The 288358-nt window shown below is 27.9% G+C and overlaps 45 protein-coding genes, 5 long non-coding RNA genes and 1 other non-coding gene across 69 annotated transcripts; 26 read left to right on the top strand and 25 right to left on the bottom strand.

Annotated features, from left to right (window-relative positions):
* The first annotated feature begins 46230 nt into the window (after positions 1–46230).
* LOC113790718 (uncharacterized) lies at positions 46231–77861 on the top strand. The gene is made up of 7 exons (XM_027340413.2): positions 46231–46474; positions 46540–46860; positions 46922–47647; positions 72499–72803; positions 74060–74783; positions 75763–76048; positions 76120–77861. The coding sequence occupies exons 1-7, from the start codon at positions 46331–46333 to the stop codon at positions 76830–76832; spliced, it is 3219 nt and encodes a 1072-aa protein (XP_027196214.2). The 5' UTR covers positions 46231–46330; the 3' UTR covers positions 76833–77861.
* A 734-nt stretch (positions 77862–78595) lies between these two features.
* On the bottom strand, positions 78596–82777 carry LOC113790720 (uncharacterized). The gene is made up of 5 exons (XM_027340416.2): positions 82151–82777; positions 82062–82080; positions 79875–80078; positions 79066–79823; positions 78596–79002 (listed from the first exon to the last, which is right to left on the bottom strand). Exons 1-5 carry the CDS (start codon positions 82718–82720, stop codon positions 78931–78933), a joined length of 1623 nt encoding a protein of 540 aa, XP_027196217.2. The 5' UTR covers positions 82721–82777; the 3' UTR covers positions 78596–78930.
* Positions 82778–84089: 1312 nt separating this feature from the next.
* Positions 84090–85195, bottom strand: LOC113790781 (uncharacterized). Its single transcript, XM_027340483.2, has 2 exons — positions 84449–85195; positions 84090–84362 (listed from the first exon to the last, which is right to left on the bottom strand). The coding sequence occupies exons 1-2, from the start codon at positions 84944–84946 to the stop codon at positions 84300–84302; spliced, it is 561 nt and encodes a 186-aa protein (XP_027196284.2). The 5' UTR covers positions 84947–85195; the 3' UTR covers positions 84090–84299.
* Positions 85196–89194: 3999 nt separating this feature from the next.
* On the bottom strand, positions 89195–90539 carry LOC113790738 (uncharacterized). Of its 2 annotated transcripts, XM_027340438.2 has the most exons (3): positions 90411–90539; positions 89512–90331; positions 89195–89448 (listed from the first exon to the last, which is right to left on the bottom strand). In XM_027340438.2, exons 1-3 carry the CDS (start codon positions 90531–90533, stop codon positions 89195–89197), a joined length of 1197 nt encoding a protein of 398 aa, XP_027196239.1. In that variant the 5' UTR covers positions 90534–90539. The 2 variants fall into 2 exon arrangements, with proteins under 2 accessions (XP_027196239.1, XP_027196238.1); XM_027340437.2 differs by having other exon boundaries at positions 89195–90331.
* On the top strand, positions 90230–92016 carry LOC142645498 (uncharacterized). Its single transcript, XR_012846628.1, has 3 exons — positions 90230–90344; positions 90977–91105; positions 91285–92016. It is a non-coding gene; the product is annotated as an uncharacterized LOC142645498 (long non-coding RNA).
* Positions 92017–92882: 866 nt separating this feature from the next.
* LOC142645499 (uncharacterized) lies at positions 92883–94173 on the top strand. Its single transcript, XM_075821812.1, has 2 exons — positions 92883–92989; positions 93056–94173. Exons 1-2 carry the CDS (start codon positions 92886–92888, stop codon positions 94122–94124), a joined length of 1173 nt encoding a protein of 390 aa, XP_075677927.1. The 5' UTR covers positions 92883–92885; the 3' UTR covers positions 94125–94173.
* On the bottom strand, positions 94149–95323 carry LOC113790782 (uncharacterized). The gene is made up of 2 exons (XM_027340484.2): positions 94618–95323; positions 94149–94458 (listed from the first exon to the last, which is right to left on the bottom strand). Exons 1-2 carry the CDS (start codon positions 95273–95275, stop codon positions 94175–94177), a joined length of 942 nt encoding a protein of 313 aa, XP_027196285.2. The 5' UTR covers positions 95276–95323; the 3' UTR covers positions 94149–94174.
* A 296-nt stretch (positions 95324–95619) lies between these two features.
* l(3)80Fj (lethal (3) 80Fj) lies at positions 95620–104283 on the bottom strand. Its single transcript, XM_027340503.2, has 5 exons — positions 104023–104283; positions 97840–103967; positions 97643–97786; positions 96212–97579; positions 95620–96147 (listed from the first exon to the last, which is right to left on the bottom strand). Exons 1-5 carry the CDS (start codon positions 104138–104140, stop codon positions 95770–95772), a joined length of 8136 nt encoding a protein of 2711 aa, XP_027196304.2. The 5' UTR covers positions 104141–104283; the 3' UTR covers positions 95620–95769.
* A 61-nt stretch (positions 104284–104344) lies between these two features.
* LOC113790803 (putative enoyl-CoA hydratase echA8) lies at positions 104345–105441 on the bottom strand. The gene is made up of 2 exons (XM_027340506.2): positions 105020–105441; positions 104345–104953 (listed from the first exon to the last, which is right to left on the bottom strand). The coding sequence occupies exons 1-2, from the start codon at positions 105371–105373 to the stop codon at positions 104399–104401; spliced, it is 909 nt and encodes a 302-aa protein (XP_027196307.1). The 5' UTR covers positions 105374–105441; the 3' UTR covers positions 104345–104398.
* Positions 105442–105571: 130 nt separating this feature from the next.
* On the top strand, positions 105572–110145 carry Mtp (microsomal triacylglycerol transfer protein). Its single transcript, XM_027340505.2, has 5 exons — positions 105572–106091; positions 106701–107131; positions 107199–108341; positions 108408–109657; positions 109740–110145. Exons 1-5 carry the CDS (start codon positions 105905–105907, stop codon positions 109933–109935), a joined length of 3207 nt encoding a protein of 1068 aa, XP_027196306.2. The 5' UTR covers positions 105572–105904; the 3' UTR covers positions 109936–110145.
* Positions 110146–114550: 4405 nt separating this feature from the next.
* On the bottom strand, positions 114551–115129 carry LOC142645510 (uncharacterized). The gene is made up of 2 exons (XR_012846635.1): positions 114952–115129; positions 114551–114887 (listed from the first exon to the last, which is right to left on the bottom strand). It is a non-coding gene; the product is annotated as an uncharacterized LOC142645510 (long non-coding RNA).
* Positions 115130–115227: 98 nt separating this feature from the next.
* On the top strand, positions 115228–125894 carry LOC113790737 (uncharacterized). Of its 3 annotated transcripts, XM_075821890.1 has the most exons (4): positions 115228–115535; positions 116392–116644; positions 123642–124882; positions 124974–125894. In XM_075821890.1, the coding sequence occupies exons 2-4, from the start codon at positions 116467–116469 to the stop codon at positions 125715–125717; spliced, it is 2163 nt and encodes a 720-aa protein (XP_075678005.1). In that variant the 5' UTR covers positions 115228–115535; positions 116392–116466; the 3' UTR covers positions 125718–125894. The 3 variants fall into 3 exon arrangements, with proteins under 3 accessions (XP_075678005.1, XP_075678007.1, XP_075678006.1); XM_075821892.1 differs by lacking the exons at positions 115228–115535; positions 116392–116644 and adding an exon at positions 122588–122624 and having other exon boundaries at positions 124974–125893; XM_075821891.1 differs by lacking the exons at positions 115228–115535; positions 116392–116644 and having other exon boundaries at positions 123400–124882; positions 124974–125893.
* Positions 116651–118059, top strand: LOC142645509 (uncharacterized). Its single transcript, XR_012846634.1, has 2 exons — positions 116651–117341; positions 117455–118059. It is a non-coding gene; the product is annotated as an uncharacterized LOC142645509 (long non-coding RNA).
* A 666-nt stretch (positions 125895–126560) lies between the features above and the next one.
* On the bottom strand, positions 126561–128690 carry LOC113790726 (di-N-acetylchitobiase-like). Its single transcript, XM_027340423.2, has 3 exons — positions 128210–128690; positions 127905–128153; positions 126561–127845 (listed from the first exon to the last, which is right to left on the bottom strand). The coding sequence occupies exons 1-3, from the start codon at positions 128481–128483 to the stop codon at positions 127265–127267; spliced, it is 1104 nt and encodes a 367-aa protein (XP_027196224.2). The 5' UTR covers positions 128484–128690; the 3' UTR covers positions 126561–127264.
* On the top strand, positions 126764–127268 carry LOC113790728 (fungal protease inhibitor-1-like). The gene is made up of 2 exons (XM_027340425.2): positions 126764–126977; positions 127053–127268. Exons 1-2 carry the CDS (start codon positions 126764–126766, stop codon positions 127166–127168), a joined length of 330 nt encoding a protein of 109 aa, XP_027196226.1. The 3' UTR covers positions 127169–127268.
* A 78-nt stretch (positions 128691–128768) lies between the features above and the next one.
* On the top strand, positions 128769–130088 carry LOC113790727 (uncharacterized). Its single transcript, XM_027340424.2, has 3 exons — positions 128769–129267; positions 129345–129745; positions 129813–130088. The coding sequence occupies exons 1-3, from the start codon at positions 129051–129053 to the stop codon at positions 129906–129908; spliced, it is 714 nt and encodes a 237-aa protein (XP_027196225.2). The 5' UTR covers positions 128769–129050; the 3' UTR covers positions 129909–130088.
* An 888-nt stretch (positions 130089–130976) lies between these two features.
* On the top strand, positions 130977–132445 carry LOC113790729 (L-serine dehydratase/L-threonine deaminase-like). The gene is made up of 3 exons (XM_027340426.2): positions 130977–131403; positions 131465–131736; positions 131799–132445. Exons 1-3 carry the CDS (start codon positions 131140–131142, stop codon positions 132415–132417), a joined length of 1155 nt encoding a protein of 384 aa, XP_027196227.2. The 5' UTR covers positions 130977–131139; the 3' UTR covers positions 132418–132445.
* Positions 132446–132559: 114 nt separating this feature from the next.
* Positions 132560–135741, top strand: LOC113790784 (uncharacterized). Its single transcript, XM_075821889.1, has 2 exons — positions 132560–135447; positions 135512–135741. The coding sequence occupies exons 1-2, from the start codon at positions 132660–132662 to the stop codon at positions 135673–135675; spliced, it is 2952 nt and encodes a 983-aa protein (XP_075678004.1). The 5' UTR covers positions 132560–132659; the 3' UTR covers positions 135676–135741.
* Positions 135742–136146: 405 nt separating this feature from the next.
* On the top strand, positions 136147–142499 carry LOC113790841 (chitin synthase chs-2-like). The gene is made up of 5 exons (XM_027340549.2): positions 136147–137376; positions 137436–137877; positions 137935–141411; positions 141482–141799; positions 141867–142499. Exons 1-5 carry the CDS (start codon positions 136321–136323, stop codon positions 142241–142243), a joined length of 5670 nt encoding a protein of 1889 aa, XP_027196350.2. The 5' UTR covers positions 136147–136320; the 3' UTR covers positions 142244–142499.
* Positions 142500–142707: 208 nt separating this feature from the next.
* On the bottom strand, positions 142708–143787 carry LOC113790842 (uncharacterized). Its single transcript, XM_027340550.2, has 2 exons — positions 143402–143787; positions 142708–143305 (listed from the first exon to the last, which is right to left on the bottom strand). The coding sequence occupies exons 1-2, from the start codon at positions 143729–143731 to the stop codon at positions 142916–142918; spliced, it is 720 nt and encodes a 239-aa protein (XP_027196351.2). The 5' UTR covers positions 143732–143787; the 3' UTR covers positions 142708–142915.
* A 1296-nt stretch (positions 143788–145083) lies between these two features.
* On the bottom strand, positions 145084–146619 carry LOC142645516 (uncharacterized). Its single transcript, XM_075821913.1, has 2 exons — positions 146579–146619; positions 145084–146513 (listed from the first exon to the last, which is right to left on the bottom strand). The coding sequence occupies exon 2, from the start codon at positions 146278–146280 to the stop codon at positions 145375–145377; it is 906 nt and encodes a 301-aa protein (XP_075678028.1). The 5' UTR covers positions 146281–146513; positions 146579–146619; the 3' UTR covers positions 145084–145374.
* Positions 146620–147103: 484 nt separating this feature from the next.
* On the bottom strand, positions 147104–148339 carry LOC113790689 (uncharacterized). The gene is made up of 2 exons (XM_027340383.2): positions 147926–148339; positions 147104–147841 (listed from the first exon to the last, which is right to left on the bottom strand). The coding sequence occupies exons 1-2, from the start codon at positions 148265–148267 to the stop codon at positions 147452–147454; spliced, it is 732 nt and encodes a 243-aa protein (XP_027196184.2). The 5' UTR covers positions 148268–148339; the 3' UTR covers positions 147104–147451.
* A 426-nt stretch (positions 148340–148765) lies between these two features.
* On the top strand, positions 148766–150004 carry LOC113790679 (trans-aconitate 2-methyltransferase-like). Of its 2 annotated transcripts, XM_027340368.2 has the most exons (3): positions 148766–148910; positions 148973–149649; positions 149714–150004. In XM_027340368.2, the coding sequence occupies exons 2-3, from the start codon at positions 148992–148994 to the stop codon at positions 149923–149925; spliced, it is 870 nt and encodes a 289-aa protein (XP_027196169.2). In that variant the 5' UTR covers positions 148766–148910; positions 148973–148991; the 3' UTR covers positions 149926–150004. The 2 variants fall into 2 exon arrangements, with proteins under 2 accessions (XP_027196169.2, XP_027196168.2); XM_027340367.2 differs by lacking the exon at positions 148766–148910 and having other exon boundaries at positions 148917–149649.
* A 143-nt stretch (positions 150005–150147) lies between these two features.
* On the top strand, positions 150148–153481 carry LOC113790680 (uncharacterized). Of its 2 annotated transcripts, none has more exons than XM_027340370.2 (2): positions 150148–150738; positions 152347–153481. In XM_027340370.2, exon 2 carries the CDS (start codon positions 152669–152671, stop codon positions 153398–153400), a length of 732 nt encoding a protein of 243 aa, XP_027196171.1. In that variant the 5' UTR covers positions 150148–150738; positions 152347–152668; the 3' UTR covers positions 153401–153481. The 2 variants fall into 2 exon arrangements, with proteins under 2 accessions (XP_027196171.1, XP_075677949.1); XM_075821834.1 differs by lacking the exon at positions 150148–150738 and adding an exon at positions 152008–152249.
* Positions 153482–153717: 236 nt separating this feature from the next.
* Nurf-38 (Inorganic pyrophosphatase Nurf-38) lies at positions 153718–155102 on the bottom strand. The gene is made up of 2 exons (XM_027340364.2): positions 154733–155102; positions 153718–154650 (listed from the first exon to the last, which is right to left on the bottom strand). The coding sequence occupies exons 1-2, from the start codon at positions 155085–155087 to the stop codon at positions 153830–153832; spliced, it is 1176 nt and encodes a 391-aa protein (XP_027196165.2). The 5' UTR covers positions 155088–155102; the 3' UTR covers positions 153718–153829.
* Positions 155103–155925: 823 nt separating this feature from the next.
* On the bottom strand, positions 155926–158172 carry LOC113790678 (sedoheptulokinase-like). The gene is made up of 4 exons (XM_027340366.2): positions 157515–158172; positions 157276–157457; positions 156251–157218; positions 155926–156182 (listed from the first exon to the last, which is right to left on the bottom strand). Exons 1-3 carry the CDS (start codon positions 158129–158131, stop codon positions 156485–156487), a joined length of 1533 nt encoding a protein of 510 aa, XP_027196167.2. The 5' UTR covers positions 158132–158172; the 3' UTR covers positions 155926–156182; positions 156251–156484.
* Positions 158173–158387: 215 nt separating this feature from the next.
* On the bottom strand, positions 158388–160194 carry LOC113790733 (acetylcholinesterase-like). The gene is made up of 2 exons (XM_027340431.2): positions 158925–160194; positions 158388–158871 (listed from the first exon to the last, which is right to left on the bottom strand). Exons 1-2 carry the CDS (start codon positions 160142–160144, stop codon positions 158418–158420), a joined length of 1674 nt encoding a protein of 557 aa, XP_027196232.2. The 5' UTR covers positions 160145–160194; the 3' UTR covers positions 158388–158417.
* Positions 160195–160363: 169 nt separating this feature from the next.
* LOC113790734 (putative oxidoreductase MexAM1_META1p0182) lies at positions 160364–163071 on the bottom strand. Its single transcript, XM_075821835.1, has 6 exons — positions 162554–163071; positions 162397–162497; positions 162139–162332; positions 160879–161087; positions 160725–160825; positions 160364–160658 (listed from the first exon to the last, which is right to left on the bottom strand). The coding sequence occupies exons 1-6, from the start codon at positions 163019–163021 to the stop codon at positions 160445–160447; spliced, it is 1287 nt and encodes a 428-aa protein (XP_075677950.1). The 5' UTR covers positions 163022–163071; the 3' UTR covers positions 160364–160444.
* Positions 163072–163219: 148 nt separating this feature from the next.
* LOC113790735 (cytochrome P450 3A56-like) lies at positions 163220–165005 on the bottom strand. The gene is made up of 2 exons (XM_027340433.2): positions 164602–165005; positions 163220–164539 (listed from the first exon to the last, which is right to left on the bottom strand). Exons 1-2 carry the CDS (start codon positions 164908–164910, stop codon positions 163256–163258), a joined length of 1593 nt encoding a protein of 530 aa, XP_027196234.2. The 5' UTR covers positions 164911–165005; the 3' UTR covers positions 163220–163255.
* A 4374-nt stretch (positions 165006–169379) lies between these two features.
* On the bottom strand, positions 169380–172050 carry LOC142645503 (uncharacterized). Its single transcript, XM_075821833.1, has 3 exons — positions 170771–172050; positions 169583–170717; positions 169380–169512 (listed from the first exon to the last, which is right to left on the bottom strand). Exons 1-3 carry the CDS (start codon positions 171922–171924, stop codon positions 169426–169428), a joined length of 2376 nt encoding a protein of 791 aa, XP_075677948.1. The 5' UTR covers positions 171925–172050; the 3' UTR covers positions 169380–169425.
* Positions 172051–172081: 31 nt separating this feature from the next.
* Positions 172082–173221, top strand: LOC113790736 (uncharacterized). The gene is made up of 2 exons (XM_027340434.2): positions 172082–172361; positions 172434–173221. The coding sequence occupies exons 1-2, from the start codon at positions 172265–172267 to the stop codon at positions 173051–173053; spliced, it is 717 nt and encodes a 238-aa protein (XP_027196235.1). The 5' UTR covers positions 172082–172264; the 3' UTR covers positions 173054–173221.
* Positions 173222–173519: 298 nt separating this feature from the next.
* LOC113790785 (uncharacterized) lies at positions 173520–174804 on the top strand. Its single transcript, XM_027340488.2, has 2 exons — positions 173520–173816; positions 173883–174804. The coding sequence occupies exons 1-2, from the start codon at positions 173617–173619 to the stop codon at positions 174802–174804; spliced, it is 1122 nt and encodes a 373-aa protein (XP_027196289.2). The 5' UTR covers positions 173520–173616.
* Positions 174805–175130: 326 nt separating this feature from the next.
* On the top strand, positions 175131–175727 carry LOC113790682 (uncharacterized). Its single transcript, XM_027340376.2, has 2 exons — positions 175131–175269; positions 175328–175727. Exons 1-2 carry the CDS (start codon positions 175154–175156, stop codon positions 175725–175727), a joined length of 516 nt encoding a protein of 171 aa, XP_027196177.1. The 5' UTR covers positions 175131–175153.
* A 165-nt stretch (positions 175728–175892) lies between these two features.
* Positions 175893–177251, top strand: LOC113790786 (chymotrypsinogen A-like). The gene has a single exon (XM_027340489.2). It carries the CDS (start codon positions 176032–176034, stop codon positions 177211–177213), a length of 1182 nt encoding a protein of 393 aa, XP_027196290.2. The 5' UTR covers positions 175893–176031; the 3' UTR covers positions 177214–177251.
* A 669-nt stretch (positions 177252–177920) lies between these two features.
* LOC113790722 (uncharacterized) lies at positions 177921–178832 on the top strand. Its single transcript, XM_027340418.2, has 3 exons — positions 177921–178147; positions 178267–178344; positions 178417–178832. Exons 1-3 carry the CDS (start codon positions 178011–178013, stop codon positions 178781–178783), a joined length of 582 nt encoding a protein of 193 aa, XP_027196219.1. The 5' UTR covers positions 177921–178010; the 3' UTR covers positions 178784–178832.
* A 9274-nt stretch (positions 178833–188106) lies between these two features.
* Positions 188107–204578, top strand: CaMKII (Calcium/calmodulin-dependent protein kinase II). 13 transcript variants are annotated; one of them, XM_027340371.2, is made up of 15 exons: positions 188112–188265; positions 193307–194114; positions 196558–196652; positions 196809–196868; positions 196925–197118; positions 197179–197365; positions 197437–197531; positions 197592–197841; positions 198335–198427; positions 199527–199592; positions 200209–200241; positions 200878–201048; positions 202491–202565; positions 202669–202708; positions 202848–204578. In XM_027340371.2, exons 2-15 carry the CDS (start codon positions 194035–194037, stop codon positions 202972–202974), a joined length of 1566 nt encoding a protein of 521 aa, XP_027196172.1. In that variant the 5' UTR covers positions 188112–188265; positions 193307–194034; the 3' UTR covers positions 202975–204578. The 13 variants fall into 13 exon arrangements, with proteins under 13 accessions (XP_027196174.1, XP_075677978.1, XP_027196176.1 ...); XM_027340373.2 differs by lacking the exon at positions 200209–200241 and having other exon boundaries at positions 188107–188265; XM_075821855.1 differs by lacking the exons at positions 188112–188265; positions 193307–194114 and adding an exon at positions 195708–196324 and having other exon boundaries at positions 200878–201015.
* On the bottom strand, positions 204562–205687 carry LOC113790723 (uncharacterized). Its single transcript, XM_027340419.2, has 4 exons — positions 205527–205687; positions 205358–205460; positions 205214–205294; positions 204562–205150 (listed from the first exon to the last, which is right to left on the bottom strand). The coding sequence occupies exons 1-4, from the start codon at positions 205633–205635 to the stop codon at positions 204811–204813; spliced, it is 633 nt and encodes a 210-aa protein (XP_027196220.1). The 5' UTR covers positions 205636–205687; the 3' UTR covers positions 204562–204810.
* A 234-nt stretch (positions 205688–205921) lies between these two features.
* LOC113790687 (innexin inx3-like) lies at positions 205922–207426 on the bottom strand. The gene is made up of 4 exons (XM_027340381.2): positions 207015–207426; positions 206587–206931; positions 206217–206507; positions 205922–206159 (listed from the first exon to the last, which is right to left on the bottom strand). Exons 1-4 carry the CDS (start codon positions 207342–207344, stop codon positions 206064–206066), a joined length of 1062 nt encoding a protein of 353 aa, XP_027196182.2. The 5' UTR covers positions 207345–207426; the 3' UTR covers positions 205922–206063.
* Positions 207427–208115: 689 nt separating this feature from the next.
* LOC113790688 (uncharacterized) lies at positions 208116–211612 on the top strand. Of its 2 annotated transcripts, XM_075821864.1 has the most exons (4): positions 208116–209323; positions 209384–209483; positions 209642–210286; positions 210569–211612. In XM_075821864.1, exons 1-4 carry the CDS (start codon positions 208940–208942, stop codon positions 211288–211290), a joined length of 1851 nt encoding a protein of 616 aa, XP_075677979.1. In that variant the 5' UTR covers positions 208116–208939; the 3' UTR covers positions 211291–211612. The 2 variants fall into 2 exon arrangements, with proteins under 2 accessions (XP_075677979.1, XP_075677980.1); XM_075821865.1 differs by lacking the exon at positions 209384–209483.
* Positions 211613–212899: 1287 nt separating this feature from the next.
* LOC113790844 (gelsolin-like protein 1) lies at positions 212900–215032 on the top strand. The gene is made up of 7 exons (XM_027340553.2): positions 212900–213105; positions 213213–213287; positions 213361–213553; positions 213612–213657; positions 213716–214250; positions 214313–214634; positions 214752–215032. Exons 1-7 carry the CDS (start codon positions 213034–213036, stop codon positions 214949–214951), a joined length of 1443 nt encoding a protein of 480 aa, XP_027196354.2. The 5' UTR covers positions 212900–213033; the 3' UTR covers positions 214952–215032.
* On the bottom strand, positions 214608–216806 carry Sqor (Sulfide quinone oxidoreductase). Its single transcript, XM_027340554.2, has 3 exons — positions 216383–216806; positions 215217–216319; positions 214608–215123 (listed from the first exon to the last, which is right to left on the bottom strand). Exons 1-3 carry the CDS (start codon positions 216611–216613, stop codon positions 215066–215068), a joined length of 1392 nt encoding a protein of 463 aa, XP_027196355.1. The 5' UTR covers positions 216614–216806; the 3' UTR covers positions 214608–215065.
* A 336-nt stretch (positions 216807–217142) lies between these two features.
* Positions 217143–217215, top strand: TRNAV-CAC (transfer RNA valine (anticodon CAC)). The gene has a single exon. It is a non-coding gene; the product is annotated as a tRNA-Val (tRNA).
* Positions 217216–217825: 610 nt separating this feature from the next.
* On the top strand, positions 217826–218965 carry LOC113790846 (trypsin-2-like). The gene is made up of 2 exons (XM_027340555.2): positions 217826–218234; positions 218292–218965. The coding sequence occupies exons 1-2, from the start codon at positions 217897–217899 to the stop codon at positions 218911–218913; spliced, it is 960 nt and encodes a 319-aa protein (XP_027196356.2). The 5' UTR covers positions 217826–217896; the 3' UTR covers positions 218914–218965.
* Positions 217859–246393, bottom strand: LOC113790843 (uncharacterized). The gene is made up of 2 exons (XM_027340552.2): positions 245596–246393; positions 217859–222079 (listed from the first exon to the last, which is right to left on the bottom strand). The coding sequence occupies exon 2, from the start codon at positions 221996–221998 to the stop codon at positions 219659–219661; it is 2340 nt and encodes a 779-aa protein (XP_027196353.2). The 5' UTR covers positions 221999–222079; positions 245596–246393; the 3' UTR covers positions 217859–219658.
* Positions 224273–225125, top strand: LOC142645496 (uncharacterized). The gene is made up of 3 exons (XR_012846625.1): positions 224273–224489; positions 224554–224787; positions 224857–225125. It is a non-coding gene; the product is annotated as an uncharacterized LOC142645496 (long non-coding RNA).
* Positions 225283–225879, top strand: LOC142645495 (uncharacterized). The gene is made up of 2 exons (XR_012846624.1): positions 225283–225759; positions 225818–225879. It is a non-coding gene; the product is annotated as an uncharacterized LOC142645495 (long non-coding RNA).
* Positions 246394–246787: 394 nt separating the features above from the next.
* On the bottom strand, positions 246788–251077 carry wapl (cohesin release factor wings apart-like). Its single transcript, XM_027340421.2, has 7 exons — positions 249067–251077; positions 248671–249004; positions 248420–248608; positions 248161–248347; positions 247758–248090; positions 247513–247697; positions 246788–247448 (listed from the first exon to the last, which is right to left on the bottom strand). Exons 1-7 carry the CDS (start codon positions 250785–250787, stop codon positions 247227–247229), a joined length of 3171 nt encoding a protein of 1056 aa, XP_027196222.1. The 5' UTR covers positions 250788–251077; the 3' UTR covers positions 246788–247226.
* Positions 251078–251178: 101 nt separating this feature from the next.
* psidin (phagocyte signaling impaired) lies at positions 251179–254526 on the bottom strand. The gene is made up of 5 exons (XM_027340533.2): positions 252727–254526; positions 252498–252649; positions 252017–252437; positions 251427–251957; positions 251179–251366 (listed from the first exon to the last, which is right to left on the bottom strand). The coding sequence occupies exons 1-5, from the start codon at positions 254524–254526 to the stop codon at positions 251232–251234; spliced, it is 3039 nt and encodes a 1012-aa protein (XP_027196334.2). The 3' UTR covers positions 251179–251231.
* Positions 254527–254797: 271 nt separating this feature from the next.
* Positions 254798–256195, bottom strand: betaggt-I (geranylgeranyl transferase type-1 subunit beta). The gene is made up of 4 exons (XM_027340490.2): positions 256059–256195; positions 255648–255974; positions 255114–255586; positions 254798–255048 (listed from the first exon to the last, which is right to left on the bottom strand). Exons 1-4 carry the CDS (start codon positions 256178–256180, stop codon positions 254861–254863), a joined length of 1110 nt encoding a protein of 369 aa, XP_027196291.2. The 5' UTR covers positions 256181–256195; the 3' UTR covers positions 254798–254860.
* Positions 256196–256205: 10 nt separating this feature from the next.
* On the bottom strand, positions 256206–257806 carry LOC113790828 (uncharacterized). The gene has a single exon (XM_027340535.2). The coding sequence runs from the start codon at positions 257677–257679 to the stop codon at positions 256387–256389; it is 1293 nt and encodes a 430-aa protein (XP_027196336.2). The 5' UTR covers positions 257680–257806; the 3' UTR covers positions 256206–256386.
* Positions 257807–258391: 585 nt separating this feature from the next.
* On the top strand, positions 258392–287641 carry LOC113790827 (putative RNA-binding protein 19). Its single transcript, XM_027340534.2, has 5 exons — positions 258392–258520; positions 258584–260727; positions 260818–260923; positions 260992–261184; positions 287016–287641. The coding sequence occupies exons 1-5, from the start codon at positions 258485–258487 to the stop codon at positions 287171–287173; spliced, it is 2637 nt and encodes an 878-aa protein (XP_027196335.2). The 5' UTR covers positions 258392–258484; the 3' UTR covers positions 287174–287641.
* The last annotated feature ends 717 nt before the right edge of the window (positions 287642–288358 follow it).

Below are 288358 nucleotides of genomic sequence, written 5' to 3'. Positions count from 1 at the left end.
TCTGTTGGAAAATTTTTTTGTTTGTTTCATCGTTAATTTTAATAAAATAATCATTAAAAAAACCATAGTAAATTTTATATTAAAAGGTAAAATTTTTCATTAGACAAAAATTAATTGTTTCTTGTTTTATTATTGATGATGTTCAATGTTTTTTTTTCACGTGCACGTGTGTGTGTTTGTTTATTTACGTTGTTGTTGTTGTTGTCAATAATGATCATCATTATCATGTGTGTGTGTGTTCCATATGGAACATACATTGAATTTTCTTTTTTCATTCTCCTAAATTGAATGAAAACAAAAGGTAAAAAATAATGGAAAAATTCAATTTGAAATTTCGTTTTTTTTTCGGGTTACAATGTTTGTTTAATTTTCATCATCATCATCATCATCATTATTATTATAATAATGTCTTATCTAATCATCTTTAATTTTAATTTTTGTTTTTTTGTTTTGTTTTGTCTTTCATTCACTCTCTCTCGAATTCATTATTTGTTGTGGTTTTATCTCCGGAAAAAATGTTGCAATTTTTTCGTTCGTTCGTTCGTTCGCTCGTCCAAACAACAAATGTTCATTATCGCATCATCATCATGGTCTTTGTTCAGACCATTTTATACAATGTAAACAAAATAAAATTTTCGTATTTTGTTTCCGTTTTCAATCGATACAAATGATTCAATTGTAGGCTATTTTATTGCCTTGGTTTTTCGTTGTTTTCAAAAGGTATGGTTTCTTTCTTTCATCATTATCATCAACATCATTGATTTATATTTGGTCCTTTTTTGGAGTATTTATTTTCAATTAATTTTCAAAAAAATTTTCAACAAATTATTTTACGTTGATTTTATTTTGTCTTTTTTTCCGCTATTTTGTTGTTTTCTTTTATTGTTTCAAATTGGGCATTTAGGAGCAGTATACACGCACACACACAAAACATCCGCATCTTCATTATTGATGATGGTTTTGTTTTTTCATTTCAGACCAATTAATAACCGAAAAACACAGGGATTGACCAATTACAAAAACGTTGTTTTTTTGGTGAAAGATGTTAAAGGATGTCGTCAAAGTCGATGATGATGACCATCAATTTAACATAATAGCAAATCTGAAATTGTTTATTTGTTAGCCAATGTGATGATGTGCCATTTCAATCAAATAATATTAACATCAAAATAAACATTATCACCAAAAGAGAACAAAAATCACTTAATTCAATTAAAATAACGTTCATTTTATAAAATCATTATCATTTGTAAAGTTTATACCGGAAATGATCATTATTCAATTTGTGGTTTGGGAGAAAACAAAACAGAAATTCATCAACAAAAAAAAATTATCAGAGGAAAAATCAAACGGAAAAAAAAGAATCAACACAGTGATGCTCCTAATTCATAAGTTACAAAAACAATGGAAAAAATCTTTGAATTCAAACATTTTCCTGCAAGCAAATTCCAATGAATTATAAAGATAATCATTTTTTGTTTTTGTTTGAAATCAATAAATCTTTTCATTTTCATTTCAGTTCATGTGAAAATTTGAAATGAAAACGAAAACAAAATTCATTAAAAATTTTAATGTTTTTTGTGTGTTTTGAAACGATATGATTCATGATGACAGTGTTGTTGATTGTCTGATGAAAAATTTTCTTGTTCGTTGATACCAGAAATCACAATGACCATACTATACATTCACAATCGACCAGAATGATAATAAGTTTATTTTTGAATATTTTTTTTTTTTTCCTTGTTCCTGTTGTTTCGAGATATGATAATAACAACGAAATATGAAAGAAATTGAAATGAAATAAAAATGGAAGATTTGTTGTTGTTGTTGGGGGGAAGGAATGAATGGATCCAATTTGTTTTCGATTTTTGACATGAAAACATAGTTGTTTTTGTTGTTACAGTTATGAATTATATCTATTTGGAAAATAAAAGGTATTCTGTTGTTAATAATCAATTTAGAAACATATTTTTTTGTAACAACATCAACAAAGAAAACGAGAAATATGATAACGATCCAAAAAATATAAATCTTTTTTTCGGATCTAAAAAGAATGCGTGTGTTTGTAAACACATTTGTCATACACAATACATTTATGATATACAGGTGAAAATCATCTGAAAAGATTTCTTTCTTTTTTTTCTTATCATCATCATTATCTTTATGAAACCGATTCAAATATATATAACAGAAAATTGATGATGATAATAATTTCAATATGGCCTGAAATCCGACAGATTAATTAACGTTCGTGCACGTACAAACACATTATCATCCTACAATGTTAATCAAACCATTTTCGTTGTTGATTGTTGTTGTTGTTGTTGTGGATTAATAGAGTCATTAAATAACATTGATGAATTTGATAATCGTTTAGTGTGGAATTATCATTTAGATCGGTTTCAATTATTATTATTTTCTTATCATTTCTGTTCTAATTTATCAATAAATCACAATCGACATTTAAGTGTGTGTGTGTGTTTCAAGTCTAATTCGATTGATTTTTAATTTATTAAATGAAAAATATATAGGTAACAAACAAAAAAAAGATATCTGATTTTGAAATGATTTTAATCTTGATTTTTACCGTATGTAACACATTGAAAAGATATTTTTTTTCAATTTGATCATCAATATTGTATCGTATAACACCTGTATGTGTTTGTGTGTGTGTGTGTTTTGATGAAGATTATGTAGGACAATCATCATATATCCATAGATTGCCCTTCGTGTGTCGATTAGTTTGTTTTCATTTTCTCCCCCCACTTTCATTCATATTAAATATCATTACAATTATCGCCATTTAATAAAATATAATAACCATATGATTATAATAATGATTGCAATCCATCATTATGGAACATAAACCATATTTAATGAATATGAACCGGCATTTAACATTATTGAATCACGAATTGATTTAGTTGAAATTCAAGCAACAACAACAAAAATGAAGAAGAAAATTAAATCCATTTTACTTGCGAACAACAACTTTGATGTAATTATCTTAATAATTTTCAATGACGATAAAATGATTTGAACAAACAAAAAATTTGTTTCAATTTTAGGCATTGAAAATTGAATTCTATCACATGAAATGACCGATGATGAATGTGTAAAGATCCAAAAGATACAATATTGGATTTTTTTTTCTTTCTTCCAACATTCAATTTTAATTTATCATGGTTGATTATCGATTGTAATTTTTTTTCATATTTCAATTTCAATATTGGATTTTTTTTTGCTGTTTGTTTGATTGAGATGTTCCATTGAACTTCAATTGATCGGAATAGATTGAATCAAATTGTTTGATTGATTGATTGATTTTTTTTCACTGTTTGACCAAACTTTTCATTGAATAAATCAATACAATGTGTAAGATTTTGAAAAAAATTAATGTTGAATAGAGGATTTTATCAAGAAGAAAAAAAAAATAATATGACGACCGCATCAACACTTTTTTTTCGTGGATAATTTCAAAAGTAAATTGAAGATAATGATAATGGCCAATATAGTCTCAATCAAATATTACTAATAAATAGTGATTGAAGATTAAAGTGTTAACATTGATAAAGATTAAATCCTTTAAAAGAAATCAAGATATTGGTCATTTTTTTTCGTCCAAAATGATGCATGATATTTTAATGTAATTATATCATGATTGAATAAGAGAAATGTCCTAAAAAAAATAAATTGAATTTCATACATTACATAAAACTTTTACTTGTGAAAATCTTCCCCCAAAAAAAAAGTTTACACTCATTTATTTAGAAACGGATTTTCATTTTCATTTTTTTTATTACTGATCAAACAATATGATTTTGAATTTAATTTTATGTTTTCAATATACGATATAAGATTTTTGCTATAACATTCATTAGAGATTAAATAAACTTATGGACGGATAATCTGTGATAGATTTCTGAATGTTTTTATTTCATTTTGATTTGATTTGAATAAAAAGAAACTATTTCAAAACAAACATCACTATCATCAACAACAGTAACAATAATGTTTTTCGAAAATATGATCTAGAGAATTGATAAATCGATCTGGAATGTACAAAACAATCATTTAATTGCTGAACAAAACCTTGACAATGGTTAGTTATATTTAAATTAATGATTCGATTTGTTGCATTGATCTTAATTGTTGTGGTTATCCAATTTGGATTAAAAAGCCCGATGAACAATTATCATAAATGACCATTGTTTTCTAATTTAACAAAAACAAAAAACAATCAACTTTTCACTTGATTTGATCATTACAATTTCAATATTAATCGTTTTATGTTAAATGAAATTCTCATCGACCCAAATAAATTGTGCTAGACTTTTTTTTCATTTGAAATTCAACAAAACAAAACAGAAAATTATTATTTGCATATCAAGTTTTAGTTGAAGAAGAAAACAAAATCGATTCTGTTTACAATGGATCAATTTATTCTTCATTGCTTCAAACATTGAAAACAAGCAACAAGCAAATCAAATTTGCTAAGATCAAAATGATCATACAAAAAGAAATGGCCAAATAAACAAACGAAAAAATGAAAATTGTGTAAATGTTTTTTCTCCCCATTTTTGTTTCGCTTTCAACAACAACAAGGAAACATAAACAAAATGGATGTAAAACAGACAACAACGATTTTTCATCTTTTTTTCCTTTTTTTTGGATGGAAATTATCCCGTTAATCTTATTGGAGGCCAATCAATTTGTCGACATTACAACATTCGAAGACATATTAATCAACTTGATAAAAGTATTACATTTTGAATAATATATTCGGGATGAAATTTTGGCAAACACAAAAAACACTGAATATTTTTTTTGTTTTATCAATCAGATCTATTGTCATCATCATTATTATTATTATTATGAAAAATTATGTGCTACATTTAATAAATCAATGAACAATTAATCAATGATTTGGATCACACAGACAGACAGTCAGACAACAACAGAATCGAAAAAAACAAAACTAAAAATCTAATAAATTTATCTCGATTTTAATAATAAAAAACTGACATAATATCTGTCCATTATGTTTGTAATTATTTATTTAACAAACATATTAAAGTCATTTAGTCAGTTTTTTTTTTTGGATCAATTTTATTGTTGTCAAAACAATTGATTCATTGAATAATTTGTAATTTTCATTATTATCAATCATTATTTCTTTTTTGATTTGGCGATAATGATTTTTTTTTTTGTTTGTTGCAAATATTAATTAGTCAATTTTCATTATTAATCCTTTCTGTTTCATTTTCTTGATTTGTTTTCTTTCTTTCTTGCGGTTTTCATTCGAATGAAATAGAATTTTGATTGGCCAAATATTCAAATCAAAAAGAAGAAAGTTTCAATTTTTTTCACACAAAAAGTATTCATCATTATCATCATGTACATAATCGACTCATACACAGATGTTGTTATACAACAAGTTATTCGATATGGATGTTATGACAACGATCATTTAATGATTGAAACACATGTCCATAAATTCGTTTTGGTCATCTCTTTTTACACACATAAAGATTCGTTTTTTTCATGCGAATAAATCCTGTAATAAAAGTAAAACACCCGTACCAATTTGATTAGATTGAAAATTGTTTATTTTTTTTCGATGATGAAAACAAGAAACCAGGAAGTTAGCAAATTTTCTGGTTACCAGGTCAACATCATCGTAAGTTCTTGTATGAATGAAAGTATGACCATTTTTTCATTGTTATTATAATTATAAATAAGTTCGGTTACATTTTCTGGTTGTATTTCTGGCCAGACAAACCAAAATAAAATAGATGATAATAATATCAAACGAATTCATACGATGCTTTGTTGCACCGGATATTTTATGATAACATCAACAATAAAAACTTTTGATTTGGGAATTTTCGCAAGCAGCTGATTTACGATGGATAAATTTTATCTAAATAAAATAAAGAAAAATGTCTTAAAGCAACCAAAAAAAAAAAAAAAAAAATGAAAATGAAATCTTTCTTCAATCTAAATTTATCATCTCTGCAACAAAATGATGATGAATATATTTAGTATTTAGGTAATAAAAGAGTTATCATAGTAAAATGATTGATATCCGGATCCGAGAAGAAAGTGTTAGTCGAAATGATGAATTGAAATGAAAAAAAAACAAAAAATTATTAATTAAAATTAATGATTTGAAAAAGTTTTGAAAAATTTCCGGCTAATAATTGTGTTGTTGTGAAATGTTTAATTCAAAATTTGAAAATTGATATTTTTTTCTTTTCATTTGAAATCAATTTGAAACAAATAAATATCGAATGATAATAATAATATTCATTTCAATTTCAAATACATATTTTTTTTTCATTTTTCTTTTACAAAACCTTTAAGGCGTTTATTGTAATTGTTTGTTGAGTTGTTTTCCTGCACGAACATTTTATCATTGTAGAATTATTATCATTCGACAAAGATGATGATACAAAAGTGTATAGTTTTTTATTTTTTTGTAAAAAAATGAAATTTCAAATTAAATTGAAAAAAAAATTCAAACGGTAGTAATTTTTATACAAAAAAAAAAATCGTGTTCATCATTCAATCATTGAAAATCAATCGTTGAGGATAATAAATTGATAAACAATTTAACTGATTGATTATCGATTATGAATTTAATTCAATTATTATCATTGATTGGATGTGTTTTCAAAAAAACAAAAACAAAATCAATTATTGTCGATTACAATAATTGATTGATTAGGTATACATTTATCATTTATTGAATCATTCTGCAACTTTTTTTTCGTCCACAAACGGTGTAAACATTAACAACAAAGATCATATCGACAGAAACAAAACAACAACAACAACAAAATTAATTATAAATACCAACACATACGAAAATGATTAATAAGAAAGTATTCGATTGAAACAGAAAAACAAAATACTTTCAAAATGATAATTAGATTCAAGAGATAACAGTTTTTTTTGCTGATGATTTGAGAATCGTATATCGTTCTGTTCGTTTTTAATAACAGACTTTAATTTTTTTGAAAAATTTTTAAAATTTTTGTTTCAAATAAAAAAAAAGCCACAAATAATATTTTCCGTAGGCAATTGAAGAAATCGATAAATCTATACAACTTGTCCAAACTGATCAATCAATCAGATGATTAATGATTTGTAACGGAAATATATTTCTTCAAAAAGTCATGATTTTGTTGATAAATCAATGACAAACAGCCCTAATAATTAAGATTTTAATGGTGTAAAAAAATAATAATAATGGCTAAAAATTCAAATTTAAAAGTTGGTATTTTTGTTTGTTTTGTTCTGTTCTGATGAAGATAAACAAAATGTAAATTAGTTATCTTTAAAATTGAACAACATAAATAAACAACAAAATGGAAATATATAAAAAAAACTGGCAAACCAATCAAACCAAAAAAAAAAAATACCAAATGGATTTTCATTTGAATGATGAAAAACAAAACAAGGAAGGAATCAAAAAAGGTTGTTTTTTAAATAAAATCATTTTAATGAGCTCTTTTTCTTGAAAAAAACAAATTTTCTCAGGCTCATCATACAACAACGAACGGTGAAGAAATGCAAAAATACAACAGAGATCGATTTGGACTAAAAAATCGGGAAAAAAATTGTTCAACATTTTTGTGTATGTAGGTGTAGGATAAAGTTTTGGTTTTTGGATTTTGTTGTTTTCGTTTGAAAATAAAAAAAAAAAAATTTTGAATTTAAAGAAAAAAAATCTTTAATTCAAATCCATCAAAAGGATGATGATCGTAAAAAACCTGTGAATTTTATGATTCACACCCAAAATAGAACAGGTGAAAATGTGAAAAAAATAGAAGGTGACAAATTGACGAATGATTTAAATCTCTCATTCACATCTTGTTTTCGTTATTTACTCGTGATTTTTTTTTTCATTTCACTTATTCACACCAGAAAAAAAAATCACATCCTTTCTTTCCTGATCCAGGATCTATTCAAGATTTTCGAAACATTTTGGCATTATAACCTGGTCTATAATCCTTTTGAAACGAAATAAATTTTGTTTTTTTTCGTAAACATACATAGGATATATAAAGCTGAAAACATAAAAAAAACTAAGCTAAAAAGATTTTATGTGAATTAAATCCGATTTTGTAACAACTTAGATTCATTTTCTTTGCTTTTTTCATAACAAAACAACAACAACAACCAAAAAAAACAAACGATTGATCATTGTTTGATGAATGTTAATTCGATTATAATGATAATATTATTAGAAAACTTGACGGAAATTTCAGTTACATTGTATCATATTGCTCCCATATCGAATCTATTGATAGACGACAATAAATCCAACATCTTAAATTAATATTGCCACCAGAAAAAAAGAGATAGATAATGAAAGAGAGAGTGAGAACATACTTTCGATTTGATTCCGAATTAGGAAAATCTAATAAGCGTGAAATGAATATTAAACATTTATTGAATCGAAAATTAATGATTTTTCAACTTTGATAAGAACACCACCACACAAAAAAATGTAAAATTAATTATTGAAATTTTTGATGATAAAATCTAATAAGAAACGGGTGTTCGATCGTAAACCAATTTAAAAAAAATTTGAAATAAAGATATTTGGATGTCATTTTTGTTGTTGAATGAATTAATCTATACTATCATTATTTTTTCAATAAAAAGTTTAAAAGTTGAAAATTTAATTTTTTTATTTTGAAAATCTCGTTGTTTGAATTATGTACAAGCGGAAAAGATGTTATAATTTTTCTTTCATAAACTTATATGGATGAAAATTTTTGAGAAAAAAAAATTAAATAAATAATGATGGGCGACGGCCTTCAATCTGGAAAAGATAAACACCGGTAAATTATGATTGTGAACTGTGAATCTGTTCAAACAAAAAAAACTGGATTTATTCATCAAACAAATTTATTATTATTATTATAATCATTATATTAGTTATAGTATAATTAATGTTATCAGGAAATGAATGAAACGTACAGATCATTTTTAAGATTGAAATAATGGCAGATCATTATTGATATTATTTTATGAATCATCAGTCCGTTAGCCATTATGCCATTGATGAAATGAATTAGCCAATTTGATTGCCTGTGTGTTGTTCTTTGCGTAGGAAACAAAACTGGTTAAATCAACTGCAAAAAAAAACAGGTAATAATGAATAAAAGGGTTGCGAAAAAAATGGGTACCTTGAACTCTTTTTGATCAGATGAATGAATAAAGTTTGAATGACGGTTTGATTTATGGATAATTATGAAATCTGTTTGTTGATATTAACCATAATAATGGATAAACTCTATTCCATCATACAGATTTTTCGATAAAATAACATAATGATAGGAATGTTTAACAAAAATAATTCCATATATTTGAATTTAGTAATGAAAAACAATTGACCACAAGTGAAACCAAAACGATTATTTGCAATTGTTTGTAGATATAAATTCAATTTGATCATATCAATACGTATTGAATTTTGTTGATAAGTGCAATAATATTTTGGTTTCAAACGATATTTTGATCGTCGTGCTATCCAAAATGCTAATCGTCGATAACAAAATTGATTGATTGATGGCATTTTAGCCAAACGTGAATAGAAACCAATTATGAAGAAAAACAATGAAATTAATGTAAATCCACTAATTATAATAATAAAATTCATTCGAATTTGTTGACTATGAAATAAACAGAATATTATTGCCCATGCTTTTGAACCTATTTCTATATATAATAATACAAAACTAACTGTTCCATTGAAATGTTTTGTTTCTTTAAATAATTGTACATAATCACGACGAAAACGATTGAACATAATTATTCCATATTCTAGTCGGTTAATAAATGATAAATTTATAACATTTGTAATGTCAGCTAATTGTTTAAAACGTTTTGTAAGAAATTCAATAAGAAAAACCAGGAAATTTATGGACAAAAATATTTGTCCAAGAATGTAAACAGTATGCAAAAATACTGGAATGAAAATGATCGAAGTAACAATCGCTTGAATAGTATTAATTTTTGCATCAATATAAATATCAAGCAAATAATAAGTATAAATGGATGACATTAGTGAAATTATTAAAATAGACATTGAATAGATAATAATGCCAACAAAATTTGAAACATAATAAAAATCAATAAGAAATTTTCGATATTTTTGTAATAATTTTTGTTCATTATATTGAAAACAAACAATAAGAAAATCATTCAATGGTGATTGATAGAAGAATATTCTATAAAATAATTCAAACCACATTAATTCCATAATGATAAATATGATCATGATTGCTATGAAAAGAAGATCCAATCTTTGTGCATTTGAAATCAATTCTAAATATTTTAGGCTAATCAATACATTATTATCATTACAAAAAATGACCAAATAATATGTTAAAAGTGATGCCCAAGCATTCACAGTAATCCAAATAGTTAATTTTAATGAACGATAATTTCTTGATATTTTTCTATGTTCATAATCATCAAGTGAATATAATAATCTTGCACTGAAAATTTTTATCAATATAAAACCACGTTTCATTATATCATTGATATTATTCTGACGTTTGGTTATTGAAGATAATTGTGATCGAATTGTTGACCACATTTTGTATACAGCAATCACACTTGCAGATACGTATAAGATGAGAATTTCAAATATTCTAATCATTTGATGTTCTTTTTTCATATGATTGATCAAGAAGATCAAAAATTGGAACTAAATTCTTTTTCTTTTACTTTCCGTTTAAAATGTTTTTTTGACTTGAAATTAATACTACTTCTACATAAGAAATTTTTCAAAACTTTAATGAAAATTCAATCAATAATGAAAAATGTCTAGAAAATTGTTTTTTAATGTTTATTTTGCAGTCATTTTTTTCAAGAAAAAAAAGTCACAATATAAATAGTAATCAAGAAATTATTACGAAATCATCGTTTGATGAATTGAGAATGTTTAGTAATTATTAGGCATGAATGTGTGTTTTTTTCAAATTCCTAAAATTAAACATTTTTTATTATTGCATGCAAATTTTTTTATAAAACAATGTAATCAATGGCAGATTCATCATGAACAATTCAACAACTTGAAATTTTGTTATGAAAAATATCTGACCACAATGAAAACCAAATTGATTATTGTTCATTATCTGAATGAATAGATTTGATTTGACAGTAGTTTTGGTTACCCGATTATTTTGTTTGAAAATACGATTCTTTGTTGTTGAATTTCTAGCCAAGAGATTTAATAATAATTTGCAATAAAGACGATTATATTTTGGTGGATATACTAAACGTGTATATAATACAGATGTATAAATAAATGCCAACATCATTCCCAACAATGCCAACGTACTTGTCGCATTCATCTTGGTTTGACGACTATAAAACACACATGATGTGATGGATAAAATTTTTGACGCTGTATCCAAACTGTATAATGCTAAACTTAATGTTTTATTTATTGATGCTGTTTCATCATAAAGTTCAACATATTCTCTTTGAATACAATTCCAAGAATATTTCATTTTCGGTATATACTTAGACGCTTCATCTTGCTTTAAAAATGTATAAAATTGTTTCATTCTTACTTTAAAAAACTCGAGAAACCAACCGATTGTAAATGTAGCAACCAATAATAGAACAATGATGATGAAAACATGTATCATTATTGGAGAAAAAATAAACGTTGCGAATATTAGTTGTAATGATGTTATCTGTTTATCAAAATATGATCCAGTAAGGAAGTAAATCTCCATCATATACGCAAAAATGACACCAATTATAACACCACCTGCAAATCCATAGGCTGCAATCTTTATGAATAGATAATAAATTATTAGAAAACGACGATTATTTGTTGAAAATCGTCCATCGTCGAAATTCAAATTTTTATAGAGTGCTTTTTGTATTGATAATCTATATGTGAGTATTTGAATAAACAATATGGATAATGTCCATTCACATATTATTATTAAAATTATTATCGAAATGACTAAAAGATCTAATCGTTCACAATCAATAATTTTTTCTAGAAGTTTTGGACTTATCCACAATGAACTTTCTTCAGTACAAATATATATTACCAAAAATATTACAGTCCAACATCCATTTGAAAACATTAAAATAGCTTTACGAAGTCTTTTAAATGTTCTCGGTATTCGGTGCTGTTGGTATTCGTCCCACGTATATTGAATACGTATAGCAAAATATTGAACCAATCCAAATCCAGTATCTAAGATGTTAAATGTATTCAAATTTTCTTTTGGCCAGAATATATCGGCTATTTTTAAGATGACAACAACAACAATATTCTCTATTAACATACGTAAACGATCCATGATTTTCTACAAAAATTACGTCTTGCTTATTCGAACTAAAAATTTTTGAATGCTATCCATATCTCCTTTAAAAATTCTCGCACAACAAAGTCAATTATGATTTACTGCATTAAAAATTGCAATTTATTCAAACAAATTTCCATTAATTCCAAAAACACAACCAAAAAATACAAATTTATGTAATAGGGGGTTCACACTAGCAGCAATGTGAATGAAATATTTCAAATGCAATATTTCACTACATTTCAGCCTTATGGACTGAAATATTGCATTTGAAATATTTCATTCACATTGCTGCTAGTGTGAAACCCCTATAAGATTATTTGAAACTTTTGAAATTGCAAATATTTCTTCGATGAACAATTAGTAATGCTAAAAAATGTTTATATTGATCGATGAGAATTCGATCTGTCATTTAGAAATTTGAAAACAAATTCTGAAATGATTACAATTATAATTTTTTAGAATAAAATGAGAAAAATTTAAAAAATAATTTATAGTTGAAATCAACTGTTATTTAATGATTAAATTCTTATTTATAATGAGATTATACATCATTTTAAATATTTTCGATAGAATTATGATTAAAAGTGTTACTGTTTGCGATTAGATAATGGTCTAAAAGGAGTTTTGACATTTTGCATTTTGATGATTTGGTTATAACACAAAATAGTGTGATTAGAATTGTGCGGAATATTTGAAACTTATAATGTCAAACTTGTTTATAACGTTATTGCATGCAAATTTTTTTATAAAACAAAGTAATCAATGGTAGATTCATCATGAACAATTCGACAACTTGAAATTTTGTTATAAAAAATACATGACCGCAGTGATAACCGAATTGATTATTGTTCATTATCTGAATGAATAGATTTGATTTGACAATCGTTTTTGTTATCCGGTTATTTTGCTTGAAAATAAAATTTTTTGTTGTTGAATTTCTAGCCAAACGATTTAATAATAATTTACAATAATGATGATTGTATTTTGGTGGATACACTAAACGTGTATATAATGCAGATGTATAAATAAATACTAACATCATTCCCAACAATGCTAACGCACTAGAAGCATTCATCTTGATTTGACGACTATAAAACACACATGATGTGATAGATAAAATTTTTGACACTGTATCCAAACTGTATAATGCCAAACTTAATGTTTTATTTATTGATGCTGTTTCATCATAAAGTTCAACATATTCTCTTTGAATACAATTCCAAGAATATTTCATTTTCGGTATATACTTAGACAATTCATCTTGTTTCAAAAATGAATGCAATTGTTTCATTCTTACTTTAAAAAATTCAAGAAAATAACCAACTGTGAATGTAGCAATTAATGCAAGTATAATGAGTATTGAAACGTGTAGTATTATTTGAATAAAAATAACCATAGAGAATACTAGTTGTAAAACTGTTATCTGGTTATTCAAATATGATTGGGTAAGAAAATAAATTTCCATCACATATGTGAAAGCAATACCAATTATAACACCACCTGCAAATCCATAGGCAGCAATCTTTATGAAAAGATAATAGATCATTAGATAACGACGATTATTTGTTGAAAGTCGTCCATCGTCGAAACTTAAATTTTTATATAGTACTTTTTGTATTGAAAATCTATAGTTGAGTATTTGAATAAACACTATGAATAATGTCCATTCACCAATTATTATTAAAATAATAACCGAAATAATTAATAGGTCTAAACGTTCACAATCAATAATTTTTTCTAAATATTTTGTACTTATCCACAATGAACTTTCTTCAGTACACACAAATATTACCAGAAAAATGACTGTCCAACATCCATTTGAAAACATTAAAATGGCTTTACGAAGTCTTTTAAATGTTCTCGGTATTCGGTGCTGTTGATATTCTTCAAATGAATATTGAATTCGAAGAGCATAATATTGAACTAATCCTAATCCGGATTCAAGAATATAAGATATATTTAAATTTTCGTTTTCATTTTTCCACAATATATCGGCTATTTTCAAGATGACAACAACAACAATATTCTCTATTAACATACGTAGACGATCCATGATATAAACAAAAAGTATGTCTTGCTTGATTGAGCCAACAATTTTGAATGCTATTGATTTTCCCTTAAAGAATCATATTACAACAAATCCAATTATTTTTTCTGCAATTTATTCAGACAAATTTTCTTCAATTCAAAATCTAATAAAATATCCATATTTATTTAAGATAATGGAAAATTTTGAAATTGTCAATATTTATACGATGAACGTATTGTTAGAAGAATGTTTCTATTGAATTCGATTTGTCCTTCAAAAACTTGAAAACAAATTCTGGAATGATCCGGATTCAAGAATATAAGATATATTTAAATTTTCGTTTTCATTTTTCCACAATATATCGGCTATTTTCAAGATGACAACAACAACAATATTCTCTATTAACAAACGTAAACGATCCATGATTTTCTACTTGAAATAAACAAAAAGCTTGATTGAGCCAAAATTGAGAAATGCTATTGATTTCCCCTTTAAAAAAATCACCAAGCAAAAAATCCAACTTTTTCTATTTTTTTCTGCCATAGATATTGAAATTCATTCAAAATAATTTCCAATATTATTAATGATACAATATAATGATTCAATCGATCAACAATTACTGTTGCTAAGAAAGAATTTATGAGAAAAATGTTTTGATTGTTATTCATTGAGAAAAAAAAGTTAATAAATGACGCCATTTTTGTTGTTTGCACGTCATCCTTTCAAATCATATTATCAACTGAAGAATACTCGAATTTTTTTTCTTTTTGTTTCTAATTTGAAATGAATTCTTTTTTTTGAAATAATTCCAATATTGATTTTTTATGTGAAAAATGTAGCGAAAATATTCAAAAATCATTAGCTAAAAGCTTTATTCAAAATTTTCCTCATTTTATTTGATGATGTAATTCTCCTATTTATAATGAGATAATATCTAGAAAAAAAAATCCAACAAAAGTTTATTTAATGTGAAAAAAAAAATTTTGTCTTCCGGGCAACAATACTAACCGAATGTATCGATTACAATCCTGAACAAATTTTCTTTTATCGATCAATGAAAAAATAACGTAATTTGATCAAATTACGGTTTGTTGTTGTTTTTTTTACAAACCGCTAATGAAATTGGCTTTCGCTTTCGTTATCGTTTTTTCCCCATATTACCTGCATACATTGTTGTGTTTGTTTCGATTTGACATTATAATTAGCACATAATAAATTTTTCTTTTTTTTTCTTTTCGTTCACCAAATATAAATTCATCATTTCAATAAATAAATAGAAATTAAAGATCATTTCTTTTTTCTTTCTTTTTTTTCGTTGAGATTCTCGAGCACTGCCCAATATCCATATGTATGTCATGTGTATGCGTGAGCGTGTAATTTTTTTTTGGATCCAATAAACAACAAACCGACAATTATCTTTCGTTTTACTGTTTGAACACATTTTTGAATAAATATTCATTGTTGCGGTGTTGGTGGTGATAGTGGTAAACAGGGACCCAAATTATTTATTTCAACGCCTTGATTTTTGACCATACCGGGATATTATGGATTTTATGTTTTAAAAATGAAATTTGATAAATTTCTTAACAATTTGCACATCCGAAAAGGTTTGGTTATTTTATTTCATATTAGAAATGACTCATCCTTGAATAGCAAAAAAAAACAACAACAACTTTGAAGAATTACCATATTTGTCTATTGATTATTTTATAAAAGAAAAGAGGCAAATGTCCGATTCGATTCATTTCACAAAGTGCATCATCATCATCATCATCATCAATAACGGTTAATGATGATGATAATAATAATAATAATAACGGGTATTTGATGTTAAATATATGTGAAAAGGTAAATGTCATTTACCTTAGGTCAGTGATGGGCGCCAAATATTGTAAATAGAAAAACAAGAAATCATTTCACATCAATTGTAAATATCATGGTTGATGAATAATGTTATGTAATGTTGTTGTTTTTTTTCGCCAAAATGATCAACTGATCACAATGTTTTGAACAAAACAAAAAAAGTAAAGAAGAAAAGAATGATGACCACCTGTGTGTTAGATTTCATATCTTTTGGTGATGCTGCAATCACTGATGATGATAATAAACAATTGATTCTCTGTATTTTTTTTCAATTCAATACAATGATTTTCTTTATCAAATTTTTTTTTATACATTGAAAAATATTGACAATTATATTCATAAATCTTTACAACATTTACTTCCTTGATTTTTGGTTATAAAATATCGATCACTTTGATTATATTGGATTGTTTGTTGTCAAATGTTTTTTTTTTCTCTTGTCTACTTTTATGGTATGTTTTTTTTTGTGCAAAGATTATCAAAATTATTTTTTAATCAAGAGATTAATAATCGATCATTATCGGTGATTTTTCTCCTCAAAAAAAAAAAAGATTATTCCCCTCAATAAAATCGATGACAACTGAAGAAACTGATGTCGACTGGATTGAACGACTAATCGATTTGGAGTGGGTGCAAATCAATTATATAGAGACGGCTAGTGAATATAGAAAAATTGATAATAATTAATAATAATAATGAAGAAAAGCAACAACAGCAACTAATGATTCCATCTTGTCCAGCCATAAACAAAAACAGTTCATTAATTTTGAATATTATAATTTATGATGATGATGATGATGATTATTTAATATCAATATCCTTTCGATGGATGATCCATACCAATATTATTACTGGAAAAAGAAAATCATAACATGCAATGGATGTATGCATAATTTTTATTGCTAAATTAAATTATTCAAAATCGATCCAAAAAAGAAATCGATAAGAAGAAAATTATGATGAATGATGTTCAACACGTGTTTTTTTCCCTTTCTTTCATTATGATAATTTGATTCAAATTTTTTTTTGTCTATTGATATAATCACCAAAAAAAAAAAAAAAAAAAATCTAATCGATGAAATTTAAATAACTGATTGATTAGTTTTATTTTTTGTAACAAATTTTCATTCATACTGATTTTCTTAATTTATTTGAATAAGTTAATTTTGTTAAACCGGAAAATGAATATACATTTGCATTTTTTTTTTTGCATCACCCATGTATCATTAATTTTATAGTGGGATTTTTAGTTGTGTTAATTTTAAGCAAAAAGTTTTCGAGAGAAAAAAAAAGAAATTTAAATTATACAAATGACATTATCATTATCAATTCAGTTATACTTTGATCTATGACCTTTTCTTTCCCGTAAAAAAAACATGATTTGAACGGATATTAAAATTACGTAGTTTCACAAAAAAAACACCTTATCAAAAAATATACGATTTTCATTCAGAATTCAAACACACGCAAACATATTTCATTTGGTTAAAATTAACTTTGATGAACATCTCACGATGTTTTAGTTATTGATGCGTTTCGGTGTATGGCTACAACTAGCAATTTTCATTTTTTTTCTCTTTTTCTTTCTCTTTTCCAAAGGAGAATTTCCTTTTATCTAAGAAAAAAATCGAAAATACACAAAGTGAAATATGTTGAAAAATATAATTGAATTTCATTGCCACAAAGATTAAGTATTTTTTTTCCTTTTAATCCATAAGAAATAAAAATCTTTCACACCTTACGAATTGGAAAGCCAACCAACAACAAAAAAAATGTGTGACACGATGTGAACTTGTAATTTTTTATTTTTATTTTTGCATCTAATCTTTCAGTAATATCATAGAGTAGAAATAACAACAACAACAAAATTCATTCATTCATCACTAATTCCATGATGAAGAAGAAAAAAAAATAGCCGAAAAAAATCGTTGATTTATATTCCGTGTAGCCTAGTTTTATCACAAACACCAAACACACCACACACACACACAGACATCAATAACAACCCGAACAAATAATAAATTCAACAGTCGCGACTAATCCTAAATGGTATACATCTGTGAACGAACAAACAAAATTGAATCTTGAATTTGATTTTTTTTCCACCTCATTCATTATACTTGGACAACACCATCGAAGTCTGTCTGATTGTCGAAAATCCATGTTTAAACCAGATTTAGCCATTTTAAAAATTGGGCCATTTTTTTATATTTTCCATTTGGTATTTAATACCTGAAACATAAAAAACATTGAAAATATAAATAAAATTTTTGTTTCATTGTTTTTTTTTTGTATGTTCGAAATGAATTTCAAGGTGAGAATGAAATATCATCATCATTCTTGTTTTGTCCATGATGATGATGATGATAATGATAATGTATGTATAATGTTAAACAAGTGTGTGTGTGTGTGTTTTAAAAATAACAGTCTAGATTGATTGATAGCCAAATGAAAATGGATATTAAAAATTAGTTTTTTTGGTTTGTTCATTCTATCTAGATAATGTTGTAAACATTTTGTTGATGATGATGATGGAAAAACATTTTAACGCATCCGTTTCTTTGAAACTGTTAAAATAATTAACCATGTTGCACCTACAGATAAAGTAAAAAAAAATAATAACCAGACGAAACATACGATTAATTAATTAATTAGTTGATTAACCTTTTTTTTCTGTTTGTTTCAAACGTTTTTTGTGTTGCCATTTTTTCGCCGAATAATGAATGAATAAATGAATAACAATGAATGATAATGAACCAAATTCATATAATGAAAACCCAAAAGAAATACAGTCATTAGGTCATAACATTCATTAAAAATGTTACAAAAAAAATAAGTTAATGAAAATTTTTCATGAAAATTTAAATTTAGCCATGGTCATCCACCGCACATCATTCATATTAAAACCACCAAACTTGACAATGTGATGGATAAGGTGGATTTGTTGGTGTGTGGGTTCCATTCAATTATGATGAGCCACATTGGGTAAAAATAATTAACCAGAAAAAAAATGTCAGATAATTATTCGAATTAACTTTAACTTTAATTCTTTTAAACATTTATAAATCAAAATCAAAAAATAAATTCAACCAACAAAAAAAAACATGATCCGGCAAAATTATCTAATCCTTACATTTAGATAATGTTGTTTTTTTTATGAGAAAGATTAGACATTATAAACATTATTATTTTCATTTTGAACATAATTTGCTATAAATTAACCCATAGCAACAATAATTACAAACAAATGAAATAATATTATACTGTCATGGCTGAAAGATTTATTGAAATTTAAAAGGAAAAAAAATTCTTTTGAAAATCAACTACAATCATGATTGATTTAAAAACCTACATTATCACAAATCACATTTTCAGTCAACATTAATCAACAACAAGGTCAAGGCTATGAAAAAAATTCTCTACTATCATTGCATTTTATCATATATTCTGATTATGATAATTTTTTTTCACATCAAATGATAGGAAGTGAATAATAATTTTGTTTTATGGCATCCGAACAATCAGTGAACAAAAGCAACAACGAACAAAAACGGAATAGGAAAATTCGTGTCCGATTTCCTAGTTATTTGATATAATTTCATTTTATTTTATTATATTGAACGATAATAAAATCAAGAATCTCCTAGTCATTCTTTTTGATTGTTTTTGTTTTTGTTTTGTTTTTTTTTTTGATTTACAACTTTTTTTCATACTGTAAATGAGTTGAAATAAAAATTAGCACATAGAAATTTAATGAAGAAGAAAATTTCAAGGCACGCGATTTCATTGCTTCATTCAAATGTCGATAATAATAAGGTATAGAGAGAAGGTATTCGATCTAATGAAATGTATATGATCCATTTCATCAAGGTCATTCAAGATTCTAATCAAGAACCCATCAATTTTTGTTTGAATTTTTTGTTTTGTGATGATTTCGTTCGTAAATTTATATCGTTTTGTTTTGTTTGAATTTTTTCTAGGTCATTTCTATGGAACCACCAACTGTGTGTTTGTGTGTACGGTTTTCTGTTGTTTATTGATCGGTTAACAAACAACCAAACAAACAAACAACAGCTATGTTTTTTTTCCCGTAAAAATTGATGGTCAAACGATTTTTCTGTTATGTTCTGTTTATCATCTTGTCCGAATTGGCGCCTTGAACAACAACAACAACAAACAAATCAATCTTTGTTTCTTTCGTCATTTTATTCATTTGTAAAATGAATAAAATAAAATGTTTATGTTTCACACATTTGGGTCAGATGACGATGTTCATTTTTGATCAACATTAAATGTTTTTTTTTAAATTCTTCGTATACTTATTGCTAGGTTTGTCGTATACCGTGATGAACCAAATGTTTGTCTGTTTGTTTAACTATTTTGAAAATAAAAAAATAAAATATTTAGAATAAAAATCTAGTTCAACAAGCTAATCGAATTTGATTTAGGTTTTTTGTTTTTGCTGTAGAAAAAAAATGAATGTTCAATTATCATTCATTCTGATATTGATGATGATGATCATCATCATCATCCAAAATCGATGATGATCATGATGAACATGACCTTCAAATAATGAAAAACAACAACAAAAATTAATAGGACCATTGATTTATCCGTGACGCCAATGATGATGATCATAATTCAATCAAATCTGAACATCATCAACAAAAACCCGAAAGTTTCAGCTGTATCATCATCGTCATCGTCTGATGGATGAATGTTTTTTTTCGGGTGTTAATTATTGTCGTAATTCAAACAACAACAACAACAACATTCTATTTTTGTCCATTTTGTGCCATCATTTTAATCATTTTTGATTTGAAAAAAAATGAAAATAAATCTTAAACATAAACATAAATTTTGATGGCCATTCAAGTCATTTTTTTTTGTTGAAAAAATTTTCCCCTTCATAATATCTTCGTTATTATTATTCAAAAACACAGAAAAAAAATTATAATTATGTAGGTGTGTACAGGTCTTTTGGGTGTGAAAATTCATCATTTTTGTCCATAGTTATATTTAGGTAAAACCAAAGTAAAAAAATATTCACACTAATTTACGATGATTAAATCAGCTTCTTTTTTTAATAATTTTAGCCTGAATAATTTTTTTTTGTTTTTGAAAAAAATCACTTTATTCATTAATTATTTAAAATTTTTTTGAATTAAGTGAGAAAATTAAGCAAAAAAAGGAGAGAATTCAGCTTGTGTGTAGGTAAGCCAATCATGATTAGACCACCACCAAGATTATGGGTGAAAATGACAAGTTGTCATTGTAAGACAGATTAATTGCAAGATTATCTTAATGTTTTTGACGAAAATTTTAAGTTCTCTCTCCAAAAATGAATGATAGAAAAAAGATGTTTAGGATGTTTTTTTTCGTACTGTTTATTTATTTATTTGATTAAATTCTCACACTCAAAATACTAATTTCAAATTTTCAACAATAATGATTAATGTTGAAAGTTATCAATCAATCAATCTATGATGATGAGATATTAATGGACCACCAACCAATATAAAAAAAACTACATCAATGTTTCACGGAATACATACATATTTGGAATATTAACAACAACAACAACAACAACCCAAAATGGCATCAATCATCAATCGATCATTTTCAATTCAATCATTTTGGCCACTTGTTATCCCAAAATCGTATTGTAGAAAAAAAAGTTGTTTAATGTCAATTTAACATTTTAAACGTTTAAATCATTGAATACCCAAATAAATAACGGTTTCAAATAGATTTCTGAATCAATCAATCAGATAAAATCAAATCATCATCATTTTATTGAATGATTTTTTCGTTTCGTTTCGTTTCGAAAATAAAAAGAGAAAGATACTTAATTTTAAAATAGAATTTGTTTCTATATTTAGCCATCCATTTATATATTATATGTAATATTCATCATCAAACAATTTGTTCATCAGTTAAACAAATTCGAACATGCAATGATGATGATGATAATAATAATAATAATAATAATCATTATGAACAGATTAAATCCACTTGAAAACAAAAATTATTCAAATCAATATTAAAGATTGTATAATGATTTCAATGATTTTATCATCATCATCATCAATAATAATAATAATAAAGTTGTCGACAATCAAATTGAATTTATTTTGTTGTCGTTGTAGTTGTTTGAATCGAACAATCAAATAAATTGTATTTGACATTGATCGACACATTCAAAGGATTGTCCACCACCACCACCACCACCACCAACACACACTTTAACCTTTGAATTCCATGTTATTCTTATGACTATCCTTAGCCATTATCAATGACGATGATGTTGATAATGGCGTAACTTGACCATCAAAGTTTTTTTTGAAAATTTTTATTCTTTCAAATCAATAAACTTGAAATAAGTGAAGTTTGAAAATGAATTTTGTTGTTGCTGATGTTATTACGTAATTCAAATTGTTGAACAAAAAGCTACTTGTTTGAATTGATGAATAATAATAAATAATGTAAGTAGATCTTGATGTTGGAAAAAAATTCAATAATCATTAAATTGAACTTTGATCGATGATGATGATATCAAAAAGCTTCTAAAAAATACCAGAAGCTAAGAATATTATCTTTATTGATATTATTTCTCTCTCTCTCTCTCTTTTTTAATAAACACTTGAAAATATACATACAAAACTTTATGACAAGATGATTATCTCTTTACTTTATGAATATTTCATTTTTTTTCCTGTTGAAAACTTAACTTCATTGATTTGGCATTTTGGTTGTTCAAATTTTTTCCCCATTTTACAAATTCGGGTTTGATAGATTGAATTTTCTTCTTCTTCTTCTTGTTCTCTTTTGTTCAGTATGTATTTGTTAACACATTGGTTTCAACGAAGAAAAAAAGTTGTATGTTTTTTTTCGTTGATTTGATTCGATTTGATTGACAGCTAAAACTAAAAGAGAGAAAAACAAAACAAAATGTGAACAGTTTGAATATATTTCATCAATTTTACCCGAATAAACGTCGACGATGATGATGATGATGAGTTAATTTTACCAAAGATTGATCGAATCGATTTTTTTTTGAAGTTATGTGGAATCAAATTATATTTTTTTAACGTCGAATCAAATATAATTAACCAATTCATTCTCAAGAATTAGACTAGAACAAATTTTTTTCCTGTTTCCTGTCGATCATCGATTTATTTTTTTTTCGTTTTTTTTCTGGTAAATGTGAACAAATGGTCGAAACAGAACAATCGTCACAAACACCTTATATAATCATCATCATCATTATTATTATCATCATGCGATGGAATGAAAAATCTGGGTGCTTATAATTTTCAATCGATGTTCTCAGTTCAACCACAAAATAACCAAGATAAAATTGCCTTTAAAAAAAGTAAAGAATAATTTTGAATGACGGAAAAAAAACAACAATGTTGATGCAAACAAAACAAAAAAAGATTGATCGATTGATTGATTGGTGCCGAAACAGCCAAGCAGATAGCCATCATCAATTATCGATCATACATAATAATGTAAGGATAGGGTACTTTGTTATGATTTTGATTAGCTTTGATGTTTGCACATTAAGTTGTTAATTTCTTTTTTTTTTCTTTTCTTTTTTCGCTTAGATTCCGGGAAGTTTTTTCGGGTTTCAAATTGATCATTATTTCTTGTGGCTACTAATCAATTATGATGATTATTAGGATTTTATTTTCTTTCCCCCATCATAATGAGTTTATTGACATTCAATATAGCGGTAAATATTGTTGTTTGTTTCATTTAATCGATGATTCATTGCAAAGAACATTGTTATTTTTAAACTAAATTCAAAATTCCATAGAAATTGCTTAATCGATAATAAGAAATGAACTCAATTCTTTTTTTCCCCCGTTATAATTGATCATCATTGAATTAATTAAAAACCACTGAATTGGTTCATTTCGGTCGAACGATCAATCAATCTTTATTGTTTTTTTGTTGATTAAATGAATCGACCACGAAAATAAATTCTTTATTTTTGGAAAAATAAAATTTCAAAACAAACAAAATACAATACAATGCTACTGTATAAGGATTTATATTTGTAAATAGACAACCAAAATAGACAAAAAATAAAATAAAATTTATTGAATGCCAGAAAAGTTATTTATTCATTATTTTTTTCATTCATCAAATTATTATGATCATTATAAACGTTGTGATTGTCATTTGATCAAATAGAAGAGGCATCATTATTCAACAACAACAACAATTAGTTATTTTTTGAAATGACAAGGTTTTCTGTCATTTGTTCTTTGGTGGCATCAGTATTCATTTTTTTTTCTTATTCCCAAATTAATTAAATTGGTGATTTACAAATGGCAATGAAATTGAATGATTATCATTATCAGATAGCTATTTATAAAAAATATATTCATTGTTGTTGTAGGCGGTTTTTTTATTGTTTTTTTTCTGTTTCTCTCCCACTTTTTTCATTGCGAATTGTTCATCAATAATGTTTATTGATTGAATATGACCCCGGAAATTTGTCATCATATTTGCAACAAAAAAAAATCCATATTTTTTCAAATATAATCTACGCAATTATATCTTATAACAAATAATAATGATAATAATGATCGAATAGTGATGATAGTCACGGTAATCGAATTTAAGTTTTTTTTCCACATCATTCAATAATGTAATTTGAACGGAATTGAATGACGAATAAGAAAAACAAAACGAGATTTTTTCCTATTTGATAATCAAGTTATTCGACTTTGTGATTGTATGGTTGTGAAGGAACTGAGGGTACCGTGTAATTGCCGGTTATATAATGATGAAATTTCTTTCAACAACAACAAAGAAAATGATTATAAACATGGCAAAAACCTCATCATCATGATCATCATTATAATCGAATAGATTCAAAATAGTCAAACTCAGTCATGAGGTTAGGAATATCAAACTATAATACATTTTGCTTTAAATGAATGAAAATTTTTCTATACGACGACGATGAAGACGAAGGGGTTATTGTAACATAATGATGATGTGTAGATGATTAAATGACTTCATGGTAAAAAAAAGGGAGAGAGAGAAAGAGAGACTAGCCGAACAACCAACCAACCAACCAACTAACCAACCATTCAACTCACCTAATGTCAATCATTCAGGAAGAGAATTTCGCATTTTTGCACTCGAATAAATTGTTATGTTTATGTGTTTGTGTTTGTGTGTGTGTCAAACACCATAGCTTCCTAGACGATTTACAACAATCCTAATCTATTCGAAATGATAAAGCATCAACTATTATCATCATCAATATCAGCATCTTTGTACTGATGATAACGATGATTTAGTAAAACAACAAACAGATTATTATCAATAAATCAAGAATAACATACACAAAACATTAAATATTGGCTGGAATCAAACGGGAAAAATGAAAAAACATGACTAAAATGATGATTATGATGATGGTTATAATAATCATCAACTTGAAAAGGACATCGACATTTTAACAACGACAACAACTAACTTGTTGATCATTTTATTTTTTAAAATTTTTGATCATAAACAAAAAAAAGGGTTATATAATTCATAAGGGGAGGAGATAAAAAGAATAGGAAAAAGTTTCATTAACATCATGGCAGATTTTTTTTTATTCGTTGTCGTTGTTGTTGTCGATGATTATCATAATGATAATGATAATAATCATGGCCAAGGTTTTTTTTATCTATTTTATTTCTTTTGTAATGATTGTCCTTGATGAAATTTTTCGCACACACACACAGACAATCTGGTTTTATCATTAAAATGTCTCAAGGACATCTTCACATCGATTGATAAGATGTACTCGAATCTCTTTTGTATACCCTTTCATTCATTCATTCATCCGTTCATTCGGTCGGATATTTTTCACAGTTGAATGAATATTCTCACAATATATTAGATAGGTAATCAGGTAGATAGGGTAGGAAAACGATCATCATAATGATAATGATGTAGACCATTCTCTTTCTCTATTGTTGTCCATGATGATGACTGATGAATGATGAATCTACTAAACAAAACAAAAAAAAAGGTGATGACATTATTAACCCATTCACCTGGTTATTATAATAGATGATGATGATGATGGAAGGAAAGATTTTTTTTTATAAATCATCCAAAATAATCATTGATAAATTTTATTTCTAAAATATTTTCCTTTATATTTTAGGTTTTAAACGGAAATTTTTCGTGCATGCATGCTAAAATCATTATCAATAACAGTATCGATCAAATCCAAATTGAATCTCAACACTGATGATCGAACAAACACACGTTTATTTGATTGGACACGGAACAATCATCATCATCATTTTTGCACCGGATTAAATTGAATATAATGATAATTTTAATGACGATACTATGCGGATTATGATGGTCAAAATTGAGTAGATGAAAAAAAACGAAAGAAAGATTAAAGATGAAACCAATAACATGGTATCGACAATTAACCGGGAATTGATGTATTTTTTTCCGCTAAATTTTTTAAAAATTGAAAATTTCATACTCAATTTTTTGAAATAAATCATAAAATATTCATCATGTTACATCATTAAAAAAATGATGTTTATGATGATGATTTTTTATCAATAAATTCAAAATAAAATCGATAAGATTGATCAATATATCCGTATACGTTTCTGGAACTAATTTACCCTATTTTCAATCATTATGACATGATGATGCTAGGCAACAAAAAAAAAAATTTGATGTGGTTTCCAAAATAGCCGATAATCATCATCATCAAAAAAATTTTTTCCTTGCTAATCAAATGGAGTTGATGAGTTTTTGAAACAAAATTTTTTTCAAAGTTTCAATCAATTTAAATTGTTGTCAAACTGTATAATGTTTTGGGTTTGTATTTTTTTTCTAATAACTGATTTTTTTTGAAAATAAAAAACTTGTAACAAATTTGATATCTTTATTGTTGATATTATGCGGATGATGATGTTTATCCACGTTGATCAATGAACTGAATGGAATTTTTCTTTTTCTTTTTCTTAGGAAACAAAAAACATTATCCACAATTTAAAGAAAACGACAATAACAACCAAAAAAAATAAAATCATAAATTTTCAATTCTGACATTTGACATATCAAATACTGTTCGGAGAAGAAATCGTACATTCAAATGTCATATGGAAATTACAAAATGACATGATTGACTACTGGGTGTCATCTCTGATTCTATGACTTATTTATATAAGTAAACAACAATCCAGTTGTCTAATTTGTATGTATTATTTCTTCAACATAATCTAATTGAAATTCGTCTACACAGATGTTGTCCAAAGTGAAGATGATACTCCAGAAATTTTTTCATTTTTTTCGACATTTTAGTCGAAAAAAAAGTCCAATGATCTGTTTCGATGGTTTTGCACATATGTTTGTGTGTGGTGTGTTTGCACACACACACACACACACCGCATCAACATCCTTCGAAATCAAGTGTTTTTTAGGATGATGGATATTTTTAGATCATCATCAACATCATCAACAGGGCAAACATTCAAAAGTTTGACTGCAATTTTTTTTTTGAATTTAAATTTCATTCATCTCCTTCAATATCCCAATATTGATGATGAGCATTAGCGAAAAAAACGAACAAATGAATGATCAAAAGAGAAACAAAGATCAAACCAAGTTTTTTGTTGTTGTTCTTTTAAAAACGATAATGGTGGTAAAAAATAATAAAATTATATAATCAATTCAATGGTGTTTTGTTTTTTGGTCTATTATTGGCTTATGAATGATGATTATATAATAATGATGATGATGATACTTATTATATAATCATAATTATAAGGTAATGAATTTTTCTATTTGAAAACAAAAAAGTGGAAACACGTGAAACATTATGGAAAAAATATGTAAATTAATTATTTCAGTTGCCAACAGAAAAAACAAAAAATCATGCTAATGATGAATGAATTTCTTATTATATAACCGATTTTCATTCACCAAATTTATTCCAGATAATTTCAAATTAATTAAAAAAATTGTTTTCAAAAAAAAATTTTCTATAGCTCAAAATTTCTCAACATTTCTCAAAAAGAAACAAGGTTTTCATTTTGTCAATGAATTTTTCAACGTTATTGTTTTCCGAAAAAGAAATTTCCGGTAAAATAAAAATTTCAAGTTTTTTTCTTGTCAAAATTTCAATTTTTTTCAAGGAAATAAAATTTTAATTTCCAAAACCCGAATCTGATACCAAGAAATAAGAACAGAAAATTGTCCGAAAAAATTAAGTGGAAAGCAAACGAAAAAAAACTTGGGCGTCAAACCCAAGTTGGATGATATGGAATGAAAAATTGATTCGTAAATGCTTCTGACCATCACATCACAACTATCGCCACCAACGACGAATATCGACAATAACTTATGTCGATATCCATCCCGAATTTTTATTTTCATTGTTTTGTTTTGTATGAAAGGAAGCCCACGATTTATCAGATGAATGATACACAAGTTAAAACATTGGATGTTAAACCTGGTTTCCTTGGCCAATCGATTCAATGGGATTTTTTTATTTTCAGTTTCAAAGATAATCGACGGTTCGATTGGATTCATCCATAATTATCCATTAAAACAATTTTATCCTTCTAAATCAATCTAGTCGTTAATTTTTATCGTTTAAATTTTGTTTTTTTTTTTTGGTTTTATTTTAAACATTAATTTCTCTCTAAAAATATTTATTTTCTCGAATAATAATAATAATGATGATGATGATGATGATTTTAATCACCTTGATGACCGAAGAAAATTATTAAAAAATTATGATTATGATGATGATGGTGATGGTCATCATCATGATGTAATCATAATCGAACAAGTTAATTCTCAATAGATGATATGGCTAGACAAATGATTACAATGAATGATGGATTCATGTTATACCGGAACAATCAAAAAAAGAGAGAGATAGAGAGAGAGATTAATGGAATTTACCAGGAAGATGATTATTATGATGACCTGATAATTGAATATAATGAATGAAAAACAAAATGAAATTGATTAGGTAATAAATTCTAGAATAAACGGTAGATTTATATCAACATCATCAATTTAGTTTTTTTTTGTGGATGAGAATTTGTTTAGTTATTTAGTTTTTTTTCAATCATATTCATGATTATGATCGATCAATTTTTTATGATGATTATTTGTTGTAAACAAACAAACATTCGATTCATCATTAATCAATCAACAACCGAAAACATCATCTTGGAAAATTACTATCGAAAAAGATAATGAACATTATTGAACATATCAAGTACAGGGATTGTTCATTTTTTCGGCTGATTAAAAACACAACAGCAAAGTTTGAATATAAAAAAAGATTTTGATTCAATAAATTCAAATTTGATTAGATATCGATGACATATTACTGAAAGTGATGATATTAAATTGATCATCAAACCAATCAATGAATGGATTCAACGATCAAAGAAAAATTGACGAAATCAAAAAAATAAATTGATTTGATGATTGATTTGAAAATCAAACAGAAAAAATTGAACAACGACAAAAACATTTCCGAATCAAATATTGTATCCTATTCGATTCAAATCATATTTCAAATCGATAAAATGACAAGATCCAGATGATTTTATGTTTTGTTTTTTGATTATTAGATTTTAATTTTACTGGAAAAATTGTTGTTGTTGTTGTTGAAAATTGTAGAATTTGACCATCATCATCAATAGTCATCATCAATCCAGGTTCGATGCGACCACCATGATTGAAAATATTTGATTTGTTATTTTCATTTTCTTTTTCGCTTTCATCATCATAATCATTGAGCTCAACATCGATCTTAGAAACAAAAATCAAATAAAATGAAATTCAATTCAATTTCTTGTTGAAACAATCAATTTTCAACCAATTTTCTTGAGCACTTTCATAGTCCTGTTTTGTTTCATTGTTTCAATTTCTGTTACTTTTTTTTCCAAAATGAAAAAAAAATTGAAACAATATAAAACAACTTATTCGGATGACAATTGATCACAAATGTAAAGAGTTATTATTAAATGAATATGTTTCCAACAATAGATCCGTTGGTATGTTTTTTTTTGCGTGTAATTGTGTACGTACAATGATTTGATACATTTTTTTTCAAATACATTTTCAATGAATGGAAATATTGACAGACATGATGCTTGTTGAATGATGTTTTCGTTTTTCAATTCAATGATTAGGATGATGATGATGATGGAAACCTGGTGCGAAATAAAGATCCAGCAATTGAATCTAGAAACAAAAAAAAATCATGTAGAGATAGTGATAAATGAATTTACTTTGGATAACTATAGTCCATTTTATTCCATGATTTTCCTAACTTTAAACGAATTGAATTTGGTAGTAATATCCGCGGATAAATGAACAAATTGTTTCCCTGTTTAAATTAATTGACAATATTTTTTTTAGCGAAAAACTAAAATTTACATATTATAATGCATACACAATTTTTTTTCAAGATAAAACATCCATTCAATCGAACAAAAATTGATTGATTGACTGTTGATTTGATTTGTTTTATTGAACACAAGTGAAAAAGATTAAATACGGTAGTTTTTTTTATCGCTTGTTGTTGTTGTTGTTTGTATTCAATTTACATGAAAGATGAAAAAAAATTTGCATTGAAAAAGTAAATTTTACATCGATGTTGGTGGTGGATTGACCATGGAGTATTTGGGGAATTTTTTTTCTTCGTTTCCTCGAAACTTTTTTATTGATTTTTTTTTGCAGGAAAAAAATATCGGATATGCAGCCAGATAACAATTATGATATCAAATATTAAAATTATGATTAACATCCATGTTTTTTATGTGTGTGTGTGTGTGCTTCATTGCTTAATGATTAACAAACACCTACGCCGATATCATTTGTAATCTGGTTTCCCGGGGTTTCATTAAAACATATTGAAATAATATCTTATGCTTCTTGTTTTTTTTTTTTTTTTTTGAAAAGAAGCAAAAATTCCTTGATTTCAATAAAAACAATGGGTCAATAGGAGTAGTGTAATTAAAACAGGAGAAAAATAACTTATTGAATAGATGGAGAAAGCATCCAATTGAAAGATTTGTTTTATGTTTATATGGATGGATGGATGTATTTTAGCTCTAAATAGGATACACATGAAATTTTTTTTCTAATACCCGTATATATAAGAGCAATGGCAATCGACGAGTTCATTGTGATCATTGGGATTTTTTTTTCATTTTGATTTTAGCTTTCAAGTGTTGGTTATATACATTATAAGAGATGATGATGATGATGTTGATAAATGAATGAATGTGGTAGCATCCTTTTTAGCTTTCGTATAAAACAACTCATAGCTAACTTATATTCATTCATCTTATCTCACATTCATTCATTCATTCATTCAATCATTGATATTTTGCTCTTTCACAATCTGTATATATTTCCTATCGGATCCGATCGGATCGGTTGGTCGATCATAATAAAATGAAAGCATGCAACAACCAACAACGAAACAGAAACAGAAAAAAAATGCCACATACGAAAATGAAACTCTACATCCAATTTTATTTTAGAGAATTCAATATACAGTATGGAATAAGGGAAAAAAATCAAGAGAAAGAGAGATTTGAAAAAACTTGCTGCGGCTGTTGTATTTTGATAATGCTACTCCATTAGCGTGTGTATATATTGTGTATGTGATGTTTGTTTGTAGATGGATCCTTTTGCAGATATATCCAACATGGAGAGAGAGAGATACAAAAACATACATATTGGGATTGGCCATCAAAAAACTTGATCATAGCCATCATCATCATCGTCGTCGTCGTTGTTGTTGTTGTTGTTGTAGCCGATTTGAGCCATTCGGTCGTTTGAAGCCGAACTTAAAACATACAGACATACATAATAATGTATTGTTGATACGAATGAAAAAAAAATTTACCTTGCCCCACCATTTATATTTACTTTATCATCGTTGAGTACGGAGTGGGGCAATGTGTTCAATGATTTAAATGTGTGTTTCTGTGGGTATGTGTTTTTTTTCGGCGAGCAATGCGAATTGGAATGTTTTGAATTCTTCGCTTCCACAACAACGACAATTTATTGTGTTTTTTTGTTAAATAAAAATGGTCAAATGAAAATCCAATTCAACATCATCCTGACAAATGTCATTGTCAACCGAAATCATCCGTAACCGAACATTAGAAAATCATCATTCAACATCTTTTCCAGATTCTACGATATAATTCATTCAATGTTTTATGTTTGTTTCGTTGACTGCAGCATCAATTGCCTACAGTAAATTATCTTCAATCATTTTACATTAATATTTGTATTGATTCAACTAAATGAGTAAATAAACGACAAACAAATGAAAAACAAATCGACAATGCCATCATCATTAATATCGACATCGACTACCACCACAAAAAACCAAAAATTATCATCATAATCACCACCACCAACACAACCACGATCATCAACATTACCACTATATATTCATCAAACATGATCAACAACAAACAAAAAATGATCGATTCGATTAAACTTATATAGAGATACACAGACACATACATCAAATTATTATCCAAAATTAAACTACTACTAATTTATAGTGAAAAAAGGATGTTAATGTACCGAAAAGAAAATTTCATGTGTCGTATTCGATTGTGAATGATAATTTTTTGTTTGTATATGTTTTGTTGTCAATTTTATCCAATCCAAAACAACAACAAAATGTTGTTGTCGTTGTCGTTGTTTAGTTAGCCCGTTAGCTAATTGTTATAATCATCATTATCATTAGTGATTGGTTTAATTTAAGATTCGTCTAATCTAAATTAGTGGTTAATATATGAAAATTGATAGCAACAAAAAAAAAGAAGGCAACAAAATCAACATCAATCAACAAACAAATCATGTTATAATGTAATAAGTGTGTATCTTTGGTTTTTGTTTTGTTTTGTTGTTTTTGGTCAAATCTTGTGAAACATCCCATAATAATAATGATGATGAAACTTAAAATCTAAATAACCGATGAAAACAACAGCAACAACAACGAAAAAAAATTGACCACTGCTATCATTCATTAATCATCATTGTTATTCGGTTAGTATTTTTTTTTCGTTTGTTTCTCTCAAATTGATTTTAGTTTCCAAAATGAATCCAGTTTTTGCAACAACAAAAAAAAAACAGTTATGACAAATGTAGAAAAAAATATGGAGCAATAGAAAGAAAAATCAAAGGTTGAATCATCATCATCATCATCACAAGGTAACATAGAGAACAAGTTGAACAACAAAAACAAAAAAAAACGATAAACGGATGTTTATAAATATGAACAAACAAACAAACAAAAAACAGTGTATTTGTCATCATCAAGTTTTGTAAATTAAATCCATGTCATCATCCTTCATCATAGATTTATTTTATCATCATCATCATAATGATCATCATCATCATCATTTAAATCATTAGTTCAGTATGAAACATGTTCACATCGATCTGGATTGATTTTTTTTTCTTTCCTCTATAGAGGAATGATGATCCATCATAATGTTTTGTTAATCCATTTTTCAAACAGAAAAAAAAATTGAATTTGGAACAAAAAATAATATTTGCCGGTGTTTTTTCTTCTTCTTCTATTCACTTTGATAAATGATGATTGATAGGATGAATGAAAAGGAAGTTCAAATTCGATGTAAAAATTTTACATGAATATTTTTTTTCTCTCTTTCTTGTTGTTGTTGTATCGTATGGATCATTTCATTTTTTTTACAAACAAAAAACAGCTCATTATCATTACCCTTGGAACTAGAAACCAAAAAAAAACAACAAATATATCTTTGTAGCCTTTATCATCAGAAAAAAAACCATAATAATGATGATGATTATGATGATGATGAGTTTCATAGGATATTTACAAAATTATAAATAATGATAATTTTGTTGTTACCGGTTGATTCGGCTAAAGATAATGATGATTAGGATTTTGATCATCACAATTTTTTTTCTGTTTGGATGGATAATAAACCTAAACAGCGACAAAATGAATCAATGTCTTTTTTAAATAATAGTCGAAACTTGACTTTTTTTTCTATACACATCCATTGGTATTTAGAAAACCACATTGAAAACACTTGTTGTTATGTTGTTGTTGATGATGATGATTGACATTACTGGCCTACTTCTTCGGGCCAATGTGATCATCATATGATGATAATGATGATGATCATCAACATAAAAGTTGTCTTTGTTGTTGTTGTTGTTGTTGTGATTGTATTCAATGTTTTGATAATGATGATGTTTATCGATTATTATTATTGACCACATCATTGATCATTATCGATCAATACAGTATAATGATAAGAAATCCAATGGATGTGTAGGAGACAGGTTATTTAACCCTTTTTTTTCTCTCTCTCTCATATGATGGCTACCTACCATACCTTACCTTGTATTGCATTGTTAATGTAATGATAAATGGTTATTTTGTTTTCAAAAAAAACGGGGGATTTTTCATTCCATCCATTCATTCACCTTCACCATAGAGTGATATGGTTCGATGACCATTTTGTTTTCATATTCTATACAAAACACATCAGACAATAAATTCAATTTTGTAAACAATTTTCTTTTGAATACCTAAATGAAAAGATTTACCGGTATTTTTTCGATAATTACCTTGAAAATTAATTGCTAACAATTAAGCTGATCGATGATTATGTTAAATCATTTCCAAAAATGAATCAATTTTTTTTCTTCATTTTCTTCAAATTTTATTTGTTTGTTTCAATGTTATTCAATAATAACGATGACATATTTCAATATTTACCAATTTCGAAAAAAATGATGAAAATCAGTAGCATACAAAATTGTTATTTTTGGCCATTTGAAAAAAATATATCTATAGAGAGAGAAAATAATCGATATTTCAAAAATAAAAACAAACATCAGATATCAGGTTTCATATTAACACACACACACTAATACAGGTCTCGTTAACAAGAGAATACACACACAAACACAAATCTTAGGATAACAGTAAAATTAATGCTGATGGCATTGAACATGGCAATGCAATATTCATGATGATGATGATGATGTTTTTTTTCTCTTCCATAATCATATCAAAGAAGAAAGCCAAAACTAAATCTATCTGATTGTATCGATGATTGATCTATTTTCCTACAATATATTTATTTATATCATTTTTATATCGTGAAGACTATAAAAAAATACGAAATGACAGGATAAAATGAAACAGTTAGTTTTTTTTAATTATACAAACAAACGCTAAAATTAACACATTTTCATCAATTTTTTTTCAATCATGTAATTTTTTTTAAAATAAATGATTGAATTCAATTGAAATGATATAACATTATATTTCATATTTTAAAAAATGATTGATTGATTGATTGATGTTCCACGATGTATGATGAAATGGACTATTGCTACTGAAATGGCTTGTTTTTTATTCCAAAATATTCATCAGTTATGGTTGTCATCAGTTTATTTCAGAAAAAATGGCCTTTTTGATTATCCGTGTGTCTGTGTGTGTGTGCGACAAGTGTTAATCAAATCATTTTAATAAAGAAAAATTTCTCAATGAAAAAAAATTGATAATCAATCAAAACGATTGTCATCTATATTGAATATAATTTTGAAAAATTCTTGAATAAAATTATATTTTGAAATCGAGCAAGATAAATCTGACCAATGTGAAAATGGATATCATTTTTTGACGAAAAAAAAATATGTTCGCAAATCAAATTAATTTAAAGTTTTGTTTTTTTTGATTGGTGGGAATTGTTATTCTTCAATGAATTGAATACACGGAATGACATTATAAACATACAGGAAAATGATGAAAGAAACCCGAACACAATCCTTAAAAAAACCCGGTAATCATTAGTAACACTGTTTTTTTTTTTGTTTGTCGATTCTTCGTTGACATTTTTTTCAACAAAACAAAATAATGATAATGATATATTGTTGTTGTCATTGTTGTTGAACTTCACCACTTTGTGCTGTTGTTATATTGGGTTGTGTGAGAAAATGAATGAAAAATTCGTGATAATCATAAGGAAACGGAGATCATTTTTTCCCCTCGAATGTTGATACATTTTTTTCACATAAATTTTTCAACCTTACCTTTTTTTTGAAATGATTCAAAAAAAGAAAAATTCTCGAACAAAAAATGATTTTCAAAAAGAAAATTATCGCTTCTGGTTTGACAATGAAAATGATAATGATGATGATGATGAATGAATAAAAAAATAACAAATATATGTCAAAAATCAACCCTTTCACCATCATTATCTATTCACAGGAGAAAATGATTTTCATTCCTGATCGATCAATCAATTGTTGAAGATGAAGTCAATTTTACTATCTTGATTGAAAATCGAATTTTTTCCCCTTATTCAATTGGAACTTGATTCTCCTAAAAAACATCGTGTTAAACATATCTAGAGTGCCTAAATCTTTCTGACCATCTAGATTATTATCTTCTTTTAAAAGAACGAAAAAATTCCCATTCTAACCGATTAAACAATCCAATCTTCAAATCAGAAATAAGAAAACAAATATTTTGAAATTTCTATTATCAACAAAAGAACAGCCATTATATCATAGCTTCTGAACAACATACATACACATCACTATTATTGAAAGTCAATCACGTTTTTTCATTATATTTTTGACCGAAATGATAAATAAATATAGAATGATGATCATCATCGAACATGTATTCATTGAGAAAACATTATCATGAAAGAATCGTAAGGTTTTTTTTGTTGTTGTTCAATTTTATAAATGGTAGCTACTGTATAGTTTGCCAATTTTTTTTTTGTTGATCAGAAAATTCAACTCTGTAGGTCAACTCTTTGATAACAATTATAGATTTTTTTTGTTTGGAGAAAAAATGATCATTTTTTTGTTGTTGAAACAATAGCCAAAGATGCAAATATTTGATAATAATAAAACAAATGTAATTAAAAATTATTTTTGTAAACCTTGACCTTTTTTATATAATGTTTTTTCCAATGAAAGTATGATTCTGATCATTATCATCATCATCATCATTGATTTTTGTCAATGAATAACATTGTATAAATGATAAACAAAATGAATGAATGAAAAATGAAAATACAAAAAAAAATCGATTAAGATGAATGAAGAGAAAAATGAATGAATGAATGAAAAAATAAAATCATAATGATAAATAAAATACGGAAATTTGGATAATTGTTTTGCTCTCGATCAATCGATCGATTGAATGTTTCCGGATCTTCGGATTTTTTGCATCAATTCTAATTATTTTTTTTATTTCGCTTTGTTTTGTTTTGTTCGGTCACATCTTTGTTTCACTTTTTTTTCATTCACAATACAATGATGTTTTGACATTATCCATTGATCAAATGTTCATGATCATCATCATCAATGATGATGATGAACAATATCAGAAAAAAGACATTCATTATCATCCAAAATCAATCACGATCGGATTCATTGAAAAAAAAGAGTTAAAAGATGCGATAATGAAATTTTTTTTTCAAAATACAAATTTCTCATTAATCAATCATTGATACAATATTGATTAAAGCTAATTGATAATAATGATGAATGATCTTACGAACTACAAAAACTCTTTTCTTTCACTATGAAATGTTTCATTTTGTTGTTGTTTATGAAAATTTATGCAATTACAAAACATTTTTTTAAAACAAAATTATCATTCGGATAATAATAATAATGATCATTTAAATGATGATGATGATGATATAACCCAAAAATATCTAAATCTTTTTTTTTCAAATTTTGTTTTGTACGTGTTTCAATTTATTTTAAAATAATTTTTCCTCTCCATCATCAATATTATTATTATTATTATTATGGTTGTAAATATATCACATTTTTTAAAATAATCTTCTTATATAAATGAATCTTTATTTATTTATTTAATTTCTTCTTTTTGGAAGAAAGAGATGTTCAAACGACAATAAATCGTTGATTATCATCATTATCCTTTCACATAAATGTACCTTTTTTTAGCATATTTTTTTCGCCTGTTGCCATAATGTGTAAAACATTATCATCAATAACATCATTTGATCATCATTTATTGAACCAAATCTTTTTTCTGGTATTCTTTTCTGGTAATGTCTATTCAACTTGTTGTTGATTTTCAATCATCATCATCGTAATCATAAACATTTAAGACATGTCCAGAAACAACGGAGGAAAAATTTTCACTTTTTTTTTAATGTTTAACAATCCATTCTCAGGATTTTCTGGTCAACAACAAGAACATTGTCGGTGTTTTTTGTTGTTGTTGTTGTTCCTTTTTGCTCATTATTATTCTCATATTAACCAAAGCAACAACAACAAAAAAGTCGTAAATAAGTCAACCGAAAAACGAAAAGAAAAGACAATCACTTACACTAAATAGAGGGAGAGAAAGTGGATAAAAATTTGGGAATTTTTTTCTTTTTCTCACTTCTCATTTCATTACTTTCCAAGTGATGATTATGATGATAAGCATCGTTTTTTGTTTTTTTTTACGAAAAATCTATCAAAAATTTCGTTATTTTTCTTACTATTTTCAGTTACAGATTTTGGATGTCATATATATTTAGCTAGCTAAATGACATTTATGTTTGTTTTTTATTATTATTTTGTATTTTCCTGTTAATATGACAGACTAATCAAAGATGTGATGATGAACGAAAATCTCAAAGTGTAATTTTTTTTTCTTCAAATGTAGTTTTATTTGTGACAAGTTTACTGTGAAATAATAAACTAAACTAAAACATTGAATGAGAATTCAATTCAATATATTCATGTGAAATGACTTGGATTCGTTTTTGGTAATCACAAAAAAAAAGAAAGAAAGAAAAATGAATATAAAATTAGGATCACGAATAATGGAAAACAATATTAGTCTCTTTCTCTCATTACATATCCGATTGTCGACTGTGTTTGTGTGTGATTACAGATTTAGATCACATCAGATTTTCGTTTTTTTTCCTTCTCCTATCTCTCACCAATGTTGACATTAAAGAAACAAAAAAGTAGTTGACGAAATACTGTTGTTTTTGCTTCTCGTCAAATGTCACTTTCGATTATTTGACTTTTGACACTTTGTTTGTTTATGTGTGTGCCATAGATCAATTCTACTGTTCACCTGTCCGGATGGACATGCAAAAATAAACAAAAAATTTTTGTTTTTCATTGATGAAAATTATAAATAAAATGAATGGAAAAAACAAACAGGATATCATCCAATTATTCCAAACAAAAGTATCGATAGTATCGATCGATTTTATTGATATCATTCAAACAAAAATAAAAAATTTCATTAGCTTTATGGCATTAATTTTTCCTTTGATTACTTGGTTCTTTTCATCTAAATTTTCCTACTTTTTTCCTTATTTCCCCCCATTCAAATGTTTTGTCTATTTCACATTTCTAAACCAGACCGAACCCATTTTTTCCAAATAAAAATAATCATTTGAAACAAACACAGTTAAATATAATACTTTGAATGATGGACAACAACAAAATAAATATCTTATGTTTTGTAACATCAAGATAACATTATTATCATCATCATCATTTGCATAAAAAATTTTATTTCATTTCATTTTCTTCTTTGTTTCATTGATACTTTTTTTTTCTTAGGTAAAATTATTAAATGTGTTTTAAAGATTTTTTCGGTTGTTGTGGTTGTGGTTTTGTTTGTCATTGTTGTTGTTGTTTGTTTGTTTTCCGTTCCAAAAAAAGAAATCCTGAAAATGAAAACAAAAACAAATTCATTATTCATTCCTGTATTTAGATTTTTGTTTATATTTTGCATTTTTTTAGTCAACGGAAAAAATAAAATTCCTAGATTAGATCTATTTGATCGAAATAAAAACAAATAAAACAAAATTTCAAATTGATCAGATTGATCAATTTTTTTCTGGATATCATTAACTTTGTTTTTATTACATCATATATGAACATTGGATTACCAAAGGAAAAAAAATTTGGTTGGATTGAAGAGATTTCCTCGAAAATTTTTCAACTGAAATTTTTTTAATATCTATTTTACCTGATTAATTTGTATTCAAATATGCATAGACGAATTAACTACTTGTATTTTATTTGATTATTGAATTTTTATTATTGTTGTTGTTGTTGTTGAATTCTAAATTGTTACTATGCTACTATGCAAAAAATCAATTGATTTTAAATAAACTAATCAAACTAAATAATAATAATAATAATAAAACTTTGATCCTGTTATATAAGACGATTAATTTTTTTGTTGTTGTTGTTGCTGAGATATTTGGTTTATTTCTTGCTCTAATCAAATCAGGAAGTTTAGAAAAAGAAGAATTTCAAATTATATATGTGTGTGAAATGAGGAAATGCATATTTTGTTCATCGTCATTTCATTTTTTTTTAATTATCAGCGTCTGTTGATTTTAAAAATATTCATTTCATATGGAAAAAAATAATAATAACAATAAATGATAAAAATATCATTAAAGTTCATCATCAATTGGTGATGTACTTGTTGTTGTTGAATACTTGATATCAGTATACAATGGTATATATGGTTAGATAACTTAGTTACATAATCATCATCATCATTATTCTCATGATGATGACGAGGCCAAAGACATATGATGATGATGATGACATGGCAATGATCTCAATTTGTGAAAAATTTCTTCTGTGCCGAATGGAAAATTTCCTCACATTTTTTCTTCATTTATCTACACATCATTATTATTCTTTATCTTTTTCACCGAACATATACAGAATCTTTTTTTTTGTTGTTGTTGTCACTGATGACAAAGATATTTTTATTCATTAAAAATAATGAAGATAAATAGTTTTGTGTGTATGAATATGATAAAAATCAATGATTAATTATGAATCAGTGGTAATTAACGTGACTTAATAATAAACCTATCATCATTGAATTGAATTAAAACCGATTTTTTTTAATGATGATTGAAAAACAAAAATATAAATAAAAATTCATATTGTGGTCAAAAACATTTTTTTACAAACAAAATCTTTGAAATGGCCGGATCTAAACGGATACATTCTATCTAAATGAAAAGGAATTTTTCCATTAACTGTTATCATTTTTTTCTAATCTTTTTTTGTTTTGTTTTACAATCTTTCAGAACAATTATTATTTCACCCAAATGTTGACATGTTATTGTTGTTGTTGTTGCTGTTCATATTTGGTCAAAATGTCAGTCAATGTTTTCGTTAATAATTGGATGATGACATTTGTTTTGTTTTGTTTTTTTTAGGTGGGCTTTATTATCATTATAACAGTGGGCCAAATATATATGCAAATTTCCATAATGGTCATTGTTTGGCGCGACCTTTGAATTTATAATGAAATAATTTTTGTTTTTTCTTTCTTTCTTTCGATAATAATGTTACTACAAATAGATGTCGATTTGAATATAATCTTAAGTGATGTACATATTTTGAACAACAAATAAATGAATGAATGAACACGATGAACGAGATATTTTTTCTTCAACAAAATATCACAAAAAAAAATCTTGAGATGAATTTAATTCAAAATGAAATCTCTTTTGAAAACAATGTCCGATAACGATAACGGCAACAACGACTAGTCATTGAAATTCTGAATCAGATGATTGAGTCACTTTGATCGTGATGTTCGACTTGCTTTTCCTTTTTTTTTATTCACTCATTCTTCTTAATCATCATTTTTTATAAAAATATTTATATCGTTCAATTTGAATCATTCCATACATCAATGTTTCCAACACACACATTTATGCAAAATAAACATGTGTGTTTAATTCTCCATACATAGACCATGAAGTTCACTGGACTCATTTATGGATGAAACAGTTCAAATTCAGAAATTCAATATCAGTACCCAAATGTGTTTGATGTTTGTTGCGTGTGTGTGTGTGTGTGTTCAGAATGCGAAAAGAATAAGCTTTTAGCTGAATAACCGCATACACAAAAGCCGACGATCTAATAGAGAAAAAAGTAAAAACCTCACTACTTTTCAATATATTGATTCTAAATATAGAATTTTCGTTGTAGCATTTTTTTTCTATTTCATCATCATCATGTTGATCGGAACTTGCACTCGTTTTTAACAACTTGATGATTTAATATTCTTGATGCATAAGATTTTTTTTTTTTGATAATGTTAGCGAAATGAAAAGGAAAAAATAATGAGCAAATTTCCATTTTTATTTTCACTATTGTTTTGCTATATTTTGAGTGTTCTTCAACAGAAGATCATTTGAATTATGATATTTCATATGAAATGAAAGGATTAAATGATCATGAATATGGTATTATGACAAGTATTAGTTTTCTTTTGTGTCTTTCAAAACAGAGAAAAAAAGAGATCAAGATGATATTGAATTTTTCAATATGATCCGATTTCGTTTCTTGTTCAACTTTCATCAAGATGAATCTTGATGTTTTTTTTCTTCTTCTACATTTCATTGCCAATAATTTATGATGTTATCATTTTACAAACAACGACAACAACAACAGGGAAGAATTTTTAATTGATATAAACTTTCTTAAGATGTCATCGATATCATCGACCTCTTCTTTTTGTAAACTTTTTGTACCAATTATAAATTCGTTTTTGTTTTCAATCTTTATTGGATCAATTGAATTGTGAAAAGATTTTTTTTTCTTACACTCTTGAAACAGACAATCGTTTTTTCAACAACAATATTATCATATTCGTTACGTAAGTTTATGTAAATTTGTCCAAAAAAGAAATTCATTTGATTAGAATCAGTGAAAAAAAATAGAGAAAAAATAACGAAAATCATTATCGATTGATCGATGAATTTTTTGGCTGTTGTTGCCAACCTTTTGTTTGTTTGTCAAGTGATCAATGAACAATTTTTTTTCCATTGTCATCATTATGATCGGTCGATAACTTGTTAACACAAACACACGATTGTGACCCATTGCAGACACACTCATTGAGAGATGCCAAGGTGCCAGATGTTCCAACACGTTCCACAACCTTTTCCATCTTGAATTGTGGAATATTTTCTTTGCGGTTTTTTTTCTCTATTGTTCGCAGTGATGATGATGATAATAATGACTACGAAGATGTTGATGATGATGATAACGTTGAAAGAAAAATTATTTCAAATTGTTTTGTCGATTGAATGAATGAATGATGATGATGGTGTTCAAACAAACGCTGAATATAAAACAGCAAAAAAAAAATTATTGCAAAATTGGAAAATAAAGTTGAAAAAAAACGAAAAATTCAAATAATTAATCTGATTCTCTAACAAATTGATTGTAAGTGTGTGTTTTTCTTCAATCCTTTGTTTCAATATCAATAAGATCGTTTTGATCCAATGTTTGCGTGTGTGTGTGTATGTTATTCTACACGATTTATTTTACAATTGAATTTGATAAAATAAAAATGATAATGATAATTAAGTAGGAGAAAATTAAAATTTTAATTTAGAAAGAAAAAAAAACTAAAAAATCTGCCATTATTTTCAAGGTGTTTATTATCATCATTATCAAACATTCAATCATGATATTCGATAATAACACATATATCTCTGTTGATTAAGAAAAACAACTAAAACGCCTCGTTAAATTTCCTTTGTTGTTTTTGTTGATACTTTCATCTGTTTTATCGCTTATTATTCCCATAAATAAATCCTTATAATCTTTAATTTGGCCCACGTTTGATTGCAATCGATCGATCGATCGATTGATTGATCCATTTGTTCAACATGTTGTCTTGACAATATTAATTGGTTTGCAGTGGTAAAAAACAAAGAACGCAACACCACATGTTGTACCATGTTTAGAATTCAAAAGAAAACAAAACATTTTTAGCAAATGAAAAACAAAACAAAATAGACATTTGTTTTTTTAAAAGAATCTGTTGAAAGGATCGAAAACTAAAAAACTGCATTTCATCGATCGCTTTTTCCATCCATCCATCCATCCATCAACGATCAACCAAAATCAACAGCTTTTCAACAACAACAGTTATTTTGTTTTGTTAGTTGATGATGGACTGATGGGCCATTAAGATTTTGTTTTAAAATTTTTTTGTTCAAAAGAAAAATCTAATCGTTTTTTGAAATTTCCTTTTTGAATCCGTTATGTCCATTATGGTTTTGTCTCTAAAAAAAATTAGTATTTAAAAAGCCTTTTTTCTGGATGCTTTTAATATTTGTTTTGTTTAAATAAAATTTTTTCTAATTTTAATTTCATTTTTCTTTTCATTTTTTTTGTCTAGTTTTTCTGGCTTCGATTTGGTTCATTTGGACAACGATAATTTCAGCAATTTTCTTGTTTGCATGATGAAAAAACTTTCATCTGGAAATTAAATTGAGAAAATATTTTTTTTTGTTTGCCAGAAATTGTCGACCATTGAAAAATATCCAAGCAATGATAAATAATTACAAAAACCGGAAGAATAACTGAAGAATTATCGTTTCGTTAAATGGAAATTCAAAAAAAAAAACATTTACACACCCTATGAATGTCATATTATGATCCAAAAACAGAAGATTTTAAATGATCATTACAAAAATTCACTATTTTTATAATTTTGTCCGGAAAAAAAGTGTTAATTTTTTCATTTCAAATAAATTTTCAAAAAACACACAACAAATTTAAAAACAGATTTTTTTTTGTCATTTTTTTCAACAAGGAAAAAATTGGTCAAAAAAATAAACAACAACAGCACACATTTATTAATGTTTTTCACAAATTCCGGCTTGTCTCGTCATCGGTATTGGGTTGGGGTTCATCATTTTGTATTAATTATTCGTTTTAATTAGCAACAAAACGAAAGATTATCCGGATATTCTAATTTTCTTAATCTTTGTTGTTTTCGTTCAAAGACTACAAACAACAAAAAAAAGTGTAGACATTCATTTTCCTGAATGGGTGTTTTCATCCTCCCATTTATATAATATCTTCGTGATGATAATGATGGAAATGGAGATGAAGATGATGGCCATCACCATTATCATATACAACTGATAATTGATGCACCTTATTTCATTATTTTCTTTGTTGTTGTCGTCAAACTAATTACCGCCACCACAACAACATTTATCATATACATCACCACACATATACAATCATTATCAACATAATCTAAACAATCTTCATTCTATATAGTTGGAAAAAAAATCTGGAGAAAAAAAAAAATCTGTCATCAACGAACAGCAACAACAACAACAACGGAAAATCTTTTTTCTTCTTTTTTCCGATGTGTACGACAAGAAAGAAACACAGAGAAAGATCCCGTTAGTTGATCTCGAATAAAAAGTCAACGAACAATAACAATTTCAATCAAGATTCTAATGTTTTGTTGATCATTATCATCATCATCGTCATCCTCATCATCAAACAGCTACATTATTGATGATTAATTTATACTGTGAATGATGACGATGTTTGTAACAACAACGAGAAAAAAGAATTCTCCGACAATCAACAGACAACGGAAGATGCAATGTTGACATTCGATTCTATTGAAAAATTTAACCGAAACAAAAAAAAACAAATTCTATTTATTCTGATTCATCATCTTTATTTATATATAAAAAATTATGAATTCTCATTCAAATCATTGCCATTTATTAAGCACAAATCAATGTGAAGAAGAATCTTTGTTTTCATTCGTATGAATGAATGAAAACAAATGATGATGATGATAAAGTCATTGTATGATCATTTATTAGTTCATTTCACAACCACTGCCCATTGTTACTGAATCAGTTTTTTCGAATTTATAGAATATGTTTACATAGAATTTACAACGACAACAAAAACAGCATCAAATACATCATCATTATCATCATTCCTTCGATTGATACGCACATTATTTTTATTCATGACCAATAATCTACTTTGAAACAAAACAATCAGATAATTCATTTTTTTCAATCATCAGTATTTATTATTGTATTTATTATCAAACAGATATTTTTTGCTTTTATTTCTTGTTTTCTCATCATATTTATTTCGAAATTTTGTATAAATTTTATCCGAATTAAAATTCATAATGAAGACAATCATTGTTTCACCATCATCGACAACGATGAAATCACAACAACAACAACAACAACAACAACAATCATCATCATCATTTGTTAATGATGATTATGAATATCTTATGAAAGATACTGATCTAATAACTACCTGTCAGGTATGTAATGAAAAAATTTTCTTTTCAAAATTATAATAATTTTTATTGTTTATTTTTTATAATAGGAAGCGTTAGAGGAAAATAATTATAATAATAATCATCATAATCATCATCTTAATAATCAGATAACTAGTTCAACATTAGATTATCAACAACAACAACAACAACAATCCGAGCTTTCTTTATCATCATCATGTTCAAAATTTAATTCCATAACAAATTGCCAACAACAATTACAATCTTCTGCCAATATTAATCATCATTGTGATCATAATCATCATCAGAATTCGAATGATTTTACTTTAATGCGTTCACCATCATCAGCCGCAAGTAGTGGTCTTGGTCTTTCGCTTGAAGAAGATTATTCGCTAAAATATTGTCAATCGGTAATTAATTGGTTTTTTTGGAACATTTTTTAAAACTTATTTTTTATATTTGTCAATATAGGATGAAGAATTTTCATCGTTAAATTCAACCACTACCAATAATAATGAATCGATGAATGGAACAAGTTCAACTTCATATACGGCCAAAGCATTAGTTGCTGAATTCATTGAATGGCTTGATTATATTGAAAATCAATTGGATTCAGTTTGTTATTGTGCCAAAATTGCTCATGATGCCAATCGATCTGATCATGATGATGATGTTGATGATGAAATCGATGACTTTGATGAATCTGATAATGAAAATGATGATTATCAAAAATTAAATAGTGATATTTTGCTTAATAATGGCCAAATTGATATGGATCTTACATTGATAGTCAATTCAGATGATTCTTTTGATAATCATCAATTGAATAATAATAAATCACAAAGTGATGAAACCTGTTGCATATTGCCACAGCAACAAGTTATCATTGATCATGAAGATTCAATCGATGATGATGAAGCTGAAGAATTGATGATGTCAATGAAACCAATTTCGACTACTACTGTAGCCGATCAAGTGATCAATAACAATAGTCAACAACAATCAAATGGTTATAAACCATTATGTTTAAGTGAATTGAAAACAATTGATAATGATGATGTTGAACCATCGATTCAAAGTACTTCAACATCATCATCATCATCATCATCATTTGAAATGTCAATGTCCAAAACAAATTTGTGTTTATTACCGGAAACGATTGGAGCCGATTGGAGTGTTATTTTGGCACGTCATGAGGTAGGTGTCAAAATATAATTTTTGAAGAAGCAAAAAAAATAAGTGTTCCCAACTCAACATTTGACTTGTATTCATTTTTTTTGTGAATTACATTTCGAACAATGTTTGTTTGTGTGGGTGAATCGTTCACGAAGCGAATAAAGTGTTAATATCTGAAAAAATTCTTGGCCTCATTTTTTTTCTTTCAATAATAATATTATTCTATTCATTTTTATCAATTACGCGTTTGAACCAAAAAAACAAACACCGATTCGAATGTATCAAAAAAATAACAATCGGTAATCATTGTTAGAAAATTTTACTCCAGAAAAAAATAGAATCTATTTTTAATCAAAAAAAAAAAAAAAATTATTCTAGTTTTTCTTTTTCTTCCATTCAGTAAAATGATTGTAATCAAATCATTTTACGCCCACCATACACTTCTACATATTTTGAAATTGAATTCGATTCATTCGATATTATATTCTGGATACCCGTGGAATTTCATTAAAGAATCGTGTCAAACTATAGTTTTTATATATAAAAATTTTACTTAATTTTTTCGACAAGCAATTTATGTCTTATTGTTCTAGTTTCAAAAAAAAACAAAACATTTATAATTCAATTATTTATTTATTTGTTTAAATATTCATATTGAATTGAGAATTTAGATAATGTAAATGGCCATGAAAACGATGATCATAATTTTGTTGAATGGATTTTTACTGCATAATCTATTTTGTATTGATTTATTCAAATCTAGGATATTATTCATTTTGCAAGGCAAATTTTTTTATAAAACAAAAGAGTCAATGGTATATTCAACATGAACAATTCGATTACTTGAAATTTTGTTATGAAAAATATCTGACCACAGTGATAACCAAATTGATTTTTAGTCATTGTTTGAGTGAAAATATTTGCTTTGATAATAGTTCTTATTTGATTAATTTGCTTGTTAGCCAAAATTTTCTCTGTTTTAGCCAGTTGATTCAATAATATTTTGCTAAAATGATGATTGTATGTAGGTGGATAAGTCAATCGGGTATATAATGCCGATATATAAGAAAATGATATCAACCAGATTATAATTATTGTTATACTTGTTGTGGTCATCTTAATTTGACGACTATAAAATACACATGTAGTGATAGATATGATTTTTGACATTATTTCAAAATTATACATTAAAAAACTTATCATTTTATTCAATAGAGCTGTTTCATCATATAGTTCTACATATTCTTTTTGTATACGATTCAAAGCAAATTTCATTTTTATAATGCCTTTACATGATCCATACAGTTTCAAAAGTAAACGCAATTGTTTCATTCGAATTTTCAAAAATTCTAGAAGATAACTAAGAGTGAATGAACCAATCAATAACTGCGTTAGATGAGTAAAAATAATTAAAAAAATTTGCGCCATAATCATCATTGTAAATAGCGAATTGACTAATGTTATCCGATTACTGAAATATAAATGAGTAATCGAATAAATTTGCATCATATATGCGAAAATGAATCCAAAAAATAATGTATTTTTAATTAAATAAGCCATGATTTTCAAAAATAAATATTTTTCAAATAAATAATGACGATTATTTTTTGTTAGTTGTTCGTAGTCGAAATGTAAATTATTTAAAAATATTTCAACAAATGGTGATCTATAGTTCAATATTTGAATTAATAATTTAAACGATATCCATTCAGCTATGCAAAATGTAAGGATAATTGATTTGATTAAAAGATCTAATCGCTGACAATCAAAAATTTTTTCCGAATATTGCATCCATTTTGAACTTTCTTCCGAATAGCTAAAAATCATTGCAAAAATGATGAAAAAATATGTATTCAAGGACAAAAGAATAGCTCGGCGAAGTCTTTGATATGTTCTCGGTATTCTTTGTTGCTGGTATTCTTGCAATGTAAATTTCATTCGTAGCGCAAGGATTTGAATGAGCGGATTAATGTATTCTATAATCTCAGGTATAGTTGATTCATTTTTTGATAAAAATAAACTCTTTATCTTCATCATTACACTTTCAACAAAATTTTTCTTTATATTACGTGAATGATTCATGATTTTACTTTAAATTAACTGAAAAATTTAATATGATTGTGATTGTGATCCACACTGAAATGAAAAAGGAAATTTTTTAAAAATGTTAAATTTGCCTTTGAATTTGAATTTGAATTTGAATTTTTATTTTTGAAATAACCCCAAGAACTAAATATCTAAACAAGGGGTCTTAAAAGGCAATTGGAAATATTTACAAATTGACAATGAAAACAAAATAATAATAATAATAATGGAAAGGAGAGATAAAAAGAAAAAAAAAATAAAAAAAAAAAAAAAAATAAAAAAAAATAAAAATAAAAATTAAAAAAAAATAATAATGATAATAATAAAGATAAAAATAAAAATAATGATAGTAATAATAAAATAAAAATAGGAAAGAGAGATAGAGAGAGAGAGAAAGAGAAAAAAAAAAAAAAAAAAAAATAAGATATATGGATTAAGAAATTTTATTATAGATGGAATGAAGGAAGTCCATCCAGAACGCCAGATCCTTCTTGGAGATATTGAGATTTTCGAGCCTTCCGCCAATCCGGTATTCGAACAATGTTCTTTCGCCTGCTGTGGCTGGACAGTCCAACAATAGGTGTTCTGCGGTTTGGCTTTGGCCGCACCAGCAGACGTCGCTTTCCAGTATTTTGAATCTTTCCAGGTACGAAGCGAATTTCCCGTGTCCAGACAGGAGTTGCGTTTGGCCATATGTTGGGATGAATCTGCACTGTTTTCTGCTTCGGACGGAAGGGAAGAATGCAGCAGTTGTCCGGCCCTTGCTCGTGAGACTCCATTCGTTGTTCCAACCTTCGTCCATTTCGGCCCTGATGATCCTCATAGCATACGACAATGGGAGCAAGTCAAATGAGATTGAGGTGTCACGACATTCAATTGCTTTAAGTGCTGATTCTGAATCACTACATATGATAGCTTCTCGCTGTTGTTTCAATATCCATACAACTGCCAGAGCATTAAATTTGCCTTTGAAATATCCTACAAATAAAAATGGTTTCCTAGAAGCTTCCAAATTAAATTTCATGTCAATTAACACCGCTAATGACAAATTTTTGACTACCAAACTTTTTGCAACTTCATCATTTATTTGATAAATTAATATTTTTTAGTGGGAATTTGATTCAATGACATTCGTTTAAAAATCATTTCCTCAATTCACTTTTTCAAACTAATTGTATGATCATTTATTTTTTCTTTCATTTTTTAATTAATAGATGACGATATGTAACTGTTTTTTTTTTAAATATAGTCATTGTTTTTGATTATTTGACTATTTATTTTTTTTGTACATTTTTAATGATAATAATAATAATAACTTTAATAATTAAAGCGTATATTCTTATCGAATAATTGCGAATGTTAAATAATCTATTCTATAAAGACGAAGAGTGTCGTGCACAAGAAAGTGTCGTTAACAGAGAAATGTGTTAGCAAATGCAATTAGCAGAGAAATGTGTTAGGAAATGTGATAGAAAGGGTCTGCAGAAATAGTCAATGTGCGCAGCAGTTTGCGCAACACGAATTGAATTGCGAGGATAGAAACAATTGTTAACGCTTAGGCCCCGGTCTCATTGTAATGGGACCGCGGCCTAAGAGAAAATTGTGGTTTGCAAAAAATCTCAATAGGAAAAAATAGCCAAAAAATGGAAATATTCAAATATTTTTTTGGACCGATTTTCGGTGAGACCCGAAACAAATGGATAGAAAACAAATAATCGATTGAATAAATAGTTGGATCGAATCCCAAAAGAACAAAACTTCAGCCAAAGATTTGGGAGATGGGCGGCGTAGCCGCTCATCTCCCAGAATCTACGGGCTGAAGCAAGTGTGCGTGCTGCTGGCCGAAGGCCGGCAACACACACCCTGTGATAGTAATAAACAAGGACATTTTAGATGATGACAACTTTTTCATTTATCGGATTTTTTGTTCAATTGTAATAGAATTCATTAAAAATGGTAATTGTTTTTTCTTATAAAATAACAATTCTAATGGTTGTAATCATCATTTTGTTTGTAAGCAACTTTGACATTCATTCGAAATGTCAAAGTTGTTTCTGATATGATGAAAGCCCAAAAAAAATCGTTAGTCGGTTTTAATTTAGCTCGATCAATACTTTTTCTTAACTTAAATTCTTCTTATTACAACAACAACAACAACAACAAAAAGAACACCACCTAATTTGAAAATAAAATTCAATGTTTTTTTGTTTGTTTCTTAGTTAAAAGATGGCGCTAAACTTTTTTTCCCAAATTAAAATTTATTTTGATTGATACTTTCGAGAGAAAAAAAAATTAATGCTATCAAGTAAAAATAGTTGGTTTTTTTCGAATATCAACATATCCGCCCACAACCTGTTGATCATTATTTTGATTATTTTGTTTAAAAAACCCTCGAAACATCATTAAAATGTTTATTTAAGAAACAACAAAAAAAACACTGTCTGACTTGATAATAATAACAATAACAATAAATTCGTCGCATCATTTCACAACCAAATCATCGTTAATACAAGGTTAAAAATCCTTTACTTTATATCCATTTATTCCAATAACAAAAATGTTTTCTATTTCTTCAGGCGTCATTGTTTAAATTATAATCGAAAAAAATGGAATAATAAAAATAATGATGAACATTTCGCATTTTGTGAAACTTGTTCACCTTGAAAATCTTTATATACTCTTTATGCATCTATTTAAATACCTAATGTGTCTAAGAAATCAAATACACTGTGCATACAGTAGTCGTTGAATCAAATCAATGCAAGTTATTATACAAATGTCGATTACTTTTAATCAGAAAACTGAATAGTATCCATCCATAATTTAATCAAGTTTTCAAGTGTAAAAAAATGAATAATCAATCATTCTTCGGGCAACAACATAATCTTGTCAAACTTTACCTGTAAGAATAATCATTCAGAGAATTAATCCAATTAAAAACTTAGGAGAATTATGCAATTTTTATTTTTTTTGAATTTTTGATGTGTAAAATTTTGTACAGAATCACCATCAATAATTTCCATTTAAAAATAGTTAACATAATCATTAAATAATTTTTTTTCAAATAAAACCTGCTGCAACAAACTATCCATCTTTTTCATCATCATCATCATTATTACCACACATTGTGTATTTGTATTCGACCTTCAATCAAATTCATCAATAGGAATAAATATGAAAACACATAGACAATCCTTTTAGTACAAACCAGATGGTTGTAAACTGAAAAAAAACTATCAAACATCATAATTATGATTATGATTTGATTTTTTCTGTTTCTCCAATGATTTTCTGAAATGATTACCTTTCTTAAAAAATTTTGTTTTTTATATAGCCTTTAGAAATGTAAGAAAAAAAAGTAATTTTTTTACCTTTGATGATGATGATGATGATTCTTTGATGATTTCTCATCATCATCCGTAATAATATATCTGAACATTTTTTTCCTGGAAAATTTGATGGAGAACAACAAGAGTAAAAAGGTATCACGAAAGGGTTAGCAGCAACGACAACAACAAAAATGAACAAAAAATTTCAAATCTAAACACGCAATTATTTCATCAAGATCATTATTTTGTTCAAATGAAATCGAATGTTATGAACTTTTGATTTAATTCTTCATTAACATCATTTTTTTGAAGTAATTTTCTTTTCGTTTTTTTTTGTCTGTCTGTCTGTTGTTAAATTGAAAAAATCTCATTTTCGTTTGATCAATCTGATCACATTATCTATTAAACTTTTATGATATTGATCCATTGTATGTCACAACAAGCTGTGACTGTTTTTGTTGAACCAGATTTTTGCTTCTGTCATTTCGAATCAATGACATTGATTCGTTCAGCGAATAAACTTAATCAATCAATCGTTATTGTTAATGTTTTTCGTAAAAATCATTCAATATGATGATGATGATGATTTTGAATCAATCAATTTTTTTTTACTGTAATTCATTATATAATAATCCTTTAAACTTTGGGATTATTATCATACATTTGATTGATTCGCGTGAACGCTTGTGCATTATTTTTGCATTTAAGTTTTTTTCGCTTTCTCGCTTCTTCATGTTAAATCCGATTTTAAATACATCTGTCAACAACGACGAGGAAACACTGTTCGAATCAAATTATTCATGTTTCAAATGGAAACGATTTAATCTGAATTTGATGAAAATGATGTTTTGTTTATGTAACAAACACGTGACACTCTTTATTTGAAATCAAAAAGATTTTTTCAAATTTCTTTCATCCTTACGTCCGTTAATAAAGTTTGAAAAAAAAACATTTTGAATGAACCATGAACAAAAAAGCAAAAAAAACCAGGAAATGTTTTCAGGTTTAATTTCTTACCTCTTCTTACACCTTTTTACAAAGTTTTTAAAAATGATCATTTTTTTCTGTTCTTCCCATCAAGAATTCATTTCATATACATTATTTATCGATTGTTTGGTTTTTTTATTATTATTGTTAACGATAACCATTTAAGGTTATCGAAGGAAAAAAATCTTGTTATCTTTCAGTTGATTGGAAAAAAGAATAAAAAATGATGATGATGAGAAACCATCATGACCTTTAACCGCCATTAACCATTATTCATTATTTTGCTTGAATTCATTAACAATATTTATATTTTGTTTTTCTTCCTTGTTTCTTTTTTGTTACGTCAAACTTCATTTTAATTTATCAGTTTATAGGCGCCAAAAAAAATCTTCAAATTGTTTTTTCATTCGCAAAGATAGTAATACAAAACAAAAATCATCAAAAATGATTACCTACAAAGGAAAAAAAACGCTATACATTTATTCAATTAGATGAAAAAAAACTAGACATGTATCTTGAAGTTGAAGAAAATTTATTCATTAAATTTTTCAACAACAACAAAGACAGCTTTCTAGATAAACAAAAAATTTATCACCAATAAAAAATCAAAGAAACGATAACGATTTGAACTTTAACCTTTTTTTATCTACCTTGTTTTTAATTTTAAAATTTTGCAAAAAAATGATGGTTTTTTTTCTCTCGAAAATTATCATGTCCAAATATCATCATCATTCATCACACATCACAGTTGTTACAAACATTACATAACCTGTCAAAATATCCCAATACAACAAATTGTCTAACTTTTTTTTCCATCTTATGAAGATGAACACGAAAATATATGATTTTGACAATCATAATTTCTCGACACAGCAGTCTCATGACAACAACAACAACAGCCGTATTATAGAAAAAAAAGTTCCAGGAACTCGAATTTTATTTTTTGTAAATTTAAATTTTTCATATGATAATCTTTTTTTTCTATCCACTTGATCATAATATCTTTCAGTCGTTGTTGGTCCATCGGTTTTAAGATTGAATTATTCACGTATTTACCTGATATCGAAACTGACAACAATGAGGTGTTTTTGGGTTTTAAATTCAATAAAATTTTAAACAAAACAAAACAAAAAAGGATTACATTCCAAAAATAGAATCATCGATTGATGAAAATGAAAAGTTGAAATGGAAAATTTGACAATTTTTACGATCACTTGAAAACAAAGCAAAAATTAACGATAACTTAAACCTTTTCGGTTATTATTATTATTATTGTTTTGAATCTTGTTTTTTATCTTTTCTGTCTGAATTTTCAAAACAAAAAAAAACGATACCGAATCCAAAAAAGAACCGGACTTTAGATTAATAATAATGATGATGATGACAGATAAATCATGTATAAATATAGAAAACAAAGTGGGCAGAAAATAATTTTATTATCATTTTTTTAAGTTTCAACCTTTTTATTATCATCATTTTCTGTTGTTGTTGTTGTTGTCAATTGAATTATCCTTTTTCGAAATCTGTCTAATTTTTTAAAAAATTTCGGCATATTTTGTACCATTTTCCAATTTTGGATATGAAGACATAAAGCCAGCCAGCCGCCAGTCAGTTTAGACGTTGATGATAATAATGATACATAAGTTTCAACAACAATGATATGAAGATAATATTGCAAAATGAAAATGAAAATTGTCGCCAAATTCAATTTTGTTTTGTTGTTGTTGGAAAACTTTCCTTTCCTTTCCAAATGATGATGATTGTTATGGCGATCCTAATGATTCATTTTTGTATTTTATGTTTTTTACGAGAAATTTTTTTTTGTTGTTGTTGAAGATTTAAGTTTCATTGATTTTCAAATGAAATTTTTTGTTGTTGTTGTTGTTCAATTTTTGTTTCTGACCTGATTGTATTCAATTGATCATCATTGAAATAATGATTATAATCGAAATAAAAATCGCTTATGATTTTCCATCAAATTTATGGCACATTTAAAACATTAAAATTTTTTTTTATGTCGATGTTTTAAAAAATCTTATCACGACAAATCTAATTCTATCTATTTTTTCTCGTTAATTACACATTTTATTAAATTTTATCTGTTGTTTATTTTCAACATAATTTGTCAATTCACCTCTCTCTCTTTCTCCTTGGTTTGTTTCAAATTAAAACTTTTAATACCATAATGATGATGATGATAATTAGTCTTGATTCAATTAAGATCCATGATAACCATTTAATTTGTATCAACAAATCCGAATTAGATTTTTATCTACGTTTCTGATTTTTTTTCCAATGCTTATAGCATTTGAATTACAATATTTTAATCATTCATTTATTTTCCCTTAACTATTATTTGGTCGGATAATTGATCCATTTTCAAATTGCATCAGTAAAATTTTGACCAATAAGCATATGATGATCATCATCATTTAAAATTATTGTTAGCTTACGGAACTTTAATGTTAAAATCCTTAAACATCTTTCATATTTTTTTTGTTTACTTCCAACATTCAAACGTTCATCACACACCTGGAGCAATCGAAAATAAAATCAAAAATCAATTCAATCAATCGCTATTGAATTGATTTTGATTGATTTCTCCATTGTGTATGTTTTTGTCGATGATGATGATGATAATAATGCTTTGACTTTTGAGTTATTTGTACCTTTTTGATGGTTTTGTGGCATCCATCGTCATCCAATGGCCATAACGATAATCAATTAGCCATCCATCGAAAACGCTAGAATAAACGTTAAATATCCTAATGTTTATTAGTCAAGTTTTCATTTTTTTTCGCCGAAAATGCTTGGCCTAGATTGTTTAGTTTTTGTCATCACTCATCTACATGTGTAAAACGATAATAATAATAATAATAACGACTATGATGGTCAATGATGATGACTATGATTGACCATTGGCCATTGAATTCAATTATTCAACGTTTTTTTTCTTTCTTTCTTTCATGATCCAATACGATATCTTTTTTTGATAAATAATGTACGTTCCATAATTCATTGTTGTTGTTGTTGTTGTTTTTTAATGCTTGACCTCTTTGTTAAGGCGTTGTTTATGCTAAAATAACATTTAAATGATGATAATAATGAATGAATTTTGTTTTCTCGCTTTTGCATTGTATTATCAGCTATGTGATTATAATTATATATGATAAATAAGGAAAACAAAAAAATCAATGTTTAAATTTTTGCATAGATTATACGGGGAAAAATGGAAAAAAAATTCACCAATATCGTCCCATCCTTTCAGTTCATCATTGATCGATTGGTTGTTCATTAAATTGGATCATCATCATCATCATAATTTTTTCTTTTCTGATATCCTTATTTTCATTAATTTTCATATTTCAATGAGATCAATCAAGAATGAATATTGAATATCTAATAGAATCAATTAGTATGCATCACATGCAACAACAAAAATTCATATTTTTTCCTCAATGATGATTCGAGTTTCAAAAGTTCAAATTCAGAAAAGTTTATTGGCTAAAAAAATCGATTTTGTTTCGCAATTTCGTTGTTTTCTGAATAATTTCCTGTTATAACGGGAAAAAAATGGAGCAATTTTTTCGCAATTTTTTCCTTTTGAATTTATTCATGACGATTGATATCTGAAACAATCATTTTCATAAATCATACTCACTGATTTGATGGATTGTTGAATATTTTCTTTCTTTCTTTCATTTTGACACTATTTGCGTCCTAATCCAAATCAATCAAAAATATGGATTTTTTTCCCCATCAACTTTTTGATCCTTTTCATATTTTTTCCCATTCAAAAGATTAAAGATTCATTTTCCCAAACTCATTTTCCGTTGATTTCGATTGCGTGCATCAATCATCAATCCGGTCATCATTCAATCATCGTTATCATCAGCATCAGACAATTCATCTTAAAATATTACAGTTTTTTTTCGAAAAAATTTCTATTCGGATAAGATTTTTGTGTTTTTTTTTTCATCATCCAAATCTCTTAGCTCAGCAATATTTTCATAAGGAAATCTATTTCATTTGTTTCCGTTATTGTTGTTGTTGTTGTCGTTCAATTTCGACAACAACCCGTCCATAACAATAACAATAACAAACATCAATCGATATGGATGGACACTGTTCACTTCAATCCGTTTTAGGCTCTAGGTTTTTCTGGATATTGTAATTCAAAAAAAAATGAATCTTATACAACAACAAAAAAAGTTTCTGAAATATAAGATGATGATGAAGAAGAAGAAAAGATGCAATGAAATCCATTAAATATTTTTTTTCAACTATTATTTATATATGGTTCATATAAAATGATTGACTAAAATAAAATAAAAAGAAATCGTTTCTAACCATTTCCACTTGATGATCCAACGATGATTATTATTATGTGATCCATTCATCCATGTTTAAAACGGAAAAAAAAGAAAGAAATTTCTTTCCTTATATTCTCCCGTTATTACCTGATAGTATTATTGATGCTTTTTGGTTGTTTTTCGATCATCTTTATGATTTGTTTGTTTGCTTTTGTTGTTGTTGTTGTTGTTGATCATTGTAGTTGTTCAGTTCTCAATTGCTTTGCTTTGCTTAAATTATAGTCTCTTTTTCTTATTTTCATTGGTTGTCAGCTGCGTGTTTTTGCGTTTAGTCAATCAAACAGTTTTTATATACGTCATAATGATCCATAACCAATGTGATCAGATTTTTTAGATCCATTATTTTAGATCTTTTTTTCTTCTCCTCGTTCGTTTCTTTAATTTAAAACATTTTTATTTGTTTTTGATGATAATATGATAACCGTATAACCATTGTTGATATAGTTGAAATGAAAAATTTAGGTTTCGAAGTAGAGACTTTTTTCCGATGTCAAAATTCGTGATCAAATCGATTCGATTTGATTTCTTTCTTCATCTGCTTCTTCTTCTTGGATGACGAATTCTTAATATTTCATTCATACACGTGTTTCACGTTTTTTTCCTTATTCAAATGTAAATTTTATAAGAATATTGTTTGAAATAAAACTATGATTGATGTCTCGTTGCGATGGTAATCAATGTTTGTTTGGCTTCAATCAATAATAAATCGACATCTGTCTGATAATGTTTTCTGGTTTTTTTTTGTATTTTTTTGTTTTCACTTGATTATATCTGTCCATTAACAGCTCACATTTTCATTATTGTCATTTAGAATTTTTTGGGTTGTTTTGTTTACACTGCCAAACACACGTACATCTAATATTGAATTGGCATATTTTTGTTCCTCAATATTTACATTGTGTGTCATTGTAAATCGAATATCAAAAAAAAATTGATATCAATATGGCCGATATGATTCAATCGAATTAATTAATAGAATTCTATAGGAGATTCTATCGAATGATATTTTGTTTGTTTGCATTTTATTATTATATACATCATTATCATAAGATTAAACTTTGATTGATTGATTGATGTATTTATCTTGATTTTGATCGATTCACAATCTTTTGATTAAAAGGGAACTGAGCCAGAAAAAAATCGGATTTATTTTTCAAATCGATTGGATTTCAACAAACCCTTAAAAAAATAATGATTCTTTTTTCATATATGAAAATCAACCAATCTCAACATTCACTTCTACCTGGATATTTGTCTCTCTTTTTTTCTCTCAATGATATTGTTGTGGATTTCTTTATTTGATTTTTCTCTTTCAAAATCTTTTTCTATGCTTTTATAAATTTACCTTTTTTTCCCTTGCGATTTCCATGCTGTTTTCAATCACGTTTTGCCGTGTGTGTGTGTTAGTGATTGCGTGTGTGAAAGAGAAAGAGAGGAAATTAAATTTACCTTGACTATCGTCTATTGCCCTGTCTAAAATGCTTCTACCAGTCAAAAAAATTATTTGAATTACTAATCGAAAAAAAACACTCACGCCAAGGATATACTTCCACTACTTTTCTTGGCAACAACAACAAACAACAAAATACCCAGTGTATTCATGTTATTTAGACAAAAAAATGAAATGAATTCATTTAGTCGACTGTCATCAGTCGTCTTTGATTTTGTATTTTTTTTCATTTATTCTTTGCATCTTTTTTTCAAATTTTTTCAAAATACATTATTCCAATGGTGGATATTCGTTTTTTATTTTATTTTTTGAAATTTGATTCCAGAAAATGTTTTTTTTTCTTTCTTTCTGTGTATGTGTGTGCCTAATGAATCCTGATATGTGAATTTTTCAAATTTTCTGCTTACAAATCATACACATCATCTATATTCATATTCTAGTTTTTCGCCTCTTTGTCCATCGTTCATCAATTTTGATCAATTTGATAAAAATTATGGAATATGATGCTTATTGAACCTCAAAAAAATGCTTATTTCATTGAAATGGATTGAAGAGGATGGACCTTCAACTGACTGACTGACCATCTGTCCGTTTTTTTTCTTTTCTTCTGGTTCAATAAAATTTTGTTTTAGAGGAAAAATAATGAATTGCACGTGCAATTTGTGCGTGTGATCCCATGTGTATGTATGGCAAACGGGGACTGTCTGACCTCTTTTTATCCGGTCTGAAAATTTTTATTGTTTTCAGATGGACAAAATCGAATGAAATCCAAATGTGACCATGTTCAATTTCAATTCGAACCAGATGCTTTAGTCTCATCGAAACAAAAAAAAAAATCCTTGGATCATTTATCACCAATATTAGTAATAGTTTCTGTATCTCATTCTATCTATGTTTTTGTCAAATAAAATTGTCCACTTTATTCCACACACACAAATTCTCTTCTCCATCGAAAAACAAAAATCATCGATTGTCCATTTTTATTTCGTAACAACACAACCAACGACTATATCATTATATAAAACAATATCCACCGAAATGAACAATTTAATTTGTTAAAATTTGATTTAATCATTTTATTCAGGACCTTTTGATCTCAAGAAAATCAAAAAAAAAATCATCACTTTAATTCCATTCACTGCAATTATTCTTTGAAATTTATCCGTTTTATTTTAAATTTTTCAAATTACATTCACGACCACCGTATATTTTATATCACAATTTTTTTTCACTATTCAATAAATCCTCATTTTTAATTGGTAAGTCAAGTTTTAAGTTTCCAAAAAACGACATAACATTGTGATCACCATTTTTTTCAATGATCATCATTATTTTTTACCGTTCATTTACCGTTATTGTTTTAATAAAAAAAATGCCTTTTTTTCAAATTCATTTTCCATTCATTGAACTTTGACTGAATTGTCTTTCAGGTCATTCAATTTGATCATTATCCATTATTATCATTAGGTGCAAACAATGATATAACATTAAACATTGAACAAGGAGGAAAAAAAAGGTCACAAATTCTGGTTTGCATGGATGATTTTTTTTTGTTTTGTTTTTAAATTATCGTATTGTTTCATATAGTCAACTTTATTACCACTACCTATACCTGTTTAAAAAAAACATATGCTACCACCTACTAAAATATAAAAGGCGCCAATCTATCATGGCGTGACACCTTTACCATAATTATCATTTTTTCTTTTTTTCTTTCTGATTACCTGAATATATTGTGGTCATAATTATGATGATGATGACATGACCATAGCCCCGAAAAAAAACAATATGATTTTATTGACCCGCGGTTATTACATTATTTATGATGATCACGTTTTCGTTTCTATTCGAATGTGAATGTCATTTGATCCTGAAATTATAATCATGAAAAAAAATGATAAAATGATTGCTTTTGTTGTCATTATTGTTATTGCTTTGTTTTGATCATCAGTTAATGAAAAAAAATTGAGTTTGAATCCAATAATAATCTTAAATTTTCAAGAACAAATTGTTTCAAAATAAATGTAATTCATTGTCATTCATTGACAATATCATTTGAACATATATCCCAAAATGAAATGGTGGCAATGATTCAATTCTATTATTGTTTCGCATCATTGAATTTAGTTTTGAATCCAAATGTATTTTTGGTTTGGAAATGTTATTACTGTTGTCATCGAGTGCAGTGATGTAGTAGGATTTTCATCATCATCATCAACATAGAAATTCGTCAGACTGGAGACAAGTTTTTTTTCAAGTTGCCAAATTGGTTTTTTGAGGTCATATGAATGAATCTCTTTTCTTTGAAAATATTTTTATTTGGATTTGCGAAATGGTTGACATATGTGGATTTATTCTGCGGTCCATTTAACACGAATAAAAAAAAATTTTATTTTCATCATTAACATTCGATTCAATGAATATTGAAAGCTTTAAAATCGCTTCGTTTTTTTTCACTCAATAATTTTCCATGGCATTTTTTTCAACCTATATTTCAGGTTTCCATTTGATGAAAATGATTACACAGATATTGATGATTTTTTGATTCCATTATCATCATTCTAGTCTAATCACCCAAAAATAATTTCTCATCCCAAATAACTAATTGTCCAGATCCATTTTTCCTCTATTAGTAATGGTCATTATCGTTATGAATCGTTTTTATCATTTTATATCGTGTGGTTGGATTTCAGATTGCACGAGCCAAAACACGTGTTTTTTTCCACTGGCATCGAATCAAATATCCAAATAATCTATTTGTAATCGCATTTTTTTTCTCGATTATTTATTCAATCAATCAATTGAACGACTGTATAATAATGATGTTTTGATGATGATGATGATGAAAGATTTTCCAATTTTTTTCCCAATAATAACAGATTGAACTAGAAAAACAAAATTCGGGCGTTGGTTTTCTCATCATCATCATTATCATAATAATAATCATTATTTCAGTATTTGTTGGGTAAAAAAGATTTCATTCTTTCAAGAAACTATTGTATTGAAAGGAGAAATGAAATTTTGAAAAAACAAAACAAAACTTTACATTTCTGATGTTGGTTGCTTTTTTTCATTATTTGATTTGAAAATCCGATCAAAAGTGTAATAATTATGTAATTTGAGTGAATGAGTGAGTGAGAGAAAAACAAGGAAATCGGAAACTTCATAATATCAAAAAAGATTGATGATTTTTTTTCACATTGATCATGATGATGATGATCAAGATGATCAAAATACAAATGTTTTGAAATTCAAACAAACAAACAAACAAAATATGAAGCAACAAAATAATCATTGGATTTTTTTTTCTTTTGATTCCCAACACTAAATATTTTAATATCCGCATTGTGTGTAATTATTTAGTCAATCATATTTTGTCGTATTTAAATCTTTCTTTTTTTTCTTCTTGTTCCACAAATCAATGGTGATGATGATGATTGACCCATTTCAATGATTTTTAATCTATTGTTTTTATTGAAAATTTTATTGTTTTTTTTCTTGTTTCGTAAATAAAGGATTTTTGATTTCAAATCAAATGACAAACTTGTTTTTCACTATTGACAAATATCGATTTATCGGTTTAAATGTTTCGCGAAAAAAAAATCCTAGAATCGAAATAAAAAAACGAAAGGTTTAATTTTTTGTTTCTTACCCGAAAATAAGTAAGGTAAATTGTGATTGATTGATCAAAGCAAAAACAAAACTGATTGAACCAAATTTTATTTGAATTTGATCAGGTTACTTTCGATTATTTTTAGATTATCGATTTCTTTTTTATCGATGTTTGTTTGTTTTTCTTTTCGATTGTGTAAATATCATCCAGAGTTCAATCCATTTTTTATTCACAAAAATAACAAAAACGAAACTGAAATTTTCATTTTCATCTGAAAATAATTATCGTATCAAATTTAAATTTTGATTGACTGATTGACTATTTTTTCCAGCCAATTTACACATCATCATCATTCATTCTTATCGTGATGTCTAGCAATATGAACAAACTGATGACCATATCATCATCATTGATCATCATCCTTTTGATCCTGATGATAATTTCCATGTCTGCATATTTGTTCCAAATATAATAGTGATAAATTTTTTTTTGGTTTTTCGCTTGGAAATTGATCTTTTTTTTCGGGTTTGCCATTTACTCTCATTTTTACACAAACACCGACACTATACACAAGTACACGCAATTTATCTTTTTCCACTATTGTCTTCCGAATTTATCTTTTACCAATCAGAGAAACGAAAAGAAAAGAAAATCGCTATTTTTGGCATACACAAAAAGAAAAATTATTTGAAAGTGTGAAAATTTCATTTTCGTTACTTTACATTTTACGTACAATTTTCGCCAAAACATTCGTGTATAACTAAATTCATCATCATCATCATCATCATGATCGTTTGATGAAAATCTTTACTTTCACCGAAACAACAACAACAACATTAGGCGAAAAAATAATCGGGAAAGAACATCGGGTTTTTTTTCACTGGACTTCATTATTATTATCATAATAATAATTATTAAAATTAAAATATAGTTTTTTTTTTTTGGCGTTGGTCAACATCATCATGTCCATCATCGCCATCATCATCACACATTATCAAATAGCCACCTTTTTTTTACTTATCATCATCAAGATTTTTCTTTTCTTTTTACTTGTTGCTGATAAAAGACCATAATTTCATTTACACACACACACAGATCATCATCATTGAATGTTGTTATTTTTGGAATCTTATTTTGAATTCAATTTTTTTCTGTTTTGTTTGCTGCATTATTATTGTTTTTTCTTTGAAAAAATGAGCTCGGGAATAGACAAACTTTACAAACAAAACAAAAACAAAAATTATTCACCTGCCGCTCGATTAAATGTTTGAAATTCATTTAATTAATTTTTTCTTCTGGATTTTTGTTTTGATTCATGATACCAGTATTTTGGTTTTGTGGTTGTTGTTTTTTTTTCTCTTCCTAGCCGGTTATTCGCCTTAATAATATCATTCATTCTTGGTAGAATAAATTCCTGTTTTGTTTTGTTTTTTTCAGTAAACAAGGAAAAAACAATCATTTCTTTCGATCGTTTCGTTTTCTTCATTTTCTTCTTTATTCTCAAATGTTTTAATTGATTTTTATCCTTTTTTCTTCCTGAAAATATTTTCCTGAATTCAAATTGAAATTGATTCTCACCTTGGTTTGAATTGAAATTCTTCTAATCGATTATTCTTTCTGCCTGTTATGTTTTTGGATTTGGGCTTTTGGGCGACACGCCCGACCTCCCGTTGAATTACAATGCGAGAATATATCTGTTGTGATTTTTTCTTCATTCATTCCATCAATGATCCTAACCAAAAATCAATGTACACCAGGCTACACCCTATGTTTTTAGGTCTTTTAAGTTGAAATTGTTTAGAATTTTGATTCAATTCAATTCATTTTCACACAAAAGTCTTTGACCTGAAAACTATAGAGACAAAGAGTACCTTGAATTTGTTGTTGTTTTCTTCATCACAACACAATTGATTCATTCATGTCATTCACCTTATCTAGATAGTTGTTTGTTTACTGTATTGTTTCAATGAATTAAATCAATCAAAAATAATGAAAATTGAACAAATTTTTTTTCTTCTCGTATTTATGATTGATTAATATCATCATCATTTTTGGTCTTACAAACACAAATACTTGAATAAACAGTTGTTGATTATCCATGGCCATAATTGAAATGGGGAAAAAAAATAGCGAAGCAAAAAAAAAAAATTTGGAACAAGCTACCTTGTATAATGATGATGACAATATCACGATCTTGGCCAATTTGAATTTGAATTTTCATTCTGTTTCAGCAAACTTTGAAAAACTTTGTTTGTTCCAAAATATTTTTTATAAAATGATGATGATGAAAAGAACAAGAAGCTAAAATAAAATTACAGTAGACAAACAAAAAAAATTTCTCCCATTCTCATTCATCCATCATCATCATCATCATCATCATCATTTTGAGAAAATGAAAATGAAAAATCTTTTGTTCCAAATAAATTTCTACTACCATCATCATTATTTTTTTTCTACTTTGAACGAAAAAAAAATTATTGTTCGTGATGGTAATGGAATATTTTGGAAAGAAAAAAAAAATTTCTTCGTTTGCACAATTGTCATCAGAAAATATTATTATTTGTTAATCATCATTGTCGAATGATGATGATGATGATGATGATGATAATCATTCCACGTGAGCATGACGTACTGATGAGAAATTTTTTGATTGAAGAAAATTTCTCATTTTTCTTCATCCCACAATTGTACTGTTATGATCAACAATTGTTGTTGTTGTTATGATTTTAGCTTCCGCGTATTACCCGATATTGCTGTTGTTGATGATGATGATCATGTTTTAATGTTTGTGTAATAATATTATATTCCACATTTTCTGTTTGTGTTTGCTTCATTTTTTTCTTCGTTTACAAAATTGGATTGTGAAATAAGAAAGAAAGAAATCTACTATTATAGGAAATTATTAGTAGAGAGTTGTGGGCGACATTTTTCCATGTTATTATTTATGTCGAATGAATGAATGATAATTAACCAACATGAAAAAAAGAAGATATAATCGGTTTTTCATTCGGTCTGAATCATCTTTTTTCACATTTGGCTTAGTTTTGTTCTATTTTTTTTTTATCATCATCATAATTTCTTGTCTACCGCCATTCGGTGCAATCGCTCGGTTATGGTTGAGCAAAAATGGTTTTTTTCTTTAGTTTGTTGATGGTTTTGTCATTCAAATTTATATTTTTCTGGTTGAAATTTACATTTCCATAGTTTTTTTTTGTGGTTGTTGTTTCAAAACAGTTTACCTCAAAGAGTTATATTGTCATGCAACTGTTGTTGTTGTTATTGTTGAAATAGTAGAAAAACAACTTGTTGATAATGATGATCACCATCATCATCATGGTAATGATGATATACAGAAGAAGGAAAAAAAAGAAGGACAAAGACTGATCGAAATTTCAATGTCAACTCAATTTTGACGTTTTTTTCTTCTTCTTCTTTACTTTCCTATCTTCATATAATAATCAAATCTTGATGATGATGATATTACTACCAGATAAACCAGTTATATTGTAATCATGTAAAAAAGAAAAAATATTCATAAAATTTACCGGAATTGAAATTCAACATCAATTGTCTGTCTGTATATGACATATTGTAACAACAATGATTATAATGATCATCTTCATTATTTTGAATTTTAAATGATTATTATCATCATCATTATTATTGTTTGATGATGATGATAAAGATAACCAAAAAAGAAATATATTTGATCATGATTAAAAATCTTTTTTTTTCATTATAAATATTATTATCCAGTTCTTTTTTCAAACGTTAATTTATTATGATTTTATTTCTCTTTTTTTTTGCAAATAAATGAATGAAAATCTCCGACTATTTTGACTTTTGTATATAAAGATTAAAATCTTTGAATATATATGTTTTCCATACGTTTAGTTGAAAATGTAATGGCACCTTGTAATAAGTAATGGTAGGAAAAAGAAAAAAAAATTTAACTTAATTCAATGCTCAATGTTCATTGAAGAGATAATCATCATCATCATCGTGGCTACAATATATACTTTAATGTTTGTTTCTATTTCGTAAATAGCCACACAACAAGAAACAACAAGGTTCCTATCTAGGTCACAATCATCATCATCATCATCAACAAATAAAGACGATGTTCAAAACAACAACAACTTCAAATGTTTATATGCATTTGTGTGTTTGTTTCATATTTGATTTCGAATGTATATATTTTTTTTCTTCTGATTATTCAATATTTTTAAGTTAGCTTTGTTGGTATATTTTGATGATTGTTGTTGATGATCATCATCATTGATGATGATGGTGGTGGTGGTCACTATCCTATCATCGTTTTCGAAAATTATTAACCAAAAACGATCGAACGACGAAAAATTATTATTTTGTTTCATGAAAAATGTAAATGTTCATGCATGTTGTCTTTTTTGTTGTTGGATGGATGGATGGATGTTTGCAAACATTCATTCATTCATTCATGTGCATCCCAATACATTTGATGCTTATATAATGATTGTATTTGACTTTTACTTGAATCTAAAATAAATGATGATGATTACATCTTTAAATCTTTGACTACATTGATAATGATTATTATGATGATGATGATGATGATGACAGATCTCAATTCATATTGTCAAAACATCATTATTATTATATGGGATTATCCCGTTTATTTTATTTACTTACTCTTTTCATCATTATCATCAGGATGATGATTGCCATCGAATAATGTCAAGTCAAGCCTAATATAAAAAAAACTTAATTTAAAAAAAAACAACAACATACACAAAGGGGACATTACATTCAGGAACAAAGGTCAAATTGTATTGTTTGTTTGTTTGTTTGTTTGGTTAGCTTTTTTTCTACCAAAAAGATCATAAAGAATTTTCATTGTTTTTTTTTGTTCTGTCATTCATTTTTATTATTATTTTCGAATGTTTATGTTTTGTACATCATTGGATGAATGAATGAATTTTGCTTCCTTGTTGACCTTTGTTCCGTTATTTTTTTTTATTATTAGGAAAAAAAACGTGAATGATTTTGATGATGAACAAACATGGAATAATAATGATAATTTTCCTTGATTTTCTTGTTGTTTTGTTTTTTTGCTTAAATTCAATTTCAGAAAGCAGCAACAACAAAATCACCTAATCTGAATATCATCTCATTTGAATATAGAAATTTTTTATTATTATTCTCTTCTCTCATTCATCATAATCGTCTTTCTGTGATGTTAAAAGAAATGAACTGTTTTTTTTATCCTATTTGATGATGATAATGATTTTGTTGTTGTTGTTTTTTTTTCAATTGTCACCTTTTGTCCCAGTTTTATTCTTCCATTCTTCTCCTTGAATTTAAATTTTTTCAAAATTCAAAGTCATCATTACAAGTTCAACATTATGAAATTGTTTTTCATTGTTGTTATTGTTTCATTCGTTGTTTTACAATTTAAAAAAATAACGTTTTGAATTGAACTATATTTTCGTTCGTTGGGATTATCCTCAAACGAAAATGAATTTGAATTTTTAAACTTTTGAAAATGTTTTTTTTTGTGTATGATGAAACTATTTTTAGAAATCATCAATTGATAATTATGAACGGGTGGTTCGATTGATTGTGATGGTCAATATAGAAAACTTCAATGCATCTTGGATAGCCAAAATTATCATTTGTTCTTTTGATTTCAATGAGAAAAAAAGGGTTTTCACCTTGATGATTTAAGACAAAAATGTCTTCAAGCTATTCACAATAACAATATGGTGAAAGACAAATGGGCACACCTTACAATTTAAAAATATATTTTGTTGACGATGTTTTTTTTGGTTCGAAAATATTTGGATCATTTAGTTTTATCAGAAATGAAAAAGATCTGTTGGTCGTGGGTAGATGTGCACATCCATTATTTTTTGAAAGAAAAAGAAAATTTAAAATTGATTAAAATTTCAATTTTTTTTACCTACTCATTTCACTATCATCAAGGAAACATTTTAGTGGTCAACCTAAATTTTTTTCTTTTCTTTTCTTCTCTTTCACTTGCTTTCTTTAGTAAATCTTTATATGAGGATTCTGATGTTGTGCTGTGTGTTCATTCATTCAATTTATCAATGAATGATTGACGACGGTATGTGAATAGAAAAAAAGATTATTATCGTACTAATAACCTAGATTTGTGGTTATTATAAATTAAACCAAAAAAAAGAGATTATGATGATCATCTTCATTATCATCATCATCATTATTATGATCAAATTATCTTTCATTTTTTGCTTTTTCCCTTTCGGATTCATATTTCGGCTGACCATTATTTTTTTTGCTAAACGGATTTGAGCTTTGAACTTTTCGAACAACAACATCATCACTGTTTTGACCTTATTGTGAATGTTGGTTTGGTTTGGTTTGGTTAGGTTCGTTGGTTGGAAAAAAAACAAGTATTCATATAGTGATCATTAGTGATGATTTCTTGTTTTTTTCCCTGATCAGAAAAAAAAACATTTTGCCTAACTTGATAATTATTATCTTTTCGATTTTTTTCAAAAAAAAAACGGCTAATTGGAAATCTTTTGATTATCTTTATATATCCTAATAAGATAATATGTTGTATGAGATAAAGTGTAATACAAGTAACAAGTTTATGTCAATCATTTTATGACATGTTTGAATACATAAAATATATCGTTTCTTTCCTCTAATGTCTTTAAGTTTGTGTTTGTATAAATAATGAATGAACTCTCATTATTTATGAATCCAAATGTTTGATCATTGATCTAAATGTAAATATTTTTTATTTGGGCGTTTCATGAATGTTGTTTAACTGTAATGATGATGATCAATTTTAATCTGACATTCATTCATTGATTAAATTGTTTACTTTTTCGGGCAATTATAAGTGGACACACACACACCAACACACAACTGACTTCAAGGTCCGTTTTTGTTCGGTGTTCGGCTAAAATCTAATTCAGAATTAATGTTTAATTCGTTTATAAATCAAACATTTTAGATAATTAACGAGAATAGAATTATCAAATATTTGATTTAACAAAAATGATAACAATTTTATGGATAAATTTTATTAATGTTAATGACATAATTATCATAATAATAATAAACATTTAACGAATGACCCGACCCAGAAAAAAAAAGAAAACATTGGTTTATTCAGTAGTCATTCATTACTAAAACAATCAACATGGTTTGTTTGGCGCCCAAGGGAACCACCACCACCAACATTACTAATATCTATTCATAAATAATAATACATTTTAGGATGCATAATAATGATAATCAAAGAAAAATTGACCAACTTTATATGCATATTGTGTTTTGTTTATATTTATTTATTCATTCATCAATCAATCAATTGATATCTAAGATTATGATCAGAAATTTTATGTTTTCGTATATTTTCGAATCTAAATTTAGCTTCTGTTTTTTTAACCATTTCACCGGTTACGTTGGTTATGGATGATTCAAATGAGTAGATTATTTTATTTTTTTCACCTGAACATTCGAAAAAAAATAATTTCTTTGTTTCGGGTATTCGGAAGAATTGTTGAATTTTAATTTAGAAATTCAAACATTTTTTTTATTGTTTTTCTTATCATTATCATCATCAATTAATTGGTGACAATTTTAATTGATTTTTGTTTGTTCTTTAAACCCGAAAATATTCACCCACTAGTTTTTTTGTTTGGAAAATAATCTATTAACATAAAAAAGTAAAACACTGGCTGGCTGGCTGAGACGAAACACTTTTTTCTATTTCAATGCGCATGCTCGAAAAATGGATGGCTTGCATTTTTTATTTATAAGGATCTTTTGATTTTTACATAAACAAATGGCTGGCTTGCATTGGACTTGGCCTTATGACTAAGCTAGACTTCGTCTACTTAGTAGACGAAGCCAATGGCCAATGGCTTGCAATGCTAGTTTGAATGATAATCAATTTAAAATCCATTGTTTTTCGCTTTTTGCATTATAAACAAATATTCAAATGAGAGAAATAAAATTTTCAACAAACAAAATCTAGGTCAAACAAAATTATATTTAATGATCAAAAAATAGTTTGTTCATTCATTCTTTTTACAAAGAAATTTACAAACAAAAAAAAACTTTAAAATGAATTCTTTTTTTTTCGTAAACAACAATCCGAAAAAGAAACTAGAACAATTCCCACCTGTTTTTTTTTTTTGAAATACTTAATGCAATGATGATTTCCATCATCGATTAACCAACCAAACAAATGAATGGACAAATTTTTGCATTTTCTCATCATCATCATCATCTATTTTCACATAAACTTACCAGATACATAAATAAATTGATCATTTCCGTTGTTGGTTATTTGAATTTTCTTCTTCTTCATTTTTTTGCTACAATTACTTTACAGACACACGTGTTTACGTCCAATTTAAATTGATGACATGCACACGTTTTTGTCTCTTTAATTCTCTTCAATTCTCATTCTCTCTCTTTTAAATTAAATTTAATTGATTCAAATTGAATTGTCAACGTTTACGATGATGATGATGAATGAATGAATTTTAATTACAAAGTCTTTCTTTGGTTCAACTGTCCGGATATTCAACATCCGTTTGATTTAATCATTTATTAAATGCATTGTGCACTGAACTTTGACCTATTGTTTGAATTCAAATGGGCTAGTCATTTTTTTCTGGATTTTTTTTTGTCATCAGAAAAATCGAATGTGTTTTTGTATGATGATAAGATTCGAATACGATCCACCCACCTTTTGAAAAAAAACTTGTATTTGTTATTGTGAATTGAATGGAAAAGAGAAACTAAATCTACCCTGTTGTGACCATTTGGTGTTATTATCAAGTATATACATGAAATGGGATGGCACTTGTCGATTTTTCATTTTCTCCATTTTTTTTGGTCGAGTAAACAAATTCTGGGATTTTGAAAATCATTATGGAACCTTATTTATTTTTTTTTTTGCTTACTTCATCATCATTAGATGATTACAAGTACCATTGGATTTCAATTTACTTTATTAATAATTTTCAATTTTTTTTTCTGTTTGACAGGCTTATCAAAATGAATTTGAAAAGATAACACATCAATTTTTCAAAAATATTAATCAATTAACCAAATCTGGCGATACTATTTCAACAGTTTCGACTTCTGCTATTGGATCGATCATTATCAATGATTATGCAGGTGAATCCAATTCAACAACAGCAACAAAATCATCCAACAACAACAACAACAATCTACTACGTTCGATTAAACAGCAAAAAGATCGATGCCTAAATCTTTGGCTAAAATCATTGGAATATTTAACAATATTGCAGAAACATTCAGGCAAACGTTGTCCACGTCATTATTTTGTGTAAGTATTTGTTTGTTTGATAAAATTTTCCCATAATTTCTTCTTTTTTTTTCTTGGTACTTTTATATATCATTTAAAAATTTCACCTGCTTTTCGTGCACACACACACACACACTTTAAATATATTGAGTAGTTTACTAATAGATATTTGCGTATCTAAATGAAAAATAATTTCCCACGAACGAATCGATTCATACAGGATAGATTATTTTTTTCAAAAAAAACTTTACAATTGAATAGCAAAATTAGATCGTTAAAATTTTCAATCGATCCAAACAGAATGTTGACACAAATAATTTTTGAATCGATAAATGTCGTTTTGTTTTCGGGTATCATCACAATGGTTCATGTTACTCGAAATCAAATTGATCGATTTTTGTTTTCAAATTTAGTCATTCAATTTTATCATCAATCGATGGATTTTAATTTCATTCAATTTTTTTTTGTTTTTTGGTTCACTTCCTGATTATGATTTCCGTTTTTTTTTCTTCTCAACGATAATTCTAATCATTTAGATTCATCATCATCATCTTCATTGTCATTGTTGTAATAATAATAATGATGATGATGATTATATTGATATTTTGACAATGATGATTACGAATTACTCTATCTTACTCTATCTCTCTCATAAGTTCGATCCATCAATCAATCAATCAATCATTTTTAATCGTCCAAATCGATTGGCAACATCCGATATCTAGTCAAGAAAGCTTTTCATTCAATTCAATTCATCATTATATTTATAAAAATCAAGTTATTTATTATTCCAATCTCGAATATTTTTTTTTGTATATATCGATGAATTTGAATCATATTCATAGATTCAAAAAAAAAGAAAGAAAACAAAACATCAAATCAAATTTTTTTTTTTCGATTGAAATAACAATGACAAGGTGTTGCTGCATGCATATTTGATCAAAATGTTTTTTTTGTTGTTCGTCTATATTTTTGATCAAATTTGATTGATTACACCATTCGATTTGGAAAAGGATTGGCTTTTTTTCTCTCTAATCTTTTTTTTATATTTATTTATTGTTGAGTGTTTGTATCTGATGGCCTTAACTAATTCCAGTTTTTTTCAGGTTGGATATGTTTGTTTTTTTTTGCACGCTTATCTTTTCAATAGGGAACAGCAAAAAAAACACCTATTTTATTGATTGATTTGATTACCAAATTTAAATTATCATTTTCTAATTTATCTTTTATTTATCTTTTTCATATTGGAATTTACTACTTTTCCACACATATTCCAGGAACAATAAAAGTCTGAAATTGAATGAAATCAATGTTGCGGATCGATCGAAATCATTATCATCATCAAAGTTGATTATATCACAATCAAATCAACAACAAGAACATTATCATCATTATCGAAATATTTTCTCAACTGATAGTATCAAACAATCAACATCATTAAATTGTTCATATAAAAATATTCTATTTGGTCATCATAATAAGAATGATAATATTGGATCATTACCACAGGCAAAGCCATCAACCCAACCATCTTCCTCATCTAGTTTAATTGTTTCGAGCTTTAATCCGTCCTATGCTGCCGTTGTTGCCTCATCATCAAATTCCTTAAATTCTCCAGTTACTTCTTTTCCTTCAAATTCTTCATCTCTATCTATTGGTTCTATTAAAAAAGTAGAACTCAAATCTATTGGAACAGGTGGATCATCAGTCATTATACAGAATCGTCGTGTTCAAACCAATACAAGTACTCGAAATCAATCAACATTATCATCACAAATGGCCAATAATAATATAATGGAACAATCGAATAATCTTACATTATCATTTGATACAAGAGATAGTTTAGATGGTGGTAGTGGTTCACCAGGTGCAGATTCCGGTGTATTCAGTTCATCAATGGAAAATTCAACATCATCATCAGCAGTAGCAAATATAAAATACGAAATTATACAGAAAGATATCGGATATTCGAGTGATGCAGATATGAGCGATGCAATTGAGGTTAGTAAATTGTTATTTGATTTATTTGATTTCCCTTTAATTTCAATGGTCAATTCATTTTTTAAATTTGGTTTTATGATAATTTAACATGGCGAACAGCAAAAACACCGAAAAAGAAAACATTTCCATATTTAAAATTTTATTCGTTTTCTCTCTCTATTTCTGTTTGATATGCTAATATGATCAAGATTTGATCATAATCCTAATCCATTTTTTCGGCAATGCGATTATTTAATGCAGAAAAAAAACGATTTTCGCTCATACAAACAACAATAAAGCTAGGATAAAAAAAGGCGAAATTTTCGTCTTTTTTTTCGTAACAACTTGTTGAATTTAAAAATAAATAAACAAAACCTTTTTTTCTGAGAAATTATACTGAAAAATACTTTCATTTCATTGAACGCTTTCGGTTTTATTTTTCGCTTTTTTTTCACATAATATTTGCATTTGATTTTGTTATATTTGGCTTGAATGTTTTAGTCAGGTAGAAAAATAGAAAAAAAATCGAACCCAAAAATAAACATTCTTTTTTTGGTGCGGGCCAGGTGATAACGAATACAACAAAAAAAAAAAAAAAAAAAAACAACAACAGGATCGGTTCGGTAAATTGAAAGGGATTCGTCTTGCTTTGTTTAGCTGATCAAATGTGTCAAACGGAATAATGGATTTATTCTCATAATCTTTGTTTACATCAGTCAAATGATTTATTGATTTATTTTATATAGAGAAGGTTTGAATTTCAAACCATTATTCAATAAAACTAATAAATTAATTAAGATTTAGGTCGTTGTTGTTGTTTTTATGATGTTTGCTATGATGATGATGATGATAATTGAATATTTGTAAACAAAATTAATCATTTTCGATGTGATCGAATAGATTTCTGTTTATTGTTGACATTTTTTTTGATATGAATGCCGGATATTATGAAATTAATCATATTCATTTTTTTCTCTCTCTCCTTTAATACATTATTTAGGCTCAACCACATTCATCCGATCAACCGCAAAGTAGTCAACAAAAATCATCACGAAAAAAATATGTACGACGACGACGAACACGAACAAGTCGTAATCGACCATGGAGCTATCATGCTGATTGGACTGCATGGGATTATTATCAGACACCATTTTTTTGTGATCATTTTAGTAATGAAGATTTGAATGATGATAATGAAAATATCATTCGAAAATTAACAGAATTTGGTGAAAATTATGAATCATGGATTAATAATGAATTAGATTTGACCGATATAGACATTCATGGTAATGATTATTTTATTCGTTTTTATAATTTATTCTAATCACAATATTTCCTGTTTTGATAAAATATATAGATCAAAAACCGGCTGTTGTAATTGAAAAACCAGAAATTGAAGAACAACTACAACAACAACCATCATCAATGTTAAATGTTGTGGCTGTTGAAAAAGCCGATGCATGTACGGCTACATCACCAATACCATTTTTGGATAAAGAATGTCAAGTAATTAATGATGAACTACAAACGTGTTACAATAACAATGAAAAAGATGATAAAACAACCAACAATGATGACAAGAAAAGCGTAACTAAACAGAATAAATGCACAGAGACACGTTCGACACATATGATTGATTCATCATGTCAGCCAATGTCTTGTCCGCCATCTCCAACATCGACAACATCATTATGTACATCATCAAACAAAAAGGGTAAAGATTCGAAAGCAACAATACCGACAATCAAGATTAAACCGAATCGTTCAGTAAGAAAATCTGAAAATAATAATGTTGATGATATTATAAGACGATCACCATCGCCATTATTGATGAAAAAATTATCAGTATCTAACAATAAAATAGGATTGGTATCGAAATCAACATCAACATCATCTATTACAACAATTTGTAACAATTGTACTTGTGGCCATAATAATAATTCTTCATCATATTCATCGATAAAGTTTTATACAAGCATTGCATTGGCTGGTCTATTGTCTTTTCTGATTGCTGTAACACAATTCTCACCCGATATACAAAAAACATATCCACGACCACCACCACTTTAAAATGAAATGAGACAATGGGAAAAAACCATCATCATGATCTTTCATTTGTCCATGAAAAAAAATACAAAAAAAATCATGAATACAAGATGTTCTAACCTTGATCTTTTTTTTGTTTCATTCATTCATCCATTCATGATCATGAAACAAAAGAAAAAAAATTGATAATGATGAAAAAGATGATGGTCGCTTTCCATCATAATCATTATCATCATCATCATCATACCAAAAAAATACCTCATCTTAAAAAAATATAAAACTCTTAATATACACTAATATAAAATCATGGAACTATTTTCATGGTAATGATTTCATAATATTATTTAGTATTCAAAGAGATATTGAAAAAGAAACATCAAGAAAAAAAAGTTGAATATATATAAAATAACAAAGAATCGACATCATTTTCATCAAAAAAAAAAAAAAAAACAACCAAAGAAAAAAAAACAAAATTCATCTCATGAATATCTTATCATCGTAATAATAATTTTTTTTAAAAAAAACATCAACGTATAATAGTAATTTACACTCAAAATCATTACTAATTTACGATTACAATAACATCATAAAACTGGCTATGAATGAAACAATAATCAATATGAAAAAAACATGAAAAAATAAAAAAAAATCTACATCAACATGATCATCATTATCAGGATTTTCATTAATTTCATCATAATCTATCTATTTGATAATAATTTTTTTGTTTTGATCTAAATAATTCTATGATTACAATTCATCGAGATTAATCATGATTAATATTTTTTTGTTCAATGATGAATTGGTTTTTATCTCTCATTAATTAACGCTCAATACATAAATATATGATGGTCGAAAAAATAACAAAAAAAAAAATCTTTGAAAAAAATGACCAACACTCAAACACAAACAATTATTGATGAAAATATCGTGCCTTATCTTAAATATCACTTATTCATCTATATTCATTATCAACATTTATTGTCATCAACATATTCATCAAGCAAATAATCAATCCATTCATATTGGCATAGAGAGAGAGAAAAAACAAAATTTTCTATAGATTTATACCATTTATGACATATATTCGAATTAAATGGATAAATTTTCTTTAAAAATTTGATACAACTTTATTCTATTGTTATTGGATCAACAACAACAAAAAATGGAAATGATCATCATGATTATTCTGGCTATAATTATTGATGAAGAAGTTGGAGAAAGAAAAAAAAATTCCCATTAAATAAAATTACGAAATTTACCAAAACTACAATTTTGATTTTGTTACATTTTCATTTGACCACAAACATACACACGCAATCAACACAAATGGCTGTTTATGATGGCAATGTTTTTTTTTCATGAAAGAATTTTTCCTTATTTATTCTATTTGCATTCATCAAAAAATTAATTGTTTTTTTTTCTAATTGATTAATTGTTTTTTTTTGTCACAAGACATGTTTCTTTTTTTTCCTTTTTTTTTCATTTTCTTTTTTATTTTTATTAATTATAATTGGTAAAAACGAAAACAGCAACAAAATCAAAAACGTCTTCTTAATTGTAAATTCTAGTCTATTTTATTTCTCTCTCTCTCTCTCTCTCTTTTCTTAATCAGATAATGACCGTAAAAATGACAGAAAATTTTGTGAAAATATTTTGATTGGCAAAACAATATAGACAACAATAACAACGATAACATCCAAACGCATACTTTATACATTTTCAATATTTAATCAAATAGATTTGGTAATACACTGCTACGGATATGGTTATACTGAATATGATAATTTTTTTAAAAATGTTTAAACTACAATATTATTTTCAAAAAAAAATTGATAATGTCTTTGGCCAAAATCAAATTTTCAATTATCAATATTTTTCTATTATAACAACACATGAGAATTTTTTTATACTTTTGATTATATTGACTTTTCTTTTTGATACAATTTTTTTTGAAAAATAAAGTTTTTTTTTGCAAAATTCAAAATAATTTTCGTGTAATTTATGTGTTTAAGTAACGGATAACCAGGTAAACGAAAACGAAAAAAGAAACTTTATTTCGATGATAACTAATTTCACTTGTCGCTTAAACAAGAATTATGGCTTAAAGAACCACCGTCTTTCATGTTGTTGCTATGAATAGATCTATACGAGAAAACACAAACATAAACATGCCAATATAAGTGATAGCAAGCTATAAAAAAACCAAATGAGAAAATTAATATAATGATAGTAATTAATTAATCATTCTAAATACATTGAATATGAAAATGTTGGTAACAACACCAATAGTCGAAGCATATGGACCATATTTTCGCCCGTTTGTTAGTCGATTGAATAGATCATCATATTTTAACTTTAGTCGTAAAGTTTTCGTTAACATACAATCACTATTGTTTGGTGGTTTGCAAATTATCGCGGTTGATTGTATGACAGGTATAAGATTAAATTTTGCTTTATGCAAAAGGGTCGCTTGTCTTGATAATTGTAACAGAGACACAATCGTCATTATTGCATGGACAACAGTGATTAAATACTGGACCATTTTTTCTCCCCAGGTCAATTGTTCGACCATTAAACCGGATACAGCTATGACATTAAATGGAATGCTTATGATTAAATAGCTGAATAAGGCATTACCCCACAATTCCTGATATGAATATAGTTTATCCACACAAGCATAACCATGCTGGTGATAAATCCAATCCAAAAAATGTATTGTTCGGTCCATCAAAGGTCTCAGTGACTTTTTCATCGTAGTGAATTGACCATTACGTACTCGGAAACTAAAAGCTATTCGCCATAATTGGTTATTCAGACGATTCATTCGAGTTTTGAGAAATGTACCACCAATAAGAGAAAGTATAACAAAGAATAATCCACATTGAACCACAACGAAAAGATTGTTTGCAGTAATTATCAAATCAAATGTTTGAAGAACTATGATTATGAAATTTTTGTTCTTAGATATGATGGACCGATGTATATCATAACAAACAATTAAACTTATAAAAACTAAACAGAAAGTTGAAATTAAGGAAATTACATGAGTTATGATTAACTTACGAAGTACCATATGAAATATGATTATAATTGGATTGATAAGCCTTAACACTTTGATTATCTCAATTCGATCATCAAAGACAACGCTTTGTTGTAATTTTAATGGCTGTATTTGCATCCATTTTTCAGGGTCGATTTGTTCTGGATTCATTTTGACATATATTTGCCATAATGTTTTACATCGACAAAACAATCGAATTAGAATATCTGGAACGAAACATAATTTGAGAATATTTTTGTAATGTTCATGAAAATTTTTTTCAATAATCCTTTTGATCTCAGATTTAGATCGTTGACATTGTTGAAATTGTTCCATATTGTGCACCACCAATTCATACATTGTTCTAAATGTAATAGTATCAACTCGAGAAAAGTAGAATGTCAATTTTCCAAGAATACCTAACAATGTCAATAACACACAAAACATAAGATATTGTCGAAATAATTGTCGGAATGATTGAATTATATAAATACACAATGGATCCATAATGAAAATTAGATTGAATGTTTCGTCAATCATATGAATGATCATTCCGACTGTAATTCGTATGGTAAAAGTTATAAGTATAACAGTTTCGGATGCATGCTTTATTCGATACCATCGATTATATCGACATTCAACTATTTCTTTCAATTGATAATAAATAAGTTGATGAATTTTTAACATCATTTTGAATATAAATTTGAATGAGGATAATGCAAAAAAATAGAAATAATTAGTATTATGTTAGATACCTTCTGCATTACAAATGAATTTTCTTTTTGAAATTACATTGGTTTCGAATGGAAAACAATTTCGAAAAAAATATGCTAATGAATTACCATTTTGAAACAATTCTTTAAAACTTTTGTATTAAAATACAAGTTTCTTTTGACAACGTTTCCTTAATTGTTATTATTCATTATATTTTTTTCAATTATTTGAAACTATTCTATGAAAAAAACCAGTGTAATTTGGTTAAAATTTTAATTTTATTCAAGGATTTTTTAGACGAAAATACAAGATGAAGAACAGAAACTTCTTGAGAATTCTTTATAAAATAATAATGAAAAAGTTAGATTGAAGTCAACTGATCAATAAAAAAGAAAATTAAAAACAAACATTATGATTTATTTTTTTAATAAAACAAAATTCTCGAAAATTTGAATTTCAACACATATGAATTATTTTCAAAGATCAAATAAAAGATGAATATTTACGAAAATTTTTGAATTTTAGTTATGAAAATAAAAATTCAAATCTAAGTCGTCGGCATTCTAAAATTAGACCTGATTATGGCACAAATTATTGTTACAACTTATTAATATCATTATGAACATCGATAAATTACAAAGAAATATACTTAAAGAAATCTTACTGGTTTTGGAATTAACTATTATATTCGATTTATTGAATGAAACACAATTCAGAAAAAAATTATCGATTCAAATAATTTTCCAGTGAAAAAAAGTTGTTAATTTATAGAGAATTTATTCATTTTGAAAACGTTCATCAAATTCATCATCATCTAAAATTATTCAACGATTTTACCGTTTTAATTCGCTGTAAATTTCGATTTTATTTTTTGTTGTTTTTTTTTAATTATAAAAGTCACAAAATAAAGTACAGGAACTTATTATCGAGAATTTTTTCATCATGTAATAGCTTAATGGAGACAATAAAAAGAAAAAAATACAAACAAACATAATGATATAACAAGAAAAAAAATCGTTTTAAAATAAATGAAAATGTTTTTTTCTCAAAATGTGATTCTCGCCGTTGTACAATTTCTTTTAAAATCGGACCCTAAGTGACAGAATAGCAAAGGTTATGTAAAGTTTTTCATTTTGAAAAAATATTAATGATTTGATGATTAATGATTGTAAACTTTATGAACTAAATTAGCTGAAAAAAATGTCATTGACAAAACAAAATTCATTAACATTTCTTTTTAAAACAAAAAAAAATTATGTTTTTTTTTCACTTTTAAAAACAATTTCTTCGGAACTTTAATATTCTTGACATAATTTTTTGAGTTTATCGATTTTCGAACCGAAATTCAAACCAATTTATGGATTAGTTATTGTATCGGATGAATTAATTGATTACTTGGTTACTAATTTCTTAAGGCAATATATTCTTAGCAGTGAATTGTCTTTATGTATTAACTATGAATATATCCATACGAGAAAACACAAAGATAAACATACCGATATAAGAGAGAGCAAGCTAAATGCATGAAGAGAAAAAAACAAAACAAGAAATTTAATAATTATTAAAATCAGTTCATCATAATTACATTGAAAATAAACATATGAGTTATAACCCCAATAGTTGCTGCATATGGACCATATTTTCGTCCGTTTGTTAGTCGATTAAATAGATCATCATATTTCAATTTTAGTCGTAATGTTTTCGTTGACATACAAACAATATTGTCTGGTGATTTGTAAATTACCGCTGTTGATTGTATGATAGGTACAAAATATAATTTTGCTTGATGCAAAATTGTTGCTTGCTTTGATAACTGCATCAGTGACACAATCGTCATTATGGCATGCGTACCAATAATCATATACTGAACCATAGTTTCTCCCCAGGTCAATTGCTTGACCATTAAACCGGATACAGCTATGACATTGAATGGTACGCTTATGATTAAATAGCCAAATAAAGCGTTACTCCATAATTCCTGATAAGAATATAGTTTATCCACACAAGCATAACCATGCTGGCGATAAATCCAATCCAAAAAATGTATTGCTCGATCTGACATTGGTTCAAGTGATTTTTTTGTCCAAATATATTGACCATTACGCATTCGACAACCAAATGCTAATCGTCGTAATTGATCATTCAGACGATGCATTCTGATTTTGAGAAATGTGCCGCTAATGAGGGAAATTGTAACAAAAAACAATCCACATTGAACGATAACAAATGCACTGTGTATATTAATAAACAAATCGATTGTTTGCAGAACTATGATTAAGAAATTTTTGTTCTTAGCTATGATGGACCGATATACATCATAACAAAGAATGAAACTTATGAAAACTAAACATAGAGTTAAAACCGAGGAAATTAAATGAGTTGTTATCAACTTACGAAGTAACAGGTGCAATATTATGATCAATGGATCGATAATCCTCAACAATTTGATCAACTTGATTCGATCATCCAAAATGACGCTTTGTTGTAATTGTAATGGTTGTATTCGAATCCATTTCTCAGTGTCGATCTGTTCCGGATTCAAGTTGACATATATTTGCCATAATATTTTACATCGACAAAACAATCGAATCAAAATATCTGGAACAAAACGAAATGAGTTGCGAATATTTTGGAATTCTTTATGAAAATTTTTTTCAATAATCCTTTTGATCTCAAATTTAGATCGTTGACATTGTTGGAATTGTTCCATATTGTGCACCACCAATTCATACATTGTTCTAAATGTAATTGTATCAACTCGAGAAAAGTAGAATGTCGATTTTCCAAGTATACCTAACAATGTCAATATTACAGCAAACATAAGATATTGTCGAAATAATTGTCGAAATGATTGAATTATATAAATGCACAATGGATCCATAATCCAAATTAGATTGAATGTTTCGTCAATCATATGAATGATCATTCCGACTGTAATTCGTATGGTATAAGTTAAAAGTATAACAGTTTCGGATGCATGCTTCATTTGATACCATCGATCATATCGACATTCAACAGTTTCTTTCAATTGATAATAAATAAGTTGACGAATTTTTAAAAACATTTTATAGAAAGATTTTATTAATTTGTTAAAAATTACAATATCTGCAATTAAAGAATTTGTTAGAGTACAAAAAGTTTCAAAGATTTCAAAGTGCTGTGTTTGATTCAGAAAAAAATTGAAACTCTCTGTCAACTGAGTGTTTTTTTTCAATAATTTACCAATTGCCAATTCTAAATGACAAATAGACAAATTCGAAATGTCATGCTCGAATGAATTGAATTCATTCTAAAAGGAAATTGATTTATATAACCATTGAATGAATTGTTAGATTACAAAAAAAAATTGTCAATTTATTAAGAATTATTATCAAAATGTACTAGTAGTATAAATTATGGAATTTTGGAAATTGTTCTCTCTATTTTTCGAATAATTATTTTCAATTCATAAAAATTATCATCCAAATTTAACAATAATAATTTTTTTTTTGCAAAACAAAAGTCATAAGATTGGTGAAGTTTAATGGAAAAAAATAATGAAATACTTTACTTTTTTAGAAAACAATGTATAGATATTCTGTTTACTACGCAATAATAATGTGTTAGAGAAATGTTACAATATATAATGTTAAGAGTTCATCGAATATTCTGACTATTTCATCGTTGTGGTTGTTGTTTCTGGTCATTGCCTATATGTTTTCATTTTTTACATCAGATATGAATTTTAATTTGTTTTAATTGTCAAAATCAAGATGAGATGATATAAAGATGAATATACCAACATAAGTTATCGCCATCTGTTCATGTGAGAAAAAAAATTAAAATATTATTAAATAATAAATTGTTTCATTTGTTTTTATAAACAAAATCAAATAAACATTACATTGAATATAAACATGTTTGTGATTACACCAACTGTCGAAACATTGGGTCCATATTTTCGTCCATTCGTCAATCTATTGAATAGATCACAATATTTTATTTTTAGACTTAAAATCGTGGATTGATTTTGATTAATGTCATATAATCCAAATACAACGGCTCTATTATAGATAACCAATGATTGTATGATTGGTACTAGATGGAATTTTGCTTCATTTAATAGTTTTGTTTCTCGTGAGAATTGAAACAAAGACAATACAGTTATTGCAGCATGTATTATGATGATTATATATTGTATAATCATTTCCATCCAGGTTAATTGTTCAGTGAACAAAGTGGTTACAGCGATCACATTAAATGGTATGCTTATCATTAGATAACCAAATAAAGCATTACCCCATATTTCTTGATAACAATATAGTACATCATAGCAAATATAACTATGCTGTTTATAGATATAATTCAAGAACATTATTGTTCGTCTCATCAATGGTATCATTGTAAATTTTTCATAAAATACTGCATATCTATTACGTTTTCGACAAACAGATGCTATACGCTTTAATTGACGATTCAATCTATCCAAAAGACATTTTAACAATATTCCATAACAGAGTGAGAATAAGACAAAAAGCAGCCCACATTGGACAATCGCAATAACATTGTAAATGATTATAATAATATCCAAAATAAGAATGATTTTGACGACAATACTATCATTGGGAAAATGATCAAAAACTGTATTATATAAATCATACATTACAATGGAACTTATGAAGACTTAATTGTGGATTAAGAAATTTTATTAGAAACATTAATACTAATTTTCTGGTAACACTTACATAAACCAATATGTAATATAGTGATGATTGGATTGATTAGTGTTAGAAATTTAATCATCTTTAAGCGATCATCAGAAATAACATGCAATTTCGTTCGTAATGGTTTTACTCGTGTCCATTTTTCACCATCAATCTGAATGGGATATTTATCCACATAAGTTTGCCATAATATTCGACATCGACAAAAAAATCGAATCAAAATATCTGGAATAAAACGATTTGATTTACTAATATTTCGGTAACTATTCTTGAAACTTTTTTCCATATTTTGGATTATTTCCGACTTGGTTAGTTTACATTCTTGAAATTGTTCAATATTATTTACCACCAATTCGTACACAGTAAGAAATGTAACTGTATCAACACGAGAAAAGAAGAATGTGAATTTACCAAAAACTCCCAATAATGTCAATATTAAAGCGAACGTTAAATATTGTCGAAACAATTGTCGGAAAGATTGAATCAGATAGAAACAAAATGGATCCATCATCCAATATTGTATGTAATTTTCATCAAACATATAACTGATCATTCCAAAAGTTATGCGCATGGAAAATATTGAAAGTAAAATGGTTTCAGATGAATGCTTTATCTGATACCATCGATTATGTCGACATTCAACAATTTCTTTAAATTGATAATAAAATAGATGATGAATTTTCCACAACATTTTGAATATCAATTTAAATCCAATGCTGATACAAATAAATGTTAACTTATCAGTATGATGATGAATACTGACGCATTACGAAAAATATACTCTATCTAAATTTTACTGATTTTTAAGAAACAATTTTGTTCAACTTATCTATTATTCAATTGACAAAAACAGAATGCAAAAAAAATCCTTTTCGAGTAATTTTCCGGCTAATGGCTTGATCGCAAAAATGTTTGTCAATTCATTAAGAATTTTTCATATTAAATTTTTAATTAAAATGATCATTTAAAACTATTCAATGAATTTCTTTGAATAATTTGCTGCAAGTTTCGATTAATTTTTCTGTAAATGTCGGAATACCAAATAAAGAACAGTAACTTTTTTATCAGTAATTCTTTATCATATGATAATAATAAAATTGAAGTTGAATGGTTGAATAGCGATCCGAATTTCATTTTTAAATAAGTAAAAGAAAATTTAAAAAATGATCATTTATACAATTTTTTGAAGTTTTCATTCTAATTTTTTTGAATGATTCGTTTTAATTGATAAAATCAAGATGAGATAATATAAAGATGAATACACCGACATAAGTAATTACCATCTGTTTATAGGAGAAAAAAAGATAAATTGCTTAATTTTTTTTATAAACTAGATCAAATAAACATTACATTGAATATAAACATGTTGGTGATTACACCAATTGTTGAAACATTTGGTCCATATTTTCGTCCATTTGTCAATCTATTGAATAGATCTGCATATTTCATTTTTAAACCTAAAGTTTTTGATAGATTTAGATTATTATTATGAAATCCAAATAAAGATCCAACTCTATTGTGAACAGTTCTATTATAGAATACCAACGATTGTATGATAGGTACTAGATAGAATTTTGCTTCATTTAGAAGTTTTGTTTCCTGTGAGAATTGGAACAAAGACAATACAGTTATTGCCGCATGTGTTATGATGATAAAATATTGTATAATCATTTCCATCGATTTTAATTGTTCGGTTAATAAAGTGGTTACAGCAATTACATTAAATGGAATGCTTATTATTATATAACCGTATAAGGCATTACTCCATATTTCCTGATAACAATATAGTAATTCATAACAAACATGACTGTGCTGATGATAGATCCAATCCAAGTTCATTATTGTTCGTCCCCTTAATGGTATCATTGTAAATTGTTCATATAATACTGCATGTCTATTACGTTTTCGACAATCAGATGCTATACGCTTTAATTGACGATTCAATCGACCCAAATGACATTCCAACAATAATCCATAACAAAGTGAGAATATGACAAAAAGCAGTCCACATTGAACAATTGCAAAAATATTGTAAGTTATATTAATTACATCCAACAAAAGAACGATTTTGATGATAATCTTATTGTTTGGAAAATGATCGAAAACTGTATCATAAAAATCATACATTACAATCGAACAAATGAAGACTTGATATGTTTGATTGAGAAAATTGAGAAATTAAAAAATTTCATTAAAAACATTATTATTAATTCTCTTGTATCACTTACACAGACCAATATGTACTAGAATGATGATTGGATCAATTAGTGTTAGAAATTTAATCATCTTTAAGCGATCTTCAGAAATGATATTTAATTTTGTTCGTAATGGCTTCACTCGTATCCATTTTTTATTATCAATCTGAATGGGATATTTATCCACATAAGTTTGCCATAATGTTTGACATCGACAAAAAGTTCGAATCACAATATCTGGAACGAAACGTTTTGATTCACTAATATTCAAGTAATTATTCCGGAAACTTTTTTCCTTGTTTTGATTTATTTGCGATTTGGTTAGTTTACATTGTTGGAATTGTTCTATATTATGTACAACGAACTCGTAAGTTGTTCGGAATGTAACTGTATCAACACGAGGAAAGAAGAATGCAAATTTACCGAGAATGCCCAACAATGTTAATATTATAGCGAAAGTTGAATATTGTCGAAACAATTGTTTAAATGATTTAATTAGATAGAAACAAAATGGATCAATCATCCAATATTGTATGTAAGTTTCATGTAACATATAACTGATCATTCCAAACGTTATTCGCATGGAAAAAATTGACAATAAAACAATTTCGAATGCATGCTTTATTTGATATCGTTGATTATGTCGAAATTCAACAATTTCTTTAAATTGATAATAAAATAGATGATGAATTTTCCACATCATTTTGAATTTCAATTTAAATCCTATTCTGCTACAAATAAATGTTAACTTATCAGTATGATGATGAATACTGACGCATTTCAAGAAGAATACCTTTTCTAAATTTTACCGGTTTGGAAGAAACTATAATAACCATAAAATTTTTTCTTCTCAACTATCAATTTCGCAAATGAAAAATTACTTTTTAAATCGAACTTCATGTAATTAAATTCAATAACAAAGGTTGTTAATGAAAAAAACATAAAAACGATATGATGATTAATGAATTCGCTTAATGAACTAAACTTGGTGAAAAACAAAGGTGTTGACAAAACTAAATTGTTCAACAACGAAATTATCTCCTCCACTTTCAAAACAATTTTTTTGGAACTTTAAAGTTAAAAATTAAAGTTTTCAAAGCCCAATTTTCTATTTTTAATCGATTTACCTGGCAAAATTTATGGGATGGTTTTTTGGTTGTTGTTGTTTGGATGAATGAATTTGGTGGTGAAAATAATTCAAGGATTTTACCTTGTTTTAATTTGAAATAATATTCGGTGTATTTTGTTAAACCTAGATGGAGTACTTTGTATGAATTCTTTTCGGTTATGAATCATGATTGAAACAACAATAGCTACTTTATATTTCTGGAACATCTTTCCTTTCTGTATAAATTATAATTTTACACCTGTAGAATTTCATTCGAAATTTTATTTGAATAATTTTTTGTTCGATTTAAAATATAATTCTATGTAATTTATTGGTTTGATAAGTGGTGCTGCTATACAAATATTTTCACCTTTTTCACCTCAAACACAATATTGTTCAGGTTACATATCTATAGTGTATTGTCTATGAAAATAAATCCTAAATTAAAAAACAAACAAGAAATGTAAATAAAAATCTGAAACGAATTGTCATTACAAAGTATATTTTTCAAATTGTGATTGAAAATTTGATAATAACCTGCGTGAATAACAAGTTAAAGTTTCTTTTTTGTTGTTGTTATTATCATAAATTATTCTTATGATTACAATTAATAACAATCATCATTATGTATTAGTAAAATTAGCCATTGGTGCACGATTTTTATCCACACTAACCGAACATATTTCGACACCCGAATCAGTAAGACGACGTTCAATATAGCTGGTTATATTACCGGCTTCATCACGTTTAACTTCGACAATTTCACGTTTAACATTTTCGCCACCCGATTTGAATTCTTCGAATCCTTTTTGTACACTGCTTATCATCCGTTGTACCGTAGTGTTACCACCGCCAACAGCATCACCAATAGCAGCACCTAAAGTATCCGGAAATTCTCGTTGAAATATATTAAATTCATTCTCAATATCGCCAAGGTTACTTTTGAAACTACCACGTAGTTCCTTTTCCAGATCTCCGTAACGTCCTTTAGCATCATTGGATAGCCGATCTATATCGCCACTGATTTCACGTTTAGCATCATTCAAACCGACACGTAGATTATCATATTCACGTTCGACACCATCACGCAATGTCTGTGCTTCATTCAACAGAACACGTTTAACGGCAACGAATTCTTTTTCCACATTTTTACCAGCCGTTGCTTGTAGATTTCCGAATTCTTTTTTTACCGTTTCTACTTCATCATCGAATCCAGCTTTAACATTACCCATTTCACGTTTAATACGGCTATATTCACGTTCAGTTGAATCGGTTAAACCACGATTTAAATCTGTAAATCCACTTTTTACGTCTGTCACAATTTTTTCAATAGTTGTATCGATTTGTGGACTATTTAATGCCATACTTGATTCTGTATCATCTTCATCAGATTTTTCATTATTTTTTTTACAACGACGGCTATCAGCATATGTTTTACCATAATCTGGTGGCTTCAAACGATTCATACGACATAAATAATATAAATAGATAATCGAACCAATAAATAATAATAATGCAAGCACTAAATTTGTGCCAGTTAATCCCGGATGACGGAAAAGGAATGTAACTCCATGAGCAATTGTAACCAAACAGAATATTATAGCAAATGTTAATACCATACAAAATGATTCGAATGCAACACCACGAATACCGATAACCAAAAATATCATTGCAATAATATCGATGATCACTGTAGCCGCTAATAATGGTGGATCATTCATGAATTTTGCTATATCAATGCCAAATGTTATCATATAAAACTAATTATAAATGGTAAAAAAATGTCCAAATTCAATTAGATTTGAAAAAATGAAATTTGAATTTTTTTTTCATACTTACAACAAAACAGATAATCATAAATAATAATAATATAGCTTGTACGGAACGAAAACAACGTTCATAGCGTCGGAATTTTTCCAATTTTGAATACGAATAATATTCATTTGAATCTTGATTAGCCATTTTGATTTGTTAAATTCTGTTGAATTTAATTACAAATATTTTAAGAACAATTTTTTCTCAGCAAAGGTCAATATTCCTTATTCATCACAAACACATTAGCGAAAGCGAATAAAATGACCAACAACAAAGAAAAAAATAACGGAAAAGACGAAAAGGTCACTTTAAATTAAATCGTAATAGTGTAATCAATATTTCATCGATAAGTTTTCTTTCCAAACACTTTTACTTTATGATTATGGTTATGATATTTATTTTGATAATAATGATCATCATCATCAAATCTGAACAGAAAAAAAAGAATTTCATTTTTGTTCGTTTGTCTTTATTTTAATGTTGTTTTTCTTTTTGTCTATCAATCTAACTATCTATATATATCTATCATGGGCGTCATACGAAATTGGATTTGAATGATGAAACAAAATCATTAAATATACAATGACAAGTACTACCACCACCACCACCACCATAGGCACCAAAATAACACCAGAATTGAAACCAATGTTATCCAAATCGTACCAAAATGTTCACCGTTCAATGTGAATTACAAATGAAAATATTATAGAAAAAGATAGGTAAAAATTCAATGGAATAAAATGCTTGCTTGCTTTATTATTACTATGTGTATTCGTTTGTTGGTTGATTTTGTTTTTTTTTTTTTGCATTTAGTCGATTTTCTTGGTTGTAATTATTCTATTATATGAATATAATGGTAACTCCCTTTTTTTATTTTTTTTACCATAACCGAATACAGAACAACAACGAAAAAATGATCGAATTCGTATCCTTGGCAGCAATACACCAACCAAAACACCAGGTATGGAATTTAATTGACTATCACCAGGAAAAAAATACTTGGTATAAAAAAAAATCTTGGATCATTATCATCATCATCATTCGGAAAAAAAGTGCGCGAGCAAAAGAAAAAAGATTCAGCTGCCACTGCAATGATCTCAAAAGAACGTAACCATTTGAATCATGGATCCAACAAAAAGAAAAATGTTCTTTATTTTCTATCCAAAATGAATTCGAATGGTACCATAGATACAGCCATTATGATAATGATGACTGACAACGATTGTAGTTCAAAATACATAAAATAAAATAAATATTTGTCGCAAACAACAACAACAAGATGTAATATATTTATTTCGAATAAATAAAGAATGCGCATTCGAAAAAAAATCGGGAACTAACTAACCAAGTTGAACGAAACTGGTTTCGTTTACCATTGTGAATGATTTTTTGTTCAACAATAATCACCTTCACCCGAATAATATTTGTATTCTTTGTCTGTCATGTTATGGCTATGGTGCATTGCAGAACTTTCATTATGAAAATGTTACCACCACTGATCAGATTTGATTCTATATCGTTAAAATCTGGTCATTCCATTCGACTGACTAGTGGTGGTTCAACTTGTCAATTTTTCTGAAACTACAGCAGTTTTTTCGACTGATAGTTTGACATTCAATCTGTATTTTTTCTTCTTTGCATTCCTCACTCTCTTGCTATCCAATAATATTCCGATTCAATTCTATTATATTGTCTAATGGATCAATTGTATTTGATTAGAAAAATGCAATGTAATAAAACTAAACATACAAATAGAATAGAATTTCTAATTCATCAGTTTTTGATTTTTCAAACGAATGGATTTGATTTAAAATGATATCTCACAGGAAAAAAATAGGGAACATTATTTTTTGCTAATCTTTTATGGATTAGTTGATTTGTTTATCGTTTTGGATAACATAAATTATTGAATTTGGCTGTTGGTCGGGAAGCAAATTTGAAGATAATTGATAGTTAAAGAAACCGTCAATTACCGTTTCGATTTATCTGCCATCTATAGTCGTTCAAATCAACATTATAATTTTAATTTCAAATTTGAAACAATGTAATGAATTATTATGTAATGAATTAATTTTATTCATTCGGTATAATCGGTATTGGATAATTTTCATGATGATATTTCTTTTTTTAATGATATTCATCAATGTTTTTTTCTGACTATTTAAGATCAAAATTAAAAGAAAACAAAACGCACTAATTATTCAGTATCCGTGTTGTAAAAAAAAAAAAAACATTTTTTTTTGATGTTGTCCTTTAATTATCATTCAATATCGATCATGTTCGTTCAAATTATTACATATTCAATGAGCTATTTAATTAGTTGACTATAATATTGATACAAAATAATTATTATCATTGAATTAAAATATTCTTAAATTTTATTATTTACAACGATAGATAACTTGAAATTTATTGATTTTTTTCATGTCCTTAGCATTTTTCGATTCTGTATTCGAATGAAATCGTTTTTTGTTTCTTGATGAATTTCCTCATTCATTTATGTTTTGTACGCACTTAAACACGCATACATCGTTTATTGTTAAAAGTATGGAAAAATCTGGAATCAAAAATTCATTATTGAAAAATTTCATCTTTATCTATGGGTAAGTTATTGAAACCAAAAAGATTTAAGGAAAAAAACAAAATCTAAAACATTTTCAATCGATCAGAATATATGCTATACCTTTGCGATCATATGGATGGCAAAATATTCATTGGATATTGATAAATATTATTATCAATCTATGGTCATTTCTATATGTTTATGATGTAACAACTGCCGAAGTTCAGAAATTATCAACACAAGTCAATGAACAACCTTTATTTATTTATTATGTAAAATTACATCATCATGTTTTAATGCCAATGATATTTACCAATTTTATATGGCATTATTTTCGTAAAGGTTATCAAATAATGAAATGTTTTGATCATCCATTATTAACAATTACAATGTATCGTTATCGATCGCAATCATTGTTCTATGCTGTTTCCGTTGAATTGTTTATGAACAGTGTTTATATATTAAGTCGTTGGAATTTAATACGATCCTTTTATTCGACAGGTGATTGGGAAAATGTTTATGTATTCATTTCATTCTTTATATTTGTCTGTTATCTACGTATTACATGGTTATTAATGTTATATCAACAGATTTTTATCAATCTAACATTGAAACAATATCAGGAAACATTTTTACACGATTGTCAACGAAATTCGAATATTATTTTTCATAAAAAACGTTTATTTATTCATGTTAAAAATCTTGCACAATTAAATGGTCATATACAAAAATTAATGTCGCCAATATTGTTCATAGCATTTATTAGTGAATCATTACATGTTGTCGATACATTGAATCAATTTTTGATCAAAGGTTTTTTAAATTATTGGAATAAAGTTATCGAACGAATTATACGAACATTATTATATATTGGTATTTGTTGGCTGAATAATGAAAATCTACATCAATTTAGATGTATACAGAATTTTCTTCTATGTCGAAAAAATGATCTCAAACAAATACAATTATATACACATAATAAAAGAATACCAATAATGATTAATGATCGTTCAACAATGGCTATTTATTCAAAATTTAATTCATTAAAAATTTATCGTGAATTATTTCAATTACCTGTACATTATTTATTCACCATAAATGCATCTGTTTGTCTAAATTGGTTCTTCTTTCTCATCAGTTATGTATCGCTTATCTATCAAACACGAAATCAATAAATTTAAAATTAAATAAAATAAAAATTGTCATAAATAAAATTAAAATTTATTCATTTATTGTGAACAGTTCTTAATCGGTTGTTAATATTCTGATCATAAATGTTGAAAATTCTTGACCATAATTTCGATAGACCCATACTTTCACCGATTCTATTCGTATTATTGTTATTTAAAACGTTACCAAATAATCGTCTAGAATTTGTCTGTATTGTTCTCTGCATTTTTGCCATACCATTCGTAGCGGTTGTTTTAGCCTGACGAAACATATTATTAAATATTTCTCCAATATCGGTAATTGATTGTCGTTTTGTACGTTTTTTGATCATCAATTCATCTTTTCGATTATTGATTTATTGAATTTGTATACAACGATTCATATGAAAAAAATATATAGAATTTCAGTTTTATTCAATCACATTAAATAGAAAAAAAATCGATAGATTCAATAATAAATTCAATATTTGAAAATTCGATCAATTGCCAATTTCATTACCTGGTTCAAAAGTATCATTATCATCATGATGATGGTAGTGATGATGATGACGATTACGACGACGATAACGTCGAAAACGTTGCTTATTATAATGATCTCGATCATTATCATCATCTCCAGAATCGATTGGACGAATTTTCCAGCGAATTTTCATTTCCGCAACAAATCCTTGAAATTTTGACGAAAATTTTTCCAATTGATCATTTTTCGGGGAAATTTTCTTATCATCATCCTGATCGATTTCTTGTACTAACGAACTAGTTGACAATGTTGGTTGTATTGATGATGAATGATCAATCATATTCGATGTTGGATAACTGTTGTCCATATTTTGATGTTCAATATCTTTATCCATTTGTAACATCAATGCTTGTGGTCCGAATAATTGAGCCAATGATGATAAAGTCAGTGTTGGTGGTGGTGGTGGCGGCTGCGGAGACATCAATAATGGTTTGATTGAATCAGGAATTCCAACAATCAACAATTGGTTGACAGGAATATCAGGCATTTTATCTCCATGCGAAAAAGTTGATCCATATGATAATGGCAATTGTTGTTGATCGATTTCAAAGCATTCAAATGAAATTATCATCATTGCCATAATGACAATGATGATGACAGGAATCCTGATCATTTTGGATATTGCCATCATAATCATCGTGTTAGATAATAAATGTAGATACTAAAATGAAATACAAAATGATTTTATTCAAAGTTTTTTATATTAAAATTCAAATCAATCAACACGTTCAACCAATTTCAAACGAAAACAACAAATCGGCTGATTAAACATTCATTCGTTTTGGAACATCGATTTTGATTAAAATCCAGGTACAATCAATCATCTGTACAAATAAACAAAATTGAAAAAAAATCTGTTCAAATTATTAGCAATGATTATTGTCAATTATTATTCAATTCAACAATGGTAAACAACTTTTACTTTTTTTTCAAAGAAAACTAATTTTCGAAAAAAATCGACAATCATCATTCAAAAGTAAATAATATGAATTGCAAATATATTTTTTTTTATTTCAATGGGAATCAACTTAATAAATGGTTTTTTCTGTTGTAAAAATTAAAATTTTTAAACGATAAACACAAAAATTAAAAAAAAAGAATGGAAGAATTTACAAATAAAAATTAATCATTTCAAATCTCTTCTGATGTTACAACACGAAAAATTAATGTTTCATCAAATTCTTCTTCTTTGAATTCATTTTTAAGTACACTTTTCTTGATTTTTGCTACACATTCTTGTAATGATTCGACGGCTCCAGAACCCATTATTTTAAGACATTTTTCCAGAATAGGTGAATTTTCTTCACGTAATTTTAATAATGATATTAATGCTTGTTCAGCAAATGCTCGTACTGCAGTATTCTTTTCTTTTGTACCATTGACCAATTGCGGTACCATTAAAAGTAATACCTGATCCGGTATATCTTTGTTGCTAGGAAATCGATTTGCCCAGAATATTGTACCTTGATTCATTGCCTGTTTAACTTCATTTCGTTGATGATTCATTGTCTATAAAATATTAAATGAAAAAAAATTGAAACACATTTTTATAGGGATTTATAAGAAAACAAACCTTGGCATAAGTATGAAGAAGATTTTTATCAATAACTAAATCATTTTGTAATGAATAATGAATAATATATGTTGCGCATTTGATGCCATAAATAGCAAGCTGATAAATTGATGAGCTGATCAAGCTTAAAACATTTTGATGTATCATTGTCGACCAATCACTGTTTCGACCTAAAGTTCGATGAGCAGCATCTTTCAATGCAATTGCTAGAACAATAGCCCGAAATTTTCGTGCATGTTGAATGAAATTTACTTCATCCTGCAATAAAAATTTATGACCAATTTCATCCAATAATTCATCATCGACAACTCGACACAACGCTCCGATGACCGGTGCAGCCGTTTGTTGAATTTCATTTTTCATTTCTTCTTTATATTCGTTGGCATATTCATATAGTTGACGATGTACAGATGAAGAAAATCGCTCGCCAGCTGTAACAATAGCTAATCTAAGTCCGAAGAAGCCCGTTTCTTTCAAATAAGGTGGTTCAATTGGACAACTCTTATTCAATGCCAATAATTCGGTGAGAAAAGAATCTGGTTTCGGATGAATCGGAATGAATCGACTAATACAAGTCGCTGCTTGTAATCGAAGCGCTCTTTTCGATTCAAACGATGATCTAAAAAATATCATCTGAATTTGTGGATAAAACGGTTTGAGGAAAACACCCATCTTCATCAACAATAATGAAAGAACATCGATGACAATGATTTTTACATCATCTTTTGGATGATCACATAATAATCGCAACATAGAGCCACAAAGAATCATAGATGATGGTTTCAATGCTTCGGGACTAGAATGTATGACAATCATACGATGAGCATTGGAGCCAATAAGACGAAGTTCGAAATTATTTCCAGTGATAGATTTGTTGAATAAAATCAATAATGCCTGAATAGCTTTGTTGAACAAAAATCCGGGAAAATAAAAATCAGGATTATCAACATATCGATAATTGCTTGTTAAAGGTGAATATGAATAGGTAAATACACCCATTCGGCGATAATTTTCCGGTAATCTTTCATTCAACGTATTATATAATTTACGATAAACTTCCGGTATAACTTCGACCTGTTGCCATTTATCAAGATTTTTAATGATTGCAGCCATTGCTTCACTTGCTTTAGATAAAATACATTCATCATTTGAAGCAAAAAAATCTATCAAATATGTCAATATTGTTGAATTGAATTCTGAGGTTGTTCCGGGTTTAGATTGTTTACAATAATGTGTTAATAACATGATTGCTGCTCGTTTTTTATTTAAATTATCGGATTTACTTGCATCCAATAATGTTAGTATTACAGTACGAGCGCCTTCTTCATCCGATATTGAAACTATTACATTTTGACAATATTCCAATTGCTAAAATTAAAAAAGGAGAAAAGAATTAGGGGAAAATTTTTTGGTTATAAATAATGACAATACCTCATTAAAATTCGGACTATTAAACGATTCGCTCAATGATGACAACAAGGGTGGCATAACAAGATGTAAATGTTTAGAGAAAGATTCACCAGCGACCGAAGCAATTATGGACAATGCTCGAGTATTTACCGGTTTTGTCGTTAACTGTTTTTTTGTGAAAAATTATTAAATAACTGATTGATATAAAAGAAAGTTACCTTTGGAATGAGATTAGGTAGAACTACTCGACTTTTGTACGAGATTATTGCTTTCAAACTATCGAGAACACGATCACCATATATTGGATCATCAATATGATTCAATAAATAATTGAGTATATCGCTCAAACATTTATCACCGATTGCTGAATGTAAATGATCAAAACTTTGTGCGGCTGCTTGTCGTACTTCGGGTAATTCATCAAACAATGCTTTGCGTACAGTGGCGATAAAATTATCGGCAAAAGCTTGAATCATTTCTCTACTGGTAGAAATGATTATTTCACTAAGACCAATGCAAACACCTTGACGTTGATCTGGTCGATCTGATTTAAGACCATCTTCAAGAATGGGTATAATTTCTGGTAGAATACGTTCACCAAGTTTGCGAACCAAATCACCCAATGTTCGAGCTCCGATTTGTTGTCGATCATGAGAATTACTGGCCAAACATTCCAACAGTAATGAAAATAAAACAGGTAATATTTCACGTAATGTTCTCGGCGTATTCGGAACAATGACTTTCCAAACATGAAGTGATGCTTGTCGAACTTGTAATGACACATCAGATCGACCCATATAAAGACCGGAAAGAACACGATTTCGTCGTTCTTCTCCTAATGCATCGATCAAGGCTTTATGTGATTGATCGGTGCCGAAATTATCATCTTCACTTTGTGATTCGGTGGTCATCTTGCCCGTTAGACCAGTAATTTTGAACAATAAATCACCAAGAAGTTGAACTGAACTATAACGGATTCTCCAATTTTCATTGAACAATCCTCTTTCCAATTCAGGTAACAATAATTGAATGGCTGTTTCAGCATACATATTGACAATTCGTTGACCGGCACGCAACGAAGTTTCACGAACAAATTCATTTTCATCGGCTAACGCTTTAAGTATAGGATTGATAACTCGGCTGATGTAAGAAGCAAAATGTTGAGTAAAAACTGATGGCAAATAAATGTAAAGCATGATGAAACCATCTTTCACATAAGCTGGTACATCTGGATTTTCTGTAACTTCCAATATTTTGGGCATATATTTGTCCAGATGTTCTTTGCCCAAACCACCGAGAACTTCGGCCAAACCTTGAGCTGCACCAGAACGATCAACTGAACTTTGTTCTGAAATGAGCATTCGTTCTAACCATGGTCGTAAATCATCAAGTATTTCGTTTCCAAGGCTACGAACCATGGCGCCCAATGCACGAGCAGTAGCTGTTCGAACTTCAGGTACTGGATCTAACAATGAATTCTTCAGACCAGGAATGATTGACGATAGATATGGTGACAGATCTTTGCTCTTAGCCAAGGCATACATATTTCCAACAATTTGTGAAGCCATTTTTCTCGTTTCAGTTGAACGATTTTGAAAAGCTCTTTCGATCACCGGCATGATCAAAGCCAACGATGGTGGATCAATAACATGAACGAATTTCGTTTTCATCATAACGTTCAAACATTCATTGGTTTTATTGGCCGGATCTTGTAGAGCATTCAATAAAACAGGGACAATTTCTTGAATTTCTGGATTTTTGATTACTGAACCAATTTGTTTCAATGCTTCAGCTGATGATCGTTGAACTTTTGGATGTGAATCATTCAATACATCCATTAATTTAGGTACAATTTTTGGCAAACATTGTGATAATTGTCTTGGGGCACAGAAAGCCATTGATCCAAGTAGTTCGATTGAACTTGTTTTCTTACGCCATGAATCATCTTCAAGAGCCGTCAATATAGCTGGATAAATTAATGTTACGCCATAAGCAGTCAAATTCGACATAATTATTTTGGCGGTATCATCAGCAGCTTTACGAACACGTGTACTGCTATCACCAAAACAATCCAATAGATAAGGTAAAATATGTACAATGTATGGTTCGAACAATCGGCCTAACATTCGTGATAACATTTCAAAAGCGAACAAAGCACCTTCACGATTATTTGGTTTATCTTTAGCTTGTATGGCTTGAGTCAATGCATCCATGATTCCCAATTTATTGATTGATAATATTCCAAGACCTTTGACAATACCGGCTATTCCATAAGCTGCTCCTTTACGTTCACCATACGAATCTGATTGAAATAAGAATGCTAGTAATTTTTGCAATAAAGCTGGAGCATCATCTTTGAATTTAGGAATTAGATATTGTAAACAATTAGCCACAGCTTCTTGCACTATTTTCGAAGGTGTCGACAAAGCTTCAACAAGTTTACTTAGAATTGGTTTCAATTTTGGATTATCACTTTCAATATGTCTAGCTAATGTTCCCATCAAAATGATAACACTTTCACGAACAATATCAGTTTCATGATCATCCGGTGCTGAATCTAAGAATGTTTCGAATGATCTGAGAAGATAGGAGATATTTTTTTCACCATGAACATTTACACATCGTCTTCCAGCATCAAGCATTGCTCGTCTAACTAATTCATTTTGATCGCTTAATGCTTCTGGCACAAGAAAATTTATGAATAATTCAAAAAGGTTATCGTCAAAAAGATGAACAATTTTTTCCAAAATGTATGCAATTGTTAATCGTGGTTCATATTGATCAGTTTGATTTTTGGTTAATGGTCGACCAAAATTATCAAGCACTGGTTTGGCAGCTGCAGCTTTCATTTGATAAAATTTTATCAATTTTGTATAGCATTCTGGCAGTTCGGATGAAAATTCTTCTATTAAAGTTTTATATGCTTCAGAAACTGGCTGTGTCATTTTTAGGTTGATAGAATCTATATCTTCATCAAGAATAACATTCAAAAACAAACGATTCGTAGTAAAATGACATAGTTTAAAAATTTGATTCGAAAATGCTTGACAATCGGGTAATATATCGAATTGTCCGATAAAACAACGATGAGCTAATTTTTGACGACAATATTCATTGTCCAGAAATAACAATACCTGTTCAGTAAGTATGAACAATGATTCAAAACTGGTAAGACGAATAAGATCATCTTGATGTGATGTATAGCTAAGTAAGACAAGTATATCACGAGGATTTGCCGTTCCACAACCAATTTCATTATTAACACTTGTGACCACTTCGATCAATGTATTGGCAACCAATTCATCACAGCCAGTATCGGCATCTTCATCTTCCATGAATGCAAATAATGTCTCCAGTATTAATTTTATTGGCAAATTTCCAGGATTTTTAAGATTATCTTCTTCTTTTTCCGTATAACAACGCATCTTAGCATGTTCGTTGATGATTAATAAACATTTCTCGACAATTTTTTCATAATTATCTGAATCAGATTTGTTCATATCAAGTAAAACAAAACGAAATAATGGAAATACGAACGTGAATGCCGGTGTAGTCAAACGATTATTTTCCGTTTTTTTAACTAATTTTTCATCATAATTCTTAATATTTGGACATGTTCTATCGTAGATATATTCGATAATTTGTTCGACTAGATCGAAATAATTTTTAGAATTATCTTTCGATCTATACAGGTTGATTATGGTGTTGATGATAATTTGAACGTGTAAAGAATAATTTCCATCCACTTTGATTATGGATGAAATCATCATTTTTGAACTGATTGATCGGAAAAAATCAACAGCTTTTTCAAAAGTTAAATATGATGCAAATAGATTGACATAAGTGAAAAGGACATCCTTAAAATGAATAGATGCAACCATTGGATTCGTATCGATTATGGTTGCTAAAAGATCGGTTTCGAAGGAAAATTGTTCATACAGACTATTCAAGTGATCACGGATTTTTTTCTCTTTGGCCATTTCTTGTGCATAAATTTCTTTTTGTTTTTTCGAAAATTTTGCCGGATCGAATTCGGGCTCCTGATTTTTTCGTTTCTCTTCAAGTTCTTTACGCAATTGAATTTCGGCTAATTGTTCTTTATGTGAATATAGTTTACTTTCACGTTTAAGATTCTTATCGTCTTGGATACCACCAGCTTCAATTACTGCAGTTCGATTATAAAGATGTTCTTCAGGCGTTTTGAAAATTTCAAAATCATCTTCGGTGATTGATTTGAATTCGGTAAGATGTTTATTAATATCTTCATAAATGGTCAGTACAAAATGTTCGGCAAAACAATGGGGATTCAATCTCATTAATGTTCGTGATAAATTCAATCTTGTCAAACGACCAAACCATTCCTCGAATATAATTTGTGTAAATTGCTTAAAATTTCTATCAACAAATTCATCGATTTTAATTCGATCCGAAAAATGTTTATGAAGATAATCCTTAATGAAAAGATTGGGATTTTGTCGAAAAATGATTGGATGATGGCAAAGATGTAGGATTGAATTAAACATTTTATCATCTTCATATAGATTACAATGATTTAGCAATGCTTGCGCACATCGCAAAATACTGTAATTATTATTAGGTTGTTGTTCCGATTCCATTTGTAGATTTTCTTGATATAGATCATTAAATATTTGAATCATTTCTGTTCGAAATGATCCATCTTCCTGGCAATAAGCATTGAATTTTTCAATAGCATTATTACGTATTGCTTGGGATTGATGACACATTAATAAAACAATAGCTTTATAAAGAAACGATTGATTATCTTTGTTCAAATTTTTTATATTACGAATAAGATTGAAAATAAAATCAATCAAATTGACAAGATTTTCAGGGGAAACTTGTACAATAAATTTATCGGTCAAAAATGTAATAGAAACCAGATTTTGTAATGATGAGAGAAAATTTTTCATCTTTTCAGCAAGATTATTTTTCAGATGATATATTTTGAGCAATAAAAGTGAAGCATACAGACTTTCAATTACCATCGGTAATTTGGTCAAAGCTGTTGAAACATTTTTTGCTGAATTTAGAATGAATGTTAAAATAGAATCGTCAATCTTGTCAATATAAGCATTTGGATTTGATTCGAATGCAATGATCAAACAATGGTACAATGTGGTTAATGTTGGCGGAGAAGAAGATTTTGATTTGGCGAATTCTTTGATGTATTTCCAAAAAGAATCCGGTAATAAATTTGACGATGAGTGTTGAATCCAAAGTTTCATTTGTTGAAATAATAAAACAAAAGACGATTCAACAGTTTCTTGTTTCGACATTTTTATCAATTCTTCAATTGAAATATGTAATAATTTTTGTTTGCCACTGACATCATCAACTTTGGCTAATGATAAATGACCAATCGATTTTATAATGGCATGTCTATGCGCAAGAACGGTCAATTTTCCTTCACTACCGTTATAAATTTTGACAAAATAAATTAAGGCTGATTCGATTGCAATGATTTTCGTACATTTTTGAGACACAACTTTCACCGCTTCCAGAGATTCTTCTTGAAGAAGTTCATTTTTCGAATGAAGATGAGAGCCCAATATTTTACAAATATCATCCATGAAATCTGACAAATCGATATTAAGATGCTCAATGATATGGACCATAAGAATTAGCGATATTTCCGGATTTCTTAGAATAGCTTTCTGCAATGATGGTAGAAGAATTGATTGAAATTCTTCCCGATTGATTTGTTTCAATGTATGCTGAAAACAATATGAATCATATTGATCGGTTAATTTGGTTTTGGAAAGGATTATATTTTTGACCAACAAATCTATTGCCGTTTGTTTGTAAGATTTGATCAAATTTATTTGACCGATGTCTGTCAAGAATCGAAACAAATTATCCCAGAGAATCGAATGATTTACATTAGATGATGATAAACTGATCCCCTTCATGATGGTCAAATAAGCGTTCAATGAATCTTCCTTCATTAATGAAATAAACTTTTTCAGACACTTATAATTTAAATCATTAAAAATTCTGTTTTTGAATCGACCATAATAACCGCAGATAATCGATTGACTTTCAATCAATAATTTTCGTTGATTTTCATTCAATTTATTCCAATCAAACAAGGTAAAAAGTTTTACGAAAAAATTGATCTTTGCCGATACGGATTTCGTTGGAACTAAATTTTTTACTTGTTCAATATGTTGCATTAACACAATAAATAATGCCTGTGTGAATTGATTGCCATTTTCGTGGGCAATACGAAATAATGCTTCTAAAAGATCTTTGCGAAATTTTGAATTGGTTCTTGAATCAAGCAAAGACAATAAAAAATTGATTGTTTGTCGATAAACAGTTTCATCTTCAAAAAAATAATACGCTAGTTAGATTAATTAACTTTTAATGATAAAACTAACCTATTTCATTTTTATTCAGATATTTGATCAATGAAACGATATGATTCGGCTGCAAATTCGGTGACAAATATATTCGATTTAGAATATCATCGAGTTTTTCAACAATGTCACCATCCATTTTCCTGAAGTTGACACTGTATAGATGTTTGATAACAGTTTTATTCTATTAGAGAGATTGTAAAAGAATGAAGAATTTCGATCCAATAAAAAATCAAAATATCTTAAAAACCATGAGTTGTCTTAAAGCAGAGCAATTTTTCGGCTACAAATTCCGGCCAGCAAACACATGTGTGAATCAACAATAAGAATGTCTGTTCATAAATGAGGTTTCTAATAGAATTTTAAATTTTATTGCAAAAAAATTAACCGCGATTTTTCAAACACTAACATCTACATCGTAACCGATTTTATCAAGAACAAATTTACCATGTTTGCCTACACCATCTTTGAAGCGTTTGGCTCCAGAAATGGCTTCCTTGGCAACAATAGATTTGGATATCTCAAATTCTTTTTGAAGTGCATCATCCAATGAAGTGGAATCAAATGTAGCATAGTAAGCTGAACGACGATCAGCACGAAGACATTCGTTTGGAAATTTGACCAAAGATTGTGCCAAATTGAATGCTTGTCCTAAAGCCGTTCCAACAGGCACTAAACGATTAGCGATACCAAAATCAAATGCTTCTTTGCCGTTGATTCCTCGACCTGTCAAAATTAAATCCATTGCTCTGGAATGTCCAATCAATTTACTTAATCGAACCGTACCACCATCTAACAATGGAACACCGAATCGGCGACAATAAACACCCATTACGGCAGTTGTTTCCATCACACGAAGATCACACCATAGTGCTAGTTCGAATCCTCCAGCCACTGCATAACCATCGATTGCGGCAATAACTGGTTTCGATGTTAGCATCCATGTTGGACCCTGATCAACCAAAAGAAATTATTTTACAAAATCACAATCAAAAACGTTATTATACAACATACAGACCATCGGTGCAGGAGTGATTAGATTTTCGACAGTAATTTCATCAATATTTGACAATTCTTCGAGATCATATCCGGCACAGAATGTTCCGCCAAAACCATGCAATACAGCAACACGATATTCTGGATCATTATCGAAATCTTCGAATGCTCGTCGCAATTTTAAAGCAGTTTCACGATTGATTGCATTTCGTTTTTGTGGCCTATTAATGCCGATCAATCGAACATGAGATGTTCGATTTTCTACTATAATTTCGTCTTCAGTTTTTGATATCGTTGAGGATAGAAATCTAATGGGAAAATTACCTGTTCTATTCCGAACGAAATTCGTAAGAATTTTTCTACATGTAATCAACATTATGAACCAAAATTCAAATTGGAACAATCCAACAGCTGGTCAATAATATTTATTGATGCATCAACGCTGGCATCTATTGGCCGAACAATTAATTTTATCATTATGAAATGAATCTTATGGTGATATCAAATTTTTTTCACATACCAAGCATTATTGTTATCATTGAAAACCTAATCAATTTAAATATTGTTGTTGGAAAAAATGTTCGAAAAATTCCACGTCGTCACTCACTTGAATCGAATATATACGGGTCGATATAATCAACTTGTTGATTTGGAATGTATATTGAATGAATGTTTTGATCATCAACTAAAAATCATAAGGTTGTCATGCAACAATTCTGACCATCGCTCATTCATTCATGCCGAAAAAAAATAAACAACAATAACGACAACAACATACCTGGTAGTTTTCCACCAAAAAAAAAAACATCTATAGATATACTCAACCAATTTCATTTGTTAAATATTAATTCAAATTATTTAATCTTTATTAATTTGTCTTTTTTAAAAATTATTATTATTATCGGTCATGAAAAGTGAAAATTATTCATCCATAAAAATTACTGATCATTGTGATCAACAACATTCATTTGTCTTTGATTTACCAATAATATTCGATTCTTCACACAAATCTATACACTGTTACGGTGGAAAAACATTGTTTTCATCAAAAATTTTTATTTTTATTACTATTGTTATTGCTTTGATACTGAAAGGTAAGTTGTTTTAGAATACTTAAAAATGAGAAAGAAGAATGTGAATCAAGGACAAAGACAAAGACAAAAAAACCCAATCAATCAATTACAATACTGAGACAGGTTAGATTTTCGAATCGGTTAGGTTGATATATTGGGAATTGTGTGTGGTTGTTGTGTGTGTGTGTCAAAAAATGTTTAATATGAAAAAAAAATTTCAATAAGCATGAACTTGACCCAACAGGGTTCGTTTCATTCATTCATGATAATGATCAAATTCCTTCAAATTTGTCTCCGTTTTAAATGAAAAAAAAGGGTGTATCTATAGACAGTTCAGGCATATTGATGGCAGTCCTGATTAGTCATTTTTAAAATTGGTCTTGTCTTAAGAAAAATCATTTAATGTTCAAAATATATACAACATAGTTATTTAAACAAGCGATAATGTTGTTGTGCGATTCATTCACATTTTTGTTTGTTTATAGATAAGACTTATAAATTAATTTGATTATCAGTAACAGAAAAAAAATTTAATTAATTAATTTTGAAAAATGTTTCAACAATTTTCCATTGTTTGGATATTATTATTAATTTTATTTACATTATTTACAAATATTCATTTACATCCAGCTCCATCCGGTCAATGTCATGGATCATTACCTGGTCTTAAATATCATTATGAATATTATACAAATATTATTTTAAATAATAATGATAATTTGGAACCGGCTGGATTTCGTGCTAAAGGACAATTATCATTGGAAAATGTTTGGCAAGATAAACATGGTTATCTGGCTTTAATCGAATTATATCAATTTAAATTTCAACCACGAGAATCATCTTCAACTGAAAGGTTTTTCGGTACCAATTCTGCAAATGTTGATCATAATTGGCCACCAGTTTTAGTACATATCAATGGTCATGATGGTCATCTACAAAATTTATATGTTGAAAAATCTCAGGATAATCGCCATCATTTAATTGAACCAATACAATTAAATTTAATTGTTTCGATTATGAATGCACTTCGTAATCGTCGTGATCAAAATACTGAAAATCAGGTTAGTTTCTTTATCATCTGAATTCATAAACTAAAATTCCATTTATCCTAAAAAAATATGAAAACAGATACTGCCATATGAATGGGAACTACAAGGACGACATTTGATTCGGCGTAAATCGTCTAAATCCGAATTACTAGAAGATTCTGGTAAATATTCATTATTGGCACCAGCGATTACGGATAATTGGGAAATTGATTCGAAATTGGCTACTGATCATGACATTTCTGAACATGTAAAAGGCTGGCAAAATGTTACTTTGGAGTCGAAAATCTATCCGAATGCACATTCGAAATTGTTTGTCGATTTTGAATTGAAATTGATCGATCAGGATAAGGATAATTCCGAAATCGTTTCAACATTATCAAAAGCTGAAAGTATTTCACAAGCTGTATATTTGTTTGGACATCATATACGTTCAAAACCGATGGCTTCAATAGGTCCCAGTCATTTTCAAGCTGAACGTAAACCATGTCAACCACATTTTTGTCAATCATTGTCCGAATTTATTCAGGAATATAAACGTTCATTAGCAGAAGATCATTCATTGGCTACGAATTCTATGTCGGTAGCATTTCTTCGTCTGTTGAATTATATTCGAATAAATTCTCACAAAATTAATCGTAAAGATGTGGCTAAATTATTGCAACAATTAGAAAAATCCCGTGAAAATGATGGTAATGTTTGGAGTACATTGATGGATACGATTGCCGCTAGCCGTCATGGTGATGCTATGCTTGCTGCTTTAGATCATCTAAATCTACCAAAATGTCAAGGTAATGATCGCGTTGGTGATTGTGAACGATTTCTAGTCGTAATGGCTATTTCTGGATCAACTGTCGCAAATATGGGCTCATCTTATGTAGCAGAACATAGCCTAAGTGTAGAACAAATATTGGATTTATTTGTTCCATTATTGAGTGATGAATCTTGGGCCGATCATCGTGTTCGACATTCATTTGCAATGACCATTTCCACATTGTTACATTCATATCAAACTTATGTGAAAACAATAGCATCTGAAAACAATCAATCAATCATTGCTGATCATATACCATATGAATCTAGTCGTATGACATTGCATCATCATTCTAGTCCAACACAATTTGTCGATGTTTCACCTGAATCAACCGTAAAAGATGATAAACCTGAATTGAAATCTCAAGATCATGATCGTCGACATCATCAGCAAAAATTACAGCAAGTTTCGGTAAGAAAATTTCTATATTAAAATCTATTAATCAATCAATAATGATCATTTTTGAAATGATCAAAGGAAAAAATTATCAAACATTTACAACGTGATTTGGATAGCTGTAAAGATGTTGAATGTCGTATCGTTTATTTGCATGCATTAGGCAATACTCGTATTATTTCAAAATTTGGAATGCTAAATACATTTAAACGTTATGTGATCAATGGCAGAAAACGAGAATCTGTAGCAGCAATGCGTGCTATGTATGATTGTGTGAAAACGGAATTCGAATTGAATAATGTAGATATAAATGAAAAATTATCCATACGTTTACGGCAATTATTGGTTCGTATTGTGTATGATTCGAATTTGGAAACAACAACCCGTTTGATTTCATCGGAATTATTGGCAAATGTTGTTGATCGACAAGGTGATATAACCATTGAACTAATAAAACATTTAGATAAATTTCCATCAGAATTGGCAACAATGATATGGAAACGAGCAGTAAAAAATGTATTGCTGAAACGTCGTCAAAATCGTTTACCCGGTGTTCAAACAGAAAATTGGCATCTCCATTCGAAAATTTTATCCGGATCTTCTGCATCATTCAGATATGTAATGGGTGGAACTGGCTATGCAAATGCTTCTTATGGTGTTTTTCTTGAATTATTGAAAGGAAAACTACCAAAAGAAACATCATTCAATGTGGACATTAGTCGTGGTGATCAAATGCATCAGGAAATTATTAATGTTGGTCTGTTTGCACGAGGTTTACAATCATTTGCTGGTGAATCTGATGATAACGATGGAAATGATGAACAAGAAATGTCCACTCAATCATCGTCTGATGAAGAAGAATCAACAATGGCCGGTATGACATTACATGTATTGGGACAACAATTACGGCCATTGATATTTTTTCGTTCAACTTCGGAATTGATGGGACATGTTTGGTCGGGTGCTGGATCAGAACCAACAAGCGTTTTTCGTGCCAATTTATTGCTTGCCGATTATTTGGATGTTAAACCATTGATCAATGGATTTCTAGTTGAACAAACATTAAAAGGTGTATTTTCCATTGATCTTAATGGTGAAATACAGATTTCAATATGGAATCGAAATTCTCATTCAAATGTTCAAACTAAAGGTGCCATATTGTTTCAAGGATCTCAGGAAATTTATGCAGCAACTGATCGTACAAAAACTTCGGCAAGAAAAATGTTTTCATTTGGTGCCGAAGCGCAGCTAAATTTCATAACCGATTTTGATTTCTATTCATCACCATATCGGATATGCATACAGATTACGCAACCGGAATTTATTTTCAGGTTTGTTACAATAGATTTTTTCCTTTTTTTTCAATTTTGTCAACCATGCATTTTTGTTCATTTTTTATCATTTAAATTGCAGACATAATACTCGAAAATATGAACAAGTTCATTCTGATCATCTACATCGTCGTATACATCGACGTTCATACAAAATTCCGGCCAAATCATATATGTTAAATCGTGATAATAGTGAAATGTGTGCTTTGATGAACGGAAACGATAATGATGGTGGTGGTGGTGGTGGCCAAGAGGATAATTTTTTCAGTTTTGATTAATAAATTAGTTAATAATTTTCAATTCTTATTATATTTTTTTTAAATATTATAAACTAAACTAAAACAAAATCATCAACATTCTCGACCTTGATACTGATTGATTTTATTTTTATAATTTTTATATTTTTTTTAACAAAAAAACTAATCCATGTTTCTCGTATATTTGTTAATGTGAATTCTAAAATAATTAATAAAAAACATTGTTTTAAATATCCTTTTCAAAAAAATGATTAGGGCAATGTACATGGGTGTGTTAACGTGTTAATTTTTTTCAACAAAATTGTGTGACATATAGCACACGAGGTGTCACAAGTAAACAAATGAAAAATAATTTTCAATTTAAAAAAAAAAAAAAAACATTTAAACAGAAAAAGCAACACAGAAACATCATCATCTTCATCATCAACCAAACTTGAGGATTTTCTCACCTCTATGTCATCATTTGGAAAAGTAATGATGATAATAATAATTTTCCATTCATTGACAAATATGATTATCTCAAAAAAGTTTTTGGTTTTGCTAAGGACAATGTACTAAATGGAGAAAAAGAAAAAGAGAATCTATCGATTGCCTTTTTTTTCCAATGAAATTTTTTTTTCTTGATTTAAATCCTATATATAATTGGTTGTAGATTTATTATTATGGTTTTTGGGATTTAATTTCAAGATTTTTGCTGCATCATCATTTTTTTTTTGTTTGCCTTCTTCTGTAGATGATGTCTGTAGATAATTGTGGCTCAATATAATAATAATAATAATAACCTGATTAGATCATCATGCTGAGCGAAGCTTTATATTATTAGCAATATAGAAACAAAATGGCTAATTTTTGTTTCGAGGAAATATGAAAAAAAATCCAACCGAGAAACAAAAATAAAAAAATCAACCATTTGACGATTATGATGATGATGATGATGATGATGATTAATAATTGATGATTAAAATATTCGATGTTTCTTATGGTAACTCTAAGCTGCTTGCTTGTTTGAAAACCAAATAACCACTTCAACGATAAAACAACTGGATATTAACTTGACGAATTTTTTCTTCTTTTTTTTTTCTTTTTTTCACAAGATGTTAAAAGAAATAAATTAACGTTTATGGAAATATATTTATTAACCTGTTGGTTTCTTTATCCAGTTTATCCAATCAATCGATTCGAAAATTAAATTTTTAAAAGAAATTATCATTATCATTATAATCGTCGGCATTATAATGTCTGTGTGTGTGTGTGTGTGTAATGATTATCATCAAATATTTATCATAATGATGATGATGATTATATCGAGTGTTTGAAGCTCAAAGTTCATATCATCGATATCAATTAAATTGATTGTACTTAATGATGTTATATCCTCTTATAATCGATTATCATTTTATTCGAATTATATAAATACAACAGACTTACAGACACATAATAAAATTATAGAATAATCAAAAATTGAAAAAAAAACACCCTAAAGTTATAAACATTTTTTAAAAATCATTTCTTCGTTTATATGGAATCGATATACAACAAAACTTTCAATTGATCTTTATGTCGACCAATTTCATTGTCCAACTAAAAAGTTTTCAATTGTTTGTTTATAACGAAGCAGCTTCGAAGTTAAGTTTCCAGGTAAGTTCATTCTTCCATTTGAATATATTATATACTTGAATTAAAATCAATAGAAAAATACTTGATAATAGAAATTGTTATTGAAAGAATAATAATTTTTCTTATAGAATGATTTGATCATGATGATGATGACGATGATCAAAATGCACTTAATTATTTTTGTTTGATTCTCTTGTTTTTTCTGGTACAGTTTTTTTCTTCTCTTTTTTTTTTGTTTGATAAGATAAAAAAACAATATTGAATGATTCGTGATAAATTTTGTTTTTTTTTCTTCTCGTTATTAATGAACAAACATTTTCTTAATTATTTTTTTTTTTTTGGCCTGGTGCAAGTAATTTAATATTATTTAAAAAAAATTTTAAAAGGTGACAATTTCATTTAAAACATACAGACATAAAAAATTGTACCATAAAAAAATGAATGAATGAATGAAACAAAACAACAAAGTCTTTCGTCAATGATGAATTTTCGTCAATTTATTTAGTGTTCGTTTTATATATCAAATCATCGTAATAATTTTCAAATGTTTTTTGTTTGTTTTATTTGATTATGATTCCCGTCCTTTTACTGGCTTGAGATTGAAATGGCAAAAGGGTCTATCAATTTTTTTTTTCCCATTTTACATTTTGTTTTTTGTTCGATATAATTTTTGTTTTTGTTGATTCCCGTCTTCTTATACGTTCTTCATCGTATGATATCTATTTTTATTTCATTTTTCATATTAGATAAATAAATGTTTTTCAATGTTTTTTTTCTCAAACAAATTCATTTCCTATTGTTTTTGTTTTTGTTGTTATTATCGATTCAAATGTGTTTTTTTTTTGATTCGAATGTTTAATCATTGAACGGTTTAGATTCCTTTTTTTTTCTAATTATTCATTACTTGTTGCATCAAATAATGCTACTACGATTATTACTATACCGAAGGAAAAGAATCATCATCATGTGCCACTACTATCGCAAAACGTAAATAATATTTTTTAAATATTGTAGCCATTATCATTGTATGATAAATATAGTGGTACCTTGGTTGACGAACATTTCTGTTAACGACGGTTGTTCAGGAACCGATCACCGTCGTTAACCGAGGTACTACTGTATATTTGTTTGTTTTTTTCAAACGGAATCTTTTCTTCCCTCTCTCTCTCTCTCTCTCTCCGGTACCATCCATCTGAAACGTGGTGTAGCTCAAGGTGCTCCAACATCGCCCTTGTTATTCAATTTATCGATCAATTTTATTATGAATGAATTAACAGAAAATATTATTCAAAGTTCTTACGGGTATTTTCTGGGTGATTGGATCTCTGCCATCGCTTTTGCTGATGATTTAGCAATAATTGGAAATAATGATCAAAATGCCGCTGCACTGGTTGAAATAGCTAAATCTAACTTCGAGAAAATCGGTTTATCCGTTAATTATTCCAAAAGCAAAACCATATCACTAATTAATGGTATCATTAACACATCGAGTGTGAGTTCCGGGTCAAATTTTTTTGATTCAATCGAAAAACTGAAAGATAATGAACGTATCAAATATCTTGGTATTGATTTTAATTCGCAAATCGTCTTGGACAAATCTGCTACGCTGCAAAAGTTATATTCTAGACTCAACTGTCTAGCCAATTCACCTTACCTACATAGCGATCAAAAAATTAATCTAATTAATAAATATATTTTTCCTTCGGTTGTTTTTCCAATCGAAAATGCTCCATTGAATCAACTATCAATGGACTTCTTAATGGACATAGACAAAGCTATTCGTTCGGCGGTAAAAAGTATAATTCAAATTCCAAATGATACGCCTAATGAATTTTTTTTACGCGGACAAGAATTTCCGTGGGCTAGGTCTAATTCGTGCCACTTGGGAATCTTTTATTCAACATATCAATTCATGCAAACTATTAGATAGAGCTAGGATTCCACAAGTGGACATAACAAGAAATCTTAAAGATGAGGTCGTCCAATGTTTCGAGAAAATAGGGTTGGAAGCCCATAATGTGGATGATTTTAATTTGATCGATTCGAAAAGTATTCGTAATGATTTGAGGACCAGAGCTTTCGAGCAATGGTGCAGACTTCCGGTCAAAGGTGCCGGAGTCGTTTTATTTAAAGAGTCGCCTTGGACAAACCAATGGCTTTTTTAATAGAAAAAATCTATCATTGTCCCAATGGACAAATGCTATTAAAATGTCGACCAATTGTGTACCAGTTCGATCCCTTCCAGGCCGTAGTATGGATGGCAGCTCGTGTAGAACTCAGTTCTGCGCGAAGACAGAAAACCCTTAGCCACATCCTACAAGCGTGTTCAAAGGGGGAATCGTTGCGTATCATTCGACACCATCAAATTTGTGATAAAATTAAGGACTGTTTGACAAGCCACGGGTTCGAGGTTTACCGTGAGGTCCACTGTATTGATGCTAATGGGTCGAATCGGAGAGCTGACATTATCGCCATCGATCGGAACAAAAATTTTGGTATCATATTAGACCCGACGATCCGGTTCGAAAGGGATGAATCTCAAGCGATGAATGTCGATATTGAAAAAAGGGACATTTATACACCTTGCCTCAATTTCTTGGGGAGACACTACCAGATCAATAATTGGGTAGTTCAGGGCTTGCTGTTTGGCGCCCGAGGGTCTATTCCCACCTTCACGGTGGATGTGTTAAAAAAAATCGGAATTTTTAACAAAGAATTCATTACCGATTTATCATTATTGATCATCCAATCTTCATTAAAAATTGTTCACAATCACCTGTATGGTTGATTGTTTTGGTTGATTGTATTTATATTTATATTTTATTTATTTTATTTATTATTGTTATCATCATCATTTTTTTTTTTTCTTCTTTTTTTTAATATGTATTCACTGTGTTAGAAGCAACTCCAGTTAGGAGCAGTTAATAAAAGTTGTTCTCTCTCTCTCTCTTCCTTCTCCGCCTTATTTTACCAATTTTCGATCTTTTATAAATTTTGGAAAAGAAAAGAAAAACATTTCTTCATTTGTTTTACAATATTTATTCTGTGATCATCATATTTTCCTTCAGTGATATGAAATGGGGTTGTTGTTAAAACTCCATTTCATAAAGAAAATAAGAAAGAAAGAAATGAAAAAAAATTCACATTTCGATTCGAATTTATTATTTTCGAGAGATTTCGTTCGACGTTGTTCGTCGTCGTCATCATCATCACCATCTTCTTCTTCGTCGTCGTCGTCGTCATCATCATCATCATCGTCGTCGTCGTGGTCGTGGTCTTCGTTGTTGTCGGCAATGATGATGATAATATTTGCTAACTTCGAGAGTGTTGTTGTTATAAGCCCTGTTGATATGTGTCTGCTTTTTTTTTCAAATTTTTTTTCAAATTTTTTACTTGTCTCTATATAAAATGTATACTTGCATGTTTGTTATGCTGTTATTTCGGGTTGGAAGATTAATATATTCAACATTGAAAAAAAAAATATTTCTGTTTGTCTATGTATCTTTGATAGTAGACATACATATACATCAAGTGTATTTCAACATTTTTTTTGTTGTTGTTGTTAATATTTACCAGGGATATTCACATTTTCTGTATGACTTTTTTTTTGAATTTTGAAGAACGAAAAAAAATAAATAAATTTTGTGTGAAGAGAGAAATTCATTTTATGTTTCTGATAGATTTTTTTTTTTTGATGTCGATTTTTACAACCACAACAACCACAGCAGAAGCAACAGCCAAAGTAGTTTTTTTTTCATCAAGAGAAATTCATCTTTTGCAACAAGATATCCAACCAACCAACCAACCATTTGATAATTTGATTTCGAATCGAACACGTTTCCATAATTTTTTTTTCTCCTTTCATCATCATCAACAAAACAATCCTGTGTTTTTTTTCCGTAGATAAAAAATAGAGTACCGACAAGATAGAGTACCAAATGATCCTGGAGCTATTCCAAATTTTGTTTTTAAATTTAACAAATGTCGCCTATAATTTCATTTCGGTAAATTTTTTTTTGCTATTTTCACCCAAACACACACACACACACAACTATTTCGAACATTCAAAAAATTTGTCGCTAAAAAATTTTTTTTTGTTATTGTTTGATGTTGTCATCAAAAAAAATCAATATTCAGTTGATTTTTTTACGATAAAATCTCCTAAAAGAAGAAAAACAAATTTATATAAAAGTGTATGTGTGTGATAATGATCGAAATTTCCTTTAATTCATTTGCAATTTTTTTTTCTGTCTGTTTGTTGTTTACCCACACACACACAAATCCCCCGTTTTTCATTTCTGTTTAGCTTGAATTTTTCTCTTCATATTTTTTCCTTCATCATCATCAACATCATCATCATCATCATTATTTGTATCCAAAAATCGAATTTCTTACATCCAGATCTCTCTCGTTTTTGTTGTTTTTTTTCTCGATCGTTTGGGGGAAAAAAAATGGAAAGAGCCTGAATGTATTTTGGTGTATAACAAAATTTTCATACTTCAAAACTTGGTTGTTTTTATTCACTTAACACAGAAATAGCTAGTGGATACAAGAAAAAAAATCGAGGAAAAAAAGAAATAACATTAACATCCTCACCATCATCATCATAACTATAATACTGTCGGTAGTCATCGATAATACAATAACAACAAAATTAGTTTAGCTATATATAAAATAATAATAATCAAACTCATTCCATTTTTTCAATAATTTTTTCTCTTTTACCTGTTGCTTTGCTTATTTTTATATATTTTTTTCCTGATCATGATATGATGTTGTTTTCATTTTTATTTTTTGTTGCTTCTGTTTTAATCATAATATATTGATTATTTTTCTCTCTTTTTTTCTGTGATTATATAGAATAATATTATTTATAGATCAAATTGGATGGTGACGATTATAATCATCATTTATTAGTGTTTGTTGTCAATTTAAATGATTGGATCTACTGTGTATGATGATGATGATGACGATGACGATAAGATGTTTGGTGTAAAAGTAAATAGATCCATCAGTAAAGTAAAACTATTAATTAATGGATTCATCATCATCATCATCGATTCTTATAATTCAGATTCGAATCTATATTCACACACACAATTATTCATTCCGGGTAAGTTGGGTTAATTTTGCCAATTTCAATTTTTTGTTTACATTTCATTAAATTTTTTTTTGTTTTTAATTACAAAAAAAATGTTCATTAACGAATTTAATCCCTCATAGAATTTTTCAAATTCACCCATTATGATTCATTCAGTTGTGCTTTGAATATAAATATTTGTTTTTTTTACCAAAAAATAATGTTTGTTTATGTATGTTTTTTGTGTTTCGAAGGCGTTGTGATTGTTTACCTGGTTATTGTTATTGTCGATTACCTTAACCGATTCATATCACCACATTCGTGAATACACTAAACATACATTTTCAACATTTTTTTTATTTTTGGTAAGATTATGTAATCAAATAGAAAAGAAAATAAAATTGTAAACCAATTTTATATCAAAGTCCGACTGAATCGATTCAAAATGTGGATAAATTCATCGAAATGTAGTTGAAAATTTAAATTTGTTTTTCCCCAACTTTTCCTATCAAATATAGTTGATCTTTTTCTTTGACAAAAAAAACAACAACCGAAAATGTATTTCTTTCTCAAATAAAAATAGATAATTCCTTCTAAGGAAAGAAAAATTGAATCAACGTTGCAACAAGAAAAAAAACTACAACAGCATCAAGGTAACATAATGGTTGACAAGATTTATGACCAAAAAAAATGTTCAATGTTCACCATCATTCGTTCAAAATACTTTCGGGTAATTTTATTTAAAATGAGATTCTCGCTGATTTCTTCGTATATGTCTTTTTTTTCTACTTTTTACAATCTTGATTGATTTTAATTTTTCAATTTTTTTTCTTCTAATTTCAGCCAAAAAACAAAAAACAAGTTACACACATTCGGTAATATTTCCAGACACAAACACATATAAGCAACAAGTGAATTTTACTTTTGCATTCCAATATATTTTTTCATTTTATTTCAAAATGTTATTTTTATTTTACCTGTCGTCGTTTAAATGATTGACCTTTTGACTTTTTTTTGCTCATTACTCGTGGTGCTGATGATGATGATGATGGCGAATTTAAAAAAAAAGTTGAAGCAGAAAATAAAAATTTACGTGACTTGAACTTATCCAGATATATTTATTGGATACCTAAATTTACCGATCATAATTATGATAATGTATGGAATATATTAGAGACGAAAGAAAATGTCAATCGAAATTATTGAAAACATTAAAATAAATTTTTTTTTGTGGTTGACATTTCATATATTCCCCATTTATTGTGAATTGGAATGAATTTCATCACGATCAATTTATTCTATAAATAATAATGATGATGGTGGCCATTTTGATATTTCTCTTCTCTTTTTTTTTCTCTGTGTAACTTAAATATGATTTCAATGAATTAATTAATCAGTAATAAATTTTGAAATTAAATAAAATGGATGTGGTTGGATGGATGGATGGATATTTTTTTTCTGATGAATAAATAAAATGAAATAACAAACATCTTATGACAACCCAAAAGAGATAAGAAAGAATTCAAAGAAATAAGATCGTAGAAGATGATAAGTTTGATTATTTTTTTCGTTTTTGAATCTTTGAATTTTCAAATAATTTTTTTTCTCTCTCGTTATTTTGCATCTATCAACTGTTATTGATGATGATGATGATGATGATATTCATGGTAATGGAATTTCGTTGAAATAAAATTCGTTCATTTATCATCAAAGGCAGTGAAAAAAGAAAAAGAAAAATTTCTCTCTATCTCTCTATTTACTCTCGTTACTATCCATGTGAGATATCTGTTGTTGTTTTCCTTGACGATGTCTTTGATAATGAGGATGAGGATGATGATGATCATATGAAAAAAATTTTAGCATTTTTTGTTTTTAAATGTTCAACAACAAAAAAAAAAAAACATACACAAGAAAGATATTTCATCCATCCATGAATGGAAAATCAAATCAAGCAAAAATGTGTGACAGTGTTAAGCAACAACGGCAGCAATGATGATACTCGGTGACGATGATGGTTATGGCAACATTCAACGGCGGCGGCTGTTGTACTTGGATGAATAGGATTTCATTTCAAAAAAAATTTTCTAAATGGAAAAAATAAATCTATAGATAGTTAACCAACCAAGTTAGTTGATTAGAAGTAGAAGTTTTTTAAACTCTCAGAATTTTTAGTTTTAGATTAAGGAAATGAAGAAACGAAATAATAATTAGAAATTGAAAAATTAATTCATTCAAAATGTTTAGATTTGTTGTTGTTCTTGATGTTTTTCCCTCACCCATCATCAATTCATTTTATTTGTAAATGTAAAAAATTTTTCATACATTATCAAAATCAGACCGAACCGAAAAGAATCATTTTGAAATTCTTCTTTTCCAAACAAATTTTATCTGCTAAATTTAAACTTTATATGTTCGAATAATGATTATTATTATTTCAAAAAAAAAAATCTTTTCTCGTTACTTGCTCATGCAGGATTTGTTCATTTTCGGCGATAATTAGTGTATCATCATCATCATCTTGGCTAGATACTAAAATAAGGCTAACGAATGACGAATCAAGAATAAATAAGTATATACACATCCTCATGTGTATAATGTAATATAAATTTCTTCAGTTTTGTTTCTCTCTTCTTCTTCTTCACCTTTTTTCTTGATTTTTCAATGATTTTTGAATTGAAAATGATTTTAATTTTATTCAAGTTTTGTTTTTCTTATTCGCAACTTATTTGTACTTCAAAAATAAAAAAAAAGGCTAAATGCTTTTGTCAAAATAGATTTGTCAAATCAATCAAGCAGTATAGAAATTATCATATCTTGCAATATTTTGTTATATCAGATTTTTTTTTCTTCTTCATCCTCTTCACCTTCTTCATCACATTTTGAACTAGTTTTATATTATCAACATTATAATCATAGTTATCTGATCAAATGAAATATGAGCCATCAAATTTTGTTTCGTTTGATTGGATTGGATTTCGTTAAACGAAAAAAAAGGATCATTAAACATTATTTTTGAATTTTATCGAATCAAATTATTTTTTTTTCTTTTAAAAATTATTGAATTTAATCAAAATTCATATGAAGATAAAACTTTGAAAATTTAAAAACTTTAATTAAAAAGAATCATCGATGCTTGCTTGTATGTAATATTCATAAAATTTTATGAATTTTTTTTTCTCTCTTTCGAAAAAAAACACGAAACTAAAATCTAATCACCATGTTTGTATCAATCGATATTAGTTGGTTGTAGCAGCAATAGTGGTGATGATGTTTAATATTTTAATATTCAATCGATTCGAGAATGAACGAATGATAATGATGAATGTATAGATTTTTTTTCCATTCGTTTCGTTTCATTTTCTTCTATGCAAGATAATCCCCAATTTATACATCAAGGTTAGATTGTAAAATGAATCCACAATGATAATGATTAATATTTGCTCATTATAAACAGAGTGATTGGAAAAGTGTTTATTTTTTATTTTTGCTTTTTTTCAAAATATGAAAATATCCCTTTTTTCTGGAAAAACATTCAGTTGTTGTTGATTCGAACAAAAAAATTCACATCAAAAAATACATGAAAATTGTCGACCAAAAAGAATTAATCATTGGAACATTCTGATGAAAATTTCTTTTCTTTTCTTTTTCATTTTCCATTTTGGTATGAATGTTGTTGAATAAATGAATGGAAAAAACAAAATAATAATAATAATAAAAATCAAGTAGCCAGCTATCATGAAAACAAGCTTTTCTAATCATAAATTTACAATAACATCAACAACAACAGAAACGGAAAAATGAATTGAATTACGAATTTTTTTTTTGTTGAACACAAACAAAGGTGTGATATGTAAGTAATGCGAATGTGGTGTGATGTAAGTGTAAATCTTTATTTTTAAAATAAAAATCAATCTTTAAAGAGAAAGAAGAAAAAAAAATTCCGATAATAAGGATGATGATAGACAACTGATCGATGTGATTGAGCTATAATAATCAGTATATATTTGAATTGAATAACAATGAATAACAAGACTTCAACAACAACCTACTTGTTGTTGTAAATATATTTAAGCTTTTGATATGTTTTTTTACACATATTTTTCAATCCTTTTTTCACATAGTTATGCTGATTATGTTTTTTTCCGTATGAAAATTCTTTCAACATTTTCCATTTCTTCCGTTGAATAATAATCCATCGATAGTAGACCGGGTTAAAAAGAGGGAAAAAGAAAAAATATATTGAATTAAGAAATTACTTAAACACACGCACTTAACTAAAGAAAAATAACAGGTAAAATTGATTGCCCATTGTTTACCAAAAAGACAATTTTTTTTGTTGCTTAAAGCAACTGTACAGTTTTTTCCAATTCATTATTATTCAGGGAAAAATTTCAAATATATTCAAATCTCTGTGTGCGTGGATGCCCAATGCAATGAGTGAGTGATGGCTTTCCACATTTATTAATATCATCATCATCATCATGGTTGAAGGAAAAAGAAAAAGAAAAACTAATGAATATGAAATCATCAATATTTTTTCATATTGAATTTGGAATTAATAAAATTTTTATACCGTTAATTGTTCCGGTATGTGTTTGTGTGTATTTTTTGCTTGATTTTTTTCCAATTCCAATGTCAAATTAGCTTAGTATTTTATTTATTGATAGGGCGAAAATTTTTCCATTTACTTTTCATAGATTATCATTGACCATTTTTGAAATATGAATTATCTGTGTTTTTTTATTCTTTTTGAATTTCAGAATGACTTAAAGAATTTATCGATTTAATTTTGTTTTTCTCCCTTGGTTCAAAATTTTTAATGATTTCTCAATGATTTTTTTTCTCATTTATCATTTCGTTTATATTTCAGTGAAAAAAGCAAATTAGATAAATCTAAAAATGGAAAACAAAACAAAACAAAAAAAACTTCCATTCAAGTTAATTAGTTTTTCATCAAGTAATTTCACCTATAAATAGTATCATTTTTTAAAATGTATTTATATAATTATATCGAAAATATTGAGAGAAATGAAAGCCAAAATTATTGCAATGTTTTTTTTTCTTTCAATCCATTCGAATGATTATGTTCAATGATGATGATGATAAATCGAATCCTTTCGGGATGAAATGATAAACGTTTTGTTGTTTTGAAAAAAAATTTGGAACGAATATTTGCCTTCAAGCACAATCATCATTGATTTAAGAAATTTTAAAAAGATTTTTTAAGAAACAATGCAATAAATCAACTCATGATTGACCATTATTGATTATGACATTCATTCATTCTTATATGATAATATTTTGACATAATTTTCATTTTTTTTATTCGATAGTTTTCCAATGATGATGATGATTGTTTGCCATTGCTATAAAATTTATGAATCATTCTTAAATAAATTTCATGATTGGTCGTTGATCGTAATGTAAATATGAATATTTGCTGAACAATTCAATGGAAGAAACAACAAGAAAAAAAGATATTGATTGAATTGCTTGAACACACTTATTTGCTGTACAGTGTACACATTTGTGACCATCTTTTACACGAACAATTTTAAGTGAATATTGGACGGGCGAAACCATGGACAAACAATAAAATTTCAACAATAACAGCAAAATTATTATTATTTTTTTATTTGTCCCCATTCATATTCAGGAAAATGCGTTGAGATCCATAAATTGATGATAATAAAAAATAATAAAATTGGCATGCATGATTTAATGGCCAACGAAGTAATTAATTCCGCGGAAAAAAATCTTTTTTAAAAAATATGAATTTACAAATTCATATGAACTACATGACGCCATCTATTGCTTTGAAATTGATAATGAATATTTTGAAAATTTTTTTACAAATTACATCGAATTGATGATGATGATCACCACGACAACAGGATATAATTTTTTTTCTTTGAATTTTATCATTGCCGTTGCTGTGGTGGTGGTGGTGGTAGTTTTGGAAAGGATTTATTTGTTTATTTTTTTTTATATATGGTAAATGATGGTCATGGTTGTACGTCAAATTGTTTTTTTTCCAAATTCCATTTGTTTTTAAACAATGTCAATGACAAATGTCGACAGATTGACAATCAATCAGTTTTTTAAAAAAAAGTTTCTTTTCCTTTCTTTGATAACAACAGTTAAGAAAATCCATTATTGACTTGAATTCAAATGTTAGCTAAAGTTAGATTTAGATTCTTATTCATTTTTGTTTTATATTTTTAGTCTATCGGTTTTTTTTATAATTTTTCACATCGATCAAATACGAGCCCACTTTTTATTTCTGCCGAATTATTTCGATTATAATATTACAATCGTTTAAACGGGTAATCTAATAATCGATTCAAAGAATGAAGATTTCAATGTTTTGTTTTATTTGTCATGACGACAATTATGATAATCTTCATAAGTAGATATGATGTTTTTATGTCGTTTGTTTATTCGTAGTGATGGTGGTGGTGCCGATGGTGGTTTAGCTGGTAACCAAAAACTAGAAATGTGAACCATATTTTTTTTTTTGTCTAACATAAAAATTAATCGTCCTTGATTTACCGTTATAAATTGTAATATGACCATCATTATTATTATCATCAATGCCATTGTCATTAGCACTTGTTGATTTTTTATAAAATAAAAAATTCTCAAATTATACACGTTGTTATTCGATAGAAAGAAAAAAATCTTTTTTCAACAATCATCAATCAAGTTTTTATGAATATATCATTAGAGTTCAAAGCATTTATTTAATGTTTAGAATTCAGTTTTTTTTTTTTTTTTTTTGTTTCAATTGTGTTGATCATAAAATTAATCTGATTTTTTTTTCTGAGAAAAACTGGATCTGATTTTTATGATTCGTTTATTATCTTGTTTAGTGTTTTTAATTATTTTTTAAATTATTTTAAAAAAACAATTATAATGTTAAATACAATCAATGCTGATGATAATAATGATAATAATGTTGGTGGTGGTAATAAATCCAATCCCAATGATAAAACATCCTCAAATGTTTCATCGAAATCAACAACAACAGCAGCAGCACAAAATGTCAAAAATTTGACATCAAAATTATTATTACGTTCAACATTACTTGGTTCGATGTCATCATTGTCTCGACATAGTAATCAACGATCACCATCTCCAGCACAATTGTTTATGCAACAACATCAACATCAACAACAACAACAACAACAACAGCATCAGCAGCAACAACAATTACAACAACAACAATTACAACAACTACAACAACTACAACAACAGATTTTGGAAAAACCATCATCAATAACATGGCCACAATCGACTGTACAGCATTCAACACAAACGACGACTTCATGTTCTAAATCAACGATCGATTTGAAGAAGGAAGAGGAAAAAAATTATCAACAAGAAAAACAAAAACAACGAAAAAACAATAACATTCAACAATTACGACATCGAAGAGAATCGAGTAGTTCAAAAACAAACAATAATATTGATGAAAATGATAATAATTTAGTTAGTTCCAAAGTTAATCCTCATCATCGACAAAAAATTAATGATTATTTTCCAACAATAAAAATGTCACAAACATCATCATCACCACCACCAACACCTAGATCATCAAGATCAACATCATCGGCATCATCCTCATCATCATCATCATCATCGACATCAAATGTTTCATTAGTTAAAAATGGTATTGATTTAGGTCCAAAAAATGGTGGTAATGGTTATTATAATCCAGCCAATACATTTCCAATACCGGTTAATCGATTATCAAATTTTTCAAATAATAATCATTGGTATCCGGAACAGGAAACAACATTCAGTAATACTACTACTAATAATAATATGAAAAATCAATCATATATGACACAAACGCAAACATTTTTGGCATATCATCAAAATCATCCAAAAAATACTAATAATAATAATAATGGAATTAATGGAAAACATTACAAAAGCTGTAATAATAATATCAATGATAGAATGAATGAACGTATCAATTCAACAACAGTTGCAATTGGAATGTCAACAATGTTTAGTTCACCATCATTATTAGCATTACCACAGCCACCACCTTCAATTAATTATCAATCAAATTCAATGTCAAGATCATATCAAGAAAGATTGGATAATTCTGTCCTGAATACAAATGAAAAACCTTATTTATCAGCAAAAAAATCACCATTTCGAAAACATCCATTGATTGAAATTACACGTACACGTGCATTAAGTCGAGCAAAATTGAAACAATCATCACAGGTATCAGCATTACTTTCCGGTTTTGCATTGGTATGTTTTTTTTTCATTTTTTGAAATTTTTATCTAAAAAAAATAAATTTTCTTCCTATATTGACATTCCAATAAATGTGATAACATAAAGGTTGCTATGGTCGAAATGGACATTCAAACACCATCAACAATACCATTATCGGTATTAATGTTTTTCATCACTGTTACAACAATGCTTGTATCAGTTCATATGATTGCATTAATGATTTCTACCTGTATATTACCACATATTGAATCAATGAATGCAATGCAAGATTTAGCATTAACATTAGGCACGAATGATAATCCAATAATTAATTTTAGTGATCATGATGAAACAATAGTAACACCATCGGGTATAATACCATTAATAAATGATAATCATATTGCATCAACTGTTAAAGAAACAAATGTTGCTGATCAATTAATGTCCGATGCATCTATTTATTATGGTACAACACCACATCAAAAAATGAGTCGTTATATTTCGATTGCATGGTTTTTTTCCACTGTTATTGGTATATTTTTATTTATGCTTGAATTAGTTGCAATTGTTTGGGTTAAATTTTGGGATCATCATCGTGATACAAATGAACAAATCGGTGGTGGTCAAAATGATAACAAAAATAATATTAACATTAATAATAACAATAATAATAATAATCAATGGCTTTCCGATGGAAAATTTGTTGCCATTGTAGCATCATTGATATTAATACCAGTATTATTGGCATTAATATTTTTTGCTTATCATTTTTATCGAAAATTGGTACTAATCAAATGGGAACTAACACAAAAAGTTTTAGATGAATTAAATAATATTGCCGATGGTCTTTCTGCTGGTGAACATATTTGAAGATTTGTTTTTCAATTTTCGACAAAAAAAAACCAGAATTCAAACTTTCGAATTTTCTTCTACATTTCCTACTGATTTTGACTTATGAAAATCTTTGTTTTTCCTCTTATATTTACTGATTACAAACCGTTATAACTTTCGTTGTCGGATTTTTATTTTTCAAATGAAATTTTGAAAAACATATTCTGATTAAAGAGTTTATTTATTTTAAAAATACAACAAAAAATGGTCAGATCGTTGAATTTTTTTTTTTTGTTTTGGCTAAACAATTTAAAAGCTGCTGGTAAATGATAAGTATCAGTGAATGTTGAATATATCAAAGGATATTTGTATGTATTCGAACAAACCATAAATAAATAAAATGCCGATTTTATAAAAATGATTATTTTTTATCAGTATTCTCAAATCAAATTCATCAAGTAATCATCGTTCAAGAGTACAAATGAATATATTGTTTGCATGCGAACATTATCGTCAGAAAGGATCTTTTTTTTCACATTGCACTTTCAATATCAAAATTTATTTTCGACATATTGACACGAGAATCATACGTCAATCAAACAAAGACAGAGAGAGTACATTACAGGAAAAAACATCGAGAAATTTTCCGTTCAATAATCATAAATTTATTGATCGATAAAAATGATTTAGAAAGTTAAATAGTACTATTCCCTTTTTTGGGTGGTGATAAAAAATTTTATCAAAATCTAATAAAACGCTAATGCAATCATTTGATTATATTGTTATTTTTATCGATGTTTGATGATTGTTGTTGTTGTCGTCGTTACAGACGATACAAATCTTTTTGCTTATAACATAGAATATAATTGTTATTGTTAATCATTTGATTATGATCACCGTCAAAATGATGACATTTCACTTTATTTCATTGTAATTTACAATCAAATATTGTTAAGGATTGCCAATGATTTAGTGAAAAATAACAAGAAGACATTGAAGAATATAAAATGAAGATCGATGATGTTCATAGTCATCAATATAATACGAGAAAATCAGATCGATTAATAAAACAACAATAATTCAACATGAATAAATTTCTTTTTTCATTGACGGCAATACTCGTAATGTTATTGGTGGTTAAAGAAATGACACCGGTAACTGGTGCTCTTACTTGTTCACGAGATCATTGTAACGGAATACAATGTTCAACACCTTATTGTGAAGGAATACCTGATGGCCGTTATCGTCTTAAACAACCCGGTCCTTGTGATTGTTGTCCATTTTGTGTAAAAGTTATTGGTAGGTAATCATCTCGAATTTAAATTATTAATTATTAAAATATTATTATTGTTTATTTTTTAAAAATGAATTTAGCTAAAGGAGAAGATTGTCGTTCAACAATGATTCTAACTCGAATTGTTGGTGCTACGCCACAAAGTGAATGTGAACAAGGCACACATTGTGATCAAACAACATTTAAATGTGTTTAAAAATTTTTGTTAAATGAAATAAGAATTAGTTTTTATTTCATTATCAAAAAAATATGAATTGAATTAATATTCAAAGAAAATAAAATATAAATTGAATTAAGCTTGTTGTTGTCTTTGGGGTAATTGAAACCATGTTTTGTCATCCAGATAGTTTAGCATCCAAACACCAATACCGGACATCTGATTTTCATTTATTAATCTTATTTTTTTAAAAATGCCTAAATTATCGGTCCAATATTGTTTAACTTGGCCATAAATTGAATTGTCAAGAAATGTGTAAATATCATGATTAGAATGTTCATCCCAAACCTCACGCCAACATTGTCTGTCAATTCTTTCAAACACGTTCCATGGTATACGATTAGCAACTTTCGAACTACAATTTGCACCACGATAATTATATGATTCAATAATACAACGATAATTTTGATGATATTCAACACATAGATATTCATCTACATAAAAACCTAATGCCATTATCATACGATTAAGATTGACTCCAATATTTTTATAAGCCATTAGACTGCCAATAGTAATGTAAAGCGATTCAGGTGCACCAGCTAAACATTTTGGTTCATCAAATGATTGGCTACGTTGATCAAATTCCATGGCAACCATCAAATCAACCGATTTAGAAATTGCAACATAATCATAATTTTTTCCATCAACACCTTTGCCTATTGTTTTTACAATGAAATTGATGTAATCATTACAAATAATAGGATTTATTACAGACCTTTTTCATTTTTTGGACTAAACGGTGCATTGAACAAAACGATTGATCCGGGTAATTCTTGATGAAAACGTTTAGTTGTCAGACTGATAAAATCGGTGATTCGTTGACTAAATGTCGAATTAGGTTCGACAGGATCATCAATAAACAAATTGATTCCATCGTAGAAATTATCCTGCGCTTCTTTTAAACGATATTCGATCCATTTATTCATTTTATCTGAACTGGATAAATCATTCAACGTAAAATTGCCTGTAATAGCATACCATAAACATTAAAGCAACAAAATAAAGAATAATTTTACAAACCGAATGCCATTATTCGAATCTTATTATGATGAGCTAAACACATCAATTTTGGTTGATGAAAATCAATCAATGAAATTATGGTTAATTTGTTCCATTTGAATGTTGACCAAATTGTTTCATTTGATTCTAAAAGATAACCAATAATTTGGTTCGTTTTCCAATCGGTCGTTATTCGGTTACAATCATTTGGATCATTGCATGGACATTTTGCATCGACAATCGATGACAAACAGCAAACGGCAATAATTCCAATTGAAAATAATAATTTTTGCATTTTAATTTAATTTGACAAAAATTTAATGAAAAATTTGAGACGATGTCAACTGAGAAATTTTTATAGTGAAAAAGAAATTTCTATCTTAAAATATCTAATTAAAAATGTAATCAGGTGTTGTATGAATGATAATGAGGATGATCCAAATAAAAATCCTAATAATTCAAATCAATTTGATTGAATCAAATCGAATTATAAATAATTTAAATCCATAACAACCATTATCACATAAAAATATCATAATAAAATGTATCTGGAAATTATCAATAGTTAGTTGATATGTTTTTGCAACAGGTGGCACTGATTGCTTATTTTAAAATTTTCTTTTCGAAAATTAGAAATTACGCTGTTTCATTTTTTTTTCAAATTAATCATGCGCAAGCAAAATCCAGACTTGAAATTCCATGGAAATAATAAGGCGCCAGACTGTCTGGCTATTGAATGGAAAATGCAAAAAATGGTCCTTATTATCGTTTGATATTCTTTTCACATTCATTTTCGAAACAATAGTACGAAAAGCAATAAGTTTTAATTTCTTTTGCTTTAATTTGTTTCATATCTTAAAAAATGGAATTTTTGCAAGAATTCTTGGATAATGCCAAATTCTTTGGCCAAAATGAATCAATTCGACGATTGAAGACATGGATTAAACGACATTTTGATGATTATTTTGAATTGATCGATTTTTTCGAATTATATCATCTGGATGATTGTTCAGACAATGACCAATTGATCTATTTTGGTGTTCAATTTAAAAATCCTTATCTGGCTGCTCGTGTTGTTGGTAGGTTATCTTTTGTGATTGATCTTCATTGAAAAAGGAAGTAGATTTTAATTTCGAAATAATTATTATTTAAATAGGCCGAAATGGTACTGTAATCCGTCGAATTCGAGAAATGACCGGAACTGAAATCATATCACCGCAATATCATTTAAATGAATGGATGACAAATAATTTTCGTCGCCCATCACAATGTTCAAGACAATCGTTTTTGATCATTTCACGAAATGCCATCCGTATCGTGTATTCTATCACTTTGATCATTGCTACCGGAATCTATTTTCTGCAACGATTTCGAGATTTGATTTCACCAAATCCTGATGAAATTTGTTATCGATTACCTGTGCCATCAGGTTTAGTTCCATCGATTCTTGCAAACAATGCAATGATAATTATTCTGATTCAATGGGCTACAGATGTACGCATTGTGTCACCAAAACCTTATTGTATTCCTTGTGAATTTTACATCATCGGTAAACAGGTTTGTATAATATATTTTTTTTTATTTAAAAAAATTGAATTAAATTCATTTTTCATTTTCATTATAGGAAAATGTTCGAATTGCTATTAATTTTCTTGTTGAACACGTCAAATCAATTATTAAATCACCAACCACCATCAACCGTCAATGGTCAAATTGTTGAATGAAACAACAAACAAAAATCGATCAGCACAAAAATTTCATTATTTCTCATTTTTTTGTTTTCATTTAGCGCAATTTTGTTGTTTTGTTTGAATTGAATTGAATTTTGTTTAAAATTTTTGATGTGAAATTAATTTTCAAGAATTAAAAAATTGAAATTTTCTAATGTTTTCCATTGTTATATGTACAATTTTATAAAAGTTTGATAATTTGTTGTTTACACCTTATGAACATTTTCATTATTATCATTAGGATTTACTTTGAATGTACTTTCTAAATATGTATTTTTTGTAATTTGAAATTATAATTACATGTATTTTGTACCGATTATTGCTAATTGATTGAACGTAAGTTTTCAAATGTATCATTTATTTATTTACATTAATTTTTTTTATATACTTGGTTTCAGATGTACGCAACACATGGTTACCATGTGATAAAATAATGATTTGGGAAAATTTTGAAATCAATCATAATCTCGGTCTATTCGTCTGTGATGGTGATGGGTGTATTTTATTCAATATTCATTCAGTATTATATATCCTATGTTTTTTTTATTATTTGTTATTTTCACAGATTCAGCAATCAATTTTCTTTCTTTTTTCAATATTGACTCTCGATAAATGATCTGATGATGATGATGATGATGATGATGACAATGATCCGGATTCACTCTTAAAATCATAGCGAATACCTAATTTGGTTTGAATAAAAAAATTGATTAAACAATCATAAAATTGATTAATGTTTGTAATTAATAATTCAAAATTTTTCTTATCCATAATGTACAGTAAATTTATTTTCCCAAATCAATATCAATGATAATCGATCAATCAATCAATCAATCATTTATTCATACAAATAAAAAAGTATCGAATTACAATCAATTTCTAATTCATTCGGTTGGATCCAGATTCGAATTTTTACTAATATGGTCTGTTCTATCGGTATGGTCATGTGAACTTTGATGATTATTGAGCTACAATCACCTCCTTTTTTATCGAAATGATGATCAATTATGAAAATTCGCGCGCTACATCTAAAAATTTTATATAAAAACTAATGTATACTGGACAATTATTAACAATACAGTTTATTTCAACATTTTTGATTTCATTAATTAAATACGATTGTAATAAAAATCGTATTGTTTAATTGAAAAATCTCTTAAAATTCATCTTTGTTTTTCATTAACGTTTAATAACGATTTGAGATTCATCAATAATTTTATCATGACATTCATTAAAGCTGAATTAAAAGCTACCGAAGCTAGCCATAATAATGACAATAATCATAAATCAACAAATGTAACATCGAAGATATCCATTCCAAAAGCTAATCTTGAATCCGGGCAAGAAATTTTCATCAAAACGCCATTGATTGAAAGTGTTATTCTGAAACAATATGCTGCCAACAGACCTGTCTATTTGAAAATGGAAAATTGTCAACCGTCCGGTAGTTTTAAATTACGTGGTCTTTCAAATTTATGCCAATATGTAAGTATGTTTGTTTGTCTTTGTTTCAGCTATTTTTAATCATATTGATCCGATTGTTTAGGCAAAATCACATGGATATGAACGTTTTGTTTGTCCATCCGGTGGTAATGCCGGTATGGCAACAGCATATTCAGCTCGTAAACTAGGTATGCCATGCCATATTGTAGTCAACAAACAAACACCTGAAAGTACAAGAGAAACTATTGCAGCATTCGGTGCATCAGTTGAGATTTATGGTAATTCAGTTAATGAATCAGTTGTACGAGCAAAACAATTAACTGAAGAAGATCCAAAATTGTTTCTGGTTCATCCATTCGATCACAAAGCTATTTGGTAAGTAAATAAATGTTATGAATCAAATATTTTTTTAGTATAACACTTCTGTCATTAATAAGGGATGGACATTCAAGTATGATCGATGAGATAGCTGAAGAACTTGGACAAGAACCATCGATCATTGTTACATGTTGCGGTGGTGGTGGATTAACCAATGGTTTAGTACGTGGCTGTAGACGTCATAACTGGGAAACGACCAAAATTCTATCCATGGAAGCAATTGGTTGTCATTCGTTCAATATTTCGCTCCAAAATAATTGCAAACGAACACGTATGGAAAATATGTCATCAAGAGTTGTATGTTTATCTGTCGACGAAGTTTGTCAAGAAATTTTGGATGAATACCAAAAAGCTGAACCACCCATCTTATCACGCTTAGTTGAAGAACGTGATGCTGCTAAAGCTTGTCTTAAATTTGCTGATGATCATCGTGTTTTGGTTGGACTAGCATGTGGTACATGTTTAGCCGCCTTATATGAAGGAATAATTGAACGAATGTTAACCGGTACTGAAGATCCAAAAGAAAAAGAATTGGATAAAGTTAAATTAGATTTAAATGGTAATCGAATCGATGAATATGATAATGGCGGACCAATCGTGGTTATTGTTTGCGGTGGTGCAGAGATTTCTATGAAACAAATGGATTTCTATCGTAAATTATGGAATTTCGATGACTAAATCAATTAAATCTGCAACAACAAATTGACCTCATAGTTTTATTTTTTCATAAGTATTTTTTATATCATACAATCATCATCAATTAATTAAAATTATTGTATTTACAACAAACAAAAAATAATTCTAATTTCATTTCCGAACATTTGTTTTGAATTCTTAAAGAACAGTTAAAATAATTTGTGTGATTGCAAACTTTAAACGTTCAAAGTGTTTTAAACTAATCATAGAAACATTCATTCAACATGATGTCCTATTTTCATCGAAACTCAATGAAAACAACGCAAAAACAACCGTTTATGTTGTTCAAAGCTGATCTATCTAAGTCATCAAAAGATCTTCTGCTTCAACTTCATCTTGAACGTGAAAAAGTATTGAAATTATTTCAGGAATCAAGCCGAAGTCGAGTACAACAAATATTGGAAGAATTAAATCAATCTATTGTTAATTATACTGCCCTTTTTCGTGGATTTGCAATCTCACCGTTGCATGATCTTGGTGGCCTTTCAGATACATTTTCAATCATTCATCCATCTCCATTACGTCGAATGTATTCATTTGAATGGACAGATTCAATCGGTGAACGGCAATTGACGATCGTTGGTGATTCATTTGTCGAATTAGCTTCAATACTTTTTAATTATGGACTTTGGCTAATGAAATGGTCAACGTCGATGTCATCGAGCAAGGCATCGAACAGGACATCGAGTAGGACATCAAAATCAAAAATATTGAATTCAAAAATATCGAGATCATCTTCGTCGATTATTGCGAATCCAATTGTAAATCGTGGACAAACAACACCAATCTCAGCACTAATTAAGGCAGCCGGACTGTTTCGTTATATACGGGAAAATTTAGGCCGATTTTTGATACAAAGTGATCAAGAAAACATTTTCGGTACCGATTTAGATCCGGATGTCATTCGTGCTTATGAATTCCAGTGTAATGGAGAAGCAAGAGAATTTCTTTTTCTTTCTATGATTAAAGGCAAACAAAAAAAACAATCAAAGAAAAAAACATCGAAATCTTCAGTGAAAACAAATAAAACCATTGATAATAAAAAAAGAAATATATCACCTTCATTTACATCGAAAACAATCGAAAAAACGCAACGATCATTAATGGATCTGATACGTTTGGCTCGTATGACACGTGAACAATATCGTCAATCTTCGGATTCGATTGCAACGTCTATGGAACGTAGAATAAAAAAATGGCATTGTTATTTACTCATGAAGAAATACTTGTTCGAAGGCTGGGAATATATCTTGCTACTACAGGAACGTTCGCAACCACAACCAATGGTCGATTTTGATTATGCTCCTTTGAGTATGGATGATGAAAAAGTTTTCTGGCATAAAATTAATGAATGTTTACAAGTTATTAATATTTTGAGTATCAAATACAATAAATATGGACAAGAATTTGCCAAAAATGATCCAAATTCGTGGACGAGTCGTGTGATTGATGCAAAAAAATTCCTTAAAAATTTTCAAAATCACGTAAATATGGTTAGCGAAGAAAGACGCATTAAGGCCTTATCTTTAATGGCGGATAATCCGATCACGAATAGAACAATGGTTTCTACAAATATATTGGATAAATTTGTTCGACCAGTAATATTTCATCTACCCAGATTACATGACTATTGGACTGCTGTTGTAAGTCTTGAGTTTGGTGTCGAAATATTTATTCCGAATTATGATCCATCGTCTCCAACTAATATAAAAGTTGCAAATGTCAATCTTATTACACCATTATGGCCACAACGATTTACAACATTAAAAAAAACTACTCAGGATTTGGAAAATTTCGATCAATCATTAGATGGTCAATGTCCTGAATTTCGAAATTGTTGTCTAAAATTGAAAAAATTACGATTTGAACTACATTCGATGTTCGTTGAAGAGGTTAATCTAAAAACAGTCGAAAAATTGACTGATTTCAAACAACAATTGTTTGATAAATTTAATAATTATATTTCATGGGCTGCCGGTCTATTGGCCAATAATCAATCAAGACAATTATTCGGATTTTGTTGGTCAAGCTCCATTGATCAAAATATTCGTTTTATAGTATATGATATTGAATTTGAAATTTGTTCAACAATTTATGTTTTAGCTATATGGCTCTATAGATCTGTATATGATTTGTTATTACCCACTGATAATGAAAAAGAGACTAATTGGAAAAATCGTGATTTTGATTTTTTAATTCAAACTTTACGTGAATCGGCCGGTATGTTTCAATATTTATTAGAAAGAACTAAATCGAACAAATATTTTAGCGAAAATGATTGTGATTTTCTCGAACCGATTCTTCGATCATATCGAAATCATTGTCTTGCTGAAGCTCAAGAACTTTTATTTCGTTTGTCAACAATAAGTTGGATACAATTAAAAGTTGCCATTCGAATATTACAATTATATTGGGCAATCAATGAAGATTTAAATGATTCGGCTACCATAACCACTACAAATCGACCTGAATGTACGGAAAAAATTAATTGGCGATTATTTTGTCAGATGAAATCTTATCTATACAAAGCACTTGGATATTTTTATCTAAGCGAAATGTATCCTAAATCTGGTGAACGTACGTTAGCAGCTTTGCAAAAATGTCGAGCATTGTTCAAATTTTTTATCAAACAACTTAATGACAATAGACAAAATCTACCATGGATTGTTGATAATAAACGATTCGATTATTTTGAAAAAGTTATAGAAGAACGTTTTCAACGAATGTGCATACATTTTGTTCTTAATAATCATGATAATTATATGAAAAAAAATGATATTAATTTGGATACTGTTCTACTTAATCGACAATTAGATTCAATGTTATTGTTGCAACCGATTAAATTCTATCAACCAAAAGTTGATGAATTTTGGCTTAAAGATAATACCATTCAACAAGCATTGATGGATTTAACCAAAACATCATCAACAGCAAAAGAAGTTGAAAATGCTACAACAAATGTTAGTAGTAGTCTAAATTTTCCTTCAAAACCGATTGCAGTCATCAAACATAGTAAGTTTTGAAAAAAATTGAATTTATCCAATTTATGTGTAATGTTTGTGTGTGTTTTTTTTAGATCTATCAGCAACAAAATCACAATTATCGGAACTAGAAAGAAAAATTCCATCAAAAACTATGATTATCATTGCATCACCTGCAGATCAGAAGATTGCTATTGGCCAAAAAAACAACAATAATGATGATAAAAATATAAATAATGAGGATAAAAAACCAATTTGATATTAGATATTTTATTTGATAATTGATTTAAACAAAACAAATAAATATTTGATGTAAAATCATCTATATTCATTTTCACAAATTTTCATAATAAATTATAATATCACATTTGCAGGTTGAAAATAAGATAAATCAGGATTTTCAAAAAAAAAAATTTGTCATATTGTACTGATGCTTAATAAATTTTTTTTTTTTTGGTTCAAAATTGAAATTTTTATTAATATATAGAGATGTGGGATTAAGATATTTTATCGAACCCAAAAAAAATGGATGTGATAGAAATATATTTTTGTGAAATGATGAACAAATAGGTTTGTTCTAAAACATACCTAGTAACCCAAGAATCTCAGCATTACAATTGTGGATTATCGACATTATCATATCATTCGATTTATTGTGTTAATCAATGTTAATGTCACCCGGATTTAGGTGATTATGGATGTCAGCAATCAAACTACTAGTATTACAACAATAGATTTGTTCTTCAAACACATTGTAGATGTGATCGATTCTGATTGTTGATCGTTTTGCATCAAACAATACATCAATAATCATCAATATCGATATTTTGTAGTACGCGATATCATCAAGAAATCAACGAATAACTTTTGTTTTTTGTTTTTTTTAATTGTATGAATAAATGCAATGATTCGAAAAAAAATTGGTTCATTTTCTCCAACGCCAATCATAACTGATCACAATTCATTAAATAATCAAAATAATGATAATGTTAGTATCAATTCTTTAGGTAGTGATTCTAATCATCGACGTTATTCAACTCAACTTCAACCGATCAGTGAAGAATATGGTTCAAATAAATCATTAACAACAATACAACCGGATCAATATTTAAATCTTCAGCAAACAATCAAAAGTGGTACCACAAAAATGTTGGGCAATGGCCGTTCAATTGTTGTTCCAAAATCAGTGAACAATATTGATAATGATAAAAAAGGTTTCATTAATCCTGCTTATGATGATTATGGTGATTCGGATGAAAGTGAAATCTTTGATGAAACAACTATTAGCGAACAAAAACAACAGCCATCACAACACCAACAATCGATTAAAACTAAGAATGTAAAACGTATGGATCGACAAGTATCGTTCGATCCGGAAACACAAGATCATCATAATCAATCAAAAGTTGATCAATCATCATCGGATCATACAAAAACTAAGGTCAATATAACAAATTCAAATGATTCGACAAAATCAATCACAGTTTATCAGAATAACGATAACAATGAAACATCCAATCGACAAGAAACAAAAGAAAAACCACCGGAATGGGATCGTTTTGTAACTGAACCACCACCTGATGAAGATGAAACACAAAAAAGTGAATGGGTTGAAGTAGCAATTCGATGGTTGAAATTATTTGCATATTTTTTTACATTCATTATGGTATTATTATTGTCGGTTGGTTCGAAAACATTGATACTTTTAATGACATCAATGATCAGTGTTAATCATACAGTTACTATTTGTAATAATGATGATCATTATGAAATCGATCCACCATTAGATCATGATAAACCATATAATGCTATCTATCATGGTGATTCAATCACAAGAATTGCATGGGTATGGGCATTATATTTTGCTGCTATTTCACCGTATTTTTTTGCATTTGGTCGAAGTGTACGGATCATCTATTTCAAAACGTTTAAATTTCCAAAATTTTGGACCATTTTGACTGTAAGTTCAATGAGTTAACAAGATTATGATTCTTTACTATTTTTTTTGTGAAATATTAGGTGTTTGTGGCCGAAACTCTTCATTGTATAGGATTATCAATATTTTTATTCATATTGTTACCTGAAATGGATGTCATACGAGGTGCAATGATTATGAACAGTGTTTGTTTTCTTCCAAGTGTTATACGATTGATGGTCGATCCACCAACACCATCATTACAAACGAATTTACCGATTAATATTGATTTTCGACAATCATTTCAATCAACGGATGGATCAAGTATTTATGATGATTCATTTTCGGATGAAATAGAAGATTCAACCGGTCGAACTAGATCAAAATTTGAACATTTAAAATTAGCTTATAATCGCTGGTTAGCATGGATTAATTTTTCTCTACAAACATTTCTTATTATTTGTTGGACGGCAATTAGCGCTTATGATAATTACAAATATAATGAATGTGAACATTTTTATTTGATTCCAATTGCTATGATTCTAGGTAATGTATACAATTTGTACAAAAATTATCTAATAGTTAAATCATTTATTTATTTAGTTTCATTTGAATGGTGGGAAAATTATACTGTGCCCGATGCAATGAAAAAATTTTCAATGTTTTTAAGCGATGCTAAAAGTGATTTAACAAAAAGTCGATATTTTGTTTTTGCCATCATTTCACCTTGGAAAATTTTAGTCATATTTGCATTGATGATATTGAATGAACATTATGATAATGGTTCGGATATGACAAGTCGAATGTTTAAAAATTTCACTGATGCTTTTCAATCGGATATTGTTTCGGTAATTCGTGATAAAAAGAATTTTGATGGACATGTTTTATTGGATACCGATCAACATGAACTACATGTTGATACAGCATTATGGCCAGTTTGGATTCTTTTGGCACAGGTTTTCATAACCTATTTAGCATATGCATTTGCAAAATTTACATGTAAAGTTTGTTTCCAATCAATCAGTTTTGCCATTCCGCTTTGTCTTACGGTACCATGTACGGTATCGGTATTATGGGCTTTGAATAGCATTGCACTTCAAGATAAATGTAAATTAGTATCAATCTTTCATCCATTTCAATATCTTTTCTGGAATGAAGAAGAAACTCGTATATTTCAATTCAGTTTGTATAACAGTGTCATTGCATTTATATGGATTTTAAGTTTTGTAAATCAAGTGCTAAATACATTACACATCTGGAGAGAAACAAGTGAACGATTAGCATCAACCGAACAATTGTTTGTCAGTCCAATGTATAATACAGTGATGATTGATCAATCACTTGTAATGAATCGTCGATGTTTGAAGCTAATATTTGCACCAGAAGATGAAGATCGTAATGAAGAATCAAATACAAACAAAGATGTTGAACAATCCAAAATCGAAACAACAGATCAAACTAAACCTCTAGTTTTAGAAGATAATACGAACGAAGAATTATTTATTGATCGTAAATCATACAATCCTATGTATGATTGGAATAATCATGTAACAGATTTGATGAATCAAACCAAACCACCAGAAAACGATGTCGAAGATGATTGGACTAAAGATTGGCATCGTGTTTGTGAAATGATGGGCGTTGAAGAAGATTCGATTGATGCCAAAACTGATCCAGCAGATGATGAAACCATTCGAATTTATATCTGTGCAACTATGTGGCATGAAGATGAAAATGAAATGTTTCAAATGCTAAAAGCTGTTATGCGTTTAGATTATGAACAAGGATTGAGACGGATAGCTAAAAAAGAATTCGGTGATGCCGTTAAGAAAACAATCTATGAAATGGAAGTGAATATTTATTTTGATGATGCATTCGAACAAGGTAAAAGTGATGATGAAGATGATCGAGTAGTCAATCGTTTTGTTGAACAATTAATCAATACAATCGGTGGATCTGCTAATCAAGTTTTTGGTAAGAATTTAGATCTTGAACCACCGACTATTGTACCGACACCTTATGGTGGAAAATTGATATGGAAAATGCCTATGGGAACCAATCGATTAATAGCACATATAAAAGATAAAAATTTGATTCGTCACCGTAAACGTTGGAGTCAATGTATGTACATGTATTATCTATTGGGTTATCGTTTGGCTGCACGAAAAGATTTGGATGTAAAACGTAAAAAAACCATAATGAACAATACATTTGTTTTAGCTTTGGATGGTGATATCAACTTTAGACCTGCAGCTGTTGATCTGGTTGTTGATCTTATGAAAAAAAATGATAATCTTGGTGCCGCTTGTGGTAGGATTCATCCGATCGGATCCGGTCCAATTGTTTGGTATCAAAAATTTGAATACGCTATGGGTCATTGGTTACAAAAAGCTACCGAACATGTTATTGGTTGTGTTCTATGCTCTCCCGGATGTTTTTCATTATTTCGTGCTCGTGCATTGATGGATAAATCTATTATGAATAAATATACAACAAAACCATCACAAGCTCAACATTATGTCCAATATGATCAAGGTGAAGATCGATGGCTGTGTACATTATTGTTACAACGTGGTTGGCGTATTGAATATTGTGCTGCTTCAGATTCATATACTCATGCTCCAGAAGGTTTTGCTGAATTCTATACACAACGTCGTCGATGGGGTCCATCAACTATGGCCAATATTCTCGATCTATTAGGCGATTATAAACATACTGTCAAAATGAATGATAACATTTCTTATTTGTATATTATCTATCAGGCATTTTTGATGCTTGGTACGATCATATCACCTGGTACAATTTTCTTAATGGTTGTTTCCGCTATGAATACTGTAATGGGATTAACAACAGAAATGTCCCTTATTTACAACATGATACCATTGTTATTGTTTTTGTTTGTTTGTCTTCAATTCAAAGACAATAATATCAAGATTACATTTGCTACAATATTATCGGTCATCTATGCATTGTTAATGTTAGCTGTTTTGGTTGGAACTGGAATCGATATGTATACGAAAGGTTTCTTTTCACCGAATTCGCTTTTCTTTTCCGCTATGATGGGTAGTTTTATAATGGCTGCTGTATTACATCCACAAGAATTTGCTTGCGTCATTCCATTACCAATCTATATGTTATTCATACCTAGCATGTATATGTTATTAACCATTTATTCTATAACAAACATGAATGTCGTATCATGGGGTACACGTGAAGTTAAATCTAAATTATCTGCAAAAGAAATGGCTAAAGAAAAAGAAGAAGAAGAAGCAAAAGCTGCAGCTGCAGCAGCAGCCAAAAAGAAAAGCAATTTTTTGAATTTAGATTCATTCGGTTCCAGTAAGAATGGTCTTTTTACTTGTATGTGCTGTTCAGGTACAAATGAATCATCCATCGATGAAACATTGAATGTCGATGTTAAAGATATAAAATCACAAATGAAAGAGATAAGTAAACTGATCAGTCAAGAATTTAAATCGGATCATAGATCAGTAAAAGATGAAAATGATCAAAATGAAAACACTAATTCAAAAAATAGTGACGACAATCGACAACAAGAACATCATATCAATGATCAACAACAACAGCAAAATGATACGAATAAAAATTCATCTAATGAACAAATATGTCGAAGATCACCACCAACAACTCGAATCGGAAGTTTTAAAAAACCACGATGGGTCAGAAATAATCCACGACTTAATTCATGGCCTATTCGTGATATACCAGAACGTGAAGAAGAATTTTGGAAAAAAATGATTGCTAAATATCTTTATCCTTTGGATGAAGATCTTAAAGAAAAAGAACGTATTAGTTTAGAATTGGCCGATCTTCGTAACAAATATGTTTTTGCCTTTTCATTTGTCAATATTATTTTTATTTTGTTTGTATTCATGTTACAAATTCATAAAGATGTATTTGGTATCGATGTACCAATCGGAACAAATGGAACATCAGAAATTCGTAATGAAGATGAAGATCGTATTGAACATGTTGATAATATTATCTATACTCGAATGGATCCAATCAATTTGACTTTGGTCATTTTTTTCGGTGCTATTCTTATCATTCAATGTATTGGTAAGTCAATTAGTAAGCTAATACAAATTTAACGTTTAATTTTTTTTTCATATAAAAATTCTATTATCAGGTATGTTTATTCATCGTTTTGGAACATTAGCACATCTATTAGCCTATACGGAAATTCGTGAAAAGAAAAAACAAATTGATTATTCTTCATTAGTTGCACAATTGATTAGAGAAAAAAGCAAAAGAAATAGAAGAAGACGTCGTAAACATTCAAAAAAAACATTAAATAAAATACCAGATTCCAATTTGACAACTGATGATGAAGAATATAAAACTGATGATGATGGTAAAGGTTCGCTAAAATCAAGCGATACTGATGATGTTAAGCCTAGTGATTATGGTAATGTTTTTGGTGAAGTAATACAAAAACTTAAATCTGGTAAGTTCATTTTGATTATCAAGATCTTCAATCTTAATTGTTTATTTAATATGATATCATTTGATAGATCAATCACGAATCGAAAAAATTCCGAAAATTATACGTAAAAATACTAAACAGGCAATCCGAAGACAAGAACATCAACAGAGACAAAACAAAATTCATCGAGATTCAATACATTCGGGCATATTTGCATTGGATCGAGATTCTAGTAATGCTAGTTCATATGCTTATCATCGTCGTTTAAACAAAACGAATTCAAATCAATCCGGTTTTTCACAACAGACAATCATTGAACAACAACCAAATCAATGGGCCAACAATAATAATCGACAACCAATGGCAACATTTTCGACTAATCAATCTGGAGCAATTGGTGTGGCAATGAATTCACCAAAAAATCAAACGGATATCACGAGCGATGAAGAAATCAGTCGATTATGAAAATGAAAAGAAAAAAATTTCGAAAATTACAATTTTCTTTTTTTTGCTATTTGCTTTGTTTTGATCATTATTTTTTTACATAATATTTAGTTAATGAATTCTATAGAAAAATAAATATATTGTCCTCACAGAAAAAAAAATAACGAAATAATCGACCTTTTCGATTGTTTTCGGAAATGATTCAAGTATATAATTGACATAAATAGATATTTTTGACAATCAACAATCTCAACAACATCTTATTTATTTTAAACACATTGACCATGAATATGGTTTTTTTGTTGTTATTTATCATTTTTAATGATATTTGGAAATTTTCTTTCATGTCTGATAATTATTATTATGACATTGTATAATTTTTTTTTTTGTTTGTTTACTTGGATCATTACAAATGATTATTGGATAATTTACTTTTCTTGCACCAAAATCTTTGTTAAAAGATACAGATATTATATTGAATCAAATTCAAAAAAAAACAATATTTTTTTAATTTAATAATTAAATCAATTTTAAGTGTTTGTAAGTTATTTGGTTTAGAATTATGAGATTACACGAATTGGTATTGTTATCTGGTAAAAAAAAATCAAAAGAGATATTCATTTTTTGTTGTTGTTTCATTTCACTCAAATTCTCATTGTTTCAAATGATCAATGTTTTTCTTTTTTTTTTGATTTACAATGATTCAAAAATATCGAAAATATATGTAATTGGTGTTGGTCGAAGATCTTTAATCTTCTTTTTAGGTATCTCTTCAAACAATTTTGAACATTTAGCATCATCATCTTCATAACGATTACAGATTAAATTCATTGAATCAACAGTTGCTTTATGAATTAATTGTTCATAACCTTCAATTGATTCTTGATCACAATCGGCAGTTTTTTTCCATGCATTACTGTTACATTTAATCCAGGCATAATATTTACAACAAACAATTGGTATACGTGATTTATTGTTGGCAACTTTACGAGCTAAATTCATGCCTTCATTCATTTTATCCCAACATTTTTTTGTTTCCGGTTTTGCAGCATTACCACATTTAGACCATCGAACAAATGCTTCCTAATAAGATAGATTATCCATATCATATGGAAATTTTATGTTTAGAAATTTTTTTTTTGATATAGTAAATAAATAAATAATAAAATTAAAACTTACTCGTTTTTTTCCATTTTTAGCACAATATGGTTTATTTACACGATCAACATTGTACACCTGAAGATTTAATAATGTTTGTGATGTACCGGTCAAACAACGTTCACCAAAATCTTTTGACAAAACTTTATTATTAGCAATATTTCGACAATATTCTTTTAATTTAGCTTGTGTTTCGGGCAAACCCAAATAATCAAGACCAAAATGACCATATGCTTTAGCAAAACTAGCATCGAAAACATCTACTGAACAATTTTTAGCTTTAGTGTATTGAGCATCAGTAACAAATGAAACTGCACACAATACTAATGAAAAAATGGCAAATCGAATCATTTTTTTTGGTTGGATGTAACTAATGATGATGATGATAAGCGAATGATGTCGAATGATTCGATTGGTATTTTATATAAGAAAAAATCTCAACAAGTGGAACAGAAAATAAATAAATAATCGTCTTTTTTTCATGTTTTCAAATTTCTTTTTCTAAATTGTATATCGAAAGATTTGTCGTTGAAACTTGTCACCTGGTCGATGTCGGCGTGGCATATTGTATCATTGATATATGCGGTTAGTTTAAATGTGTATGTTTGTGGTGGTATGATATTATCATCATATCACTACATCAGAAAGAAAGAAAGAAAGAAACTTTCTTTGATTTCATTTGAAACTCTCACCATTTACATTTTTTGTTGTTGAAAATACTTGATTTCGATTTTTTTTCTGTTGAAAAAAACCACATTCGCAAAAAAAAACCTGTTGAATTTAAAGTTTGAATCGAATGATGATGATGATAAATTGCATTTATCTTTGGATGATAATTGTAATATTAAATGGATAAAACAAAATCAGGATCGTCGTGATCATATCATCATTGATCGTTAGTAAATTTAACAAAATAGTTCTCTGTTCTTGAAGAAAAACATTAACAACAACAACAACAACAAGTTTGCTGCAACAAGTTTTCTTCTTTCTTTCAACAAGTTTCATTGATAATACACACACACACAGCTATAAATATTTTTCTTTCTGGATATTTTGTCAATTTCTCTTATTGTTGTTGTTGGAAAAACAATTTGCAATGTCTCATTTCAATATATTTGTTTTTTTTAGAAAGATATTTCTGGCCCAAATCCATCAAATCAATTTCATATCAATTCAATTCTTATAACTTATCTTTTTTCTTTGTTTCAATTGATAGATTGACGAACAAACTTTGAATGGAATTTGAATTTTTAAAAAAAACAAGAATTCAATTGTTGATTGAAAATTTTTTTTTTGAACTTTGTAATTTGTTAGCATAAACAAGTTGTTGATATGAATATCAACAGCAACAAAGATATTAAAATCAATTTTGGGAAATTTCGAAATTAGATATTATTTTATGAGAAAAAAAACGAACCCAGAAAAAAAAAGATTTCTATCCCAAATCAAATAATGGTTTCTTTCAAAAAAAATGGAATTAGGCTGGTTATAAAGTCTCATCATTTAAATGATTGTATTTGAAGGATTTTGTCTTCTTTATCAACAAATTTGGTGCGAAATGATTGATTGAAAAAGAGCATCCCATTGCAAGATGATTTCAAATGAATGAATGAATGAATGAAACAAAAATGAAAACAAATCGAATGTCAATTTCATTTGTCCATGGAATATTTATTGTTGCGATTTTTTTTATTTACCATTTTTTTAATCGATTCACACCTTTGTTCAAATTTTTACATTAAAAAAAATTTCAGTTTACTTTTCTCAATCATTTATTATTAGACATTGAAAAATTCAAATCTTTTTTCACATGACAACAATTTCAGGTGAAATAAAAATTATTTCTGATAAATTTATTAAGTGGTAAATTTTCGATAGTATTTTTATGATTATCACTATACCATTATGTTGACATTGAATCTTTGAATAGATTGATTGATTAATTGATAACAAGGAAACAAAAATCTGGTAATGCAGAATTTTTCCATTTGAATTTATATGAAAGAAAATAATTGATATTGATTACGAAGCTGATCGATCATTGGTTTCCATTCAGGATCATTATACAATTCACGTATGGTTCGATTCAATTCGGAATTTGTTTCATTCGAACGAAATTCATCCAATGTTTTTGTTAACATTTGATCAAGAACTTTATCATCATCAGATTTTAGCTGTTTTGGTGATTTAGAATCGTTGTCCTTATTATTATCGATATATTTTGATTGATTTTTCGATTTCAAATTTATCTTTGATGACGATGATGATGATGATGATAACACAGAAGGTTTTGTATCTAATAATGATGTACTTTTTTTCAAAATTTTAGCTGATTTTTTATTTAAATGATCTGTTCGTGATGGTGACCTCAGCAATGTTGAAGACAATGGTAATGTTTTGTTCACAATGTTTGTTTGTGAACCACAACTAAATTGTCGATCAAACCATTTAGCCATGGATTTTGTATCAACATTTTTTGTAATAGATTCATGTTCTTTGATAGTTGTTGAAATTGTTTTCATATTATTCGTTGACAATTTTATCGGTTCTTTTGGCCTTACTTGTTTTGACCATTGATCAATTGTAGCCAATTGTAATACCAAATAATCTTTACGTTCATTTAATTCACGTCGTTTTTGATCAATACATTGACATTGTTCATGATAATGTCGGGTGGCTTTTTCATATTCACTACGTAGTTTACGCATTTTTTCATTGATCATATCAAGTTCACGGGCTAGCCGAAATGTTTGACAACGGCTAGCTAATGGCCTTATTATCCATAAGATTAATGATGATATAAGGAAATAGGTAAATTTTAATAAGGTCAATATCCATACGAATGGTCTCAATATGATAAAGGCCGTAGATAATTCTGATGGCGTTGTATTTGAAGTCATATTTTTTTTACACACAGTAATCAGATCATAGAATCACAATCATAATGCAAATGACAAATGATTGAAAAGATTTGTTTTTTTCTTTTGCTATTTTTTTTTTTTTTTTTGTCATCATCATTTCATGACAACAGAATATTGCCGGCATTCAAATGTGTGTATATTCTTGGCAAAAGTTTTTCGCGACTAAAATTATTTTTGTCATGCATGGAATAGAATAAAAAAACAACACAGTTCTTGACACATCATAAATAGATTCTTAAATTAGAATTCAGTGAATAGACAGTGAAAGAATTTTTACCTTTACGTTGTTATTTGTGAATTTTTTAAAAAAAAAAGGAAAGAATCAACGAATTTCAAGGATCATTTGTTAAACTTGAGTTTAATTTACTTCCTGTAGCACCATCTATCGGCCTATTCATTATTTGATTTCTTATATAATCGGACATTTGATGGATCAACTTTTTATTTCGACAACAGCATAAAAAAAATTCACATTTGACATGGATTTTCTGTCTAATATAAATATTATGATGACCTTCATACCTATATCTCGTAAGCGTTGGTGGTATAACGGCTATTATAGCTGCCTTCCATACTGAATGTTATCATTTGAAAATGATTCAAAAACATTGATGGAGTGAGCAGTTGATCCGGGTTCGACTCCCGGCCAACGCATTAGCTTTACGTAAAATTTTATTTTTGCTGCTATTCATTCCATAACAAAAATTTTTTTCCATGAAATTCATTTCAAGGATCAATTCCATTTTTTTAATCATTATTCAACATCAATTTTTGAATATTTTAAAGTAAAATAATGGAAAAAAACCTTTACTAAACTTGAATTTATTGAATATTAAATGAATTTTTTTTAAATCAGATTAAATGATAATGAAAAAAAAATGATTTGCTTATTTAATCAAATCATCAATCAAATGAAAATTTTTTGGAAAAGTTTTTTTTTTGGAATGAACTTGACAGTACAAATTCTTGTAGTTTATTCGAAGAAAATAAAAATTATTAGTTTAAACAGAATTAAAGAGAGATTATAATCAACCAAGAAAAAAGTACAAATGAAGTGTGTGTGCGTGCGATTTGTTAAATTCAAGGTTAAGATTTCAAATTATTTTGGTTTTGAAAAAATCAATTCAATCCAATTCAATCCAATTCAAATTTATAATGATTCAAATATATCGAAAATATATGTAATAGCAATATCACGAACATTTTTTGCTTTAGTTTTAGGTAATTCTTCATAATATTTTTCACATTTTTCATTATCATCTTCAAAACGATTACAGATTAAATTCATTGAATCAACTGTTGAACGATGAATAAGATCTTCATAACCTTGTATAGATTTATCATCACATTCTTTTACTTTACGCCATGCAGCACTATTACATTTAATCCAGGCATAATATTTACAACAAACAATCGGTATACGAGATTTTGTATTCAATACTTTACGTGCTTGATGCATTCCTTCATTCATACTTTTCCAGCATTTTTTTGTTTCCGATTTGGCTGCATTACCACATTTTGACCAACTTATAAATTCATCCTAAATTTAATATTTTAAAGGGAACAAAACAAAGAATTTTTGATAAAGTAAACAAGATTGAGGAAAAAAAATCATTAAAAATACCTTTTTCTTTCCATTTTTAGCACAATATGGTTTATTCACACGATCAACATTATAAACCTGTAGATTTAATAATGTTTGTGATGTACCAAGCAAACAACGGGTGCCAAAATCTTTTGAATAAACTTTATTAGCAAAAATATCTTTACAATATGTTTTCAATTCAGCAGCCGATGTTGGTAGTTTAAGTTTATCGACACCAAAATGACCGTATGCACGGGCAAAACTTTGATCAAAATTATCAATGGAACAATTTTTTGCTTTTGTATATTGGCCATCACTTATGTCGATTGTCATCATCATCATCATGATGACAAATGATGTAATAATTTGAAATTTAAACATTTTTCTAAAAAAAATTGATTTTCCTGTAAAATTCAAAATTGAATAGAATGACCTGATCGAAATATGTTTGCAAGTTTTTATACGAATTTGCCAACATTCGCTAATGATGATTCATATTATTAACTCATTGAATATTCAATTAGATAATTGATTAGGATGGGAAAAAAATTAAGCAATTCTTGATAATAATTATAAGATAATTCTCGAAATTTTTTCATTCAAACGTCAAGATTAATTTTTAGTACTGTAAATATTAATTTATTGATCAATTTCCTCGTGTTTTTTCGTTGCTGTTAGTGATAATTAAAGTCATAATTTTTATAACTTTATTGACAAAATTATCATCCAAAAAAATGCATTTACTGTATTTGTTTGCTTTTTCGTATTGAGGTTGCACAGGTGTATGTATATCAATATTGATGAGCATTTTGTTTGTTGATTGATTGATTTATTGATTGATTAATTTCCATTGAAATAATGCAAGTATAATTGACATTAATTTGAAGTTGTGAAATTTATTTCTTTCTTTGGCTTCGCCCAGAATACATCCTGTCAATTTATTGATTATTTTTTTTTCATATAAAAAAAAATTTGATAAATTTGTTGTTATCAATTTGTTTCATATACATAACTTTATTCAAATGTAAATCAACAACAACAACAAAAATTTTTGTACCCAATTTCAAAATTGTTTTTTTTCTATAGAATTCGTTTTTAAAACAAAATGGATTATGATGCTGAAAAATATGATTCAGGTGCTGCCGATGCACAACAACCAGCAAGAAAATTAATTCGTTTGATTCAGGATTATGTTCGTGAAAAATATGGTAGAGAACAAGCAACATTCGATTCGTTGATAATTGTTGATCTTGGCTGTGGTCCAGGTAATACGGCCGAAATGTTAGCCAATCAATTTCCCGGTGCTAAAATTGTTGGTCTTGATATTGATCCTGAAATGATCGATTTTGCTAGAACAAAACATCCAGAACATAAATTTTTTGTTCAAAATATTGAACAACCGTGGTCAGAATGGCCAGAAGATTTTCGATCAACATACGAAAATAAAGTGGATATTATTTTTGCCAATTATGCATTACATTGGATAGATAATACTAATTCATTTGCCGATACAATTCGACAATTATTACGACCAACCGGAATGTTTACAGGAAATCTTTTATATTGTGGTTGGCTTCAATCCGAAGATAATAGCGATGATAAACGAGATGAAATATTGTTAAATGAATCACTTGATTATCCAAGAGAAATGGAATTTGTTTCAAAATTTTTCTGGTCATTACGAACAAATGGAAATTTTCATTGGATCAATATGGAATATCAGGAACCAGTTTCACGATTTGGTCGACAATTCTACACCGAATGTAAGTCTTCACATTTGAATTTATGTCGAATTAGTTAAATAAAATATCCTTGAATTTACAATAGCATTTATCGAAATTCCATTGAAATGGTATCGAAAATTTTTAAAAAGATCTATGAACGATGAAGAGATTGGTCGCCTTAATGAAACACTAAAACGTTTGATATTGAAACAACGAATCTGTAAAGTGATTCCAGCCAATAAGGATGATCCATCATCCGTTGAACAGATCGATCTTCGACAACAGCTTTATATTTTTAAAGCAATTAAAAATTAAGTGAAATTTTTTCAAATTTTACAAGAAATTATTAAAAGTAAAAAAAAAAAGAAATTCGAATTTTGAATTTCATGCAATAGATGTCATTATTGTAAAATGTGGATAACAAAACATTCGAAAATTCAAAAATGGTAGTGGTATTACGGTATCCATGATATTTATTCATGCATAAGATTCAATGATGCACAAAATGATTCGAATCTTTAAAAGTAGTAGTGGTAGTAGTACACCTGTAAGTGTATGCGTGTAGATGTTTACGAATTTAGATGGTGTATCCAAAAAACATTCTTTTGTCTAACAACAACAACAACAACATCGAACGAATCATTGAAAAAAATTGGATCTCGCCCTAAAACAGCTGCTTTTATTTAAGCGAATTACGATTGTATTGCACATTTTTTTACGAACGATTTTTTTTGTTCGATTGTAAAATAATTTACACGACGACAAAATAATCTTTTCATAAAATCTAAAAATTGTCGTTTGTTTTTTTCTTTGGTTTCTTCCCGAATTCCTATCGAAATGATAATCAATTTCCGATTTATATGGAATGAAAATAAATAAGTCGATTATATCCTGTAAATAGTATTGCATTTCGTATGATCAATATCTTCTTTTTTTTTTGTTTTCTTTGGTCAATGTATGTTTATCATATGCGGAAAAAACTGTTTGATCTATTTTCATGTGAAAAACAATTAAGAAAAACAAACATCATTCATTTGGTTGGCTAGGAAATTGGTCGAATAAAAATGTCACCATTTTCATAGTCCGGAATCGAAAAAAGTCGTAGAAATTGACGATTAAAACAACAAGGTTCGTGATCCTTCATTTTTATCTCTAATCGGTAAATTTTCATCTTTTCATCCATAATGTTACTGGACAAATTTTCTTTAAATATTCATTGTTCATTAATTCATATTCGTTTGTCATCGATAGCATCGATGACGACAATAATTTCTGGATTTCAAATCCGTTGTTCATTTCCGTGTTAGTGTTGTGTATATTTTCTATGAATATTTTGTCTGTGGAATTAGAGTAACAACAACAACAACCAAAAAAAAACTTGATCAAAATGATTTAATCTCTATTTTTGTTATTATAATGATGACATAATAATGGCAGCCTTAAAATACTTGAATTGAGGATGTCTGTTGACTTATTTGTATGTATCCTCTTGATGCCTGATGATGAGGATAATGAACTCTTTGATTTGGCTTCAAATATTTTTCTCTTCTTCTTTTCACTTATTATTTACTCATATCCAGTTCGTGTGTGTTATTGTGCTCTCTTGTTAGTCCACATAACACATTTCCCATGACGATGATGTTATGAATTCCTTGTGCCAAAGAATATCTTATCAATTTAAAACAAAACAAATAATGTTTATACAAAGAATTTTTGCATAATCGTTTTTTAATGCTCAATAATAAGCTGCAATTGATGTCTCTCATCACTTTTTTTTGTTGTCTGTTAATATTATCAACCGCTGCCCTTTGGAATCTAATCTTCTATTTTTTTTCTTAATTCTCGTGATTTTTTTGCGTCATAAATATATGTTTTTTTTGTGAGAAAAAAGTTTATTTGCAAAAAAAAAAATAATTTCTTTAGAATTCCAATGATAAATACAATGATTTTGTTTTTGTTATTCATAATATAAATCATCGATAATCAATAATTGATATTTGATTTTGTTCTTTTTTTTGCATTAAATGATTACATCATTGTTTTTTTTCAATCGTCAGTCCTTGGCCTTTTCAACACACACACGCTGATCATGATTTTTTTAAATGTACAATTAAAAAAATGAGAGAAAAATACTGTGATTTCATCTCTGAAAATATTATTATCGTTGTGAACAAAAAAAGTTGTTTACAAACATACAAATACAAATAATTCATATCGAAGTTGATGAAGTTATATCATCAGATTATCATTTTGCAAATCAATTTTCCAGAAACATTTATATATACTCACACAACAGATCAGATCATACATATATTTAGATGCAAACATTTATTTTTTTCAATTATTCACAACCAAATTCTTCAATTAATATCGTGTTTGTTGTTTTCCACTTGAAAAATCTAACCCATTGTTACACGAATACACTATAGAAGAACCTTGAATTTTGATCATTACATTTGTTTATTTGATCGTTATTTCCTTTTTTTATGTTATTGTTTTTTTTTGTTTTGTTTTCCTGACATTGCATGTTTCTGTGTTTATATATTGAACTATTTCCCGTTGATCATTGCTTATCATTGACATGATGAATGATAATAATAATCATAATACTATCATATCCAGAATGTCTAATTTGATTGGTAATTTTCAACAACATATTGATTTATCATTCATTTTTTACATTTGATAAAAATTTATTAATTTTATTTTTTTTCCTTTTTTTTCAACACACAACAGATAAATTACCGGATAAAACCATTGAATGATTCTTACACCTTGATGATGCTATAATCGAGAATTTTTTCGTAATTTTCACAAAATAAAAAAAATGCTCATATAAATAATGTGATTTTTTTTATATCGACATTACCATTCATTCTGATTTATTTATCTTGAACAGGAAGCAAAAAAAAAAAAAAGAAATATTGATTTGAAGAATTGATCTCAAGAATAATTTTTATTTGGAAAATATTTTGTTCCCACTTTTTTGGTCGGCATAATCAAAGTACAATCTAGAGAATTTTTTTTATTTGATAAATTCAATAGTTCGGGAAGAAAAATGACCTGTTCAGGTTGTCTGTTTGGTCTATTCAAGATCATATATGTCACATTGACATTTATTGTACTAGCCATTCACATCCAATACATTTGGTTATATTTGGCAAACGTACGTGATATAGAATCTTTTTTTAATCATAATCAATTTGCCCATTTTATGGGTATCTTTCTTGGCTTCTTATTCCGTATCAGTGGCCTATTGTCGGCTTGTAAGGAAAAGATTGCCTTAACCTGTACATATAGCTTATTTTTAGTGTTGATATTATTAATTTCACGTCAAATGGATGTTATATTTGCCATACATGCCATAACGGCCATCTATGCAATGTGGTTCGTATTGGCGCTGAAATATGTACGCCATAAGAAAAAACGTCGACAACTTCGCCACCAATTACCAACATCGATTATAACCGGTGGAAACGGTTCAGGTCGAAATGCTAGTCGCCAAAATCGAAGTTGTTCAACAACGACAACTGGAACAACATCTAACGCTAATACTCGTTCATCTTCGATAACTGTCGATCTATTAGCTGATCCAGCAGGACGTGTAATAAATGTTATACCATCGGCTCCATCATTTAATGAAACACCGGATACAGCTATAACAACGGCAACTGGTTTTGGTAGTTCAAATAATTTACAGCCACCAATGTATGATCATGTTGGTTATCCAACATTAAATCATACGCCACCACCATCATATACAGAATTATTTGAATCAAAACGATCATAATTTCATAATTTAAATGAAACTGATCAACTCATTTAACAACATCTCAAACTTTTTTTTTTAAATAAACTTTTTTCCTAAATATTTTTTTTATACATTTTTACATATAAAGATTCTCATTATTCATACAATTAATCAAATTAATCACCGCCGAAATAAACAGTGAGCTTTCATTGCAAAAATACTGCACAACAACAAAATCAATCATTACACAACCAGATTTTTTAAACAACACACGCACTTATTGATTTTAGCTTCTTCTCCCATAATTTAATTGTAAAATACTTAATTTTTTTTGTGTTGTAATAAAAACAAAATCATAATTTTTTTTTTTATTTATTCTTTAATTGGATTGATATTTTTATTTTTATTTTTTTGGAAAATCGGATTCGTCAATTTCTAATTATCTCTATTGGAAGGAAAAAGATAGCTTTAGATCAATTTAACATGATGCCATTTATCAATTGCCACCTGATCGGCAATAGGATTTGGTTCAACAGTATTACTAGCAGGTCGCGTTTCTAAAAATTGTTTCGCCTGTTCATCATTGATGGTATAAGAATTACCAAGTGTTATATTCTTCAAATCTAATTGATGTTCACCAGCTTTGTTTTCCATCATTTCTCGCCAATATTGATGCGTTTCTTCAACAACTTTTTCGGCAAATTCACGATCTTTAGCTTCACCATTGAAGGCAAATTTATTTGCAGGTTTACCATCAGGAATTTTATAGATTCTAAACCATTCAACTGTTGCTCGAAGTAAACCAGGTAATAATTTTTCAACATCATCAACATTATTCATTTGACCAGCCAATTCATCACGTGTATCAATAGTGATGATTTTCCAATCAGTTTCACCTTCATCAATCAATGCAATTGTACCAAGTATTTTTACCGGTATAACATCACCACGTTTAGCTATACGTGAACCAATTTCAATGACATCAATCGGATCATTATCACCTTTTGCTTTAGTTCCTTGATCAATATGATTAGGATTTTCCCATGTTTGTGGAAAGGCACCATAATTCCATATGTATCCTTTATGAGGGAAGACATTTTTCACATAACGAAGTGCACCTTTTTTAACGTCCTGTTTTATTGGCGTCATTGGTTCGGCAGTTGCAATCTCCATTTTTTCATTAGTCCAACGTGGAATTTCAACAACCATATTGTATTGTTTAGCCGATTTATCGGCAAACAATGGGATATCGTGCCAAGGACTAATTATTTTTCCATTACTATCATTTTCTGTTTATTTTGTTAAATCGATTTTTAAAAAAAAAAGAAATAAAAATGAGTCATTTATATTTGGATTAGATTGGATACTTACTGAAATAAATACGATAATCAAGTGAATTCAATGCACCACGATTATCAACAGAATAATTTGTAGACATTTTATTATTGGTTTTAGTGGCAAAAAATTTTCTTAATTGATGATTTTGAACAAAATGAACTTTGTTTCCAATGTTATACGGTTGTTGTTTATAATGTACGTTTTTTGATATTGAAAAATTTATCGATAATGATGCGGATGATAAATGATGATATTTGAAGGACTGATGAGGATGTTTGAAGGAGAAGTAAATATAACGATTATGAAAATTATTATTAATACCAATGATTGATATTAAAGATCCTGGTATCGTTTGTCTGGTCAATAAATTTATTGATCTAATAGACATTGTTTTCAAATAATTAAAGAAAATATTTCTTTTAAAGAGGATTATTTTTGTTTGTAAAGAAAAGGAAATATCTACTGTATAAAGATTGTTAATTAAAAAAAATTTTGTCAATTAAAATAAATTAATCTAATAAGAATTTTAAACAATGGATTAACAGAAAAATATCTGATGCAATAATTATTTATCAAGAATAATGATTTTTGATTGACATATTTAATCTGTTATTTTTTGATATTTATCTCCTATCAAAATATTATTGTTGGTCAAGGTACAATCAGAAAAAAATTTTCAAGATTAAATTGATTTTTTTTATTGACAACAGCTGATTATATGATCGATTGATTAAATTATTAGGAAAAATCAATTGATTGATAAAATTTCTAACAATTAGTATCATTGTAAATAAACTCAAAGGTGTTATATAAAAAAAAAGATTAACACAGTGAAAAAAGTGTTTGAGAAAAATTCTTTTGAAACAATCATCATCAATTGTGATAAGCATGTTTATCGGATAGCTTACCTGATTAGGGTGATTTATCAATCAATATTTAATAAAGAGAGATAGAAAAAAAACTATGTCAATAATAAGTTTATTGATCAAATATAGATGAAAACTATCTGGATTGGATTTGATGATCACTTTAACGACGAAAATCAACGATATGAATGACAGACTGTTGAGCCGGCTAACAAAAATGAGTCCAAATCGATGACGATGATGATGAATCCACGCACTTTCAGCAATGAAATTTTTTTATTCACACTAACTTTATTTATCATGGCCACATGGTGGCGTCAATTTTGATTTTTGTTTTAAATGATCAAACGATAGATGGCATTTAAAAAAGTATTGAATTTTTTTTATTTAAAAAGAATGGAATAAAAATAACGGGAAAAAATAACAGAATAACAGAATTAGCTGGAAAAAAAATCAACCAACACGTCTAGCCATAATACGTAAAGGTATTTGTCGACCACTTATTCGATCACGAATTTGAATAGCAGAAAAACTAATTGAACTTGATGCAGGTAATGGACGGCCATTTATGAATAGCATTAGATTTCTATTAACATCCATTCGTCGAATCATAGCACCTTGATTTTTTGAAATAATATAAGATGATAACAAATGTGAATAGAAAAAGGAATCAAGAAAAACATACCTTTGGTTAGAATAAAACCTAATAAAAAACGTTTCAAAAGTAATAGTGAAAATTTTAAATTCATCGTATTTCTTTTTAATTATAATTTTTGGATAATGATGAAAACATTTTTTGTTTTTGTTTGGTTGGATTCATCATCGATCATCGAATATTTATAGCATTCTAATTGAAGAGTTTTATTTGTACAGATATTATCGATAAAAACAAACAGCTGTAAAAACATTTTGTTTTTGTTCATTTTGATTCCGATACAATAAACAATGCACATCCAACATCAGCATCACATTTGTCAACATATTCTATATCGATTAATGATGATTGCAACAGGTTGGATAATAATAACATATCATTGTTGTTTTTGTTTTCATTATTTTCATATAAAATTCTTCTAATTACTAACAATAATGATCGTTGAAGAATTGGATTGTTAGCTATTACACTACCTGTACATATTAATTTTGTTTGTATTTTTTGTTTGAAATTATTTTGAATTGTTTCCGATACATTTGGCATCATATTGAATACATTTTGTATTAATTCAAAACATAAACAATTGATTATATTGAATAATGATGGCTGTTTTCCTCCGGATATATTTACCGTAAAAACACTGTTCAAATCATGTCGTTCACCAAACAATGTTGGTTTAATCGATATGAAATTTTCTTCATCAGATTGATCATTATTTGAAAATTCTGTTGGAAATTGATGAAAAAGTTTTTCCCAAATTTCTGCTCTGGTTAAATCATTATTTGTTAAACATTTAACGGTTGATTGAATAAAACCCATAAACGATTGTAATACATTTCCACCGTTTAGACTTGGTGCAACCAATAGATATTCATTATTTTTAAATGGATAATAATCATATGATTGAATGGATAGTTGTGATTTTCGTGGTATTTTCAATGTTCGATCTTTGTCAACAAGTAATCGACATATCTGTGCTGCTGTACTCATGTTCAACACTTTAAACATTGACATTAAAATCGTATAGTTTTTTTTCGAAATAATCAACATCATACCTATTGCATCCGGATTATCTTTAAATGCTAAAAACATCATTGCTTGTAGATCACCAATCGCAACATAGACTGGAATTCCAGGTTTAATTATCGAATGCCATTGAAATTGTGTTTGTCCAACGATAACATTCGATTCGACTGGTTTGGGCAATAGATGAACAGGGAATTCTGCTTGTTTCAGACTTTAAATCAGAATTTGTAAATTAGTTAATATAAAATTTTCTTTCTTTTTGACTTACATGTCTAAATTCCAGCCAGGTTTAATTGGATCTAAATATGCCCATGCATGAGCATTATGAATGCTAATTGAAACAATATTCAAACGACACAATAAACATACAAACCAATCCATAATTGTACCACATCGATCAAATTGATTTAGATAATCCGGTTTAAAACGTTTTAACCAGAACAATGTTGCACATCCAAATCCAGAACTAACTTTATCGGCAAAACTATCTGGTTTTGGTAATGTTTTCAAAAATTCTTCATTACATCGGCCATCAGTCCAATCATAATTATCGCTAATCATATCGAATCTTAAGTTTTGTGGATCGAATGGTTCGTCAAATAAACGATGATTCCATAGAACACAGCTATGCATCTGTCCACAAACAGTAATCGAATCGATTTGACCATCGAATTTGATTGATTTTAAAGCATTATCGATTGCTTCGAAAATTATTTGTACATTTTGTTGTGAATAATTAGGTGGTAGATTATTCGCACGTATACGTTGAGTATCATAATAACATTTAGATTGTGATTTAATTTCATAAGAATTATTATGAATGGTAACTATTGAAATTTTAACACTCGAAGTTCCAATATCAATACTTAGAATATTTTTATCCATCTTCTGTTGTTGGTGAATGTCATCAACACAAATGATCAACAAAATAAATTTATCTTGATTTTTCTTAGCAAATTGATTAGTTGAATCAACAAGTAGTGGTAATTTATTGCTTTTTTCAAAACTTAATTATCAATAAATTACTGAGTTGTTGATGTTGTTTCATACAATCTTTAATCACAATATTTACTTTAACAATTTTATTTTGTTTATGCGAATCAACTTTCCTCATTTCCTTAAGTGATAAAAACTTCATCAATCATTTGAAAATCATTTTATTGTAAATAATTTAAACAAATATTTTTGGACGCCAAAAGTCATCACAAATTGATTTGAAATAATTGTTAACCATATGATAATGTTTCGAATCCAATGCCATAAAATGTGCAGAAGATGATCCATCAAAAGCTTCTTTCCATTCAATATTTGTGTTGCCAATCGTTCCTTGAATACCATTCTGAGCAAAATGAATCCATGCTTCGATCATATCACGACTTAGATCACGTTCATGTTGTGTAAATGATATCTTATGTGCGAAACGAAATGGAACACCAAATATATAGAAAAGATCTTGTCGATGTCCTACACCATTCCATTTGTTATCAAAAAACATCGATTTAACAGGTGCCATTAAACGATATGAATATTGTTTTGTATCTGAAAATCGGCGATGATATTCTTCACCATACAAAATTGTCGGACAAATTATATGATAGTCACCGTAGGCATGCGACAGGGCAATTCTACAATCAACCAATCAATTATTGATTAATCAAATTTTGAAAAATTAACTTACCTTTTTTCTTCAAGTGTTGAAGAATCATTCAAATTTTTCGTATAAAAATGTACCACATCTTCAACATATGAATGTTTTTCAAAACGTTCACGAATTTTTTTTTTCACTAAATTTATGCTCACATTGTGTATACCATCGAATGAATTTTGTACATAGAAATCACCTTCATCGCGATTGGCTCCGAACATAAGATCAACTTTATTAATTTTGTAATGATCATTTTTCAGTGCTTCTACCGGCTTTAGTGGTAGAAATTCGCTTCCATAAATTGGAATTAATTGTTGATCAAGATGAACGGATAATAATTCTTTAATGGATTTTTGCCGTAAACACTTGGTAATTGCTGTCATATTGCCTAGGCAATTTAATTTCTCAGCAATTATTTTAGCTTTTGATTTTTCATGCGATTTACTTGCGCATGCAGTATCCGTAATGGATGAACCTGATTGTAGAATGGCTCGATGAAAAAGACCACTGGCTAATGGTGATAATATCAGATTAGCTGTACTAAACGCTCCAGCAGATTGACCAAAAACTGTCACTTGATTAGGATCACCGCCAAAATAATGAATATTTTCCTGAATCCATTGTAATGCCAGAATTTGATCATAAAAACCTTGATTACCATTAGCCTGATCTGATTCATCTCCGGTATAAAGAAAACCGAAAGGTCCAAGCCTATACGCAATGCTAACAACGACCATATTACCATTAGCGGAAAATATTCCTCCATCATAGTTTTGATTGAAAATAGTTCCTCTTTTATATGCACCACCATGTATGTAAGCCATAACTGGACGTCGTTCTTTTGGTTTATTTGCCAATTCCATTGCTCTTTTAGTTGTCCAAACGTTTAAAAATAGACAATCTTCGCTAATCGTTTCGGTTTGATTAAAAAAATTACTACTTTTAATCCCAAGTTGTGGACAAGCTGCTCGATATTCAATAGCATCATAAATATCTGGCCATGAATCAGCACGTTCGGGTCGATCGAATCTTCTTGCTTTACCATAACGAATCCCTTGATAAAGATAAATGTCCTCTGCGATTGTTGAAAAATTGACCATTACTTCATTCTGAACAATTCCACGTATTTTACCATAATTTTTAAGTTCAATAATTGGTGCATAATGTTTAGAACATTCAGCCAAATTGGTCAAGCAAATAAAAAGCAATAGATTTATTAAAAATGTACAAATCATCATTATTTTGTTATACATAATGATTGATACTTTGAACAGTAATTAAATGATAATTTTCAACACAATAAATACTCAATAAATTATTGTTTTATCATTTCATTTTATTAATAATCAAATCAATAACAAAGTATCCAAGGAAACAGATAAATATTTCTTTTTAAATTTTTTTTATTTAATAAGATACAAAGACGTATACATTTATTATCGAATTTGTTGGATAATTCAAAACAAACAATATTCATTATTAATATTATTCAATTTTATTCAAATTCTGTGTATTAACTTTAAAAAAAAAATTTCGTTTCATAAAAAATATAATCACACTAATGGCTTACACATTGAACCAGTATCACTAACTATTATTGAGCCGGTGATATTACGAGCATCATCAGAAACAAGAAATGATGCTAAATTAGCAATTTCAATTGGATAGGCAACCATATCGAGCAAAACATATTTTCTTATTAACCCTTCCGCCTCCTCAGGTTTCATACCCAATGAATGATAGATTTGTGTCATTATCGGTCCAGGGCTATATCAAAAACGAAATTATTTATTATTATTCAATTGAAGATAATTTCTAATTATATGCACATACTTGATTGAATTGACTCGTATTCCTTTTGGTCCTAATTCTTGGGCTGAGGTTTTTGTAATCATATCCACTGCTGCTTTTGATGAACTATATAATAAGGAAAACTAAATATTCTATAGAAAATTTATTATTTTAAATTTATTAAATCATTTCATACCGGTACAAGTGATGCAATACTGGAAATATTTATTATATTTCCTTTAGTTTTTTCTAAATATGGCACAGCAAGTTGTATCAATTGAACAGCAGCTCGAACATTGATAGCAAAAATTCTGTCGAATTCGGCCATCAGATTATCACTCTCATGTCCTTTATCCAAAGTTGCAACACCAGCACAATTCACAAGAAAATTCAATTGTCCATATTCTTCAATCGTTTTTTCGATCAATTTAACGCCAAACGATTCATCGGTAAGATTACCTTGGATTTTTAGCGGACAATGGCCACTTTTATCTTCAATCTCTTTACCAACTTTTTCCAAATCTTCTGTCTCCAGACCGGTTATTGTTACACGAGCTCCATATTGAGCAAATTGTAATGCAATAGCTGCACCGATTCCAGAACTTGAACCTGTAATCAAAGCAACTTTACCAGTAAAATCATATTTCTTTACGATTGCCGATGTCATTGTTGTTTTATTCTGATGATTAAAATCGATCTGATGATGATAACGACCAGTTGGAATATGTTATTTTTCATTTGGATGGGGTTAGTTTATATACTACTGAAAACCAAGTCAGTTAATAGAAAAAAATAAGAGAGAAAATCATCGCTTTGAATTACGAAAACATTCATATGAAAGTTAAAAAAATATAAATTCATATCTGCTGTTATTTCAAATACAATCGATGAGGAATCAATGAATTCACACTCATTCATCATACATTCTTCAATCAAAATAATACATCACAGATAATAAACATTCAAAATTTCATGGTCAAATATAAGTTTTCATCAGAAAATACAAAATTTTCTTATTTTTGTAACTAAGAGATTTTTTGAAAGATGAATAAAACAGATATAGAAAAAACCCAAATAACTTTATTCGTTATTCTTTTCTATCATGAATTCACTTTATCTTCAATTATATCAAGCAATCAGTTTTTTCAGTTTTATTATGATAGGCTGTCTCAAAAAATTCATCAAGAGAGAATATTGGCCTTGAAAATGTTTTTGAGTATATAAACTATCTTTTCTCAATATAGAAATATAATTCCGAATAAAAAGATTACATTCACAAAATGAAGTTTATAATAACAGATTGAAATTGTTTTACTGTAATTAAAATTATCGTTAAAAATTTCCATGCAAAATAAAAAGAACTCGTTAAATAATCATATACGAAGATTGTTTGGTAATTCATGCATTGATTTTTTGTTGTTGTGTTTAGTTCATTTTTTTGACATCAACAATGCACCGGTATCACTAACGATTATTGAACCGGTAATATTACGTGCATCATCAGAAGCAATAAATGATGCTAAATTAGCAATTTCAATCGGTTCGGCAGCCATATTCAACAAAGTACGTTTTTTAATTTCCTCTTCCATGTATAAAGGTTTTGTAGCAATACCCAATGAACGATAGATTGCTGTCACTACCGGTCCGGGACTATATTCAAAACAAAATCAAATGAGTAATTCAATCATCATATTTTCTAATTAGATGTACATACTTGATTGAATTGACTCGAATTCCTTTCGGTCCTAATTCTTTGGCCGAAGTTTTTGTTACCATATCCAATGCTGCTTTTGATGATCCATATATCAAAGAATACTACATTTATAAGAGAAATTTTATCATCATTTTCAATTTATCAAATCATTTCATACCGGCACAAGTGATGCAATACTGGAAATATTTATTATATTTCCTTTAGTTTTTTCTAAGTGTGGCGCAGCAAGTTTTATCAAATGAACAGGAGCTCGAACATTGATAGCAAAAACTTTGTCAAATTCGGCCATAAAATTTTCGCTCTCAAGACCTCCAATAGTTCCAATGCCAGCATTATTTACAAGAAAATCCAATTGTCCATATTCGGTAATCGTTTTTTCAATCAATTCATTGGCAAACGATTGATCAATAAAATCACCATGGATTTGTAGCGGGCGATGACCACTTTTATCTTCAATTTCTTTACCGACCGCTTTCAATGTTTCCGAATCTCGGCCAGTTATTGTTACTCGGGCACCATATTCGGCAAATTGTAATGCTATAGCTGCACCAATACCCGAACTTGAACCGGTAATCAAAGCAACTTTACCAGTAAAATCATATTTCTTTCCAACTGTTGATGCCATATTCGAGTAGTAGATCGAGGTACATGAGTAGATTGAAAATGTTAAACAAAAACAAAATACGAAAATTCATTATCGATTTTATTGATAATCAAAACATAAAGTCTACTTTAATCAATTATTATCAGAGAAAAAAAATTAACTTTATCAAAAACTTTTTTGTTTTTACTTGAAAACAATTTCTTTATTGTTGATCATAAGTTAAAATCATTCAATTATTAAGATAAGATTTATTTACTATCTTCGTTCAACAGAAAGATAAATGTCTTTTGGTGAAAGAAAACCGCCTTGATTATAAAATTCAACGGGAATTGTTGTTTTTGTACATTTTGAAAATTGAAAATTTTTTATCAACCAAACCAAAGCCATTTTAGCTTCTAATAATGCTAAACTTTTGGCAACACAAGCTCGAGGACCAGAACCAAATGGTAAATAAGCATAATTAGGAAAATTGTCTGCTGTTTCTTTACAAAATCTTTCGGGTCGAAAATTTTCTGGTTCAGGAAAATATTCTTCATTATAATGCAAAGCCCAGACTGGTATTTGAATGATTTCATCTTTTTTTACTAAAAATTTTATACGATCATCTTCAGTTTTCAGAACAAAATCATTTTCACAACGTCGTTCCAAAAATGTTGCCGGTGGTGTCATACGTAATGTTTCATTAACTATTCCGTTTATGTATTCGAATTTTGTTCCAAAAGAATCTAAAACCAATGATTCTAATGGATCTTTGTCATCATCAAGTTGTTGTTGTTGTAAAATTCTTTCAACTTCTTGATATGCTAATTGTTGTTTATCCGGATTTAGTGCCAAATTATATAAAGCCATTGTGATTGTTGTTGCTGTCGTATCATAACCGGCTAAAAAGAATAAAACACATTGTGCAATCATTTCAGAATTTGTCATATATTTTACAGTTTTTTTCTCATCATCTTCATTGTTATTTTTTTGCTGTAACATATTATATTCGTGTTCAGCTTCGATAAGAAATTCAATGAAAGTTGATGCTTTTGAAAAATCTTTTTCAATAAATTCTTTTCTTTTACGTTCAATAATATCCAGAGAAAATTTGGAGAAAAAGGTGATGACTTCATTATTAGGACGAACTTTGAATATTTTTGCAATAAAACTAGGCATTGAAAACATGATAAGGAACATTACTATGTTTTTTAGAGACATATCAGTATTGAATAATTTTTTAACGTTCTTTATGATAATATTATTAGGTTCTATTAACGAATCAATTTGACAACCAAATGCAACCTGTAGAATTGTATCCATAGTAAAAGCTCCAGCAAATTGTTTAATATTTAAGATACAATCCTGATCACCGGATTTTTTCAATTCAGAATCAATATTACGGATTAAGGTTCGACAAATTGAATCCATTCGAAATTTCATCCGGCGTAGTTTGCCTGTAGCAAATGTTGGGGCTACGATTGCTCGCAAACGTTTCCATTGATCTAAATCGACGGCTGATAAAACATTTGCAAAAATATCATCATCAATGTTGAATTTCTAATCATAAATAAATTAATCGTATTAAATAAAAGTTGGAAACGAATGAAATTATTTCTTACTCGACGATTTGGGAAGTTGGTAAATTCTTTACTTAATACAACTTGAATTAATTCTGGCTCGGCAACAGCTATGTTAACTCCACCAAACATTTCAAATCCATAGACTTTTCCCACACGTTTTATATTTTCAAAAGATTCCAGTTCCAAGCGTTTTTTTGACAACAATACACTGAAAAATGATGGTAGTTTTTGATGTCGAATGCCACGGCTCGTTATGCTCGAAATGCATTGTCGCTTTTTCCATTGATAAAACAGATAACCAAATGAAATGGACAAAACTATAATTGCTATGATTATTTGAAAAATCATTGTGATGATGATTCTTAGCACGTTTATTTAAATTAAATAAATTTATTTGCCGAAAGCAATGCATTTTAAACAAAAAAAGAAATGGTAAAATCGAAAAATTTTTATCAACAAGTAATTTAATAGGGTTACCAGATCGGCGGAGGGCCAGAGGAGGACATTTTTTTTTTTTTGCAAATGTATCCCAGGCTCAATTAAATCGCTCTTGTGCGCAAACCAGGGAAATTATACGGCCCAAACTCCATGTATTCGTAGTTTAAACAGTTTTCGATGTTTTGGAAAAGTTCCAATTTCACTTTCATATTTTCAACTGTCCCATTAGCATTGCAGCTCAAACAAGAAATGAAAATTTTTAATTTTTAATTCAAAATGGTTCATTTGATCCAAATTTCAAATCTTCTCATAACAAATATAAATTGGGAATCTATAATGAAGAATATCTTCAATTAACAAATACAAATTTCCAATCTAAGGCGAAGAATATCTTTTTATAACAAATACAAATTTCCAATCTAACATGAAGAATATCTTTTTATAACAAATACAAATTTCCAATCTAAGGTGAAGAATATCTTTTTATAACAAATACAAATTTCCAATCTAAGGTGAAGAATATCTTTTTATAACAAATACAAATTTCCAATCTAACATGAAGAGAATCTTCATTTAACAAATCCAAATTGGTAATCTAACATGAAGAGAATCTTCAATCAACAAATACAAATTTCAAATCTAACATGAAGAATATCTTCATTCAACAAATACAAATTTCCAATCTAAGGTGAAGAATATCTTTTTATAACAAATACAAATTTCCAATCTAAGGTGAAGAATATCTTTTTATAACAAATACAAATTTCCAATCTAACATGAAGAGAATCTTCATTTAACAAATCCAAATTGGTAATCTAACATGAAGAGAATCTTCAATCAACAAATACAAATTTCAAATCTAACATGAAGAATATCTTCATTCAACAAATACAAATTTCCAATCTAAGGTGAAGAATATCTTTTTATAACAAATACAAATTTCCAATCTAAGGTGAAGAATATCTTTTTATAACAAATACAAATTTCCAATCTAAGGTGAAGAATATCTTTTTATAACAAATACAAATTTCCAATCTAAGGTGAAGAATATCTTTTTATAACAAATATAAATTGGGAATCTATAATGAAGAATATCTTCAATTAACAAATACAAATTTCCAATCTAAGGCGAAGAATATCTTTTTATAACAAATACAAATTTCCAATCTAACATGAAGAATATCTTTTTATAACAAATACAAATTTCCAATCTAAGGTGAAGAATATCTTTTTATAACAAATACAAATTTCCAATCTAAGGTGAAGAATATCTTTTTATAACAAATACAAATTTCCAATCTAAGGTGAAGAATATCTTTTTATAACAAATACAAATTTCCAATCTAAGGTGAAGAATATCTTTTTATAACAAATACAAATTTCCAATCTAAGGTGAAGAATATCTTTTTATAACAAATACAAATTTCCAATCTAAGGTGAAGAATATCTTTTTATAACAAATACAAATTTCCAATCTAAGGTGAAGAATATCTTTTTATAACAAATACAAATTTCCAATCTAAGGTGAAGAATATCTTTTTATAACAAATACAAATTTCCAATCTAAGGTGAAGAATATCTTTTTATAACAAATACAAATTTCCAATCTAAGGTGAAGAATATCTTTTTATAACAAATACAAATTTCCAATCTAAGGTGAAGAATATCTTTTTATAACAAATACAAATTTCCAATCTAAGGTGAAGAATATCTTTTTATAACAAATACAAATTTCCAATCTAAGGTGAAGAATATCTTTTTATAACAAATACAAATTTCCAATCTAAGGTGAAGAATATCTTTTTATAACAAATACAAATTTCCAATCTAAGGTGAAGAATATCTTCATTCAACAAATACAAATTTCCAATCTAAGGTGAAGAATATCTTTTTATAACAAATACAAATTTCCAATCTAAGGTGAAGAATATCTTTTTATAACAAATACAAATTTCCAATCTAAGGTGAAGAATATCTTTTTATAACAAATACAAATTTCCAATCTAAGGTGAAGAATATCTTTTTATAACAAATACAAATTTCCAATCTAAGGTGAAGAATATCTTTTTATAACAAATACAAATTTCCAATCTAAGGTGAAGAATATCTTTTTATAACAAATACAAATTTCCAATCTAAGGTGAAGAATATCTTCATTCAACAAATACAAATTTCCAATCTAAGGTGAAGAATATCTTTTTATAACAAATACAAATTTCCAATCTAAGGTGAAGAATATCTTTTTATAACAAATACAAATTTCCAATCTAAGGTGAAGAATATCTTTTTATAACAAATACAAATTTCCAATCTAAGGTGAAGAATATCTTTTTATAACAAATACAAATTTCCAATCTAAGGTGAAGAATATCTTTTTATAACAAATACAAATTTCCAATCTAAGGTGAAGAATATCTTTTTATAACAAATACAAATTTCCAATCTAAGGTGAAGAATATCTTTTTATAACAAATACAAATTTCCAATCTAAGGTGAAGAATATCTTCATTCAACAAATACAAATTTCCAATCTAAGGTGAAGAATATCTTTTTATAACAAATACAAATTTCCAATCTAAGGTGAAGAATATCTTTTTATAACAAATACAAATTTCCAATCTAAGGTGAAGAATATCTTTTTATAACAAATACAAATTTCCAATCTAAGGTGAAGAATATCTTTTTATAACAAATACAAATTTCCAATCTAAGGTGAAGAATATCTTTTTATAACAAATACAAATTTCCAATCTAAGGTGAAGAATATCTTTTTATAACAAATACAAATTTCCAATCTAAGGTGAAGAATATCTTTTTATAACAAATACAAATTTCCAATCTAAGGTGAAGAATATCTTTTTATAACAAATATAAATTGGTAATCTGAAAAGTTGTCGTTATTAAGGTTCTCGTTTTGAACATAATCAAGCCACAGAAGGAAATCAATTTGATCTGCGTCTTTAAAATCCAATTCCTTCGTTTTGTAAATTTTAGTCACAATTGCTTTATTGTTTTGGTATTGAATTTGATCCTTATAAATTCTTTGCCGAGAAAAATTTTGTTTCATACAGCATATGCCTCAAAACTTAGGCTTGTTTTGTCTCATCTTCGACTATATTATTAAGAAGAATATAATTGTTCATCTCGTTCAGCTGATTGATTGAGCAAAAACGGAAAGAATAAAGAAAGATTTTGATGATAGCTGAGAATCTTCTTCTTTTCCAATAGTTGATTGTGAATCGTGAATAGCAATAGTAAATTACATAATTTCGATTGCTGAAGTTCGATATTATGAGATATCACGACTTATATATCATTTCGAGAAAAAACCACGTTTTCACATTAACATAGACAATGAATGTGACGGAATTTCATTCATTCTCTAAATTGTTTAATAATTAATGAAATTAAAGAAAAAACACTCATACCTTGAAACCTTTGGAATTTTCCAGTTTTGATTTAAATATGTTTTTAGTTCGATTCACAAATTCGAAATTCAACATTTCAATTAATTAAAAACAAAATTCTTAGGTAAACAATTCGGCTTATGATCCAATGAATAAGAAAAACATCAATCATTTTGTCGCAAGTAAGGTTCGATAAAATGTAAAATGAAAATCAATCTAATCATTCGTATTTTCAATCAAATCATGACACAAAATAAATTTTGGCGGAAAATAAATTTTGGTTTTGTCTGTCTGTTATTCTGTTCTAATGTGACCGCGGCCTTAGGTTGGATTGGTTAGTTGCGGATTTTCTTTATGTTTCAGTGTATGAAAAAGATTTATACTCATTATTCAGCTTGTTCTGGGATGTAGATGAAGGACTCCCTGGTTTGGAAGAAGAACCAGGTGAATATTGATTTTTTATTTGTTTATTTATCTTTTGTAATAAATGCTAAATTTCCAGATTACATTGACCCAGACCTTTTGTAAATAAGAGATATGAAATAAAATAAAAGTTTCAGCTTGTTTAGTGCACCAATAGTTATGCGAAAGCATTTACCAATTTTATACACGACAGTTTTAAAAAGTTATTACATGAAGGTCTATTAAAATTGAATAATTTTCAAAATTTTTTTAAAAATTATATGAAAGGAGGACATTTTCATGCTCAAGGAGGACAGGAGGACAAAATTTCTGAAAGGAGGACATGTCCTCCCGTCCTCCCCGTATCTGGCAACCCTAAATTTAAGAATCATTATTAATGATTACATCAAAAGCCTTTTCATTTGATGATTGTTTCTTATCCTTTTAAATATGCAATCATGATGATTTAGACAACAACAAGAAAATAATGATAAGAGAAAAAACTTTCTATTTTCAAGGTCATCATAAGTTTTACTAATTATGTTTTGAAAATAATAATTTTAATAAAAATTAATTAAAAAAAATATAATTTATTAATAAAATTTTTGTTTTAATATTAAAATAAATTTCGTCGACTTCGGCTCCGCGTATTATATTTATTGTTTGTCTCTTTACATTTTTGTTCTGATTGAAATTCGTGAAACTTTAAATAGAATGAATAAAAAAAAATAAGAATTAGAAAACAAAAGAAAAAAATATAATTCAATGCATACCATTGCGTCAGGTGAAATCAAAGATGATGGACTTAAATCATTTTTGGCAATTTTAATCTTCTTAACCGATGACATTTGTTGGTTAATAACTGTTCTTTTATTCTTTTTAACGGAAAATATATCATTATTATCTTCTGTAACTAGCTGTAATTTCAATTCATTTTTTAAACGTTCAATTTCTTTCTGTTGGTCATTCTTTTCCTTTTCAATGGCTTTCATATTTGATAGTAATTCTTCATTTTTTTGATGTAATTCGTTTGATTCTTTTTCTAATGATTTAACATATTCGTTAACTTTTTTTAAATTTTCTAATTTTTGATCGATTATTAGCGTATATTGTTTTAATGTTTCATCAATGTTTTTCATGTCGTTCAATTTGCAATTGAATTGATCGAAAGAATCGCTAATCATTTTAGTAATTTCCTTTTCATAACAAATAACATTTGTCCTTAGGTTTTCTTTTTCCGCCATCATCGTTATGAATTTTTGTTCAAGATCATTGAATTCTTGAACTTTTTGTTGCAATTCTTCTTGCTTTTGTTGAGATTCTACCAACTCTGTTTCGGCCTCGAATAATTGACTTTTGAGTTTTTCATTTTCACTTATTTTCGAGTCCAATTCAGATTGATATTTATCATTATTGCAATCCATACGCAATAACCATAGCTTATCATTGCGTTTTAATTCTTCTTGGTGATTTTCTTTCAGTGTTTTCATTTGATCTTTAAGATCGGCAAGTATTTCTCCATATTCTTCATGACAACTTTGAAGATCTTTTTCAAGAATTTGCTTTTCCTTCATTAATTTATCACAAAGACAATGATTTTTTTCCATACACGTTTCTTCATCATTATTTTCTTCTTCATCTTCAAATTCGTCTTCAAATTCATCGTTTTCATCAATATCATCAAGATTATGACCAGGTAAAATGGTCAATCGCCTTTTATATGGTGTCATCACTGAAGTAGGCACCGATTTAATATTATTGCAAAAATTCAATGAAAAAATAGATTCATCAAATAATTGGGTTGAAGGATTGAGATTTATTATTGTACTGAAAGAACCGCCATTTGAAAAGAGATATGGCTGTAAGACATGAGTTAATTTCGAAGAACGAAATGAAATTCGATGTTGACTATGAATAAATAAAAATTAGAAAAAATTTCAAATGTAAACAAAAATTCTTACTCTTTTTTTTCAGACAAAGCTGAAATACATTGTTTTAAAAGACACAAAGATTGATTAATCTTACTGGTTTCTTTTGCACGTTGTCCAACATTGCCCGTTTTAGCGATACGTTCGGCTCCAGCAAGATCACAAAAATTTATGCTGGATGTAAATGATTGTTCAGTCGAATGATTAACACGTACCAATGTTAACTTGAAAATTGAGTGTGAACGACTTGAACTTAAATTTAATGCTGTCTGAGCAATATGTTTTTTCAGATTATTTTGTCCAAACAGATAAACCATATAAGCATCTGAGGCTGATTTGACAAAAACTTGACGAAGACCGTTTACATAATATTGATCTTTGCCATCTTTAACGAGCATTACTTTTGGTTCAGGCTCATTTTTATAACGGACATTTAATAAATCAATAATGTAATCGTTATAGATTTCGAAATAAGAAACCCATAAGTTGACTTCTTGTTTTCCTTTGAATAATGTTTGTAATGATTCAATATGATCATGATGATTTTGACAGATCATATTTTCGGTTTTATCAAAATTTTTTAAATCTTCATCATTTATGGAATTTTCTACCATATATCTGCGTATTTCATCTTCATATTGTTGATCACTTTCGGTTAATCGTTTACGATCAGAAAAATATATTGGCTTATATGTAGGCAATCCCATATCCATTGATTTGATAAACGATTGAAATAGTATGACAAATGAATATGGAAGAATACCAGGCTGCCGTAAATTTCCTTTCATTGTAAAAGTTTTTCCTGATGACGTGACACCAAATGTAAATACTAAAGAATTTTTTCCAACAATTAAATCCTTTAGTAATGGCAGGGTACAATCTTTAAATACATCAAATTGACTAGATTCTATGCCGAAAATCTTGTCAAAACAATATTCATCAGTTTTTTTAGGTTTTTTTTCGATCGAAAATTTATTGCCATTAATTTTGTATCTTGAATCCATTGCGACATCGGATCGGATTCGAAGAAATGTCTTTATTTTTTGTTCATTATGTTCACCACCATCAAAAGATTTTTGCTCAATTGAATCATTCGTCGAATCAAAGGTAAGATTTTCCAACGCTAAACTTGACGAAGAATCATCATTTTGTTCGAAATCCATCGTCGAGGTAAATGTAGAAGCCATTCTTGAAACAATAAAAACTATGAAAGCTTGCGAATAAAAATGACCGTAATGTAAACGTATTTCGAACGAATAACGAATGAAGCATGCTGCAGCATCAAAAGTTAGCAAAATTGTTTACGCTCAAAATGACCGTTGAATTTTTTTTTCTGCTGTGCTCTGATTGGCTGAGAGAAAATTAAAACAGTGTGCTCTTCATATACGTCGTATAACAATCAAGCGCATGTTTTTCAAGTTCGAATTTAATCAAATAAAAAATAAATGCTTTTAATATTTGATCATTTATCCAAAATATTTGAAAAAAAATCACTGGATATCAGATCGTAATTTTTTTAGCTGAAATATGTCAAAATTCAAAATGATACAGTTGTTCCTAATCATACAGGCAACCAATATTCCAATGGTTTATTCACTATTTTTATACGCTGTTCATGATTTTGGTAAATTTTCATTTGTTTATGAAATTTAAATCCAAATCATTTCATCGTTATTATTATTATTTCATCATATAGTTGGTCATTCACCACCAAAAATTGATGCAAAACAAACAAATGACGGTTTTAAAGATCAAAATTTAATGGAATTAATCGAACGTGGTAAGAATTTATCGACAACAGCTCATAAAAAATTATTCGAACATAAAGATAACGTAAAAATAAACAAATATAGACGAATGGTCGTACAAGATTTAGATTATTTGGAATTGATAATCAAACGTGCTGAATCGTTTATTCCATGTGTCAATAATCCATTTATGGCCAAATTGATTGCATATACTCGTAAAGATTTAGAGGTAACAATCGATCGTTTTGAAGTGATAATGATGTTATATGATCAAGGTGATGATCAATCAATGCCAACATTAACATTATTCGTACAACAATTAATCGATCAAAGTAATAATGATGTTGGTTATCTAAATTCTCATGGACATTGTGAATATGCGGATAAAATTTCTGAACAAAGTGCTAGAATACAGAAAATGTTATTGAATCTTAAAGAACAAATGGATCAATTAGATGATCGAAAATTTTCGAATAATGTTCGTCAATTACTTGTATCAATGATTGATTTTGAAAATCTAATACTTGAAGCCGAAAAACAATCCAACATTAATTCTGTAATTCATTGAACAAAATAAATATCATGTTAAATTAAAATTTTCAATTTATTTTGAATGTTTTTGTTTTGTTTTTATAATAAAAAAAAATTTTGACAATCATAATTATTAATTAACTGTTAACATTTATAATGATAATAATAAATTAAATGAGAAAATAAAAGTTTTTATTTCATTTCATTTTGGATAGTTGTGCATCTTGTTGGTGGTTATCATCACATTCGGTGAAAGAAATTCCGTATAGAATACACACAATAGAACTGCTACAAATGTCAGAAAAAATTTAGTTCAGTTAACAATTTTCAGCAAAAGCTGCATAACATGAATATTCTTTGTGGTAATCATAAAAACCTCAGCATAATCAACAATATGTTGACAAAATCTTCAATCGAAAATTTTTTTTTTGTTTCGAATGAATTATAAAAATAGAATATGCTGCTTCGTAACGAAAGTAGTAGTTTTTTTTTGTGGAAAATCTTTTAATTTCTGTTGATTTTTCCCAATTATCATTTAGCAATGTTTTTTTTCAAATTCATTTAATATTCAATATATTGTGATAATAAGAATGAAAAAAAATGTTTCAAAAATTTAAACGAAGATTTTCAACAACATTAACCATACCGAATTCAGAACAAGAATCATCTGATTCATTACAGATCAATGATAATGAAATAGAATTATCGGAAAAAGAAATTCAATTAGTACGTGATACATGGACTGTATTACGTAATGATTTAGCAGGATTTAAATTTTTAGGTGCCGAACTTTTAGTAAGGTAAGTCGATTGTTTTTTTCAAATTGGTGATCTAATGATCAAAAAAATTTTTTGCCCACAAATCAGATTTTTTACCAAATATCCTGATTATCAACAAAAATTCAAATCATTCAAAGATATTCCAATAAATTTTCAACAAAATCATTCAATACGTATTGATAAAAAATTAATGGCACATGGTACATATGTAATGTATACTATTGGTATGTTGGTTGATAATCTGGAAAAACCGGATATTATGATACAAATGTTAAAACGTTTAGCACGTAATCATTATCGTCGTCGTATTAGTTTGAAAGCATTTGAACAACTTCGTGATACATTATTGGAACATTTATTGGATTTACTTGGTCAACAAATATTTAATAAAAAAACAATGATTGCATGGCGTAAAGCATTCGGATATTTATTGAGAGAAATTGAAAAAAATTTTAAACTATTAGAATCAGATATTGAACGTTCAGGAAGTTATTATCGATTAAATTCATTACATGATAATGCTAAACATGAAATGATGCAAGATTATCGACGTAATTGTTTATTTGATTATCAATTACGTTTACGAAAACGTAGTGAACAATATAATTCAACATTACGAACAAATCAATTGATGAATAATTTGAAATATTCGACAATGTTAAATGAATCATTGATCAACAAACAAAAGTATAGTGATTCTGAAATCGATCAGCCAAAAATTATTGTAAATCAACAACCTAATTCATTGATAATTCAACCAGTATTACACCAGTCTATGATATCATCATCATCATCATCTTCAAATCATCCATCTCAGCCATCGAATCAAATTCAACAAACATCTATTCCAACATCATCAACATCACCTGTTACACAGACAATAAATATTTTGCCAACAACAACATCAACAACAATAAACAATCGAAATACACATAAAGTACAGAAAAAACAGGATAAATCGAAAAATTTTTTATGGAAACTTTTAGCAAATTTACGACAAAAATTCTAATATGACAGGGATATTTAAATTTTTTCTTTTCAATTGTTATTTCCGTTAAAAAAAATTGTCCTTAATATTTTTTTAAATGAAATTTTGACAACGAAAAACTTGTGATCTATTTTTGGCAACATTATTTTATGCATATTCTGTACGAATTTTATTCTGGCTTGATTAGCTCGTTTCTATTTTCTAATTTCTATTCAAATTAAAAACGATGTCATATTACAACAATAAAATGTTTTCATTCATCATCATTGTGAGTCGTAGAAAATGATATTATTGCCATGCATTTTTAATATTCGCACATTTCTATTCGAATGTTTATTTCAACAAAAGTCGAATATCAACTAACTGAAATATGATGAATAATATTTGTGAAGAATTCGGTGAAGAAGAATTACAATCATTACGAATACAATGGGATAAAATTGTCCATTATCAACATGAATGTTTTGGATTGAAATTATTTCTCAGGTACTATAGTTTTGTTTTTGCTTTAAATTGATAATATTTTTTTTCCATTATAAAACAGATTACTCGATTTACATCCGGAATATTTATGTTTATTTGGATTTACATGGGATGAATTCAATTATCATGAAACAATTCGTCTTCGTGCTCATGGTGTAAATGTAATGTACATGTTAAATATGTTGTTTGATAATCTAAACGATATGGATATGTTCGATGAAATGATTTGTAAATTAATACGTTTACATTTAATGCGTGGTATACAAAAATCCTGGTTCGATGATATATGTGAACCATTCGAAACAGTATTAAAAGATTTTAGTCAAAAATTAAATATTGAACATCCAGAATTTATACGTAAAGCATTTATGTTTGTTAAAAATCGTATACAACAATTATATGATGAAAATTTAACAGAAATATTATTGGATCAAAATTCAGATACAAGTGAAACATATTGATGATAAACGTTTATCAAGAAAGCTTATCATTTTAAACATAAGAATATCTATTATTCAAATTAGCTAAGTTAATGTCGTAAAAAAACAATATAAAAGAATATTATTATCAGCTTAGAAAAGGTTGTTATCAGTCGATCATGATTTCAATACACACTCATACACAAACACAATAAATTTGTTTGATAACGTTATATGATAGTGGAATTTTAGAAAATTAACATATAAATAGTATGTATTTGAAGCGTAGAAATGATCATTATTCTATTGATCAACAATATTTGTCAACAACAAAAATATATTCAAAATGATGAAAATTTTTTCGGTTACATTTTTTCTATTAATTTCGATTGGAATATTATTTATTATCATCGAGAAACAAAATCAACATTTATCAAATGAATCATTTGAAATTGATTCAAAATCAAATGAAACGATAATTCATCGTATACGTCGTGTTGTTAATGGTGAACCAACACCTATTGAATTATTTCCATGGACAGTTATGGTTATCAACAAAGGTCGCTGTGGCGGTGTTCTTATACATCCGCAATGGATATTGACGGCCGGTCATTGTATTGTTAATGAAAATCCAATAGTATTTTTTGGTCTTGATCAATTATCGATGGCAACCAAATCAATGAGAAGAAATGTGATTGAAATTTATAAACCAGCACGACATTTATTTACAACAGCCGATTTAGCATTATTAAAATTATCGGCACCAGTAATGATAACATCACGTTCACATCCGATACGAATGAATCAAGAATCCAGAAAATCATTATTGGGATTTGAAAGTAGAATGGCTGGATTTGGTCGTAATATTGAACGAAATGAACGTCTTTTGGCTGGATATTTTCATTTACAACCAGTATTTATGTTTTCATCAAGAGATATTATTGGTGCACGATCACGATCGCATTCACCTTGTTATGGTGATTCCGGAAGTGGATTAATAATTGAACGTAATGGTAAACCATATTTGGTTGGTATAACCAGTTCAATATTGGCAGCTAGCTGTCAACCGAATAATGTTGCATTATTTACCGATGTTTCATTTTACTATAAATGGATTATTGGAAAGATGGGTGATGATTATCAACATGAACAACAACAACAACAACAACAAAATGAACATCAAAACGATGATATTTTTAATGGGATAGACAATTATAATGAAAATTTTGACAATAATCAATATGAAGAAAATTTTATTTCACCGCAACTACCACCACCACCATCGCCAACCCCAAAACCATTACAACCATCACAATCAATTATACCACGATTTGATAATAGACAAGATTGTTGGCCAAATATATACATTCCATGGACTAACTATAAATTGATGTTATGTAATTCACGGTTAAGATTTGTTCATCGTAATATTATTGATAATATAAACAAATCATTTAATTCAACAATGTTTTCAAATAATGAAACAATAATTAATCAATATGGTAATGATACAATTATAATCACGTGACACGTGATAATTTTTTTAAAATTTAAATCATCATTTCAATTCAAATTGAATTACATTATTGTATAGCATATTATCATAAGTGCAGTGTTGATAAATTTTAATAAATAATAAAAAAACAATGAACAAACAATGAAATTATCAAAATTGATTATTAACCATAATTATCATTAGTGATTGATTTTTTGACAATTTATGTGTATTGGTGTTTGTGTTAATGATTATTATCATTATTAGATGATAAATAATTCAGTTTGATCCATTTTGATCTTAACATTTGATCCAAAAAAAATTGGATCAACGGATGGATGATCTTATTCGGTTGCTTATGACAAGTTCAATTTATATGATAATGATGATGATGATGGAAAAAGAAAAAAAAACATGTCAATCTCAGAAGATAATGTAAAGGAAATAAATTTATAAAGGAAAAAAAATTAATGCATTTTGCTAATTGACAATGATTGAAAATCTTTATCATTTTCATTAGATGTTTTTTCCCAAACAAACCAAAAGTTCATGTATTGTTTTAAATTTTAAATATGGGTTGGTTATCTCTCAATATTGTGCATTCAAGGAAGAAAAATCCTTTTTTTCCTTACCTGAATTGAAAAAAAGGTTTGTCATCATTCAGCTATAATTATTATTAAATTTTTTGAAAAATGAAAGTTGGTGAGAAAACAAAAACAAAAATCATATAAAAGCGAAATGATTTGTTCCAGGCGAATCTTCAAATACATTTTACAAAAAAAAAAAAATTATCTAATGAATTTATTTTGTTGAAAAAAATTTGAACAAAAATGTTCAAACATTCTATTTCGATGACAATGTGGACAACAATTATTTTAACGGTTTGTTTTATTTGTTCATTGTTTCCGACAATTGAATCGAATCCAAGTTTAATTTTAAAATCGGGTGGAAAAAAAGGTGGTTCAACGTAAGTGTTTATTTTTTTCTGGTGTTTGCACGTGTTTTATATTCAAAATTATGACCTGAAGATGGAACCTGTGTTTTCTTTAATTTTGTTTCTTTTTTTGTCAATTCTTTGTTCTATAGAATTATGTTTCCAAATCATAGTAAATGTGGTATGCCAACCATATTGAAAACTAGTGGAAAAAGAAAGGGAAAAAATCTGTAAGTTAAATTTTTTAATGTTAATGTTTTCTTTTCTTTGTTTAACAAAAAAAAAAAAAAAACAATTTTCAGATTTATATTAGGACATGATGAAAAATGTAAAGAAGAATATAAACCATATTTTTATCCGGTACATAAAGAGGAAAAATATCATCATCATGAAGAACATGTTTCGGTAATGCCTGTTCATGGTTATAGTCATGGATCATCTTATGGTGGTGGCGGCGGCGGCGGTGGCCATGGTTATCAATCTTATGGTGGAAGTCATGATTCTTACAGTGGTGGCGGTAGTAGTGGAGGTGGTGGCGGTGGTGGATCAATGAGCTATTCAGATATTGATCCATATCAAGCATATGGATCATATCATTATCCAGTTTATAATCATTATGGTCAACAACAATATCATCAATATGGTTATCATCCATATGGTTTTTACTAAATAAATAAATAAAATATAAATTCATAAAATAAATTGATTTTATAATAAATCCAGTTTTGTAATTTTTTTTAACAAACTAATGAAAAAGAGAAAATTCTTACCTCAAACAAACACACACACAAACATCATAATGATAATCATTATTATTATTTTGTCCAGATTCAATAAAAAAAAAAAGAATTCAATGTTATCTTTTATGTTAAATGTTAAAAATTATAAATATTCGCACACACACACAATGTTTGTATATTCAGTTGTATCCGATGAAATTTTTTCTTTTTCTCTACAAAATATTCAATTTGATGATGATGATGATGATGGTTTGATTCTCATTAATATTTATCTCAAACATCCCATCCAAACATACATACATACATATAAACATTGGCCAGATGGTCTAATAAAAATGAGAATTTTTATCTATATATAACAATTCAGATTTTTTTGTTGGGATTTTTCGGGTTGGCTAAACATCCTGTGAATGTATGAACCAAAAAACAAAAACGAATACACAATGGCTCCATAAGAGAAAGAGAAATTGTCCTTTTTTTTGCTTCCATTAATTCTTATTCTTTAGTCTTTTCTTTTACATTATATTCTTTGTTCACAATTCCGAAAAAAACAACATTTTAATGTAAAAAATTGTAATTTATTCTTCACACAATTCTACAAAGAATTTAACATTGGTTTTTGAACACACACACACACACAAACACACGATCATCATGATTATCTGTCAACCAATGTGAGATAAACATATGATAGAATTTTGAATAACAAATTTTTTATTTTGAAAACAAACAAACAAAATTATAATAATGTTATTTCATTGTATTTTTGTCGATTGTTCTGACCATTATTATTATCATAAGTTAGATGGACAACATTGTTTTCTGTTTTTGTTTTATACAAAATTTGAAATTTGATTATCAAATCAACAACAAATTACCATGTAAAATTGGTGTTTATTTATCCAAACATTTTTTTCTGTGATTGTTTCCAATTTACAAAAATAAAAAAAACATTGGCCAGGAGATAAACGAAAGAGACAGGAAAATTTTCAACTTTATTTTTCTAGTTGTTCAACTAATACCAAACGGTATTTCAGTTTTGTTTTTTCTTTTTTCATCTTCATTCAAGTTTTGACGTTATATAATATGACATCATTTATATTTCACATCATTATCATCATACATGGACCATAAATGCACTTGACCAAAATTGAAATATGAAACATTAATGAGAATAAATGTCAAAAAAAAATTGAGTAAAATTATTTGGAAAAACAAATTTTCAAACATCCATATTAATATGAAACAGAAAGAGAAAAATAGCATTTCTTCATTCACCGAATGGATTTAACATTCATTCACTCAAAAATGAATGAAAAGGAAGACTGAATATGATTGCCTTGTAAATAACCATTAAAAATTCTGGATTCTTTTTATTTTGATGGGAAAATTTTTGTTCTACTGCTTTTCTAATAATAATTGAAATGAAATGAAAAATAAACAAACGGAAAAAATTCAATAGAAAACGTTATGCAAGTTGTACAAGTTCATCATCATCATAACTTTTTTTCTACTGAAGATTCAGATAACCATCAAAACCAATGTATAACATGTTCATTATGTAATATAATGGTTAGAATGATTTGTCAATTGCTAAATAAGTTTTGGTTTGTTTGTTTGTTTTTTTTTATATCCAGGCCGTTGGAGTAATAGGGTGAATGTAATGAGGAAAAAAACTAAATTAGTGCCATATATATGATATTAATGAATATTGAATGTATAAATGATGATGGTTATGGTTTTGTTTATTGTGAAGCCAACCAACCAACCAACATCATTTATACTGAAATCAACGGGGTTAGTTTTTTTCATATCATTTTTCCCTTTTTTTAGTTTTTAGTTTTTTACTTTTGAACATTCATTTTAATAATAAATGAATTAAGATTGTAACTTTATTTTTATGATGGTTATAAGAATTTTACATATATAGGATTCTCGAACATCTTTTGAATTTTATTTTGTTGTTGAACATCGACTACAATCTTGATAATTCAAATCTAAAAAAAAGAAAAATAAGTATGGAACAAAGAAAAAAAACAAACTAAAATTTTCATTCATTTTTTAGAAAAATATCTTGAAACCTTAGCATTCATAAAAAAAAAGATTCATCATTTGACAACAACAACAACAACGAGAGAAAAATAATAATAAAGAATTTTGTTTTCAGCGTAAAATCAGCTTACAATTTTTTTTCTCCAATTTTGAAATAGAATTTTTGTTTATTTTGGTTTGAAATGAATGATTGAATTGAGATAAAATGAAATAATTTACAATGCGACACCGACAACAACAACAACAACAAAATTCTAATTCCATTCAATTCGGATCAAAGTCACCGAGTGTGTAAGTGAAAAAAGAATCCTGACACAAATAACAACAACAAAATCGACAAATATTACGGCACAGATGAATAAACATAGTTTGATTGAAAAATACGAAAGTTTTACTTTTTTCTATTTTCAATATTGTTATTCTGTGCAGAGAATTGACAAAGTTTTCAAGCAAAACAAAAAAATTATTTAATTTTTGTTTCACAGATATGTTTGTATCATTCCAAAATATTTACGTCATTGTGGCCGAATATATTCTGTTTTTCGTTTCCAATTTTTTTTTGGGCAGTGAAAAAAATATAAATTTCAGCTGCTACTTATTTGGCTGAAACAACTTGATTGTATCGTCATTTACATCGATTTATTCAATATAAAAAATGAATTCATTTTTTGTTCTTGGTGATCTTTTGCTGTTTCTGGTATAGATCCTATTATATTGAACATGATGATGAGCGAAAGTTTTCTGTTTTTTTTATGGAAAACGTGTCGATGAAAAAAATCGAGCATCACCACATAAGAATGATAAGAAGTAAATTGCCAAAATTTTTTCTATTGGGAAATTTCAATTTTTTTTTCATTCTTTGAAATTTTTCTTATAATTTCATTTGGAAAAAAAATTTAAATTTTAAATTTTTTTTTCGGAATTTAGTGAACAATACTTTGCTGATTGGTTGATTGTTTGGTTTTGTTTTTTGGTTCGCAACATAATGGATGACAGAAAAAAAACAAAACGAAATCGTTACATTTGCGAATGAGTGAAGAACATAATTAATAATCATTATAATTTTTTTTAAAGTGTGTGTGATCATGAACTAATCTATTTTTTCTAGTCACATTAATATTTTCAATGATTTGCTAATCAATCATTGAAGAATTCAAGAATTTCGAATCTTATAAAGAGAAGAAAAAAAGGAATGATAAGAAGAAGGAATACATCCTACATTGGCCAATCAATTCATTAATATAAATTTGATGGTGGAAAAACAAAATCCAGATTTACATGTGTGTTGAAATGGATCATATTTGGCAAAAAATTAAAATCATCATCATCATCATCATTATTATATTGATATCCGATTATTTTATTGCGAAATATTTTTTTCCCATCAATATTTCATAATGACAGATCATCATCATCATTATTTGTTGTTGTTTTTCTAGGAAAAATAAAAATATTTTCGTAAAATTTCCATCAAAATTTTTTTTTGTTTTCGTTTTTGTTTCATATATGATTTATTGATTGACATCGTTGTTGAGTATATGGGAAAATTTCTAGATCCATTTTGATTCAATTCTTTTTCCAGTAAAAGAAAAAAAATGATAGTTAAAAATTCTTTCGAAAAAAAACAAAACAAAACAACAATTTTATCATTATGTTTGTCGATTGATTATAAATTATTCAATGGATGTCCATACTTTTCTGTTTATTTGTTTGTTTGTTTTTTTCTTTGTAAACTCTTTATTTATTTATAACTTTTAGTTTCAAAAAGTTTTGTTTTCTTTTTAAAAAATTAATTTAATTTTTAATTTAGAAGAAAAAACAAAAAATTCTATTTTACTTTGATTATCATCATGGAATTGTCACCGGAAAAAAAAGAAAGTTCATCCACTTTATTTCCAGAAAATGATGGAAAACAAACAAACAAAAAAAGTTAATTGAAATCCGCCTATTGAAATTTGATTGAAAAACCTATATGTGGTGTTCTTGTTTTCACTGCAACAACAACACATTATCATAATGATTAGCATGGAAACAAATAACAAAGAATAAAAAAAATCACAACCACACCAAAAAAAAAACCAAATAATCGCAATGAAAAAAGGCGTAACATCATTTGTAAATCATAGAAAAACATCATCAATAAGAAAAAAAAGGTGAAAAAAACAATAAGAAAAAAAATCACCAAAATGAAAATTGATGTCATTTCATCTTTGTCTGTTTTCTATTCTTCTTTTTTTTTTTTTTTTTTTTGGTGAGTTTTTCACAAATTCCGGAAAAGTATTACATTTTTTTTCTATCATTTCGATTAAAAAAAATTTTCTCATATTATTATTTTCATGTATTTTTTTAACGTCAACATTACATCACACACACACACAAACACATTTATTGCTTAATTTCGTGTTTGCATGTCATTTTTTTTCATTCGTTTGACTATGTTGTAAAAACATGAAAACACTTACATCATATTCAAATACACACGTGTTATGTATAGAAGAAAAAAGTTTTTATTGCACAATACAAGCAAGCCAACAAAAAAAAAGTGAAAAAATTTTTCTAGGTAAAAAAAAATTCTGTATGACAAAAATGTATTTGGAAAGAGAAAATATCTATAGTGTGTAAAATCCAAGTTGGCGATGATTGTAGTAGTAGTGATGGTGTTGGGAAAGTGAATAGGAAAAAGGGGAAAAAATACAAATCTGGTTCTTGTTTGTTGTTGTTGCTTTTTTTGTTTTTGAACATGCCAGAAGCCAGATTTTTCTTTTAAATAGCAATATTCAATAGAGAATGTAATTGTTTTTTTTGTTGTTGTTTGTTGTTGCTTGGTTGCTTTCATTCATTCATCATATAATACAGAATATGATTCGTTTCAAGTAATTCTCTTTCGCTTTCTCTCTCTCTTCCTCTTTTTCATTTATCATAATCATTTTCTCTTGATTTTGTGTTTTTATTTTTTATATTTTTTTCAGAATCATTCGACTGAACTAGAATTGAAAACTGTCACCAAAAAAAATTCTGTATTACGTGCATAAATTCTTGTATAGGGGAAAAAAATGTTCCATAACATACACACATGCAATCAAGGAAAGCAATAGAGTGAGATTCGAATAATGGATTCTTATTCCAAGAATCATATCCAAAAAAAATACCAGAATCCAAATTTCCTATTTTTCTATATATATATTGAAAACGAAAGAAGAATACAGGTGAACTAAATTAGAAAAAAAATGAAACGAATAATCATCATAGCACAATGTAAAACAGAATTTTATTTTTCTGGTTAATATGACATTAATGTAATAGGAATTCTAAACTCATTCATTCATTCATTTTATTCATCCCACGCCACAATCATCACCCACATACATGTTTGTATACAAGAAAATATTCTCTCTCCATTTTTTTTCCATTCAAAACAATCTTGTTATTGATAATGATGATAAAACCGGAAAAATGATGATGATAAAACCAAGAAAAAAAAATGAAAATTTTTTCTCTCATCATTTCATTCAACACCAGACCAATCCAAAAAAATGATAATGATTTTGCGCCTAAATAAAATGAAAAAATAAAAACAACTAGAATTTTTTTTTCTTTCGCAGATAAAAAAAAATACATGCGCCAATATTACATTTCATAAAATTATAAACTCTTCAAAGAAACAAAATGATGAAGATGAAGATAATATTCAGTGAATAAAAGTGCTATATGAGAGAATGAATATATGAACTAAGATATTACTAATCGTTTGATATGACCAGATAGCAAGGAAAAGTCTTTTTTTTCGTTTTGTTCAAATTTTCACTTCTTATCCTTTTCAAACAAAGGTGAATATAATAGAAGAAAGAAAAAAAAATAACCAAAGGATTCAGTCAGATTGTTTTACCATTGTTTCATTTATATTAATTTGACTTTATTGCGAAACAAAAAAAAACATTTATATAGAGAAAAAATCCATAAACTTTTGGATCGATTTTTTTTCATCATATAAAAAGCTATATAGATTATATGGTTGAAATAACTACTAAATGATTTAGTAGTTAGATATAATAAAAGAAATTGTTTGATATTCTGTTCACACTGTTTGGTTGTTTTTTTTCAAATGAAATTCTATATACACAAAAAAAGAAGAGAGAATGAAAGAATTTTTCTCATTACTACTGATTAATTTGAATGAATGAGTGACTGACTGACTGACTGACTAACTGACTGATATGGGATACCGCTTTGTAAATATTTCGGATTTATTCATTTTGATGATTTCTTTTCTTTTTTTATTTGTTTGTAAATCGAAAACAAACGCAATGGTTTTATCTAATCCATGTTTGTAGCCAAAAATAAATCTTGTTGATCTTTTTTTTTTCATTTATATGATCCTCTGCATTTTCATTTCAATTTTGTTGTATATTTATCATATGTTGCTTACTTTCTGTTGTTGTTGTTGCCGGTTAAACATTGTACTTTATCAGTTTACAAAACATACAGAACATTTTGGTAAATGATATTATTTACAATTCGGACGATAAAATTACTGCTTCTATTTTTTTCAATATACCCAAAAATAAACCATTGAAATTAATTCGTATTTAAAAAACGATGAAACAAATTCAATGAGATGGAAAAATACAAGACAGACATATGAAAACAAAAAACAAAGAATGAAAAAATTCTCCACCAAAAAAAAACCTACATTATATGTTTTATTTGAGTATTTTTGGCAACAATTTTTCTTCTTCTTAGGAAATAAAATAAAAACGATAAAAACAAAACAAACAAGTATCATACAAAGTAATCATCAGTCATTCAGTCATTCGGTCGATGGTGTTATATTCTGAGAATGAAACAAACGAGAAATTCAGAATATTCTTTTAAAATCATTTTCGGTTCATAGTACAAACTGATGACGAACAAACAAATGATGACGCCATTCATTGTTTGAAATTTATAATCATTCTGTTTTAAACAGAAAAAAACGACAAAGAAACAGAAGAAGAAACAACAACAACAACAAAAATCATCGATGCTACTACCAAGGAAATCCAAAAAAAAAAAAAAAATAACTGTTGATGTTGATATTTGTTTCTAAACAAGTGAGAAAAAAAAGGGAAAATTCTTTTTACACACACACACATATACATTACATAGATGTATTGAAAGAATATTTATAAAATCAAATATCATCATTGATAATTACCACTAGCATTTTAATTTTATTTGTTATTGAGGATTTTGATAATTGTAATGTTGTTGATGTTTCCTAATTCTATGATGGATCTAAAAACATACAAAACACATTTACATACACACAACAACAACAAAACATAAAACAAAACGACAAATTATAATAATACAAACTATCGTTTTTTCCCTTTTATTGATGTCTGTGAAAAAAAACATAATAACAACAACAACATTATGTAATGATATTCAAATGGATCAAAACAAATATTTTTGCTCATCATCATCATCATCATTATCACCATTATATTTATGTTTATTTGGGATAAATTGATTTTGGATTTCAATTTCTATTCGAAGAAGAATTAGAAAAAAACGGTTCAATTTGAGGTTCGTTATTTTTTATTTGCTAATTTAAAATTGATTTTTTTTCAAATGAAAAAAAGATACAATACAATTTCTTATTCTGAAATTATTTTTTCTTTAAAACAGTTTATTATTTTTGATTGGAATTCATTGAAATTATAACTTTCATCATCAACAACGACAACAACAACAATTCAACAAATATTGGCTTTTTTAATGTCAATCGACAATAATAATAGAAAATCAGAAATTTTCTCTATTTGATGAATTAAATTGTGGATGAGATCAAAAAAAATATGAATGAATGAATTGAATTTGGCGCCATAAACAAACAAACACACAAGAACAAACAAGAACAGGAAACCATAGTAATGTTTTTTTTGCAGGTATTATTATTATCTATCGACTACTACTACGACAAATACTATGTGTTCCAAACCTTTAAGAATATTCCACTAAATATCTCACACACACACACACACAGACACACTTTGAGCCTACATTCATATTATCTTGCTACTATCATCATCATTTATTCTGGAAGAATTTGTTCCAATTCATGTGGCGCCCTCAACAACAACAACAACCAAAATTATGTGGCAACATTCAAAATGTGTGTGTTCGTGTGTGTGTGTATAACAGAAGCATTAGAATCAAAAGCCTAACAATTCATCCATCTTTTCAACTTGATAGCCAAAAAAAAAATTGTTCATTGTGTGATATTCTGTGTTAGTGTTTCGCTTGTGGAACTCTAATGGAACCGTCGTTGGCCCGACAACGACAAAGACGATGATGACGATGATGATGACGACGGCGTCTCACGAACTGTTCCAAAATATATTTCGAAAATATATACTGTAATGTGTTTGTGTGCTAAAGTGTATGATGTGGTGGTCGTTTTGGGTGGTGATCAAAAAAAATAAAGATATTCCAAATAATTCTGTTGTAGAAGCATTATATTTTATCCCAAAATTCATCTAGTTTGGTTTTTAGATTTTCTTTTTTTTTGTCGTCACCATCAACAACAACAACTTTAGATCGACCGTTCCAGAAACCAGAATTTCGTTATTTTTTTCTTTTTCTCTACAAACAACGAAAAAAATATAACACTAATACTATTGTCGCCTTTGCCGCCGCCGCCGACTTCATCATCCTCATTGACGGTGTATTCTGTCCCAGAATCCAGAATTCATACTACACTCAATATTCACACACTCATACACCACGCTCACACAATCAAACATATAAAGAGAAAAGACAAATTTCAATTTTTTTTTGTATTCTGTATTTCATTTCAATTCTATCCATTGACTCATTTTTTTCTATTTTCAGTATTTTTCTGTGTATATATTTGTTTGTTTGTGTGTATGTGTGTTTTTGTGTTTTATTCTTTTTATTCTTAAATTCAAATAATAATAATAATAATAATAATAATAAAGATTCATAAACTCGACATTTTCATTTGAATCTAAAACAGACATCCGAAATAAAAGATAAAATTAAAAAAAATAACAGAAACAAAACTTGACTTTCATCTTTATTCTGTGTGAAAACAACAACAACAATATATTTTGAAACAAACAAACAAACAAAATTGATCAAGGAAAAATTTTCTATTTGAAGAATAATCAAGTAAATTCGTTGTTATTTAGTGAATCTTGGTGTTTTTTTCAAAAATAATTATCATCATCATTATTCTATATTTGTGTTTTACTTTTTCGCTTTCGTTTCATATATTCTTCATTTTTGTTTTTGTTTTTTGGCCTTTTGCATCAACAGAAAAAAAATAACGTATATATAGATATAATCTACAAGGTTTGTATATAATTTCTTTGCATATTGGATATTTTTCATTCACAAGGTTACAATTCACCTTCTTTTTCTTATTACCTGAAATTGACCCATATCTTCTTGTTTCAATTCGCTTTGGTTTTTTTCTTTTAATTTTCATTTTATTTCAGTTAATTATTTATTATCATAATAATTATAACTACATGCATGTGTGTGTAGTGTTTTTTTTCATATATTTTACCTATCTGACCATCTTTTCGATCCAACATCATTACCATTATCGTTATTATTATTATTATTATTTTGTTTGCAATAATAATATTTTATTATTATTATTTATTTTTTCATTTATATTCTTTATGTTTGTTACTATTTGCTGTGTTTATCTGTTTTTCGTCATTATTGTTTTGGTTTCATTCAATTATTATTACCTTGTTTTTATGTTTGTTTGAAAATTGATTTTCTTTTTCTACCTTTTCGGAGATTCTTTCTTTTTGTTTGAACTTGACTTTTGCATTAATCATTTCATTAAAATGAATGATGATTAGTCCAGAATATAAATTATAAGAAAAAATTGTAGAATGATTCTTACCTAAAATATTGATCTATTTTTCTGAATGGTAACATGGGCAAAAAAAAATGAATTTCAGATTTCACCAATAAGTAAAATAAACAGGATTACAGAATACACTTGACCTTTTTTTTCTCTCTTGCCATCATTTCAATTTTGTTTTGATGTTTGGTTGAATATTCATCATCATCATCATGAACGACCGCAATTCTGTTGGATGTCAATCGATTATTAATTGATTTGTAAAGAAAACATTTACAATCGTCAAAATGAAAAAATATAACAATTTTGTTTTCATTTTTTGCCCTAATTATCTTCATCATCATCGTTGACAGTGTCAAGTCAGTTGATTCATTTGATTAAGTTGAATTTACCAAAGAAAAAAAAATGTCATAACAACCAAGATTCATTAATAAGAAACTATGACAGTTGTTCAATATGGAAAGTCAAGTCATTATGTTATGATGTTCCTGATTCATGTTTTATTTTTGGATTTTTTTTCTACAAAACAACAGAATCTAAATCAGAATGGTAATTTCAGTGTTTTTTTCATCTCCAAACATAAAAACCGATTGATTAGATAATCAGCATGATTAATTAATCGATCAAACCGCAAAAAATGAATGAATTTTTTTCGATTTTTCTTTGTTTCATTTTTCACTTCATTTCAAAGATAACAATGCTTTCGCTTACACAAACACACACGTACGAACGCCCTCATTTTTTTATTTTTATTTTCAACCAACTTTATTTGTTCACTATATCGTTTTGTCTACGTGTGTTTCTGTTTTTCTGGTTGAATCGATCCAAAAATTCGTTACGTTCTGTTTTCTCAAATCATTCTGTTCGATTCGATTCTTATGATCAAAAACAGAAATATTGTTTTAAATTTTCCAAAATTCATTATTAAAATTAACTAATAATAAAATACATATTCATAATGTAAATAAAACAAACAAACAAATGAATTTGTGAATAAATAAATAAATTTTTAGCTAATGAAATTACATAATTTCTTTGTTTTTATAATTTGATTCGATGAAAAAAAATTGTATATGACAATGATTGTCAATTGTAATTATCAATCGATATATACACACACACATTTGATTATTATTAATGAATAATAATGTTTTGAAAATAGAGATGGAAAGTAAGTTAGTTTTTTTTCCTAAGTGGTTTGTTTTTCTTTCGTATTTCGAATACAAATACAAATAAGAATAAAATTAAAATGCATTATTCGACAATAACGATACAATTTACCGAATGAGCTTTTTTTTCTTTTCTATTTTTTTCGAGCTGGGCCATATGAAACAGAGAGAAAAAAACTGATGATAATAATAATAAAAAATATATATTTTTCTATATATTTTAGATGAAAATCTACGTGTCTTGTTTTGATAATAATAAATATTGTAAATACAATTTTCTCTATATACAAAATATATTCTCTATACAGAGTGTTTGCAACAAGAACAACAACAAAAAAAATAAGTCAAGAATATCTTATTTGTCTTTTTTTTCATCTATTACATCATGTATAGAATGAATGATGAAATTTAATAACTTTTTTTTTCTTCTTACAAACATCCTGTATATCACTGTTCTTTTTGAACGTGAATTTTATATTTTGTTTTTTGGTTCTCGTAAAAAAACAACCTATTCATAGCGATGATAGAAACAAGATGAAGAATATGATGACCGGATTCTATTATTCTTGAATGTTTTTTTTAAATAATATTAGTTACTGTTGTTCAGATGATGAGATTCTTTTCTTTTCGTTTATATTATTTTCTTCATTCACCATCGGTATTGGACCGTGCGATTCGAAACAAAAACGAAAACGAAAACGAAAATGAAATAAAATAAATGGAAAAAAAAGAAATTTTCCTATCCAGGTGTGAACAATGTGAACAACAATGTCGATAACGGTTACAATATTCTCGTTTGGTCGTTCTCAGTTTAGATTTTTTTTTTACATTTCTCATTTTCACATCGTTTGCAGATGACAGCATTCATTTTTTCTGGAATTCCAAATTCAAATTGGCTATTTTTTTTATCATCGATTCAATGATATTGATGATTTATTTTTGAAAATATAAAAAAAAAATATTCTATAATGGCTATAATCTGATATGATGTAATCTTTTTCTCAAAAAAACATTCACGCATAAACACACCACAGAACAAACTTTGATGATCAATTTACTTTACTTTATTTCTATTTTTTTTAACATTTACATTCTCATTGATCAGATCAACCGAATGAAAAAATACACATTAATGACATTATCCAAGAATAATAATAATAATAATGGATCATGATCTTGGTTGATGATGATGATGATTAGTTACAAAAAAAATATATAATCGAAATGAGAAAGAAAATGTTTTTTCTCATTTTAAATGAATTTCTTTCTCTCTCAATCATTATCAATATATATTACGTCAACATCGACTAATGGTAAAGTTTGACATTGGTTTTCGGTTTTTTTTGCTTCTTCTTCTTCCATTAATTCAAGAAAATATCAATAGATATTATTAATAGATTAGATTCTTTTTGGAACCGTGTTTGTGATTGAAATTTATTTATTTTTTTATTATTACTTCATTTCCTAATGTTTTATCTGTGTAATTTTATCATCATCATCGACATCATAATTAGGTCTGGTTTATTTTACTTCTCTTTTTTTGATTAATGTTTTAATTGACTTTTGTCTGGAATTGTATTTATTCTCTATCTGTGTATATTCCAAAATAAACACCTTGAAAACTTTTAATTTTTTTCCTGACATTTCTCTTTCTTATTCTCTGGTTTCCAATTTACAAGTATTTTATTAAAATGAATCCGATTAATTAAATTTGATTTTTGTGGATAAAATCATCACCATCTTTTTACATTTATTTAATTAAGTTCATTAGGCAAAAAAAATTGACCTTTATATTTCCTTTTTGTTTGTTTGTTTTTGTTTGGTCGTTCAAATCCGAAACAAATATCCAATATAATTTTATAATATTAAACATTTGCAAAATGGAAATGGCAAATGTTTTGCTTTTTTCTACAATCATTGTCATGACAATATTTGGATACATAGTATACAGAGAGGGAGAGAACAACATAGACATAGTAAATATGAAATTTTCCGATTGTTATGATTACAAATAAATCAAAATGATTAGAAAAAACTGATCGAAAAAACAACAAGAAATTTTTTTTTGTGTTTTGATGAATTTATTAGGCAAATCAGTATCCTTTGATCTTTTGAACACAATCATTTTATGTTGCCTTCATTTCCAAATTCAATCAATCGATTTGATGACATTTTGTTTTTTCAATTTGTTTTCATAACACAAGTAACCAACGGACGATCATCATCATGATGATGATAATGATCATCAGATTCAAAATTGGTTTCCATACACATTGGATTTGTTGCTATTGAACAAGTAGTTTACCTCGAAAAAAAGAACGTAGTATCCACTACCTATGATGATTATTATTATTGAATAAACATTTCCATATCATCATTCATTCACTTTGTATTTCATTGATTTGAATTGTTCAACAATTTCAATGTCGTTTTTGTTTGTTTGTTTGTTTTGCTCACCAATCATTCGCCATCACACAGGTAAATTTTATGGTAAATTTTATGTTGCCATCATCACCACTACTACCATTAACATTATCATCACCGATCACACCATCAATCCACCCACATACACCGAAGATTTTTTTTAAAAATACTTTATTTGTAATTGAGATGTGAAATGAGAAATCGCAGTGTTTCGATCAAGGAAACATCATTTTCCTTATTTCAAATTTTTTTGTTTTGTTTATTCATTCAAATATGCGGTGCAAATTTTCTATTGATTTCAAATATTGATTTCTTTTCTTTTTTTCATTTTAAATCAATTATTAAATTTTGTTGATGTTGTTGTTCAAGACATCATTATCATTATTTTTAAAAAAACAAATGTTTTTTTTTAGCTTTTGGATTTCCGTTCAATTTTCAAATATCTTTTTTTTGTTTTGTTTTGTTTTGTTTGATTGTCAACCCACACAATGATAATACATTGTTGATGGCTAAATGAGTTATTTATTATTTTGTTTCTGTTTTCATTATAATTATTTTTGTGTTTTTTTTCAGTCCGATAATCGGATTATCTAAAATAATAATAATAATAATAGTAAAAAAAATTATAATAGAATTTTACAATCATTTTACATTGACATTATTATTATCATTGTTTGTTTGTTTGTTTTGTTTTGTTTGTCCTTATCTTCGATTAATATGTTTGAATATTTGCCTCTGTCATTCTAAATGATTGATTGTGGAATTTATTTATAAATTTTTTTTTCATACATATCATCATTTGACATCTAGAAAAATAAAATTTGTTTTTTGTTTCTGTTTAATGTTCCTCCTATTTGGTTTTCTATTTCTATCTATAACTAATTTCCGTTTATCATTATTATTATTTCAATTTTGACAGGTTAAATTCATTCAACCACATGTGTGTTTGCGTTTTTGTGTATAAACAACAACATATAGCGTGCTCATTTGTTTTTTCATTGTTGGAATGCTAATTTTTTTGGATCATCCTTCGTCATCATCATAATCATCATTATTATCACCATTACTTTTTTTTGGAAAATTCAAACAGAAATTCTGTGATCATCATCATTTAAGATATTATCAACATCATCAAGAATGTAATTTTTTTTTTTGAAATCATTTTTTTGAAATTAATGATAGATGAAATAGAAAAAAAATCAATATTATCACTGCCAATCATCAAATGTTGATTGAATCTACAATAATTTTAATCTTGATTTCCGTTATTGATATTGTGCATAAAAAACGATCTAAAATCAAATTTGAAACAACAAAAAAAAAGTTCAACAAACTCGACCATCAAACAATCAATAATATATTCACCGAATTCATTCAGTTTAATAACAACCAACAACAACAACAACAACAAAATTTACGTTCCAATCATTTTACATTTGTTCTCTTCGTGTCTTTATGTGTGTGTGTGTATGTTTTTTCTGTTATAAATTCTAGTTTTTATTCATTGTAACATCCGGTAACGACAACAGATCGGAAATATAATTAATATTTATCGTAATTGATCTGATAATAGGAAATTAAAATAATAAAATAAAATAAAACAAAACTCAACAGTACAGAAAAAATCCACTATATAATATAATAGTCATGATGTCGACTCATTCTGGTCAACCAGTTGCCACAACACGTTTCTCCGATAATTATGATCTCAAAGAAGAGCTCGGAAAGTAAGTTACAAATTATTATTATTATAATAATAACAATTATTATTATCATTAAAAATGATCATAATAATATTATTTTCATTCATGGATATGAGATTGATTAATAAGAGAATCATTACTATTATCAGAATTCTGTTTTTTTTTACGTTTAACGAATTTTGATTTTGGATTGTAATTATTCAACCATAACCATTTATATATGAACAAACCACTTTCACATATTCATCAGACAAATGAATGAATAAATCCGAAAATAACTGTCGGATTTGATACGATTTTTTTTCTAGCTGTTATTTAGTTTTATAACAACACTGACAACAACAACAAAAATCTGATGATATAAATATGTCAATGGAATTTATGTCAGTAATGTTTATAGTGATTATATGGCGATGAACCAACCAACCAACCAACCAACAACAACAATAATAACCAAAAATCATTAAGAAAAGAATAAAGAAGAATTAAAGGATTATTTTATCTGTATTCAAGAAGAAAAAAGAAAAGAAATAATAATAATAATGTGTGTAAATTAGGAAAAACTATTAGATATGATCCATTATCATTATTATCAACCCTTTTTTGTTTTTCTCATTACTTGTTTGTTTGTTGTTGTTGTTGAAAATGCAAGCATATAAGTGAATAAAACAAAATTCCTTGATATGCCAATCATTTATAAGTTTTATTTGATTGTAATTTGGTTGATGGTGGTGGTGTGTGTTAAAAATAATAATAATAATCAACGCTTCAAGCCAACAACAAAAAAAAAAAAGCCGGCAGAATATTTTATTCAAACCAGATTTAGAATCGACTGTTGTAGTATTTCAAACTATTTTTTTTTGTATGAATTCAAGAAAAAAAATGATATAAAATTGTTGTTGCCGATGTAAATTGTTTGTTACTGATGATGATGATGATGATAGTCAGTCAATATTCTTTTCTGTTCTTGAATCTTGTATTGCTCATACTGTCTTATTTTATTCGATTTTCTTTTCTTCATTTTTTTTTGGCATCCACAACTTTATTATCGTTGTCGTTGTCGTCGTCGTTGTTGTGTATGATCATCATACATAATAATACAAATTCCATTGTAGGTTATTCCGGGGTACTTGTCTTAGATTCTGGGTTAAATTCATGCACAGAATATAGCAAAACAACAAACGAACAGGGCAAAACAACATATGAACGACGAACAAAATGAAATGAACAAAAAAAAACAACTATTCGATTGGATATTTACTTTTTTTTTGTACAACAATTCTATTTATTTTGTTTGTGTTTTTGTTCAATTTGATTATTTTATTATCATCATTTCAAAATTGAATTTAAGAATTCAATTTGAATTTTATTTTTCGTTTAAATATTGCATCTTTTTTAACGTTTTGCCAATCTTGTGATTTAAAATTGAATGTTTTTTTTTCGTTTTCGTTTTTTTTGAAAACAAATAAAACCTAATATCATCATTATAACGTTGTTGACATCATCATCGTTTCTTTTTTTCATCAATTGTGCGCGTCATTGCTTACGTTTGAAATGTTTGATGATGAAATTCTTCAGCATAAAACCAAATAAAACCAAATGAATAAACAATTAAATTGAAAAAATTTGCTAATGGCAATTAAAGATTCAAATTATCCATATCATCGTCAACATTTAGCTGATAATAATAATGATAATAATGTTGATCAACATTTGATACGTCAAAGACAACAACAACAAAATGATTATTATTATAATAAAGAAAAATTTAGTAAATCAGAATCAATATTAAATATTAATAATGATAATATTGTTACAATTTTCATTATATTTATAATAACAATTATAATTATTTTATTAATCAATCGTATCAATAAGATTTATTTGTTTATTTGTAATTATAAACATGTTTATAATCAAAAAATTGATTTAATAAATAATGATGATGATGATGATGAATGTAATAACATTGTTGACAATAAAATCAATAATAATAATAATGATGATCATTATTTCCAACAAGAATCATCATCATTGATTCAGAATAATAATAATAACATTATTATTATTGATCGCCATCTACCATCATCATCAAATGATCGACGACGATCATCATCATGTGAAAGTGATCATCATCATCATCATACTGATATATTACTTGATAAATATAATTTTCAATTAAATGAAAAAATTCTAGGCGAATTGGTTGGATTTCCTGGAGCGTCATATGGATCGTAAGAAGAATTTAATGGGAAATTTTTTTTTCCTGATAACAAAATGAATGAATAGATTTAGCCTTTGGCTGAAAAAAAGAAATTCCATAGAATATATTACAAATTCAATACATTTATGACTGAAAAAGAATTTCGAAATTCTTCAAGCAATTCAGAATTTTTTTCGTTTTTATTTTTCAATTTCTAATTTTGATTATATTTTTTTTATCATTAAATTTTTTATCATTTTGTAGAGGAGCATTCTCGGTTGTACGAAGATGTGTACAAAAATCTACATGCCTGGAATTTGCTGCCAAAATAATTAACACTAAAAAACTTTCATCTCGAGGTAGGTGTTTTTGTTTTGTTTTGAAAATAAGTATATTAATTTTGATGATTTTCTTGTTCTTTTTCTATGTTTTTGGCATATTCATTGGAAATTTATATGCCAATTTTAAATCTTTTGAATTTTTTCATCAAAAAAAAAAAAAATATATCAAAATAGATTTTCAAAAACTCGAACGTGAAGCACGTATATGTCGTAAATTGAATCATCCAAATATTGGTAAGTTTTTTTGTTTCACATTGAATTTATGTATAAAGTTTTTTTTCTTTGTACAGTTCGTTTACATGACAGCATCCAGGAAGAAGGATATCATTATCTTATTTTTGATCTGGTCACCGGTGGTGAATTATTTGAAGATATTGTTGCACGTGAATATTATTCCGAAGCAGATGCTTCCCATTGTATACAACAGATATTGGAATCCGTTAACCATTGCCATATGAATAATGTTGTTCATCGAGATCTAAAGGTTTTATTTTGAGTTTGACTTTTATTTTTTATTTCATTATTATTGTCTTATAAAATTTAGCCGGAAAATTTACTATTGGCCAGTAAAGCTAAAGGTGCCGCCGTTAAATTGGCTGACTTTGGCTTGGCCATTGAAGTTCAAGGTGAACAACAAGCGTGGTATGGTTTTGCCGGTACACCTGGTTACCTATCACCTGAAGTACTAAAAAAAGATCCATATGGAAAACCAGTCGATATTTGGGCTTGTGGTATGTGATTTGCGATTAAACATATATGATAAATTCTATGATAAAATAATTATTTGATTCTGTTTGATTAGGTGTGATCTTATACATTCTATTAGTTGGCTATCCACCCTTTTGGGATGAAGATCAACATCGTTTATATGCTCAGATAAAAGCCGGAGCCTATGATGTATGTATTTGATTGGATATTTTTTTGAATTCAAATTTCATTTTTCCCTTATTTCAATAGTATCCATCACCTGAATGGGATACAGTAACACCGGAAGCTAAAAATTTAATAAATTCAATGCTAACGGTAAATCCGGCAAAACGTATAACAGCAGCCGAAGCATTGAAACATCCTTGGATTTGTCAACGTGAACGTGTTGCTAGTACATTACATCGACAAGAAACAGTGGATTGTTTGAAAAAATTCAATGCAAGACGTAAACTTAAAGGAGCTATATTGACAACAATGTTAGCAACGAGAAATTTTTCCAGTAAGTTTTCATTTCATTTCATTTTATGTTTCCAATTATTTTTCGTCATTTTTTGAGGATTTTTTTTTGTCATCGGATTAGTGTTGAGAGATACTATTTTATTATTGCAATTTTAAAATAATCAAGAAAAATCATCAGATGATAATTGTAGAATTAGATGTTCGAATAAAATAACAAAAAAAAGGTGAAAAGAAAAGAAATGATAATGATGAGACAAATTGGGAAATAAGGTAGCAAGCTTGTTGCGCTTGTTGTTAATTCAATTAATTTCAAATTAGTTGGCTTCATTATTTGTTCTCTTTTATTTTTTTTTTTTTTTTAATTTTCATTATAAATTTCTTATTTTTTAATTTTATTTTTGTTTTTTTTTTTTTTTGTTTTAAAAAAATTCATTTTCTGCCTGCCCGATGCAATCATGATAAATGTGCCTGTCCATATTTCTGTGCTTTTGTAATGATGATGATAATTGAAATCGAAAAAAAAACACACAAAGGTCGATCAATCATCAATAAGAAAAGTGATGGTTCACAAGTAAAAGAAAGCACTGATTCATCCAACACTACGTTAGAAGACGAAGATACTAAAGGTGTGTACCATTCAATTTGAATAAAACAAAAAAAAAACATATTCTGTTTCATTTTTTTTTTGTTCCGTTTATTTATCATGATCGAGTTTTATTTTCAAAATTCTCTGAGTTTTTTTTTCGTTGTTGTTGTCTATAGAAATGCTTGAATCTGATGTTTTTTTTCTTTTTAAACATTTCTTTTGATTTCATTATTATTAAAAGAGAAATGAACCTAATTAAAGTAATTTATTTAGTAAATTAACCCTTTTCTATTATTGTATTTAGTTTTCTTATTTTAGTTGAAAGAAAAAAATAATTAATAATCATTAGAATCAGAATCAGTTTTGATGATGATGAAAGAGCTAAAATTTTTGTTTGTTTGTTTTTTTTAAATCTGTGCTTGCTTTTTGTGTATGGCCTCGGCAGAATTTTTCTTTTCTTTTGTTTTTGTTCCGAAAAAATAAATTAAAAAATGTCAATTTTTTTTAGTCTCGGCTTTTTATATGCGTGTGTGTGCGCGAGCGCAAGTAATTTATCTATTTGTGTGAATTCTTCATTAAAAAAAATTCAATCAGTATTATCATTAAAATTTAGTTCATTGTGTAAGAATTGGAGTGATAATGGAAAATTTCAAACAAAAAAAAACGACATTTGCCCTAAGAAGAAAATTTTTTCTGTTTGTTTTTCCCAGAAATTATTACTATTTTTATTCTTTTATTAATAAAATCATCAGTTTTTTTTCAAGATAAAATTAAAGAATCTCTAGCATGCGCACATTTATGTGATTTTTATAATTTTCATTTTTTCAAAAATGTCTAAATTTTTATCATTTTCTATAATTTATTATTCTTATTTTCCTTTCCTTTTCCTTTATTTTTTTTTAAAAACTATGAAAATTACCAAAAAAACAAAACAAAAATTCTTGATAAAAACCAAAAAAACCAATTAAAATTGATTGAATATTTTGATTGAAAACAATGATGATGATTGATAAAATCAAAACAAAATTCGGTTTATTTATGACATCGATGACCACCACCACCACCACCATCATAATCATCATTTTAACTAAAAATCAAATCTAAATTTTTATAATAAAAATAAATAAATAAATGGCCAGATTGTCTACTAAATCAACACGGAGTTGAACGAAGTCGTACAGTAATAATGGCCGATTCATCACAAGGTATTATCCAATTGATTAAAAATTTCCGTGTAATTCAGTACAAATAATAAAAACCAATTGCACACCAATAATTTCACATGTAGAAAATTTTCAAGTGAAAAAAATGTATCCTTTTCTTAGATTTGTTGATCATTCATTCATGACAAACATATCCCTCGTATGTGTGTCGTAGATTAATGTGTAGATTAATCCTGGTAGTTTGGTAGTACCATTAAAAAAACATTCAATGTGGTTTTGTAAATGTAAAATGTTTTTTCATTGTAAGCTAAAATCTTTCTTCTTTTTCTCTTTTTTTTCTCTCTCTTTTCTTTATTCCCATTGATTTTCTCATTGATCCAAAAATCATCAATCTAATAATGAAATCGACTCCGAAATTTTCCCATTAAAAAAACCTATACCATTCGAAAAAATAATAAACCAAAAACCGAATGATTAAAAAAAATCCTGGGCCCCTTTTATCATCCCGATTACGTGGGCCCAATTTTTTTTTCTCCTCTCAAATCCACCCATTCCTATTGAAATTACACCTGAAAAAAAAACAATCTAAATGAATATCATTTTCAATAAAAAATAAAATTTGAAACAAACAAACAAAAATATGAATAATGATAATTAGCTCGTCTATCCAATGGTGGTGGATCATTCGAACGTAAGTATCCGTTCATCCAATTATATATCATTTGAAAATAATTAAAAAAAATGGGATTCATCCTGAGCCAATTAAACAAGCCAATTAATAGATTTAAAAACAAATTGGATTGACACATTGCATTCGGTAGCTAAAAAAAATTAAGGCTAAAATCATTTGAATATTTTCGGAAAAAAAGCTTTTTTTTTATATGGAACTCAAGTTTACAAAATCACCTCTTTCCTAAATACACACAAACTTACCTACACCTGTTTCTTCTCTGAATATTTTTGTTTTCTGTTAGATCAACCAAAAAAATTCTCGATCAATTAAATCGATCGATTTCATGCGGCTTTTGATCTTGAACCAAATGTTTTAAATCAATAATTAATGCATGTCCTTTCACATGATAAATGAAGAATTTTTATTCAATTTGTTAATGTTTAATAATTTGTTTGATTTTCGGTTTTCTGTATGTCTTTTTCTCACCCATTTCATTCGTTTTAATGCATGCCATTTTCAATTTTTTTTTGTCAATCATATTTATTGTAATTAATCAATCAATCAATCAATCAATCGAAATTAATTAATTAATTCTTTTTTTGTTTTATTCCACTTTGTGATTGGATCATCATCATTGTTTTTAAATATATATAGCACGAAAACAAGAAGTGATCAAAGTAACGGAACAATTATTGGAAGCAATCAATACGGGCGATTATGATACATATGCAAAATTATGCGATCCAAATATAACAGCATTCGAACCGGCAGCATTGGGAAACCTAGTGGAGGGTGTGGACTTCCATAAATTCTACTTTGACAATGGTCTCACACACACACAAACATACAGACAAAATATAGTTTATTTCTTTTGAAAAAAAAAAATAATGATGATGATGATATCTAATCATCATTATTAAACATTTATTGGATAGAGATTCTCATAGTTAAAAAAATATTTCATTTTAAATTAATTTACCTGTACAATCTGTATCTGAACAGAATTTTCAATTGCAATAAACATACACACACACACATCATTTGAAAAACGTAAACAGGAAACTCATCAAATTTAATTATTTTTACATCTGAAATTTTGAAAAAAAAGAATGAATGAAAAACAATTCAGTTTTGAAAGATTTATTTTTTTTTCTTCAAAATTTCATTTCTTTTTTCATTATTCTTTCTTTTCCAATTCTTGGAAAGAGAAAAACTTTTTCAAAATCTTTATCACATGAACCAATAGAATAGAACATTACATTCACTAGAATGAAAACAACAACAACAACAACAATACTAATCATGATTAACCAACAAATGACAACCCTAATTAGATTTTGTTAATAGGGGTTTCACACTACAGCAATATTTCATGAAATATATACACGAAAATATTTCAGCCCATAAGGTTGAAATGGACTGAAATATTGCATTTGAAATATTTCATTCACATTGCTGCTAGTGTGAAACCCCTATAATAGAAATCTTAATTGAATTTTTTTTGTTTTGTTATTTGTTTCAACCCAAAATACACATTATTATCGTGAATTTTATATTTATATATTCAAGTCGATGTTGTTGTTTTTGTTTTCGTTCGCTGTTCATCAGTATAATGATTTCTATTTGAGTTTATTTTTCGATGACAATAATAATAATAATGATTAATCAATCGATTCAAATATCGATATACAAACTGATAATAGTGATGATGATGATGATGATGAGGAATATAACTTTTTTGTTTACAAATGATAAATTTATTTGTAACACTTATTATTTACAATTTTGAAAAATAATTCTCTGAAATCTTTATATTAGAAAATAATAATAATAATAATTTTATCCGTATTACACAAGATTAAATTAGATTAGTTTATTTTATTTTTTTCTCGCTATAATCATCATCATCATCAGTGACTATTCATGTTTAGGATCATAGAATAACATTCACATGATATAAATACATACACCTACACACACACACACACACACACATAAACCCGAATTATTTTCAAAGAAAAAAAAACAACAAACAAATTCAATTATTCATTCACATTCTTTTTCCCGTTTCCTGTGTTGTTGTTTTTTTATATATATTTCCTTTTAAATTCAATGTTGTTTCCGTTCTTTTTTTTCCTTTTTTTTTATTATTATTTCACAAATTGTTTATCTGTTATTAATGCCTGAATTTTTTTTCTCTGTTTTATTTTCTGTTATTCAATATGGCTGGCTAAACAATACAATACAACTAACAAACTACTATACAGTATTTGGAAAGAATTGTAAATCAATCAATTCAACTATATTGAATCCATCGGTTCATCTATTGGGTGATGATGCCGGTCAGTAATTTTAAATTTATTTCCGTATATTTCTAATTTCCGGTTAATGTTGTTCTTTTTTTCTGTTTGTTTGTTTTCATTGAATTCATTCATTCATTTGTAGCCTGTATCGCCTATATTCGTTTGACACAATATGTTGACAAGTAAGTTTGATTGACACACACACATTGAATGAAATTTGTAATTTAATTTTCTTTTTTTTCATTTTCTCTCGATTTCATTCAATATTATCTATTAATGATGGAAAAAAATCAACAACAATAACAACATCATCATTAACAGACAAGGCGTCGCTCATACTCAACAATCGGAAGAGACAAGAGTATGGTTACGTAAAGATGGTAAATGGCAAAATTGTCATTTACATCGTTCAATGCGTACAGTATCTGGTCATCAATTGGCCTTTTGACCATCACCATTACGAATCAATGTCGTTGTTATTAAACCACCACAACCATATCGATGACTTTAAAAGGAACAATCTATTTTTGTTGTGTGTGTGTGTTTGTTTTGAATTGACAACTTTTTTTTCATCAATTTATCATCGTCTCACATACGACATTTGATTCATTTTGGTTTTGAAATTAGAATTGTGTGGAAACAAAAAAAAAATTTTCAAATTTTAATCTAAACCAAATATACAAATAGCAAACATCCATTCATCTTTACTCCTGATAAATTAAACGAATTGAATAATGATAATTATATTAAAAAAAAATCAAACAAAACTAATTCCGAGAAGCTAAAAAGCACGCCCATATTTTCAAAAGACATTCTTCATTCGAAACAACCGAAAACACTAAAATGACTGAATGAATAAAATCATGAATGAGCCAAAAATAAATAAATTACTTTTTCATTATCACACACATTACTACAAAATCAAACAAATTCTAACCGAAAAAAAAAATAAAATTTTGATTACATATCGAACTTGTAAAATTTGCTCCGACAAAAGAAAAAAAAAGATATCCACCGACACACATCCACATGATTGTTTTTTTTTTGATTTTAGTTGAAATTTTTGGAAATGTTTTCTTCTTCTTTTTTTGCAAACAAAAAACACGTACCTTTGAACGTGTTCCTGTGTTCGTGTGTGTGTATGTGTGTCTATTTCTTGTGCAAATTTCTTGTGTTAATCATTGTGTTAATTAATCTTATCTTGTTTTTTTTCCATTTGATCTAATTATTATTGAAATTAATAATGTCACTCTTTTTCTCATCCACTCCTTAATCGTTTGTATGCGTGTGTGTGTGTGTATTGCCATAATTTTTAAATTTCACAATTTTTTTTCTTTTTTTTTGCTATTTAATAAAATAATTTTTGGAAATTACAAAACCAAAATGAGTGAAAATAATCTGTCATCCATCCACTATTACCAACACCATTATCAACCACCAAATTCACCAAAAAAAAAAAACACATCCTCATCTTAAATGGCCTATTTTGCCTAAAAACAAAATGATGATAATGATAATTTCTCATATTTCATTTACACGCAAACACACCAACAACATCAATCACCAAATCATACTTATTGCTTTCTCACCCACACACACACACATACACTTTATATATCTTTTTTTTTTCGCAAAACAAAACAAAAAACTAATGATGATGATCGATATGATGACATTTTGATAATTTTATTAATTATCATCATCATCATCATCATTATTATGATCACAAAATGTCTACTTCCTCTTTCATTCATTCATTCATTCATTCATTTTGTTTGTCAAATTTTCTTGTTAAATTGTTGATAATTTATATTCCTTTTTTCTTCTTTGTCTCTTTCATTCATTCATTCATTCATTCATTCATTCTTGTGTTTTTTTCTGTGTGCCCATTATTTTAATAATTTATATTTAAAAAATTTTTTTTGTTTTGTTCTTCTTCTTCTTCTTATTCTTGTGTGTGTGCAATTGTATAATTGATAATAAAAAACAAAAAAATTTTCATTGATAAAACACATTTATTTAAATAAATAAATAAATAATTCTTTGTCACAATTGTTTGTTTGTTTGTTTGTTTTAATTTTTTCTTGATAAACTTGAAAAAGTAATGAATGTTAGATGTTGAATGTAAAGGTTTTAAAATATTTTTATTCTTATTCAATAAGATTTCGGTACTGTTTTATTCCGGTAATTCAAATTTCGATAACATTGATGATGGATGATAATTTAAGAGGAGGAAAGGGAAAGAGAAAAATGATTCAATTTTAATTATTAAATTCAATTATGATCAATAGCCACCACCACCATTATTATTATTATAGCCATCATTTCCACCACCATAGCCACCACCATAATCCCCATCCATACTACCACCATATGATTCACCTGAAGAATAACTACTACTACTACCACCATAAGATCCACCCGAAGAATAACTACTACCGCCACTGCTACCACCACCGTAATTACCTCCACTATATCCATTGTTCATAGGATAGCTCATAGAATTTCCATATCCTCCGCCACCATAACCCATCATGATTGGATGTACATGTACTTGAATATGTTTTGGTTGTGGATATGGATAACTTTGTTGACGTTTACAACCACTACCAATCATCATGATCCTTAAAATATGGAATAAGAATTACTTTCATCGAAAAAAAACAATCATTAAAACGATAGCTTACATATCCTGGCCTTTCTTTTTGGATTTTTTACTTGGTGACATCATAAACGGTATCATACTACATGGTCCACCAGCGATCATACTTCATAAATATCGAAAAAAACCATTATTAATAATAGAAAATTAATCCTAAATTCAAACTTACGTGCCATCTTTTCCCGATAGAACTAGCATTGGATCACCCCCATAAGAATTTCCACCACCACCATAAGAACCGCCACTACCACCGGCCATATTACCTAGCATTTCTGCGTGATCAGGTTGATGATGATAGATGGATTGAAAAGATTATCACAGATAAATATGATACTTACGGATGGTCATTTCGGATTTTTTACAATCAATCACAGTAATTAACGATAAACAATGAATAAACAGAATAGTTACAATAGATGAACAGGTTACTCGAAATAAAGTTGCCATTATTGAGTTGTCAAAGAATTGTTTTTCTGTTGAAATTATTAGTTTATACACGACAAATGTTAATATTGACGAATGAATGACTAAAATTTGATAGTTTTTATACTGATCGTCTGACGGAAGAATACAAAACAAATATGAATATGAATTTTTTCGCCAAAAAATTATAATCGAAGAGAAAATAGAAATTGATTAAATGATCCGTAAATATCATTCTCATGATAAGATTTTGAGAATGAAATTCCAACATGATCATTGATTGTCATGAATGAATAAATCAAACGGGTCATGACACTCAAATAATTTATGAATTTATTTAGTAATTATCATTAGAGAGAAGTAAATCAGTGAAAATGAAACGAAATAAAAAACAAAAACAAAAAACAAAATTTTCATAGTGTCATCGCCGATAACAGAGAAAATGATGGTCATTATTGTATGCCATTGACTTTTTCATCGTTTTTTTTTCGGTGAACAATTTCAATCAACAATTTTATCGTATTCAAATGTCCAATATTGATCGGTAGCTGAAAAAAATTCCGAATAAATTAAGCAAATTCTTTTCCAATTAATTTCATACATACCATTCTAATGATTAATATCATTGAATAATCAAGTTCAATATGCTTGATTCGACAATTTTGTAAAAATCTATATTGAATATAATATGAACGTATTGTTGGAATGGAAAGTAAAATAATTTTTATCAATTCGATTATAATTAATAATGCCATTATGAATAAATAAAACCATATAAACAATACAATTCTACCTAATAGTAGATTAAATCTAATCGAACATAATAATTCTGTTCGTTGTAATTGACCACTATTACCATAATAACGATATGTACATGGTACTATTGTCGGGAATAACTATTGTTGTTTTTTAAATGGAAATTTGATAAAATAATAATGATTACAACAAAATATTCAATATTACATAAATTATCACCTTTTGTCTGGGATCTTCTTCAATTGTAATATTATTATTTGATTGAAATTTGATCCATTCCCAACCATAAATCAATATTGATTTAGTATTTGGTATCATTGTCCAGGAAAACATTCCAATCATTAATGGTAATGAAATTAATATCCATAAATGTATGAATAAAATTATTATTGTCATATGATGATTATTATTATTGGTAATTCGATTCAATTTATTTAGTATTTTTATTGTTTGTTTACGATTATGATGTCCAAATGAATCGATTGAATTATTTATTGCTGATTGTAAACAACGACAATTTTTCGATCGAGACCAAATTGTTTTCGGTAATATAAACATCAAACACTATAAGCAATATATTAATTGATAGTTTTGGTATTTATGAAAATAAGAGAACAAAATGAAAAATGGAATTAGCATCATATTACCATTGTAATCATGATTGGTATTAACCAATAATAAATACGATTAAAATGATGAACATTATTATGATCATTATCAACATCATGATGATAATCAGTAAAACTTGATTCAAGAAAACAAAGCGATTCGGCCATTTCATAATCGATATTTGAATCATTTCCAATACAAACAATAGCTGGTCGAAAAAATTGTGAAAGAAAACAAAACCAAACAATACCCATATAGATTTGCCATGAATATTCAATATATAACCATAATGTAAAATTCCATCGAAATTCATTCGATTTATTTGATTTTTTTGAAATTTTTTTATAAATTTTCTTTATCAACGACATGATTGATTGTTTTAAAATGATGATAACCGGATCAAATAAAATTCAGAAAGAAAAAACTTGCAATTACAAGCGCTATCGATAGATGGCAGAATTAATTGATCAAAAATGAAATTTTATTCCATTAAAAAAAGCTAAATATATTCGAAAGCGATAAATTGTTCGATTTCAAATGATAATGATGGATATCTTCTCTTGTTCGTTTGTCCATGTTTAATGACATTGTAGAATTAAAAAAAACTGTACGGTTGACAATGAAAACTGGTTGAATTTTATCTGCCAATCCAATCCTCAATTCAAGCTAAATAATGATAATCATGTTTGATAATTGGATTTTTTTTCAATCTGCTAAAAAACCAAAAAAATCAACAACCCTTTTCATTTTGTTTAAAATCCTATAAAACCCATACACACACATTAAAAAAAGTATGATTGGAATGCTTTTCGATTGCATGATCAAAATTGAATTCAAAAATTCATTGCCGTTTGTTTCATTAGAAATTGTATTGCATGTGTGTGTGTGTGTGCTGATTATTGTTTTAGAATATTGATGTAATTAACATTATGACGATGATTATAATGATTATTGTCATCAACATCATCATCATCATGATAATCATAAGGTAGTGTTAAGGTATTGGTTTATTGTTTTAGGCATTGTTCAACAACTTTATTCACAATTTATTGGACACAATTCGTTGATCATAATAGTGATTTATGTTTGTTCGGTTTCTTTTTTCATTTCTTTTGTTTAATCATAATAATGATGACAGCTACAATCAACAAGTGAAAAAAACTAATCAAATATTTTTTCTTAATTAAACTTCAAAAATCGAAAATTGATCAAGATTTTTCTTTACTTTTCTTTTTCTGATTGATTAATTCAATCATATTTATCGATTTATATTCAAACAATCAATCAATCAATCAATCAATCAATCATTCACACACACACAAACCAGAAAAAAATTGATTGATTTTCTGACTTCCTTTTCCTCTTTATGTTTTTTTTTCAATTTTCTTCAGTTATTATCTTGCTCAATCATCATCATCATCAATATGTCATTGTGTGTTTTCTGTTTCTTCCTATTTCTTTCAATAATGATAATGAATTATTGATTAGTGACATTAAACAAATCAACAAAAAACAAAACAATATTTTCCCCTTCATTTCATTTGTTGTTCCATTCGAATTTCCGGTTGATTCGAAAATCGATGAAAAAAATAAACATTTGTTTCACAAAAAAAATTGATCATATTTTGCTATGTGACCTTTCAATTTATCGACACAGCTGTTTAACATTGATCGATATGGATTGATCGATCATAATTAATAGTGAAATGTTTTGTTTTTGTTCACATCTGAAAAAATGTTGTTCCGTGTTGAATATATTTCTACAACATTAATGGCCAATGATCGATTGCAAACTATATTCCGTAATTTAATTTTTTTTTCAACATATGTTTGTCGCTAATAATTATCTTTTTTTTTGTGTGTGTGTGACTATTTTGATGGACAAACCACTTGTTGTTATGTATATGTGTGTGTAAATGTTTGTGTTTTATTTAACTGTTTTACTATCAATCATAAATCTTAAATGAACAGAGTGAGAGCTGATCTTTTCTGGTTAAAACCAGCCAACCAACCAATTCATTTAACATACTTTGGTTTTTATCAATTGAATCAATTTGACCGTGTAGTGTTTGGTGTTCCAGAAAATTTTCTTTTTCTTTTTTTTCTCAATCGATCTGTACATTGTTGTTGTTGTTTTGCTTTGTTGTTCCAAAAATCTCTATTCAAATGTCTCAATAACTATCAAATCCTTAAACACGCCTGGCAAAAAAAACAAAACAATCGTTTTGTTGACAATTATATCCTAAATATACACAAACACACATCGATTAGATCCGACCTTCTACCACGAACAAGACCATCATCATCATCATCATCATCACCATCCCCAAATCATAATCATTGCCAGGTAACTTAATTTATAGTTTAGTTGTAGAGAAAAAGTTTTCTCTTTCTCTCTTTCTCATAGCGAACAATTGTTTGTTTTTTTTCGGTTTCTGGATCATGGCTACCAATCATCCTTTTTTTTATTGCCATTTTTTATAAGATCATATTCAAAAAAAAAATAAGTACAATTTAATCATTAATTTTGATAAACATTTAATATCATTAATCAAATGATTTGTCATTGAAATTCATTAATATTACTTTTTTGTTTTGTTTTGTTTTGAATCCAATCATAATGATTTATTCATTTGTTTGTTTGTGAATTCATAATGTAAACCAGAAAAAATGATGAATAATCAATTGAAAAAGTTTCATCCAAAAACATCATCACGATTAACATTAATTTCCTCATCATCATCATCACCATCATCGACATCATCTCGATTATCATCATTGAATTCAATGTCACAACAACAATCGAAAGAATTACGAAAGAAAAATTGTTGTAATGATTCAATTTTTTCATTCCAATCGGGTACCGAATCATTATCATCTTCATCATCTACATCCTCATCTAAATCATCATCATCATCATCATCAGGTTTTAATCGTATTAAATGTCATTGTCCAAATGTTTATCAAAATCATTTATTAGAATCAAATATTAACTATGATGATTATGATGATAATAATAATAATCATAATAATAATGATAAACTAAAAAGTGCCAATAAAATTATCGATAAACAAAAATTAAATCAAAAAGTTTTGATGATGGATGGTACAAATGTAAAACGTGTATTTCTAAGTCACCATCAACAACAACAAAAACTACCAACAATATGGACATCAAAAATATGGCCATATTGGCAACAGAATTTTCAATCATCATCAACAACAAAAAATATAGATAATATTATAATTGATGATAAAAATGTTAATCATCATCATGATGAACAAACAGCCGGTGTCATCAAACTTATCGGTAAATGTTTAAAGATTCTTTTATTCAAGATGTGTGTTTGCGAAAATTGTGGAAAATTCTAAATTTAGACAATTTTTGTTTGTTTGTTTGTTTGTCTATTTCAAGCATGCCTGGGCGTTGTTTGTTTTTCAATTCTCGTTCTGAAATTTTCTTCTTCTCTGCTTCAGAATTTGATTATTCAAAGAAAAAAAAACGAATATGAATTTTTCATCACTCAGAAAGAAACTGGGGAATTCCGTTTGAATAATAAAAATTTTGTTTTTTTTCTCTCACTACATTTAGGATCATTTTTAATTGGAATACTATTTTTATCATTGGTTGCTATTGCTGTATTTATTCGTGTCGAAACGAATAAATCTTCTACGATAATGATAATGGATACGGCTGCTTCATCATCATCATCATCCAAAACAACAACAACAATGACATCGAATAGAAATAAAAATTCAATGATAGAAAATAATAGCAAAATAAAAAATAACAACAACAAAAATGAAAGAAATCATCAAAATGTTAATAATAATGGTGCTATCATTCTAGCATCTTTATTATCATCATCGCCATCAAGATTATCATCATCATCACCATCAAATGTTGAGCCTAATCCAACAACATTACAGATGGTAAATAGTTTATTAATGGAAGATGTTGATTCCTTCAACAATAACAAAATTAACAACAGTAAAAAACGTGAAATTCAACCACCGACAACAATAGAAACAATTGAAAAGCGAAAAATAAATGAAACAAATCCGATTCTATATTCGGAAGCCAAATATTTGCCATCATCAACAATTAATTTAGCAGAACAAAAAAATCCAAATGAAATGATTAATAATAATAATAAGTCAACAACATTACAATCGATTGTGATACCTACACAACGTATCATCATTGAAATGGACATTAAGGTCACCAAACCAATAATAACACAAAATAACAATAATAATAATGATGATAGTGACAATGTTAATGATGATGATAATAATAATTCATCATCTTGACGATTTATTCAAAATTATTAATATCTTAAACTGTCACACACATATCAGAATAATAACAACAATCAGAAATGTCATTTCTTTTCAATTATTGACTATCATTCTTTTTTTTTGTTTTCCTTTTTTTTGATTCTGTCATTTATATATTTTTTTTAACCTTGAATTTTGATTAAAAATCATAAAATTTTTTTATTCTCTTTTCGTCTTTAATTTCAAAAACAATCGATGAATCATTCCAATGAATGTTTTTTTGTTTTTCATGATGAAGAATTCTGTTTTTCATAAACTGACAAATGGAGAATAAGATGAAAAATACGAAAAACAGTTATTTCAAAAGTTTTTATTTTCTTGTCTAAAAATATACTGTACAACATCTGTCGAAAGAATTGCGAGAGAAACAAAAAAAGAATTATTCAATTCAACTTTATATAAATCAGTCAAACAGACAGACATGAAATGACACATACCCGCATGTACAAACAAATCGAAATTAAAAAAAAACAAGAATTATAGCAACAACAACAAAAAAAAGACAGATGTAATTTCTTTTATTTTGTTGTTGTTGTTGTTGACGATATTTGGTAATCATAATTTTCGTTTTGCTTGAAAAAAAATTGCTCGAAATTGGTTGAAAAGCCCGGCAACAACTTTGCAAATGTAATTACAAGAAAAACAAAGAAAGAAATTATACAATGTCGATGTATAAAAAAAAATGTCAAAATCGATAATAATTTTTTTCCTTTGAATGATAAATCAATTATTCAATCGACAAAAAGTTTTTTTTTCATTTTCAATGAAAGGAAATGTTTATCTATTTAGTATAGATATGATGATGATGATGATTGTCAATTGTCAAACAGATCAAATCTGGATTTAATCGGAAATCTGCATTGTTTTTTTTCATAAAAGATAGTTACTACGACGATAAATTATGATTATCATATAAAATTTTTTTTGTGGTTTCCTTTTATCGATGTGTAACAGTAGAAAACCAAAAACCTAATGATAAAAATTTTACATATTTATGGCATTTATATTTTGATTCAATGTTCAATGTAACTATAGTGATTGATTGATTAAAATTGAATAAAATATAAAAAAAAGTAATTTGATTTCAATCTTTTTTCATATTTAAATTCATTCCGTTTGAAGATTATGATCAGTGAAAATCTGTAGGTAATTTGAAGCGAAACAATGTTTACAATGATGAATGAATAAATCTAAAGAATCTCGATTTAAAGTTTTATTTCATTTCGTTTTTGTTTTTGTTCAGTATAGTTAATGATGTTCAATCATGTTTCGGTCTAGCTATTTTTAACATTATTCTTGCATATTTTATTTAGTCATTTCAGTAACTTACATAATAATTTATTGAAAAGTGAAAAGTGTGTAGATGTTTTGTCTGTTTGTTTGTTTGTGTGACAATTGAAATATAGTCTCAACGCCCAAACTTGTTTCTCTGATAGAAACAGAAATTAACTACTGTGTCGACAAAATTTGAAAATAAAAACAAGATTCTTTCTGAGTAGGCGTTTATATCCATACAGCTGTTCATTATTCAAAGTGTTTTTCGCATTCTAATTCTTTATTAAAGAATTCTTTCATTCATTCATTCATTTGTGTTTGTGTTATTGAATTGAAAGATTTTTTCTTTGAAAAAAAAACTTTGAAAACTTTATCCTATTGTTATTTTTTCTGTTTAAACCAAATCAGGTTTTGAATTCAAACAAAAGAATAAAACAAAAAATGGCTGCACATGATAAAAATTTTGATGTAATACCAATTGGTCACACCTTTTTCTTTATTTGGCGTGTAAAGGTTTGTCATTTTTTTTCCAAAAATAAATGTCGTTGATCATTTAATAATCATAAATCATAAATTCTTTGATCATCAATCATAATTGATAATTGATAATTTGATCATAGCAATTTGAATTGGTACCAGTTCCAAAAGAAGAATATGGTAAATTTTATAAAGGCGATTGTTATATCGTTATTTGTGTAAGTGATTCATTTTTTACAAATGAAAAAAAAATGGATTCTCATTCTTTTAATTTTCCTTTTTTATGTATAGTGTACGGATACACCAACCGGTGGCCATTCAAAAATGGAATCAAAACCAATTTTAAATGGTCATGGTTATTGTCATATTCATTATTGGATTGGTAGTGAATCAACAAAAGATGAAGCTGGTGTTGCTGCTATTAAATCGGTTGAATTGGATGATTTTCTTGGTGGTTATCCGGTACAACATCGTGAAATTGAAGGTTCGTTTTGGTATAATAAAATTGTTTAAACTTTTTTTTAAATAACGATCATTAATAGAATTTGAATCAAGACAATTTTCCTCTTATTTCAAGGATGGTATTATGTAAGTATTTGATATTATCATTCATTTTTTTACTAATATTTATGTATCTTTAATTTAGTTATTTGAAAGGTGGTTACGAAAGTGGCTTCACCAAAATGATTGACGAATTGAAACCAACATTGCTTCATGTTAAGGGTAAAAAACGTCCAATCGTTTATGAATGTCCAGCGATTAGTTGGAAATCTATGAACGATGGTGATGTTTTCATTTTGATTGTACCGAAATTCATATTTGTTTGGACCGGTAAACATTCAAACCGTATGGAACGTACAACAGCTATTCGTGTGGCTAATGATTTGAAATCTCAATTGAATCGTTTTAAATTATCTACAGTAATTTTGGAAGATGGTAAAGAAGTGGAACAAACATCCGGTGCTGAATATGATGCATTCAATAAAGCACTGCCATTGGATAAACAAGATACTGATCTTAAAAAGTTGCCAAAAGGCTATGATTATGCTGCATGCGATATTAAATTTGAAAAACATGAACGTTCATTTGTTACATTGTACAAATGTTTCGAAGGTACCGAAACGATTGATATTTCGTTTGTCAAAAATGGACCGTTAACTCGGAAAGATCTTGATACAAATGTATGTTTCAAATTTGTTTTTTTTCATTGTTACTTATGAATTATCTATTGTCAAATCAATAGGACACATTCATTGTGGAAAATGGTTCTGAAGGTTTATGGGTATGGGTTGGTAAAAAAGCTACCCAAAAAGAACGACAATCGGCCATCAAATATGCAATGGAATTGATTAATAAGAAAAAATATCCGAATAATACACCGGTGACAAAAGTGTTGGAAGGTGATGAAACTGCTGATTTTAAATCATTATTTGAATCATGGCAGATGACTGAACAGGAAAAAATTACCAGTGCACGATTGTTTCGTGTTTCACGAAATGGTATATTCAAATTGGTTGCCAACTATGAACAAGATGATCTGGAAGAGGATAATGTTATGATTTTAGGTATTTATTTCAAAATTTTTTTTAATAACATCAAAAATTAACAATTTAAATATTGATAAATAATGGTAACAAATTTATAATAATTTTTCATAATTTCGTTTTGACAAAAAAAAACAGATGCTATTGATAAGATTTATGTATGGATTGGTAATCAATTTAAAGAACGAATTGCCGACGAAAAACATGTCGATATATTGGCTGAACGATTTATACAGGAGGATAAAAGTGGCCGTAAATTTCAACCGAATCAGATACTTAAAATAAAACAAGGAAGTGAAGATGCAACATTTAAATCATATTTCCCCAAATGGAAATGAACAATGATTTTATCAACAATGATTGTTTAATCGAGATAAAATTTGAATAATAATAATAAAAAAATCAGATTTTTTCATTCATTGATTGAATTATAATGTTGTTTACTAGATGTTTTACTTGAATCCAAGATGCATTATTTTTCGAAATATTGATGGCCCGCTCCAATATCCTCTATGATTATAATTAATCGAAATAAATAGAATATTAGAATCATTGAAATGTAAACATGTCAATCAATCATTTTGATCATAAATGTAAACTTACTTCAGCATAGCATTCCAATAGACAAATGGTAACATATATTTTTTCGTTAAAAACATTGTTCGACGTTCTTTTGATTGATCAAACGGAAATGTTTCCAATGGTTTGAAATCATAATCGAATTCGGCCATAATACATCGTTCATTACCAGTTACGATTGGACAGGATGAATAGCCATTATAGATTGCTTTGAACTTAAGCTTTGATCCACCAATGTTATCACTTTCTTTATATTGTATGTATTGTAATAGATTCTTGGCTAGAATAGAGTTTTGCAATGCAATTGCTGCGGCTGTTTTCGATGTTGGCAATGATGAACAATCACCTAATGCAAATATATCTTCATATTGAACGTGTTGAAGTGTTTGAGGATCAACAGCAACAAATCCATTACTTGTATCATTGGCCAATGATTTAAGAAATTTTGGTGCACTCATTGGTGGTGTTACATGAAGCATATCATATTTTACTTCGGATAATGGATCATCCAGTCGATCTAAATGTTCAAAATAGGCCAATCGTTTTTGCGAATCAACACGAACAAGATTATGACGAGTCATAATATTTAAATCGCGTTTTCGACACAATTCTGTCAAAGCGTCAGAATAAGGTTTTGAGGAAAAAACTGCTGGTAATGATGTGTAATAAGTGATTTTTGTTCGATCTCGAACACCATTTTTGCAAAGATGTGCATCGGTTAGATACATTATTTTCTGCGGTGCTCCAGCACATTTGATTGGTGTATTTGGCATCGTAAATATTGCATTACCACCTTGAAATTGTTTCATTGTTTGCCAGGTTCTCATAACATAACGATCCGAATAATTGGAACAGACACCATTGTTTGGCTGTTCTAATGCCGGTAATAAACCTTCCACTTTATCCCAATCAATATTAATACCAGCAGCTACAACTAAATATCGATAATTAACAGTTCCAGTTGCTCCGGATAATATGACACTTTTAGATTCGGGATCAATTTTCGAACATGCTTCTTTAATCCAATCAACACCTTTTGGCATTACCTGTGCCATTGGCCGACCTGATTCTGAAAGATCTTTTATTCCAGCACCAACCAATGTCCATAATGGTTGATAAAAATGTGTCTATTAAAAAAAAAGAATAAAGTTAAATTATTTGAATAGAAAATTCGATTAGACATTTCATACATCTCGTGGTTCAATAACTGCAATTGAATTTGGTGGTTTTTTTAATGCACGCAAATAACGAACAAAACGAGATGCAATGGATAGACCACCTGCTCCACCACCAACAATGACAAGTTCATAAGATTTTTTCGGCACATCCACCGGCATTGTGGCCATATTACGAGTAACAATTCGACCAACAATCATACCGTTGTGGAACATTTTCAATTGTAATGTACTCAAATTAATCATTGCTCAAAAGAAAATCGAAAGAGTTGAAAATTTTCAAGCGTCATACAAAACTGATCGGTCGATCATAAATAAATTGATCACAGACATTTTTTTTAAATAATCAAGTTGAGTTATTTTTTATAAGTATGGCTGATAGCCAAACCTAATATCTATAGTTATGGCACAATCTACACGTAATATAAGGATATTAAAAACAACAAAAAAAAACATGATCATTGAAAATATCTATGATTGTGTTCGTTTGAAATGGGCGGGCGTAATATAAATGAGCTCATCAAAATATTATACACATGATCATTGTCGAAATAGTATTATCCGTTAAAGAATTTTTCTCGTTTGTTTGATTCTAATTCAAGGTTTTATTTTTTTACCATTTGACGTTAATATTGTTTCTTGATGTAATAAGATTTCGTTGAAATTGATAAAATTACGGTTGAAAGAGTATTATGGACAATTAAAGCACATTGTTTATTCAACTTTAGTTGAATTGGTTTGATTCGTTATAAGAATTTCGATTGCATTTCAATGTGTGTCTGTGGTGTAGTGGCTATCACATCTGCTTCACACGCAGAAGGTCCCAGGTTCGAAACCTGGCAGACACAACCATGAATGAAAATTCGATTTTTTTTTAATTTTTACAGTTAATAAAAACCATTTGATGTGTAAGAATGTACCAAACAAAAAAATCAATCTAAAAAGCATTAAAAGATTTGAGGAAAAAAGCCGGATTTCGTTTATTATAGTATGATAATCATCTCAGATATATTAAAAATTGAAATAATGCAATAATTTAGTAATCATGATCATAATGAATGATTTTTATTTATTATTCATTTTCCTGCAATAAAAAAAATGTACAAAGTTCATGTATACTAAGCAATCGGGTATAGGGTATTTTCTTTATGTACATAGTTTTATGGAATCTTTTTTTCCATCATCCTAATGATTATGATGCTAAAATGTTAATAAAGATTTATATTACTATGATCGAATGTTTTTTTACCTTAGGATATCACATGTTTACTGAATGGATGTTTGTTTTTTTTTTTGTTAAAAATAAATTACTCTTTCTTTCTCCCTTCCTTTTGATGGTTTATGATCTTGTTTTTTTTTCGTCTCTACGATTCAAATCATTCTGGGCAATAATTTTTTTTTTTTTTTTTTTGAAAAAGCAATTTTGTTTCCTATTTATACAATATGGATGATCATGAAAGAATCATTTTTCTAAGTGTATTTCAAAAAAAACAACAATTTTGTGTCCAATCAAGAATCAAGAAAAAAAAATGAAGACAATTTTGTTATTTGTTATTGCAACCATAATCATTGGTTATCAATCGATTGATTGTTATAATTTTGATTATAGTAATTTTTTACCATTCCCAATGGCAAAAGATGTTGTTGCTAATGCTGATGCTGTAACAACTCCACCGGCTCCTTGTGGTATTAGTCCAATTCCATTGGATTCTGAAATGAATGAAACGATGACAGCTAAATTAGGTCAAGTTGTATGGCATGTAGCTGTTGAATCAAAAGGATTGATTGGTGGTATTTGGAAACTTTCCTGTGGTGGTGTTGTAATAAGTCCAATGGCAGTATTAACCGCAGCTTCCTGTGTTGATGGGTAAGTTTAATCTATTAAAATTTTCAAAGTTTTTTTTTTAATTTTTGAAAATTAAAGTCAATTTTCCGGAATGAATCGAGCTGAAGCTGGTATTATCGATCTACCGAAAGGTGGTTTTTTCAAATATCCCGGTGAATCAAAACCTACACAAGCTTTTATTGAATCAGTAAAAGTTCATCCAAATTTCAATAAAAAAACAATGGAAAATAATCTAGCTGTTTTACGTTTAGCAATGCCATTTGATTTTGCTAAAACTGATGGAAATATTTCGAATATTTGTATGCCAAATGCACCAGTAAATCATGTTGAAGATGATGAAAATTTATACATTTCAGGTTGGGGTGCTGGTATTGTTGGTACAGCTTTACGTAAAAAACTTCAAATTCGACCAACACAAATTGTTGATTGTCCAACTGGTCAAACATATAATAAAAATGAATTCTGTGTTACACAAGAAATCGAAACATTTGATATTGAACAATTATCAGAATCAATGCCCGAACAATGTGAAGGTGATATGGGTGGTCCAATATTTACCGGTAATACAGATTCAAAAGGTTCCCGTTTATTAGGTATTGCTTCGCGTGGTACAAATTGTACAGCAGATAATCCAATGATATTTACCGATGTATTTCCTTATTTACAATGGATTCATGATTCATCTAAACCATATTATTAATTAATCAGATTGTTTTTAATTATTTTAAATAATAATAATAATTCTCATTGCATTTTGTTTGTTTTTCTTGAAAAAAATTAATAAATCACACAATAATAATTCAATGGGAAATTAAACAAAAAAATTCATTTACTCTATTCTATATTATAACAAGAAATTTCAACAAAAAAAACAAATCTTTATTTGTGTTATATTAATTATTGTGATGTTTAGTGCAACTATTTTGACAGTAATTTTTAATTTTGTAATTATGAAAACCAAAACAATTTGCAGAGATTATTTGATTAATTAAAAATGGATATATAGTTTATTTGGATTTTAAAATCGATTTGTGTTTGTTGTTGTTGTTGATAAAAGAAAAGATCCATTTCAATGTTTATCAACCACAGAAAATAAATCAATGTCAAATCGATCAAAAAAAACAACAAAAAGGAAAAAGAAGAGAAAAACTTTTAAATTATGGATCACAGATAAGAAGAAAAAGAAAATTTAAAATGTTTGTTTCATTTCAATTCTTGATTATGTTTTGTTTTTGCATTTAGAATTGTTTTTTGTTTGTTTGCAATGTTGATGATTTTATTTTTTGAAATAAATAAATATTTTTCTGTGTGAAAAAAAAGGAAAAGAGAGAAAGAGAGAAAAAAAGAAAAACAAGGCGCAATTTAAGGAAGATTTCGTTCGCATAATTCATTCAAATCATTTTATTTTTTTGTTTCCAAAATGATATGAATGTTTCCATTTATTATTATTCGGTACGTGTATTGGCAGCAACAATAATCACAACACCAATAAGAAAAACAATCCATATAATCCAATAGAATACGAATAATGTCATACGCCATTCTGAACATGAACGTTTATGACGATCCGGTATAATTGTACCAGATTGTGTTAATATTGCAGCTGCAACTACACCATCAATTAATGGTGGTTGATATTTTGCTGATGCTTCATAACCTTTTAATTCACGTAATTGTGCTTCTTGTTTTGCTTGTTCTTCAACCATAGCTAATACCATTGCTTGATCACTATAGTGAACTGGTTGCTGTTGTTGTTCTGATTGTCCCATTGATGATGGTTTTGGTGTTATGGATCCTGCTGTTGAACTTGGTGGCCGTGGACTTGTAGATTGTGTTCGACAATTAGACATCGTTGTTCTTGTAATTTGACCAAAATCTTGACAATATGTTCTATCATCATTATTTTGTTGATCATTTCCAATATTCATACGATGATTATGTTCGATTGGTAAACTTTTTACACTACAATTTGTATTATCGATCGTTGAACCTATTTGTTGTATTGATAATGGTGGCGTATGTGATGGTGGTGTTATAGCTACCGGACATTGATGATGTATTAATACTTTTGTATGATTATTGGACGGAAGTGATGATGAACGATAACCAGGATTTGTAATTGATTCAAAATCACCACCAATTTCATTACCAGTATTTAATGATCGTTGTGTTTGTTGTTGAAGTGAAGATTGTTGATGATATAGATGAGGATTATTCATCATCAAATGATGATGATGATGATGACGATGAGAATTATTACCATTTCCATTGTCATTAACGCCATTTATCGTACCATTACGATGATTGAGCGAATTTGAACTTGCAAAACGTTCCAATTGATGTGGATGTAATCGATGATGTGGTGGTCTATATTGATATTGTTGTCGAAGATGTTGTTGCTGTTGATGATGATGATGTTGATTATAATAATGTTGATGATAAGGATAATGATAGGTAGATGTTGGTGATGAATCATAACAAACATTTGGTAAATTATTCAACGAACCAGTACCACAAACACCACTGTTAACAACAACATTAGCTATATTATCTATAGCTGAATGTACATTTGCATTAGCAATTGTATTATTGGCCAATATTAATGGCGAAGATGGTGGTGGTGGAGGTGTTGAATAATAAAAATATTGTTGTTGTTGATAATGATGAGAATGTCGATTCATTTCAATCATTGATGATGATGATAATGGTGAATCGACAATTGATGATTTAGAAACAGTAGTAGCTGTTGCCGTAGTCATTGTTGTTGTTGTTGTTGTTTTTTCGTTTGTATTTGTTGTTGAATGACGATTATTATTATTATTATTATTATTATTATTTTTGGAACAATTATTTGTACCAACATTGTTGGCATCATGATTATTAATATTGATCATTGTGGCTATTGATTGTTGATTGTTTAATTGTTGTTGCTGAATAAGATGACGATATAGATGATATTGTTCTGCATTCAATATTAATTGATTCGATATGGCTGTTTGTGATTGTTTTGGTTGTGTATAAGTGGTGTAATCATTATTGTTTACATCATTATTGAATTGCCATTCTGTTATTGATGGCGAAGAATATTGTGGTTGTTGTTGTTGTTGTTGATTATTTTCTAATGATGATGAAATCGTTAAGACGTCATTATTTATATTCGACAATAATGATGATGAAGATATTTCATTTATTAATTGATCTGTATTATGATGTTGATGAGGATTGTTAATGGATAAAAAATTTACCATATCATCATTATAATCGTTGTTGAGCATAACATTTGAAGAAATATTTGATGATTGAAATTCATAAGGAAATATTACTAATGGTGATGTTGATGATTCATTCATTACAATATAATTATTTGGCTGTTGATTACATTCATCACCACCATAATCTTCATCATCAACATCCGGATAAAGCATTGAAGATGTTGATGATATTAATGTAATATTATTATCAATATCATAATCTTGGAATGCTTGTGGTGGTTCAATTACCGTTGATAAAGATGATGAAGATGAATAAGATGATGATGATGATAATAAAGGCAAATGATTGTTATTTAATTGTTGTTGATTTTGATAATATTGATAATTAACAATATCGATTGTCGATACTGGATGATGATCAAGATTTAGATGTCTACAATTTACAAATGAATTAAAATTATATTGATTTTTTTCATTATCATCCGCATCCGCATCATCATCATCATTATCTTCTGTTTCATCATCATCATCATTTTGTTGATGTCCCAAATTTATATGTATCATTTGTGACATTTATCGTTATCAATTTATGAATAATTCTTGATAAAGAATTCATATCAGCAATATTCTTGTTATGAACAACAACATCGACATCTATTGGTAGTAAATCAAAGAAGAAAAAAAAGTTAGAGAAAAAAAATAAAGAATTTATAATTGAAAAAATAAACAAAAAAACAAAAAATGAATGTTTTGCACGCAATATTCTATTATCATGATTATTATTCTTTTTTCTTTCAATATTATCGAACCCCATTAGTTTTGGAATATTTAATTTGAAACAATCACAATATATAAACAGTTGATTGTTCTTTTGATTCAGTTTTAATCAGATTTATTTTTCCCTGATTGAAAATTGTTCAAGAAGAGAGAAAGTGAAAGGGAAAAAAGAAAAGGTGGTAAGAAAGATAACCAAACAAATGTAAATTAATGAATTTCAATGTATCTGGAGTCTAGACATTGAAAAACAGCATTAAATTCAAACAAAGAGAAAGCAAGAGTAACAAATGAAAATTTTTATTCCAAATACATGGAGCTTCGATGATAAATTGATCGAAAAAAATCAGAATGAAAAAAAAAAATAATTTTAAATTTCATCTCACGTCTTTTGGTAATTTGATAATATTATTATGTTATGAATATTTATTCATTATAATCAGAAATTAACTTTGTGAAAATAATTAAGTGTAGGTACAGCTCGGCAAAATTTAAAGATTAATAAAGTTTTTTGTTTGTTTGTTATCAGACGATATTATATATGTGTGGCTGATTAGTGTTTTTTGTTTTTGATTCAAATGAATGAATGAATGGAAAAAAGTTTCAGGATCGATGAATTTTTGTTTAACCGACCAAAAAAAGGAAAAAACTTTCATGTCGAAAATCGAATGATTTAACCAAACATTACATTGTATACATCTTTATTATTTATCATTTATAAATTGATTGGCAAAAAAAACATATCAGCATCATTTATGAACATGTTTTCGGTTCACACATATCTACCTCAGATCGAATACACATCAATATCTACGTAAATACTGGCAATACTCGGATATAAATCGATACGTATTATGCCTGCAACAATAATAAATGCATGAGAAAAACAATGAATGTTGGTGTGTGTGTTGATCGATCAGAAGAAGAAAAAATGAAAAGAAATCGATTTGTCATCGATCAAAATCCGCATCAAATTTTATATACACTACCGGTATTTAAGATGTGCATGTGTGTGGGTGGATGTAAATTTGATGATAAGATAAATCCATCTAGCACGAGGTAGAATTGAATAAATTCTCATGATATTCTGTTGAAAGATAAAATGTGATGAATGAATGAATGAATAAAAATAAAAATTATTAGTATTGTCGTATTAGTTGAAAATATTTTTTGTTTCGTTTGTTTGCCTATTTGTTTATGTGTGGGTGTAGATTTGCTATGAATATGAATCAAATGAAATTGATGAAATGATTCTATTTCCTTATAAAATTCATTTTTTTCAAAATGAAATAACAACGAAAACAATAAGAATATGAAATAAACAAATCGTTTTTTTTTTGGTTCACCCAAAACACCTTCAAGCAAAATCTTTCCAAAATCTACAGAATTGAATTTATTCAAATTTGAATAAAATTGAATTTTGCGGAAAAACAAATCTCGTTTTTCTTTCTTGCAAAACAAATTATGTATGAGTGAAGGAGTGTATGAATGAAGAAGAATTCTATTATTCATGTGAATGTCAAGTTCTCTTAATAAGTGATAATTTTTCCCATAAGATCATAGTCATAAGATTTATTTTATGAAATATATTGTTGAATTTTTTTTTTGTTTCAAATTCTTACTCCCATTTTATTGTTTTTTGTTTGTTAAGCAAATTATTATTTTTAGAATATTCTTAAACAAAGTGATAATAATCATTATAATAGATAATTTTGATTCTAATAACAAATGATGATTATAACTGTTTCATTCATTCAAAGATTCGGGTGTTACCATAATCAAACCATTAATAATTGATAATTCTTTAGCAAAAAAAAAATGTATAATTTTTTTTTTGGTTGTTATTCATTTTATCATTTGAACGATTAATTATTTAGTTGCACTCATTCCGGATGATAGGATTAGAATTCGAACATTTTTTATATTCAAATATCGAGCAACTTTGTTCTGAGAATAACATATCATTCATAACAAACGTTATACTACAGTTGATTATATAATGATAAATCGAATGGAATGTAAAAAAATTATTCTGAAAATGATATCTTTGAATCATTACCAAAAAAAAAAAAAAAAAAATGTGAGTATAGTTTATCTTTTATTTTTCGAAATGTTTTCGCTAGTAATGGTTTTTTATTCATTCAGCTACCTGAATTCATTCATCAAGAATTCTATATTCTTCATTTAGTTGTTTGGTGGTTTTCAATTTCCTGTTCTAAACAATAAACCGATAAAACAGGTTTGCATATGATTTTTATTTGGTTGTTTGTTTGTTTAGTTTTGTTGCGTGGTTAGTAAACAGAATATTTTTTATATTTTTCCTGTATTTCTAACGGATATTTTTATTTCTATAGTTGCTTATTTTTTCCGGTTATCTCTGTCTGTCGTAGTGTGTTTACGACCTCGTATTCGAAATGGAAAGTAATCATTTTTTTTTTTTTTTTGGTCAACAAAAAAAACCTAATAACCACTAAATAATAATAACTATTATAATGAGCTTGGAATGACGAATCTTTTACTCTTCACAATCAGATAAAACTCAAAATAATAATAACTACCAACTAAATAGAGGAAATACAATGAGTTCTGTATATTGTTTATGATTTTTTTTTGTTCTCCTATTCGAAACTAATTTACTTTTTTTTGTCCTCGATTAGTTTATCATCACCATCATCATTGTAACATTAATGATTGGATCTACAAATACTTTTTTTCATTTGTTGTTATCCCGATTCGATTAACGAGTACGAGTAGGAAAAAAGAATTAAAAAATCCAATTCAAGATTTGATCTTCATTGCTTTTCATTGGCATTCTGTTATCGAATTTCAAGAATAAAGAGAAGAACAAAAAAAAACGACAGATTTTTTGAATCGATAACATTTCAAATTGTAAATGTAAAGATTTTCGTTTTCGTTTTGTTGTTGTTTCAAGAACATTTTCAAGAAATGAAAAAACCGTGTAAAGAAAAAGGAGATTTTCTTTTTACGTATATAATTTCTTAATGGAAACAACAACAAAAAAAACAAAAAACCGAAAAAAGTATTCATGAAATTGGTCGTGTTTGTGTGTGAAAAAAAAACGTATATGATTTGTTTACTAATTTATTTTTCTAGTTTATTTTTCCAATGTTGTTGTTGTAAATGGTTTGTATTCTTGGTATCGATGGAAACCCTAGAAAAAAAATTGCTAGAATCATTTCAATTGTGATCCATGTTGGAACAGAAAAAAACCAAGGCCAATAATTTGTTTGTACCAGAGAAAAAAATACAGCCAATTGTCTATGTAAACGGGAATTAACAACAACAACAAAAAGAGTGAAAGTGAAAGAGACGAAAAAAATCGATGATTCAAAAAAAAAAAACTCTTGGCAATAGAAAAGGTTGTGTGAATTAGAAAAATGTTTCGAAACGTAAAAAAAAAGAGAGAAACACAACAGAGAAATGGTTATGTATATTTAGCGGAATTTTATCTACATTCGAGATTGTATGTAAGGATCGGGGAGTAAGAGGTACTCTCTGGGATGTAGATGAAGGACTCCCTGGTTTGGAAGAAGAACCAGGTGAATATTGATTTTTTATTTGTTTATTTATCTTTTGTAATAAATGCTAAATTTCCAGATTACATTGACCCAGACCTTTTGTAAATAAGAGATATGAAATAAAATAAAAGTTTTTCTTTATTTAGCGGAATTTTTGTTTTTCCATTCTCATATTTCTCACATATACTTTTATGGATCGAAAACATTATTATGTGTATATATGGTGTGATTAACTATCTTCATTGGATTTTTTCTTTGGGGGCTGGTGATGAATGAGAACAATGTAGTATGTGTGTGTATTTTTACATGTTTCTTTTTCTTTCCTTTTTTGATCAGCTAGTTTTGCTTTGGGTTTTTTTCATCTCATTTTTTCTTTTGCATGAATCGTTTTCGGATTTTTTTGGTTCCTTGTTACCAACCCGATTTATATATTAACACACACACACATTATATGATCATTGTTGAAGATGGTCGAAACATGAAATAAAACTTAATGTATGAATGATTGAAACAATGTATTGATCAATGAAAATAGAAACAAATACAGCGAAAAAAATGATGATAATAAAAAATTTAAGCTTTAAATAAAGTTAAATGTAAATTTCATCATATTATGTTGTTATATATCATTTTAGCCGGAAAGAATAAGAAAAAGAAATTTCTTCATTATTCATCATATAACAAATGTTTAGCATAATGTAAAACTAATGTAAATTTTTTGTTTTGTTGTTATGTAAAATTCATAACCACTATAATGTAATGATCATTGTCAATTTGAATCATATAATATTTATGATGATGACCAATATCACAAAAAACAACAACAACCAAAATCCTCAGATTTTTTTTTCTTGGAAAAGCATCATCATTTTCCATTGTTCAAATGGAGATAAACAAATAAAACTTTTTAAGAAACAAAAAAAAACAGATCTAATGGAGGCCAGGAACAAAATCAAATTTTTTTGTTTGAAGACAATTTCTATAACTAACTTGCCATATATCCAGACCAGAATTTTATAAAAGCTTGTTTAATTGTTTCCAATTCTATTAAGTCTATTAAGATCATGTTTTTTTTCGACTCTATTTATATCAAATTTTTCATAAATGTCATCAACAGGGAATATTGATTTTTTTTGTTTGTTTTTTTGGCCTGATGATGTTTATGATATTGTTTTGTGTTAGTTTTGTGTTTTTGTGTTCAAAACAATTTTGTTATTTCTATTCATTTATTGTTCTGTTTTTTTTCTTTAGGTTGGAAATTAATCGATTCATCGGAAATCAATTTAGTATTTCAATAAACATTTGTGTTTGTAAACGTGGGTGTCGATGACAAATATTATTCCAGAACCTTTTTCAGAACATCTGGACATTGGAAAAAAAGCAACTAAATGAATGAACGAAAATTTTGTACTAATAAATCAGAAAACTTTGTGGAAATCAGGGGAAAATTTTTGTTGAAAAAATTACAAATTTTTTTAACATGGAAAATTGAAATTTATCTTCTTTGCTGCATTGGTCAGTTGTCCTTTTTTTGACATTGGACATAATGGATAACGATGATGAGAGATATAGAAAATAATGGCAGTGAAGTCAACATTCAAGGGCTCACCTTAATCATTCAAGTGTGATTTCTGTATTTCTGTATTGTTAAATCAGAAATTTTTCATTAAAATTTTCTGAAAAAAAACAAATTGAAATGAAAAAAAGAACAAAATTTCAAAATTCTTTTTGGTTCTGATCGAAAAAATGAAAATCAAACAACACACTAATCTTTATGGTATATTTCGAAAGAAATTCATTAAATTTTAATCCATATATTTGATATTTGAACACCGAAAGCTCTTGACAATAACGAAAATTTTCCACGGAAATCATCAAATGAATGTTACTTCATTACATTTCAAGTGTTAATGAAAAATGATTATATTTTAATGATGAAGAAAAAAAAAAGAAAATAATAATCATTGCAAAACACTGAGAATTGTAAAGAAAAATTTATTGATATTTTGAAAAAAATCGTTTTCATTTTATTGCTTAACTTGGTTAGAAAAAAAACATTGAAAAATTCATGAAAAAATTTATCCAATTTCCATTATTTTTTAATTTAATTCAATACGGTTGATTCGGAAGATTACATAATAAAACAGACAAAAAGCAGTGAATGAAAACAAACAAATTTCTCATAAATAATTTTAATCAATGACCTTAATACCACAAAAAAAATGAGATAAATGTGGGTTGGTATTTGTTTTTCTACTTGGTAATGTTGTGCCCAAATTGAAGCCATGGTGGAAAAATAACCGAAAACTGTATTGTGTTCCAAAATTTTTCCCGAAAATTCAATAAATATTGCTGCATTACACGGTTAGGCAAATGACAAATAACATGTATATTGGATGGAAAAAAAAGACCGGCAAAGAGAACATTATCAAATTATTTCGATATAAAAGTGGTTGGTTGTAAAAAAAATAAAATTAAAATTGATAAAAATAAAAAACGATAACGGATGAGAGATAATGGTTGGCCTGCTGCTGTCATTATCATCTGGTTTCATTCGACATTTTTTTTTCATTTCATAAAAATTACTAATGGAAAACGATGTTGATGAAATTTTTTTTTCATCATCAAATATATCATTTTGAACAAGTTTCAAAGTCAAATTCTTATTTTCAATATTTGTTAATCAATTTTATTCGATTGAAAGTGAATGATTGAAACGAGCAAAAAAATGAAATAAAATAAAATTTTCAACCGGTTAACACAAACAGAATCTAATCGTTGTATCATTTTTCAAATGAAATGAAAATTTTCAGAATATAATTTCCTATTGCACAGTTTATTCTTACAAATAGCATTAGCCGTACTTTCAAATAATCATTGTATGCAATCAACGGTTTTTCATTTTTTTCTTGTTGATAAAAATGAAAACATCCAGAAACCATCTATATATGATATGAATGGGAAAAAACAATTTCTTTATTCGAGAAAATAAACAGCGATAGAGAAGTCTCTAATATTAATAGAGAGATAGTGAAAGAAAAATATCGATTTATGAAAAAAAAATACTAAATTGAAAAAAAAATGTGAAATATATTTTGTTTTGCTGGTGATCTTCTTTTTGTTTTGTAAAGTGAATGAAAAGAATATAGTTATAGTTAAAGTTAGTTATTTTCAGTATTTTTGCCATTGTTTCATTTATTGAACTTTAATTCAAAGCTTTGCGAAATTTCTGTTATTTTGAACAAAAATGATTTGGACAGAGAAAAAGATTTGGACAAAGACAATGCTATACAGTAGAAAATCTTTTCAAAAAATAATTCCAGTAATACCAGGAAAAAAAGACTAAAGATTTACAATCAAACAAATAAAAAATGTTACAAAAAAAAATAAGGTAGTCAAGCTTGGTTGGTTGGTTGGTTGGTCACAAATTATTTTCTCTATATTGGAAAATGTTTGAAACGAAATTGTAAAAAAATTGTAAAAACAAATAAAAATAAAAATGAAAAAGAATCCGAATGGAATTGAAAAATCGATAAACAAAATTGTAAAATATAGCTAAAATCTTTATTTTTTTTTTATTTGCAAAAAAAAACAAAATTTATTTTGTCATTGCAAATAATTTACTGCGAAGAAAAGATATAAAGTGAGCTCGACAATTTTCTCGATATAGATTTTCAGTATCGATTTTTTTCAGACGATTAAATTTCAATTTTCTACATAAACACACACACACAAGCAAACATTACATAATATTTATTTTATCAGTTTATTGATAGTTTCGGAGATTTAGATATTTTTCTTTTGGACAAACTTTTATTTTCTCTTTACAAGTTATGGCAATAGGAGAAACATTAACAATTTGATGATGATGATGATTATGATTATTGACTTTGATCAGAATATTTTTTCATCGTTTATATTCAATCATTCATTTAATGATAATAAAATTGGCTAATTTGTTGTTGAATTATTTATTACCAATCTCCAATTTTTTTTGAATCAAAAGCTTAAATGATCGATTAAAGATCGCTAATCAAAGATCATCACAAATTACAAATCAAATGATAATCATTATCGATAAAGACAATAAGATAATGATGATGCTTGAAAATAAGAAAAAGCGAAACCAATATAGTGATTGGAAGACTATAATTTTCATTAAACAATAATCTTTTGTGGTTTGTTTTCTCTTTCTTTTATTCGATTCTTTTTGTTGATTTATCGGTTTGACCAAACAATATTGGAATTTCTATATTTTTTACTTTTGGACAATTTTCCTTTCAATTCTTTTTCTGATATACAATGCGTGTTTCAATTTTACCACATGTGTGTGTGTTATTGTATATGCGTGATTTGATTGATGACCCATCATATTTATTCTTGTCAAACTTTTTTTCAGGAGAATCTTTTTTTCTTTAGGGCTGAGAAATTTTTTTTTGGAAATAGTGGATACAAAAACACACACAAACATATGGTGTAGATACAGATTATTATTTTTTCATCTCCAAATATATTTCTGATGTCCATATAGTTCATTTTATTTTATTTTTTGTGGTGTCATGATTCCAGAATAATTCATATTTGGTTTTACATTCTTTTCTTCATTCATACCACAAATCGATTTCAGTTTTGGCCTTGATAAAATAGCAAAGATTTATTTTTTGTTTTGTCAATGTTCGTGATCATTCACCAAGAAAATGAAATCATTTTCTGCCCAAAACAAAACCAAAACAACAAAAATCCATTTTAAAATGGACAAAAAAAAATTTCACATTTCATAACCATCATTATTATGATGACAGAAAAACATCATAATAAGGAATAATGTTATCTTTCTATTTTGATTCTTTGAAGTGAAAATAGCATCGTATACGGATCATTGTTCTTTTTTCCAAGGCAAAGAAGAAAATTAAAACATTATCATTATTATCATCATTAATTAGGTAATTATAATGTGATGATAATATTAACATTGAAAATGCAAGAATTGAATTCATTTGCTAGAAACAAACATATAACGATAAAAAACAAATGTTGGAATAATATTTTTCGATGAAAAAAAATGAATTAACAACTGTATAGTGATTGTTTTTTTTTGAAAAATTTTTAATCATTTCTTTAATTATTTATTTGCAATTTTGTTGGCCTGTGTGTTTCTCGGGAACAATTTTATTTGCCGGGAAAAAAATTCGTCCAAAAAAAATCTAATATTAATGATAATGATGATGGTGACATTGAATTGAACAACAAAAAAAAGCAGTGAATTGTAAAGTAGAAAAAACGGTTGTTGTTATCATCATCATCATTGTTGTGCAACAACGAAACAACTATGATAATAAAAACTAGAATGAAATAGGAAAAAACTTTGAATATTTGTGAGTGTAAACAATAGTGACAAATAAAAAAGTAAAAAGATTTTGTTAACCCGAACAAATGAATATATAAAGTTAAGGAAGATGGAATTTCCATGGAAACAAATAAGGAAAATAAAAACCACAAAAATTGTGAAAGAAAACACATGAATCTCGTTTATATTGAAGAATGGTTTGTATTGTGTATGCGTGGGTGTGAAAATAGAAATAAAATCCCGGTGTTATCTAAAACATTATAAATCACCGAAGATTTTGAAAATGAAACAATGAATAGAATTCGAGAATCGATAATCAGCTAAAACTGACCGTATTGATTCTATGAATATGAAATGATTCAACAATTAAACTTATTTGAAAAACTTTATTTTATTTCAACACAAATAAAACCATCAAAATCAATTATTTTTTCATACGAGTTCTTTCATAAACTAATCACACCAAAACTCAACGGTTTTTTTACTCATACCATCCATCGAACCCTTCGTCGATGACGTGACGGTTCGGATCGTCACATCTCCCGGCCTCCAATTGGAAATCATCCGGTGAATGGAATAACCGAAGCTTATTTGAATGGATGATTTCGGTTTCACGTTTTTCAGGTTGATTTCTACGATCAATTTCGTAACTGACATCGGAAAGTTTCCTTAAGATCGTATACGGACCTTCCATAACTGATGTCAATTTGCCATTATTAGGATGCCAGGCGACTTGTACCACGACTTTATCACCAACCTGAAAACACGGACGTTGAAATTTCTGATCATAATAGCTTTTGTTTTTATCGTGGCTTTGATTTGATCTATGATAAGCTATTCTTCTAGCTTCATCAATTGTCATATTCTTATCCATTCTGAACTGTTCATACGGCAAAACTCCATACAACAAAAATGCTGGTGAAAATCCAGTGGATTCATGTGGAGTGTTATTGTATTCATGAACAGCATCTTCTGCTAATTTAGTCCAATTTTTCTTGATAATTTTTGGATCATTGATTTTGCAACGAATTCTTTTTACAATTTCTTGGTTAGTCCTTTCATTACACCCATTACATTGTGGATTCGCTGTTGAAGTCGTTAAACGTTTGATGTTATGTTTTTCAAGAAAACGACGGTAATATGATGATCGGAAAGCTGTACCTTTGTCAGTTAAAATTTGTTTGATTGGACCGGCTTTTAACATTTGTTGCACAACACCCACATATGCTTCTTTTGATGTAGACGTGTGGGGAAATACCCAAGCATATCTTGTGCAATTATCAACTACCAGATGAATTAAGTTTTTCCTAGAGCCATATTTACCAAATCCAAGAATGGTGTCCATAGATACTAAATCGAATGGTTGTGGAGCAGGAGGCAGTTGTTCCAATACAGCGAATTTCTTTAATTTGGTCTTTTTATTTTTCTGGCAGATCTCACAATGTTTGACATAATTGCTAATATCGATAATGATGTTACGCCAGTAGTAGGTAGGTGATATTAATCGGATCATCTTTTTTGTGCCCGGATGGCCAAATCTTTCATGGGCTTCGGATAATATCTTTTTTCTTAAGGTTTCGGGTACTACAATCTTCTTCAGACCTTTTCCCCGCCTGATCCGAAGTCCATCTTCTAATTCAAATTTATCTTTATCACTCATTTTTTCTTGTTCAACTGACATTTCAACTTTGTTGATCAAATTCACTTGTGGAGCTCTAGACAATGCATCTGCTTCGTAATTGCCAGAACCACTCTTGTATTTAATTATCAGATCATATGTAGAAATCAATAATGACCATCTAAAAAGTCGTCCAGTTAACTTTTTATAATTTTTCAACCATTGTAATGCGGAATGATCCGTGTAAACTGTCGTATGTTGACCATACACATAACAATGCCATTTTTTCAAAGCTTCCACTATGGCTAAACATTCTAATTCGGTGATGGCATAATTTTCTTCATGTTTCAGAAGTTTCCGTGAAAAATAAGATATTGGTAATTCGTCACCATTTGCTTGTTTTTGTTTTAAAACAGCACCAATGCCTTGTTGACTGGCATCGCAATAGATGATACATGGCTTAATCGGATCAAAAATGGTCAATATTGGTTTAGATGCCAATTCTTCTTTCAATTTATTGAAGGCTTTTTTCACATTGATCTGACCAATTCCATATCACATCTTTTTTCAAAAGATTGGTCAGAGGTCGACGTATCATTGCATGATTGTGAATGTGTTTATGGTAAACATTTTCCATACCCAAAAATCTTTGCAGCTGTTTCATATCTTGAGGCTGTGGAAAATCAACTATAGCACGGATATTTTCATTATTTGGTTGAATTGAATTGAATGAAATTGTATGACCCAAGAAATCAATTTGTTCTTTCGCGAATTCACATTTATTAGGCTTGAATTTAGCATTTTCTGATTCGAATGCAGTTAAAACTTTATCTAAATCTTGAAGATGTTGATCAAATGTTTCCGAAAATATGATGATATCGTCGAAATAATTCTCAACATTCGTGAGGTGATGTTTCAAAATAATTTGACGAAGAGCGCGTTGGAATGTAGCAGGCGCGTTCTTCAAGCCGAATGGCATAACGGTCCATTCATAATGACCGGTATGTGTTGAAAAAGCTGTTTTGTAAACATCATCAGAGGCCATCGGTATGTGCCAATAACCGGAACTGATATCAAGTTTAGTGAAATACTTTTTATCATACAATTTATCAAGAATATCATCAATCCGTGGAATTGGTTGTGGATCAGTTACGGTGATTTGGTTCAACTTTCGGTAGTCGATACATAAACGAGTTTTGCCTTCACCCTTCTTTTCAGCTAATGTTACTGGAAAAGAATAAGGTGACGTTGATGGCCTAATAAAACTACTTTCCAAAAGTTGTTGAACCGTCCGATCAATAATTTCATTTTCTTTGGGTGAAGTCCTATAAGGACGAATGAAGATAGGCATTTCATTTGTAAGATTAATCCGATGAGATTCTATGTCGATACATCCTACATCATTCTTTGATTGTGAAAAACTATTTCTATGTTTATCAATCAAATCAATTATATTGGAGCATTGACGTTGATTCAAATTAGGATTGATAATGAATTCAGTGTTTGATTGATTTACTGGTTGATTGTTGTTTGCTGATTGTTGATTTGATTGTTGTGATTGAAATGAATTATTGAAATTACAATCATTTGAATTTAGTAAAATATCATTCTGTGTTAATTGATTATTATTCAAATTTAATTTGAGATTGAATAATTGACTGGTATCAAGTCCCAACAGTAAATCAGTATTCAAATTTCTGATCACATGGGCTTTAACCGTATGTTGAATTTTACCAATTTGAAGATGAACAAGCACGCAGCCTAGGGATGTTGTTGTATTATCTAATTGTCTAATATTAATAACAGAATTTTGTTTTAAATCAATTTTTAATTTATTAAAAAGTTTTCGTGAGATACAGGTAATATCAGCTCCAGTATCTAAGAAAGCTTTTACAATCTGATCATTAATAATACAATTAAAAAAAATCATTCCACTAGGCTGCTGTTGGCGTTTCCCTGATTAGCAGCACTAATGGTTGATGATGAATGGTCAATTAATTGAGATTGATTGGTAGTACCTCTTTGATTACAAATTACAGCTGAATGAGGCCCACGACAAAAACGACAAGAATAACGTGATTGACATTCATTGATTGTATGGTTTGGTCGAAGACATCGAAGACATAACTTCTTATTCTTTACGATTCGTTCTTTTTCACTATTTGTCAGATTAGCGTTGCAATAAATAGTTTTGTGACTGCCATTGCAAATTAAACAAGCGTAATTATTTGAATTTCGGTTGGAATTACTCAAATTTACTGCCGCATTTGATGTTGTTCGTCCAATGTCAAGCTCTCTCAATCCATTAAGATCTTCTTCAAATAAATTCAACATATCTTCACAAGATGTAGTAGATGAAAACAGACGTTGTATTTCGCCGAACCAGCATAAAGCCATTTTCCTTTTCATATAATAATTGATAAATTCATCATCCATTTTCGTTTGATTGGCGAAATGAAAAACTTTTCTCAACTTCATGAAAACCGACTTGACACTTTCAATATTATTTTTATTAGCTTTAGGCAAATTTTCAAGCATTTTCCTGATCTCCGACTTGATGCGAATGGTACTTGCATATTCCTTTTTTAACAATTCGATTGCTTGCTTATAACCATCTTCCGTACCTTCAATGCATTCAATTAATTCATGAGGATTCCCAACCAAAAACGATTTTAATCTTGATAGCTTTTCATGACCAGACATATTTGGATGGATCGAGATTAATTCTTCAAAATCTTGAATAAAAAATCGGAATTTCATGATATCCCCATCAAATTTGGGTAATTCTCGTTTTTTAAAATCATTTGCAGCGACCACGTGGTTTACACCACTGAAATATTTTGTCAAGTGTGCACAACTTGTTCCATATCTTTCAATTTCCTCTTGAACATAGCCATGACCATCCAATTCATCGTCAATTTGGAACAAACGTGAGATTTTTTGCGTCACTAATTCTTTCATATTTTCTGTTTTTTCCAAACAATTAGACTGGGCCTGGTTAAACTTTCGTGTTACCCATTGTCTTATAGTAGTACGTTCGTTGATAAGAGTGTCGAAATCCATTGGGATATTCCCGCACAGGTTCGAATCCTGTTGGCTTTTGAAATGATTCAACAATTAAACTTATTTGAAAAACTTTATTTTATTTCAACACAAATAAAACCATCAAAATCAATTATTTTTTCATACGAGTTCTTTCATAAACTAATCACACCAAAACTCAACGGTTTTTTTACTCATACCATCCATCGAACCCTTCGTCGATGACGTGACGGTTCGGATCGTCACAAATATAATTTTTCCTATATCCAATGAATGATACTGTAAAACCAATCACAAAATTTATTTGTAAATGTTATGTAATATGTATCCATGACAATTTAATTTAATTTTTGTCATATGGGAAAAATGGGAAAAAATGTTTGTTTCGATAAACAAATAAAAAAGTGAAAAAAAAGAAAGAGTTTGGCAAAATGTATTTTAATGTTTCAACAAGAGAATGAAAAAAGGTCCAAAACAACAAAAACAAGTAAATTCACGTAATTTACTAATATCCATTTTATACATGAAGTTGAAACATCATCATTTTAACAATCATTTTATATATACAAAAAAAAAACAAAGTTTGACATCCCAAAAAATTTTGTTATTTATTTTAAAAACTTTTTTTTGTTCCAAATCATAATGATGACATGCAAAGTGCCAAGTGAAAAGTGAAAGTAGTTTTGAAATTTTGTTTTCCATCTATTACTTTCCTTAAAATTTATAACATGACTCCGGTGTGTGTGTGTGTAAAATTTGTATATCATCATATATAATTAGTACTGTGAACTTTCTGATGATAATGAAGAGATACAATAGATATCATTATATAACTATTTTTTTGGAAATTCAATAACAATAACCAGATTTTTTTTCTTTCTCTAGTTTCACAATTTTTCAGCCATCATAGCGAAAGTATGAAGAAAACTAAATCAACATTCGATATTATATGATTATCATTAATAATAATAATAATAAAAATAATGATCAAACAGGATAATGAACAAAATACACCCACAATTTTTTTATGATGAAACTATAGAAATATACTAGTTTTTTTCCAATCATTATCTCCGGATATTGAAATAATCATCAACAACAACCGTTGATTCTGTAAATTTTCATTTTATTTCATGTTGTTTTTTTTCAAGTCATTGATAAAGATTGTAGTGAAAAAAAACTAAATAATAAATATTATATGATGTGACATGTTTGAGGGATAAAAAAAAATGTCAACAACAAAATCGTCAAAAAAACAACATTGAAAAAGATCATAAAAAAAGCAACAACAAAAACAGAGAGAGAGAGAAAAAAAAAATTAAATGGACTCGACGACGATGATTATAATGATAATGATGATGATTATGATGGTAGATTCTAATTACATAATTACATATATTTTTTTTTCTTTGAATATTGTACATTGCCATTATCATCATATAGCCGACTTTGTCCCTAATGGATTCCTGCTTCTTCTTTTTTATTTTTTGTTTATTCGTTTTCACACGAATTCTTTTTTTTTTTTTTTGTTTTGTCTTAACTGAATGAAGATTAAAAAACGGAGCAACATTATAAAAATCATCTGGATCAATAATAATGATAATAACCATTTGTAGAATATTCTCTCCATTGCTGTTCAAGAAATTGAATTCATGAAAATATAAAAAAACCGAAAAGATTTTTTCGCCAGTAAAATACACTTAAATTTACTGAATGATAAAAAGTATAATGATGACGCCCATAATATAATAATTTCAGCTATCACACAACGTTATCTAAACAACAACAATTTAAATCCTAAAGCAATTTACAAAACAACATTTTTCAACATTTTTACTGGTATACGCTACCACTTACTATACTATTACATTCTATTTTGTCAAGAAAAGAAAAGAATCTCAATCTTTATCATTTGGTTTTTTTATTATTTGTTTGTTTGTCCATTTCATCAATATGATCGATCGGCAAATCAAATTTTTGTTTCATAATGGCGCTGTTATCGGCCAATCGTAATTTTTTTCTTCTTCAACAACAAAAAAAAAAACCAGAAATATGTTTTCTCTTTTTCTATTCTCCAGTTATTACTTATTGAACTGGTATTATGGTGAATGACGTTCTACGAATATTTTGTATTTTTTTATATATGGTTGTCATTGTTGTTGTTGTTCCAAGAACAATTCGATTATAAATAATTTGATATTTGGAGAAATAGAATGAATTAAAAAAAACGTTGAAAGCAAGCAAAGCAAAAAAAAAATTGGCCAATAATATAATTACGAAAATTGAATGTCCATTATATTACGCTTTATTCGACCACTTTCAATATCTGGTTCAGATTTTTATCCCATAAAAATACATTGTACGCCGCCCAATAATCTATTCTTTTTTCTTTCTTTTTTCTTCTTCTTCTTCTGTATTTTGGTACATACATTCTCTTTATGCTTTTCGATATGAAATTTTCAAGATTGTACGGATTTTTTTTCGGTTTTTGTTGTTGTTGTTGTTATTTCATATAAATATAAAATAATATGGAAAAAACCGACAAGAATTCTTCTCTCTCTTTTTGTGCTCTTGAAAGAAGAAAAGAAAAGAAATAAAATCATCGAAATGACGATGATGATGACTTGAAAATAAAAATAAAGTTAGTCACACAGCTGGTCAAATGATTCATGATGATGATATTATTTAGACGAGGATGATGATGATGGTGGTAATGATAATAATAATAATAATAATGTTCCAATAAGAATCCAAATCACAAAATCTTTTTAATCGAAAGAAAAAAATCTGTGAAAAACAAAAATATTATCAAGATAGTATTGGAGGATTATATTACCAAAAAAAAAAAAAAAAAAAACAAAAGAACACAATATTGGTATTGATTTTTTTTCTGTTTAATTTCATCATTTTTTTCCAAAGATAGATTTGTTCCAAAGCATTTTTTGTTTTGTTGATTGTTTTTGAAATGCAATTTCAGTGGGAGAGACAAAAAAAAGAATGTTTGTTTTTTTTTGTTTGGTTTATCGAACAAGTGGCCAATAGTTAGTTAGTTTTCAATAGAGCGAAACAAAACAAAACAAAACAAAAATCTTGATTCCCTTATTTTTTTTTCGTTTGAAAATAACGGAAATTTGGATTTCGATTCTATATAGAATAATAATTTTTTTCAGTTTGCCTTCAGTGTGTTTGACAATAATAATTTATCGAACATATTATGTGGCTATTATAATATCTCGATAAGAGAAAGTGGTGAACAAAATATATATTTGCCCCGCCGTCGAGAGAAAAGCAAAAAAATATTTCCGAACATTTAGTTTATATGAAACAAAAAAAAAAATCGAAAAAAAAAGAAACATGAATCGTTATTTGGAAAATGTCATGTAATTCTTTGGCACAGAAAATTTCTCTTTCCTCTTTCACATGTATGTGTGTGTGTGTGTGGGTGGAAATAAGAAATCCAAATATATAAAAAAACAAACAAAGAATAAATGAAGAAAAATTGATATTTCAATCACTGTTTTTTGATTCACATCTTTTTAGTTTATCGTTGTTTTTCTTCTTTGTATTCGACCATAAATACACTTTATTTTTACAGGAAATTTGTTTTCCGATTCATAAATATCGTGGTGTTTTTTTTTCTCGTTTGCTTCGTTGTTTCCATCCGTTTTTTTTTCATTCAATCATTTCCATACCAAATAATAATAATCATCATAATAATCATAATCATTGACTTCCTAATAATCATTATATGTGGGACATTCTATGAGAATATATTCATTTTTAATAAACGAATGAAAATGAACTAAAATGTAAATACACAATCGCTCGCCCTCCATAAAAAAAAAAAAAGAAAGAATGAAAAATGAACATTAATGATCCATTTATTGTCAATGGCCACAATGACAATGAATGAATAAATGAATGACTGACTGACTATGTATTCTGATCATTATTATTTGTCATTATGATTGAAATAATAACAATAGTGGAATATTTTCTTTTGAAATGGTGAAGATTATATAATAATAAAAAAGAAAATTCTTTCTTCAGGCATTTATTTCAAACAAATTTCTGCATTTTTTTTTCTTTAAATACAAACGGAAATAACAGAATCAATGTTCTATTTTACCAACTGAATTAAGTCGACCATAAATTTATGATTACGGCTAATAATAATGTAAGAGTGAAGAAATAAGCAAAAAAAAATCTGAACCAAATAGATAAGTTTGTTTGGGTAGTTTTTTTTTCTTTTGACTAGTGCTTATTAATTGTAAATCTATTGAAAACAAATAAGATATCAATAGAAAATCAAAAGGTCCACGAATCAAGATCATTTTTCATTTTCCAGTTCATCAACATTATCATCATTATCCATGGATAATTCAATATGTCATGTGCATAATATTAGATATAAACGAACCAAATAAAAAATGGCAAAAGTATGACATTCAACCGAAAAAACAAAAAACAATGGTCCATTCGACCATTTAATAGCATGTAGAAATGATGGTTTTGTTGAACCCTTATTAGAAAAAAAAGGGTCCATAGATATAAAAATGATCTAGAGATGAATTGTATTTGTGCAAAAAAAACAAAAAACAAAAAATCATAAATAATAATAATCATCAAATAATGACAATATGAGAAATTTAATATTCATTTCATGTTCATATTCATTTTGTTTTCTGGTTGTTTTTCAATATTGGATCATTCAGAAACTAAATATAATATAACACGATCAAATAACAGTGAAAGAAAAAACAAAACATTTGATTCTCAGGTAAACATGGCCAAACAAAATGATCCACCTACTCATATATATCGAAATAACAACAACAAAAAAAACATGAAAAAACATTTCCGAAATGAAATTCATTGTGTGTTTTCATTTTCTCTTGGTTTTTTGTTGTTGTTGTTGTTGTTTTGTTTTACGATATTAGAATTCATAATGAAAATTATTGTATTATTGTTGGAAAAAAATCTAATACCATTAGATTAATTATAGATGTAATTTTTATTGTTGTTGTTGTTGTTGTTTTCATATTGTAAAGAGGGGTCAGATCTTGAATTATGATGATGATGATGATGATGAAAATTACATTCTATCGGCCAAGAAACTTTTCCAATTCTTTTTTTGTGTTATATAACAAAGAAGAAAGAATAACAACCAAAAGTGACATTTGGTAGAATATCTTATTCTTGTTCAAGATGAAGAAAAAAAATTTTCATTGCGATAAAGTCAAATTCATACAGAATTTTTGTTTTTTCAACTGAAAAAAAACTGAAAAACTCATTAAAAGAAGAAAAATCTCAGCCAACGAATCTCAGTGATAGTTGACGTATTACATATATATATAGTCCAGAGAGAAAAGAAGAAAAAGAAATGAAAGTTTATCTAGAAAAAAAACAATAAGAAATGAATTCAGTAGAAGAAAAAAAAAAGCTAAACAGGAATAAATTACCATTAATAATATTATTGGTATTTCCACCCTCACTTTGTTTGTAAGAAAAAAAAATAAATCTCCTTGCCTTGTGGCCAAAAAAAATGAAAGAAAATAAATTCATTTAAAAACCAAACATAGCATTGACATTATCATCATCATTTTCATTACTCAGAATTCTAAATGTTCAAAGGAATCAATAGGATTACAATCGCAATCTTTTTTTTTATTTTGAAAGATAATTCGAAGAGAAACATATATCACCACAACCACCACCACCACCACCCACACAAACAGCATTTGAAATGATTTGAATCCAAAATAATCGAATCGAATCAAATCAAATCAAATGACGATGACAATCGAATAAGCCGATTTAAATAATTTCCATACATTTTTGTAATCATTTTATTATGCAAACAGAAAATACTATCAAAACATTTATATGGAATCTTATTAATGTTAAATTCTTGTTTATCATATTTCAATGTTGGATAATAACAATGATAATTTTCAATGCAAAAAAAAATTATAATAATAATAATCAAATCATTGACATATTTTAATTCATAGTGGACGAAGGTTGATTCAATATCAATATTTGTTGTTGTTGTTGTTATTCATCATCGTCATCATCGAAAATAATGATGATGTTTTATTTTCAACAATATTCTGTTTAGTAAGGGAAATGTTTATTTTTTCATTTAGTTTAGTTTTTGTTCTGATTGAATTCGGTTGTGTTCGGTTTTGTTAGTTAGTTTGTTTTGTCATTCGGCGATTCAATTAATTTTCAATCTTCCTAAGTGGATGATGGCTATCAATTCGAACAATGTGAATATAATCATTATGTGTGGATCGAAAATTTCGAAATAAAGCGAAACTTTTTTCCCCTTATCACTGTGTGATTTTCAACAATGAAAACAAAAGAAGAAAAAAAATAATCAAAAAGAAAAACTTTTAGACAAAAAAAAAGAAAAAGAAAGTGATTAAGAAAAACAAATCAGATGTTCAGATATTCCGCGAATCAAATGATCCGAGAACAAAAAAACAAGAATCAACAATTACAATAAATGAACTGAACAAAAGCAAAACAAAAAAGAACCGGAAAAAAGAAACACAAAAAGGAAATGAAAAAATTCCTTGATTCGAGGCCGTAGGGGAATTCAAAAAAAAAAAAATCTTAATTAACAAAAAAAACTGAATCATCAATGTTCAAAGATATCATGATGATGATGATGAATGTCAAAAAAAAATGAAATTTTTGCTACAAATAGAATTGAAGATGAATAAAAGATATATTTTTGATCCATAATGATGATAAGACATGATCAATCTGATTGTATCAACATCATAAGATATATTGTCAACTTTTCATTCAATGATGATTAGCATTTTCATTTACAATTGATCATATTTATCAGATTTTTCTACATCTTTTCCCTATTTACTATGGTTGAATTGAAAAGCAAAGTTAAATTATCAACGTCAGAATTGAATTTTTCTTAATCGATTTTTGCTATTTCGTTTCATTTTTGTTATTGTTGTTGTTGTCATTATCTGCTTCGAAAGCTATCCATTCCATTAAAAAAAATGGAAAAAAATATGTTTACACAGTGGCGTACACTAAACACCCACGCACAAATACTTATTATAAAGATAGCGAAACAAAATCAAAATGATTTTATACTTTTATTCGATTGACATTGATGAAAGATGAATGAATAAAATTTTTTTTCATCATCATCATCATCATTACATTGAACAACAACACATAATTATCTGGAAAATTCAATCAAAAATTCAGTTGAAACTTTCAGTTGATTCGAAAAAAAAACACTTCACTTAAACAAGTTTCAAATGAGAATTTTTTTCTACTTCATTTAATTCTATGGGAATAATATGTATGTAAAAATCTCATTTTGGTACAAACTTTATTTATTTATGTATGTGTATCAGTTTGTTTAGTTTTAATCCGGAATTTTGAAACGGAAAATAGCCGTAATCATTGTGTAGTACAAGTGTGATACACTTTTCATTGTGAAATTAGATTGTTAATCAATCAAATCTCATTAGAGCATTTTTTTCGAGTTTGTTCCCGTATGTATATTAGCGATCAATCATTTGATTGAGTCATTTAAATAGCATCCAAAAAATCCATTCCAATATGTTAATCATTCAATGTCGAATGGAAAAACAAAACAAAACAAAAAGCCAAAAAGATAAAAAGTTTTTGTCAATGATGAAAATTGTCTCTTGAATTGGAATTATAAACCAACAATACAAATGTAATGTAAAGAATGAAAAAGATTTTCCAATCATTTTCAACAACAAAAAAAATTTTAAATTTGAATTTTTCATTGCCAATAAAGTTTCAAATTTGCCTCAATATTGGATTACACACAGATATTCTTTGTAAAATCATTTGAAATTCTTTGAAAAACAAAAAATTCTTTACAAAAAATGTCGTCTTCCCTTGTGATTCATCGTTTTTTTTTTTCATTTTTTTTTGATCCATCAGATTTCCCATTGATTATTTTATCTTTTTATCAACCACCGTAGGGACTGATCAAGAAAAAAAAACGAAAAGAAGAAAGAAAGGAAGAAAAAAAATTCCAATTTCAGATTTGATTATTAGCAAAAAAGAAGAGAAAAAAGTTTCTTGAAAATTTTTCTCCGAATATTTTACCCGAATCTATTCAAATCATCCGTATCAATTTTGTTAGGCCACAACAAATTTTTTTTCAAAATTGATTCTCTTTATTTGTTTGTGAATTTTTCTTCTTTTTCTTAGATTTCAAGAATTTCATATCGGAGAAAAAAAACATGGTAAACGATAAAAAAGAACTTGATGAACGAAAAGAAGAATCGAAATGTTTTATCAGCTTTCGTTTGACTTGCTTTTCACTTCAACAAAAATGAAAACTTGTTTTGTTGAAAAGTATTTTGAAAAAAAAGTTTTTCATTTTTTTCCCTGCACACTATTACTAACAACTAACAAAGAAATGAATAAAAATAGAAAATTTTTAAAATTTTCAATGTTAAAATGATCAATATTATTGAATATAGAATCTATGAGAATCCAATGTACACACACACACATATACCAACTGCTGACAAATTAGAAAGTCATATGAATGAATGAATGAATGAAAAAAAAATGGTTGTGGTGGGTGTTAACTCATCATCATTGAATAAATCAACGAAACAGAGAAACCAAAAACCAGGCTTATGTCCTTGGGAAACAAAACCAGAATAATCAATGATCTGGTTTCGAACGATTCATTCGAATTAACAAAGAATGAAGAAAATCAAAACAAAAAAAAAAAACAGAAAACTCGGAAAATCTATCAAGCTAGCCAAGTTTCCAAAAATAAAAATTCTTTATTGAATTTGAATTGATGATCGACATATGTGAAAAATCAATTTTTTTAGGTTAGGCGATAGGCAACTGACAATCGTGAATGAATGATACCAGAACTAGAAAATTCTGATTGGAACTAATACAAAATGAGCAAACAAAACAACAACAACAACAACAGAAAAAAACAATTGAATCAAATTGTAACGAAAATTTGGTTCACACACACACTGGTTGTCTGTATGGTACTTATTTATTTTGTTGTTGTACATTTCTGAATTCCAAATGAAGCTTTCATTTTAACAACAACCAACCAATGTTTGGGAGGAGAAAATATTTGCATAGACGACTATGTGATTATTATATAACACCCAAAATGTGGAAAAAAATTTATCACCAAAATAAAATGAATTCAATTCGATTTGAATGTCGCTTTAAACATTGTTGTTTGTTTGTTTGTTTCATTATTATCATCATTGTTGTTGTTGTTGTTATTTTCGGTGATAATGTGATAACATAAATCAATCCACAGAAAAAAAAATCAAATGAACGAAATAAAATTGATAACTGAATAAAATGAAATTGAATAAGGATGATGATGATAAAAATAAACGAATAAAAAAGAATTTCAAAAAAAAAATAACCAAAAATGTGGAATACAGAATCGTTTTCACGATTCAAATTTAGAAACTGATGATAATGACATTAACAAACAAACAAACAAACGAACGAACAGACAGACAATCAAATGATAGAAAGGATTTTCTTTCATCTCATTCTTTCCATTTTCTATTCTTTTTTTTCAACAATTTAGAAGGTTTGCCTTACACATTGGTCTCTCTCGCAAATGTAATATCTTTATGAATTTCGTTACCAAAATTTTCATTTTCTAATCTTCATCATCATCATCATCATCATCATCAACAACAACAACACAGTGATTATAATCACAATGAAAAACGAATGAATTTCGTTTTTTCATTCTTCTGAATATATCATGGTTATTTTCATGAAATGAATATTTTTTTCAGGGTGTTTGGGATTTACTAACTTTTTACAAAAAAAAAGTTTTTGTTGTTATCGTTGGTTAACGTAATTTTTTTTTGTTAAAAAAATTATTTTTCACTTATTCCCATTCTTATATAAGTCTGAATGAGATTAGATGATCCATTTTCATTTGATTGATTTGAAGAAGAAAAAAACGAAATAAAGATGGATATGATGATGTTGATATTGATAAATGTGGATTATTTTATGTAAAGAAAAAAAATTCTCAACAAGAATAATCACAAACACAAACAGACACACACGCACATATCACATCACAAACACAAACATATGTTTACATCAAAGAATTGTTTGTGGAATATATCAGAAAAAGTTTTACCGAATAAATTGAAAAAATTGGAATTTTTCTTGTATAATAAAAATAAAAATTGACAACTTAATTAGATTTACGAATTTTTTTATTTTTAATTATCATAAATTTTGTTCAACAAATAAAAAAGAAACAATTATGAATAATTATTAGAATTTGATTAATGAAAAATTCTTTTTGTTATCACACACCTAAACACACACACACCATGATGTTGATATTATGAAACAACTTCATAGGAATCACATGTGGGAATGAAATTCAAAAAAGGAAAGAATTTCATACATGTCTGTTCATGATCATCCGGACAATCATCCATCGCTGTCGTCGTCGTCTGAATCTAGGTGATATCTTGCTGTTCATGTTATTCTTTGTAGGTAGTGGTGGTATAATGATGATCATTGCTGTTAATATCGACATATATATAATGAAACATTTCTACGCAAAGAATACGTGCGCATTGCAACCAAAAAAAAAAAACGAAAAATTTCAAAAACATAATACAATGATACTGGAACATTTGAAAAATGAATCGATCCAACGAATGAATGAATGTAGAGAATGTTTTAAAAAAAACAAAGATATTTTTATAATAAAATGATGCGCATATATGATATCAACATTTTGGAAATGATATACTCCATTAAATTTTTTTGGTTGTATCCAATTTATCCATTTTATTTTTCGGCATTGTTTGAGCGCGAATTTTTTTAAAACACTAAAAAATTTATGATTCTTATATCGCCATCTATCGGTTTGATAATTTCACTCAACAAGTTAAAAATTTTCAAAAAAAAGTGTTTTTTTTTTATTCCCATCAAAATGTAAATGAAAATTATTTACAAAAATTTTTAGTTTTAGGAGAAAAAAAAGAGATTAGAAATTGCCAAATACTACCAACAATATATTGTGCGAAAATCATTGATAATTTTAGATGTTGATTTGAGAGAATTTTGCTTTGATGAATTCTGAATAAATTAAATGAAAATATTTTTTTGAATAGAATTATAATTTACAAGAAAAATATGCAAAAAAAAATTAAACACAAAATGGGTTAAAGTTGCATGAAATCATCAAAACAGTTTAGAAAAGAAATCAAATGATGAAAAAGTAATTATAAAATCAAATCGATTTTGTTGTAATATTATGTAATGACCTGAATGTTTGCGTCTAGTGTTGATGATGATCGTGGAATTGGTAAATATGAAATAAAATAAAATTAATGCTAATTGTAAATAATTAAAAGACAATCGATAATATAAAATGGCATGTAATAAATTACGAGTTCATGTGCACAATAATAATCAATCAATCATCATACTATCTGCATCATTACCATTCACATTCTCATTGTCATCATCGTCATCACCATCATCCTCAGGAACAGAAGCGATAGGCTCATCATCATCTTCATCAATAATTGACGTATCATTCAATGTTGATTGATTCGTTGTTTTATTATTACAAGATTCAAACAATTGCAAAATTTTTTGTACTCTTTCTTTTCCTTTTTGCGTCATTATATCCTAAGTATAAACGAGATGAAATGTTAATCAAATTGGTATAAATCAAATTGGAAAATCTACTTACGGCTAGATGGGCAAAATCTCGAAGTTTTTTCAATTCTTCAATTAATGGTTTAAATGAATGATCAGGTAATATATTTGACAACGATTGTCTAAACTGATCATTATCCTGTATACAACAGCCAAGTAATAGACAAACACATGCAGATAAAAGACTGTATTCCATATGTGTACCAGATTTGCTTATCACTAGTCAAAAAAAAAAAAAGAATTATAAATTTCAAATTCAATTCAATTCTTTTCACTTACTTTGCATCAAAAGATTATCTTGCATTGCTTCAGTCATTTGTACAGTTTCATGTGATTCCAATAAATGATCGGTTTGTTGTTCAACTTGTACGGCTTCTTCAATCTTTTTGAAAAGTAAATCGCATAATTTTCCAAGATAGTTTTTCGTTTCCGATGTCATTATTATATCTCTTATATGTTCACAAAATTCAGCCAAATTAATACAAAGACAAATAATAATGACCATCAGGTCAAAACGTTGATCAGACATAATAAATGATGGTAATTCGAATAATGAATCCAATAATAATTGTATAACACCATCAAATTTACCGACAATTTTACAACCGTCAACTATCGAATCAATGATAAAATATATTAGGGCTTAATCATCCGGAAATAGAAAAGAATTTAATGAACTTACCACTCTCGGAAGTAAGATTAGTCAATACACGAAGAATGGAGAAAAATGCCGACAAATAAACTTTGGATTCATTCGATTCGATAACTCTTTGTTTGCATTCTATCAACAGGCTGATACAAGTTGATATGAATTTGCTTTCATTATAATTAGCAACATAAAGCTGATTTTCTACATTGTTGAATGTAACCTAAATAAGTGAATTTTCAAAAAATAAAATAAAATAAAATCTCGATAATCTATTATTCCACTTTATACGTACATTTTCCAATACATGCATACAGCGATCAATTTTAACTATCTGTCCTTCTTCTGTATGTTTTTCGGCACATCGTATAACAGTGTTAACGATAAAATCAATACCTTTCATACGACGTAATTCAACTTTGAACCAATCTCCTGCACGTTTCGATGTTAGACCTAACAATGTTTCCATAGCTAATTTACCAGCCTAAATTATCAAACTATACTATTAATATGTGGCTATCTTTAAATGAAAAATCGTTCTTTTACCGTTATTTCATTCAATTTTAGATATTGAGCATGGCCTTTGTTTTTCATCTCTTCAACCAATGATCGTATTTTAATACGATGTTTCTCTTCAACTTGATTACATTCATCGGATCTGGTTTCCAACAATTCCAACATCAATGATAATGCATTTGGATCAATATCCATTGTTAATCGATCTTGATTATAGACAAACATTAAGCAGGCTGTACAAAGGGCAAGATTTGAATCTTGTGGTGCATCCATCAATGCTTTTATGATTCTTGGCATATCATCATGAGCACGTAAATGCATTCGAAATTCTGGTCGCATTGTTTGTTGTGTTAACCCTACAATACTGTCAATGAATGAAAACAAATTTTAAAAAATTTTCAACAAAATCATCAATAAAAATTAAACCTTAAACATCGCATTGAATTTGGATTCGATGAAATGATTCCACTAAGATAGTATTTAATATCTTCATCAAATTGTTCGGTTTCACCTAATTCATGACATTGGTGTGCTTTCTTAATTCGCTTCAATTTAACATAAGTATCATCATTGACATCATTATCGGATGATTTCTTTTCTTGTTCGGTTGTTGTTGCCGTTTTTTTAATTTCATCATCAAATTCATCTTTTAATTCAGAACTGAAGAATTTTTTAGCATCAAATTCAATTTTATTACGATGTTCACGATGTGAAAAGATTTTCTTTTTAGGTGGTCTAACAACGGGTAAAGGTGCTACTTGTTGTTTTTCATCATCAGGTTTTGTTTCTAGCAGCGTCGTCGTGATCGATGATGATGATGATGATGATGGTTGTGATTGATCATTTTGTTGTGAATCAGTTACATCGTTATTTGTTGTGTCGATTTTCGCCATATTTAAGCATTCTGATTCTTGAGTATTTTGACTATTCTGATTTGTAATGGTTTCAGTTTGAATGTCATAATTTTTTTCATCAGACTTAATTGATTCATTGATATGAACGTTATCATTATCTGTCGAAATGATTGGCGTTGGTGATGGAACAATTTCCGTTTCACCTGAATTTGGCTCAATTTCCTTTCCATTGATAATAGTTTCAGAATGATTTTCATTAGATTCCTCGATAACTTTAGGAGATTTTTCTATTTCTATTTCTTCTTCATTTTGTGGCTCTTGTTCAACAGAATCTTGTAATTGATTTTCATCATCATTTTCGATTATTTCGTCAATCGTTGTCGTAAGATTCGATGATTTTTTCTCATATACAAAATGAATACTTGATGATGATCTTTGTGAATTATTTACTTGTTCCGGTTCAATTCCTTTTAATCTTCGTGATGAACGAATACCACGACTTGCATCGGATGGTGAAAATGTTTGTACAGTATGAGTTGTCTGTAATGGTTTAATTGTTGCATTTCGTACATTCGAATTATTGTTACGTATATGAAATTCGGTCACCTTGTTTGGTGATATAATTTTTTTGATTGTTTTATCGCCACATATTTTTATCTCACACGATTTACTATCGGTCATGCTGATTGATTTGGATTGAATCGAATTATTATTAACATTATTATTACTACCAGAAGATTTAATTCGTCCACTATATGTTGTTATCCTTTGTTGTTTTTGATTGGAAAAATTGTTCAATACAATTGATGGTGAACGATTTGTTGCTGATGATGATAATCGTGAACTATTCGATGTAGAATTATTGGATTGTTGCCCGGAAGCCATTGATGAATTGTTTGTATTTGCCGACGATGCTGATGTTGTAGCTGATGCTCGAGATTTGAAAAATTTATAAACTTTAGGCTTTGTTTCGGCTGATTTGTTTTCGGCATTCGAACAATCGGTATTTGTATTACCACGAACCGATGCGGCCGGTTTTCGATCCATTTTCATCATTATCAGATCATCCATTGGATCATGATGTTCATATTTAGTTTTTTTCAACGGTACATAATTACCATTTTCATTATTATCTTGTTGCCGATGACGAACAGACGTGAATGTTGCCTGACCAAATTTTGTCACACTAACGGCAGCCGCTGTTGTTGTCGATCCAAATGATGTTGATTTTGCCATTGCAGCCGCCGTTGTTGATGACGATGACGATGAATGTGCTTTACTTCGAGATTTCATTTTAGAATATTAATAAAATCTTTAAATATGATGATGTTAAAAAACAATGTTAATTGATTATTAAGGTGGAAAAATTTTTAATTAAAACATTCACAACTTTATGCTCATGATCATCGAAATTATTATCAATCAGATTCTTAAATGATAATATCGATAATCATAAGCAGCTGTATCAACAACTTTTTTTTTGCTCTTTTGCTGCTCGTTAGCGGCGCTCGGCTTTTTTTTGTTATTCAACACTCAAAACACACACCATTCAATAATCGCCTCCAAAAAAAAAAAAGTATGACAAAACATTGAGAGAAAGAATGAGCCGAGCGGCCATAATCAGATCATTGAGTATGATCGATAATGTTCAGATGGCGCCACAAATGTTTTAAAAAACTACAAATTCTTGAAATTCAAAAATTAGAATTTATTAAAAAATTATCATTATTAAAATTATTATTGAGAGGAAGGATTCATCGATGAGGACAAATATTTATGTTTCATTTGTAGAATTTGTGACATTTCTGATAATGATTTTTCATAACTTGTTCGAATATTTGTTCGTATCGTATCGATAACCGTATCGGAAATCTAATTTTTAATAAATAAAAAATTACATTAACAATTGACATTTAACAGATTGAAACTTACATTAAATTTTTGCGAAAATTTAAATTGATATGAATCGACCAGCGACATAATTTCAATTTCTTGTATAATAGTAATAATTGATTTAAAATAGCCATCCATATTTGAATGTAAAGCTGTAATAGCATTTGTAAATGTAATGAAAAATTGTTCAACATTTTGGAATTTTTTTGCATCCATTCTTTTTTTCCATTTTTTCATCATTTTATTCAAACGTCGTTGACCATCGATGATCAATGAAAACAATAATACGGCAATATTCAATACATCTATCCAAACACTAATTCGACCGAATAATTTATACACATCTTTCAATGTTTGATTATGTTTCCATTCAACAATAGCCGTTTGAATTTCTTCATTTAATTTGTTAAATAAATTTTCATCTTGAAAACAACATTTTTCATTATCAAATGATCCAGAAATGAATCGAAACATTTCGAGTAATCCATTCGATAAAATATGAATTAATTGTGGAAATTGGCTGGCAAAAAAAGTGTTCAACCGTGATGGTTGTGGACCTTCAATACAATGCTATTGAAGAAAAAAAACGAAAGTTAAAATTTGTTTTTGATTTTTCAAAAAAAACATACTTTCAAATTTTGCTGTATTGCTTCCATACAACAAGAATGTTGTTTGGACAAATCTGTAAATAAATTTTCAAACATTTCAACATTCAAATGGTGATCATCGGTTTGCGTATCATTATGATTGATGTGATTAGCAGATTCTTTATTCATCATTGAAAAATCTTCAGTCCATATTTTTTTCGATAAATAATCACCAAGTGCAATTATTTTCAATACATTATATCGATATGATAACCATTGTTTGTCTTGTTCAAGTGTAACTTTTCTGATTACATTTTCAACATAATCATTCATTTTATAATGATAAGAATTGAGAATTTTTAAATCACGATTATCAAGAATTTTTGTTGAATCCAAATCAAAATCTTTTGATAAAAAAATTGTCGTTAAAAGATATTCAGCAGCTTCATTGAAAGAATTTTCACTATTAAACAAAAATGATTATTCCATTTTTTTACAAAAAAAAAATTATTCAATCATTTACCTTTTACAATCCAACAAAAGATTATTAAACAATCTTTCCACATAAGTTAAATGATAATAAATTGAATAACGTAATTTTTGATTAAATTTCAAAATTTCATCAATTTTAGTGAAGCAACCATTTTTATAGCAGGTAATTATTGAATCTGAAACCTATATGTATGTTGAATAATCGAAGATGAATGATTTTATAAGATTATGACATTTTCAAAATTTGTACAACAAATTACCTCTTTAAAATTAAAATTATAAAATTTAAAACTAGAATTAAGAAATTGTTCAACTTTTTGATAAAGGGCACAATGTATGAATGATGGAAAAAAATGATAACCAATCGTATCATTTTGTATTAGTTTAATTTCCATTAAATCATATAAATTATGACTAGATAAGGCAACACCAATTGAATTATAAAGGCAAACCAATAATAATTTGGCATAAAAATCATTTCGATTTTCCAATAAATATTGTTCAATAATAATAATTAAATCAAATAATGTTTGACTTAAAATTTGATCATTATCATTTGTTTGATAAATATCCGTATCGGCCAATGTTTTTAATACAATCAAATAGATTAATGATGAATTATTGGCACATTGTTTTGGTTCATATTGATCGATAAATAAATTGATCTCATTACGACGATCAATAATATTTTCGGTGAATTTTTCTCGACAATAATGTTCGATATAATCATAACATAATTTCATGTTCAAATCTTTATCATTATCATTATTGTTCAGTTTTGTTTGTGATAATTTCATTCGCATCAATAGATCATTGATTTTGTTCATCATTGACATTCGTTTTATATCAATATTTTCCAGAATGAATATTAAATCTTTGATGCATACATATTTTGTACCGAAACGTTCATAATAATCTACACATAGATCGATTGGATCGATTAATGGATTTTCTTGAACAAAATTTTTAAAAGATGGATGATTAATTTGTTTGTCATGTAAAAGTTGACTGTTAACTATGATTCTGGCAATGAATGGACTACGTGGACAACGTTCACTAACCATTTTAGTCAACGAATCATTTGATTGTTCATCTGAATCCTCATTAATTTTCCATAAAGTTGTTTTACCTTCCAAACACATTTGTTGTATCAATTTTAATAAACGAACCATATAAGATTCTGTGTTGGAATTTTCATCGTGTTGTTGATCCAATTCTAAGGCCAATGTGAATGCATCAACATAATAATCATATTGATCATTATTATCATTTATTAATTGTACATAACAATCAAAACATTCAGCTAAACGTTTTTCTTTTCGTAATAATTTTGCCTTATGTTCTAGCTGATAATTAAAATCATCAGTAGATTGTTTATCTTTTTTTTGTTTAATTTCTTTTTCTTCCATTAAGGTAATCATTTGTGAATATTTTTTCTGTGCTTCCAATACCATCAAATAAAGATCATATTCTGAATCGGATTCAAAACGATTTTCTTTATAGAATTTTTCACACATTTTTTCCGCTAATGGCAGAATTATTTTATTGGTCATAGTTTTATCATCGGCTGTTACTGCTTGCATGTAAATACTCATTATTGCCCAAAAATAATAGGGATTTTTTTGATGCACTTTATACAGATTTAATGCTGTCATTTGTTGTTTTTTATAATCATTTAATCGTACATATGACATGAATAGATGAGCAAAAAGTTTTTCATTGGTTGGATCCTTTTTCAAGGCATTTTCATATAATGATGCTATTAAATCGTTTCGTTGTGCTTCACGATAACATATTGACATTGTCTGCAGAATCATTTCATCGCTTGGCATTTCGGCATGTAATTCATCAAGAATTTCTTTTGCTTCTTTTCGACGATAAAGTCGAATCAATGTTAATGCTTTTAATGCACGTACATATGGTTGATTACGATTTTTCTTCAATAATTTATCAATCTCCTGCAAAGATTTTTTATAGCAACCATTATCAAGATATTCAAATACAGGACGAAGTTTTCGATCATTCTCTGTTTGTTGTTGTGGTTGAATCTGACGTGACATTTTATCTAAAACTAAGAAAATTTACTATCGATATAAACAACTAAGATGAAAAAATTGAATATTTGAAAAAATTTATTCACTGCATTCGATTCGGTAAAAAATAAGGGGTAAGAATAGGAAGAAAATAAAATTTGATTAAATCATCAAGAATATAAACTGAATCAAGAATTCGAATGCATGCATGCAAAAAACACATGATATATCAACAGAAATGATCCGGTACGTCTCACAACTGTCGCACACACAATTCTGGATATATTCGTAAACAACATGACAAAAGAATTTTTTTAATTAATTAATTAATTTAAAAAATAAAAAAAAATTAAATTTTTTCTTATAAATTTTCAAGCTTTTCGTTCGATAACAAAGTATTCCATTTAGTATGGATTGAACATAAATGTTTGTAAGCTCGTTGGCTAATATTCAATGCTGGATAGATTGATTGAACATAAATTTCAGTACTAATTTGATTCAAAACTCGAAGCGATAAGGCAGCTAGACCAAAATAAGTATGTAAAACATCTGGAAAATGAATAGAAAATTATTTTTAGCATTAAATTAATATGAAATATTATAATAAAGATTACCTGGTGATGTATCAGGAAATTTTCCAAAGCCACCGGTATCATTATCAAATGTTGTTGATAAAAATTCGGAATGCAATTGATCATTAATGAATTGAAATGAATTCAACATTGTTAGTGAAGCACCGACCCAAAATGAATAACATGTATCAGGATCTTTTTGTGGTCGACCCTGAAATCCAGACACTTGCCGATTTAGACACCATTCTACAATCGTTTGACGTTTTCGTTGATCATAAACTTTGTTTAATTGGTCCATTAATTTGAGAGAAGCGATCGCACAGTATGTAGAACCTGCATGAGCTTCTGCATCGATCGTTTGTCCAAATGCATTTTCATAACTTTGGCACGATTTTATATGGGCAATCATTGTATCACGATTGATCGATGACCAATCTTGAAGAATATAACAGATTGCTGCAGCACAGTATATTACTCGTATATCGGATTCTTCTTCAATCAATGATTGAACAAATCTATGTTTTTTAGGTAATAATTTATCTATTTAAAAATTAAATCAAAACTTTGCGGATTTACCTTCCATCATTTTGTTGATGAAGACGAATACCACGAATAATGGCTTGTCGATTGACACGATCAAGTGTATCACCAAGTATAATCAACGAAGTTAAGGCACAATAAGTTAAAGAAATATTACAATAATCGTATTTATATTCGCTACGTCCAACAGCCGATCGATGACAAGTAAAACCAAATTTTCCATTATTCAAATCTGAATCATTTTTTGGATGTAATTGATGTTCATAAATTGAATCGATTATTTCACATTTTCGTTCATCACTTAATTCATCCAGGCTATTGATTAGATCGAGACCAGATATGAGAAAAAATATGACCATTAAACTATAATTTATGTGATGAGAAAAATAACCACCAATAATTAAAAGGAATCTATCTAATAACAAACAGTAACAAGCATTTTTTTACCGGTTATTATCATCGATGGGAAATATTTTATTGAGTTTTTTAATCATATATCCTATCAATAATTTTTGTTTTTCTTCATCGATTTTCATAATTGATGAAATATTTGTTTCCTCAACAGCCATTATTAAAAAATATGTCTTAAGATAATTTTCTTTCACAGAATTTTATTTAATTAAACAGATAAATATGTTACACACCGTGGTTGAAAAAAAAATTTCACAAGAATTGTGGCTATTTATACACCATTGGACCAACTTTGGGCGCTGTCTCGGAGAGCGCGCAAAAAAAAAAAAATTGAATTCATTTAGAATTCTGGCGATTATTATCATCACTTCTTTTTTCTTTGTTTTTTATCTTCTTTGGAATCAATTTTATTATCAATGAAATCTATTTCCCAGAAACGTGGTGGTGAACGATATGCAGATCGATAACCACGATGTTTTGCACAATCATCCAATAATGATTGTAATTTAGCCATTGATAATTGTCGTGATGAATAATAATTTTGGCAATTATGACACAATGTTCGAAACATACGATCACATTGATAATCACGTTCGATAGGTGATCGAACATTTTCTCCATTTTCTTTTTGTTTTGTCTTAGCCGATTTTTTATCTTTGAAAACTTTTAATTTGACTTCACCAACATCATCGTCTTCATTTTGATATCCATGTGGATTAAAAAAATCCTCTTGACTACTTTTTGGTTGTTCAGTTTGGCTTGTCGTTGCTGATGGAATTGGACCTTCGTCATGAATGGAAGATGAAGAAGAATCTAAAGAATCATGATCCATAATTTTGGTTTCATCTATCACAAAATTCGATGAATACGTTTCGTTTATCGATGATTGATTTATATCTATTGTTTTATCGACCAAGATAGTTTGTGTATCATAATCATTATCGTCACAGTATTCATTATTGCAATCAAAGATTGATTCATTTACATTGACTGAAAAACGTGAAATGAATGAATTTGAATTGATTTCATTATTATTGAGTTGATCGGGTGAAGTGATGCTGAATATTTGTTCACTTTCAATCGAATCACTACTATTTGATGAATGATTTAATTTTTCCGAATTAATTGAAATAGAATTTTCGGCTAACATTCGCGAAGATGGAATTTGGGTTTCATTTCCTCTGAGAAAACTTTCAGAAGTCGATTCCTCTTGTCTTGAAGATGATGGACTCATTTTATCCATATCAGATATTAAAAAGCTTAAATTATTTTTTAATTTTTTCATACTTTGCATTACCGACATGGAACGATTGTTTATAGATTTTTCTGATTCAATTTTCTTTTTGGCCTGTTTAAAATCTTTGAATTTCATTCGACCAAATGTTTTGTTCTTCATTCGAATTCGATCACGTATGTCTAAAGTTTTTCCATTTTTATCAATAACTACAATACCAGTTGGAAGAGCAGGATGAGTGGATACATTTGTGAATAAAGAATTTTTCACCATTTCTTGTTGTTTCGGTACCAGATCAAAGCCGAAATTATCTTTATCTTTTTGTTCATCGACAATCATCGGTGATTCCGGTATTTCATTTACAATTTGCTCATCTTCAAGCGAATCATTTTCAAAATCATCATCATTGTTAATTAGATCCATTTTTTCAAGGTTAAAATATTTCAGTTCTAAATGTTCAAAACAACACAGTGAATTCTTTTTTTGTCAAATGAAAAATCGTCAGAAATGTTTCGGCAATTTACTAACGAAATCTTTCTCGGGCAAGTTGTTTCACAATTGTTTTTGGCCACGAGTTTCCAATTCTATTTATTATTCCTTTTTAAAAATTAAATAAAGTTAAATATATTGAAATTAAAATGGCACAGGGAAAATTAAAGGTCAAAACAAAATTACCCGGCAATGTGAAAAAGGCATCCGTACATCGTGGTGTGCAGAAAAAGAAATCAAAAGGTATGGCTCATTCAGATTTCAATCACATTCTATTGAATTGAACATTTTTTTCATCTTGAACAACAGTCCCGAATAAAAAATCCAAACCAATTAATCCAGGACAAAAACTTCAACATGAAGTGACCAAAGAGATTAACAAAACGATTGAAGCTGAGGCTCGAGGTATGGCACAGAAATTCGGTGAACCATCGGCAAAAATTGATCGAAAATCATTAAAATCATAATAAAAAATTCCTTTTCATTCAATAATTTTGTAAATAAAATTTATCATTTGAAAAATTAATTGAATAAAAACTTTAAATTATGTCAAGTATTTTTTGTTGCAATTCTGAAACGAATCCAATTCCAAAAAATGAGTTTGGATCATAAGGATTCATGTGGATTCTATTTCGCATAGCTATTCCAATCGAAATAGATGACCCACGTGCCAAAATTTTCGCAATAACACACGCTTGTTCAAAATTTGATTGTAAACAAACTATCCATTTCAGGAACAATGTCAAGAATATTTATTGAAAATCTTCCCAAAAATGTAATTTTTTTCAATTTTTTTGAATAATTTAATAATTTAAATCAATATTATTCTCTTGTTTAGATTACCCAAGAGGTATTGAAACAAAAATTTGCTGAAAAAGGTGAAATAACCGATATTCAACTAAGACAAGATAAAAGAAATGCATTTATTGGTTATAAACAACCAGAACAAGCACAGAATGCAGTGGATTATTTCAACAAAACATTTATTCATACATCGAAAATAACTGTTAAGATTTGTGACAGTTTTCGTTTAAATAAAAAAGCAGAAAAATCTCAAACAATTCAAGATGAAAAAACTGATGATGATTCGAAGAAAAAGAAACGACAAAAAATCGATCCATTTGAAGAGGTTCGAAATGATCCAGAATTTGAGGATTTTCTTCGTCTACAGCGAAATATCGATGTGGATAACAAATGTAAGGAAATTTGGAAAGATGATGTTATTGCCAATGTTCTCGATGATCAAGATGAAGAAAATGATGATGAATGTGACAATATTGATGATGATGATGATAATCAAAATAAAGATGTTGAAAAACGTTTAAAAAAGACATTTGATTTTACTGTTAAAATTCGTGGTCTCCCTTACAAGATTAAAAAATCTCAATTAAAAGAATTTCTTAAACCAATCAAACCTATGAGTATGAGATTTGTACCGCATGTAAAAGGAATAGCATATGTATCATTCAAAAATGCTTCTGATCTACAACAGGCAATGATCAAACATCGTGGTTTTATTGATGGTCATCGGATTGAGATTACTAATATGGAAGGACAAAAACAAAAAACCGAAGTTGCAATAGGAAATGGTAAAAAAATTGAACAAAACAAATCAAATGATGATGATTGTGATAATGATGAACAACAGAAAAAAGAACAACCCGAACCGATTAGTGAATCTGGTAGGATTTTTATTCGAAATCTTTCCTATACATGTACCGAAGATGATCTGCGAGAATTATTTGAAAAATTCGGTACGATTACTGAACTTCATATGCCTATCGATTCGTATACGAAAAAACCGAAAGGTTTTGCTTTTGTTACATACATGTTTCCTGAACATGCTATAATTGCGTTCAATCAATTGGATAAAACAGATTTTCAAGGTCGTCTTATACATTTATTACCGGCTCATATGAAAAGTGAATCCACTTATAATGGTCCGCCACCACCTTCAGATGATGAAATGGATGATGATCAACAACAGAAAAAATCTTCAACATTTAAACAAAATAAAAATGAAGAAAATCGTCAAGATGCTCAAAATACGACACGTTGGAATACATTATTTGTACGTTCGAATGCTGTAGCTGATATAATGAGTAAAAATTTAAATATGAACAAATTAGATTTGCTTACACAATCGGATCGAAAATCTGGTAATGCAGCTGTACGGATGGCATTAGGCGAAGCACAGATTGTAAATGAAATTAAACAATTTTTAATAAAAAATCAAGTTCATCTGGAATCATTTGAACGTGGTATTGATTGTCCTCGTAGTCGTACAAGATTTCTGGTCAAAAATCTCCCTGCCGATACACAGGAAAAAGAGATTCAAACATTATTTGAAAAATACGGTTTAATCAATCGAGTTATATTGCCACCATATGGATTAACAGCTATCGTCGAAATGCAAGAACCAAATGAAGCAAAATTTGCATTCAAAAAATTAGCTTACAGTAATTTTAAACATTATCCATTATTTTTAGAATGGGCACCTGAAGATGTATTCGCAGGTACATTGACTGAATCGTCCGATAAATCAAATGTTGAAGAAAAACCTGAAGAGATACCCATTGAAGATGGTTCAACAATATTTGTTAAAAATCTTAATTTCGATACAAGTGAAGAAGATTTTCGCAAATATTTTGAAGATAAAATTGGTCCTGTTCATTCGGCGACGATTGCAACGAAAAAAACGCCCAAAGGAATTTTATCTATGGGATATGGTTTCATTCAATTTTATCAATCTAAAATGGCCAAAGAAGCGATTAAAAAGTTACAGAATTCAAAATTAGATGGTCATCAAATAGAAATTAAATTATCCAATCGAACGACATCATCAACAAATAAAACCGAAATCGTTAACAGAAAAAACCTTACGGGTAAAAATCGTTCCGGTCAAAAACAGACCGGATCGAAAATATGTGTCAAAAACATTCCGTTCGAAGCTACCGTTGAAGATGTTCGAAAAATTTTCAGGTATTATTTTTTTCATTCAATCAAAAGATGGCGCTTGTTTACTGATAAAATTGATAATTTTGAATTTTTTTTCTTTGATTATTCTTGAAGTACATTTGGTCAGATTAAATCGATACGAATACCGAAAAAATTGGCCGGTACATCACAATATCGTGGTTTTGGTTTTGTTGATTTTACTACAAAAGAAGATGCAAAAGTTAGTCGTGTTTGTTTTTTGTAATCCAAATCAAATTGAATTTATCCTTTTTTTTCAATTGAAAAAAGCGTGCATTTGATGCTCTTTCATCAAGTACACATCTTTACGGTCGACCATTAGTATTGGAATGGGCTAAAAATGATTCAGTAATGAATAACGACAATAACGATAATATTGATGATAATGATGACGATAATCATCGTGACGAAGGTAGACAAATAGGTGCCAAAATGGTTAGATATTTTCGACAAAATTTAGATGGTAAGTTGTTTTTACATTCATCATTGTTCTAATTTCAAATTCAATAAAAATGTATCTCAATTTGTTACTAACTAATCGCGGCGGGTTTTTTTTAAATATTATTGTTGTTGAACTCTGTTCTAGGATTTTTTTTTTTGTTGAAATTCGTTTCGGTGATACGTGGTTGTTTGCGTGTACCATTAGATTTTCTTCAAAGTCATCATTTGATAGAATTTTGTTTTCAAAGAAAAAAAACTGATCAAATTTTTTTTTTTGTTGTTTGTCTCATCAATTGATCGATGACTTTTGAATCTTTGATTATCAAATGATGAACCAACTTCTGTTTTTGTCTATGTCTGCTATGTTATTTTGTTCTTTAGGACTTTATATTCACAATTCTGAAACTTGTTCTTTTGTGGATAAACAAATGTTTCGTGTATGTGTGTCTGTTTTCCTTTGGTCAACCATTCATTCAATTTTTGTCCTATCTTTTCTCTTTGTAGAGTAGGGACCAAAAAAAAACAAAAAAAATTATTTCGATTTCAAATGGTGTCGGACAATGTTCACAATTCGGTTCTTATTTATGGCATTTGATGATGATAGATGATAATGATGGTATTTCTTTATTTTTTTCAAGTTTTTTTCAGTTTCTTTTAAGAAAAAAAAATTGGATCACTTAGAACTTCATATGTTCAAATAGCCATAGAGAAGATGATTATTTTCAATATTTTTTTTATTATTATTATAAATTCGTCTTGGATTCAATTCGGTTTCGTAGTAATTTTGATTTTCTCTTCACTTTTCTTTCGCACAATCACACACACTTAAAATACACATTCGAATGTTCCAAGTGGAACGTTTTTTTTTGCAATAATCAATAGAATAAAAGAATTATAAATAATGAGAACAACAACAAAAACAACTTTTATCCAAACAACTTAGCGAATCAGTTTCTACGTATTCTTGAGTATTTATTCTATGTTGTTGTTGTTATTGTTATTGAAAATGAAAATAATAATCATAGGTTTTGTTTAAGAATAAAATTCTTTGTATTCCGGTTTTTTTGTTTTGTTCGCCAGAACTGGATATATCTATGGGATTCAATTTCAATATATATTAAAAAAATCGTGAACAAAATTCATGCAGAATACAAAAGTCGAGAGTGCAAGAAAAGTTCCACGATGATGATGATGATGATAACTATGTTAACCTGTCATCGACAGACTCATTATACGAACCTCATCTTCATCATATTTTTTTTCGTTTAATATGTAGTCACACTTGAAAATCACTTTTGAATTAGTTGTGTTTTTTTTTTTTTTTTTTTTTTTTTTGATTTTCTGTTGTTAATTCTGTCACTGAATGAATAGAATATTGATGAAAAAATCCATCGACCTTTATCAATTGCGTATTCAATCAAAGATTCGTATTTTTTCAATCTTTTTCTCCCTTGTTTTTGGCAAATATTTTACAGGTGTGTTTTTCGGTTGGTCCAAATTTTGTTTTTGTTTGGTTTTGTTTTCTGATTACAGAATAATAATAATAATAATAAATTCTTTTCCTGTGTTTTCGAATGATTCTTCCGCATTTTTGTGTGTGTTTTTAGTTTTACTATAGCCATAACCAGATCTTTTTCTTTTTTTTGTTGTTGTTCCGTTCATTTTACCCACATGCTGTGTTGCTAAATGTGTGTAGCAACTAAGTACAACCAAAATTTTGTATGACAAATTTTGTAATTGGAATTATCCAGAAAAACAACAAAATTAGAAAGGAATGATCAAAATGGATGTTGTTGTTTGGTTTGAACCCGATTTTTTTCCCATTCATTCATATTCATCGAATCAAGCAAGTGTAAATGTAAGCGTGTGTGAGTCACACTTTTTTTGCAGTTATTATTGTCGTTTGATTTTGATTCTGATTCGTTGGGTGAAGATTCAACATCGGCTATCGGTTCCATGTTCTGTGTCGATGCGAGAAATAAAATTTCACTTTTATTGAGAAACAATGGACAACTTGGGACAAATTTATTGTTTTTCAACGAAAAAAAAATTACAAAAATCATCTTTTTACCTAAGCAATAAATTGGAAAGAAAGAGGGAGTAAAAACCTTTTTCTTTTGCCTTCGAAAAGAATTTATCATTTTTGTTTTCATCCGAATTTGATGATTAACTGAGATTGTTGTTGTTGTCGTTTTGTTTTTTTTTATCTGTGCACTCGCTGCACTAAAAATAACCTAATGACAGATCTAGATTTAAAGATTTTTCTTTTTTTACTTTTCACTTGTCATTGACAGACAGTAGAATATTTTTAGTATTTTTTTCTCCATTTTGATTTTGTTCGTTATAAATCTCATTTTCAGACAAAATCGGTGTGTGTTTTTTTTCTTCACCAGAATTACGACGACCAGAAAATTTAAACTACAATACTGACTTACTGTCATTGACATATTTGTTATACGTTGATATAAATACCAGACTAGAGAAGAAAAAAAAAGAATATAAAAAATAAAATAAAATGGACGAAAATGAAAGAATCATGGATTCTGAATTCATTCATTCATTTACCGCTTGGCATTTTTCTATGTGGCACAGACGAAGAAGAAGAAGAATTAGATTTCACCATTCAGACACACGTTCATCAGGATGATGATGATGATGACTACGAAAAAAAAACTGTCAAAGATATGAAAAAAAAGATGGAAATTTTTTTTCTGTTCAAAGCTTATCGGTTATACGACAGTTTTATGTTCCAAACGAAAAATAACTGTTTGTATGTGTGTATGTCAATCAGGGATGATAATTCAAATCGAGCTCGACACTTTTTTTTCTCTCTCTCTCTCTCTCTCTCTCTCTCACCATTGTCAAATAAAAAATTTTTTTTTGTATCAGACCGAAAATCCTTTTCAAATATGGTAGAGATTTTCATTTTTTTTTTCGTTTGCTATCGCTTTAAGAATCTATACATAATTTTTTCTGATGAAATTCTGGAATTAAGTAGAATCGGTGCGAATTGAAAACAGAGAATTAAAAGAAAAAGAAAGAAAGAACAACATATATCGGATATTATTTGTATGAGTATAAATCAGTCAATGCTGCTTATGATATCGGTGTGTGTGTGTATGATCATCGTGTCTTATACAATTTGCATTTTACATTTTATCAATTTTTTTCTTCTTTTGTTTCATGCTGGTTATCATTATTATTATTGTTGTACTTGGATGTACAATTCTGCTGGTACCGTCGTTCAATGTATGTGTGTGTGTGTGTATGTTGTAATCGCCAATCGTCTAGGTTGTTCACAATATATTTGTGTATTGTCAGTCTGAAGAAAGAAAAAAAGAAAAAAAATCCAATTCCCAAAACCTAGAAAAATATTATGAAACCAAACAACAACAACAACAAAAAAAGTAAACGATATGACGCGACAACAAACGAATCAAGCATGTAATGGCAAACACACACACACACACACATAGGAAACACTTGAATTCAAACACGAACATGAAAAAAATCAAAAAAAATAAGATCATCATCGATTTTTGTTTTTCTGATGAAACCTTGTATATATTATTGGTATGTAACAGAATCTACGATGATGATGATAAACAGTGAGTATTATTTGAAATGAACGAGACAACAAAAAAAAACCGAGAGACTATGATGGAACTGAAAAATTCGTGCCTGTCGTATTCTGTGGAGCCAATCACACACACACACCAAATATCTTGAATAAAGAATTGGTTTTTTTATATTCTATTGAGGCAAATTTTTTTCCCTATTTCGATTCGATTTTGAATTCTATTTATATGCAGATTAACCTCATCAGTATATCTTCTCTCTCAATATTCTAAACACAATTCTAGCCTGTAAATTTGTCTATCTTTTTTTTTCTTCTTCTACGGTTAAATTCGGTTATGGAAAAAAAATCCGAAATTTTCGATCATGTTTTTGTTTCTTGCTTCCCTTATTTGAATATGGTAGCGAAAAAAAAACGAAAAAATTCTGTTACATTTGATATGTGACCATGTCACCTGCTTCAATTATATTATCTTGAATTTTGCAATCGAATTTTGATTCCTTTGCCAAAATAAAAAAAGAAAAAGAATCCTCGTTTATCAATGATCCATGATCATATAATGATGAATATCGGAATATTTTTTTCGCTATAGAATCGCCAAATATGACAGTAAAAAAAAGAATAGAAAATTCATGAAACAATAGACTGAATTTTTTTTTCTTTTTTGTTTCATTTTAGTTTGCCGTTTTTGAATTCTTTTTTTATTTTTTTTTTTCATACAATGGATTTAAACTATTGAAGTTAACTATTCAGTGTGTGTGTGTGTGTCATTGTCATTATATTAGGAGACTGAAAAAAAAGAATCTGGTTCGGTCTATTACCGGATTCTTGTCTGAGTGGAACATGTGTGTATGTGCATTGTCCGCTTATATTTTTTTTTTCTCGAAAAGTTATCGAAATTCAATGAGAATTTTTTGTCTCTCTTTTTTTCCATTCATTCATTCATTCATTCAATGAGAGAGTGATTCGGAATTTCATTCCTAAAACACAAAGAACAATAGACAAAAAAAAAGCTAAAGGAAATAGCTGTATTGTCCAAACCTGAATTTTTTTGGTTCCGATTTTGTTATTGTGGATTTTTTTTTGTTCACTGTCGGCGTGTGTGTATGATGATACCAATAAATTTAAATATATTTAATGTCACATTAACTTTGTTGTTGTTGTTGTTGTTATTATTTTCAATCTTTTGTTATGGTTCCTATAGAATTTTTGTTGTTGTTGTTGTTTTGTTTTGTTTTTTTGTTTTGTGTGAAGAGATCATCATCATCATCATATTGTTATTTCAAATGAACCGAATAAGAAAAAAAAAGTAAACTTTCATTGTTGTAAATGATAATATTTTTTGTTACGACATTCGATGATTCGGTTGGTCGGTCATTTGACAATTGATTTTGGATTTTTGTTTTTTGTTTTGTTTGTCCTGTTTTGTATTTTCATTTTATTCATTGGTGTATTCGATGATGGTGGTGGTTCTCACATTAAATGTGTAAAATTATTTAAACAATTTTTGTTGTTGAATTACAATAATAATGATTCTTCAATCGTACCTGGTATTGATTTTGTTTTTCAGCGAAAAAAAAATTCTGTATTGAAATTTTTGTTTGTTTGCATCACCTGATCATACACACTGACAAAATCAAAAGAAATATTTGGATTAAATTCATGATTCATGTTTTATTCTTTTGAGAATCAGTAGTCAAAAAAAAAATGTTAAAATCCAATGATCCATGATCCATGATGATGATTGTTTGATTTTGTTATTCGTGTATTTCCGAAAACAAAATCTATTCACAGAGATTTTTTTTTCTTCATTATCTATTGATTTTTTTTTTTGAACATTGGAAATATATCACAATATGATAGATTGGAAAATTCATTCCATTCCATGATAGGATTTATCAACAACAACAACAACACATAAACACGATTTGCACTTGCAGGATTTTTTTCGAAAAACAAAAAAAAATTCTATATCATAGAATAAATCATTGTCTGTTGTTGTCATGTATCGATCATCATCATCATCATCATTGTGAATTAGTTGTGTTTTCCAATGAATAAATACGATGTCAGAAAAAGATGAAGATGAAAGAAGAAAATCCCTTTTGGTTCACTATGATTTATTTTCGTTTTTTTTTTTTTTTTGGTTGTTGTTGTGTGTGTACAGAGAGTATCTGTGTATTTATTTGTCTTTTCAACACCACCACCACCACCAAATACCAGATCCAATTTTTATTATTCGGGATGAAAAATGTGATTTTGAACAAGTTCATTAATATTTTATAACCAGAATATCTAAAAACCCTTACCCTTGTCATATATCTTGTTCGGTTTTTTTTCTCTGGTTTTTTTCTCTCTCTTATTTCCAAATGTTCAACCTTTTCATTTACTCTAACTACTGTTTTTTTTTCTTTCTGGTTTCTGGTTGTTGTTGCTGTGGTTCTGTTGTTTTTCATGTCGTCAAATGATGATAATGATGATGATCGATGTAGAACAATATTGTTGATGGTGTTTTGTGGTGAATTATTATTATTATTATTATTATTATTACTGTTGTTGTTGCTGTTATTGTTCACACATTGACAAAATTCATGTATAAAGATCAAAATTATCATTCAATCTATATAGAATGTCAACTTAATATCAAAACAGAATTGGTAGAAAACAACAACCACACTTGGTTGGGTGTCTTTACATTCTTTACATTATTTGTTCCACAATTGTCTTTTGCTTTCGTTTTTTTTCTCTTTGGTACGGTATTCATTAATTTTCTTTGGTTTTTTTTTCATATAATTCCACAAATTAGAATCGAAGACAAATCGATTGAAAAAAAATGTTGATAAGATGTATTTTTTTTCTCTCGAAAATTTGTCATGTTTTCATCATAGAATTAAGATTGATGATCTTTTTGTTCTTAGGTGTTTAGTTATTTTTTCATTGAAATTTCATTTATTGAATCATCTTGTAACAATGAAAATAAAAAAAATGAAATTTCAACCAAATTCAATACTTAGTGTTTTGTTTTAAAATCTAAATAATCATCCTATTCGAAAAAAAATTGTTTTTTTTTACAATTCTATTGGAAATCAAGAATCATTCACCGTCATTTCCAATGCTATGACTAGCAAATCTAAAAAAAAAAATTCTGGATATTCCTTTGGGGAACGTCGCACACACTGATAACCGATGCCATCATCATCATCATTTGGTGATCATAGAAACATTTTTTTGTTTTTTTTCTCTCTTTCATTGAAATCTTTTGGGTTTTGGCTTCATTTCCATCTAGGTTTTTTTTCATTCGTTTCTAGTTGAAATGTTGTCATTGATTTGGCTGGTTGTTTCGATTGATACGATGTGTGTAATGAGTGAGAGAGATAGAATGACTAGGGAAAAAAACTTGGTGGTGAACAACAACCGAAAAAAAAAAAGAATTGAACCATCATTGAATGAATGAAAGAGAATTGAATGAACAAAAAAAATGATGATGATGCTTTGATGCGCATCATTGATAATGATAATAACGATGATGATGATGATGATGATGGTCAATATGAGTGGTGAGTATAAAAAAGAATCCAAATTCTAAAATAATTCAATAAGAGATTTTCAAATTATAAGTTTTTTTTCGAATCAAAAATCTGATACAACAAACAACAATTTTCCTATTTGCCCAAGATCATCGGTATAGATAGATAGATAGAGAGATAGATCAACAAATATATTCTTGTGAATCAAATAATTTCGATTTCTTTTCATTCATTCTTTCCTTTCCTTATTTTTAAGGTTTATGATTCCAATTCAATTCGATATTGCTGGTATTTTTCATTTCATTTCATATTTTTTTTTCTTTCTTTACCATCACTCGAATCGATTGTTATCAAACTATAGAATATAATAATGATAATAAAAAAAACTAAACACATTCGATCCGGTTATTTTTATATACACACACATTTTGATAATAAATCGAATATTATCGGTTACGATCATTCGGTTGGTCAATGGTTGGATGGTTGGTTGTTTTTGGTTCATTCCAATGTGTTTATTATTATCTTATTGCTATACGAATGAAGCAAAGCAAAGCAAAAGAAAAAGAAAAAAACAAAATAAGATCGATAGATAGTTGAATACCAGAAATGAAAAGTGATGCTTTTCATTTCTTTCTGAATTTTTCCATGTTCATGGACCATATTGTGGAATCAAATGAATGACCATTTTTTCTGGTTGTTGTTTAGGAGTTTTTTTATGCTGTTGTTCAGTCAATGTGCTTGACTTGTGATGGTGGAGCCAAGGGAGTCAATGATGAAAAAAAAATCAAACGAATCGAAAACACAGAATATATCTGGTTATTTTTTTTCTTCTTCTTCTTTTTCGCCTTTCGTTTATTTTCATTTTTTATTTATATTTCCATTCTATTCATTCATCGAAATTGAAATGGATACTTTGTGGTCTTGTTTATTTGTTTCGTTTTTTCGGAATTCACATTTCGGTATATAAAAAAAAAATATTTCAAATCACCACAACAATAACAATCCTATAACAATAACAATAATAATAACTGTTGTTGAAAATCAGCTATAGTCAATTCGATTGAAATGTGAATCTCCATAATATTTTTCTTAACGATTCTATAACATTAAACGTTGCTTTCGTATATAAACTAAATAATTTTTCGCTCATTCACTAACTTTCAATTTTCATACAAATATCACATATCTTCCAGAAGAAAGAAAAAAAAATCTATAAAATGTGTATAATAAATTCTACGGATCAGATTCTATAAAATTGTTGTGAATTGTTGTGAAACATGTACAACTTTATACGATTTTTAAAAAAGACCGTTCAATGTTTCTACGGTATTGAAAATTCAATTTTTTTCCCAACTTTTTTTTATGACCATTGATAATGATGAAAATGAAGATGGTACAAGATTCTATTCTGTGTGTGTGAAGCATACACACTTTATCATTGTTATCGAGATTTTTTTATTCTATACCGAAAAAACAAAATCTTTACGACAATGACCATCTTTTTGTTGTCAGGTTTTTTTTGTTGTTGTTCAGAATTTCAATTTTATTTTGAACATTTTCATAAGTCACATGAATCGTTTTGTTGTTGTTGTTGTCAGAGCCTCGTGCATACATAATATTCTTTTTGCCCTCTCTCTCTCTATCTCACTCTATTTTATTTGTTCAATAAAATTAATGTTGATATTACATAGTTAGAACCAAACAAAAAAAAGGTCAGAATGTAAATTCTGGTCAGATGCGGGATTCCCAATTCTGATTTGGCCACATAATTTGAATGAATGTTTCACGTTTTTTTCGCAAAAAAATTATATGTTTATAAAAAAAACCGATCTGATTTACCAGATTCTGTATTCAACAATGTAGAAAAATCATATCTTTGATTCATCAATGAAGTTAGTGTGAAATAGGAATTTTGAGATTTTCTTCTCTCTCGCTAAAAATCCTTCTATTTTTATTTTTATTTTTTTCTATTCTTTTTATCATTTCATGTGTATGTTTGAAATGAGATTAAACTTATCTTTCTGTTTTCTGTCATCATCATTGTCGTTGTTGTTGTTGTTGTTGTCACAAGTATTGCCATCATCATCATCAATGTATGCTATGTGTTTAGGTCCAGAAAAGAAAAATTTTGCTTTTCATCAAAACGGATTTTTTTTTGTTGCTTATATACAATGTACATTGTAAAAAAAAATCCTTCCAAAATATCGAGAGCGAGTGAAAGAGAGATGAATGAGAAAATGAATGAGAAGGGGGGAAAGAAGAAAAAAACTTCGATGAGTTGAAAAGATTTTAGCTAACATTTTATCAACAACAACAACAACAACATAGTCGAGAGAGAGAGAGAGAGAGAGAGAGAGAGAGAGAGAGAGATTGAACGAAAAGACAGAAAGATTCTATATTCCAGTAGTTATAAAATTCTTTAGTTGTTATTCTCGCGCCCTAGATATTTGTGAATAGATATCCTATTTCAATTCATTCATAAAGGGGATGATGATGATGATGATGATGATGAAAATACGAAAAATAAAAAAATAAAAATAAAAAGGGAATAAAAATCCCGTTATATCTAATGAGCTACTAATCTAGGCTTAAATTTTTAATAGACGATGACGATGATGATGTTGATGTTGATGATGATGATGATGACGACGGCAACAACGAATACCCGATGACAGTATTATGTACAGGAACGGCATTTTTCCTCTATCTCTCTCTCTCTCTCTCTCTCTCCATATTTAGCCTATAGTGTTTAGGTACGGATTTTTTTTACTTCATTTCAAAATATTATTTTTTTGTTGCCGGAATTCTTTCATTTCATTTCAATGTATTGAATTTTACATGATATGAAATATATATGAAAAAAAAGAGAGAAAGATTTAACATTTGGAACAAAAAAACAAAAAAAAATGCTAGGCAAGATTAGCTTTTTTTTCTGTTGGTCTTAGGCTTCAATGATCATTGTATTATGTTGTGGATGTTCAATTTCAGTTTTAGTTTTAGTTTTTTATTTTGGTTCAAGTTTTAGGTTTAAAGTTTTTTCTCTTCTTTTTTTGTTTTGTTTTGGTTCTGTATTTAGTGAATTTGTAACAATGAAACTGTATGTGAATTCTTGTGTATCACGAAAAAACGAATCCACATGCCAAACATAAGCATTGAAAATGAAGGATTCCTAAAGGAAGAACAGTGTTGGTGAAAGAAAAAAAAATAGAGATTCTACTTATTTTTTGTCATTTTAGTTTTGATCAGAATCAAGACTGAGTGAGTGAGAGAGAAACTATCATTTCCACTTGATTCACCGCTTGACAAGAACAATGTATAACCGAAAAAATTCTCTCTCTCCCTCTTTTTATCTTCATACAGAGAATGACTGTATATATTAAATGTGAAAATTAACGAAAAAGCTAAAAAAACCGACCTTAGAATCTAACAGATTTATAAAAAAAAACTGAGATGAGATTCTTTCACTACTGCTTTTCATAATATTTGGTATGTTTAGCATGATTTTTTTCCTCTAATAATTCAAAAACAAAATCCTACAAAACGCACCAGTAAAAACTCAATCATAATGACAAATTAGAAAATGAACACACACACACACACACACACTCAAAAAATAAGTAATTTAACGCCGGGTTTCTTTTTCCAATCTCTCTTTCCAATTTTTTTCCTGGTTGAGTATATTATCACTGTGTATAAAGAATTCCTTATGATTATGCAATCGTTACGGTTTTTTTACTTTGTCATGATACCTTATTATGACACAAAGGTTATACTCTTATAATCATTATTATTATGATTATGATTAAAAACAAAGAATTATATGATATATTTCTTTTTTTGCTGTTCAAAAGTTTAAGCTTCTTTCGTTAATGAATGGTAGAGAGATAGAGGAGATATGAAGGAAGAAAACCAATTCCAGAATTTTTTCATTTCTGGAATTTTTTTTTTCGTTTTGCCTATCATTTGCCATACGAAAGAAATTGGAAATTGAGAAAGCGAAAAAAAAAACTTGTTTCATGGTTCTATGATGATGATGATGATGATGATGATTATATGACAGCAAAATGCGGTTTCGGTTCAATTTTTTTTTTCTGTCTGTTCAATTTATTTTCGGTTATATGATTCTTCTTATGATGATGATGATGATGATGATCGTGGTAAACGAATGTTATTTTTTTTTGCGAAAAATAAATATGGTTCGAAGGGGCAGCAAAATGGAAGAAAAAAATTTGTGGAATTTTTTTTGTTCGTCGACACTTTTAATGTTTCACAAATTTCGAAATTTTTTTTCTCCCATTTATTTTCATTTGAATTAATGATGATGATGATGATGGCGATTATTACAATCTTTCTCTTTATGATTAAAAAATTTTGAAAATCCATTTTCAATCTGTTTTGATTGTTGTTGGGTCATTTTTTTTGCAAACAACAAATCCTCTTCTTTAAAACCCAAATGATGTTTAAAATCTCGGTTCACTTGGATTTTAATTCTTTATAATGATTAATGCACGTGAAAAAAAATGTCAAAACATTTTAAAATATGTGAATAACCGATAATGTTGATTACATAGGGTTAAGTGTGTTAATATGTCCGGGGATTATTGTTGTTGTTGTTGAATCAAGGGACAAAATGATGATGATGATGAAGTGCGGATATTCACATCGTCATCAACATCATCCCGTCATAAATATGCAGTGTTACAGGCGGTCTTTGCTTCAATAAACCGGTCGGCTGACTTTGTTGTTGTATATTTACCACACACACACACACATTATGTATAAATTTCATTGTATGATGATGATGATGTGAAGAAAAATGTTGCAAAAAAAACCAAAAGATCAAATTACACACACACTCAATGTGAATAGAATGAAAGAATTTTTGTTTCTCTTGTTTTTTGTTTAACAAATTCTTTCCGTTCTTTGTGTGTGTGTTTTTATGGACAAGAATTTTGTAATAACAACAACAACAACAATAATTGTAACAAACATGTGTGTGATTAGTGAAAGCATCCTCATCCTCATCATCATCATGTTTCAAAATGATTTTTTTTTTTTTGAAACATTTCGATCCATTCATCCATCAATCAATCAATCAATCAATGTTTTGAATGAAAGAAAAATTTCGTTTTTTTATTATTTTCGTTTGATGGCAACACGCAAACATAAATTCCGATTTTTTTTTTTTTTGAATTTGAAACTTTGAATGATGATGAATGGGCCATCACATTGAATGGTTTTTGGTTCATTGTTGTTGTTGAGATTTTGTTTTTGTTAAATCTATAAGAATCAAGAATGATCAAATTCCAGAATTGAAACAAAATGGTTGGAAAAAATTGAATCGTTGCCATTTTTGTTTTGTTTTTTCAATGATGATGATGATCATCAAATTATTTTCAAAAACTAATTTTGAAAAAAAGAAAACTTTTTTTTTTTTTGGTTAAAAAATGTCCATAAACAAATTAATGTCCATTATTTGTCAATCTATTCTGATTCTGATTGCTTGAAAAAGAAAAAACAACGAATCACTGTGTGTGTGTAATGCTTATTTGATGTTGTTCAATCGAAAAATTCTATTGCCCATTCTTTCATTCACCTACAAACTAAATTCTGAAATCCTATTTAAGTTTTTTTTTGTTTTGTTTTTTTCAAGTTTCATAAATTCTGGAACAATGATAAACTTGAAACCAGATTCCAGTTGTTTTGCTTCAGAATAATAATGTCCAATGAATGTTTTTTTCTTTTCTTTTTTTGCTGTTGTTGTTGTTGTTATTTTTTTCATTTGTTTTTGTTGTTGTTGTTATTAGGAAGTTTTGAAATTCTACTTTTTTTGTTGTTGTTGTTGGTGAAAGATTTAAGTTTCATTTTCTATTCTTTTATTTTTCCTTCATTCAAGGTGAATTAAGGTTGTTTTTGAAGGCGAATTTTCGTTTTCATCCTCATCATCATCATCAACAACAACAACAACCATGATCATCGATTTAATCTTCTTAAACAGAAAAAAAGACAGAAATTTTTTTCCTACGCCAAATTCTAGAGATAGAGCAAAAAATGGATCTTGTTGGTTTTATTTTCCCACCTATTTCATCATCATAATATCAATATCTTTACTGTTGAAGCCAAGAAGATTATTTTGAACGTATTTTTTTTATGGAAAAATCGAAGTTTTTGTAAAATTTTTCTTTTTTATTCTTTCTCTTACATCTAAATATTCTATTCGGTTTTTTTTTCATCGATTTCTTAATCTGGTTGGAGATTTTCTTCTTCTTCGTTTTTTTTCATAAGATTCAATGAAAAAACAACAAACAAACAAATATGGCTTATCTATCCATGATTTTCATTCTTTTTTTTCGAAAAAAGTTTCAGAAAAAAAACATTAAAATAATGTTTTTTGTTATGTGTCATAGTGTTGAAATCTTGACAAAATTCTTCAATAAAAATCTAACCACAATATGAAACAATGTAAATTGGTGGTTGTGATTCTTGTTTGCTGTTTTTTACAATTCTCGTCATAGTAACCGACAAAGCACAGCAACAACAGCTGAAAGAATTTACCATAAAAAATAAGAATTTTTTTCAATGTAATATTTTCGATACAATCGATATTTCTTTTCGAACACTTTTTTCGATTCGATTCTGTTTTCATTTGTTGTTGTTGAAAATATTCTGTTCTAATTTTTTTTTTTTTTTTTTTTTTGGAAAACGGAAGAAAAAAAAATTCCATTGTTGCCTGTTTTTGACAGCTGATTGCAATGAAAAATCCAGTCTGTTATACCAGACCAAGTAAAGAAAACAAAAATTCTTGTTGTTGTTTATTTGTTGAATTCTTTTTCTTTTCAAACAATTTTTTTTCTGTTTTGTTTTTTTCATCCCAAAATATTTTCCTTTTGGTGTTTTTTTTCTGGTTGCTCTTTTTTTTCTACTTTATTTCTTTTCACTTTATTCATTCTGGATTGTTCCAACAACAACAACAACAAACACGAGTTCCAACAAAGCCTCTCTCTCTCCCTCTCATTCTGTTTGTTATTTTTCATTTGCTCATTATGGACATAATAAATTGTTCATGTCGTGTTTTGTTGTTGTTCACTTTTTTTCCCATTTATTCATTCATTCATGTGTGTGCATGTTTCAGATGTTTTTTTGTTCATTTTTTTTGGTCCTTGTGGTGTTGTTGTTGTGTTATATTCCCTCTTTTTCACATATATTCTATTGTCGTTTGAAAGTTTTCAAGTTGAGAATTTTTTTCCGTTCCCCATCTCCTCCCGAGAAAACAAAAATTTCGACATCGTCAACGTTGTCGTAAGTTTGATCATCTGGAAAAATATTGCCTCAAAACATTTATTTTTTCTTCTTTCTTTCTTTCCTTTTCCCATATACGTTCACCATATATGGATCATTGTTGTTGTTGTTGTTATTTTTGGACCATGATGTTTCATGTTGTGTTTGTATTCGATTCGTTGTTGATGCTCGCGTCACATACACACACACAACACACGTTTTTCACGGTATTTTGAAATTTTTCGAAAATCGTGACTTTGAACATTACTTTATTTTTATTTTTTTGTTGGAATATAAATAATGATGATATAGAAAGGTTATAAACATTTATATTATAAAAACAACAAGAATTTTGTTTGTAAGATTTTTTTTTTTTTTTTGATTCTGGTTTCAAATCAATTCATCACACGTCAAAATTGTCATTTGATAAACAACCAACCAATGTTGGTTGTTGTGTTTATTCGATTGTGTGTGTGTGACGTCATTCTGGATTCGTTCGAAAATCAAAAATCAGAAACCAGAAATCAAAAGTTTGACCTTGTATTTTGGTTTGAAAATTTCAATTTTTTTTCCCCGGTTGCTTTTGAATGTCACGCGTACCAAAAGTCCACGTGTGTGTGTGTGTATGTGTCACACGATCCATTCGTCCATCATTCAAATTGGCAATCTAAAGATAATTTTCAAGCATAAAAATGATATATATGACATTGTTTAGTTCAAAACTCAGAATCAGAATGAAATCACAGACATACATACAGGTCTAACTTATTCGTCAAAATGTAATTCTTGAGAATGACATTCTTCTTCTTCTACTTTTTCGTGTTAGATGTTCATTATACCTTTTTTTTTCTCTAGAATTTGACAAAGTTTGAGTGAAATGTTTGAATATTTTTCTTTTCTTTTTTTTGTGGAAAATGATTTCATGCTTGGTTAGTTAGTGTTAATGTAAAAAAATATTCATTCATGTCATGAATTTTTCTGAATATTTTTTTTTCATTGTATTTTATTGGAAAATATATTTTGAATCCACTTGTGTTTGTTGAATAAATCTTGATTTCATTGATCTTGTGTGTGTGTGTGTGTGTGTAATGATGATTTTTTTCTAATGAAATCCCGAGTGATATTCTCAATGTTTTTTTTTCTTTTTCGTTTCTCATTAAAATATTTTTTGTTTGTTTGTAATGTGTGAATATTCATGTGAAAATGGTGTTGGTGGTGGTTGTGGAACCCAAAAAAGAACTACCAAAGAAAAAAAGAAAAAGAAAATCTTCATTAGCATTCATAGGAATTTTGTTTTTCTTTGTTCGTTTTTGTTTTTATAAACAATGTTGAAAAATTTTCTTTATCCAATATTGGTTGTTTGAATGTTTGTTTCAAGAGTGTTTGAATGTGTAACCGGAATACGTGAAAAACCCTTTATTTATTCATTATTTTTTCTTAAATCAAACACCATACTATCATATTATCAACCAAATGGGCTAATTAGAATTCAAAACATTCACCATTTGAATTGATGCATACATATAAATTAAATGTAAAATTGAAATTGTCAAATGTCAATTTTACATTTATTGTATGTTTTCTTTATTTTTCTCTTACTCTTTCACTATATCTGATAAGCTATTTAAAATGAATAATGATAATAAAATTTTTCACTTGTTTCTTTTCATTCTTTTTTCTCTATAACAACAATTAATTTTTGCAAGTAAAAATTTAATGAATATAAACGTTTTTTCTTAACTGTTTCAAGTCTAAACGTGTGTGTTGAATAGTCTTTTGTTTCACATTCTAGATTTGTTAATTTGAGAATGATGTGTTCACAATAAGTGTTTGTAACCCTTTAACATTTTATTATCGCATAATTATTTCAATCAATCACTATGTTTGATTTGTTTAATCGAATTCAAATGTATTCGTGCATGTGTTGAACACAGAATTATTTAGCATCGATTTTTTTTTCTTAGAAGAAATAATCGATTTATTTCCTGGTTAACTTTCGATGAAGATTCTATGGTCATCATCATTTTTGGCATTATTTTTCATTGCTTTTTATTCATACATTAACGGTATAGACATTCTTCTTTATTATTTTCATGTATCATGTAAATGTTAATCGATATTCAAAATGTACTATATGTGTGCGTGGGTAGAGTAAATATAGAATCGAAAATCTATATTTAATCTAAATGATGATGATGATCGACGGTTTGATATTTGGATATTCGTAATGGACCAACAGTTTCATGTTTATTGCAATATTTATTTATTTATTTTCTTTTTGTTACTCTTTTTTTCGCTATGATTTACATTATAGTAGAATGTGCAATGATAAAAAATAAGTTACATTGTATTTCGGTATGAAATGTGTGAAAAGTATTAATATTATCGGCTATTTTGAATCGGTAAGGGATCAAGCCATCATTATCATTTTGTTGTTATTCATACATTTCTATCTAATTGTAGATTTTTTTTTTTGCTTTTTTTTGTTTGGTTTGTGTTTTCTTCTCGAAATGATAACAGAAAAAAAAAGAAAGAATCGAAATTCATATGAAAACGTGTGTGCTGTGTTTGTATCCACTGGATTCATTGTCATTGTCAAACTTACCATACACAAACACTCGTCGTTTTTGTTGCTCTACAGAATCCACTGATTCCAGAATTCTGATTGATATTATCTAAAATTCAGACTTGTCATTTGATTATTATACTTTCACACATTTCTATTTCCATTTCTTTTTCACAATGTTGATTTTAGTTTATTTCATCTGAGATATATTCGCTGTTTTTTTGTTGTTGTTGTTGTTCAGATCTGATCAGGCTGGTCGTTTGTCTTTGATGTTAATCAAGATTTTTGTTTTCACGCTATTTGCTTCTCTTTTTTTTTCTATTCTCTATACTCACTTTTACATTGTGTTCATTATAACCGATTTATCCATAGATTCGCAGAAGGATATTCCCGATTCTGGTTATTCTTATTTCTTTCTTTTTTTTCTTCTGCTTGATTTACATCAAACGCACACACACACATCATCATCATCATTATTGTCATTATTTTGATTTTAGATTTTCTTTGTATGCAAATTATCTGTCTTTTTTTTCGTTTATTTGATGTTTTTCATTGTGTTATTTGGTTGGATTTGTTCATCATCATTGTTGTTTTCTGGAAATAAATGATGCTAATAAATGAAATTCATTTTTTCCATCATCATCATCATCAGATCATAGATCAGAGATGCAAACTTTTTTCTTACTTCTAGTTCATCAAATCCAGTCCAAAAAAAAACTATTGTCACAATCAAATAAAACGAAACTAACTGATTTCTTTGGAATTTATTCAGGTTTTGTTTTTTGTTTTTGTTAGGTGCTGCCGGTTGATTACAGGTCGATCAATTTAGTTTTAGTTGTTGTTTTTCGAAGAAAGAAAGAAAATTTTCAATTCAATCATTCTTCAAATTTGATTTTTTTCCTAGATTCACCTTTCAGCTTTTTGGTTGGCTGACTATGAAAATGTGTTGTTTTTTTTCTCGCAACTATATCTTATGTGACAATCATTCATTCATCTACTACTGTTTTTGATTCGCCAAACTTTTTTTTTTTACTCCAAAATCTTTAATAACTTTATCATCATCAACATCGACGACCATTACATTATCATCAATGCGTAAAATTATTTGTTTCGTTTCTTGTCGAATGAAAAATGTGCGAAAAATAAAATTTTCTACCCGAATGTCATCGAAAGCCGCCCAGAATTTTTTTTTCGGTTTGGTGAAAAATGTTGTGTTTTTTTTGACCAACCAATCACATGAAGGTAGTAGATGTATTTTTCCAGATAAAAGATTTTAAAATTTTCAACAACCATAAAGAAAATTATTCTTGTTCAAGTAGTTTATGTTTGTTTGTTTCATTTCTCGTTCATTTTTTTGGGATAATCAAGTCAATTTGATTCGATTTTTGTTGACCGATTTTTCATTCCTATTTATGATTATTATTTTTTTTTGGTAATTTGATGTGATAATCAAATCAAAATCGACAACAACGAAAATGTATTCAAAAAAAAGCCACTGATAATCATATTCAAATTACCATTACATTGCCGTTTGATTTATTTTCATTTTGATTCACAAAAAAAAAAAATTTTTGTTATTTTTTTTTCATTTCATTTCAATTTGATTCGATTCGATTCAATTTTTTTCTTCTCTGATTTGAATTTGATGAGGATGATGATGATGATTGAAATATTGTAATTTGATTTCATCTTTTCAACTGTCTTATACTGTTTCATTTTCCAATATTGTACCCACTTCATTTTTGATTGAGTTTTTTTTCTCCATTCGTTCGGTGAAGAAATCCTTTTTTTTTTGCTTTGATTTATTCATGAAATCTGAGTGTGATGGATCATCAAAGTACATTTTTTTTCTTTCTATAAATCACTATAATTCAAACGCAAGATGGGAAAAAATCATATGATTTTTTTTGTGATCAAAGAATATAAATCCCAAATTCATATTTCGAAAATGTATGAATTTTTTTTTCTTGGTTGTCTCATATCGATTCAAATATTGTTTGGTTGTAAATTCTTATTTGTTGTTGACAATGACAATCATCATCATCATCATCATCATACACCACCACCACACGTTTCAGGTTTCACGTGCTGTTTTTTTCTTTTTTTTTTTCGTAATTCTGATGAACAAGAAAAAGATTAATTTGAGGATTATGTAGGTGTTGTTCTTGTTGATGATGGTTTTGATAATAATTTAGTTTCTGGTATCTAGCAGTATTATATTCGATAGAATTGAATTCTTTACCTTTTTTTCTGAATTGTAAGAACCAAAAAAAAAAAAAATTCAAATTTTTGTTTTTCAATCAAAAAGAATTTCGAAAATGAATCCTTGAACACATAACATTTCAACAAATATGTAGTGTTTGTTTCAAATCATCATTATTAGCCCTTTTTTTTGTATGTTTTTTGAATCCAGATTTTCATTCCTATTGGAATTTGTTTGTTTTTTGTTTTCAATGATGATAACAATAAACAAAATAAGCTCTTTTTTCATTGTTTTTTTTTTTGTTTGGCAATCTTTCATCTTGGATTCAACAAAATAAAAAAAAATTTCCTCTTATTAATGATAATTTTCTGTATACAACATCTAATATTACAAAAATTGACAATGACAATTTTCATTGTCATCAAAAAAAAAATTTCGTTTGATTCCGTTTAATTCGGTTTTTATTTCTTTTTAATATTTATTCTGGCTTCGACTGTCAATTCCATTCACTGTCATCGTTGTTGTTGTTGTTGATGTCGATCTAATATTCTACTTGTCATAACACTAGAATTACACTAGATCGAATATCTTTCGAATCACTGAACATATTACATTTTCTTTCATTGTGTGATTGTGGTACGAATCACATTTGACACAGAACTAAGTTAAATCAAAGCAAAACAAAATTTTCTAATGACAAATTCCAAGAAAATTTCAAAGAATCCAATATCAGAAAAAAAATAAAAAGAATCGGCAACAACTAACACATATCATATGGAAAAGAATTTCTTAGAACATTGCAAGACTAGCAAAAAATTTCTATTCATCAGAATAAATCAAAAGTTTGAAATGAGAAATTTTCTCAAATTTTTCATGTTGAACGATTCTTTCACTTGTTTTTTTTCTGCTGGCTTATTCATCCGATTCGATCGATCAATCGATTGATTGACAATTTCCGTCAATCACACATACGCACACACATTTGGATAATAATTATCAATCAAGAATGGGTGACGAAAAGTGGAATGTTTTTTTTCTTTCTTTCACTTGTGGGAATTTTTCAAATGTTTTTACCTGATAAATTTGAACACAGATAGAAAAAAATTTCATTTCAACAATTTTTTTTCATTCTATTCGTTTTTTTCATGTTTTTTGTTTTGTTGTTGCTAACTTTGTACCCAAAAAGTTTTTCGGAATTTTATTGGTGAAAATGATGATATGTTGTCAAGCTGAAGATAAACACTATTCTTTTCTTTGTTTCGTTTTTTTTATTGTCGGCTCTTTGATCAATTCGATAAAAGATGAGGACGATGTTTGAAATCATTGAATACATTGGAATTGTCGGTTTTCATTGCCTAAAATTATATGTTCATTGAAAACATTGGATTATTTTATTCGATTCGATTCGATCAAACATACAATGATTATAATTATGTTGTTGTTGTTGTCATTGTTGTCGTTTTTTATTGCATCTTTCAATCGAAAAAATGAAAAATGAAATTTTTTTCAAGCCAAAAAAAAGAAGAATGTTTGACGTTTAAAATCTATAATATTCAAATTGGATACGATTGAGACATTCGACATTTTTGGTTGCGTATGTTATTCTACACACACACACACACACACACACACACACACACTTACGTCACATTTTACAAAATCAAACAAAATATGCCGCGTATTTATGTAATTGATAAAATAGAAGAAATTTGTCTCAAAGAATTTTCATTCATAAAAATGAATTTTCTTTAAAAAAATCGATCGGATTGATCGATCTTGTTCAAAAGAAAATAAAGATGTCGATTAGGTGGAAAAAAATTTCCGCTACCATAATAATAATGACAAAAAAAACAACCGATACCACATGATTTGACAGATTTGAGTTTTACAGAAAAAAAAAGAAAGAAATATCATTATTTTTTTTGACGAAAACGAATAAAATAATGATTTTACCTCAATCATCATCAATGATCCATTGATGATTGAAATTTTTTCTATTTTCACTCAAATGTTGATGATGTCAATTTTATTTTATTTTTTTCTGACGTAATTTGAAACTTTGATCGATAATTTCATCGGTGTTATGATGGTGGTAGTGTGTGTGATATGCTTGATTTGTTTTGTTACCTGAATTTTTTTTTCGTTTGATAAATGAAATTTTTTTTTCTTTTTCTTTTTTGTTTTTTCACCATTTCATCTCATCTCATGATTGTGAAAATTGTAAAAAAAAAGATTTTCTATTTTCAATCACATCCACCATCAATTTGATTGATCAATTTTCAAACGTTGTGAATGAATGAATGAACTTTTGGTTATTTAGTTCTAATAATGATTACCTATTTTGATTGTGTGACCTGGCCCCGTAAAAAAAAGGTCCATGATGATGATGATGATTGTAATTGTCTGCTTGATGGGTGTACACATGCACACACATACTTTATTGGGTGTTGTAATCCTATTAACGTTTGATAATTTGTTTTCGCGCTTTTTTTTTGAATGAATTTGTTTGCTTGTTTTTAATTCAAAGTGTCCAATCGGTGGAAGAGGAGTAGGTTAATTAGCATTTTGAAATTTGAATTGAACATTTGACCTCGACCTTATGTGATTGAAATATGATTTTGTATTTTTCGTTGTTAAATGGTCTATAATTATAGCTGTATTTTAGTTAGTTTGTATGATAACTAAATGAAAATTATCATATTATTATTATTGAAAGATTGAATGAATGAAGAAAAAATTGTCAGTTTAATTCATCGGTCTATTGGTTACTGGATCTTTTTTGTTTGTTTGTTTGCTAGTGATGGTGGTTCTGGAACGACTTTGATTGATTGATCGATTGATTGATTAATCGATCATAATTGATGCGGGATCCATTTGTAGAAAAAAATTTCTATGAAAGAGTTTAAATTTTATCGAATATCGAAAAAATGACCATTTTATCAAATTGCATGAAATTAGATGAAAATGAAATGAAACTGTGTGGGGAAAGGAGAAAAAAAAGACAGATGTTTTGTTTTTGCTATGATTTTTTTTCCTGTTCATCATCAGATTCTGAATTCATAAACAAATGTAATCAAAATTAAACATGAATGAATTAATCATGTTGATAATGTCGTTGGAAAATTATCTCAAATTTTTTTTCCCATCATTATTTTCATATGAAAGATAATAAAATTATTTCAAATTCACTTTCATCATATATGAATAATTGAAATTAATAATTTTGATTTTCTTTTTTGATTTGTTTTTATTTATAAGATTATTCTTACCAGCTAAATCCATTTGAATAAGATTATTTTCGGTATTTTATAATGAAAAAAAATGTTCATTGATTTCCGGTTTATTTCTTATTTCTGAAACATTTCTGATCTGTTTTTATTTCGTATCAATATCTATTTCAACATTGGCTACGGCAGTGATTCTCAACCAGTGTGCCGCGGCACTTTGGTGTGCCGCGAAATTCTGAAAATGCAACTGTTATATATTTAAAAATTCTAAAATTGTGCCGCGACAACAAAAAGGTTGAGAATCACTGGGCTACGGTAAAATCATAATGGAAAATCGGAAACATTTCGTTAGTTTTTTTTATTCTATTCATTAATGGTCACAAATATTATTATCGTTAATAAATAATCATCAAACAAACACACACACACACACATTGTCCATCATTTAGATATGTTTGGTGGTGGTGATAGTGAATGCCACACACTTGGATTGGAAACCATTTTTTTTCATTTCAATATTTATTCGTGACCATTCTTTTTGTTGTTGTTGTTGTTGTTTTGTTTGATTCATCGTTCGTTACCATCATCATCATCATCATCATATCCATATCATGAGAATGTCTTTTGTATGATTCAGTTATAATGTGGATGGATTCGTTTTGGATACACACAAATCATTCATAAAGATTGTAGACTTTTGATTTCTATTTCCATTTCCATTGGATCTAAATGGATGTTATGAAATCTCATTTCTCTGTGTGTGTGTGTGTATATAATTCATATATGAAAAAGATGTTTCGGCAATGTTGTTGTTGTTGTTGTCTTTTTATTTCTCCCAATTCGACTCGTGACTTAAATTTCTTTTATATATTTTTTTTCTTCTTATAAAGAAATATGAATTTAAACAACAACAACAACAACGAAAAGAAATTTTTCAAAATCAAATGCTCTTCCTTGATGATTCAATGATTCTCGGTGTGTGTGTGTGTGTGTGTGTGTGGATGTTTTTTTTTCTATCATTGAAATTAAACATTGTACATATTTTTGATATTTGAAATTGACCGAAAGTGATTCGCTTATCCTTCGCATGTCATTCAATTCGATTCGATTCATTCTTGTATTTTGTTATTTTTTTTCTTCTTTATTTTGTTTTGTTTGATTACCTCACATTCAGAAACATATTTGTTGTTGTTGTTGAATTTATAAGCATCGATCATTTGTTGTTTTCGTTGTTTGACGGCCATTTGAATGACATACAAATCTATCTGATTTGAAATGAAATTTTGCTATTCTTTTTTTGTAGACTAAAACAAAAAACTTTCCGGAAATAAAAATCTTGCGAAACTTTTTTTTTGTTGTCCAGATTGAATTCTTTGTCTGTAAATAAAATGTTTTGACATTGACTGATTATACCTATAAGATTCAATGTGATATGATCAAGTTGTTCATTATTTTTGACGATTACTGAATTCTGCTTTAGAAAAACAATTTTTTTTTATTCGATCAAAATTCAATTCGATTGGATATTCAATGCTATGAATAATGTTGAATACCAATTGAATTTGCATTATGATCAACATCATAAAAAATTTGGGATATTTTTTTCATTCATTCATTAATATTGGCTACCGTTTCTGGTTCTCTTTCTCTCAATCTATTCATTAATAGATTTTGATTCATCATTTTTTTTTCTTGATTCTTTTATCATATAAAAACCATTCAAAATCAAGTCAATGAATTTGATAAATTACCTGATTTTTTTTATTCGATCAATCTATATGCCTTTGGCATTTGCATGCCATTCATACAACAGAATTTTTATATTCTATTGACAGTGATATTTTGTATTATGAAACGCACGTACGAATTTCATACCACATTAACAAAATCACGCGTTTATTTTGTCTGAAAAATAATACAGTGTTATCTGGAATATTTCGGAAGAAGCTAGAGAAAAATAAACGTGAACAGGATGCATACAACAAACTTGCGATACTATTACTATTGTTTTGTGGAACTGTCAATCGGATTGTCTTTCTCGATACGAGAAAAAAATCCATTGAATCATCCGAAAGACACACACACATGCAAAAGTCTCACGTAGATATTTGATGTCATTTTATCCGATTTTTTTTCTTTTTCTCGTTTTGTTTTATTTTTCATCTTTTTTCTCTCTCTCTTTATTATAAGCCAACGTTTGTGTGCATTTCAATCGAAAAGAATTACGATGGAAAAAAATCCCAAGATCCGACACATCCGATATAAGTCCCATAGGTACTTTTCTTCCACCCACACAAACCAACCAACCAACCAACCTACCAACATACATTGCTCTCTTATGAGCTATATTTACACAATATGATTCAAAATTCTTTTTGTCTTTTTTGCATCATTGGATATCGATGTTATATTTGACATCGTAGTATGACTATTTTTTGCTTTTAAATTCGCTTCAACGGAATTTTTTTTTCGAAAGAAAATTCGCTTTCATCAAATTTTATGTCTCGGTGTGTTTATTTCCGAATAACATCATCATCATCATATCGTTATGAGAATTCGATCCATATAAGAAATGTGTGTGTATAAAGAAATAAAAATCGTTGATATCGATATGTTTGATGACTTTAGAGATCAACAGACAACAGAAAAAAAAGATCAATCGTAGTTTATGTTTTTTTGTTGTTGTTGTTTCATCTCATTTTTTCATCCCATTGATTCGAAAAGTATCTGGGTTTTTTTCCTATCTAGATTTTCATTTTGTTTTTTTTTCGTTTTTTGTTTCGAAAGAATTTAAGATCATCATCATAGATCTCCTGGATGTTTGTGAATTTTTCTTTTTTTTCCATATATTCGTTTTAAGTGTGTGTTTGTTGTGTGTATGTGAGTACACAAATTCCAAAATACAGACAAACAGTACAAAATACGGATTCAAAACATTTTTCGATTCGGATGTGAACATTTACAGCTGTTGTTGGCATCAATGTTCAAATGTTTCATTCTTTTTTCAGTACATTTTTTCTCTCGTTCGCTCTCTCATTCTCTATAGTTTCCGAATTCTGATCTACCAGAAATAAAAATTTTTGTTTTTCCACAAAAACAAAAAACAAAACGAACGGCAAAACATTGAAAACATTATCAATCTGTTCATGACACTTTTTTTTAGTAGAACCAAAACCAAAACTAAACACAAAATTTGCAATCATTCGCTATATGAATTTACAGAAGTTTTTTTTTTGTTGCAGAAACCCTGCTGCTGTTTTTTCTTTTTTGGTTTCCAGTTTTTTCGCTGTCAATCATCAACAAAAAAAATCGGTTTCCATTTGATTTGTTTTACAAATCATTAACAAACTTTTTTCCCTATTCCGAAACAAACAACAACAGCAATCTTTTTTTTTCTTTTTTCTTATCTGAATTTTATTCTTTAACTACTAAATTAAAAAAATATTAACTCTTTTTTTCGTTTTTTTTCTAGATTCAAAAAAATCCACATCATTAACAACAACGACGACAACAGCAACTAAACGTTTACGACGAAATGATTTATTAGACGATTTAAAGCGTCATCCAAATAATATTGATTCGAATGAACAAGATAACGATAACGATGATTTTTTTTCAGGAAAAAAATGACAACTGTTTTTTAATGATTAAATGCTACCACTATTGCCGAAATCATTGTATACAACAAAAAAAAAGATGCGGGATTTTGAAATTTATTGAAAACGATAACGATTGATAGCAATGGCTGTGGTGTGGACCTATCTTGATCATATCTTTCAGTGGGAAAAAAATGATTTACACCTTGGGTCCTTTTTACAAACGAGATTATCATCGATTATTACGCACACAAACACTTATATATAAACACTTGTTGGATTTTGACAAGCAATTTTATATGTAATAAATATGAATTCACACACACACACACCGACTTTTATCAAACTAAATAACGAATGGACAAAATGGACAAACAGTAATCATCATCAACGATGTTCATCAATGATGTATTTTCATATTTACTGAATTTTTCTTTGAAAAAAAATTTCCATTTTTCATATTTGGATCTAATCTTTAATAAAATATATTTTTTTTGATTAATACGTTGTTTTCATTTGTTTTTGCCCATATATTTAATGATGCGACCACCATTGAATCATAGCAATGACATTGATCATCTTAAAATGATAATTTTTTTTTGTTATTTAAACAAGATACTGAATTCTTTTTCTTGAATAATCTATGTGAAAAAAAAAAACATTATCATTTATCAACAGTTTGTGGCTACTTGTTTGGTTTGATGAAGAGGAGAGTGAGAGAAAAATCCAATCATTTATAATAGGGACAATTTTTTTCAAAAATTTCAATCAAATGAATAAAATCAAAATTTTTCAAAAGAAAAAAAAATCAAATCAGATTCTGTGTGTATACATTACACGCGTGTATTTTTTGCGTTCATCGAAATGATTTATTTGGACCCTTAGGAGAAAATTCATTCTCGAATCAAACCATAGACATACAGAAACAGCAACAACATCTGAGAAAAGCGATATAGCGAATGGTGATGATGATTTATCGACAATGAACCGAGAAAGAAAAACATTTAACCTCGAACTATGAAAAGTCATTTGTCTCTTCTTTATTTTTTTCCTTCTCTTTTTGTTGTTGTTGTTGTCTGTTGATCACCAAATATTAAGTTGGTAACAAATGACGATCCTCAGTGAATAGATAGATATAGATAATATATTCACAATGTACCACACCATAAACAACAAAAACAACAACAAAAAACAACATTTGACTGATTACTATCTCTCA

The sequence above is a fragment of the Dermatophagoides pteronyssinus genome, unplaced genomic scaffold (genome assembly GCF_027571235.1).
Source record: "Dermatophagoides pteronyssinus isolate colony J.1.1.1.1 unplaced genomic scaffold, Derpt_VIB-CSIC_2022.12 sq0013, whole genome shotgun sequence".
Classification (NCBI taxonomy): domain Eukaryota; kingdom Metazoa; phylum Arthropoda; class Arachnida; order Sarcoptiformes; family Pyroglyphidae; genus Dermatophagoides; species Dermatophagoides pteronyssinus.
The sequence above is the reverse complement of the archived record's forward strand: the minus strand, read 5'-3'. Positions and strand labels throughout refer to the sequence as shown.

Bases quoted from the DNA above. Each gene is read 5' to 3' on its own strand.
- Mtp (XM_027340505.2), top strand. From the start codon at position 105,905: ATGAAAAGTGAAAATTATTCATCCATAAAAATTACTGATCATTGTGAT. The intron at 106,092-106,700 runs GTAAGTTGTTTT...ATTTACATCCAG, and splicing joins TATTGCTTTGATACTGAAAG to CTCCATCCGGTCAATGTCAT. The intron at 109,658-109,739 runs GTTTGTTACAAT...TTTAAATTGCAG, and splicing joins CAACCGGAATTTATTTTCAG to ACATAATACTCGAAAATATG.
- LOC113790842 (XM_027340550.2), bottom strand. From the start codon at position 143,731: ATGATTCGATTTGCCATTTTTTCATTAGTATTGTGTGCAGTTTCATTT. The intron at 143,306-143,401 runs GTAAGTTTTAAT...CTATCTTATTAG, and splicing joins CTAAAAATGGAAAAAAACGA to GAAGCATTTGTTCGATGGTC.
- LOC113790735 (XM_027340433.2), bottom strand. From the start codon at position 164,910: ATGATTTTTCAAATAATCATAGCAATTATAGTTTTGTCCATTTCATTT. The intron at 164,540-164,601 runs GTAAGAAATAAT...ATTTATGATTAG, and splicing joins CCAACTTCCCAAATCGTCGA to AAATTCAACATTGATGATGA.
- LOC142645516 (XM_075821913.1), bottom strand. From the start codon at position 146,280: ATGACTTCAAATACAACGCCATCAGAATTATCTACGGCCTTTATCATA.
- LOC113790687 (XM_027340381.2), bottom strand. From the start codon at position 207,344: ATGTCGTTGATAAAGAAAATTTATAAAAAAATTTCAAAAAAATCAAAT. The intron at 206,932-207,014 runs GTAATATGATGC...TATTGCTTATAG, and splicing joins TACCAATCATGATTACAATG to TGTTTGATGTTTATATTACC. The intron at 206,160-206,216 runs GTATGTATGAAA...AATTTTTTTCAG, and splicing joins TGATATTAATCATTAGAATG to CTACCGATCAATATTGGACA.
- LOC113790678 (XM_027340366.2), bottom strand. From the start codon at position 158,131: ATGGATAAAAATATTCTAAGTATTGATATTGGAACTTCGAGTGTTAAA. The intron at 157,458-157,514 runs GTAAGTCAAAAA...TCTGATTTAAAG, and splicing joins CCTGGCTGGAATTTAGACAT to TCTGAAACAAGCAGAATTCC. The intron at 157,219-157,275 runs GTATGATGTTGA...CAATGTTTAAAG, and splicing joins AGATAATCCGGATGCAATAG to TGTTGAACATGAGTACAGCA.
- LOC113790682 (XM_027340376.2), top strand. From the start codon at position 175,154: ATGATGAATAATATTTGTGAAGAATTCGGTGAAGAAGAATTACAATCA. The intron at 175,270-175,327 runs GTACTATAGTTT...ATTATAAAACAG, and splicing joins GGATTGAAATTATTTCTCAG to ATTACTCGATTTACATCCGG.
- LOC113790827 (XM_027340534.2), top strand. From the start codon at position 258,485: ATGTCAAGAATATTTATTGAAAATCTTCCCAAAAAT. The intron at 260,728-260,817 runs GTATTATTTTTT...TTATTCTTGAAG, and splicing joins GATGTTCGAAAAATTTTCAG to TACATTTGGTCAGATTAAAT. The intron at 260,924-260,991 runs GTTAGTCGTGTT...AATTGAAAAAAG, and splicing joins CTACAAAAGAAGATGCAAAA to CGTGCATTTGATGCTCTTTC.
- LOC113790846 (XM_027340555.2), top strand. From the start codon at position 217,897: ATGAAGACAATTTTGTTATTTGTTATTGCAACCATAATCATTGGTTAT. The intron at 218,235-218,291 runs GTAAGTTTAATC...TGAAAATTAAAG, and splicing joins GCAGCTTCCTGTGTTGATGG to TCAATTTTCCGGAATGAATC.
- betaggt-I (XM_027340490.2), bottom strand. From the start codon at position 256,180: ATGGCTGTTGAGGAAACAAATATTTCATCAATTATGAAAATCGATGAA. The intron at 255,975-256,058 runs GTAAAAAAATGC...CATAAATTATAG, and splicing joins CCCATCGATGATAATAACCG to TTTAATGGTCATATTTTTTC. The intron at 255,049-255,113 runs GTAATCTTTATT...TTCATTTTCCAG, and splicing joins ATTTCCTGATACATCACCAG to ATGTTTTACATACTTATTTT.
- LOC113790781 (XM_027340483.2), bottom strand. From the start codon at position 84,946: ATGATACCATTGATGAGACGAACAATAATGTTCTTGAATTATATCTAT. The intron at 84,363-84,448 runs GTAATGTTTATT...TCACATGAACAG, and splicing joins CAAACATGTTTATATTCAAT to ATGGCGATAACTTATGTTGG.
- LOC113790727 (XM_027340424.2), top strand. From the start codon at position 129,051: ATGGAATTTTTGCAAGAATTCTTGGATAATGCCAAATTCTTTGGCCAA. The intron at 129,268-129,344 runs GTAGGTTATCTT...TTATTTAAATAG, and splicing joins TCTGGCTGCTCGTGTTGTTG to GCCGAAATGGTACTGTAATC. The intron at 129,746-129,812 runs GTTTGTATAATA...TTTTCATTATAG, and splicing joins TTTACATCATCGGTAAACAG to GAAAATGTTCGAATTGCTAT.
- LOC113790726 (XM_027340423.2), bottom strand. From the start codon at position 128,483: ATGCAAAAATTATTATTTTCAATTGGAATTATTGCCGTTTGCTGTTTG. The intron at 128,154-128,209 runs GTTTGTAAAATT...ATGCTATTACAG, and splicing joins GATTCGAATAATGGCATTCG to GCAATTTTACGTTGAATGAT. The intron at 127,846-127,904 runs GTCTGTAATAAA...TAAAAACAATAG, and splicing joins TAGTCCAAAAAATGAAAAAG to GCAAAGGTGTTGATGGAAAA.
- LOC113790784 (XM_075821889.1), top strand. From the start codon at position 132,660: ATGATGTCCTATTTTCATCGAAACTCAATGAAAACAACGCAAAAACAA. The intron at 135,448-135,511 runs GTAAGTTTTGAA...TGTTTTTTTTAG, and splicing joins GATTGCAGTCATCAAACATA to ATCTATCAGCAACAAAATCA.
- LOC113790843 (XM_027340552.2), bottom strand. From the start codon at position 221,998: ATGTCACAAATGATACATATAAATTTGGGACATCAACAAAATGATGAT.
- CaMKII (XM_075821854.1), top strand. From the start codon at position 195,723: ATGGCAATTAAAGATTCAAATTATCCATATCATCGTCAACATTTAGCT. The intron at 196,325-196,557 runs GTAAGAAGAATT...ATCATTTTGTAG, and splicing joins CCTGGAGCGTCATATGGATC to AGGAGCATTCTCGGTTGTAC. The intron at 197,119-197,178 runs GTTTTATTTTGA...TATAAAATTTAG, and splicing joins TTGTTCATCGAGATCTAAAG to CCGGAAAATTTACTATTGGC.
- LOC113790785 (XM_027340488.2), top strand. From the start codon at position 173,617: ATGTTTCAAAAATTTAAACGAAGATTTTCAACAACATTAACCATACCG. The intron at 173,817-173,882 runs GTAAGTCGATTG...CCCACAAATCAG, and splicing joins GGTGCCGAACTTTTAGTAAG to ATTTTTTACCAAATATCCTG.
- Nurf-38 (XM_027340364.2), bottom strand. From the start codon at position 155,087: ATGTCTATTAGATCAATAAATTTATTGACCAGACAAACGATACCAGGA. The intron at 154,651-154,732 runs GTAAGTATCCAA...CAAAATAAACAG, and splicing joins TGATTATCGTATTTATTTCA to AAAATGATAGTAATGGAAAA.
- LOC113790733 (XM_027340431.2), bottom strand. From the start codon at position 160,144: ATGTATAACAAAATAATGATGATTTGTACATTTTTAATAAATCTATTG. The intron at 158,872-158,924 runs GTAAGTTAATTT...GGTTGATTGTAG, and splicing joins TCAACACTTGAAGAAAAAAG to AATTGCCCTGTCGCATGCCT.
- LOC113790738 (XM_027340437.2), bottom strand. From the start codon at position 90,533: ATGGCTAATCAAGATTCAAATGAATATTATTCGTATTCAAAATTGGAA. The intron at 90,332-90,410 runs GTAAGTATGAAA...ATTTATAATTAG, and splicing joins TTATGATTATCTGTTTTGTT to TTTTATATGATAACATTTGG.
- LOC113790737 (XM_075821890.1), top strand. From the start codon at position 116,467: ATGATTGGATCTACTGTGTATGATGATGATGATGACGATGACGATAAG. The intron at 116,645-123,641 runs GTAAGTTGGGTT...CAACAACAACAG, and splicing joins CACACAATTATTCATTCCGG to CAGCAGCACAAAATGTCAAA. The intron at 124,883-124,973 runs GTATGTTTTTTT...GATAACATAAAG, and splicing joins TACTTTCCGGTTTTGCATTG to GTTGCTATGGTCGAAATGGA.
- LOC113790729 (XM_027340426.2), top strand. From the start codon at position 131,140: ATGACATTCATTAAAGCTGAATTAAAAGCTACCGAAGCTAGCCATAAT. The intron at 131,404-131,464 runs GTAAGTATGTTT...CCGATTGTTTAG, and splicing joins TTTCAAATTTATGCCAATAT to GCAAAATCACATGGATATGA. The intron at 131,737-131,798 runs GTAAGTAAATAA...GTCATTAATAAG, and splicing joins TTCGATCACAAAGCTATTTG to GGATGGACATTCAAGTATGA.
- LOC113790803 (XM_027340506.2), bottom strand. From the start codon at position 105,373: ATGTTGATTACATGTAGAAAAATTCTTACGAATTTCGTTCGGAATAGA. The intron at 104,954-105,019 runs GTCTGTATGTTG...TTGGTTGATCAG, and splicing joins TAATCACTCCTGCACCGATG to GGTCCAACATGGATGCTAAC.
- LOC142645503 (XM_075821833.1), bottom strand. From the start codon at position 171,924: ATGGCTTCTACATTTACCTCGACGATGGATTTCGAACAAAATGATGAT. The intron at 170,718-170,770 runs GTAAGAATTTTT...ATTTATTCATAG, and splicing joins GCTTTGTCTGAAAAAAAAGA to TCAACATCGAATTTCATTTC. The intron at 169,513-169,582 runs GTATGCATTGAA...TTCTATTTAAAG, and splicing joins TGATTTCACCTGACGCAATG to TTTCACGAATTTCAATCAGA.
- LOC113790828 (XM_027340535.2), bottom strand. From the start codon at position 257,679: ATGGATCTAATTAACAATGATGATGATTTTGAAAATGATTCGCTTGAA.
- LOC113790720 (XM_027340416.2), bottom strand. From the start codon at position 82,720: ATGCATCGTCTGAATGATCAATTACGACGATTAGCATTTGGTTGTCGA. The intron at 79,824-79,874 runs GTAAGTTAATCA...CTTTCTGTTTAG, and splicing joins CATATTTCATATGGTACTTC to TTTTTATAAGTTTAATTGTT. The intron at 79,003-79,065 runs GTATTTAGAATG...GTTTTTTTATAG, and splicing joins CCAACATTTTCATATTCAAT to CTTGCTATCACTTATATTGG.
- LOC113790718 (XM_027340413.2), top strand. From the start codon at position 46,331: ATGAAGACAATCATTGTTTCACCATCATCGACAACGATGAAATCACAA. The intron at 72,804-74,059 runs GTAAGTATTTGT...CACATATTCCAG, and splicing joins TGTCCACGTCATTATTTTGT to GAACAATAAAAGTCTGAAAT. The intron at 74,784-75,762 runs GTTAGTAAATTG...TACATTATTTAG, and splicing joins ATATGAGCGATGCAATTGAG to GCTCAACCACATTCATCCGA.
- LOC113790688 (XM_075821864.1), top strand. From the start codon at position 208,940: ATGAACAGAGTGAGAGCTGATCTTTTCTGGTTAAAACCAGCCAACCAA. The intron at 209,324-209,383 runs GTAACTTAATTT...TCTTTCTCATAG, and splicing joins CAAATCATAATCATTGCCAG to CGAACAATTGTTTGTTTTTT. The intron at 209,484-209,641 runs GTACAATTTAAT...AATGTAAACCAG, and splicing joins CATATTCAAAAAAAAAATAA to AAAAAATGATGAATAATCAA.
- LOC142645499 (XM_075821812.1), top strand. From the start codon at position 92,886: ATGTTTTGTACGCACTTAAACACGCATACATCGTTTATTGTTAAAAGT. The intron at 92,990-93,055 runs GTAAGTTATTGA...TCAATCGATCAG, and splicing joins AATTTCATCTTTATCTATGG to AATATATGCTATACCTTTGC.
- Sqor (XM_027340554.2), bottom strand. From the start codon at position 216,613: ATGATTAATTTGAGTACATTACAATTGAAAATGTTCCACAACGGTATG. The intron at 216,320-216,382 runs GTATGAAATGTC...TTTTTTTAATAG, and splicing joins CAGTTATTGAACCACGAGAT to ACACATTTTTATCAACCATT. The intron at 215,124-215,216 runs GTAAGTTTACAT...TTATAATCATAG, and splicing joins TATTGGAATGCTATGCTGAA to AGGATATTGGAGCGGGCCAT.
- LOC113790728 (XM_027340425.2), top strand. From the start codon at position 126,764: ATGAATAAATTTCTTTTTTCATTGACGGCAATACTCGTAATGTTATTG. The intron at 126,978-127,052 runs GTAGGTAATCAT...AAATGAATTTAG, and splicing joins ATTTTGTGTAAAAGTTATTG to CTAAAGGAGAAGATTGTCGT.
- LOC113790734 (XM_075821835.1), bottom strand. From the start codon at position 163,021: ATGGCATCAACAGTTGGAAAGAAATATGATTTTACTGGTAAAGTTGCT. The intron at 162,498-162,553 runs GTATGAAATGAT...TTATAAATGTAG, and splicing joins GTATTGCATCACTTGTGCCG to TATTCTTTGATATATGGATC. The intron at 160,659-160,724 runs GTATGTGCATAT...TTTTTGATATAG, and splicing joins ATACGAGTCAATTCAATCAA to CCCTGGACCGATAATGACAC.
- LOC113790689 (XM_027340383.2), bottom strand. From the start codon at position 148,267: ATGTTTAAATTTCAAATTATTACATCATTTGTCATCATGATGATGATG. The intron at 147,842-147,925 runs GTATTTTTAATG...TATTAAATTTAG, and splicing joins CTAAAAATGGAAAGAAAAAG to GATGAATTTATAAGTTGGTC.
- wapl (XM_027340421.2), bottom strand. From the start codon at position 250,787: ATGAAATCTCGAAGTAAAGCACATTCATCGTCATCGTCATCAACAACG. The intron at 248,091-248,160 runs GTAAGTTCATTA...TTGATTCGATAG, and splicing joins TAATCTTACTTCCGAGAGTG to TTGACGGTTGTAAAATTGTC. The intron at 247,449-247,512 runs GTAAGTAGATTT...GTTTATACTTAG, and splicing joins GAGATTTTGCCCATCTAGCC to GATATAATGACGCAAAAAGG.
- LOC113790679 (XM_027340368.2), top strand. From the start codon at position 148,992: ATGGATTATGATGCTGAAAAATATGATTCAGGTGCTGCCGATGCACAA. The intron at 149,650-149,713 runs GTAAGTCTTCAC...AATTTACAATAG, and splicing joins TCGACAATTCTACACCGAAT to CATTTATCGAAATTCCATTG.
- LOC113790786 (XM_027340489.2), top strand. From the start codon at position 176,032: ATGATGAAAATTTTTTCGGTTACATTTTTTCTATTAATTTCGATTGGA.
- LOC113790844 (XM_027340553.2), top strand. From the start codon at position 213,034: ATGGCTGCACATGATAAAAATTTTGATGTAATACCAATTGGTCACACC. The intron at 213,106-213,212 runs GTTTGTCATTTT...ATTTGATCATAG, and splicing joins TCTTTATTTGGCGTGTAAAG to CAATTTGAATTGGTACCAGT. The intron at 213,658-213,715 runs GTAAGTATTTGA...TCTTTAATTTAG, and splicing joins TATTTCAAGGATGGTATTAT to TTATTTGAAAGGTGGTTACG.
- LOC113790841 (XM_027340549.2), top strand. From the start codon at position 136,321: ATGATTCGAAAAAAAATTGGTTCATTTTCTCCAACGCCAATCATAACT. The intron at 141,412-141,481 runs GTAAGTCAATTA...TTCTATTATCAG, and splicing joins TCTTATCATTCAATGTATTG to GTATGTTTATTCATCGTTTT. The intron at 141,800-141,866 runs GTAAGTTCATTT...ATCATTTGATAG, and splicing joins AATACAAAAACTTAAATCTG to ATCAATCACGAATCGAAAAA.
- LOC113790680 (XM_027340370.2), top strand. From the start codon at position 152,669: ATGACCTGTTCAGGTTGTCTGTTTGGTCTATTCAAGATCATATATGTC.
- LOC113790723 (XM_027340419.2), bottom strand. From the start codon at position 205,635: ATGGCAACTTTATTTCGAGTAACCTGTTCATCTATTGTAACTATTCTG. The intron at 205,461-205,526 runs GTAAGTATCATA...CTGATCACGCAG, and splicing joins AAAATCCGAAATGACCATCC to AAATGCTAGGTAATATGGCC. The intron at 205,151-205,213 runs GTAAGCTATCGT...CCATATTTTAAG, and splicing joins AAAAAGAAAGGCCAGGATAT to GATCATGATGATTGGTAGTG.
- LOC113790782 (XM_027340484.2), bottom strand. From the start codon at position 95,275: ATGATTATGATGGCAATATCCAAAATGATCAGGATTCCTGTCATCATC. The intron at 94,459-94,617 runs GTAATGAAATTG...ATAATCGAAAAG, and splicing joins TAATGATACTTTTGAACCAG to ATGAATTGATGATCAAAAAA.
- LOC113790736 (XM_027340434.2), top strand. From the start codon at position 172,265: ATGTCAAAATTCAAAATGATACAGTTGTTCCTAATCATACAGGCAACC. The intron at 172,362-172,433 runs GTAAATTTTCAT...TTCATCATATAG, and splicing joins ATACGCTGTTCATGATTTTG to TTGGTCATTCACCACCAAAA.
- psidin (XM_027340533.2), bottom strand. From the start codon at position 254,526: ATGTCACGTCAGATTCAACCACAACAACAAACAGAGAATGATCGAAAA. The intron at 252,438-252,497 runs GTAAATGATTGA...TTTGTTTAATAG, and splicing joins CTTTTGTTGGATTGTAAAAG to TGAAAATTCTTTCAATGAAG. The intron at 251,958-252,016 runs GTATGTTTTTTT...TTTCTTCAATAG, and splicing joins CAATACAGCAAAATTTGAAA to CATTGTATTGAAGGTCCACA.
- LOC113790722 (XM_027340418.2), top strand. From the start codon at position 178,011: ATGTTCAAACATTCTATTTCGATGACAATGTGGACAACAATTATTTTA. The intron at 178,148-178,266 runs GTAAGTGTTTAT...TTTGTTCTATAG, and splicing joins GGAAAAAAAGGTGGTTCAAC to AATTATGTTTCCAAATCATA. The intron at 178,345-178,416 runs GTAAGTTAAATT...AACAATTTTCAG, and splicing joins AAAAGAAAGGGAAAAAATCT to ATTTATATTAGGACATGATG.